Here is a 280,536-nt window from a genome sequence, read left to right on the forward strand (position 1 = left end):
ATCCATCCACACTTTGTTTCCCTACGCGGGCACAAACATCAGGGCCCTTCTGATCGTGCATCAGGTGATCCCTTATACCTGCCCGCATAGGTATCAGCAGTTACTTCGGGCTGACTTCAGGGTCTCATCGCTGTTCTCACAGATTCAGTTTATCTCAAGATGATCGGAACATAACGCTCATAGAGCACACCGTATTACTTCGTCCGAAATTACCTTTGAAATATATCCACAACGGTGAGTCGCGGGCAAGGCAGTTGGACTGAAAAATTCAATTTCCAAATTAATTTAATCGAACGCCGTTATTTGTCCGTTCCACCTGGTTGGGCACTGGTAAAACAAAGGCATAAAAATTACGCCCTGGAGGGCGTAAATACTCTTTTACGCCTTTGCAAGGGCATGAATCGTTTATGCCCTTGGGAAGGGCGTAAATGGTATAGCAATTTCAAGCAAAATTTTAATGCTCTTCCCAAAGGCATTAACGATTTATGCCCTTTAAGGGCGTAAATCGTTTACGCCCTTAAAGGGCATAATTTTAATGCCTTTGTTTTACCAGTGGGAGGAGCTGCAGACAAATATCGGTGAGCCGAAGTTGGATTAAGTTGGCGTCATCCGTACCTGGAGAGGGTCAGCTAAATTGGTAGGATCACACCGGATCACACACTAAATGTTATGTATAATTTTGTACAACACATCACAGTTTTTAGTGCAGACGAAATTTTCGTGCAATTTTCTTACGGAAAACTGCGCATTTTTCGCCATTTCTGTACAAACTTGTACAAAATTTTGTGCAAATTTGTACGAAAAGTTCGTGTGCAGAAAAAACTGTGATGTCTCGTACAAAATTTGAACAAAACCACTTAGTGTGCACTTCTGGACAAAAAAAGAGGTCTGTACCTGTAACAGAGGACAAATTACGGCTGTTGACTGCATTAATTTCTGCAAGCTGATTCTTGGCTCGAAAATCTGAATTCGAGTTGCCTATTTGCCAGGATGGCATCTCGCTTCGCCCGAGGGCTCCCGAACCGCAGGACGGTTTAGGCATTTCGTTTCGGGTGACCCGTCCACCGCACTGTGGCAAAAAGGTACGGAAAATTCTGCTAATTTTTTTGCCAGGATTCTCCGTAGCCCTCTTATCAATATTCTCCGTAGGCTCTTACAGTATTCTCCGTAGGGTCGCACAGTATTCTCCGTAGGACCGCACAGTATTCTCCGTATGACCTGGAAGACTGTATAGCCCTACAGAGATTACTGTGCGGTCCTACGGAGAATACTGTGCGGTCCTACGGAGAACACTGTAAGAGCCTACGGTGAATATTGATAAGGGGGCTACGGAGAATTACCACAAGCCATTTACAGAATTTTCCGTACCTTTTTGCCGCAGTGCCCGATGTGGACAGTGCAGAGACGTCGAATGGCTATTGCACTTGCCATCGGGTGCCTTGGAGAGCCTGGCGCACTTGGGCCAGCCGTGTCTGGCAACCCTGTCCTGCAGCAATAGGCCATTCCGCTGCTTGGAAAAGAGGAAGAAAAGAAGTACACAACATCCGCCCCCTCGCCTGCGGGGGGGGGGGGGGAATTCCCCCCCCCGGGGGGGGGGAAAATTTTTTTTTTTTTTTTTTTTCCAACCAGCGGAATGGCCTATTTTCTCTTATCAGGTAGGTAAGCAGCCGCCCCCAAAAACCTTTGGGGGGGATACCCCTTAAAACCCCTTTTTTTTTTTTCCCTTTTTTTTTTTTTCTTTTTTTTCCCCCCTTTCCCTTTTTTTTTTTTCCTTTTTTTTTTTCCCCCCCCCCTGCAACCACCCCCCCAAAAAAAGGGGCGGGCCCCCAGCCCCGCACCCCCGGTTTCCCATGGTAAGCACCCGCCAACCCGGTTTAAAAGTGAATTTTCCGGAAACTTTGTGTGTCAGAAATGGCTGAAACTGTCAAAAAGGACCCTGGCGAAATCGAAAAAATTTAAATTATGGGAGTTTTGAATTGGAAAAGGCTCCCATAATGAAATTTGGCTTTTTGAATTTCGAATTTGACAAATTTTGGTCATATCCGAATTCCCCAAGGTGGGAACCAGGAATTGGGGGGGCAAACAATGTAAACCCCCTTCCCATAGGGATGTACAGTCAGAAATTCCGAAAAAAATTGGTCTGGGGTTTTTTGAAATTTTTCTGGAGCCTCCTAAACAAAATTTTGGGCCCCCCAAAAATTTTAATTTTTTTCAAAAAATGCTTCAACACGAAAACCGAAAAAATTTCCCGAAAAAAGAGGGAAAGGAAACCCCTACTTTTTTATGTTTTTTAAAAAAGGGGGGCTATCCAAAAAAAAAAAAAACGCCTTTTTTCAAGAAAAACCACTTTTTTTTCGCAAGGCGAAAAAGCCCGAAAACAAAACAGATTTTTTTTGGGGGTTTTGGGGGAAAATCATAGGGGAAAAGCCCAGTTTCCACAACTTTGATCGCGTTTTTCTCGGAACATGAAATTGCAAACGGTTGCAGGCCTCTAGGGCGCAGTTTTTGAGCTACAGCGGGGAGATTTAGCATGGAAGCTCCTACAACATGCCGCTATGGTGGGTAGCAAAATAATTTGCATTGGTCATTTTTTATTATTTTTTAAATGTTTAAAATTAAACAATTTTGACCCAAAAAATTGAACAATTTTTTTTTGGCATGTAACAAATACCACTTAAAATGATTTTTTAAATGTGATTGAGGTACCCACCATAGCCAGACATCTCAGGAAGGCTGTCACCAAATTTCGTTGTTCTAGGTCAAACCGTTTGGCGTCCAGCGCTGCAACCGTGCGAAATGGTCTAACCTAACACTCAAAAATGCGTTTTCAACGAAAGCGCTGTACTGCCCTGGCTGATTGACTTAGTGTGGTTTTATACTTTATCGGTTGAAATATGAACAATTTTTCTCTTTCCGTTTGGTTTTTATGACGATTTTACAAAAGCACTGTTTTCGGAGTGATGTCCCCCCTTAAGGGAATGCTACAGGGTACAAGTCAAATGAGCTCGAAAAAGATTGTCCCTTCTTTGACCATTTCAGACTAAAGAATGCTTCAGCGAAGCCCTCTTTAACCATTCTGAGAAAAGACATGCATTTTACCTCCCATCAGGACCCAAGTAATGCTCCGAAGAACACTGTTTAATCCCTGAGAAAATCTCTCCGAAAAAAAGATGGAAAATGAATGGAGTCTCCATGTACGTGATTATAGGGTTTTTCTCCATAAAATTTCGGAGCTAATTTCTAACAGTGTATCGAAATCTCGCCTGACCGACACGGCGGCGGCGGACCCAAACGCTCGGCTCCCGACGCCACAGAGCGCCCGAGCGCCCCCGGGGGCATCCGAAGGCACCGAATACGGTCTGTTGCGGAGAAAAGATTCCGAAGTGCGCCACCCGATCGGCAGGCCGCGCGTGCGCCTGGCTGGGAGCTGCCGCGCCCGACGGACGCCCGGCCGGCCGAGGCCATTTTCAATGTGCCCGGCAAGACCCGAAAGCGTCCGGCGGCGGGTCCCGAAGCTGCCGGTGTGGCAAGCCTGGCTCCTACCTCCCCTGTACTCTGTGGGGAAGTGGGCTGGGCGAGGGGGCAGGGGGCCGTACACACCGACGCTCCCCTGTTTGATTCCGCGAGATTTATTGACCCGTCGGCTCCACCCAGTCTGGAGCTGAGCGCGCCGCCGTACAGACGCGAAGCCTTGGACCAGCCCCACACGGTTTGGGGAGCGCAGAAACAGAAAATCAATTACTGTATAGACGGTGACTCTCGTATGTAGCACACGAGCTCAGCAATCAATTTCAGCAGGTGAGTCAGTGGGGCCGCGAGCTAGCTTTAAAGGGTTTGCCGGTTTGCCTCTTGCACTAATCGTTCACGTCCGTCCAGGCTTCACCCACCCCCTCTCATTTAGATGTTGGCTGAAAAACGCCTATTTCGGCATTTTGCCAGGCGTTTGCCTGTAACTACGCGAAAAGGGTGGCTGAATGGAGTTAAAACTCGCCGCACCAACACTCACTTGTTTACAATAAAAGTCAGTGCTGGACTCCTGGAATAACTCGCACGGCTGTTCTCGTCCCAGCACTCAGGCAGCCCTTGGTGGCTGACTTGGCGGCTGCCCCGCCCGGACCGTCCGCTCGCTCGCTGCTCTTTTCCAAGGCAGACGATGCCGTCCCACAACACGCAACACCGCAGCAGAGGTGAAGGATCGACTATTTGTAACTTATGATTTCTCCTAGACAATGTATAGTGCTCCGCAGAATTTGGCACAGCGGACAGAAATCAGACGTCTGTCTCAAGATATCTGAAAGTGCCATAGGGTGGCCAGGGCACCCCTGTGTCACTTGGTGCCCCTGCCACTAGGTGCCCCACCCTCCCTTAGAACAAAATTCCCATTCCAGTTTGGATCCACTGCAAATGCAACGGTGATACTTTAGCACATTTTTTGGCGATACAATTGAGTATCGCCAATTAACAGCCTTACGGAAAAGTATTGCCTTTAGAACGGTGATACAAAACAGTATCGCCAAAATTTGGCAATACTTTTTGATATTGCCGAAACCACGGCATTAAACCAAGGTCTTCTCCCCTTGATTTGTTCGACGTTTATTGCCAAATCGTGGCAGTACTCCAAAGTATCGCCAAATTTTGGCGATACTTTTGTGTATCGCCGTTTTGAAGGCAATACTTTTCCGTAAGGCCGTTCATTGGCGATACTCAATTGTATCGCCAAAAAAGGTACCAAAAGTATTGCCATTGGATTTACAGTGTCGATTCAGTGGGCGAGCGCCTTACGACTCCAGGATACTGTCCCGCCGAGCTCCTCTGCGTGGCGGGACTGCCTACCCAAGCTGCGTAAGGGGCCATGGTCAGGACATGACTCTGATGGAGTACATCCCAGAGGAGACCATGGTTTCACGCACTCCATTTTTTTGAAAGAATTACTTGTGTTATTGGAACTTTTCTTTTACTCGATGGGTGCTAAGAACAAGATCCGTTCTCATTTGGACGCGGGGAAATCGTCCGATCTCGTTTGTCCGTGTGGAAAAAGTCCGATCTGCCCAAATACGGGAGAGCAACTACTATTTTTAAGGGGGTACACCAGTGAAAATCGTCAAAATTTTGCCTTCTTTTTTATTTTATCTTATTTTTCTGCTATTCATCCCGAGTCGAATGCCGCAAACCCCACCCCAAAATTCCAATTACTTTGGCTTGTGCACATTTTTGAAGTTGTTAACAAGCTAGGGCCCGCCCTTCCGTCGAACCGAGTTGCCAGCTCCGCTTCGCTGCGCCGGCAACTCGGTTCGACAGGGGGCCGGCCCAGCTTGGCCTGCCGGCGGCCTTTTCTCGGGCCTTCGGCCCTCGCATCAGACCCAACTTGGCCAGTCGAAGGCCCGGGCCTTCGGCCCGCTCGCATCACACACCCCGTGAGCGGGTAAAGCAAAGTTATCGATGTACCATCGTGACTTAGGCCCGCCCTTCTATTCACAATATGCAATAGTCCTTACACTTTTTACTCCAACTGTCCTTAGAATATGCCCATTTCATTTGTCTTTTCGCCCTCATTCCGAAAATACCCATATTTGCCATGCTACTGCAACTCCTTGCAATAGAGGCACAGCAGGAGCGCAAAACGAGTCCGTCGCACTTTTTCCCATAACTCATGAAGGCGGGCTCCTGGACCCCCTTCCGACCCCTCGTTTAAGAGGTCTTGCCAAGACCTATCGAAAACTTCAGTAAAAATTTTCAGTCGGTCGACCCCCTTTTTTGAAGATCCTGATGTGACTAATAGACGAAGTCGGGCTCCTGGACCCCCTGTCCGACCCCTCGTTGAAAAGGTCTTGCTGAGACCAATCGAAATCTGCAATAAATTTTTTTAGTCGGTCGACCCCCTTTTTTGAAGATCCTGATGTGACTAATAGACGAAGTCGGGCTCCTGGACCCCCTTTCCGACCCCTCGTCGAAAAGGTCTTGCTAAGACCAATCGAAATCTGCAATAATTTTTTTTAGTCGGTCGACTCCCTTTTTTGAAGATCCTGATCTGGCTAACTTGTAAAAGCGGCCGATGGGGTCGGGACCAGGTCCATTCATCTTGTCTCATCGCCCCGATTCCAAAAATACCCCTATGTGCCCTGCTAGCACCAATAATGGCGGAAATCCCCCTCCCGCTCATGTAAACCATGATGCACCTGCAGCAGCCCTTGTGCGACCCGGACGGGATTTGCACCACCGGATTATTTGTTTGGACGGTACTCCTGAAGTACCCTCCAAATCTGGTTACTCTAGCTCAACTCCTTCCTTGTACACAGACGCCAACAACAACAACAACAACAACAACAACAACAACAACACACAGACACAAAGGCAAATGCATAGGCCCTCCCCCTATTTTTTGAATAGAAGGGCGGGCCAAAAAGGTTATTATTCCTGGATATTTTGGACCAATTGTGAACGTTCAGCTTTTTCACTTGAAGTTTAATTACAAAACCCTTGAACCACCCAAACGCAGTTAAAAAGAGGGTCATTTTGGCGCAAAACGAACTTAAATACGTCAAATAGCGCATTTATAATCCGAAAAAACCCGTCAAATCTATGTTTCTACTAACAGGGCTTTTTCTCAAAACACCTTTTTTGTACCTTTGTGCCACTCTCACGGGCGCAAAAATTGAGATAAATTAATGCGGTTTGCGGCAAAATGTTCGTTAAACTTGCGTCTATGGTCTGAACCTCGGAAATGGCCATCCCATAAATAGGACGTGAGCTGCAGCCATGAAAGCGCGAAAAAATTGGTTAAAAAATTTCTTTTTATTTTTGCCTTTTGAAAAAACAAATTTAAAATCATTCTTTTTGCATGCTCGTGGTTCAGACCATAGCCACATGTGTCCTGTTGAGAAATTTTCAAATCCCGTGCTCGAGGCTCAATCCAGAGAGGCGGAATCGTGGCAGGAGTGAGACGAGGTCGCAGAAAAATGAAGTGCACTGGCGCTCCGTCTTGCCATCGCCACCCCGACCTCCCATACTGATTTTTCTTTTCTTTGATATAATTTTGAGCCACGAATAAAATATCAATCGAATACATAGGTTACTTTTCTCAGAGTGATCGTTTTCAAAACCTCTACATTTTCACTGGTGTGCCCCCTTAATACGCCGTATGAACAAATGAAGTTCCTTTTAGTTGAATAATGCTATTTAGACATATGAGGTAGACGCCAATGATTGCGGTGATATTATATTTTGGAACTAATTATGTGACATCACGCCTTGTAAAAGATTTAACATGCGGGCAACATAACCTCAAACTCGAGAGTCCGCGTGAGATCGGACTTTTTCCAAGGGACAAATGAAATCGGACGTTTTCCCCGCGTCCAAATGAGATCGAATCTTTTCTCCACGGACGAATGAGAACGGAATATTTTCTTAGGACCCATCGAACTTAGAATATGCCAAAATAGAGGTACTCCCTTCATTTGCCTAATCAATACCAATGCAAACTGCTATAAGGCCGCAAGCTACAGCACTATGTGGCCAATGGGCTCTTGCGTGGGAAAAACTCCATGAAGAATCGCTTCCGTAATATGAAGAAAATGGAGGCATTGTAAAATCTACGTAGATATGCTTCGTATTATGAAGCGAAATCCTTCGTTATACAAAGCATTTCATTGTTATGAAGAAATGCTTCGAAGGCTTTAAAGAGTGTGCAATCACACTTGTCCTTGGTATTGCCGGTGTGAAATGGACGCGAGTTCACTGAAACACAAACGTGAATTCCATTTTTGTTGCAGGAAGTTTTCCTGCATGTGCGTGTTTCTACGAGAAGCCGTTGATCCGTGCGTGGAAAATGAGACCTGCTGAGGTGGGTGGCGGTGTGCCCGTTGCAGGCGGGAAAGCCAACCAACAACCAGCTAAGAAACAACAACCAGCTGAGGAACAACAACCAGCTCAGCAACGACAACCAGCACAGCAACAACAACCAGCTCAGCAACGACAACCAGCACAGCAACAACAACCAGCTCAGGCACAACCAAGGCCACAACAACCAGCTCAGCCACAACGACGAGCTCAGCAACAACAACGAGCTCAGCAACAACAACGAGCTCAGCAACAACAACGAGCTCAGCCACAACAACGAGCTCAGCAACAACAACGAGCTCAGCAACAACAACCAGCTCAGCCACAACAACGAGCTCAGCAACAACAACCAGCTCAGCAACAACAACCAGCTCAGCCACAGCAACCTGCTCAGGAGCAACCAGCTGAGGAACAACCAGATGGGTAAAAACAGTTCGAGGAATCCTATTTAAATCATCTTATCTGGGCGTCTGAAATTGAAAGATCAAAGAAACCAATAATGCATGAAGAAATAAATTCCGTTTACACTGAAAAGTTGCATATTATTCGTAATGATTCTCCACACCTTAAACTGAGCATTATCCGTCCGTAGCCCTTTAGCAATTTGCTCCGCAAGACTAACAGTCGTCTCCCCATTCCGTTTTTTGAACGTGACATCACGTTGAAACGAATGTGACTAAATACCACGTTCCTTTAGTTTGAGCATGATGTCACATTCGTTAGAATGTGAATGAGCAAGTTTATGGCTGATTCACATTCAAACAAATGCGACACAGCACCCAAATGAGCGTGGCTTTATGTCACATGTCGTGTTCTTGGAATAAGTGTTCACTGAGAATCCAAACGCTATGAGTATAGCGTCAATTGGTGCAATACAAAAGCATTGCACATGAAATGCAATGCCTCCCCATTCCCATGCATTAGCATAGGGCATTTTCGGGATGCATTGCACGTAAGGTGCAATATGGCTGAGGCATTGCACGTATGGTGCGATATCTCAGCTGTATTGCACCATACGTGCTATACGCATAGCGTTTGGAATCTCAGTGTTGTTTCAGACCAATGAGTTGCACATAGAAGACTGTGACAAGAGAGCTGTACAGAATATGTTGGTTTTTGAGATTGGGCCATTAACACAAGTTGTTTACAGATTTCTCCGTAACTTTATGCCCACAGTGTGGTGGATGACATGCATGACACTTGACATGCATGCTATGATAACAGTATCGCACGCGAACGCACTTATGAGCCTGTGTTAATGTATATCCAGGATGGCAGCAAAATAGTGCACAAACACTTTCATTCCAGGAGCGTGACAGCTCATTTTACAGTGTGGGCCCAAACAAATATTTTTCTCAATCTCACATAGAAGGAGGATTGTTGATTTGGACGGCTAACCACCAGCGGTGGCCAACACGGACGCACTGAAAACATAAATGTGTGCTGAGTACTCATTAATGTTTACAGTGAGCACTTTGCAATTAATGATGGTTTTCTTGTTGTTTTCAGCCCGGATCTGAGAGTGAACGACATGCTAGACGATCTTCTTCTTCAACTCTTCCGGATAAAGCATGCACACACTCTCAGAAAATTCGTTGCCGCCATTTGCGAGAAGTGGCAGATTGTATCGCATAGAGGCGATGCCTGGAGAGCCATTACAAGTATCGTGCAGTTCCTCTCACTCTTGCCGCCCGAAGACGCTCCAGTCGTTGATTACCTGTATATCAGTCTTTTCCTCTGGCCCACTGAACGACGAGTCATCCCCAATCAGCAAATTGTCCGTGACTATTTTAAACTACTCAAGCATAAAACTCTCCCCATGGTTGAAGACAATAAGCCACGATCCCTACGCGAAAGGTACCTAGAATCGATTTGGCGCAGGCGACACCACCTAAAACGGGTGGCCATGGTATTGGACAATACGACAAAAACTGACATGGGTATGAGCTCTTTGTATGTGCTATCTCACATGTTCTACCTTGAGGAGATAATTATCTACGTGGATAGTGACTTTGTTTACAGAAGGGACCAACTGCCGCTAGCTTTTTCTCATCTAAGAAGGGTCGAGGTTGTCGAGGTAGAAGTAAGTTGCAGGCAGCATGATTTAATAAAAGATCTGCTGGTAGAGCGCCTTGAGAGTGCTAAATTCCGTCCAGGTTTCCCGCTTCGACTCGACCTGCTCACGGCACTAGTGGGGTGCCAGAAACTGACTGACCTGGACGTTCACTGGGACTACACCCCGGTCTATCGCACTCTGCCTGCCCTGAAGAGCGTTTACGTTCATGTTCCCCTGGACACTCCAAGTATGTTAGATGAAATTGAGCGGGCCTTTGTCTCAGCGTACACGCCAACCTTAGATTACTTGCATGTAATAATTACGTGTAAGTTCTGGTCGAAATACTATGACACCATAATGAAAAACTGCCGGAGTGGGGTGAGGGCCGTGGAAGATCTGGGATTCAAAGGAAGGCTTTCATGGGTTCTTCGGCAGGAGTTTTGAATTGATCCGTCTGCAGAGACTATTTAAAGGAGATGATTTTATTCAGCTGGGCTCTTGGTTATTGGCAAAGTTTCGATTGTAAATTTACGAAAATTTTTCATTACAATCGAAGAATTCTGGTGACTTCGTTATACCTGTATACCTTACAACCTCTTGTTTCGATTTTTTGAATAGCATTTGACTGATTTACTGTCAGAGGTTTAAGGAATTTTTATCATAAATCCGTATTGACATGCGTGAATTTGTGTTGACGGACATTGGGCTGAATAGATTTAATTCTTATGAGGCGTTATGTCTTATTATAGATTATGTGTATCACTAATATACAATATACAGACTATGTCCTTAGCTCGGATGACGCATCTGGGCATTATTGCCAGACGTTGCTAAACATAACTGCTTGTGTTCAATCCATAAATGGCATAAAAAATAAGCACTCAAGGGCATAAACAGACTTTGACAGCCTTTCAACCCTCGCTTGGGGAATCAATATGTGTGTAGTGCACTTATTCATGCCTATGGAATTCTGGACGTTCTTTGTTGTTAATTCTTTCTTTTTCATTCTGGGTTTGCATAGAGGAAAACAAAAATAGCGTAACTTATTTCTTGCGTGACTTCTGTGTTTAGCTCTGTGCCAGCACTGTTGCAGCGGCAGCGAATCAATTTAATCATAACAGTTAAAAAACCAAAGTAAGAGGACTTGTTTGGGAGAATGCCTTGGTACCGTAGGCCGGGGTAATGAGACAATTTCGGGGTAATATGAGACGCATGATTGTTATCGTTAAAACTATAATGCTTGTGGCTTGATGACTTTTCCCTGTCAGACTTCACGGTGAAAAATGTTACCAACACAGAGTAATTAATTTTTTAGAGCAGTGGCTCTCTTTGTGGCCGAATAGCGAGCTCAGAGTAAATCTTACGCAAACCAAACTCCGTCTCATACTACCCCAAAATTGTCTCATATTACCCCGGCTTACGGTAGCATTAAAGACCACAATGTGTCCTGTTTTTTTATTTATTTTATTCTTGTATGTGTGTTTTAAGTGATGTTTATTGTTTATTCACATGTGTATATTTTTTTATTATTCTGACATGTCAATGAAACAAAGTGTCTCTGTAATCACATCTACATAGAATAAACAACCCCCCCAAAAAACTATTGTACCATCTCTGTGACACTTGTTGCATTTGAATTCCAATGGTCCCAGACATGGTGCCATAGTTTTGAGGGTTCCTTCGTAGAAGATGAGCACAGACGACTCGCCGACCGTTTCATCCTCTGCACCAATCCGCGTGAGCTGCTAGATGTCCTCAGGGTGAGAATGCTTTTGTACTTGTGATGTTGGTATTGGTGCAAGGTAAGTCATCAATTTTCACAGACCAATTTTGGGCCATTTTTTAATTTTTCGACGGGGCTTCTACTTGCCCCTGAGTAATGAAAAGTGGTTATAATTTTGGCATGGTTCTTTCCCAGCGAGGGAATCTTCTCGTAAAGACAGTGTCTTGCCATAGGAGGTTTCGCGATGTTACACCGGTACTCGTGTGAATTTTGTCAGAATGTCAGGAACATCCCTGAAATCCTGATCAAAATTGGGGCACCTCTGAATGCTAAAATTCTGAAAGCTGATTCTAAAATTGATGGGCTCAGTTCTACAGAACGTCAGAATACGTTTTCAGACTTCGGAGGTGCGCGAACTCGGATTGACCCGAGGGGGTAAACACTTCAAGAAATCGTGTACAGACTACTCGGTACGCTGTATTACGGAGGTATTACACGTGTATTACGGCCTAACAATGCAAAAATTTGGCACATTTGACCCGAAAAAGGTATTACGACCACGTGTATTACGCGTAATACACGGTTTTTGTGTACAGGGTATTACGCGAGTGGTTACCCCCTCCGATTGACCTGATCAGGTTTTCAGGCATGATTCTGACGTTCTGACGAGATTTACACGAGTGAAGGTGAAGATAGGGGCCACGATGTCGTCCGGGTTGCCGTGACGGCTGCAGCAGCAAAGCAATCAATGCACTGTGAAACCAAGTGTGGAGAACTCCACACTTGAAATGAGGGTGTGTGTAAAATGCACTTGGAAGTGCACAGCTCGAGGGGTCCTATTCAAAAGATCTTATCTGGGCGTTCCCCCCAAGACAATCTTATCTTAAACGCAGGTGAATTTCACATAGTTTGATCGCTTGGTACAGCTACCAATCAACATAATTTGTGAATTTGTTCAAGTAAATCTTAAGATGGAAGATCATAGAAACCAAAAGTGCATGTAGAAATTTGTTTCGCTTACCGTCGTATTTATTCTGATTGATCAAAATGAGTGAAATTCGCCGGCGTTTCAGATAAGATTGTCTTGGGGGGAACGTCCAGATAAGATCTTTTGAATAGGACCCGTCGAGTTAGCAGCCTTTACCTACTTCAAGTGAGGGGGTCTCTACGTCTCACAGTGGGTCAGATTCGGAAAAAGCTGTGCAAAAAGGCATTTTGTAAACGTTCGAATTTGGAAAAACTGATTGCTGTATGTGATAAAGGGATGTCTAGTGCGCCAGAAGCTGATTTTATTTTGTCCCTGCACCGCCCGTTATCGGCAGGCTGAGCGCTTCCGTCTCCGCTATTTCAAACGCTGAGCGCGAAGCGATGCGTGTCGGAGAAATCTAGTTTCTTCTTGCGCTGTTCTACGGAACGGAGGGAGGTCCAGAAATTATTTAACCTCACGACTCTGTAGTTTAAAACCTCCTCTTTCCATTGGTACAAGCGGAATTCCGTTATCGTTGATAGTTTCGGCGACAGAGCGAAATACACAAAGGAATGCAAACCACCATTTTCATGACAAACCACTCTTACAAAATAGGCTGGCAAACCTGAAAAGCACCGAAAAGCACCGCGATTTTTGTACCAACTTGAAGCTTGAAGTGTCCTCTATCGAACGCACTACGCAGATTTGTCGGCAAGTTCCGGCATAACCCGTGAGAAGCAAAACTAGGGACAGAGGGCGCGCGCGCGGAATTCGGGCCAGACCGGGCAGCGCCGTAGCCAAACGGTTTCGCCGATCGGACTCAAATTTTGTGTGCGGGGGTTTTGAAGGCCGGCGAGTCCATTTCCAACGTTATTCTGAGTCAGTGGCGTACCCTTTTCCCAGTAGCGTAGGTAAAATTACAAAAAAAAAACCTATATTGCTATGAGATCTGTATTCTGTAAGTTTACTAGGTTCCTCAATTCAGTTTTTGCACTATTTTGATTCAGTGGCGTATTCTTCACCCAGTGGCGTAGGTGACAAAAAACAAAAACAACTGAATCGTTATGAAATTTTCGTTCTGAACGTTTAGGAGGTCCCTGAATACAATTTGATCAATATTTTTAATCAGTGGCCAACCCGATACTAAGTGGCGCAGGCTAAACACAAACAAATAAGACGTAAGCGTTATGAATCTGCGGTTTGAAATGTTTAAAGGGTCCAAAAGACACCCACCAGTTTTTAAAACGAATGGAACCAATTCATAACAATAAAGGAGTTTTTTGGATGTGTTATTTTTTTTTTGTCTACGCCACTGGACTAGAGACATGCCACGGAAGCAAAATTATTTTAAAATTGATTTCAGTGACCCCCAAAACATAGAGAACCAAAAATTGATTGGGTAAAGGGTACGCCACTGATTCAAAATAACGTCAGAAATGAACTCGCTGACCCTCGAAACCCCTGCACACAAAATTTGAGTCCGATAGGAGTAACCGTTTAGCCGTGAGACATTTTGCACAGCTTTTTTCGATTCTGACCCACTGTGCGTCTGCAGCGTGCTAAGAGGTAGGGGTTCTGTGCGCTACTTCTTTCTAGAAGTGTGAAGGCTGCAAACTCCACACAACCAAGTGTGGAGAATCGCGCCGCACCAGGAAGTGCGGAGTTCTCCACTCCACACTTGGTTTGGCAGTGCAGCGGCAAGCGCCTGGGAGGTAGGCCGTGCCGCCGCGCTCCGTTGCGTTGTAGGCACGAGGGTTGCCTACCCCAGACTTCACAGGCGCTCGACGTCGCCGTATCCTCTGCGCTCCCACGGCAGCAGCACTTTGTCGAGATTGGACGTAATGACGCGAGACTCGCTGTCCCGAGGGGGCCACTGAGCTCACTGTTAACTAATGTGACGTCGTCATGTTCGTTAGAATAAGAATTTGTTCACGCTCCTTTGATTACGATGTCACACTTGTTTCGACGCTGCACGATACGATTTCTTGCGTTTAAAGGTGGTCCAAGCTTGTCCACGAATGGAACTTTGGCAGAAACATCAAGGCCTTCCTGATGCGGCTAAATCTGCCCGCTTGTTCCCGTCTCTGTCCGCGTGAGCTCTCTCGTGCCCGAACAGGTCTCGGCAGTTTGATTGCGGTTTGATTCCTAGGTCACAGCTTAATCTCCCTGACTATCCCACACACTAACCAAACTTGCAAGTAACGCATCTTCAATTTTAAAACTGCCTAAGCCGGCCCAACTGCAACTGCTGTGCTGTCCTTTGCCTAAAACTTTCCTGTTCGGGTGCCGATTTTGTCGAAACTACATGCTCAAAAACAAAGCCGTAACCTGCGTTCTATTCTATAGGCTATTGGCTTTGAACTGTAAAGGTACAAATACTGTGCGGTGTCGCCCAGTGCCCCCCCCCCCCCCCAAAAAAAAAAAAAAAAAAAAAAAAAAAGTGCCTTGTGCGGCGAGCGCGAACGAGGACGCCCGAAGGCTCCCGGGCCGGCGCTGCTGCCTCCACGAACATGCTTTATTGCGTTTCATATTTTTCGCGTGATTCATGTGTTTAAATGAACTGCGCATAGGCACTGTCGCAGCGAGACTTTAATCATTTAATTGAGCCACTATGAAGACTGACGTAATAAGACTTCGATCACTCGTGTAAATCTTGTCAGAACGTCAGACACATATCTGAGATCCTGATCAAAATTGGCGCACCTCTGAAATCTGAAATTCTGAAAAATTACTCTGATATTGATGGGCTGAGTTCTACAGAATGTCAGGAGAAGTTTTCAGCTTTCAGAGGTGCGCGAACTTGGATCAGGTTTTCAGACAGGTTTCTGACATTCTGAAAAGATTTACACGAGCGATGGTGTGAACATAAGGAGCTTGTAAACCATGATGTGTCGTAGCAGCGTCAACCCGGTGGCCACAGCGAGGAAGGAATCTATTTGAATGTTCCCGCTTGATTCGTCGCTTGCCGACATACGGTCCTGCCTTATCCTCGTCACACCAGCCAGCCTCGCCAGATACGGCCGACCCAAGTCGCGCCCGCTCCCCTGGCGCCGCTCGAGCACGTCCGAAGGCACCCGAATGCAGCCGAACCGGCATCACAGGCTCCATCGATCTGTTGTGGCGGCGGCGAGACCCGGCCCGAAGTACTGCCGAGACCTGTGGAGATGGTCAGGTCCTCCCGAAGTCACCCGAACGGCCGCGCATGCGCCTGGCTGGGAGCTGTTGCGCTCGTCGGGCGCCCGAAGCCATTTTTCTACTGTACCCGCCAACGCCCGAAAGCAACCGGCGGGACCCGCTGCTGCCGGCGTGGCAAGCCCGGCTCCAGCCTCCCCTGTGCTCCATGAGGGAGTGGGCTGGGCGAGGGGCGGGAGGGACGCCTCTCCCCCGTTTGATTCCGCATGGGTCACTGACCCGCCGGCCAGCTCCACCCAGTCTGCTGCTCAGCGCCCGCAGCCCGGAGGTGGCGCCCTGGACCACCCAAACACGTTCTGCGCAGCGCAGAGCCGACGGCTGATAAGGCAAAGTCTCTTTTGCACAGCGCGCCAGATAGCTACACTGGTGTAAATTCATTCAGGATTTCCTGAGTGATTTTCTGAATTCAGCTACATCCACACACAAGCCGGCTCAGCATCGAGGCTGAAGGCATTCCCCTGGCAAGTTATTGGGTCCAGATCACTCGTGAAACTGTTGTCAGGACGTCAGAAACGTGTCTGCAAACCTGATCAAAATTCGCGCACCTCTGAAAGCTGAAAACTTATTCTGACAGAACTCTAGAGTAAGGTTTCCGAATTCCGTCTTTCAGAAGTACTGTACGTGAATTTCTATCAGGATTTCAGACTTTTGTTTTTGACATTCTGACAAAATTGACACGAGTGATCGGCATTACGCGCGGCAGCGAAACGCGTTCCGGGCGCCAGTTCGGCCATTACGGTTCGTGTTACTGCAGAACGCTTCAAATTTCCGCCCCTTGGGCAGCAAAATGACGCGTTTACATGGACAGACCACTTTCTTATTCCCAAGGCAGCTGTAGGCAGGACACAAGCTTGGCAATTAGCTAGCACACAGCACAACAAACTGCACAGGTGAGTCAGTGCGGCTGTACACTGGTAAAACTGGAGCGTAGTTGTATGCTTTATTCAAGCATACAACTACGCTTGAAGACTTTACTCTTGACGTCAAGCGTAGAGAAGAAATCTTCCCATGCATTTAGATAGCCGGGAGAGGGGTGGAATGGAGAACTACGCTTCGATGGGCCCTATGAACAAAGACCGATGTCCTTTGGGTCGCTCGAACAAAGTCCGATCTCCTTTGAGTCGCTCGAACAAAGACCGATCTCCATTTCCTAACCTCTCAACGCGTTCATTTTGAAGTCCCAGAACAATCTCTACGTTTTGATTCCACACAAATGAGTATAAGATGATCATTCTCTAATATGTTAGGAACAAAACCTTCAAACTATTGTTTAAGTTGGATGTCTGTTGCGAGAACTACAATATAAAGAAGCGGCGAATGCAGAAACGGCCGAAATGGAGATCGGTCTTTGTTCGAGCGACCCGAAGGAGATCGGTCTTTGTTTGAGCGACCCAAAAGACATCGGTCTTTGTTCATAGGACCCATCGGCTTGAAGCCGAGCGTAGTCCTACTACTGAAGAAAGGCGTAAAAGTACATTTGAGTTCTACCACTGTAAGCTAACCCCGACAAAGAGCCGACCATCGTCGCGAATCCTTTTTACTCCAGCCATGGAGGGTCAATGACCTACTCTACAAACCAAAGAGTGTACATGGTACGCTCTAACTGGAGCATGCCTGCAAGCACGCTCTAGCTAGCGCATGCCTGCCAAGCATGCACTAACTAGTGCATACATGCCATGTACACGCTTCCTGATTCAGAAAACTCCCTATCCCTTATGCAGTAAATGTATGCTTCAGTTAGCGTGTACATGGCATGTATGCACTAGTTAGTGCATGCTTGGCAGGTATGCGCTAGCTAGAGCGTGCTTGCAGGCATGCTCCAGTTAGAGCATACTATGTACACTCTTTGATTTGTAGAGTATCCGGAATCAATCTGGGGGCGGCGTCCCACCTGCCCCTCGCCCAGCCCACTTCCTCGCGGAGCACAGGGGAGGCTCAAGCCACGCTTGCCGGACACGGCCGACCCGAGCGCGCCCGGCCCCCGACAGGACGACAGCGCCCGAGCGCGGCAGCGCGTCCGGGAACGCCCGAAGCACGGTGTCGCGGCTAAACTGAGCCCTGTCCAGCGGTGGGAAGGGCGAGGGGGTAAACACTCGCGTAATACCCTGTACACAAAAACTGTGTATTAGGCGTTAAACACGTAATTGTAACACCATTTTTGGGCCAATTGTGTCAAAATTTGGGCATTTTAATGTCGCAATACTCGTCTAATATCCCCGTAATACCAGGGATGATACCCAAACCGAAACGATACCAGGGCTGTTACGACAACAGTTTGCACTTATGACTATAATTCAAAAAGTGTAGCACCTGGAACCAAGGGAACAGTTTTTCCTTGTTGATCAAGGCGTACCGGAGTTTTGTTTCTTTATGGACCAAGTCCAAATTCCGCTCCCCTGAGTTTTGTTCTTTTTGGGGCCTAAATCAACAAAACTCAGGGAAGCGGAATTTCGACTTGGCCCATATGGGAACAAAACTCCGGTACGCCTTGATCAACAAGGAAAACCTCTTACCTTGGTTCCAGGTGCAACACTTTTCGAGTTTTAGTCATAGTGCAAACTGTTGTCGTAACGGCCGTGGTATTGTTTCGGTTTGGGTATCATCCCTGCGTAATACAGCGTAATACCGAGTACTCTGTACACGATTTCTTGGTGTGTTTAGCCCCTCGGGAAGGGTGCGCGGCCCGGACCGCAGGAAGACCGGACGGGTGTTCGAGCCAGCCGTCTAGCGTCGCGCGCGCCATCTCGTGAGCGGTAGAAAAACCCTACCTCGCCCCCAAAACATGCCTCACGCCGCTCACGCCGGGCAGCGCCGTGCCGCCACCCTACCTCCCTCCACCGCGGCCCGAAGGCTGCCGGCGCCGCGCCGGCTCCGGCTCCACGAAGTGCGCCCGAAGTACCGCCGGGACCTGTAGGGATGGTCACGTCCTCCCGAGGAAACCCGAGCGGCCGCGCATGCGCTGGGAGCTGTTGCGTTCGGAGGCCCGGCGCCCGAGGCCATTTCGGCCCGGCAACACCCGAAAGCAGCCGGTGGGCCCCGAAGCGGCCGGTGTGGCAAGCCTGGCTCCAGCCTGGCTCCAGCCTCCCCTGTGCTCCGTGGGGAAGTGGGCTGGGCGAGGGGCGGGAGGGACGCCCCCGCCACCGTTTGATTCCGCATCGGTCACTGACCCGCCGGCTCCACCCAGTCTGCTGCTCAGCGCCCCGGAGTCCAGACGTGCCGCCCTGGACCACCACAACACGGTCCGCGGAGTGCAGAGCCGAGTGCTGAGAAGGCAGAGTCTCTTGTCCACAGCACACGAGGCCAGCAACTAGCCACAGCACAACAAGCTGCAAGCAGGTGAGTTAGGGCGGCCAAGCTTACCCAGACGAAGCTGCTCTCGTCACAAGTGGGCACACCTTGTCCACGCAGCCCCTGGCAACTCCCCCGCGCGTAGTCAGTCTAGGACTCAGCTTGGCCACACGACGCACTTTTCCCTCAGTTTTTATTGACTATTGACTTCCCCTGGATTTCCGGGTACCCTATTCTACGGGACATTTTGCAAGCCACGCTCCCCCACGTCTTCAGAAGTTACGGTGTTTTCTTCTTCAATAATTGAGAGGACTGAAAGTCTTGCCAGGGGCAATGAGTCTCAGTTACCCGAAATCTAACGTTCTTTCCCACTCGTGTCAATCTTGTCAAAATGTCAGAAACCTGTCTGAAAACCTGATCAAAATTCGCGCACTTCTGAAAGCTCGAAACACTTCCTGACAGTCAGTAGAACTCAAACCATCAATATCAGAGTAAGTTTTCAGAATTTCAGACTCAGTGCGTCGAATCAAATGTGACATCGCTATCAAACGAACGCGACAAGATTCTCGATCAAGCGAATGTGACGTCAAATTCATCGAATGACAGTGAGCTCGCAGAGGTCGTCTCGCGTGGTCTACACGAAGTCGTTGATGGGGCCCTTTGGGTGGGTAGGGCAACTGGCGAGCACTGTGGTGTGCGGGTGGCGCGGCTGGTGATGTCGGCTGGTGCTATATTCAGTTAAGGATTTTCTGTTTTCACTCCCGGGGTGAGTGTGGATTTTACGCCTGCAGAGGCGTGGATCCACGCCTCTGGGGGCGTAGGATTCACTCACACCCCGGGAGTGTAAACAGAAAATCCTCAACTGAATGTAGCATGGATGAACTTTTCGGCGCTGGCAACCTGCTCTGCCTCCTGATCGACCTGCTGTGCAGCCTGCTGCTTTGCCTGCTGGTGCTGCGCTCGCTTTGCGCGGGGGGCCAGCGGTAAGGTGGTCGCAGCGGACCACAGCCCAGCGAGGAGAAGGGCGGTGCAGGCGGTCGCTTTCCTGATTGCAAGAACATTCAGAGCACTCGTGAGTATATACCTAAGAGTTTTGAGTGTTCACTCGTGTAAATTTTGTCAAAATGTCAGAAACATGTCTGAATTCCTGATCAAGATTCGCGCACCTCTGAAAGCTGAAATTCTGAAAACTTACTCTGATATTGATGGATTGAGTTCTACAGACTGTCTAGAGATGTTTTCAGATTTCAGAGGTGCGCGAATTTTGATCAGGTTTTCAGACAGGTTTCTGACATTCTGACAAGATGAACACGAGTGTTACCCTCAGGGCTAGTCCCTTTTAGTGTTCTAAAGGGTAGGAATATTCCCGGGAATTTAGGGAATCCCCGGGAACGTTCCCGGGCACAATCAGTCCCAAAAAAATGGGAAATTCCCGGGAATTTTTAAAACATGGCTAAAAATAGCTAGTTTTTGCACAAATTAATGTAGAAAGTGCAAGGTATCAAGTAATAATTATGAATTACTTGAGTGTATTTGCATTTTTCTTTCAGAAGAGAACAAAACAAAAAGTTTCGCAATAAAAAAGTTCCTATTTTAAAGTTCAATTTTTATCAAATGTGATGGGTTTCATATGAAGCAATGTTCCCGGCCAAGTGGGAATATTCCCTGAATGATTGTTCCCGGGAATTTTCGAACACTAGTCCCTTTGCTGCATAGAGACCCAGGACGAGGGCCCCTATGCCCTTTCTGACAAGGCCAGAGGATACGGCAACGGCTAGCGCCTGCGAAGTCCCGGGTAGGCAACCCTCGAGGCTACAACGCAACGGAGTGCGGCGGCACGGCCTACCTCCCAGGCGCTTCCCGCTGCCAAACAGTGGAGAACTCCGCACTTAATGGTGCGGCGTAATTCGAGGGGTCCTATTCAAAGAATCTTATCTGGGCGTTCCCCTAGAGAATCTTATCTTGAACGCGGGTGAATTTCACTCATTTTGACCGACGGATACGAGAGAAAGTGGAATAGCTTTCTACGTGCCTTATTGGCTTCTTTGATCTTTTATCTTTAGGTTTAAGCCACTTTTATCACTAATTATGTTGGTTAGTAGCTTTGATCAAACTGAGTGGAAATTGGCCTGCGTTTAAGATAAGATACTCTCTGGGGGGAACAACGCCCAGATAAGATCTTTCGAACAGGACCCATCGAATCCTTCCGAAGTTTACACGAGTGATTAGGTCACTCATTTTCTCACCATTCTCAGTTCTAAATTCTCTGTTCTAAATTTCCCGGGAACGATCATTTTGGGGAACGTTCCCAGTAAATTCCCAGGAATATTTCCGAAGATTCCCAAAAGCTGGGAATATTCAGCTTTTTTATGATAATAACTTAATTTACCTACTGGAGAGTACAAACAGGTAAATTTTGGCTATTCTCGCAACGTCCTATCGTTAACAGTCTATATCCATTACTATTTCAGACTATAAAGACTTGCGTCTTAAGTCGATAAGAACCTAACTTCTTTGAAAACTTTTAGGTCGATTCTCAACATATTAGTCGGTCCCCCTGAAGCCAGTCGGTTAAGCAGATATTTAACTACCATACTATAAGCGATCAGTTCTGAGTGGCATCGGTTGGCGAGGATGAGCCAAGAGCCTAACACTGCCCATAGTACCGAAAATTCACGTCAAATAGTAGAACAAGCGTTTCTAGCGCTGTTACGTTTGCGATTTCTTACAACCTCTATTTTTATCCCACCTTATTAATCAAAAACAATAACATTATTCAACTTTCGTGTGCAGAAACCATAGTTCATGTAAATTTGCAGTAAATTCTTGCATTTATCGATATTTATACTTAATTTTTACTTTAAATCGGGAACGTTCCCGTTTTGGAGCCTTGAACGTTCCCGGTAACGTTCCCCAAGATTCCCAACTTTCCCGGGAATATTCCCACCCTTTAGAACACTAATTCTCACTGTGGAATGAATGTGAGTCCACTGACTAACGTGAACTCTGTTTCTGTCACAGGTGCTGCACGAGCGTGTCGCGACGACCAGGAGGTGATCCGTGCATTGGAAAACAGTTCCTCTGCAGCGGGAGGCGATGAGTGCGAAGCAGGCCGAGACTTCGGCGTCTGGATCAGCCCCACTGCAGGGCCAGCTCACGGGCGGGGACGGACAGCCCTCTAAGTCTGGGTCAGAACCTCTGCATGGCGAGGTCAAGGATGTCCAGGACACGAGGTAAGCTCAGTTGATCCCGTTAGGGGAAGAAAGGTGTACGTCCACTCCAATCCGAGATTTCACTGGCAGCCTCTTACACGCTAAATGTCTTATGTACTTTATTGTCCATAGCTATGGCCGTTTTTGTACATACAGAACTTATATGTACAAATTTGTACATAAATTAGGAACAATATTTCCATCGACTCGACTGCGTTCAGATATAAGTCGTGGGACATCACTGAATAAATTAGCCGAAAAAAAACCGACTTTTCCACATTTTTTTCTTGCGGTTCTATGGCCTTCAAAAGTGCCCCGAATTTTGGCAACTGCTCATATCTATGGACAGTCCATGGACGGCCCATGGAGGGGAGGGTCCACACTCACTCGTGTAAATTTTCTCAAAATGTCAGAAACATGTCTGAAATCCTGATCAAAATTCGCGTACCTCTGAAAGCTGAAATTCTGAAAACTTACTCTGATATTGCCGGTATCAGTTCTACAGACTGTCAGAAGATATTTTCAGCTTTCAGAGGTGCGCGAATTTTGATCAGGTTTTCAGACAGGTTTCTGGCATTCTGACAAGATTTACACGAGTGATGGCTGCATATTGCTCTGGCAAAGTCCTCCCAGTATTCAGCAGCCTTTCCAAGTCAGAATTACATGGTGGGCTCTACATGAACTTTTCGCGCTTCACTCAATTCTAAATTCAGATTTTGTTTCGGACAAACGGATCAAAAGTTAAAAGGATTTTGTGAAAAGTACTTGGAGACTTAGATGCACGAGGAAGCCATTGTCAATTGGCCGTCCATGGACCGTCTGAGGATGACCATTGGTTGTCCATTTGTAATGGATGACCTTTGGGCCAACCATGGATTGTCCGTGGCCTGTCCACGGATCGACCATGGTCGCCCCATCACGACCATAAGCACCAATGTCTAGGTTGCAGGTGTCTAGGTTGCACCAGGTGTCTAAGGTTGCAGTGTGGACGGACCATTGGTCGCCCATTGGCGCCTCACCCAGGGAAGAGAGTAAAAAAAATACGAGGATGAGAGTGTACCCAAAGAGCACGAAAGTATGGAGGGCAAAAATTTATCGGGTTGTGGCTCAAGGAATTTCTGGAAACTTACTCTGATATTGATGGTCTGAGGTCTAAAGAATGTCAGAAAAAGTTTTTAGCTTTCAGAGGTGCGTGAATTTTGATCAGGTTTTCAGACAGGTTTCTGACATCCTGACAGGATTAACACGAGTACAGACGTACTGGTATCTTAAATGTGTTTTGAGTACACCTCGGAGTACACACTGCAAAGCACTTCAGTGTTTTCTAAGTGTGAACTGAGAACACACAGTGGGTTTAGGAGTGTGCTAAGTACTTATGAAGACTTGAGTGCGCACAAACCAATAATGAATTTCTTGTTCACAGCGTTCCGGGCATTGAAAACCTGCCAGACGGGGTACTGGTCCAAATCTTCCACCAGGTCAGCGACGGAGTCACCTTCCAAGAAGTTCTCCCAGCCGTTTCACAACGGTGGGAGGAAGTGGCGCGTGAAGCCCGTAGGTGGCGAGACCTCACAGACATCGTGAAGGGCCTCATGTCCTTGCCGCCCGAAGGTGCTCCATTCGTCGCTGACTTATACGTCGAGTTTTTCCTCTGGCCCACTGAACGACGAGTGATCCCCGATCGCTGTGTTGTCCGTGATTTAAGCCGACTACTTGTGTCCGGAAATCTCTCCATGGTTGAAGACGATGTGCCACGATCCCTACGCCAGGGGTACCTTGAGGCAGTGTGGCGCAGCCGACATCAACTCAAACGACTGGTCTTGGTATTGGACAATACGACAAAAACTGACTTGGGTCATAGCTCTTTGTTTGTGCTCTCTCACATGCCCTGTCTTGAGGAGTTAACAGTGAATGTGGAAGCTGACTTCGTCTACGAGAGTGGTCAACTGAAGCAAGTTCTTCCCAATCTTAAAAGCTTTGAGGTGGTCGAGAGCGAGACCAGCCCCGTGCACCATGATTTGATCAGAGACCTCTTGGTAGATGGCCTTGTCAGTGCCAAATTCCGTCCGGGCTCCCCAGCCAGACCCGCCCTGCTCATGGCACTGGCAAAGTGCAAGAAACTGACTGATTTGAACGTTCATTTTGACTACGCCCCTGTTTTTCGGAGTCTGCCTGCCCTCAAGAGCGTTACCGTTCATTTGACCTTGGACAGTCCAATTCCGATAAATATCCTTGAGCAGACCTTTGTCTCGGCGTACACGCCAAGGTTAGATTACTTGCATGTGATAGTCTACTGTAAACTATGTCCGGTATGCCATTCGGCCCTCCACCACGAGTGCCAGAGGATATTGAAGGCAGTGGAAAAACTGGGATGCAAAGGAGGGGCAACATACTTAGTTTTGTCACAATTTTGACCAAATCTTTCTGCAGAGCACAGCAGATAAAATTGAATTATCAGCAAGACCGACAGAAATAAGTTGGCAACAGTTGGAGGAGCCTCAAAAAATAATGCCAAGGTCTCCATTGTATCCAGTGAATGTCTTACGATGAAAGGCTGCACCAACATATTATGGTGGAGATTTTCTCCATAATTCCAACGAAATTCGTCAAAATATCTATTAGGTACAGTGAATTCTCAATGGTATGTTACGAAGTCAGCTGCACCACCATAATATGGAACATTTTCACCATAATATGGAACATTTTCACCATAATATGGAACATTTTCACCATAATATGGAACATTTTCACCATAATATGGAACATTTTCACCATAATATGGAACATTTTCACCATAATATGGAACATTTTCATCATAATATGGAACATTTTCACCATAATATGGAACATTTTCACCATAATATGGAACATTTTCACCATAATATGGAGAATCTTCACTGTAGAACATTTAGAGTGTAAACTCACAACGACAGTTTGTTACAAAATAAGAATTTTCGTGCATTTTCGAAGAGCCTTCCTGATTAAACGATAAATGTTCGTAGGTTTAGCGAGAATCTCTGTAAGTTCCCGGGAATCTTCTTAAAATAATAACTGAATTAATTCATCGTGGCAAATTTTCGGAAGCCTCTTCGAGACCATTTTTGCCAGGTCGCATGATGATTTCAGATATCTACTTTTACAGTGCAGTGTCGACTGGCTACGGGACTGACCTTAAGGGGGCAGTAGCGTCATTTGCACGTGTTTTGACGATTTTCGAATCTCCTGTTTAGACGTTAATATAGAGATAAGTATAAATGTCAGAGACAAACGGCAGGCACCATTTAAAAGATAAAAGTTTTTACAACATTTAAAAAAAAAAATATTTTGTTTTAGCATTGAATTAGGATGTTTTGTGTTCTATGCAAAAATTGTCTGCAAAATTACATGGTGTCACTGCGCGCACGATTGCAGCCAAAGTTTTTAACTTTTTACCAATCGGTAAAATGCATCTGAAAAAGCATGAAATTGCCCATAAAATGACCCTTGGGTTTCAATATTGGGCAACAAAAACTATTGAAACGCTCATCTTCAACTTTAGATGGAAACGAACCACATTTTTTCTGGCCCAATATTAAAACCCAAGGGTCATTTTATGGGCGATTTCATGCTTTTTCGGATGCATTTTACCGATTGGTAAAAAGTTAAAAACTTTGGCTGCAATCGTGCGCGCAGTGACACCATGTAATTTTGCAGACAATTTTTGCATAGAACACAAAACATCCTAATTCAATGCTAAAACAAAATATTTTTTTTTTAAATGTTGTAAAAACTTTTATCTTTTAAATGGTGCCTGCCGTTTGTCTCTGACATTTATACTTATCTCTATATTAACGTCTAAACAGGACATTCGAAAATCGTCAAAACACGTGCAAATGACGCTACTGCCCCCTTAATGACACGGCGGATGACGTTAAAAACCAAGAGACATTTTACTGAAAGGGAACTGTGAAAACCTGTATAACTTAAACGTAACTTGTATAACCTTGTTTAAAATATGTAAACAACATATGACTGATTTACTGTTTAAGTGAAATAAAAGGTCTGTGTTGGCATTCATGAAATTTATGTTTGGTGGCGTACGGCTGAAATGATTGAATTAACTGATAAACAGTTACTTAACTTAAGTCTTAACTTAAGACTTAACTAAGTCGGATGATGCATCCAGGGTTATTGCTGGAAGTTGCTCAACGTTATGTAACCTTTTGTGTCTAGTTTATACATTTTAATCGTAAACGTTATGTAAACGGTTTGTGGCAGCAGTAAACCAATTTAATCATAACAGTCAGAAAACCAAAGTCATGGGACTTTGTTATGGAGAATGCATTAGTAGCGTTGAGAACCATAATATGTCCAGTTTTATTTTTTTATGCCTGTATGTGTGTTTTATGTGATGTTTATTCATGTTTAATCTGTTTATTATTTGGACATGTAAATTATACTAAGTGTGTCTGTAATCATATCTTCATGAAATAAACAAACTTAAAAAAACTAATCTACTACCTGTGTGGCCGTTGCATTTGACTTCCAATGGTCCAATAGTGCCATAGTGTTGAGGGTTCCTCTGTGGAAGAGGAGCACATTCACCTCCGGCCACCGTTTCGCCCTCTGCACCTCTGCACCGAGCCGCGTGAGCTGCTTTCTCCTTAGAGTGAGAAAGAATGCTCCTGGGTTTGTAGTGGCGTTCTCTTTAAAACGCATCAATAACAAGACGGAGACCAGTTTTAAGGCCATGTTTAGGCGCTTTCAAAAATCCTTGTCGTTTGGACTGGCACTTCTCCCTCGTCCCGGAACTTCTCTCTCGAAATCAAACCCACCTTCAACAATAAAAATTCCAATGCTTACGCATTGCACGGTGTTCCGGTTGTGGAAATCATTTTGAAATCTGTCATTTAAACGTTAATTACGTTAATTTTACCGTTATTTACGTAACTTTGAATCCTACCGATATTTTTACATTCCCAAAAGTGATTCAGTTAACACAATGACCATCTCAGTCCATCTCGCGATCTCGCGATTTACAGTGCTCGCTCATGTTCGTCAACCGAAAGTCATCCGCGTTCCGAAAGCACCCCTCCCGAGTTTAAAAAGTTTGTCAAACCAACCGTCGTGCTGGTTATAGAATTGAGGAAAACATGAGACGAGAACCGCAGCCTTTAAAAGCAAGCCAAACAATCCAACCTCAGCAACAATGGAGGGGCAGTTTCAATGCGCGACTACTCGTTTTTTCAGCCTCGCGATTTTCGAAAGGGCGCAGACGCCGAGAAAATTGTTGCCAACTGCGGAAAATCTATTTATTCTGTCTTTTCTGCTGTGAAGTTTTTACTAATGACAGATTTGAATTATGTGTAAATGTTTTATCAGTGTACAATGAGTGAACATTGGCATTTGTGAATTTTACGGCGTTTTAATTTCTTTTTATCATGGACTTTAAATTTTGACAGTTGGTATAATGGCAGTGGGACGTTTTCATCGAGAATTTTTCTTCATGTTTTTATTATTTTCTTAGAACAGTGATTAGTTTTTGTCACTTTGATGAGGCAGGAAGTTTAGTTTTGAGGAGTGGCACATTTTTTCTTCGAAACGTTTCTGGAAAATGTGAACGGATAAGGGTGCTTGATTGTTGCAAATTTATGTTTTAGTCGTTTACGGAAAATTTCCACGATAAATTTTTAAGATTTTCTGGACTTTTTATTGTATTATGAAAAGGATTAATATGGCGGGAGCGAAATGTCCATCCTGGGGGGTCCGTAGAAGAAGAATTCTGAGCGGCCCCGGGCAATAGGGGTCCTCCTTCGTCGGAACCCCTAAAAATTACAATGTTATTTCTTTTGAATCGTCCATTTATCAAGGCGTAAAGCACTGCTCAGGGCTTCCATACAATGAGTCTAAAAATTTGCAAGTATTTTTCGAGGCACACACAAGGCTAGTGGATTTCAAAATTGAATCCACTCTTGTAAATCGTGTCTGAAAGAATCCTGTCCGAAAACCTCATCAAAATTTGCGCGCATCTGAAAGCAGAAAGCATCTGCCGACATTCTGTAGAACTCAAACCATCAATATCAGGTTCCAGTTTTCAGAATTTCAGCTTTCAGAGGTGCGTGAATTTCGATCAGGATTTCAGACATGTTCCTGACATGCTGACAACATTTACACGATTGCAATCCTTTATTCTAACACATTTATTTATTGCAACCTGAGTTTTTGGCTTGAAATTCGAAACCCCGGGTGCCTGCCTAGTTGCCACGAAAGCACCGCGCGCTTCGCCAGAACATAGTGTACACTGTGGCACAAAGCTACGGAAAATTCGGTAAGCAGCTTGTGGTAATTCTCCGTAGCCCCCTTATCAATATTCTCCGTAGGACCATACAATCTTCCCCGTAGGACCTTACAATGTTCTCCGTAGGACTAGGGATGTGCGGATCAAGGATTTTCATTTCGAATCGCAAAAAAAAAGTTTCGAATCGAACTTGAATCGAATCTGGAAAAAGTTGTTGAATCAAATCGAATCGAACTTTTAAAGATTCAGAATCGAATCGAATTCGAACTGAAACTTTAAAAAATTAGTGCGTTTTTAAACACACTTTCTGTAATAAAGGAAGGGCATAGTGCAGGAATACAAAAAGAAGGAAAATCAAATATCTGATCTTGCTTTGGCATAAAAACAACGCTATGCACGTTACATTCAACCTTTCCCGTGCAACCGATTCGAAGACGAACCACTGTCGATTCAAAAATTCCGAATATTTGGGGTCGAAGCAAAGAGATCCGTCCCCGAATCGAATCAGGGGTGATTCGATTCGATTCTATACCGAACTATTCGCACATCCAGGTCCTACGGAGAATACTGTGCACTGTTAAAAAAAATTTCGGAATTTTCAGACTAATTTGAGTGAAGTACTTTTACATAAACTCGTTATTAATTTTCAGACTCGTCTTGGTCTGAAAATGAAGTCTTAAAATTCAGACATGGCCAAGTCTTAAAACTCCCACTGCTTTGTAGCTGAAAATTCATACTTTTTGTCCAAAACTTTAGAACATACTGTGTGAATTCATCCTGCAGCAATCGTGCGGAAAGGGCAGCCTATTGTGGTGGTCTAGACGCTTGTTAGGGCGGACCTACTGGACGGATAACGATTTTTCTCCTGTGAGAGAAAGAGCAAACTTCAAAGCGCGCCGGGATTCCGCGCACAATGGACACCATCGCTACTCAAAAAATATCAGACGAGATGGTCCGCAGTAAGACTGAGTCACTCGTCGTTCGAGGGTGGGTGAGATCACATATAGAATCTCCCATGTGTGCCTCAACATCACGGAGGATCATGCGGGCACCCAACCTAATGACCGAACGCAGACGCCAGCGAGAGCTAACATTGAAATGCGGTTTTATCGACTTCATAGTAATATTTTGTTTCAAACTTATTGCTAAAGGCTAGAGCTGATAATTAATAAAGCAACAGATGATGCTGTTCGCAAAAATTATTTACTTTAATGACATTAATCGGAAATACAAAATGGCGATCTGCCGCAGCGCTCCATGCGCCACCTAGCGGCAGGTCCCTGAAACGTAACTCCAGGCGGCTGCAAGCAAGTGGACCAAACCATTTGAGAAGTGATTGGTCCACAGTTTGCATTCAACATGCTCCCTCAACATAACAACTGCCAATATCATAATGCTTTGATGCGCGACGTTTGATTTTGTATATCTGGTTTTGTATTAGTCAGCCTAATCTTAATTTTATGACTTCCCTCATTATGAAATTTCAGACTGGGTACAAATATTCAGACCAAGCACGGTCTCAGACTGCCCTGTCTGACATCTCAGACAAAAGTTATGAAATTTCATAAAAAGGTCTTAATTGATGTTTCATAACGTCAAGTCTGAAAAAAGTTGTCTGAATTTTCAGAATTTTTTTAACAGTGTGCGGTCCTACGGAGAATACTGTAAGAGCCTACGGAGAATGTTGATAAGAGGGCTACGGAAAATCCTGTCAAAAAAATTAACAGAATTTTCCGTACTTTTTTGGCACAGTGTAGAAAGCGTTTCTGCATCGTGGCTCGAACTTCCCGAACCGTGGGACGGTTTTGGCAGTTTGCTTCGGGCGACCCGAAGCGAAGACTGCACAAGCCTCGTATGTCCTTCGGGCGCCTTCGGAGGCATTGTGAGGGGGCGGGTGCGCTTATGGGCCAGCCATGTCTGGCAACTGCTCTCATCGAGTGCTCTAAGCAGCCCGCCATTGTCGCGAATCAATATCACTCCATCACGGCCAACACGAGCGCGCCCGAAGGCATCCGGGCCGGCCCGAACAGATCTGTTGTCGCGAAGAGATTCCGAGGTGCGCCCGAAGTAATGTCAAGATGGTCACGTCCTCCCGAAGGCGCCCGATCGGCTGGCCGCGCGTGCGCCTGGGGAGGGGCTGTTGCTCCCGTCGGACGCGCGAGGCCACTTCTTATTGTGCCGTGCCCGGTGTCACCGTCACACGAAAGCGCCCGGCGGGCCCCGAAGCTGCCGGTGTGGCAAGCCTGGCGGCCTGACGCCAGACTCCCCTGTGCTGCCGTGAGGAAGTGGGCTGGGCGAGGGGCGAGAGGGGCGCCTCCTGTTTGATTCGGGATGGGTTATTGACCCACTGTTGCCACCCAGTCTGGAGCTGAGCGCCCCGCGCCACGGACGTGGTTCTGGACCACCACAACACAGTGTGCGGAGCGTGGTGCCATTTACTGTCAGAACGGAGTCTCCTGTACGCAGGACACGGGCTCAGCAATTAGCTACAGCACGAAGCTACAGCACAACAAGCTACAGCAGGTGATTCAGTGTGGCCGTAAGCTAACCCCGACAACGCTGTTCCCGTCCCAAGCGGACTCTCTTTGTCCACACTGCCCCTGGCAAATCCTCCACTCGGTCCGTCCAAAGCTCGCCGTTCTTTTCCGAGGCACGGACGACGACGCCGCCGTTCAAAGTAAAATGATCACCCAGTGTCAACGTATGATTGCTTCTAGTGTCCCGTTAAAAGTAATAGACCGGATGAAATGCAGACGGGAAGTCTAGTCGTTACATTTAAACTTGTACTAGCAATCCTTTAGCAATCACTCATATCCCCGCCGTGGCATTCACCCTCATTCGAGGAATGTGACATCACGTTAAAGCGAGTGCGACAAAATGTCACGTTCCTTTGAGCATTGTGTCACATTCGTTTGAATGTGAATAAGCTAATTTATGGCTTATTCACATTCAAACGAATTTGACATAATGCTGAAAGGGACGCGACATTTTGGCACATTCGTTTCAACCTGATGTCACATTACTGGATTCAGAGTGTGGAATGAAACCGAGCCTGCGGGAACACTGACGCGAACTTTATTTCTGTTTCAGGAAGTAGTGCTAAGGGCGTGTGTCGACGACTAGGAGTTGATCCGTCCGTTAAAGATGGAACCTTTTGAGGAGGGAGGCGATGATATCCCCGTCGCAGGCGGGGATCCTACCGTCGGAGTAAATGCAGCGCAACCTCAGGAGCAACCAAAAAAGAGGTAGGGACGAGCAGCTTATCCAGCAACTGGAAAGATGGCATGTCTCCAATTTGAGGTTATTCAAAGAACACAAATGTATCAGAGACATCAAAGTGACCTTTGGAAGGCTACACGCTAAAAACGGAACCTGGTTTTCCCAGGAAGCCAATGGTGAAGGTATAGGCGATTTCCAGGGAGTTCCTGGGAAAACCAGGAACCGTTTTTACCGTGTTGTGAATCGTAAAAGTTGACTATCATCCTCACCTCAATTCAACGCCTCCTAATAGAATAATCCCAACTGTCAGTGCTGATCCAAGACGATACTGTCAGCGCAGATTGTACGACGCAAAAAGCTATTTCTTGTAAAATTCTGTGACGCCAACGTGCTGCTTCAATTTTCTTGGCCATGAACCGTGGAAATGTATTTACCTTGCATATATACGTGGAGGCTGTATTTCAGTGATGTCATGATTCGCTGCTTTGGACTGAAGAGAGCTTATGAGCAGTTTTAGCCTCCTCTGAAACCTCTGAGCAGTTAGGATTGTCCTGGATCAGCACTGATAGTTAGGGTTATTCTATTAGGAGACGTCGAATAATTGTTGTCACCATAACTTCATTTTGATGTCACATTACAGTGCAATTCCAAGAGTACGTGTGAACTGCTATGTCCTACGCTTGCAAGAGTGTGAGCCACGTTTATCCCACGCTTGAAAGTGTGGGACATGGCTCGTCTCACACTTGCTGCCTATTGTTCCCTTGGTTCAATGCCATAGGACTCAATCACGCTTGCAAGTGTGAGGCATCGCCGCGTCCCACACTTGGCAGCGTGGGACAAACTTGGCTGCAAGCCGAGACGTATACTCTAATTATGGAGTGCTCAGAAACACTGTGCCTTTGTCGCCTGCCCCACTTTTCAGGGTGCCAAATGTCCCCCAGTCCCCAGTCTCGGGGTGCACGAATCACACTACATACCTAACTGTCTACTAAGTACACTCTTACAAATGCATGCTTGGCAAGTACACACTTAAAAATGCCTATGCTTAGCATGGAGTTATACGGCGCCAAGCATGCGTTTGTAAGTGTGTACTTGCCAAGCATGCATTTGTAAGTGTGTACTTGGCCAAGCATGCGTTTGTGAGTGTGTACTTGCGAGCATGCATTTGTAAGTGTGTACTTGCCAAGCATGCATTTCTAAGTGTGTACTTTGGCCAAACTTTCATTTGTAAGTGTGTACTTGCAAGTATGCATTTGCAAGTGTGTACTTTGTAGACTGTTAGGTTTGTAGCATGCAGCAACTGGCCCTCTCCCATGGTAGCGCCGCTGAGTCATTGATGAAAGCAGGTTCCGTGACGGTTTGTCCATCCCCAGACTAGGTGATAAAGGCACCCAGAAACTGGGCGACGTTCGGCACCCCAAAAAGTGGGGCGGGTGACAAAGGTGCCCAGTTTCTGGGGGACTCCAACTTAAGAGGGTTCACACTAAACTGTGTGAGACTGTTCCACACAAGGATTTGCGCTGTGTATCAAAGTTCCAGCAAAAAACATTTTGCAGCCAGGGATGATACCCAAACCGAAACAATACCAGGGCCCTTACGACAACAGTTTGCATGACTGAAACTCAAAAACTAAAGCAGCTGGAACCGAGCGAGTTTCATTTCCTTGGTGATCAAAGCGTACCGGAGTATTGTTCCCATTTGGACCAAGTGCGAATTCCGCTTCTCTGAGTTTTGTTATTTTTGGGGAATTAACAAAACTCAGGGAAGCGGAATTTTGGCCGGGTCTATAAGGAAACAAAACTGCGGCCCTTGGTTCCAGTTGCGACAGTTTTTGAGTTTTAGACAAAAGTGCAAACTCTTGTCGGAACGGCCCTGGTTAGGTTTGGATATCATCTCTGATTGCAACATATTTATTTTTATTTTCTCGTTATGTTTTGACGTCACCCTGTTTTGAAAAACGCGTGTAACCAAATTTCGGGTGGTGAATTTTTCGTCACCCCGAAATTGGGCAACAAGGTACCATCACCCGTTTAAAGGGTGATGGTGTATTGAGCACACGCAGGTCTCCGGTGCACGCGTGGCAATAATGTTGACTTTCTTTTTGTTCTCAGTGCTTTGGGAATTGAGGACCTGCCAGAGGATGCTCTGCTCCACATCTTCTCCCGGATCAACGATTCATTCACTCTCCAAGTAGTCCTTCCCCGTGTGAGCCCGCGGTGGAAGGCAGTGGCGGAGAAGGCGCGCGGCTGGCACGGCATAGTAAGGGCGGTGAAGACGACGAAGTTGCTCATGGAGTTATCCCATCATCGCGCACGACCTCTAGTCGATGGCTGCTCATACTTTAATGATTTCCTCTGGCCTACTGAACGACGAGTCATCCCAAACCACCGCGTTGTCCGTGACTATGGTCGTTTTCTGGTGCATCAAAATCTCTTCATGATGGAAGACGGTAAGCGACGTTCCCTACGCCAAGGGTACCTGGAATCGGTTTGGCGCAGCAGGCACCACCTCAAACGATTGGCCTTGGTGTTAGACGATACGACAAAAACTGACAAGGGTATGAGCTCTTTGTATGTGGTATCTCAAATGTTCCGTCTTGAGGAATTATATCTCTTCGTAGAAAATGGCTTCGAGTACAAAATAGGGACATTGCAGCGAGCTTTTCCCAATCTGAAAAGTATCGAGGTGAATCAGAAAGAGAGGAGTTCTAGGCAGAATGATTTGATCAAAGACCTGTTGGTGGTTAGCCTTGTCCAGGCTCACTTTCGTCCTGGCTTCCCCTACAGAGCAGACCTGCTCACGGCACTGGCTAAGTGCCAGAATTTGACTGACCTGACTATAAGTTCGGAATACGCCCCTGCCTTTCGGGCTCTGTTTGCCCTAAAATGCGCTAACGTTCATGTGATCTTGGACACATCGACTCCTGCCGATGAAATTGTGCCGATCTTTGTGTCGTTGTACTCGCAAACATTACGGTACTTGCACGTAACAGTTTGGTGCCAAATGTGCCCTGGATGCATTAAAGCCATTAGAGACAAATGCGACAAGGGGGTGGAGTCCATGCGAGAACTGGGATTCAGGGGAAAGGCAACATACATACTGCAGCAGAAGTCGCGGTTGGAGGTTGACTTGACAGGCGCTGGAACCTTCACTAGAAGGGTGTCGTTTATTTAATTCCTTCGTAGTCATTTTTTCTTTTTCAAAATTCGTACATTATGTGATAATGAACAACTGTGTAACTTAAATGACACTTTTATAGCCTTATTTCAGAAACTTGATTAACATTTGACCGTTTTGCTTTTCAAGTTGTAATACATTTTCATCCTAATCTGCATTGACATTCACGAATTAATATTGATTGGCCTGAATAGATTAAATTCTGATGAGGCATGTGTAGCGACTTACAATACAGCAACAAGTGTCAGTTCTGATTTCTATTCTTCTTCCTTCTCTGGTATGCTTATCAAAACCACAACAAAAGTACACTAATTTCTGGCAAATTTTCTATCAGGAATTTATTGTACTTTTTAAGTACAATAATTGTTGTACAAAGTACAGTGGAACCGGCATAACGAGTGCTGTGCAGTCCAGGCCTCGTTGTGGTTTGTACAGTTCTCGTTGTACTTTCTACAATCCCTGTGGTGCTTTTATTGTACAGGTTTTGTTGTACTTTTGTTGTACTGTCCTCACTTTTTCTCGCAGTGTGGGTTCCCCTCCTTGTCCAAGGCTCGCGCCACTATTGCCTCCCTTTCTGCATGCACTATCCTAGCAAAGTGTTCTTTGTTGCCCAAACTGTCTGTTGGATCGCACCTCAGAGCCGGTCACAGCAGTCTGCAGAGCCTGTTCTCGAGCTATGTGGTTCTCCAAGTAAAGCAAGCCAACCTCTCCTCACTGTTGCCCTTAAAGTGTCACTGTCACTTATAGTGCCCTACACTACTCATGTTTGAAAATGGTTCTGTACGTTTATCGGTTATTTACTTAAGTAATCTTCCGAGCTCGGATTATTTATCCAGGGTTATTGTTAGACGTTGCTAAACGTAACCACTTATGCCCAATTAATTAATTTTAACCACAAATTCTGTGTTAGTGATTTGATTGAATTTTGAAGAAGCAAAGCATGTTTGAATATGTATTACTCTGTAAATCCAAGAGTGAGACAGTCTTTATCTGTTTACTGTGAACGTGAACCAGTTTTTATCACGATATCAAAAGTGCGCTGCGTTTGTCCCACGCTTGCAAGTGTGAGTCCAACCGTTAGTCATACTTGCAAGCGTTGGGACAAAATAGGCTCACACTTCTAAGCGTGAGATGTAGTGGTTTGCTTTACGTCGTGTTAGAATGTCTTACACTTTTAAGTTTGCCGTGCATATGTGCACTAATATACAGTTACTAAAGTCATATTCTTGGCTCAGATGAGGCGTCTAGAGTTGTCGCTGGACGTTGGTGAACGTCACCTTTTCTGTACGAATCATAGATGTTTATCATGAACGTTGTGTTGTGGTAGTGGATCAAATGATTGTTTTCACACGCCTCTGCAATCTATAGACTTTGCCATTCAGTGTCAATAATACGTATATTGTGATGCCCCAAGAATGAGGCAGGAAATGATAAAAAGAAGGAAAATTTTGGAGTGACGTTAATTGCGTTGACCTGCATTTGGGATAACTTCACTATTGTCTTGAAAGTACCATTCCATACAAATGGTACTTCTGATTGTAAGTCTGTTTTAATTGATGTTTATTCATGTTTAATCTGCTTATTATAAGACAACCATGTAATATTAAATGTCTCTGTACACATCTTCATAAAATAAACAAACGCAAAAAAAAAACTATTCTGCCATCTGTGAGGCGCAACTGTTGCATTTTTGTTAAGTGTGTATATTATCTATGAGTTTGTTGTGCCACAACTTGCGTTGACTTGCATTTGGGGCGACTTCGTCATGGTCTTGAAAGCACCATTCAAGACAAATGGTACTTGTGAATCTATGTCTGTTCTAATTGATGTTTATGCTAAATCTGTTTACTATACTGTCATCTAAATAATATTAAGTGTCTCTGTAATCTCATCTACATAAAATAAACGAACAATGAAACTGTTCTATTATGTCTGTGGCAGTTGCTGCATTTGACTTCCAATGTTTGGATAAAGCCATTAGAAGGTTCCGTCGTGGAAGAGGAGCATCACTCGTGTAAATCTTATCAGAATGTCAGAAACCTGTCTGAAAACCTGATCACAAAATTCGCGCACCTCTGAAAGCTGAAAACATCTCGCTCTAGACAGTCTGTAGAACAACTCAAACCATCAATATCGGAGTAAGTTTTCAGAATTTCAGCTTTCAGAGGTGCGCGAATTTTGAACAGGAATTCAGACATGTTTCTGACATTTTGACAAAATTTACACGAGTGCATTACGCCTGCAACCACCATTTCGCTCTCTGCACTCAGATGCCAGGGGCATCTAACGCGCCCGCTGAACGCTCCCTAGGCGGTTCGGGACACTTCGGGTCTTCCCGATCCGCCGAGTGCTGCCTGCGCAGCCAGGTCGGCGGACCTCTCTGCAGCCGCGCGGGCAGCGCTGGACGCGTCGGGAAGACCCGAAGTGTCCCGAACGCCCTCGAGAGCCTCGGGCGGGCTCGTTGGATGCCCCCAGCATGCATCGTCTCGGTTGCGCCGACCTATCCCCGCGCTGCCGGAAGCGGCGCTCAATTGTTTGATGGCGGCGCGATTTATTGACCGGCCGGCACCACCCAGTCTGGAGCTGAGCACGCCGCCGCACAGCGCCCCGCCCCGCCCCGCCGGGCGTTGACCTGGACCAATCCAACCCCCGACGCGGTTTGCCGCGGTTTGCCGAGCGCGGAACTAGTGTTCGAAAATTCCCGGGAACAATCATTCAGGGGAATATTCCCGAGACTTCCCGGGAATTCCCGGGAATATTCCCATTTGGCCGGGAACATTGCTTCAAATGAAACCCATCTCATGTGATAAAAATTAAACTTTTTCTTACGAATTTTTTTTTATTAGTATTACGAAACATTTTTTCTTGCTCTCTTCTGAAAGAAAAATGCAAATACACTAGAGTGATTCATAATTATTAATTGGTTCCCTTGCACTATCAACATTTTTCGTGCAAAAACTAGCTATTTTTAGCCATGTTTTAAAAATTCCCGGGAATTTCCCATTTTTTGGGTCTGATTGTGCCCGGGAACGTTCCCGGGAATTCCCTAAATTCCCGGGAATATTCCTACCCTTTAGAACACTACGCGGAACCAACTGCTGTGAAGACGAAAATGTTTGTACGCAGCTCACGAGCTCAGCTCCACAAGCTGCGGCACGACTGTAGCTGCATCTCAACTAGACACAGCGCGCGCGACCAGCCACCGCACAACAGCTAAGGAAGCTGAGGCAGGATGGCCGTGACCTGAGGGTCACGGACCAGTTATGGACCGTTTTTTTTCGATGGGTCGTTGGGCGAGTCGTATCGCTGTCGGCTTGCACACAAAATCTTTGTGTGTACTCAGTACACACTTCTAGGTGCGTGCGTAGGCAAGTACACACCTAGAAGTGCATGCTTGTAAGCACGCACCAAATGTGTACTGAGTACACACATAGTGGATTTTGTGTGTGGGTCTTCCCTGAACCTTTCTTTATCACCACAAAAAGCTCGGATGTCTGAGCGACGGCCACAGCAGCGCCACCTATCGGGCAGCACAGAGAGACGTTGCCGAACTCAAGGAAACATTGCGCCTATCCAGTCGTAGGGACAAGTCGTAGGGGGAAGATCCATGTTTTTCAAATTGCTGCCCTGAAGCAATTGTGGAATGAAGAGAATCAAACTTGCTGCAGAGTTTAAGTGAATTGGTGAAAGAACAGAGGTAAGGTCAAATAAATGCAAGGCTTTGGTGCGCATGCGCTGCCAGCATCACGAAGTGAAAGTCCCGAATGGCCCGAATAATTCCGAAAGGCCCGTTTCCCGGGGATCTCCCAGCATGCATCTCTGCATCTCGGCTCCGCACCTTTTTCTCTAAAGTGTCCTTTGATTTATGCAAAGAAACCGTAACATTTAGAGGCCCACAAGCACTTGTAATCGAACGACCATAAGTTTTCTTAGTAATCTCACTGTCGAATGAATGGAAATGCAATGAAATACTGACTCTGTTTCCAGGAAGTGGTGCTGCAAGTGCGTATCAGTGACTTAAAGTCCTAATCTGTGGGCAAAATCTTGTTCCTTAAACAGTTATACAAAACGAAAAAGGGAAGTCCCATATCAGCCACCTGGTGAGTAAATTGATTGCACAGGGCAAATCACCCAAATTCGTGTTCAGGGCCGCAGCTGCCGGGGGCGCCCAACTTTTGGCCTGGGAGGGGCAGAGGTGGGGAAGGAATTTAAGGGATAGCCATGTGCAAACAATCGACATAGAAAAAGCACGACTATGTCTACAAAGGGCGTTACCCTAAGAACCGCAAAATTTCTCTCCTCGCTCCGCTCTTAAACAATTTACTGATACAACCCTTTACCAGTTGAAAAGATTCAACCATGTGGTTACGATTTAAAAAAAAAAAACACCTGCTGAACCCTCTAGTAGGCAACCACCATTGCAGACAAAATGTCACCCCAAATGTCATCTTTTGACAGCCCTCGTCAGGAATCCTCATACAATCATCAATTTTATAAGTATAGCGAGGTAAGCCTCGCTGCTCCAGAGTCACCAACCCCCGTGCTCCTGGGAGGAGGTCGTCTGGACAAGGGGGAGGGGAGGGGGTAGGAACTTGTGTGATTGGGTCATGATTTATTGACCCGCTTGTACCACGCAGTCTCGAGCTGAGCGCCCCGCGGAACGGACATCGCGCTGGACCAGCCCAACACGGTTATTTTAAAAGCACAAAACTGTCGTGAGGACGGAAGTCTCCCGTTGTGTGCAGCACACGAACTCGCTGCGGCTCAACAAGCTCCACTTGAGCTGTCAGTTCAACAAGCTAGATCAACACGGAGCAGCGTGGCTGGAAACAGGTGAGGTAGGGTGGGCGCAAGCGAAGACAAAGCTGAAGGGTGAATAATGACCAGTTTTGGACCAGTCTTTCGACGGGCCGCCACAAGCCAATGATTGGGTGAATCTTTTTCAATGCTCGCGTGGGCCTTCCCTTGACGTCTCTTTGTCACCTGGAAGAGCGCGGATGTCTGAGCGACGACCACAACGCCACCCATCGGGCTAAAGAGAAAGACCTTGCAAAACTCAAGGAAAAGTTGCGCCTATCCGAGGGGATTAAAGGAGGGGATGAATGCCATTCCAGTAGCTTCCCTGCAGCAAGAGCAAAGCCTCTGCTCATTGTCCTCCCTACCCCCTTTCCCCTTCCCCCTTCTTGCTCCGGATGGGGCTGAGAGGCCGGCCCCGAGGGGGTTCGTTGCTCGGGTGCAACCGAGATGCGTGCTCGGAGTCCGGACGACAGGAGGGGAACGAATCGGAGATTCCCGAATGGCCCCGAGCTGTCCCGAAAGGCCGGCCCTGAGCGGGCCCGTTGCCCGGGGATCTCCCAGCATGCACCTCGATTGGCAAGATAGCTCGGCACAGCCGAGGTGCAAGCTCGGAGATCCCCGGGTGACGGGCCCGCTCGGCCCGAACGGCCCCTCGGGACAGCTCGGGACCATTCGGGAATCTCCGATTCGTCCCCTGCCTGTCGCCCGGACCCCAAGCACGCATCTCGGCTGCAGCGACATACGACCCCCCCCCCCCCCCCCCCGATCGCCTCGCCCTCTCTCACACTGTCCCGCTCCCCGTCCTCTCTCTCCCTCCCCCTACTCTTTCTCTCTCACTCCCCCTCCCCGATCAAGACACCCCGCTAGTTGCCCGGGCAACGCTGACTTGACCTTTCCCCTCGCCCGGACACTCCACGTGCTCTTCGCCATTTTCCGCCATTTTCCGAGCGCGGGATCGCAGATGCACTGGGAGAAAAACGTACGGAAAAAGTACGGAACGTGTCTGGTCAATAATTTGCCTGGACCGTCCGTACTTATGCCAGCTACGGAACGTTCCGTACTTTTTTCCGTACCCATTTACATGGGTTCATATGGAGCAAGTACGGAACGTTCCGTACTTTTCTCCTTACCTCCGTACTATATTTTTCTGTACCATTTCCGTACGTAAGTACGGAATTTTTTACAGTGTGACGCTGACGCGGTGCCGCAACATTTATGACCGTAGAAAAGGAAGAGGATCAGCTATCGTCATTTAGTGCTCCCTTTCCTCCAAGCTGGTATTTTAAATTTTCACGGTGTACCCCTTGACCCTCGACCAGCTCACCGTCTGACAGGGGGTTGAGAAATGCAGCAATAAATTCGAAGGATCACCAGCGCGTCGGATCTGGGATGGACAGAAAGGTGCACCACTATGGCCAGGGATGATACCCAAACCGAAACGATACCAGGGCCGTTACGACAACAGTTTGTACTTATGTCTAAAACTCAAAAAGTGTAGCACCTGGAACCAAGGGAACAGCTTTTCCTTGTTAATCAAGGCGTACCGGAGTTTTGTTCCTATATGGACTAGGTCCAAATTCCACTTCCATGAGTTTTGTTCTTTTTGGGGCCTAAATCAACAAAACTTAGGGAAGCGGAATTTGGACTTGGCCCATATGGGAACAAAACTCCGGTACGCCTTGATCAACAAGGAAAACCTCTTCCCTTGGTTCCAGGTGCTACACTTTTTGAGTTAAGTCGTTCAAGCTGGTGTCGTAACGGCCCTGGTATCGTTTCGGTTTGGGTATCATCCCTGACTATGGCAAGCAGATAGCACGGTGAGCCGAAGTCGTGGTCGGCAACGGGCCTCGACGGGATCGCTCCTGTTGCCTCGCCGTCCCTTGCAACATGCGTTCAACAGTTTCTATCGTTCCCTACAAGCTGAACCTGTCGTCCCCCCGAACTTTCAGCTTGGAGAGAGGCACTTCAATGGGCTCTAGTGCCATTGTACCTTGACAAGCAGCCCGTCATTGAGCCAAACCGTCGCATAGTGGGCCAGACGACCGGCGGAGGCGGCCGAAATCCCGGAGGGTTTTTGAGCTCCAGAGTCACCAAATGGGGCTCGAACCAAACGTGTGACCCCACTAATGCATGGCTCTCCTAACGAGGAATCCATTGGTGGGGTCACACGTTCGGTTCGAGTCCCATTTAGCGACTTTGGAGTTTAAAACGCGTCCGGGATTCAGGCCGCTTCCACCGGTCTTCTTGCCCCAGCCTCACCACCCCCTGAACTCTCCCGGGAAAGTGGGCTGGGCAAAGGGAAGCGGGGTGGGGAGGCTGCGGCTCCGGACGTGATTTATTGACCCGCTGGCTCCGCCCAGTCTGCAGCTGAGCTCCTCGCCGCGCGGACGTGGCCTGGACCAGCCCAACGTTTGTGCGCGGAAACAATTGCAGTGAGGACCGAGCCTCTTATTGTGCTCACCACAACCAGCTGCAGCACAGCGAGCTACGGCTGGTGAGTCTGAGTGGCCGTAAGCCAACCCAGACAAGGCCGTTTTCGTCGGAAACGGACGCGCTTCATCCGCGCAGTCACCGCCCCCAAGCGAAGGTGGGCGGGGTCGTCCGGAAGCCGAGGCCGGCTCGGAGACCGGCTTGGACCACGGTGCAACGCGTAGACTCGCTCTTGTTCGTGTTCTTTTTTTTGGACTTGGCGAATGGGATGTAGGATTCATGGATTGTAAGTATGCTCTACAAACTGTGTGTTCATGGCATACTTCAGGTAACCTCAATCAGGTTGAGACGCTTGCAAGTACACTCCATCTGGAGCAAACCTGACATGTACAGTCCACGCTGGAGCACGCTTGCCTAGTGCACGCCTGCACCCCTGCAAGTGCACTGTTGCTGCATGTGAAGCATCGCAACAGACGCTGGTATTCGCAGCCTGTCGTGTACTTGGCGAGCCTGCTACAGCGTGGAGTGTACTTTGCCGTGTATGCTTCAGGTGAAGTGCACGTGCAGGCATGCTTTGCTATGTTCACACTGAAACTTCTAAAATTCTTAGTTGACGGAGAGTTAGGTGTTTTTGCGTGACGGTTAACTAGCTTCAGTACCCCAGCAGCCTCGCAACCACCCCCTGAACTCTCGCGAGGAGGTGGCCTGAGCCGGAAGGGGTGGGGGAAGCGACAGCAGCGACGCTCACTGGTTTGATTCGGCGTTATGTATTGATCCACAGGTGCCACCCCGTCTGGAGCGGAGCGCCGCACGGACGTGGCGCTGGACCAGCTCAGTTCCTGGAGCGCAGAAACAACTGAAGGAGGAGTCTGCAGTTGTGCACAGCACAACGAGCACAACTAGCCTCATTGCGACTCGCTACAGCCGGTGAGTCAGTGTGGGTGTGGGCATATGAAAACTCACACAAGGCCGTTCTCAGTCCGAGCCTGCAGTCTTCGTCCACGCGGCTCCTGCACAGCCCCAGCCACTTGATCGGATGATCGTACTTTTTTTCTTGACACCGTCACTTTGGAACAACTCTCATTCCAGGAACTTGACATCACGTTTAAACGACTGTGACCAAATGTCACGTTCCTTTGAGCAATGTGTCACAGTCGCTTGGATGTGAATCAGCTTTATTAGTTTACTGACGTTGAAACGAATGTGACACAACGCTCAAAGGGACGTGACATCTTGTCACGTTCGTTTCAACGTGGTGTCACGTTCCAGGAATGACAAGGACGCGAGGAATTTTCTTTTGTACACAGGATTGTTGAAAGGTAGGGGTTTCTCCGAGATTTTGCAGGATTTCGCGTCAAAATTATGCTGGATTTCGTGAGCTTTTGATGGGACTTGACGGGATTTTTCCAGATTCTTATGAGATTTCGCGAGATTCTACCACATTTTAAAGGAATTCCACGAGATTTTTACTGATTTCACGCAAGGTTTTGGCCCATCAAGTGTACACAGGATTTGACGAGTGGTTGCCCCCTCGCAGTGACGATTGTGCGTCCACTGAAATACTGACGTGAAATCTGTTTTTGTTGCAGGATGTAGTGCGTGTCGACCACTACAAGTTGTTTCGTGCATTCAAGATGACATCTGCCAAGGACAATGGTGTTGTGTGCGAGGCAGGCAAGGACGCCAACGTCAAGAGCACTAATAATGAAGAGGAACCTGAGAAAAAAACAGTGAAGTGGTAGGAACGGATTTGCTCGGATGACCCCGGAATGCGCCAGGAGGGAATGTTGTTAGGGAACCCGCTGTCAAACGAACACGTAATAAAAGAATTTGCTGTACCAATGAAAATGTATGTTGTGTGTTGGCATTGTCAAAAGAAAGTTGCTGGGCGTACTATCAATGTGTTGTCAGAACGAACAATATCGTCAGGGGGACTGAAAATCATGAAAATGAAAAAAGTCAAATGTTTGTACTCCTTACGAATTATTTGCATCGAGAGCAAAGTGTTTGTTATGACAACAAATTAGTTGTACGCCTTTATGTTATTCCAAAATCAACCTAGATTTTGATGCAAATTATTGTTTGCATACGTTCTATATTCAGATGTACACTCTCAGTCTCGTATTGACTCTTTATCTCTTGCCATAAAGCTTTTCGTACAAACGTTTCAAGTTTCAAGTTTGGGGTTCCAACTATCAGCCTTGGGGTGCCTATGTACTATGTTCTCTTTAGCTATGCACTATTTCCTCCATTGCATGATTAATCCTGTCCATGAAACCTCTTTTTGACATTTGCAACGTATTTTCATCTTCTACATGGCCTATCGTCAATTGTATCTTTATAACGATCAACATTGTGCATAGTTAAAGAAAAAATAGTACATTTTACGCTGGCTCAAAAAACGTCATAAGCAAGAGAGAAAGAAATCCATATAGGTCTGAGAGTGAAAGTACGTTTTTTTTTTTTATTTTTCCAGAGTGACAATGATATTTATTTTCGTTCTCAGCGTTGCGGAAATGGGTGACCTGCCGGACGAGCTGCTGCTGTTCATCTTCAGCCGCGTGACGGACGGCCCGACTCTGCTCACCGCCGTCCCCCTCGTCTGCAAGCGCTGGCGGCAAGTGTCTTCGGACCCCGCCGCCTGGCGCGGGGTGACGGTCTGCGTGCAAGCCAACAGGGTGGCCTCATCCATTGAGAGGACCGTTCTCACAGTAGCTCCAGTCGTTGGCAGCCTGCATGTCAGTCTCAGTGAATCGCCCCCAGTGTCAGGAGGCCGCCCCAACAACCGTTTCCTGCGTGCCATAGAGAAGGTGGTTGTGTGCACTGAGCTCTCATTGCAATGCGATCCGCCACGCTGGCTACGCAAGGGGTACCTGGAGTTAGTGTGGCGTAGCCGAAACCAACTGAAGCGGCTGTCCATAGTATTGGACAATAAGACGAAAACTGAGTTGGGTCATAGCCCTGTGGATGTTCTCTCTCAGATGCCCTGTCTTGAAGAGTTGACAGTGTACGTGCACAAAAAGTTCGTGTACAAAAGTGGTGAGCTGAAGGATTGCTTTCCCAATCTGAAAGGAATCAAGGTGGTGGAGAAACCGACTGGTACAAGGCAGCATGATTTGATCAAAGACCTCTTGGTGGATAGCCTTGTCCGTGCGCACTTTCGCCCGTGCTTCCCGCCACGACCGGACCTGCTCACGGCACTGGAAAAGTGCCAGAAAATTGAGAGCTTGTACTTGAACTGGGAATTCACCCCCGTCTTCAAAAGTCTGCCTGCCCTCAAGGACGTTACCATTGATCTGACCGTTGAGGTGCCACTTCAGCCGGAGAAAGTAGTGCAGGCATTTTGCTCATTGTACACGCCAACAGTAGAGAAAGTGCACGTCCTGGTTGAGTGGTGTGTCTTCCGGTGCTCGTGGCTCGTCCTTGTCAAGTCCTGCCAGTCGGGAGTGCGGGCCTTGAAGAAACGTGGATTCAATGGCACCATCACATACGCCATGGTTGCGTGAAAGGACATCGAGAGGGCAACCGTTTTCGACGCTTGGGGACACCAGATTTCATAAGAGACGAGATTTCGTTGGATTTCGCAAGATTTGGACCGATTTGGCGCCGATATTTTCCTTGCTATCTGCCCTTTGTGGGGGAAAATTTCAGATATCCAGAAATTTCATGCTCTCTAGTCTCAAGGGCTCTTTAGACCCATGGTTTCCCGAGTGGTTGCCCCCTCGAAACACACCCACAATGCAAAAAAAACTGCGTCGTTTGGTGCGGAAAATGGGCACGGAAAAAGTAGAAATGTTGTGTACGTTTTATTCCTAGTATAAGTATCTCATATAAACTGGTATGGAAAACATGCATGGAACCTGTGCCACACTTTCCCAGTTTTTTATCTACGAATGCATACCAGTGGGAGTTGGGACAGAGTCCTTTTCAAGATCCCAATTTGTTCTCTCTAAATCCAGAGTGGCGGGGCAGTTAATCTCATCCGAAGGTTGGACGTAAAGCTCCACTGGACCTCAGCAAAACTCTCTATCAATGCGTGTGTTTCATGCCCTTGTTAATCAATTTTACAATGAACTATCATATCCCCTGTACATATCTAGTTTACTGTCGTATTTTGGATGTATCACCAAGTTGTTCATGATACTGTACTTCTGTTTTTCGCGTCTTTAAAGGCACTATTTTTTTTCTTTATTTTTGTGTCACCCTTTGTTGGGGGTACAACATTTTATCACCTCAAAAGTGACTAAGAGTCGCATTTGAATCGTGGGCCGGCTTGAATTCTCACCGTCGCATATGTCTTCATTGACAATGCATGGGTTAATGTATAAAGAATTTAGGTTGTACAGATTGAATTCTTGTGAAATATGTTGAACTACGGATTATATGTGTATATAATGTAACGTTTCTAGTGAAAATTTTCAAAAAGATGATTAGGTTAAACAAAGTTAAAATGTAAATAACACTTGACTAGTTAACTGTCTATGGTGTAGTGAATTTTCATCTCAAATCTGCTTAGAAATTCGTGAATTTATGTTAACAGACGTTGGTCTGAATATATTGAATTCGTGATACTTTGGGTTTTTGCCTCTTTGGAGGCAAGATTTTTTCTTTATTTTTGTGTCACCTTTCGTTGGGGAGACCACATTTTATCGCCTCAAAAGTGACTAAGAGTCGCCTTTGAATCGTTATTGATGACGTTAATCCCAAAGCTTCGACCGGCTTGGACTCACACCATCGCAAGTGTCTTCATTGACAATGCATGGGTTTATGTACAAAGAAGTTAGGTTGTATAGATTGAATTCTTATGAAACATGTTGAACGATGGATTATATATGAGTATAATATAACGTTTTTAATATAAAGTTTTTAAAAAAAGGTAAATGTTGAAGTTAAAGAAAGTTAAAATGTGAATAATATTTGACTGGTTTACTGTCTAAGGTGAAGTGAATTTTCATCTCAAATATATGTGTATTTATGTTAACAAACGTTGGTCTGAATAGCGTGAACTCTTATAAAGTATGTATACCACTAATGTACAATTACTGAAGTTATCTCTCCTTGGCTCGGATGATGCAGCCGGGCTGATTGCCGTCGCTGCTTAACCAAAGCTCTTCTGTCCAAATCTTAAATTTAAAAAAAAAATAATTTCAAAAGTTGTGCTAGTGGATCGTGTGATCGAAGTCAAATACTTCTACCGTATTTCGTTATTGCAATTCAGCAAAGAGAATAGTATGTTTATTTTTATACTATCGTTTGGCACTTTGAACGACTAAGGATTGTGTTGCTTTAAGAATTTCGACCCGTTTTGACATAGGTGCGTGGGTACTGCGTACGCCCAACACTTAAAAAAACTTCCACGATACGAAGAAAATGAAGCCAGTGGATCTACTTTACATTATGAAGAAATGCTTCTCGTTGGATGTCTCGCTTCTTTGGGTATCCAGTCACTTTGGTTAAATGTAAGCTCATTTGTGGCTGATTCATATCCAAACGAGAGTGGCTCTATTCTGAAAGGAGAGTGACATTTTGTCACAGGAGGTTTAACATCAGTTCGGTCTACCTACAGTGCACCTACAAATCCCTGCGAAATTCATGATTTTCTTGTTCTTTCTCGTTCTTTTCCTTCTTTTTAAGTGGGCGTGAAGAATCAGCATTCGCTTTCCCGGGTAACTTTAGAGTTCGGATGGTCTGTGTCTTTGGCACGCTGCTCATGCACACCGCTGTGATAGTGGTGAATTAAGTTCACAGCGAGAGAGGAAAATAATTTTAGCATGTCACTCAGAAAATCGGCTCAATGCAACTCTGTTCTACAACACGCTTTTGGATCATAGAAAACCATGGTGTGTCCTGTTTCAATTTTCATTCCTGCATCTCTGTTTTGCTTTTGTTGTTTATTCGTCCTTGATCTGTTGATCATACTAACACGTTAATAAAACGAAATGGCTCTGTTATCTTTTCTACATAAAAACAAACACAAAAAACAATTTTATCTTTGTGGCAGTAGTTGTTGCATTTGATGAAAAAGAACTTTCTTGGGCCGCATGCATTTGGAGCATTGTGTACTGTTTTCAATTTTATTCCTGCACGTCTGTTCTGTGTTGTATATTCGTGTTTGATCTGTTTATTATACTAACACGTTAGTGAAATGAAATGTCTATGCTATCTTTTTTACAAAGAAATAAGCCAACCAAAAAAAGGGGGAAACTATTCTATGTGCATTCTTTTCTACGTAAAATAAGCTAACCAAAAACAAAAAAACAATTGGATCTGCAATCTTTTCTAAAAAAGAATTAAAAAACACTTTTCTATCTCTGAGGAAGTTGGTGTATTGTTGTTGGTGTAATAGGACTTGTAGGGAGAATACATTCGGAGCATTGCGCACTTTGCTGTGTCCAGTTCAAATTTTTATTCCTGCGTGTTCTGATTGATATTTTTTCGGGTTTGATCTCATGTTGTAAACAAAATGTATTGTCTGTTATTACATGAAAATAAAAGAGACACAAACAGATAAACACTACTCTACCGCTATGATGTAGGGATCAATGCATTTGAAGCGTTGTGAAACATGCTGTCCTGTACTTATTTATGTTTCTGCACGTCTGTTCTGATTAATATATTGTTGTGTTTTATCTGCTTATTATCTTGATGTTAAGAAAATTACATGTCTCTGTAATCACATCTCCATTAATCTTCTACCTTTAAGGCAGTTGGTGAATTGTAATAAGACTTGTAGGGGAGACTGCATTTGGAGTATTGTGAACCATGCTGTGTCCAGTTCTAATTTAAGTTTCTGCATGTTCGTTCTGATTGATGTATTGTGGTGTTTTATCTGTTTAAATTATTGATGTTTACGAAATTTAATATCTCTGTAATCACATCTACATGAAACTACATGAAATAAACAAACCCAAAAAAAAAAAAAAAACCTATTCTACTATCTTTGTGGCAGTTGTTGTATTTGACTTTCAATGGTCACATGGATAGTGCCATAGTTTATAGGGTTTCTTCGTGGAAGAGGAGCCCGCACTATTCACCTTTTGCACCGATCCGCGAGGACCAGTTTACTTATCTAGGTAAGAATCATTCTGGTGGCGTGTTGTTGATTTTGTTGTTGTTTGTGGCGGTGGTAGATACCTTTGTTTGCCAACCCAGCCCTTCGACTTGCGCACGAAACTGTTGTGGATGTTCTATGTTTAACACGGTAGGTGTACGTTTGACAGTGTCTTGTCTGTCGTAACAGCCATCGCGATGCTGCGCTTATTACTATTACGACAATCCACGCCAGGCTTTAATGTCATTCCTAGCTAACGGCGCTCTCTGCTTGCCTTCGGCAAGCCGTTACAGAGGTTGATGTTGAAGCAATGGGTAGATCACTCCGTGATAAAGGGTTAAAGAAGGGTTCCTGGTCAAAAATACCTATATTCATCACTGGAACGCAACAGACTTTCCAGAATACCAGAGAAGTCTGAATTTTTCACCATAATTACTGATTAAATGTGTTTATGGATGACATCAAACGGACGTTATCGTGACTAAGTGTACTTCACGATCTTAACTTCAGAGGTTATCGCCAGTTTAGCTCTTTTCCAAATGGCGTAAGACTTTTTGAAAGAAATAGTGCAATTCCAGATAGTTTGTTCGTAGTTGTAATGAGTCAAATTGACATCATCCTGATGTCACCTTTCAAGAGGGTGACTAAATTTTGTCATTTTTCAGTCGCTCGATGTCAATTTGACTATTTTCTGTTCTTTGGGTTTGTAATACCATTTTTGGGCCAAAGGAGCCAAATTTCGGCATTTTAATGCCGTACACTGCAGGAAATAACCACAACAAAAGTACACAAATTTCTGGCAAATTTTGTATCAGGAATTTAATGTACTTTTCAAGTACAACAATTGTTGTACAAAGTAGAATGCAACCGGCATGACGAGTGCTGTGCAGTCCAGGCCTCGTTGTGGTTTGTTCAATTCTCGTTGTACTGTTGTACTTTTATTGTACAGTTTTTGTTGTACTTGTTTGTACTTTGTTTGTTGTACTATCTACACTTTTTCTTGCAGTGTAATACGAGTGTAATATTCTCGTGATACGGCGTCATACCACGTTATACCAAGCACTCTGTACACAATTTCTTGGAATGTTTACCCTCTCGCGGGACGGACCAAAGCTGCCGATTCGTATCGACACTTGTCCAGTCCTTCCTTTGAGGACAGGCGTCGTGGCGGCGAGGGCCAAGCGCGTGTCGCCTCGGGCCCTGCACCAGGCATGGCGTTGAAAGGCAGGACGGGGCTACAGTCAGAATAGTACACGTCCAAGCCGTTCGATGCTTTTGACATGTGCGGCGAGAAACATTTTGACAAAACACGCCCACCACGACGGCCACCTGGGGACGACGTCAGCACAAGACGGCCTTCAGTGCGGCGCCATGTCTCTCCGCGGCGCCACGCTGTGCCTCTGGGCCGCGGGCTGCAGGCTGGGGGCCTTCCTGGGCATCTTCCCGGTGTGGTGGCGGCGCGGCCGCGCCCACCCCATGCTCCTGGTGGCGGTGCTGACCGCGGTGGCGTGCTGCCGGCTCGCCATCGTTGCCACCTCGCTGGTGCTGCACGGCACAAGGATGTCCATGGAGGTCAAGCTTCGGTTGTGCATGATGTTCGTAAACCACCTGACCTACACCGCGCGGCGCCGCGACCTGGCCATGCTCCTCAACAGCCTCAAGGTCTACCTGGACGCGTACCCACTGCGCGCCGAGCGTTGGCGCTCGCTGTTCCTGTTCTCCGCCATAAGCGTGGCGCTGTTCGTGGCGCTGTGCGCTTACCGGACGAGTCGGATCCAAGACGCCAGCGTGGTCGGCCCCGCCGTGATCGTCGCACCCGTGGCGCTCTTCTTGGTGACGACGTGCTTGACCGGCTGCTCGTCCATGCGTATCATGTGCCCACCGGCGGTGCTGGCCGCCGCGGCAGCCGATCTGCGCTTAGACTGCAAGCGGAGGGTGCTGGCGGCTCTGAAAAAAAGCGGTGCTCTCCACGACCACGACGCCATCCTCCACGACCACGACGTCGTCCTCCACGACAAAGACGCCGTCCTCCACGACAAAGACGCCATCCTCCACGACCGCGACGCCGTCCTCCACGACAAAGACGCCGTCCTCCACGACAAAGACGCCGTCCTCCACGACAAAGACGCCGTCCTCCACGACCGCGACGCCGTCCTCCACGACAACGACGCCATCCTCCACGACCGCGACGCCGTCCTCCACGACCACGACGCCGTCCTCCACGACCACGACGCCGTCCTCCACGACAACGACGCTATCCTCCACGACCACGACGCCATCCTCCACGACCGCGACGCCGTCCTCCACGACCGCGACGACGCCCTCGCGTGGAGAGCGCTTCGCCAACGCCAGCTCCTGCTCCACGACATGGTGCGCAAGTCCAGCGACGTGAACGGGCTCTGCATCCTGATAGGGCTGCTCACGGTCGCCATCCTCACCAAAAGTGTAGTGGACCTCTTCGACGACGCAGGCCTTGTCCCGAAGCTGTTCGAATACGCAGTTTTCATGGTCAACGTCCTCGCCGCCGCCGCGATGTGTCAGTGGCCGGCGATGCAGGTATATAGAGCCTGGCAAGCCATGCCAGACAGCAATCCACTCCATCTCGCACGGCTGTATGCCATTCTCTGTCTCTGTCGCAGTTCCGAACTCTGGCCACGGAGGTCAGGATTCTGTTCACGGAGTACCCGCGAGCCTTCGACCCGAGCGCCGCAAGGGAGGTGGGCACACACGGCAAAAACGGTTCCAGGTTTTCCCAGGAGCTTCCTAGAAATCGCCTTTGCCATTTTGATTAGCTACGTGGATAATACCAGGAACCGTTTTTGGCGTGCACTGTCCACGTCTGACGGTTTAGTGCGTTGCGAGGCCGTCTCGCCCGAGGGGTGCTCTGCAAACTCAAGCAAGGACCGCGGAAGTAGTTCATGACGACGGGGAGGGGGGTAAGACTTTTCTATTAACGGGGGGGGGGGGGAGAAAAGGGGGGCCGAATAAGATGCGAGAAATGAGGAATTTACAAAAGTAAGGGGGCCGCTTTTTACCCTCAAAGTCAGTGAGACGCGAGCGAAGCGAGCAAAACGCCATCGAAATATGAAAAGTACAAGCTATAATGGAGCGCATACAGTTAAAAGTCATCAAATAGTGGAAAGTATCAAGAAAGGCGAGCGAAGCGAGCTGAAAGCCAGTGAATTTACGAAAATATTAGCGTGTTTTGGTTAAAATTTGGACACTATATAGGAATTTGCGACGCCACAATACTAAACACAGCCCCCCCCCCACATTTCATTTTAGGGGGGGCCAACCGCCCTCCCCTGCACCCCACTTCCACGGTCGCTGAACTCAAGTGTGTGCCAGGCATGCACTTCTTTGTGCATGCCTGCAGGCACAAACTTGTTTTCTGCATGCCTGGCAGGCACACACTTCTTTGCTGCATGCCTCAGTCACACTCTTGCCGTCGCTAATGCATGCATTCAAGCAAGTGTGTGCCTGAGGCATGCAGAAAGAGCAAAATCAACTAAGACGGACCACTTCTTCCGGCGACCCTCTCCGATTTGCCTGATTTTTTGTAGGCTTAATAACTAACTAAAGGAGAGTCTAAAGCCAAAATATTTGGTCCGGCAAATATTTATTGCCCGAGATATGGCCAACTTTAGTTTAACTTTTGGAGAAAAAACACGAATTTGGGTATTTTGGACTAATTTTACACTTTTCATAGTAGAGGGCTAAAATTTGGTCACTTCCAGTAAAATTGGCCAAGGAACAAGAATATGACCTCAGATTTGACCTCCGACGAATACCTGAAGAGTAAACCCCCCAAAACACCCTAAAAATACATTTAAAAAAACAGTTTTTTCTTGGGGTTTCTGGGAAAAATATGTGGATTAAAATTTCTGATGATCTTATCTTGTAGGAAATGACGCGATAAATCGAATGAGAGCACGCGCAGATTTTTATGTCAAACCGTTTAGGAGAAATAGCGGTTCAAAGAATGAAAATTTTGCCATTTATTTTTTAAAAAATGTAGGTTTTGAGCATTGTTTGACGTTTTTTGCCTACTTGGTGCGTGTGGGTGTTCTAATCTTGTGGAAAAAGACGCGCTGAATCGAATGAGACCACGCACAGACCTGTATCTCAAACCGTTTAGGAGATATAGCGGTTCAAAGTATGGGCGCTGTAGTCCACCCGCCCAACAGGCGCGTTCGGCGGCTCTGCCTTGTTGGGTGTTTGCAGGAGCTCTCCCGTGCCCATACTTTAAACCACTATATCTCCTAAACGGTTCGAGATACAACTCTGTGCGTGGTCTCATTCGATTCAGCGCGCCTCTTTCCACAAGATGAGAACACCTGCACGCACCAAGGAGGCAAAAGACGTCAAACAATGCTCAAAACCTGCATTTTTTTTTTTTTTAAAAAAAAGGCAAAATTTTCATACTTTGAACTGCTATATCTCCTAAACGGTTTGACATAAAAATCTGCGCGTGGTCTCATTCGATTTATCGCGTCATTTTCTACAAGGTAAGATCATCAGAAAGTTTTGTCCACATATTTTTCTCAGAAACCCCAAGAAATAACTGTTTTTTTTATGTGTTTTAAGCGTGTTTTGAGGGGTTTACTCTTCAGGTATTCGTCGGAGGTCAAATCTGAGGTCATATTCTTGTTCCTTGGCCAATTTTACTGGAAGTGACCAAATTTTAGCCCTCTACTATGAAAAGTGTAAAATTAGTCCAAAATACCCAAATTTGTGTTTTTTCTCCAAAAGTTAAATTAAAGTTGGCCATATCTCGGGCAATAAATTTTTGCTGGACCTAATATTCTGGCCTTAGACTCTCCTTTAGTTAGTTATTAGGCCTACAAAAAATCAGGCAAATCGGAGAGTGTCACCGGAAAAAGTGGTCCGTCTTAGTTGATTTTGCTCAAAAGAAGTGTGTGCCTGCCAGGCATGCAGAAAAGAAGTGTGTGCCTGCAGGCATGCACCAAGAAGTGCATGCCTGGCACACACTTGAGTTAGCAGAGTGAATCACTCAGCATTTTGGTGTACACATGAGTACATGAGTGAGTACAGGTAAGTATTGTAAAGTTAGCACTGGGGGTAGGTAACTGAAGCGAAGACGTAGATGTAGACTGATTTTAATGAAGCTAACACGATACACGATACAATGGCTACCAGACGATCGCTCAGCGCGGCGGGCCACCGCTTGCTAACAAAGCTACTGCTTCTGTTGAGGCCAGTATGAGAAGCGCGCGCTGCACGCTGCTATGACAATGCCAGCTGCACGCTGGGCTATAATACTACAATTACTCCTCCCTTTTCTTTTGAGAGGTTAGGACCACCCCAACAAGGAAACGCTAACCTCAACAGACATTTAGCCCCAAAGATGAGTTCCCGATTTCGGCAATAGTAGGGGCCAGGAAAACCTTCTTTAAGGGGAAAAACCTGTGCACCGAACTCATCTCACAATCAGGGCCGCTTGAGATGGCTCGACTGGAGGCAGCACTGGGAGGCGGAATCCTCTCCACTCAGGGCCGGATCTCCTTCTTGAAGTGCTACCACCAGGACGATAGCACGGGGAGGCGGTTACCTCTCCACTCAGGACCGGGATCTCCTTCTTGACGTGCTACCCGTCACCGACGTTGGTGGGGCTGGCCAAACCCATGGTAGCGCGCAACGACTCGTAGGGAAGGACAGGGTCAGGGCAAGGGACGGGGCAGGACGAACGGTCACTGTAACATTTACAGATCGGAAAGCGCTTTGTTTCTACAAGGAGGGGAACCTGTAAGAAAGGTTAGGTTGCTGGGACTTAGCCTGTTGGTCGTTTCTGGAAGGCACTGCGTGCTTCTAGTGGTCTTATTTCTGGATTGAACTGCAACAGGACTATCTGCACATTACTCGGAACGGCATGTTGCTAAAAGAAACGCTACTTTCCTTGCAATCTTAGTTGACATCCGCATTCAGGAACCGCTGGCTGCCTGGAGGCTGCATCATGTTGCTGCATTCAGGAACGTGTGTGCTGCATTGCTGCCTCTCGGATGTGTACAGTTGGCTTGAGAGCTTGCAAATTTCTGAATTGTGCGTCAGGTGTGGCACGGCTGACTGGCACATGGTCTGGTCAAGCTCTCCCACTTCTCTCTCTCTCATTGCGACTCAGATGATTGAGGGGTGGGAAAAGGAATGACACATGACAACTATCTAAATTCATAACAAGGCTTCTGAATATAATTCAATTAATTTACATGGCAGGACGCCCAAAGCCGAATGGATAAGGCGGGTACTGGTAACCCGAGAAGCCCGGGTAGCCAGGAAGCTGGGGTTGCATCGCTTGCATCTGATGAACTTGAGCATTACGCAAATGCTGCACCAATTGTTGTTGTTGCAACTGGGTTTGCTGCAATTGTGCTTGCATGAGCTGCTGTTGTTGCGCATAATGTTGCAACGCTTGATGTTGTTGTTCTAGCTGTTGCGCCATCATGCTTTGTTGTTCACGAGCAGCAGCTGCTTCATCACGATACTTCTGCCAATGCTGCTGCTTCGGCTGTTGTTTTGGCTGCTGCTTGGGCTGTTGCTTCTGCTGCTGCTTGGGTTGGTGTTTAGGCTTCTGTTTCTGCTGCTTTTGCTTCTGCTTCTGCTGCTGCTGCTTCGCTTCTTGCTCTGCTTGCTTACGACGGCGATGAGGATTCAGCCTTTTCTTCTTGGGCTTGTCTTCATCTCGTTTGCCCAAACGGTCCTTGATTGAAGGTCGCTCCGAGTCCGAGTACCATTCTGCGTCCGCACCATTGTCGGATGCTGGACTACAGCTTCGCGACATGTCGCCACGACTTCGGGACCGGGGACCAACTACCTTGGACTTGACGGTCATGCTCAGGAGGGTGGGCAGGTCTGGGAAAAGACACACGAAGCAATTAGGACTCAGAAAATTTTAGCCACTGGCCATTTTGGTCCACCATGTGAGAACCAATTGCAGCTAACCGGTCCACATGAACAATCATTCGTTTTGGCGGTCTCGGTCGTTTGGAATCGACACGGCTTGGACGCACTTCCTCAATCCTGGCAATGCAATCATTAAGCATGTCAGTGATAACGAAAGGTCCATGCCAATGCGCGTACAACTTTGTCGATTTCTTACGCCTACGCCGACGATTGTACAACAAGACAACGTCACCTGGCTTGAAATAGACAAGAGTCGACAATTTGTCATAATGCTCTTTCATACGAGAAGCTGCGCCACGAATGCTGTTCCTGACCAAACTATGAATTTTGTCTAATCGTTCCCTCAGCGCTGCAGTGTATTCTTGTGGCCTTTTCAGTCTAGATGTTTCTCCAGTTGGAGGCACACCATAAACCAAATCAAGAGGGACTCGCATGTGCCGACCAAACAAAATTTCATAAGGCGAGAAACCAGCAACGGCTCCAGCGGACGCTCGATACGAGTGCAAAATGTGCGGTATCAGGTCCGGCCAGTTACTGGGGGCCTCATCCGCCAGAAGAGCAATCTGTCGGGTCAAACTACGAATGTAGTTTTCTACCTTTCCATTACTAGACGGTTTACCCGGAGACACACGACACTTGCGGGTCTTATAGATTGCCATAACTTCTTTGAAAAGCTTGCTCTCAAAGGTGCTGCCGTGGTCAGTTACAATCGAATAAGGCGCACCTAGACGACTGAAAACGTGTTTGACCAACGCGTCAGCTACCTCGGGCGCTTTGAGAGTCTTGATAGGAATCGCCTCAGGCCATGAGCTAAACGCTTCAACTAGAACCAAGACGTACCGGTACCCTTCAGGTGACGCCTCAAATGGTCCTACAAAATCCGCATGCCACCTCCCAAAGAGTACTCCCTCACGGAACACTTTCATAGGGGCACGGGTCTTGTGCCTGGGTCCTTTGACCTCAGCGCAACGAAGACAGCAAGACACACAGTCTGTAACAGTCTGGAACATTCCAGGCCAATAAAACCTTTCCCTCAACAAGGCATAGGTTTTGGACACTCCAAAGTGGGAACCAGTGCTTGGTCCTTGATGAAAGTCCACCACGAGGTCCTTAGTCCTATTTCCAGGAACCACTATTTGTGCCTCAGCAAGTTTAGGGTCACCTGTAGGATGCTCCAGCCGCCTTTTTAGAATCCCTTTTTCAATGAACAGAGATTTGAACTGCACCCAAAGGCTTCTAGTTGCCGGACCAAATCCAACTATCTCCTGGAAGTGAGGTCTCTTTCCCAGCTGAACTGCTACGTAGATGGGTCCAATATCCGGGTCAACTTGTTGACTGGCGGACACCTCTTCACTCTCCCAATCCCCAACTGGGCAAATGGTGAGAAGTTTCACTTGGAACTCGCAGTTTTGCTCAGCCGCTAGTTCTCTTTCTTCCAAGCGCAGACAGGTCCTGCAGTCTGGTGCGCAAGGCCGATTAGGACGTCTCGACAAAGCATCTGCATTTGTGAGGTCCTTTCCTTTCATGTGCCGAATCTCGAAACGAAACTCTTCCAGACGCATCAGCCACCTCGCTAGCTTTCCCTCCACATTCTTAAAAGAACGGAGCCAAAGCAGGGCAGCATGGTCTGTGTAGAAAATGAAAGGACGACCAAGCAGGTACAGACGAAAAGCCTTTGATGCCTCAACCAGCGCGTAAAGTTCTGCATGCGTAGCACACAGGGACTTTTTAAGACGCGGCAACTGCTTTGAGTGATAGTGCAAGACGACTTCCCGACCATCTTGTTCCTGCGACAAGATGCATGCCACAGCTCTCTGTGAAGCATCACAGTGCACAATGAAAACACCTTTGTTAGGGTCTGCAACGCCAAGCACTGGGTCGGTGGACAAGGCCCGTTTAAGTTGTTCAAATGCACGCTGACACGCATCTGTCCAAATAAAGGGTACTTTGTCCTGATACAAGTCGTAAAGTGGGCTAGCTATTTCGGCCATACGTTCGATAAATCGTCCGTAAAATCCCACAAGACCCATCCAGGACCGCAATTCCGTCACATTTGCAGGAATGGGCCAATGTGTGATTTTATCGACCTTAGCACTGTCAGTACTGATCCCTCGGATACTAAGTACAAAGCCCAAAAAGTTTAACTTGCACTTAAACAGGAAACACTTCTTTGCCTTAAGCAAGAACCCAGACGCTCGGATACGATTAAACAAGGCCTTAATTCTCTGCAACATTTGAGGAAACTCGTCACCGGCGACACAAAGGTCGTCCAGATAGACTCCACTTGCAGGGCCAATGTCGTCGTCCAAGGTCGGGCGAAGTGAAGGTCGCATCAGTCTATCAGTGACACTCTGGAAAATTCCAGGGGCCGCCGACAAACCAAATGGAAGACGCGTGTACTCAAAGAATCTAGATGGTAAGCCCAACGAGTCAGGCAAAGCCACGGCAGTCTTTTGAATGTCTTCCTCAGCCACTTGAAGGTTATGATAACCTGAGGCTAGATCTGCATGCACGTACCATCTGTGACCGCCTAGCTTTTCCAACAATTCTTGAGTACGTGGAATAGGAATGGCAGGGACACGAGTTACCGCATTCAACTTCCGATAATCGATAACGGCCCGCATTTCCGGGTTTCCATCTGCGTCTAAAGTCTTCTTGGCAATCAACATTAGTGGGGAAGCCCAAGGAGACTGGCTAGGCCTTACAGTACCCTGTTCCAAATACCGGCGGTAGAGAGCAGCAAGCTCTGCACGCTGATGAATTGGAATGGGACGGGCCCGCTGTTTGATAGGAGGGTGGTCGCCAGTATCTATGCGAAATTTGACCCAAGGACAGCATCCGAAATCGTCATTATGTTTGACGAAAATGTCATGATACTGCCGGACAACATTAGCAACTGTTTGCTTCTGGTCCTCAGTCAAAGCTTCACACCGGTTAACCATACCCTGCAAATCATCCGGAAGCGGCTGGTCAGGAGGAATCGGCGGTAACCTAGGCGTTAACTCAACCTCAGCTTGTTCGCCGCAGAGAGACGCAGACCGCACCATGACGTGCTCAGCACAGTCATCACATGGCACGCCCAAGTCCTCCAAATTAGTGGGATGCACGTAGCCAACCACCGTTCCACGCCTAATGATCACATGATCAGCCGATTGATTGGTTACCGAGATCTCCAACCTGCCAGGCGCGAGAGGGACCATACCCATAGGAAAACTGCACTGTTTATTCCAAACGTTCATTGAAGGCACCAATAAGCCAAATCCCAAACCCTTAAGAGCTTGATCAGCAGCACTAGCGTCATCAACCGACTGCGGGTTACTCTGACTTTCAGAGAAAGAATTTGGGGTGGTGTCAGAGCCACCTACAGACGCGTCAGATGGCCCAGGCGCCGTCAACTCACTCGGACTCTGTCGGGGAGGTGATGGCCGATCCCGCTCCACGGTGCCACGACTGTAATCCAACTCACAACTACCTACAGTAACTACAGGCCCCTGGCCTTGGACCGGCGGCATGGAGCGTCCTCCATCCACGTCCACCTCTGTGAGCGTGTCCTCGCACTCCTGGATACAGCGCGCACGAAGCAACCGCGCCACCCTTAACTTAACCTCACCGCCCAGATCCGGAGGGCCGGAGAGCTTGGCAGTCAGTAAAGCTGACCCAAATGGCTGCAGCTCGCACCGTACTGACGCTCGAATAACAGCAAAAATGCAATTAGCACCAAATTTACCCACATCATTCGAGAAACTCAAAGTAAATGGGTTAGAAACAGTGACAGTTGTGTCCAAAGGATGGTCCAGAGAGAACGAAAGCCGTTTGGTGTCGACGATACCGCCACGAGGACGCATGAAGTCCATACCAACTATACAACGGTCCTCAATATCGCCTTCAAACGCCACAAATCTGTAAGTCACACCGCCAATCAAGAGGGTGAACACGGAGGGTCCATACAGAACGGACACACTGCCATGCACATCCCTAAGTCGCAGCTTAGACGGCAGTGCCACTTTGCCAGAACGTGTTCCTCTCTTTACTACAGAAATCTGGGCCCCAGTGTCCAAGACGCACTTCACGGGGACACCATCCAGCAAAAAGTCAGCCGTAGGCGAACCTTCTGGATGCACTTCGACAACTTCCTCAGCCTCCTCTGACTGGGCACTCAGCTGGGTCAGGGAGGCTACTTGGAGTTTCCCTGGTTCTGAGAACCTGACCCTGCCTGAGCCTGACCCAGAGTGCCAGCCGTTGGAGGGGGCGGGGGTGGTGTGTGCACCCAACTCGGTATTGGCCACGCCAAACCTGAATAGAACTGCGAAGGCCAGGGCACAGGGGCAGCCTGAGCCCTTTGCTGATGCTGCTGCTGTCTTGGTTTCTGGCCTTGCTGGTTGTCCGGACGGTTGTAGGGGCCTTGCCTGTACCGAGGGTTGCCTGACTTTGGCTCGGGGCAGTTGGCGGCAAAATGCCCAGGCTGACGACAGTTAAAACAATTGCCATCACCTCGATCAGCACGGTCATTTTTATCGCCACTTTGCTGCTTGCCATCGCGCCCACGCCACTTACTACGGTTTGGTTGGGCCGTTTGGACGTTAGCCTGTCGGACCATGGCATTAACCTGCTTAGATAACTTGTCCAAGCGGTCAGCCACCGAATCTGACTCCTTAGGGGCAGCGACAGTAGCCTTCGGGGTCGCGGCAGAGGAAGTTTCAGCAGTTTCCACTGTCACTTCACCAACTGTGAGGGTCTTTTTGGACGCCGGAATGCGGGAACGCACAAGGCGACACGCATCCAGCGCCTCAGACACCGTCTGAAACGCGACGCCAGCAACGCCATTGCGGATCTCGGAAGTACAGAGACCGCTAATGAAGTACTGCACTGCGTACCCCTCCACACGTGGCGCCGGAGTGTCAGGGTAGGCTCGGCGAGCCGCACGACTGACGCGCGAGCTCCACTCCTCGAGTGACTCCTCCGGTTTCTGCCGTATGGATACGAGATTTCGCATCTCAGTCCAGGCGTGCACGGGGCGACTGTACGCTACACGTAACGCCGCGTCAAGGGCTGCATAGGTCCGCTCCGAACCTAAGTCCTCAAGCACTTGCTGGGGCTCGCCATGAAGCGAGGCGGCAAGTAGCTGGCACTGCTGCGCAGCGGTAAGGCCGGGGTACGTGGCAATGAGGTCGTCAAACGTTGGCTTAAAGACATCGTAATTGACTTTACCGTCAAACCGCGGAACGGCCTTACGAAGCGCAAGCATGGTGGAAGGGGTCACAACAGGAACCTCAACTAACTCATCCAAAACCATGCCGTCGGGGCGTGGTCCGGCCTGGGCAGCGACAGCCGCGCGCAGTGTCGCAAGCTCGGCCAGCAGAAGCTGCAGGTCGGGCTGCGCACCGGCAGGGCCGGGACCGTACGGGCCGGGTCCAGCCAGGGGACCAGCGCCGCCAGGAGGTGCGCCGGCGAAGCCATTGTCGCCTGGCAGGCCGCCGCGGCCGGCCTCGTCGCGCACCTCCCAGTCCGCAACAATGCGCTGTCGGCGCGGTGGTTGGGGAGCGCGGGGCGGCCGCGCGGGCCTAGCGGGCCGGCGTGGGGGACGCGGACCGCGTGGACGGGCGTCGCGACGCGGCATTCTAACCTCTGACCACAAAGGGTCAGGGGCAGAGGTCACGCACGGACACGCACGGACACGCACTGACAGACACGCAAAACACGGGGAAAACGGAAGCACAGGGGAGGGTCAACACTCGGGACTCACTCAGAAGGCAAAGGTGCACTGGAAGCTGGACGGGGTCTCGGGGCACACGGGGTCACACGGCACAAGGGTCACACTGAGCAGGTCGCGAGGGCACCGCCGAGGGGACCGCAGGAACCAGGACAGGGCACTCCGGACGGGCTGGGGTCGCGCTGGGGGCTGGGGCTCCGCAGGGACGCCGCAGGGAAGGCCGGTCACAGCGTCTCAGTTGAAGGCTTCCAGAAAGTGCACGAGAAGAAAATAATCAGCACAAATACGCTCCACTTCAGCTACCGACTGCGCCAATTGTAAAGTTAGCACTGGGGGTAGGTAACTGAAGCGAAGACGTAGATGTAGACTGATTTTAATGAAGCTAACACGATACACGATACAATGGCTACCAGACGATCCAAGCGCGGCGGGCCACCGCTTGCTAACAAAGCTACTGCTTCTGTTGAGGCCAGTATGAGAAGCGCGCGCTGCACGCTGCTATGACAATGCCAGCTGCACGCTGGGCTATAATACTACAGTATGCCTGATAAAATTATTCACAAATTCGGCTTATTTTTAACGATTTTACGTCTTTTAAGCGTTTTAAACTCAAAACAATACCGAATCCTGTGTAAATTTTGCTAGTTTCGATCTGAAGAAATTGTGAGTACACTCAGTGCGGGCTAGTGTACACATAAGCACACTTACCTCTCGCTCCCGCTGCCCCCAGGTTCGGTCTCTGCTCACGTGCATCGAACTTGAGGACAACCATTACGACCTGCTGGGCGTGTGCCACTGCGACGAGAGCCTTGTCATAACAGTGCGTTTCGGTTGAGAGTTTTTATTGGGTCATTCTGCTGGAGTTGCTGTTGCGAACACATTCCGGCATTCAGAACTCGATTCTCACGTTCTTGGAATTAGAGTCTTAGATCTGCCTCTGTTCTGCAGATGCTGTCTGCAGTTTCCATGTACCTCTTCACTTGCTTCGCGACGCTGGGCTTCGAGAGCGTCGAAAGAAGCGATTGAAACAGTAGCGGACGGAATAGCGCGTGCCAGCTTGTTCCGTCAAAAAGGTAAAACAAGGTAGGTGTACGCCAGACCGTGTCTTGTCGTAACAGGCTTCGCGATGCTGCGCCAGTTCCGACAATCCACGCCTGGCGTACACACCTACCTTGGCCTCCGGCGCTACACTGTTAAAAATCCACTGTATTATTACAACACAATCACCTACAGTTATGCTGTTTAATAACAACAGTCTTGGTTTGTGTCTAAACGGGAAACCCATCCAGAAACAACACTTTCGTTTCAAAACAACTTCCTTGTCAAGTAACAATAATGTTATCGTGATTCAAAACAGTTGTGTCGTCGTTGAACAGGTTTCATGTTTAGAAACAGCCTTTTGCAATCTTAAAACATATGTGGTTGTCAGGTTACAGGGGTCTTGTTTAATAACAACACGATGAGATCAACACAAATGTAGCGAAGACTTCATCGAAGACTCCAAAGAAGCATTGTTTTATAACAATCGAACTGTCAGAAAACAGCACCGAGGGCTACAACATGCTTGTAATAAAACAAGTCGTGCAGCTATCAAACTTAACAGCATAAGTGCTGTTAATTTACAGCACTTTTTTAACAGTGTAGCCTGCCTTCGGCAGGCTGCTTTCCCACTCAAACCGTAGAAATGAGCGTGATCCCCCCTAAAATTAGAATTTGGTGTTCAAAATCTTCACTAATGGGGCTTAACTTAAGGTCGGGGGTCAGAATGGGTTCTATTTTCGTCATCAGCACGCTCCAAAACATAGGAAACGATATAAAACTTGTCAAAAAGTTAAAAGTACCAAAAAAGTTGTCTTTTTTCTGCCGTCTTTTAAGTGTTTTTTGGCTAAAAAGACCTAATGGATTGAGGTAGGAGGCTGAATTTTGGTGTGTGGCGAGCCTAGGACATACCAGGGTTCACACCGGTCAGGGAAATCAGAGAAGTCATGGAAAAGTCAGGGAAAATAAAATGGGCACTGGAAGTCAGGGAAAGTCAGGGAAATTAGATTTTGGTCAGGGAAAATTTGAAAAGTTCGTCAAAGAATGGGTTTTGAACGCCGCACTTGTGGAAGCTGCATGCAAGTGACTCTAGAACTGCACATAAATTTTAAAAATAAAGTCAGGGATAATAGGTAATTTTTACGCTGGATATCAGGGAAAACGAAAAAAGGAATCTGGTGTGAACCCTGCATACCTAATGACCCTGCAAAATCTCAGCCTGATCGGCCGAGCCGTTCAGGAGGAGTAGTGCGCACACGCACACACAGACAGACAGACAGACAAAACTTTTTAACCCCACTGGAGTAACGGGCTTCGCTAATGCTTAGCCAATAAACAGGGTAGGTGTTCGCCAGACCGTGTCTTGTCGTAACAGGCTTCGCGATGCTGCGCCAGTTTCGACCATCCACGCCTGGCGTATACACCTACCTTGGCCTGCGGCGCTAAGCTGCCTTCGGCAGGCTGCTTTCCTGGGCACAACGTAGAAATGGGCGTGATCCCCTCAAAAATAGCATTTGGTCATCAAAATCTACACCAATGGGACTTAACTTTCGGTCGGGGGTCCGAACCGATTCCATTTTCGTCATCAGCAGCCTCTAAAACATATGAAACGATATGAAACTTGACAAAAAGTTCACAGTACTTAAAAAAGTTGTGTTTTTTCTGCCTTTTTGTATGTGTTTTTTGGCTCATATGACCGAATGGATTGAGATGGAAAGCTGAATTTTGGGGTGTAGCGAGCCAAGGACATACCTTATGACCCAGCAAAATCTCAGCCAGATCGGTGGTTGAGCCGTTCAGGAGGAGTAGTGCACACACACACACACGCAGACGGACAGATAGAAAAAACTTTTCAACCCCACTGGAGTAACGGGCTTCGCTATCGCTCAGCCAAAAAAAGAAATAACAAAATAAACAAATGAAAATGTTTTGAAAATCCTTTAAATGTTGCCTGCAAGTCTGTTTACCTCCTCAGCCAAACTCTTAACCACTTTGTTCTATGTTAAAAGTGATAAATTAATTTTTTGGGTCTCTTTTGAAGCCGCAGCCTGGCTTCCACTTATAAGCCCGCCAAATCAATAAAATTTAAATTACCTGAAAAGACATTTATGATTCAGTTGCAAATTTTTGGAATGGAGACAATATTTTCAATAAACAGTCAAACAATATATTTTCCCTGGATTGTCAGATTTTGAGCCTCCTTGAAGCCTTCCAACATGATTTGAGCGGTTAAATGAGACCTAGAAGACTCGCTATTCATGGCTGTCGACCTGGTAGTTCGGCTCTTTTGAGCTACAGCCAACAGATCCAGAAGCTTTTTCTCAGAATCAACTTGCACAACCTTCAGAGATAGGAATAACAAGGTAGGTTTACGCCAGACCGCGTCTTGTCGTAACAGGCTTCGCGATGTCTCGCTGCCTGTTCCTCCAATCCGCGCATGGCGTACCTACCTTGTCCTGCGGCGCTAGCCTGCCCTCGGCAGGCGGCATACAGGACATGAGCCCCGTCCTGTGCCCCGATGGTCTGAGCCCCGATGGTCTGAGCCCCAACCTGAGCCCCAACCTGAGCCCGGGTTGAGCCCCGACTTGAGCCCCGACCCAAGCCAAAATTTCCAGAGCCCGACTTGAGCCCCGACCTGAGCCCCGTTTGAGCCCCATTTGAGCCCCACTTGAGCCCCATTTGAGCCCCGCGACCTGAACTCACACATTTTTGCATGATTTATTGCCACGGGGCTCAAGTGGGGCTCAAGTGGGGCTCAAATGAGGGTCAAACGGGGCTCAGGTCGGGGCACAATCCGGGATCTGGATATTGGGGCTTGGGTCGGAGCTCAAGTCGGGGCTCAACCCGGGCTCAGGTTGGGGCTCAGACCATCGGGGCTCAAACGGGACGCTCTATAAATTAAAGAGTGTACATAGCATGCTCTAACTGGAGCACGCCTGCAAGCACGCTCTAGCTAGCGCATGCCTGCCAAGCATGCACTAACTAGTGCATACATGCCATGTACACGCTTCCTGATGCAGAAAAGTCCCTATCCCTTATGCGGTAAATATATGCTTCAGTTAGCGTGTACATGGCATGTATGCACAAGTTAGAGCATGCTTGGCAGGCATGCGCTAGCTAGAGCGTGCTTGCAGGCATGCTCCAGTTAGAGCGTACCATGTACACTCTTTGATTTGTAGAGCGGGGCTCATGTCCTGTATGCCCGGCAGGCAATGCTTGTCCACCGTCGGTTACTTCTAATTTGTTGCATCCTGGGGATAGAGTTGCTTCATCTACAAATTACTCGATCTTGACCCTTGTAACTTTAAAACCTAAGGAGGCTGGAGGCATCTGCCCCCCCGGCCCCCCCTTCCATCATGGCAGGGGAGATCTGCCTGCAAAAACTCGAGTTTTCGCCGTTTTTAGGTGTTTTTCGGCTATAAAAACTGAACCAGTTGGGCTAGTATAATGAAATTGTTTTTCGCAAATACAATTCGCCTTGGCTTTTTGTACCCCGGGGTACAATTCGCCTAGGCTAGTTGTATCCTCCCTTTGGATGAGGGAGGATACAATTATTCACCAAGGCTTTTTGTACCCCGGGTTCAACTCGCTTAGGCTTTTTGTACCCTGGGGTACAACTCGCCCAGGCTCAGTGTGGTGGTGTTTGGTGGTGGGGCCGGCCGCGCTCCGAGGTTACCTGGAGAGTGCCTTCGGGCCGGTCCAACGAATCGGAGATGGGAAGTGTAGGGAGAGAGGGGAATCTGTGGTGGCCAGGGGAGGCGGAGGCTGGTTGTGGTCGGGTGTCTCCGCGCCGTTAATATACTCTTTTCACAAAAGACCGATTTTTACCCCCCTCTCTTCCCACGCGTGGCTTTCGAAGAACGGCGTGCCGCCCCCCCCCCCCCCCCCCCCAAACCACATGGCCCGGAGACATCGTCAGGGGTGAAGCGAGGGTGGCGGGGTGGAGGCGGACCGGTGAGGGGACGGCTGGCCTCGCTGCCAGCTGTTCACCGGGCGGGGCTGGCTAGGAGTGGAGCCGAACTGCTCCGGAAAAACACGAGCGGAGCCGAGCCGAAGGCGCGGCGAGCCCCCGGGAGCCACCCGAACACACAGGACATAAAAACCGCCACCACCCTCCCTTCATCCCCTCTGACTGTCTCCGGGATTGCTTGCCCCCGATGCCGTAAGGAGGGAGAATAAAAAGGACACGCCAAAGCATGGCAACATGGGCTGACTTCTAGTCAAGACCCACCTTGTTTCCGTCGATTTATGAGAGAATCCCTTTCGGTTCATGCGTGTCTTAGTGCGGCTAAGCAGCCCGACATTAGCATAGATCCTCGCCGTTTCAGACACGCCTAGACGCCCCACCTCCGTGCTCCCGCGAGAAAGTGGGCCGGGCGAGAGGGGAGGGGCTGTACGCCGCGACGGCTCCCTGTTTGATTCAGGATGGGTTATTGACCCGCTGTTGCCGTCCAGTCTGAAGCTAAGCGCCCCGCGGCACGGACCACCCCAACACGGTTTGTGGAGCGCTGAGCCAAGTGCTGTGCGGGCGTTGTCTCTTGTATCTCGTGTACGTAGCACTCGAGCTCAGCAAGTAGGTGCAGCTGGTGAGTCAGTGTGGCCGTAAGCTATTCCAGACAAGGTAAGTCTCATCCCAAACGGACACTCTGACCACGCAGCCCCCAGGCAACTCCCCAACCCGGACTGTCCACGCGCTGCAGGCAAACTGCAGGTAAAATAGTGGAGCCACCAATCTCTGTTTCAGCTCGAAACGAGCTTGGAGACTGTCCAGGTGCCGCAGTGGTTTTGCCACCACCTGTGGCGGCCCGGGCTGGACCCCAGCTGGGAAGGGCCGGTCCCTTGTCTATTGAGAGGTGTTGCTATGGAGGCAGCTGTTACCTCGCCACGCTCGTTCCCATCTAAGTCAGTGTGTTTTCAACGTATGAATATATCTGGGCAGTGTTCAAATTCACGTACAAAAACAGCTGACGCATTGGCGCTGCCGTCGCTCGGTCCACCCCCTCCCCCCTTCCACGTCCAGTACCACTCCCCCTCCCCCTTCCCCTCCCGGGCTAGGTCAGAGCAGCCGAGCTGCATGCTAGGGGACCGGGAAGCTCGCCGCAGCACCGACACATTGGCGCTGCCGTCGCCCGGGCTACCTCCCACCACCTCTAGTACCACTCTTCCCTCCCCATTCCCCTCCCGGGCTATGTCGCAGCTGGTCGCAGCAACCGAGCTGCATGCTAGGGGACCGGCCAACTCCACCGCTGCACCGAAGCATTGGCGCTGCCGTCGCCTGGGCTCCCCCCCCCCCCCCCTACTCTTCCCTCCCCCTTCCCCTCCCGGGCCAGGTCAGAGCTATTGAGACGCATGCTGGGAGGGAGGGTTCCGAACGGCCGCCCCAGGCGGACCCGCTGCCCGGGGATCTCCCACCATGCATCTTGATAGCTCCGACCTAGCCCGGGAGGGAGGGGGACGGAAGAGTGGCACTGGAGGTGGAGGCAAGAGCCCGGGTGACGGCAGCGCCAATGATTCGGTGCGGTGGCGCTGAGCAGGCAGGACTCGATGGATCGGTGAGCGCCGAGATGACCCGTCGCCCGGGGATCACCCACATGCATCTCGGTAGCTCCGACCTAGCCCGGGAGGGGAAGGGGGAGGGAAGAGTGGTACTAGACGTGGAGGGGGAAAGCCCAGGCGACGGCAGCGCCACTGCTTACCCAGGTTCCCAGGCAACTCGACAGCTCCGACCTAGCCCGGGAGGGGAAGGGGGAGGGAAGAGTGGTACTACAGGTGGAGTGGAAGGGGTAGCCCGGACGACTGCACTCTCGTTTCCAGGAACGTGACATCACGTAGAAACGAACGTGACAAAGTGTCACGTTCGTTTGAGCATTGTGTCACGTTCGTTTGAATGTGAACAAGCTGATTTTGGGCTAATTCACACCCAAAAACGAATGTGATACATTGCTCAAAGGCACGTGACATTTTGTCACGTTCGTTTTAACGTGATGTCACGCTTCTGGAATCAGAGTGTGGAGCGCCAATGCTTCGATGCGGCGGCGAGTTGCTAAGTCTCCCAGCCTGCATCTCCGTTGCTCTGACCTAGCCCTGAAAAAGGGGGCGCTGGGGGTCGGGGAGGTCAAGGGGCCAGCTCGAGCGACAGCAGTTCCACTGCTTCGGTGAGCCACCGAATTTCCTACGGTCGCCAGAAAGGCTAACTTTGGCTGGCTTTACTTCTGGGTACTTTGGAGAAAATGCCAGGGGCCTGTCGGGGGTCGTAATATGGGCAGCGTAACGCTGCCGTACATGTGGAGACGGAGTGTGAAAGCCAGCGTCACGTTTCTTTCAACACATGAGAGATAAGAGCTTATTTCTTAAGAATAAGCAGAAGTAGGGTACATTCGGGAAATTCCAGTAGGCGTAGGTAAGTGAAGGCACACTCTCAGTGGGTTCCTGGAGGTGGTGGAGGTGGTGGTGGTGGGGGGGGGGGGTGTCTGGTGTGCAAATGACCGAATTTTTATCACATTCAGGCGGACTCCGCATCTCGACAGCTCCGACCTAGCCCGGGAGGGGAAGGGGGAGGGGCTAGTGGCACTGGAGTGGAGGTGGAGGGGCGTCGCCCGGGCAACGGGCTCGCCGACGACGGCAGCGCCAATGCTTCGGTGCTGCGGTGAAGCATGCATTTCGGTTGCTCCGACCTGGCCCGTCAGGGGAAGAGGAGGAGTGGTAATGAAGGTGGAGGAGGGGTTGACCGCGCAGGCACGGCTCGACGGACCGGGGAGCAGGCTTGCCAGACACGGCCGACCCGAGCGCGCCCGGCCCGCTAAAGTGCCCGAGTGCGCCCGAATGCGCTCGAAGGCGCCCGAAGGCGCCCGGCCTGCCCCTGCGCCCGAAGTGCACCGAGTTCACCCGAAGTGCACCGAGTGCACCTGGAAGTGCACCGAGCGCACCCGAAGTGCACCCGAAGTGCACCCGAAGTGCTATCAAGACCTGCCGATACGGTCTCGTCCACCCGAAGGTGTCCAAAACCCGGGCGCGCGCCCGGCTCGGAGCATTGCGCCCGTCGGGCGCCCAGGCGCCCGAGGCCATCTCTACGGCGCACAGTGGTCTGGAAGACCGATTTAGGCGGACATAATTCAATACTCCGGTAATACCCAAACAAAAATGATGACACTGCTGAAGGTAAGGTTTAGCGGGTCGCTGAATCTGATTCTGTAAAAATTTCGAACCAGGGGCGGCTCAGTTTTCCAGAAAAGGGAGGTATTTTTTCGATTTTCAAGATATCGCCTTCAAAAGTACAGTCCCCGGGTTTTGAGGGCCGCTGAGTCTGATTATGTAAAAAATTTGGACCAGGGGCGGCTCAGTTTTGCGGAAAAGGGTGTTTTTTTTTTGTTTTTCAAGATATGGCCTTCAAAAATTCAGCTCCTGGGTTTTGAGGGCCGCTGAGTCTGATTCTGTAAGAATTTTGGACCAGAGGCGGCTAAGTTTTCCAGGAAAGGGAAGAGGGGACAAAACTCAAAAAATACCCCCTTTTTTGGAAAACTGAGCCGCGTCTGATCCAAAATTTTTACAGAATCAGACTCAGCGGCATTCAAAACCCATGAACTGTACTTTTTAAGACCATATCTTGAAAAACGCAAAAAAAAACTCCCTTTTTTGAAAAACTGAGCCGCCCCTGGTCCAAAATTTTTACAGAATCAGACTCAGCGGTCCTCAAAACGCTTCAACCCTTTTGAAGGCCATTTCTTGAAATCCAAAAAATACCACCCTTTTCTGGAAAACTGAGCCGCCCCTGGTTCAAAATTTTAACAGAATCCGATTAAGCGACCCGTAAAACCTAATCAACAGCAGTTTCATTATTTTTGGTAGAGTATTACCGGAGTAGTGAATTATGTCCACCTACATTGGTCTGTGCGCCGCGCCGCACAGTGGGCTGAGAAGCGAAAAAAGCGATAATAAAGGGCAGTTTGAAAATTGAACAGGAAGGTCAAACAAACTGTGCCATATCCATAAGAAAAGCATGCCCTATCCGTGACACGAGTCCGTTTGAAAATACATCACACGCGTGACGCTGTGCAGGGCGCCAAACATGGCAAATATCGACCTATTTCTTAACACATCCTACAATTGTGAACAATTTTCCTTCTGGGGGTCGGCCTATTCCACATAACGGTATCATGTTATATGTTTTTGGAAAGCTGAAGGCCCCACAAATCTGGACAATATCAAAGGTTTATGATTGGTTTAACTGGGTGGAAGAAACACGCCGTCAAAGATGTTGCAAAATCGACGAATTTGTGATTTTTGCGAGGCGATAAGTTGAGTTGCGAAAGTTTGCGAACCGATCTGTCACATGGAGGTGACAGAGCAGCATCTCTTCTTTAGGGCCCTTTTCGCCGTTTGTTCCGCTCTGTTCCGCGTTTTGAGAAAATCGCAGTCAAAGATGACAAGTTTCGTCTCCCGCCCGGGCCGGCCGGGTGGCTGGCTGCTGTCGCCGGTCGTTTGCTGGTTTCGATTTTGTCAGATATGATTTTCGGGGACCCAAAATCCTCAGGGACGCATTTTCTAAATGACTCCCCCACCCCCCTCCCGTAAATGCTGGATCCGCCCCCTGCCGGTCGTTTTCGGGTTTTGATTTCGTCAGATTTGAGTTTCTCGGACCCAAAAACCCCCGAGTAGCAATTTTGACGTCGATTAGAATTTTTATCGCTTTTTTTGCTTCTCAGCCCACTGTGCGCCGGGTGCGCGCGTGCCGGCCGGTGTCGTATATTGTGCGTTCCGTGGTTACGTTGGACCGCGCAGAAATTAGAGTAGCAGATATTAGCAGATGATTCTTTTTGCATCGTTTTCCTTAATATATTGCTGACATTTTAGACCAAAAATGAAAAGGAATGAAGCCGAATAAAACTTTCTCGATCTAAGAAAAGTTTGAATTTAACCGTTTGCTCAACACTTTCTTCGCGAGTCGATAGCGAAACGAAAACTTGGTCGAATCCCAAAAGTGAGTAATCAAATTTATTCGCCAAAGAACGCCCTTTCACGCTATATCTTCAGAAATTGGCTGCGACCAAAACTCAATTTGACAGAACTTAATTTGTGGACAACTTTTTCAAGTGAAAATTAGCGTTGGCGCATTCATTAAGATTGAGACCCCGTGTGTGAAAAACAAGGTGAACCCTTGCTCCGAAAGTGTTGTTTTTAACTCTCCACAACAGTATGCTAACGGTTTGTGCCGATATATTTGATATTTGACAGATTATAGAAATGCCTATTTTGTCCGCCTATATCGGCCTTCCAGACCACTGTGCGGCGCCCGGAGGGACCCGAAAGCGCCCGGTCTGGCAAGCCTGCCGGGGAGTGCCAGCCGAACTGTCTCGAACGGCCGACCCCGAGCGTGCCCGTTGCTCGGGTTCCCAGCATGCACCTCGATAGCTCCGACCTAGCCCGGGAGTCGGGAGGGGTAGAGGGAGGGAGGGGTAAACTGGTGGTGCAGGGGGTTTGCCCGAGCAATGGCAGCGCCCATGCCTGAATGGTCGGCCGGCCCCCACACTCTCGCAACGTAACGCTGAGTTTCCCATCAGGTAATTTGAACAACATGCAGCCCGAAAGTCAGTAACGCAGCTGGCCAAACAGAAGAGCGTCGCGAAGCCGTGTTGTGGGGTTCTGGCCGCCGTGGATGGACAGTGTGGGTGGGGGTACAAAGTATTTTGAGCATAAACTAATTTACTTTCTTATACGAAGAAATAGTTCGTAAATTGCGAAGTTTTTTTCTTTGTGAGCTTATGTATGCTCCAAATACCCTGTTATAACAAGCTGCTTTTCTTTGTAATATGCCTAAAAATAGTTTGTGAGGTTTTCTCAGCGCTTATCTTTTTCTTCTTGGGAGTGTGAAACACTAACTTGGCCTCTGTTTCCGACACAGGTAGTTGCTGCAAGTACGTGACGACGACGACGAGGTGAGACGTGCGCCGGAGAACACTTCCTCTGCAGAGCGCAGCGATGTGCGCAATGCAGGCGGAGACCTCCGCGTCTACATCAGGACCACAGGAAGAAGAGCCCGTCGACGAGTCCGAGAGGTAGGAAGGGAGTTGATCCTAAAATCGACAAACAAAGCTCCACCCTTGAGTAATTCTGCACACTTGCTGGTGCAGAGTTTCTGGTCTCCACACTTCAAGAGTGGAGTAGGCCTAGCTCGCTGACAGACCCTTAATTTTAAATAACATTTGACTGACACTGCTTTAATGACGTAACATACGACAATGGTCGTTTGAGGTACAATTGTTGACCGTTCCAAGAACTTTCAAACACAAATTCGAGAAGCTTCAAAAAATAACTTATCCTTTTTCAAAGAAGGCGTAAGAAACGAGTTACAACTTCAAAGCTTACGATAAGGTTCTGGTGCCCGTTCATGGTTAGGTAAAAATCCCTGCTCACTGAGCCCCTATCTCTGGCACGGTGCAAACGTGGACAACTCCACACTTGGAGTGTGGAGACTGGAAACTGTACACGTCCAATCCAAGTGTGCAGACTGAAAATTCCACACCTCCGCATTTCAAATTTGGAGTTGTCCACACTTGGTCTTACAGTGAGTAGAAGGCATGTACAATGTACACACTAATGAGTCTAAGCTATTTTATGGGCCCAGATGCCGACAAATTAGAGCAAACTTGCTACCGTAGAACGGGGTAATATGAGACATGAAGGAAAATCGAGACAAAGCGCACTTTTTTCGGTTTTTGTCGTGTTTCTGTCTAGCGGTTGTTCAGAAGTCCACCGTGATTTTTTTTTCGTGATCTAGGAGGCCTTGGCAATTCACGGGAAACGCACGAAGGCTATCAGAGACTCGCCAGGGTTATTTAGAACCAGAGGAAAAACCTCTAAATGCTAACAAGTTTTATAAAGTTAGTAAAAACCTCTCCAGAAACCACGGTTAGAACTCGGGTTCTCGTCCGAACGAGGTTTTTATCTGTAGGCAATTATGTCAACATAATCGGGACAAAATTTGGTTCCGTTATGTCTACTCCCGGGCTGCCTGTTCCAGATGGAATACAATTTTGTTACCTTGCAGGGAAAATAGAGACACCTCTTTTCGCTTGAAACATGAGGCCAAACATACTCCACTGTTAATAATTTCGAGTAACAATGATTTTAACACGAATTTGTTTTACTATCTGACTGGCATCTATGCTCTTCGTTTAGTATTTTCATGTGACAGGCACAACTCATGCCATTTTATACATTTTTCAGCTCTCTTTAGTGACACCCATTTTTCTCCCCTCCAGATTTTATATCGTCTCCATTATAGTTTCCAACCATCTTTAAAATGAGTGGAATGAACTTTGAAAGCTCCAAACCCGCCTAAATGAGTTATTTCTCCATACTTCTTTAACATTTCTTTCTTTTGTCTCATATTACCCCACATTGCAGGGAAATATGGGACGGCATTCCGAGGGTTATTGAAAGGTCCCTACTGCACCTAAAAATCTGAAATTTGGTGGGAGTTTAGCCAAAGGGTCAATGAACAAGTGGTAAACACCTCAGTACGTCGAATTGAAATTAAAAGGGGAAAAATCACAAAAAACCTCGAAATTTGTCTCATATTACCCCGTTCTACGGTATTTCCCTATTATTTAAATCATGCCAAACAAGTTGAAGATATTAAGCGTCCAACCTTCAATTTGGCTCTGACGCAAAGTTTACCCTGCTCATTACTCATCTCGTAGTGTAGACATGATTATTTCAAAATTGTTTAACTTATCTTGCGTAGAATAAAAAGTTTTTTTTTTGCAGGACCTGCCCAAACGGCTACACGGCAAAACCGGTTTCTGGTGTTCCCAGGAGCTGCATGGAATTCACCCATGTCCTTACAGGCTACCTGAAAAACCAGGAACCGTTTTGCCAAGCACCTACTGGCGGCGGATCTCCACTGACGCACGCAACAATGACGAATTTCTTGTTCCCAGCGTTCCGGGCATTCACAAGCTGCCCAACGAGATCCTTCATAAGATCTTCAGCTACGTAACCGACGGACGCACCCTCCTCAAAGTCATCCCGGCCGTTTGTCGTCGCTGGAAGAAGGCGGTGTCTGATCGCGCCGCCTGGCACGGCGTGTCGGTTGCGGTGCAAGCCAACCGATGGAATCCGTCCATTGAGAGGGCGATCCTCAAAAGAGCGCCAGCCGTTCGAAGTCTGCACGTCAGCCTCACCGACCCACCTCCACTACCAGGCACCCGACGCAACGACCGTTTTCTGTGTGCTTTAAGGGGACTCATTGTGTTTGAAGAACTGTCCATTGAACGTGTGCCTCCGGTATGGCTGCGAAAGGCGTACTTGCAGTTAGTATGGCGAAGCAGACACCACCTGAAACGGCTGGACATGGCTTTGGACAGTACGACGAAAACTAACAGGGGTCATAGCTCTTTGCATGTGCTTTCTCAAGTGCCCAACCTCGAGGATTTGACTTTATATGTGGAAGATGACTTCGTGTACGAAGTGGGGAAACTGCAGCAATGTTTTCCGAATCTGAAATCAATCCACGTGAAGGAGGACGTGATAACTCCCAAGCAGCATGATCTGGTCAAAGACCTGTTGGTAGGCAGCCTTGTCTGTGCCAAATTTTATCCAAGCCCCTCAGCCAGACCAGACCTTCTCACAGCTCTGGCAATGTGCCGAGGTCTGGCGCACTTGTCCGTGCAGTCGGGCTTTGCTCCTGTCTTTCGGAGTCTGCCAGCTCTAACAAGCATCTATATCTATCACACCGTTGAGTCTCCAGCTGAGATAAATCTCCTTTGGCGGGTAATTGAATCCTTGTACACGCCAACAGTACACAAAGTGCACGTAGTGGTTTGGTGCAATTTCTTTGGTGAGTCGGCATTCACCCTTGGCGGTGAGTGCAGGAAGGGAGTAGAGGCCATGAGAGAAAAAGGTTTCTGTGGCAAGATATCGTACCAGATATCCTTGGTGAAAACGCACACCGGTGCACGCTTACTAACTTACGCTACACTATAAGTGTGTAAGGGTGTGAGCAATTTCGTTTGTTACACGAAGAAATAGTTCGTAAATTGCGAAGTGTTTTCTCTGTAAGCATATGTTTCCTGCCAAATACTTCTTTGTATAAGCTTACTTTTCTCGGAAGGCTTAATAGTTTCCGAGGTTTGGAGTGTGTGGGAGCTAGGAGAGGACACCTCCAGAGACCCCAATTTCTGGCTGGTTCCGTGTTTGTGAAAGAAATGTTATTTTGCACAAAGTAAGATGCGTGATGTCGGTATAGAGTACGCTTGTCTGTCCGGGCGAGGACTGTCCGAGCTGCGTACCCAAGTGTAGGACGAGTACATACTTACTGGGGGAGACCACACGTCCTTCACCAGGACGTGTCGACCAGACATGTCCACGCTTGCAAGCCTTGCTAGTTTCCATCCCTCCACCTCGTACGCTTCAATGCGTAGGACACAGCTTGTCCGCCGATCGGGAAATATTGGTTTATCATGGTTTCAAGGGTAAGACGCAGTGCCTTGGCAGTGCAGGACTAGGGGTCGGTCGATACAGGCAGGCGTTGGAAAGTCTAGTCGAAACCTGCAAGTGCAGGAGATTACGGTCTACGTCTACAAGAGTAAACTTTTCCTGCACTTTAGCAAGGTACTTTTGGAATCGGGGGGACAAGACGAAGTCAGTAGTAGGGCCGGTTTCAAGTGAATCAGAGAACTTTGGAACCAGGTTTAAATCCCAAAGTGCACATGGCGACCAACATTTTTACTTTGAGTTCCAAATATACATTAAGATTTAATCATGACCAAATTATATTCCATGTCAAAACTAATATAGACTTGTCAGTGAGTGACCAAGGCACTCATTTTTCATTTCATTTGGTACAGTGTAAAATTCAATTTTAATTCTTGAAATCAACGCCTCCTCTTCAAGTCCGAAGGTCAGACCTCCTGCCACTCCAGAGGAAAGGCAAAATATTAACAAGTTTTGGCAATTCCTTGCCAAAACTTGGTCCGACGGAAATGTCTCACCTCAAAGTGGGGAGACTTTTGTCACGCCACAATGACGTCAAAAGTTTCAACCTGCGCTGTGGTCAGAAAAAAGGTGTGTTCAAAATAAGGTCTCACCTGCCAAACAATTTATGATAACTACAAAAGTAACTTTAAGTATCGTGTTTGTATGAAGTGAGGTGTTTTACAATGTTTTCCTTAGACCCACCATCCTACAAATCTGCAGTGACAGTCTTATTTTCATGTTTAGTTAGTATATCGACTGAAATCGTATATACGTACGAGATATTGATTATTTAATCTTTATATATTGATATTTAATATTGATTATTTATGTACGTCTTTAATGTTAAGTTCAAGTAACCTCAAAAGCTCAGGTCATGCAGCCAGGGTTATTGCAGGTCTAAAGTTAAATCCATAAATTTTAATCATAAAAGTTGTGTTAGTTTATCATAAGATCCAACTCTTACTTTTACTCCTCTGCAGCATTTCGATGTAGCAATCCAGTGTCAAGTACATGTATGTTTGTTTACTGTGGTGAGGCCATTAATTTGTGAGTTATTTGTGTTGCTTTAAAAATGATAGGGTGTGATGTATGTTTTTTGTCAGCTGATGTATGCTGAAAATACTTTATCAAAACAAGCTGCTTTTCTTTTCTTTAAAAAGGCTGCAAGGTTTTCATAGTGCAAGATATGTATGTCGGCGGCAGCGGCCGGCTGGGAAATTGTGCAGCACCTCTCGTTCCAGGAGCTTGACATATCGGTGTGACTGGAGCACGTGACAAAATGTGACGCTCCTTTGAGCGTTGTGTCACACTCGTTGGAACGCGAGTGAGCTATTTTATGGCTGATTCACGTCCGAACAAATGTGAATGGGCCATTAAATGGCTCATTCGCATTGCAACGGGCGTAACGCAAAGAAGCTCCTTTCAACGTGCTGGCGCTGGCACGCTTCTGGAATGCGAGCGGCCAAGTGCCTGGAGTAGGAAATTTCTCTTTCCTTTTTTTCCTTTCCCTCTTCTTTCCTTCTGTAATATTTCATCTCTACGGTTAGGGCGTAGAGAAAAGCAGAGTCATTTCTTCCCGCGCCTTATAAACTATGGCGTGTCTTGCTTTTTTTGTGCTTGATCAAATTCACTGTTCAAATTTGTATCATTGCCAGGGGTCAAAAGTTCACGAATATCAAAAGTGACAAATAGTGTACTAATATCTTTGCTCAATGGTTTGTCAATATTAGTGTTCAATTTTGTATCAATATAAGTGTTCAGTGGTTTATCAGTACGAGTACTGAATAGCTGTGTTTAATGGTCTATCAGCATGAGTGTTCTATGGTGTCTCAATGTCTTTCTTGACTTGTTTATCAAAATGAGTGTTCAATGTTGTTTGGATATTTGTAGTAAATGAAGTATCAATATCTGTACTCGATGGTTCCTCAATATCAGTCTTGAATGTTGTATCAATAAGTGTTTGAATGTTGTATCAATATAAGTGTTCAATGGTTTATCAGTGCAAGTAATTAATTGTGTATAAGTTGCTGTGTTTAAGAGTCTTTCAGCATGAGTGTTGAATGTTGTTTGAATATTTGTAGTCATTGGTGTATCAATATCTAGCTCAATGGTTCATCAATATCAGTGTTAAATGTTGTATCAATGTGAGTGTACAATGGTTTATCAGTGCAAGTACTGAATTGTGTATGAAAAGATGTGTTAACTGGTCTATCAGTATGAGTGTTCAATGGTGTATCAATGCTCAATGGTTTATCAATATCAGTGTTGAATGTTGTATCAATATAAGTGATCAGAGGTTTATCAGTATCAGTGTTGAATGTTGTATCAATATTAGTGTTCAGTGGTATATCAATATCAGTGTTAAATGTTCTAACAGTATCTGTGTTGAATTGTTATCATTACAAGTGCTTAATTGTAATATCGGTATCCAATGGCCCATCAGTATCAGTGTTTAATAGAGTATCAATTTCTGTGTTTTATGATTTATCAATATCAGTGTTCAATTGTGTATCAATATCAAGGTTCAGTGAGTTTTCAATACCGGTGTTCTATTTTCAATCAATATCATTTTTCAATGGTTTATTATTATTTTTGTTTTATGGTTTATCAGTATATGTGTACAAGAGTGCACGAATGTCAAAGTATGGTGGTGTATCAGTATCAGTGTTTATTGGTGTATCAGTGTATCAATATCAATGTTCAACATTTTTACAATATCGGTGTTCAATATTATACTGACATGTTATTGAAATTAAATGTGTCTGTTAACAGAACTTCCAAATATTGTTTCGTGGTGACTTTTGACAAAATATCAAGCACAAGGGGGGGGGGGGGTCGTGGTGAAGTTGTCTTTTGCTAAATAGCTCCGTCTAAATGCATGGGAGAATTTTTTTTTTCTCTACTCTTGGGTTTAGGCGTGAAGACATCTAGCGAGGGTGAATGCTTGAAATACGTTGCATTTGATGGAATTTGGATCAACATTTGATCGGTTGTGAGACATACATATACTGGACAAAGTTCATTAATATGACAGTGCACCTAGCGGCATCCTAACACTGGCGTGCTCCTCGGCGGCACTCTTGTAAATTTTATCAGAATGTCAGAAACATGTCTGAAATCTTGATCAAAATTCTCTCACCTCCGGAAAACTTAAATTCTGATAAACTTGCCCTGATAAGTGATGTTCTGAGTTCTACAGAATGTCAGAATACGTTTCCAGCTTTCAGAGGTGGGCGAAATTTGTTCAGGTTTTCAACTCCTCTCCGCTGGTGCACCCTGGGAGGATTCAGCTAGCTTTCGGCTGAACATTCCAAGCGCTCGCCCAGTGTTGCCAAATTGACGCGTGTTACACCGAGTCTCTCTACCCAAAGCTCTCCCGGTCTAGACGAGGTCGGGGAGGCGTGATGGGTGCGAGCGTGTGAGTAAGGAGGGGTGGGGGCGGGGTTGTAAACAGCTGGCTCTATCAACTCGTCGGCGCCACCCAGTCTGCAGCTGAGCGCCCCGTGACCCAGAGGCGGCGCCCTGGACCACCCCACGGCGTCGTGTGCACACTGAGAAAACCTTACAAACTATTTTAAGCCTTACAAAGGAAAACGGCTTGTTTGAATTTTTGACGTGTGTCAATGAGAAGATACACTTCGAGGGGCGCACCACGTGAAAATAAAGCTTGAAATTATTATTGACACTCCAAAACACCTTTCTTTCGTGCCAGTAAGAGAAGAAGACGCTACTAACACGCGGTGTGGAGATGACGCTGCATATTATTTGCACGCCGGAGAAACTTTTCCGTCACGCAAATGTTTTTCTAAATGCACGCGGCGTGCCTATAACCACACCGTCTCTGCAGGGATGGTCCGCGCACGCGCCCTGGGCAGCTTGTCCGTGCCGGACCCCTCGCCACACCCCGGCCTCACCACCCCTCTCCTGCCTATAAAAGAAGAAGACGCTATTGACACGTGGTGTGGAGATATCGCTGCATACTATTTGCACGCCGGAGATACTTTTCCGACACGCAGATGTTTATTTTGTATGCACGCGGCGTGCCTTTAGTCACTCCGTCTCTGCAGGGATGGTCCGGGCAGCCCGTCCGCGCCGCTAACCCCCGCCGTCCCAGCCTAGGGACTCTCTCTGTCAGAGATGCGCACGCTGGCCGCGAATCCAGCCTTCTGATCAGGGATGATACCCAAACCGAAACAATACCAGGGCCGTTACGACAACAGTTTGCACATATGACTAAAACTCGAAAAGTGTTGCACCTGGAACCAAGGTAAGAGGTTTTCCTTGTTGATCAAGGCGTACCGCACTGAGAAAAAAGTATGGTTAAAAGTACTAGACCAATCCTACACTGTGGCAAAAAGCTACGGAAAATTCTGTAAACAGCTTGTGGTAATTCTCCGTAGGCCCCTTATCAATATTCTCCGTAGGCTCTTACAGTATTTTCTGTAGGACCGCACAGTATTCTCCGTAGGACCTTACAGTGATCTCCGTGGGACTATACAGTCTTCGAGGTCCTACGGATGTGCGGATTTACAGAGAATACTGTGCGGCCCTACGGAGAATACTGTAAGAGCCTACGGAGAATATTGATAAGAGGGCTACGGAGAATCCTGGCAAAAAAATTAACAGGATTTTCCGTACCTTTTTGCCACAGTGTAGTTAAACGAGTACTAGTTACTCATACGAGAATCCTAGTAACTCTCACCAGATGATCAGTTGCAGTAACCAGATCGGGTGTTGTGACATTTACCAGGTGTCTGGTTAATAATCCTGGTAAATTTTACTAGACTGTTCCGTAATTGGCACCATACGTAAAACTTCGAAATATTCGTTTTAATTGAAATGTTCGGGTGTCAAAAAGTAAACTGCAACCGGTTTCGTTATTTTCGGAGTCTTAAATCCGAAAGAAACACTGGGAGTATTTCCCTGAGCCAGACACGTAGAGAGTCACCTGGTGGGGATCCCCTCGACCCACAGGCGACGTGGTGGCGCAGTGGTAACGTGCCCGTCTCACAAGTGTGAGATCCCGGTTCGAATCCGGAGGAGAGGAGGAGGGAAAAAAAACAATTCAGAGGTTGTTCGTTAACGAAATCGACGTCACATCAGGTTTCATCACTACGAAAAAATATTTTATTAAATTTTGGACTTCTTATTTCAGTTTTGTAAGCACATTAACTAACCAGGATGTTTGGTAAAAACTACCAGAAGGGGACCTGGCGGCATTGTGAGGATAACTATAAATCTGGTACGGTTTACTAGACTGAGGCCAACTAGACAGTTTAGTATTTTTTACCAGAATTCTAGTTGAGTTATATTCTATCAGACAGTCTGGTATTTGGTACCAGGATTCTGGTTATCGTTACTAGACTTTTTTTTCAGTGCGGAGTTTTGTTCCCATATGGGCCAAGTCGAAATTCCGCTTCCCTGAGTTTTGTTGATTTAGGCCCCAAAAAGAACAAAACTCAGGGGAGCGGAATTTGGACTTGGTCCATAAAGAAACAAAACTCCGGTACGCCTTTATCAACAAGGAAAAACTGTTCCCTTGGTTCCAGGTGCTACACTTTTTGAATTATAGTCTTAAGTGCAAACTGTTGTCGTAACAGCCCTGGTATCGTTTCGGTTTGGGTATCATCCCTGCTTCTGATTGGGCGAGAGTAAACTGGGGAAAAACCGCCCAGTGCGAGGCCAGAGTGGAGGTGGAGGGGGGACGCTGCCCGGCCGGGAGCCTCGGCATACAGGACATGAGCCCCGTCCCGTTTGAGCCCCGATGGTTTGAGCCCTGACCTGAGCCCCAACCTGAGCCCGGGTTGAGCCCCGACTTGAGCCCCGACCCAAGCCCCAATTTTCAGAGCCCGGATTGAGCCCCGACCTGAGCCCCGTTTGAGCACCATTTGAGCCCCACTTGAGCCTCGGGGCAATAAATCATGCAAAAATGCGTGGTTTCAGGTCGCGGGGCTCAAATGGGGCTCAAATGGGGCTCAAACGGGGCTCAGGTCGGGGCTCAGTCCGGGCTCTGAAAATTGGGGCTTGGGTCGGGGCTCAAGTCGGGGCTCAACCCGGGCTCAGGTTGGGGCTCAGGTCGGGGCTCAGACCATCGGGGCTCAAACGGGACGGGGCTCATGTCCTGTATGCCGGAGCCTCGCAGTGCTAGCCTCGCACGGGGCGAAAATCGCCCGGTTTACTCCAGCAGTCGACCGTGCGCATCTCTGACAGAGAGGGTCCCTACCCCAGCCTCCCCACCCCCGTACCTCCACGAGGAAGTGGGCTGGGCGAGGAGGGAGAGGGGCAGGTCAGCGCCGCTCACTTGTTGGAGTCCACGTGGCGCTTCACCCCACTGCTGCCAACTAGTGCGGAGCTGGGTGCCTTGCTGCTGCACCAGCGCCGCCAACACGGAACGCAGAACCAACTGCTGTGGAGACGGAGTCGAGCACAGCCCGAGGGACCACAGCTGGTGCCACAGCACAACGCGCGACAGTGGGTGAGTCAGTGTGGCCGTAAGGTTTGACCGAGACAGGGCTTTTCTCGTCCCAAGCGGGCGCTCTTTGCCCAAGTCCTGCATGCATCTGCCCTCTTCGCTGCAGCCAGGCTTGCCAGACACGTCCGACCCGAGCGCGCCCGTCCCCCTGAAGCGCCGAGCGCGTCCGACGGCGCCCGAAAGGCGGCCCGGGCCCGAGGGCCCGACAAGATTTGGAAGCGCACCCGAAGTCACGAGCACCCGATCGGTCCAGCGCGCGCCCGGATCGGCGAGCCCCTGCAGCCCTGCCGATTGATTCCGGGTGTCGTTTCCATCGCCCTGACCCTCTCACACCTAAGCGGACGCTCCATAAAAGGGTGAGAGAGACAGAGCGACTAAAACGACTCTCGTTACCAGTGTGCTGTTTGCGCCCGTCGGGCGACCGAGGCTGCTTCTTGGCAGCCCGGAGGCTCCCGAAGCCACCGGAAGGGGAATCCAGCCCCGCCTCGCCACCCCCCGCGCTCCGTGAGGAATTGGGCCGGGCGAGAGGGGGAGTTGCTGTCCATAGCGACGCGACGTGTTTGATTCAGCGTGATGTATGTTGCCCCTCAGTCTGGAGCTTAGCGCCCCGCGGCACGGACCACCACAACAAAGTTTGCGGAGTGCAGAGCCAAGTGTTGTGAAGACGGAGTCACTTTGTAAGCACCACGCGAGCTCAGCAGCTGGTTTCTGCAGGCGAGTCGGTGTGACCGTGAGCTAACCCAGACAGGTCTGTTCTCGTCCCGCGCCGACACTCTTTGTCCGCGCGGCCCCTGGCACACAGTGGGCTGAAACGCCTAAAACGCGATGATAATTCTGGAGGGGTCCAATCAAGGCCGGGATCGGTGTCTAGGGGTTTTCAAGTGCGAGGAACCCATTTCTGCCCGAAAAATGAACGACAAGGGCGGATCCAGTAATAGTTAGGGGGTAAACCGCAACGCCTATGGCCACCAAAATTGATATCTGGAGGTTTTCAGAAGCGAGGAAACCATTTTTGACAAAATAAAGCTCATAAAAGTTAATGACGGGGGTGGATCCCGCAATTGAATGCCATTCTATTATCCATTTACCCACTTTTGGAGCCACTTTTCTCGAAAACGGGGGCAAACGGGGGCAAACGGCGACATGCACTGGAAAGTGGGCGGCCCACTCTACCACGGACGTATCTCGGACCCTTTCGCAAATGTTCGCAACTCTGCTTATCTCAAAGTGAAAAACGTCCAAGACACGATTTTACACTTCTTTCTCCAGCTTGTTTCTTCTGAACAAGTAACCAAAATGCAAATGTGGGGAATGCTCTGGATTGGTCACATCGTCAGCTTTCCAAAAATACATAACATGTTGGGTTTATCCTTAACGAGACGGCCAGTAGAGGGCAAACAGTAGACCAATGACAATCATTGCGCGAAAACCTGAAAATGTGCCAATTTTGGCGTTCCCCCAGGGCTCGCACGTATGAGATATTGGCAAACAAATAATTGTCCCCTATAGCCCAGACCTTCCTTGAAACTGTCTGATAGTTTGTTAGGTTAGGTTAGGGTGGTCCAATCATGGATCACCCCACCAGCGTTTGGACACAAAGCAAGGTATGCATACAGTAGTCCCAAAATATCAAAGTAGTCCATCTAAAGTGCACGATGAAAAATTTTGAAGTGACTGCGGTGATTGCTTGGCCCAGAATCAGGGGTGCAAAAATCACCTTTTTGAACGTCATTTTTCCATCGATTTTCGGGGGCCTGTTTTAGGTGTCTTTCTAAATGCCACCCTGCAGAGTACAGAGACGCAGTTGCAAACTTGTCAGATTCACATCGAACAGTCAAAAGGTCAGTCCAAGCAAGGAAAGACAGAAATTAAGAATCTGGCAACCCGGTCTTCAGATATAGACCCCCAAACAGAAATGATCCATGTTTGGTACCCCGATCCATATTCGGCACTTAACCCTATTTTACGAATTATTATTTGTAAAATTACAACACAAACTGTTGGGGGGGGGATTACTGTTGTAAAATAACGACTTCTCTGAACAGTGCCCCCTTTTTTGTTCTGGCATTGTCACACTGTAATGATTGCGAGTCCTCTGGAACACGAACGTGAACTCTGTTTCTTTCACAGGATTTAGTGCAGCAAGTACGTGTAGACGACTACGGGACGATCAGGGAGAACACTCCCTGCTGTTGGTGGCGATGTGCTCGAAGGCAGGGCCTTCGACGTCTAGAGGACCACTGGAGGACGAGCCCATTGGCGATGTTGACGTTGGCGACGAGGTCGTGGAGGACACAAGGTACGGACGGTTAAGCAAAAACAAAAAAAAACAAGTAGCCAATTATACAACAGTGGTAGTATAAAAATGTGTCTCGTTCTTTACCACATAACTGTGTGGAGAGATGTTCTGATCAGTTTTCACAAAACTGAAACCTTGAGTATATGTTTTGAGAATAATTTAATTGTGAAAGACTGATTATGCAAGAAAAAAAGAATGAGTGGCATAACATTATCGGTATTTGAACTTGGGTTTATAGATTCAGGAGCAGAGAGTTTATCCAGTCACATATTCACATCACGCACTGACCCAGGCGAGAGGCTACCCTACATATGCGGGCGCATGCGCATGCGCACTGGCACTGATCTTAGGTTAGGGAGGGACTGGGAATTAAAAAATACGCGAGCTGAATGCTATTAAGTAAATAACCATTTCTCATTTTCTTATCCCGATGAAATCTCACGATTAGTTCTATGGAACCACGAAAATGCGATCACTCTATCAAAAATGTCCTGTAAATGCCGTTAATTTATTACCAGTTTTCACTGTAGGTCAATTCACAGCGTTTACTGTGATCTGCTCACGGGATTCACTGTGATCGTGTTCGCGGTGTTCACTGTGATCTGGTCCCCAGTAAACACTGTGAGTTTGACGCCGCTAAGCACCGAAGCACTGCAAATCAGGCTCCAATTCACGGCGTTTACTGTGGCCAGATCACAGTGAACACTGTAACCGAGATCACAGTGAACGCCGTGAACTAGTTCACAGCAAACGCCGTGAATTGCATAACTGCAAACATTGGTAAAAAATTAACGGCGTTGACAGGACATTTTTTGTAGAGTGATTGGGAACCATTTCTTTCAATGTTACGTCGCAAACACGTCTATCTAACAGCTCCAAATGCGGTCGCGGGACTTAGCTTACAGAACGCACCCGTATTTTTGGCGAGCGATAGCGAGCCCTTGCCGTGTTTGGGCGCTCCGAAAAGTGACTGGTCGTGCGTCTGTCTGTCTGTCTGTCTGTCTGTCTGTAGCGTACACGCTCACGTTTCTCAGCAACTACAACACTAATAGTTACCAAATTTTGCACCGAACATCCCCTAAAGGTCCCACAGGGGGAGTTTATTTTATATTCACGATTACTACCGTTTGAAATATTCAAAACATCTTTTTGAATTAGGTTCTTAGCGTGGTTAGGTTGGCAGCATATATAGCAATTTTTCATACTTGCGGCCGCGGCTCTCAAATACGGGACTGGCAAAACATTGGCAAATAAAACAAAATAGAGAGGAGAAGGGCTTAGAAGTGAGTTCGGTCTTAGTTTTTCGATATTCTACAATGATTGAAACCCCTCCGGAGTGTCAACACAGTGAAATACGGAAAATGAAAGTGACAATTATTACGCGTTTCGTCCGTCCGTCCGCCCCCTCCCCTCCCCCGCCACAGGGGAAATGTTTTAGTCAGTGGAGTGTGTTTGATCGTTTGATAATTGCAAGAATGATTTGGTCTGTTTAAGTTTTGAGAGTGTATTTCCATTTTTATTCTCAGACATTATACTTTTTAGTTGTTTGCTTTGCTCAATAACAGTTAGAAAATAGATCAATGCAATCTAAAAGTACAAACCAGACACTAATCTTGCCAAAATAAATAGTCTTTGCTGACTCTTGGCACTGACTCTGGGGAAAGGCTTCATTGCAATGCTGTAAGTTTACTATAGTACTAACCTTAAAGATAACTATATGGTGAGTGAGAGTAGCGCATACATGGTTTGACATTGACATCTGATTCAATGAGACGATTCAGTGACTTGGTCATATGATTTCATGAGACGATTCTTTTAACTTCATCATACATTGTCTGCGACAACTGGTAATTTGTGTCAGTCATGGTTTGAGTTGGCTGTCTTTTTAATTTATTCAGAATGTTAGGTAAATACTTATGCTATACTGTTTTAAAGATTAAATATCACATCATGACTATCATTATGAATAAGATTAACTTGCGTTTAGCAATAAGTGGGCTCGACATTGAATTCAATGGAACGATTCATTGGATCTGACAGAAGGTCTTCTCCGTAAAGTAGTTGCAATCAGCCTGCCTGTAAATGTGTCTCTTTTTAATGAATTGAGATAAATCAATGAAGTTTCATCCACTAGTTTAAAATAAAAGGGAGATAAAAGGCTTTTTAGGTATTACTTATAACATTGTGTATTCATAAGTTCAATAACAAGGACATATCGAATGGTAATTGAAGCATTTGTGAATCGTATTAAGTAATTCAATGCTGGCTGTTGAATGTTACTCGACTGAGTAACAGTGTTAGGGTTCATGTTACGACACAATGAACTTTACTTTTCCAAATATTTACCAATTTCGGACCAAAATTTTTGAGTCGAGTTATACATAGTTTCCTGCAGTTTTTGGTGTGCTGATCACGAAAATGACTTCCAATTTCATCTCAGACCTTTTCTTTTCCAAATATTTGCCAATTTTGGACCAAAATTTTTGAGTCGAGTTATACATAGTTTCCTGCAGTTTTTGCTGTGCTGATCACGAAAATGACTTCCAATTTCATCTCAGACCTTTACTTTTCCAAATATTTACCAATTTTGGACCAAAATTTTTGAGTCGAGTTTTACATAGTTTCCTGCAGTTTTTGGTGTGCTGATCACGAAAATGACTTCCAATTTCTTCTCAGACCTTTTCTTTTCCAAATATTTACCAATTTTGGCCAAAAAATTTTGAGTCGAGTTTTACAGAGTTTCCTGCAGTTTGGTGTGCTGATCACGAAAATGACTTCCAATTTCATCCCAGACCTTTCCTTTTCCTAAAATTTACCAATTTGTGACCAAAATTACAAAGTTGAGTTTCCCATTGTTTCCTGCAGCCCGATAGACACTCGACTATCTTTGCGAGCCCGATTTAGACTCGACTATCTTAAATCAGGTCGCCTCAAAAAGCTAGCAAAGGAAACTTTAGATTCTTCGGAACAATTAGATAATCATGAGTGGTAATGTCCGAGGTATTCATCGCAAAGTCCAGTCTTTTCCGAACACGACGGCATATGATTTATACACGTAAGTACACAACAACACACAAAAATATTGAGCTAAAAGTTAGAACACGCAGAATTGAGAACGAGCTCGATTAAAACCGAGGGGGCCACCACTCTCATTTCAGGCGTACACAAGATTACGGGATTACGGGAAATTTACTAGGGATTACGCGTGAAATTTTCGAAAATTGGTTCGGAAACGTTGAAAAATAGCTCAAAAACGTTGAAAAATGACTAAAAACGTTGAAAAATGACAGAATTTTTTCAAGGATTACGTGATTACGCCATGGATTACCAGAGATTACCAGCCAATTTGTACACAGGATTACGGGGGTGGATGGCCCCCTCGATTAAAACAAAATACAAGGAGATTGTAGTCACGGAGTTGTCTCAAAAGTTTGAAAATATATAGGAGATGAAATTCCTTAGTTGTTTGTTCGCAATAAACTATAGTTTGGTTGTAATTGCCGTAAAAACAAACGACCTAACCTCACTTTATTTTTCAGATTGCGCTTTTTGAGATGATTCTCACTCGAGTAATTAAGGGGGCACACCAGTGAAAATCGACAAATTTTTGCCTTCTCTTTTATTTTATCTTATTTTTCTGCTATTCATCCCGAGTCGAAGGCCGCAAACCCCACCCCGAAATTCCGATTACTTTGGCTTGTGCACATTTTTGAAGTTGCTAAAAAGGTAATTATTTTTGCATATTTTTGACCAATTGTTAACGTTCAGGGTTTTCACTTGAACTTCAATTACAAATCCCTTGAACCACCCAAACGCAGTTGAAAAGAGGGACATTTTGGTGCAAACTGAACTAAAATACGTCAAAAGACGCATTTATAATCCGAAAAAACACGTCAAATCTATGTTTCCACTTAAAGGGCTTTTTCTCTAAACACCTTTTTTGTACCTTTGTGCCACTCTCACGGGCGCAAATATTAAGATAATTTAATGCGGTTTGCGGCAAAATGTTCGTTACACTTGCCTCTATGGTCTGAACCTCGGAAATGGCCATCCCACAAAAAGGACGTGAGCTGCAGCCATGAAAGTGCGAAAAAATTGGTTAAAAAATTTGTTTCTATTTTTGCCCTCTGAAAAAACAAATTTGAAATCACTCTTTTGGCATGCCCGTGGTTCAGACCATAGCCACATGTGTCCTGTTGAGAAATTTTCAAATCCCGTGCGCGAAGCTCAATCCAGAGAGGCGGTATCGTGGCAGGAGTGAAGCAAGGTCGTTGAAAAATGAAGTGCACTGGCGCTTCATCTTGCCATTGCCACCTCGCTCTCCCATACTCATTTTCCTTTTCTTTGACATAATTTTGAGCCAAGAATAAAATATCAATCGAATACATCGGTTACTTTTCTCAGAATGATCGCTTTTCGAAACCTCTGCATTTTCACTGGTGTGCCCCCTTAATTTGAGCGCAGTATAATCATCTCTTAGTATGTATCTGATAAGTGCCATCAAAAGGAAAACTACTTGTAGAATTCATATTGATTTATGAGACAATATGTGTAAAAACTGAGATAGTCGAGTCTCCATCGGGCTCGCGAAGATAGTCGAGTGTCTATCGGGCTCGTGGAGATAGTCGAGTGTCTATCAGGCGCGCGAAGATAGTCGAGTGTCTATCGGGCTCGCGAAGATAGTCGAGTGTCTATCGGGCTCGTGGAGATAGTCGAGTGTCTATCGGGCTCGTGGAGATAGTCGAGTGTCTATCAGGCGCGCGTAGATAGTCGAGTCTCCCTGGGAGGTGTCGCAATGGTATGTTACGAAGTCAGCTGCAACACCATAATATGGAACATTTTCACCATAATATGGAAAATCTTCACCGTAGAACATTTAGAGTGTGCACGTGCACATACGCTTGCATTAGAATGAGAATGTGGCAAGTCGCAATAGCTCAGCCACTACACGCCCTAACTAAACGAAGCGTACGGGTAGTATAAAATGAAAAGGTTGTTTTTGAGAGCCTTACCAAACGGCCACACGGCAAGAACGGTTCCTGGTTTTCCCAGGAACTCCCTGGAATTTACCCATGTCATCACAGGCTATCTGGAAAAGCAGGAACCGTTTTGCCGTGCTGGCGGAGGACCTCCACTGACGCGCGCTGCAATGATGAATTTCTTGTTGTTCTCAGTGTCCCGGGAATTCAGGACCTGCCAACTGAAGTTCTGCTGAAGATCTTCAGCAACCTGACCGATGGATTCACTCTTCTCAAAACCATCCCCTCCGTTTGCCGGCGGTGGAAGGAGGTGGCGTCTGACCCCGCCGCGTGGCACGGCGTGTCCATTTCCGTAGAAGCCAACAGGTGGCAACCGTGCATTCAGACAGTCGTCCTCGAACGCGCTCCAGCTGTTGAAAATTTGAATATCAGTCTTTTCCTCCGACCTCTTGTCCTACGAGACCCCCCCGACTACCGTTTCATCCAAGCGTTAGGGCGACTTCTTGTGCACCGGGGACTCTTGATAGACGTCGAACCACCAAGATGCATACGCAAGGCGTACCTCGAGTTGGTGTGGCGTAGCCGACACCACCTCAAACGACTGACCCTAGCCTTAGACAGTACGACAAAGACGGACTTGGGTCATAGCTGTGTGCATGTGCTCTCGCTACTTCCCTGTCTGCAGGAGTTGATACTCTACGTCGAATCTGACTTCGTGTACGAAGGGGGTCAACTGCAAAACGCTCTTCCCAATCTGAAATCAATCAAGGTGATCGAGAAAAGGACAGGTTCCAGGCAGCATGATCTGATCAAAGACCTTTTGGTGGTTGGCCTTGTCCGTGCCAAATTTCGCCCCTGCTTCCCGCCGAGACCAGATCTGCTCCCAGCACTAGAAAACTGCAAGAACCTGACGCACTTGGTTGCACACTGGGACTTTGCCCCTGTCTTTAGGAGTCTGCCAGCCCTCAAGTGCGTTCACGTTCAGTTCCTGTGTGACAGTCCACGCCGGATCAAAGAAATTAAGCGGGTATTCGTCTCTGCGTACACGCCAACGTTAGATAACTTGTACGTAACAATTGTGTGTAAAAACTGTGAGGGATGGCAGAGCGCCGTATCAAAGGCGTGCCACAAGGGAATTGAGGCCGTGGAAAAATTCAGATTCCAGGGCACGGCACGGTATTGTACCTACACTGGTAAAACAAAGGCATTAAAATTACGCCCTTTAGGGCATGAATACACTTTGCGCCCTTCCCAAGGGCATGATTCATGCCCTTGGGAAGGGCGTAAATGGTATAGGAATTTTATGCAAAATTTTAATGCCCTTTCCAAAGGCGTTAGTGATTTAATAATAATTTTAATGCCTTTCTTTCACCAGTGTAATTTGGTAATGACTACTCACACTGGTGGGAGACAGGATGGGATCTCTCTACAGAGCCCTTTATTTCAGGCATGAAGTGGCGCCTTATGATCTTGTTTCAAGATGGGATTGTGATTAGTGTGTCCCGCCCCGCTGTGCGCATGCCTTTTGTTTTGTTTCAGAAATGCAAACCTTGAATGTTTGTTACTCTTTGAATTGGATTAAAATAGGCTATGAAAGTGCGTGCCAATGCACATGAATCTGTGAAGTATCTTCCCTTAATGTATTTCAATGGTGACTTTAAGCTTCTTTTCGAAAAAAAAAAAAGCAGATATGGATCTGCTTCTTTAGCGAGGTTTGATGGCCCCTCTGAATCTAAGACCAAACGATCTGGAAACGGCCTGTGTTTACTGTCCTACACTGCAAACTCAATTGTGCATGATTTACTGCGAACCGTCTCACGCTTACAATAGTGAGTCACGTTTGTCCCACGCTTGTAATTGTGAGACAACGAGCAACAAACAACACTGTGGAAAAAAACAAGGTAGGTTTACGCCAGACCGCGTCTTGTCGTAACAGGCTTCGCGATGTCTCGCTGCCTGTTCCTCCAATCCGCGCCTGGCGTACCTACCTTGGCCTGGTGCGCTAGCCTGCCTGCGGCAGGCAATGGCTTGTCCATTGTCGGTTATTTTTTAACTTGTTGAATGCTGGGGGGCTTCGCCCCCCAGACACCCCTACATTCTAAATAGAGTTGTTTTATCTACAGGTAACACGATCTTGACCCTTGTCACTTTTTAACTTGTCGGGGCGCCCCCCAGACCCCCCTTTCTCCAAGCCAGAAGTGATCTATCTGCAGAAAGCTCTATTTTTCACCGTTTTTTAGGTGTTTTTCGGCTATAAAAACTGAACCAGTTGAGCTAGGATGGTGAAATTTCGCGTGTGCCGAGCCAAGAACATACCCAAGAAGTGTGCAAAATCTCACCGAGATCGGCCGAGCCGTTCAGGAGGAGTAGTGCGGACAGACAGACAGACAGACAAAACTTTTCAACCCCACTGAAAGCCTAACAGGCTTCGCTATCGCTCAGCCAATAACAGTAAATCCTGTGGTGGTTAGTACAGCTGTCACTGTAGTTCAGAGTACAGGATCTACTGTACTTTTTAAACAGGACCTACTGTACTTTGTACGGGATTTACTGTACCACAGGAGTGAAGTACGGAATATCCTGTACCAGACAGTAGATACTGTAGCCAGGCACGGTAAATCCTGTGTTCTGAACTACAGTGAATCCCGGCAAAAAAATTAACGGAATTCACTGTGTTTTTTTCGCACAGTGAAGTATGAGACAGGGTTTGTAAGCGAGGGTTCTGTAGCATTTAACCACGGGGAACCACATGCAGCAGATGTGGGACTAACCGTGTCTCACACCTCTTAGTGTGAGACAAGCGTTGTCTTAGACTTGCAAGCTTGGGACGTTGAAAAAATTGTGACAAAATGTTACGTTGCTTTGAGCATTGCGTCTCATTCGTTTGAATGAAAATCAGCTATATACTGTACTGTATTTTCTTATTCACATTCAAATGAGTGCTCAAAGGAACGTTTCATTTTGTCAAATTCATTTCGACGTGATGTCACGTTACTGGAATGAGAGTGATGGAGCTTTGTAAGTGAGAAATCTTTGGGAACATTGTGAAGCACAATGTGGCCTATTTATTTTTTCGTTCCTGCATGTCTGTCACCCTATTTGATGTTTATTCATGTTTGATATGTTGTGTCCTGTTTAAATTTAATCTCTGCATGTCTGTCCCTATTGATGTTTATTCTTATTCAATGTTTTGGGTCCTGTTTAATTTTTTATTCCTGAATGTCTGTATTAATTGATGGTTATTCATATTTAATATGTAGTGTCCTATTTAATGTTTTATTCCAGCATGTCTGTCCTAATTGATGTTTATTCATATCCTGTTTTGTCCTATTTTATTTTCTTCGTCTGTCCTGATTGATGTTAATTCATATTTAATCTGTTTATTACGCTGTCATGTTAATGAAATTAAATGTCTCTGTAATCAAATGTACCTAGAAACAATTAAAAAAAACTATTCTTAAATCTTTTTTTGAAAGTTATGCATTTATTTTTTTACGTGGTCACACTTGGTATGGCATGAGTTCAAAGCCAAATCTTGATCAAGAATCAGCTGTCACAGCGCCCGGGAGAGCCAAAAACGGGGCCGACAGCCGACCTGTTGCAAAGATCGTCAACGGGTGGATCGTGTTGGATCGTGCTCGCCAACGTCGGTCCGGGTCGGTCCCGAGTCAAGCCCTGGGGGGCGTGGCACAGTGATGCAAAACGGTAAAAAGTCGCGCAAAAAGCACTTTTCGTTGATTTAGTCCATCCCTAAAGGGACTGACGTTTTTGAGCGCAGAAAAGATCGAACTACATGGTGGCGGAACTCTTTTCTGCCACAAAATGGGTAGGCCTATCTTTTTATGGCGCTGAAATAGAGCAATTTGATGCAAAAACCAAATAGAGCGACATGCGGTGCGAAAACTGTTCGTTGTGGCGGCATTTGCAGAACAAAGTGTAACATGTTGTATGTTTTTGGAAAGCTGAGGGTTCAAGAAATCCGCTACAATTGCTACAATTAACGGCAAAGCTCTTAGTCACTAAATATTCGCCGTAAAATAATAGCCAAATTTGCCATTTTTGTTGATTTCGAAGTGGAATAAGTCGAGTTGCGAACACTTGCGAACCGGTCAGCCACAGCCACATGGTAGTACCTGGGGCCAACTTTAAGGTCTGTATGGTGTCAGGTTGCGAAAAGTTGCGCTTTTCGAAAGAATCGACTCCAAAGTCGCGGCTTTGTCACAAATGACTGGTCAACTTCCATTTCCCGAACTTAACCATAATCGTTTCTCCTTAAGTTCCAGCTTTAGTTCCTACCCTGTGGTGGTTGTACACGTTCAATCTCTTCAGAAAAGAAGTCAGCGACCCTAAACACTTCTTTTCGCAAAATTTGGCAGCGTAACAGTGTTACCCCCTAAACTACTAAAGCTCCGCCCCTGCTGTGGTAGTCGCACATGTCCATCCTTTCAGAAATAATGTCGGCGACCCTTAAAACATCTTTGCACAAAATTTGGCAGTGATCAAGCGCAGCGTTACAGTGTAACCCCCTTCAACATTCCTAGATCCGCCCCTGTAGTGGTCGCATACGTTGAATTTCTTCAGGAATGAGGTCAGCGACCCTCAAAACCCCACAGCCTGAAAATTGGCAGTGATCAGGGCACTCTATAATTTTGAGCGACTTTTTTCGGTTTTGCATCACTGTGCGTGGGCCCGGCCGGCGACTGACCCAGCTTCGAATCCCGGCAGAAGCCTGCATTTTTGTCGGTCTCTGGTACCTTTCAGGTTCTTGAAAATGAATCTCCACGGTATTTATATGTGCCGTGAAATGTTAGTTGCGGTTGCAGCTCTGAAATCGCGAAAAAAAATTATAGCGCCGCCGGGACTCGAAGCTGCCCTTACCAAAACGAAAGTACGAAAGGAGTGTGGATCCTGGAGGATATTAGTGTGCATTGGTGTGCCACGGTGCTAATTCAGTAGGCCCCAGTGCGTCCTTCGAACTTTCCTTCCGACAGTAGGTGTGCCGAAAGTACGACCAAGGTGGAACTGTGCGAAATTGGTGTGTCCAGTGCTAATCCGGTCCACCTCAGATCGCACTTCGTACTATTCGCACTTTCTTCACACCACTTCGCATTGGTTGAGTTGGAAGCACGCCTCTAACCTATACCAGTTCAAAATAAGCGAAATTGAACAGTCAAGTTTTTTCCCATTATTTTCTAGTTGTTTCAGATTTGCGAAGTAGTTGAAACTTTGAAATGATTGCCTCCAATTTCTTCTTTGATGAAAGTATCATATTCAAGATAAAATTACCCGATCTAACGTTTGTAGTCTGAATTTCGGAGCTAATAACCTTGTTACATATTAAACAAGTGAACTTAAAATAAAATGAACATGAGCCCTCTAGTCAAGGCAGCAAGAGTCGAGATGTCAAGGCAATGATAGAAAGCGGCAAGTTAGAGCCACTTGATAGCTGCATCCCTTGCCGTTGTGTGTCAGCGCAGAGGCAGCCTGAGTCACCGGCTCGCTGGCTGGAGAGACACACGGCTTCCCGCTCCACTGTTTCGCAGAGCGAAGCCGTGGTGTCATGGATAAGGGGCAGTGGCAGTGATCAAAAAGACTCGGTTCGAGGACCGTCTCGGCGTCCTTTTTTGGCGGCGGTCGCACTTAGTTCGCACCAAAGTCGCACCAGGTGGAGGGCGGAAATCGATGCGAAAAATGAAACCTTTTCCTATCAACTTCGCACTGCCGAACCAGTGCGAAAAAAGGTTGATAAGAGTGCGACCGGACTCACTAAAATCTCACTTCCATTTTTGGTAAGGGTGGTCAACGGTTTGAGCCAAAACCGTCGCTTCGGTTTGGTTCGGAACCGACCCGAACCGACGTTCGCGAGCACGATCCATCGCGACCCACCCGTTGACGATCTTTGACCTGTTGTGGCGAAGAGATACGAGAGTGCGCCCGAAGTGCACCCGAAGCACTGTCAAGGCAGTCCCCTCCGCCCGAAGGCGACCCATCGGCCGGGCGTGACCATAGGTCACAGCTGTTGCACCCGTTGGGCGCCCGAGGCAGGAGGCACCCGGGAGCGGGCGGCCAGCCCCGAAGCTGCCGGCGCGGCAAGCCTGGCTCCAGCCCAGCCTCACCACCCCCACCCTTAGGCTAGGACGCGCTGTGCGAGAGGGGGAGGGGCTGCGCACGCCCCTTGTCTGGGTCCACGTGATGTATTGACCGGCCGGCGCCACCCAGTCTGGAGCTGAGCGCCCCGCCGCGCGGGCGTCGACCCCTGAACCACCACAACACGGTCTGTGGCGCGCAGTAGGCCAGGAGGCCGGCCTCCAGTGGGGGAGAAACGTGGACTCTGTTGCCTTCATCTGACCGCGCGGTCCTCTTATACTCGTCCCTTCCGGCCCGGTGGGGAAGCGGAGGGAGAGAAGGGGAGGCAGCAGACGCTGTCCTTCGTAACCTCACTTTCCGTTGATTTTATCGTACTTTTGTGTTCTAAACCTCATTTCGCATGCTTTCGAGTGTTTTACACGTAGAGCTTTGACAAGTCGCTCGAATCAAATTGTACAAAAATGGTGCATAATCAAATCCGATTTCAAAAAATATGATAGCCTAAAGTCGCGGGGTAGAGGGGCCCTGCGGAAGAGGGGGAGGTAGGGTCGGGGCCTTTGCCCGGGGCCGGAAGCGACTAGTATGAGGGATTACTCGTAGCATTTCTCGTCCCCGCGTTTCTCTCCCGCTGGAGGCCTCTAGCGCGCAGCACCAACTGCTGTGTGGACGGAGTCTCTTGACCGCAGCACACAATCTCAGAAACAAGCTGCTACAGCAGGTGAGTCTGAGTCAGTGGGGCCGTAAGGTAGCGCAGGCAGGGCGGTACCTGTATAGTTTTTAGCGAGAAATTCTGAATCCAGGTTGCATGTGTGCTGGAACAGCTCCTCTCTTCGCCCGAATGGCCCCAAATCGATGTCAGGGGCAGTTTGTTTCGCGTGACCCGAGGTGGGACCCGACGTGAAGAGTGTCTATTTCTCGTACGTCTATTGTTCTTGCATTCGGGTGTCTTCGAGTGCCTTCGGGTGCCTTCGGGTGCCTTCGGGTGCCGGGTGCCTTCGGGTGCTTTCGGGTGCTTTCGGGTGCCTTCGGGTGTCTTCGGGTGCCTTCGGGTGCCTTCGGGTGCCTTCGGGTGCCTTCGGGTGCCTTCGGGTGCCTTCGGGCGACTTCGGTTGCGCTCAGGCGCTTGAGGGGGCCGGGCGCGCTCGGGTCGGCCGTGTACAGCAATCCAGGCTTGGTCGCATCTGCCCTCTCCCTCCTCGCAACCAGGCTTGCCAGACACGGCCGACCCGAGCGCGCGACTGGCTCCCTCCCCCTGACGAGCCCGAGCGCAACGGAAGGCACCCGAAGACACCCAGGCCGGCCGCACGAGCCCGACCGACCTGTCATGGCGACGAATCCCGAAGTACCACCCGGGGTGCACCCGATCAGCTGGTCGCCCGCAGGGCTAGGACGCCCGAAGCCAGAAGGCGCACCCGAAAGAGCCCGACGATCCCCGACGCTGCCGGTGTGACCAGCCTGGCTCCAGCCGAGCCGCCCCACCACCCGCGCTCCGAGAGAAAGTGGGCTGGGCGAGAGGGGGAGGGGCTGTGCAAACCGGTGCCTCCCTGTTTGATTCGGCATAATTTATTGACCCGCTGTTTCCTCCCAGTCTGGCGCTGTGCCTCGCCGCTGCACGGGCGTAGACCCCTGGACCACTACAACACAGTCTGTGGAGTGCCGAACTATTAGCTATAAGGACGGAGTCTTTTGAACGCGGAACGCGAGCTCAGCTTACAGCACAACCCGCTACAAACTGCAGGTGAGTCAGTGTGGGCGTAGGCTGACCCGGGTAAGGCTGTTTTCGTTAGATTTTTCCGAGGGGGAAACGACTTCGGTTATCCGATGTACAGCAAATTGGTTATCCGCTATCCGGATAACCAGAAATTTCGAAGTAATCCGGGGAAATCCTGAGGTAATCCGGGTTAATCCGGGGAAATTCTGAGGTAATCCGGGGTAATCCGGCGCAATCCCATGGTAATCCTAGAAATTTTTCGATGTAATCCGGAGGTAATCCGCGGGTTATCCGGGGTTATCCCTATCCGATGTACACAAAATTTCTCAGTCGTTTCCCCCTCGGATTTTTCGCTCGTTATTCCGCATCGCATCCGGTTGCCTACGCAGTGGCGGATCCAGAGTTGACCCAAAAGGGCGGGCAAAGTAGCACTTTTTGCCTATTTACAGGGTCAAATTGGTGCTTTTTGCCTACCGTTCAGGCAGTGCCCCCCCCCCCCCACCCCGTTGGATCCGCGCTTGTGCCTACGTGCCGGGATACCCTCTCGCTTAGCCAGAACGGCCCTAAATGGATGGTCGGTTTTGGGCGGTTTGTTTCGGGTCACCCGAGTTGGAACCCGACGACGTGGAGAGTTCCCATTTCTCGTACACTCTCAGACTCGTAATGACTTTTTTCTCTCCATTATTGACATTTTGTCCTTTGCTTACGTAGTTTTTTAAGCAGCAATAATAAGTAGTATTTCCTTTGTAACCATGTACAATATTGATCACTATAAAGACTAAATTGTCACCAATTAATGACAATTTTTTAAGTCAATTGCGTATTGACTCTTTGTCAATAGCAAATTGAGTTTAAGTCAATATAACGAACGAAATCTTACATAGATATTGACGAAATAGTACTTTTTATTGCTGTGTAAAATACTCTTTAACAAAGGACAAAAAGTCAATAACAGTCTGAGAGTGTATGTTAATTGTTGTTGTCTTCGGAAGCGTCCGGGTGCCTGCGGGTGCGCTCGGGTGTCTTCGGGTGCGTTCGGGTGTCTTCGGACGCCCTCGGGCGCTTGAGGGGGCCGGGCGCGCTCGGGTCAGCCGTGTCAAGCAATCCAGTCTGGCACGCACCCCTCCCCTCCCTCCCCGCTGCCACCAGGCTTGCCCGAGGGCTTGCCCGACACGGCTGATCCGAACACGCCGCCGGGCCCCCTGACGAGTCCGAGCGCGTCCGAAGGCGCCCGAAGCGAAGGCCAGCCCCACAGGCCCGATCGACCTGTAGTGGCGAAGAGATCCAAAGTGCATCCGAAGCGCGCCCGAAGTGCGCTTGGCTAGGAGCTGTTGCACCCGAGGCCAGAAGGCAGCAGCCCGATAGCGCCCAGCTGGCCCCTACCCGAAGCCGCTGGCTCCCCCCCCCCCCCCCCGGCCGGGCGAAAGGGGGAGGGGCTGAGCACGCACACCGACGCGTCCCTGTTTGATTCCGCGAGATTTATTGACCCGCTGTTGCCGCCCAGTCTGGAGCTGAGCGTCCCGCGGCACGGTCGTCAACCCCTGGACCAGCCCAACACGGAGTGCACTGTAAAAAATTCCGTACTTTTGTACGGAAATGGTACAGAAAAATATAGTACGGAGGTACGGAGAAAAGTACGGAACGTTCCGTACTAGCTCCATATAAACCCATGTAAATAGGTACGGAAAATAGGTACGGAACGTTCCGTAGTTTGGAAGTACGGACGGTCCAGGCAAATTATTGACCAGACATGTTCCGTACTTTTTCCGTACTTTTTTCTCACAGTGTGCGGAGCGCCGATCCAATTCCTGAGAAGGCGGAGTCTTTAGGACGCGGCGCACGAGCACAGCTAGCAGGTGTGTCAGTGAGGCCGTAAGCGATTCACTGCACTGTCATTCATTTTGCGATACTTTTACCAAAAATTTTTGCGATAAAACCGAGTTTGCGATTCCCACGATTTAACGCATCCTGGAGTGCGATAATTTTGTTATTGCACTTTGTTTGCAATAACCACCCCATAATTTTTGCGATAATAAAGCGTTTTGTAGTAACTTTTATCACATTTTGTTCTGCGATAACTTTTTATTGCATTTTCTTTGTAGTCATTATCGCAAAAATGCGATACTCCATTGCAAAATTTAGCTATAAATTTTTTATCGCAGATATTTAGTTGCCATCATTGCAAAAAAAAATGTTATAAGTTTTTTATTGCAAAATATATACAGTGGTTATCGCAGTTGGAATAACAGTGTGTCGACGAGACTTCACGTCAAAATGAATGTGACAAAATGCCACATCTCCTTGTGCATTGTGTCACGTTCGTTTGAACGTGAATAAGCTGATTTACGATCAAACGGACACACTAAATGTTTCTGTAGAATATTGTACGTCATGCATAATGTTGAACCTGCGTGACGTTTTGCATAAAATTGTGCAGAAATTAGCATATTTTTATGCATTTTCACCCATTATATTATGCAGATTCCCCGCATGCACAAAATCGTGCTAGTGGCACGAACAAAATTCAACGTAAATATTTAGTGTGGATGTGAAATCACGCTCAAAGGAACGTGACATTTTGTAACCTTTATTTCAACGTGGTGTCACGTTCCTGGAATGACAGTGGTCCCAGACATGGCTTTGCCCCGCAGTCCGTCCCTGGCATCGTCCCCGCCTGCACTGTCCAGACGCTCGTTCTTCTTCTCCGAAGCGCGGACGGTGCCGTTCAACAGCGCAGCAAAGGTGAAGACACACTGCAAGAAAAAGTGTGGATAGTACCAGGTGGGTCACGGACCCCGTGTGAAATGGTTACTATGCAACCCGCTCGGAGCCCTGCATCCGGGCTTGCCTATGCGGCAGTCGGCGGGCGGACGGAAGGACTAGGGGTGCCACCCGTCTTGCCCAGCCCCAGTTGTCGTTCCGCGAACAACTCGCGGCCTCCGCGAGGGCAGTCCGCGGATTCCGCGAGTCCTGCCGCGGGCTTCGCGAGTCCTCACGGGCGTTCCGTGTCCTCGCGGCCTGCCCTCGCGAAACCCGTGAAAGGACTCGCGAAGTCCGCGAGAGGACTCGCGAGACCCGCGGCGGACTGCCCTCGCGGAGGCCGCGAGGTGTCCGCGGAACGACAACTGGGGCTGGGCAAGACGGGTGGCACCTCTAGTCCTCCCGTTCGCCCACCGACTGCCGCATAGGCAAGCCCGGTTGCAGGGCTCCGAGCGGGTTGCATAGTAACCATTTCACACGGGGTCCGTGACCCACCTGGTACAATCAAAGAACAAGAAAAACTGTACAATTAAAGTACAACAGGGGTTGTATAAAGTACAACGAGATTGTACAAACGACGACGAGGCCTGGACTGCCCAGCACTCGTCATGCCGGTTTCATTGTACTTTCTACTGTTGTACTTAAAAAGTACAATAAATTCCTGACAAAAACTTTGCCAGATATTTGTGTACTTGTTGTGGTTATTTTTTGCAGTGCACTTACGAATATTAGTGTGCCATGGAATTAGGTTTATCAAAGGAAATGCAGACGGGGAGTCTAGTGGCAGCCGAAAGAACAGAAGAGCGTCGCGTGGCCGAGCTGGGTCGTGGAGGCAGGCAAGCTGCGCAGGTATCACAAAAAAAAAACGATTTCAAGAAATCCTAGGAGTCACGAAGTCAATTTGATTATTGTGTAAGAATGTGGAGAGAGAAAAGAAGAGGTGTTGTGAAGTTGTGGCTCAGGGGACTACCAATGGCAGTGGTACCAATGTGGTCGATGTGCCACCCGTCGAAATTTAAACTTGACAAAATAGAAATCAAAATGCTGGTAAATTCAAAAAATTCCAATGCTAATGTATTCCGCAGTGTTCTGACAATAGAACATCTTTAAAGTCCATCATTATTAAAATGTTCTTGGCAGAAAGAAGGCAGTAAATTAATTTTCACGGGTTGGCAACTAGTTTCTCGGTGTCTGCGCCCTTGCGAAAATCGCGAAGCTGAAAGCACCAGCAGTCGCGCATTAAAACTGTCCATCTATTGTTGCTGACGTTGAATTGTTTGGCTTGTTTCAAATGGCTATGGTTCTCTAGTCATGTTTTCTTCAATTCTGTGTAATAGTTCTCCCTTACAACGTATCAACACCACGACGGTTGGTTTGACAAACTTCATAAACTCGGGAGGGATGGTTTCGAAACGCAGGTGAGTCTTGTTCGAGGAACATGAGCACTTCAAGTCGCGAGGTGGAGCGAAGTGCTCCTAGTGCTAACTGAGTCACAACAACAACAAAATTGTTTTATTGACAGAAAAAAAGGAATATTTGAGAAACTGTATGTCAGAAAAAAAGAACTTTTGTTTTGCTAATTTTCTGTGAATATTTTTTTAAAAAGTCATCACACAAAAATTGAAAATTTGTTTTATATGAATTTTTACGAGCAGGAAACAAAGAAAAAACAAGAAAGAGAGCAAAATTAACACAGATTTCAAATGCTACAGTTGGTTAAACTGTTAACAGATTGCAAACCTACTGCGCATGTCCAAAAACACTCCAATCAAGAAGTATTATTGGATAGTTCTACCCGAAAAACTGCGTTCGAACCGACACCAATTCTGTTGTTGCATCTTGTCTACCTGCAGTCAAAGAAATTTTTCATTTCGAACGTGCTGATTTCAGCTTTTGGAGTAAGCTGTACAGACCCAAAAAGAAGCTCGGCTATTGGTCCGCCCCGGCTCGGCTCCCCCCACTCCCTTTTTTTTTCCTTCGACGAGTCGAGTTTTGCCATGGAAACGGCGATTTTGACAGCAAATTTCTCAAAATTGGCCACCAACTTTTTAACCAGATTTCAGCATGAGAATCAGCGTTCAAAGTTCTACAAGTCTGCAAAGTCTCATTAAAATCGTTGGCTGAGCGATAGCGAAGCCCTTGCCGTGTTTGGGCGCTCCAAAAAGTGACTGGTCGTGCGTCTGTCTGTCTGTCCCTCTGTATGTAATCACTCACGTTTCTCAGCAACTACTGAACGAATAGTACCCAAATTTCACACCTGATGTCTCCTAATTATCCTACAGGGGGAGTTTATCTCAGATTAACAATTATCATCGTTTGAAATATTCAAAACATCGTTTTGAACTAGGTACCGTAGAACGGGGTAATATGAGACAAATTTCGAGGTTTTTTGTAAATTTCCCCCTTTTAATTTCAACTTGAGGTGCTGAGGTGTTCATCACTTGTTCATTGACCCTTTGGCTACACTCTCTCCAAATTTCAGATTTTTAGGTGCAGTAGGGACCTTTCAATAACCCTCGGAATGCCGTCCCATATTTCCCTGCAATGTGGGGGAATATGAGACAAAAGAGAAAAATGGTAAAGAAGTATGGAGAATTAACTCATTTAGGCGGGTTTGGAGCTTTTTAAGTTCTTTTCATTCATGTTTAAGATGATTGGGGACCATAATGAAGAAGAGATAAAATCTGGAGGGAAGAAAAATGGGTGTCACTCAAGGGAGCTGAAAAATGTCTAAGAAGTCATGAGTTGCGCCTGTCACATGAAAATACTAATCAAAGAGCATAGATGCCGGTCAGGTAGTAAAACCAATTCGTGTTAAAATCATTATTACTTGAAATAAATAACAGTTTGGCCTCATGTTTCAAACGAAAAGAGGTGTCTCTATTTTCCATGCAAGGTAACAAAATTGTATTCCATCTGGAACAGGCGGCCCGGGGGTAGACATAACAGAACCCAATTTTGTCCTGATTATGTTAACATGATTGTCTACAGATTTAAACCTCGTTCGGACGAGAACCCGAGTGCCAACCGAGGTTTCTGGGGAGGTTTTTGCGAACTTTCTGAAACTTGTCAGAATTTAGAGGATTTTCGTTTGGTTCTTAATAACCCTGGTGAGGCTCCGATTGCCTTCGTGCGTTTCCTGTGAGCTGCCAAGGCCTCCTAGATAACGAAAAAAAATTCACGATGGTCTTCGGAACAACCGCTTGAGAGCAACACGACAAAAACCAAAAAAAGGGCGCTGTGTCTCGATTTTCCTTCATGTCTCATATTACCCCGTTCTACGGTAATTAGCGTGGTTAGGTTGGTAGCAGTGTGTGGCTGACCAATTTCTCATACCGGCTGCCGCGCTTGCAAGCCGTCTGCAAGACGGGACGGCACTTATGCAAATAAACAAACTAAAGAGCAAAGGGGTTCTCAAATAGGTACTGAGACAGTTTTTTAACATTCTAGAATGATTGAAACCCTTCCGAAGTGTCAACAGAGGAAAATACGGAAACTAAATGTGAGAATGGTTTACGTGTTTCGTTCCCCTCTCCCCCCTCCCCCGTCACAGGGGAATCTTCCTTCAGGTCAGTGCACTGTGTGTAGTTGCGGATTGTAAATAGAATGTTTTCTTTGCCTTTGTGTGCATTTACTGATTTTATTCTCTCTGATACTATCCTTATTTTTAAATTTCATAGCAAATCAAACCAGGTAAATGCATGAATAACTTCTGTTGAAATTAGAAGAATTGTTAATTGTCTTGGTTTGTCTCGGGGAAATGACATGCTATTGCAATGCTGCAAGCTAACATAAATATTCTAGTACTAACATCTATTGATTAAAAGAATCCATAAATAGATGTATTTAGTTCAGTAAATAATCCATATATTTAGTGCTAACAGATTGAACTGATACTCGGTTCAATGAGACGATTCAGGTTTCGAGCGGTGGGAGACTTGGTAATTGGATTTAATGACACGATTCCTTTCACTTCACCAAAGTTTGTGTCCGACAACTGGAACTAAGTATTGGTAATGGTTTAAAAGCTGGCTCTCTGAATGTAAGCCCAATGTTAATACTATACTGTATTCTTTTACTCTAACGACAAAATATCACGAGGCATGAATAAGGTAAATTATGTTGGCGTATTGAGCAACAAGTGGCCTCTGCATTTGACTTTATGAGACGATTCACTGAATTTGACAAAACTTGTTCTCGGTCGAATGCTTCAGATCAGCCTGCCCTAAACTGAGTCACTTAATATAAACTATGATTACATATTCCAGTCTATATTGTTTCATTCACTGGTTTAAAATGAAAGAATGACAAAAGGCTTCTCAAATATAACTAATAAATTTGTGAATACATTAGTTGAAGAAAAAGATGTATCGAATAGTGAGTCAAGCAGACGAGTACCTAATTAAGCGATTCAATGCTGGCAATGGAATGTTACTCGACTGAAGGAATCGCATTGGTGTGGCATCAGGGTATTGGTGACGACAAAGGGTGATCCATGAAGACCAACCCAGACCCATTCTTTACCCATTATTGACCAATTTGATATCGATATTTTTCAATCGAATCTCATATTGATTCTTGGAGTTTTTGGAGCGCTGATTATGAAAACCACTTCCATTTCTACTTCAGACTTATATTTTCATCTCAAACTAGGTCATTTGGGACCAAAATTTTCAGGTCGAGTTTTATATTGTTTCCTGCAGTGTTTGATGAGCTGAACTCAAAAATAACTTCCAAATTTTTTCAAGCGGTCTTGCTACCGCTTCTAGCTCTGCATCCGATCCCACTCATCCCATCCCATCCCATCCATCCATCTATTCAGCGCGCTCGGAGGGGACTGCATGGTCGTGTTGGTTCCGTCGTCCGTCGTCGTCCTGCGCCGCCGCGCCGCCGCGCCAGTCCCCACTCCTCACAGCCACCCCGTCCCTCCTTGCCCCCTCTCTGCCCGGCCTCGCCTGCCGGGCCACGGCAAGACCGCTTTGCTAAGCTTGCCTTGGCGGAACTTTTTTTTAGACTCACGCTTTACCAAATTCGGACCAAAATTTTTGAATCGAGTTTGATGTTGATCCCAACAGTTTTTCGTGTGCTGATAGTGAAAATCACCTCCATTTCGACTCTAGACATATATTTCCATCCCAAATTAGGTCATTTTGGACCAAAATTTTCAAATCGAGTTTTATATTGTTTCCTGCAGTTTTTGGTGCGCTGAACTCAAAAATGACTTCCAAAGTTTTCCCAGACTCACGCATTACCGAATTATGACCAATTTTAGACCAAAATTTTGGAATTGATTTTGACGTTGATCCCAACAGTATTTTGTGTGCTGATAACGAAAATCACTTCCATGCATACCCAAGACCTACATTTCACTCAAGATGGGCCCACAAGCTGCACATTTCGTCTACCTAAGCAAAGTCCGAAGTGCACAAACTAATTCGCGTCGCTCAGCCACACTACGCGCCCACACTAAACGGCGCGTACCCCTAGTATAGAAAATTTCCGAAATGCATAAAGGGCCACACAAATTGAATCTCGGGCCGGCTGAATCCTGGGTATACTATAAGGCTACTTCGTGCCTAAAAATATCTCGTTTTCCCGCGATAACTACCTGGAAACCACCTGTCTTATTGGCTACCTGAAAAAAAAAACATAAACCGTTTTTGCCGTGTGGGGGTGGCGTGCGGGCGCAAGCTTTACCCCCAACCCTACCCACTCTGCTCCACTTTGCCCGGGCCCGGGCCGCGAACCAGCTCGGCAGCTCGACGCTCGTCTCTTTCGTTTGTTACCCATTAACACTGGTAAAACTAAAGCGTAGTTGTACGCTTCATTCAAGCGTACAACTACGCTTCAAGACTGTACGCCCTTCTTGAAGCGTACAACTACGCTTCAAGGCAATTCCCCCATGCATTAAGATAGGAAGAAAGGAGCGTATGAACTCGTACGCTTGAAGAAGGGCGTACTGGCTGTACGCTTCACGAAGGGCGTAATAGTACGCCTTAGTTTTACCAGTGAAGTTGAGTCTCTAGTGCCATAAGTGTTGCGGCTCGGATTTCTTTCAAACCCACTACAAACCTAACTGTCTACTAAGTACACACTTACAAAGGCTCAGGCTCGGACTGGCCCCCCCAAGGCCCCGGCAGAAAAGACCGCAAAAGGCCCCCGATCATCATATGGATGTTTCTAACCCCCCCCCCCCCCCGACATTTTTGCTGCGTTAAAATGGGTATTGGCAGAGAGACACACTTGGTTTAAAATATTGAAAATATTTTTATGCATACATCTTAAAAAGTATCCTGGTCAATTCAGCAGAAGTTGCATCAAACTTCTTATTAATTACATCTTTGTCAAGCATAATTTCTTCATGATTTTCAACGTTTAATTAGCTTAACTTTAGATTCGATAACTTTGTTCTTATTATGGTATTGTACTGAGGTTTATGTAGAACATTTTATATCGATAGTTAGGTTTCTTGGCCCGCACCCAGTCTGTGGGGCCCCGACCGGCCGAGGGCCCCGGCAGATTTTTCTGCCTATCTGCCCTGGCCAGTCCGAGCCTTTAAGACATGCTTGGCCAAGTACACACTTACAAATGCATGCTTGCAGGTACACACTTACAAACGCATGCTTGACGCATGGAGTTATACGGCGTAAAGCATGCGTGGGTATAACTCAGCAATGGGTAACTCCATGCGTCAAGCATGCGTTTGTAAGTGTGTACTTGCAAGCATGCATTTGTAAGAGTGTACTTAGTAGATAGGTTTGTAGTGCCATTGTGGTTCAAAGTATACGAATTTTGCCCCATTTGGCCCGTTCCGCGTAGTTATTGTAAAATAGATACGGGGGGGGGTAGTACGGTGCATGCTATTCGTCCGTCCGTCCGTTCGTCCCCTGTCTCACGCATCATCACAGAAAAGTTTTGTAGTTTTCACTAAAAGACATCAAAATTTGCCAGAAATTGTCCAAATTTTGGTTATCTGAATTTTTTTTTGGAAGTTGAAAAGATCTAACTTTTTGCTTTGGAACTCTGACAGTCAAATGAATGCGAATCCATGGAAACACCGACTTGACCTCTGTTGTTTTGTTTCTGTCTTAGGAAGTAGCGCTGCCAGTGTGAGTCCACGAATAGGAGTGGACCCGTGCGTTGAAGATGACAACCTCTGAGGCGGGAAGTGATGTACACGTCGCATGCCGGGACTCCAACGTCGCGATCAGTACGTCAGCTACGGAAAACGAGGAACAAACAGTAACGAGGTAGGAACGCTTTAGCATGACTGATCCAGGTGGCGGAAGATTTGAGGGTACACATAGAGGAAAGGAAAGTATCACAGGCATCAGAAAGGCCTGAGATACAAGGTAGGTGTACGCCAGGTTGTGGCTTGTCGAAACAGGCTTCGCGATGGTGCACCAGTTCGAACAATTTAGGCACTGTCGCCGTTCTGAAGGCAATACTTTTTCGTAAGGCCGTTTGTTGGCGATACTCAATTGTATCGCCAAAAAATGTACTTAAGTATCGCCTTCTCGTATGCAGAGCGCCTGGCCACTGTAAAAAATTCCGTACTTTTGTACGGAAATGGTACAGAAAAATATAGTACGGAGGTACGGAGAAAAGTACGGAACGTTCCGTACTAGCTCCATATAAACCCATGTAAATAGGTACGGAAAATAGGTACGGAACGTTCCGTAGTTTGGAAGTTCGGACGGTCCAGGCAAATTATTGACCAGACATGTTCCGTACTTTTTCCGTACTTTTTTCTCACAGTGGCGTTTTCACCTACCTTGGCCTGCGGCGCTGGCCTGCGCTCGGCAGACTCTTTTGCAACACATCGGCACTCAAAGCAGCATTCGGATTTGGGCGACTCCATGCCAACCAACGAACTCTTAGAAGTTCATGTCTCCGATTTTGATGAAACTGTTTTTAGGGGTAGAGGTCATTATGAAATGGTTCACTATCAAAGCCTTTTGCAATATCTTTTGTTTCTTGATAAGTAAAGATGCATCATTCTGGCCGTTTTACTTAAATTCTGGAACCAATTTTCTGAGTTTGTGTCCAAGCTTATGACATGAGCACTTAAATATTATGGTCTTGTCAAGACAAATCCGTTGATTTTGGACAATTTTGAAAATTTACTCTAGCTTGTCTCATTCTTTAATAGGATGTAAATTTTCAAAATTGTCCAAAATGACTCTTCCATATATCAATGGATTCGTCTCGACAAGACATGCTCCAAAATTGCAGCACTTATGTGAGTGAGTACTGTGTGTGTAAGCACTAGGGATGTGCGATTCAAGGATTTTCATTTCGAATCGAATCTCAAAAAAAAGTTTCGAACTCGAATCGAATCTGAAAAAAGTTGTCGAATCGAATCGAACTTTTGAAGATTCCGAATCTAATCGAATTCGAACTGAAACTAAAAAAAAAATAGTGCGTGTCAAAACACATTTCATAATAAAGGAAGGGCATATACAAAAAGAAGAAAAATTAATTATCCGATCTTGCTTTGGCATAAAAACAACGCTTTGCACGCCAAATTCAACCGCTTCCGTGCAACCGATTCGAAGACGCGCCACTGTCGATTCGAAAATTTCGAATATTCGGGGTCGCAGCAAAGAGGTCCGTCCCTGAATCGAATCGAATCAGGGGTGATTTGATTCGATTCGATACCGAACTATTCGCACCTCCCTAGTAAACACGTACATTTTTAGTGCCCATGAGATCATGATGATTTTCTCCACCCTTTGTTCTCAGCCGTCCGGGCATTGACAACCTGCCGAACGAAGTTCTACGTCACATCTTCTACCAAATCGCCGATGGATTAACTATCCAAAAAGTGCTACCCGCCGTGTGCACGCGGTGGTCAGAAATGGCTCCGAAAGCCTATACCTGGTTCACCATTACTTGTATCGTAGAGGGTCTCAAGAACATACCGCCCGAACTTCATCCAGTCGTTGATCACTATTATGTCACCTGTTTCCTCTGGCCCACTGAACGACTAGTCATCCCCGACCAGCGCGTTGTCCGTGACTTAGGTCAACTGCTTGCGTCCCAAAATCTCTTAATAATCAAAGACGATGTACCAAGATCCCTCCGCCGGGGGTACCTAGAATCGGTGTGGCGTAGCCGACACCACCTGAAACGACTTACCTTAGTGCTAGACAATACAACAAAAACTGACTTGGGTCATAGCTCTGTGTATGTGCTCTCCCAATTGCACTGTCTCGAGCAGTTATCGGTTTACGTGGAACATGACTTCGTGTACGAAAAGGGTCAACTGCAGCAACTTTTCCCCAATCTGGTTGAGCTGGAGGTTGTCGAGAAGGGGACCTGTTCGAAGCAGTATGACCTGTTCAAAGACCTATTGGTTGATGGCCTTGTCAGCGCTAAATTTCGTCCGGGCTTGATAGCCAGACCAGACCTGATCACGGCACTGGAAAGGTGCCAGAAACTGACTCACCTAGACATGCACTGGGACTACGCCCCTGTCTTTCCGAGTCTGCCTGCCCTCGAGAGCGTTTACGCTCGTTTGACCTTGGACAATCCAGTTCTAGATGAAATTGAGCAGTCCGTTGCCTCAGCGTGCACGCCGACGTTACGGTACTTGCATTTAATAGTTATGTGTAAAATCTGCCCGGTGTGCCATAGGACCGTGAGTCACGATTGCGGAAGAGGAGTGAAAGCAGTGTCAACACTGAGACGCACAGGATGGGTAACATTCTTTGTTTGTCGGCAGTTTGGACAAAATCCCTCCGAAGTCACAGTTTGTTAGCAGCTAGACTGTAAGAAATAAATTGAGAAACAGCAAAGGTGCCACTAAAAACAGTCTTGGCAAAATTTTGGTGAGTTTTCGAAGAGCCTTCCTGAATCTACGTTGAATGTTTGTAGGTTAAGGATAGAATCTCTGTAAGTGACCTAACATCCTCGTAAATCTTGGTAAATTTACGAAGGTGTCGTCGGCAACATTTTCACCAGAGGTAACTTCTTTATACCGAAGGTTTACTTTGACAGTGTAGACTGTCAGCAGCACACTGTTAAAGAAATGTTGTCAATTTCCTCACTGAGTGATCTGATTGATGTTTTTCGCGTTTGATCTGAAGTCAAAGAAATTTAATGTCTAAGAACCAAAACACCATTCTATCCCAATGGCAGTTGGTGTATTCGATGTAATTGGACTTGTCGGGGACAATGCATTTGGAACAATGTGATCTGGTCTAATTTATATTTCTGCTTGTCTGTTCTGATTGATGTCTATTGGTCTTTTGTATGTGTATTATCGTGGTGTTTTAACCAAATTAAAATAAGACTTGTTGGGGAGACTGCATTTGGAGCACTTTGAACCACGCTGTGTCCGGGTCAAATTTATATTTCTACATGTCTGTTCTGATTAATGTCTATCAGTGTTTTATCTGTTTATTTTATCGATGTTAAGGAAATTAAATGTCTCTGTAATCACATCTACATGAAACTATATGAAATAAACCCAAAAAACTATTCTACCATCTTTGTGACAGTTGTTGCATTTGACTTTCAATGGTTACATTGATAGTGGCATAGTTTAAAGGGTTCCTTCGTGGAAGAGGAGCACGCACAACTTTTCGCCTTCTGCACCAATCGGCACGGGGCAGCTACCTCATCTATTCGAGATCATTCTGCTGGCAAAAGTGTGTTTGATTCTGTTGTTGAATGCAAGGCGCGAAATAGCTGCAGCCAAATTTGTACTCCGAAATTCAACAAACTTGTAAAATTCATCGAAATTCGATTGAAATTTATTGAAATTTGACTGAAATTCATCAAATTTCGACTGAAATGCATCGAAATTTGACTGAAATTCATTGGATTTGTACACCGAAATTCACATAGATTTCTCCTTGGTTGTATGTGGCCGTGGTGGATGCCTTTGTTTGCCACCCCAGTCCTTTCACAACTAACTGTTGTGGACGTTCTGTGTATGATTATGCATGCACAGATACCTACGTAAGCTATGTATAATATCATGCATCACTGTGCACATTTTATGCAAGAAGATACACAATGATGCATAGCTCTTAGCTGCTTACGTAAACTTTGTCGTGTTTTATAAGGGCCGGTCACCTCAGCTAAGGGTCTTGTCTTGGCCTCTGATCCTGAGAGAACCACCTCTGGTTAAGGTAGGATCAGTTGGCGTAATAATGGGACAGTTTGAACAATAAGGTTTCCACAACTCTACAACGGCGAGTTGGAGTGTTTCTAATGCTTTTAAGGGGGCACACCAGTGAAAATCGTCAAATTTTTGCCTTCTCTTTTATTTTATCTTATTTTTCTGCTATTCATCCCGAGTCAAATGCCGCAAACCCCAACCAGAAATTATGAATACTTTGGCTTGTGCACATTTTAGAAGTTGCTAAAAAGGTAATTATTTTTGCATATTTTTGACCAATTGTAAACGTTCAGGTTTTTCGCTTGAACTTCAATTACAAAACCCTTGAACCACCCAAACGCAGTTGAAAAGAGGAACATTTTGGCGCAAACTGAACTAAAATACGTCAAAAGACGCATTTATAATCCGAAAAAAACACGTCAAATCTATGTTTCCACTTAAAAGGCTTTTTCTCAAAACACCTTTTTTGTACCTTTGTGCCACTCTCACGGGCGCAAAAATCAAGATAATTTAACGCGGTTTGCGGCAAAATGTTTGTTACACTTGCGTCTATGGTCTGAACCTCGGAAATGGCCATCCCATAAATATGACGTGAGCTGCAGCCATGAAAGCGCGAAAAAATTGGTTAAAAAATTTGTTTCTATTTTTGCCTTTTGAAAAAACAAATTCACAATCATTCTTTTTGCATGCCCGTGGTTCAGACCATAGCCACATGTGTCCTGTTGAGAAATTTTCAAATCCCGTGCGCGAAGCTCAATCCAGAGAGGCGGAATCGTGGCAGGAGTGAAGCAAGGTCGATGAAAAATGAAGTGCACTGGCGCTTCATCTTGCCATCGCCACCTCGCTCTCCCATACTGATTTTCCTTTTCTTTGACATAATTTTGAGCCAAGAATAAAATATCAATCGAATACATCGGTCACTTTTCTCAGAATGATCGTTTTTCGAAACCTCTGCATTTTCACTGGTGTGCCCCCTTAAAGGATAGGGTACTCTGTTCCACACCATTTGGCTTTAAACTAAGATCAAAAAGTCATTTAATTTTGCAGTTGTGTAAAATAAACTGTGAAAATTCGGACTTGTAAGTTTGGGGTAAGAATGGGACACGCTGGGGTAAAAATGGGACAAGGGCTTAGGTAAAACAGGCCTCAAAGTTTTCCAAATAGAAACCACTTTATAAAATTCGATCCGTCTCAACACGAGGAACAATAAATGTCATCACATGCCACCGGTTCGGATGAAAAGTGAAGAGGCATTGCGCTTCCAAAGAACTTGACCTTTTGCGACTATTTGTTAATTTCAAAGCCCATTAACTTTTTAAATATCCGTCCAAACCCATAGCATGTGTTGACATTTTTTGTTTGTATTGTCGAGGCCTATCTATTTCCGTTCAGAGATGTCAATTCGAACAACTTTGAAAACTTTCTCCCCAAAGGCCACAATTTACCATTAACCAAGTGTCCCATTTCAAGGGGTCCTATTCAAAAGATCTTATCTGGGCGTTCCCCCCAAGACAATCTTATCTTAAACGCACGCGAATTTCACATAGTTTGATCATTTGGTACAGCTACATATCAATATAATTTGTGAGTTTGTTCAAGTTAATCTAAAGATGGAAGATCAAAGAAACCAAAAGTGCATGTAGAAATATGTTTCGCTTACCGTCGTATTTATTCTGATTGTTCAAAATGAGTGAAATTTGCCGGCGTTTAAGATAAGATTGTCTTGGGGGGAACGCACAGTGGGCTAAAACGCCCAAAACCAGGGATGATACCCAAACCGAAACAATACCAGGGCCGTTACGACACCAGTTTGCACATATGACTAAAACTCGAAAAGTGTTGCACCTGGAACCAAGGTAAGAGGTTTTCCTTGTTGATCAAGGCGTACCGGAGTTTTGTTCCCATATGGCCCAAGTCGAAATTCCGCTTCCCTGAGTTTTGTTGATTTAGGCCCCAAAAAGAACAAAACTCAGGGGAGCGGAATTTGGACTTGGTCCATAAAGAAACAAAACTCCGGTACGCCTTGATCAACAAGGAAAAACTGTTCCCTTGGTTCCGGTGCTACACTTTTTGAATTATAGTCATAAGTGCAAACTGTTGTCGTAACAGCCCTGGTATCGTTTCGGTTTGGGTATCATCCCTGCCCAAAACGCGATGAGAAGTGGATATTTTGAAATCGAGCGGTGGAGTCCTACAAACTATCAGATAGTTTCAAGGAAGGTCTGGGCTATAGGGGACAATTATTTGTTTGACAATATCTCATACGTGCGAGCCCTGGGGGAACGCAAAAATTGGCACATTTTCAGGTTTTCGCGCAATGATTGTCATTGGTCTACTGTTTGCCCTCTACTGGCCGTCTCGTTAAGGATAAACTGGAAACAAAGGCCTTGACGCCGAGGCCCACGGATTTGCGACCTAAGGGTCCCCGAGGCTGTCCTCGAGGTCCCCAGGACACGGGGAGTCCAACGCCGAGGTCGCCGACGCTCTAGGACAAGCGGTTCCAGAGATACGAGGACGTACCACAAGGAGTCCGTCAAAGCAACTATTTAGTTGGAGGCCAAAATCATCATCGGCCTCTGGCTGCGTTCCACTTGGGTGTCCGGGACTTTTGACTTCAGCATCGTGTTAAGGTAGTGGTAGACTACCAGGAACCCGTCAGCGGTCGTCGTCGGACCTCCGGTGCGCCCAGGATGCCGACGAACGTGGGTGCTGTGCCGCCACACGGTTCAACACCGTTGTCGCCACCACCCAGGTGGTCCCCGATGGTGTCCTCTAGGTCCCCAGGACACGGGGAGTCCAACGCCGAGGTCGCCGACGCTCTTCCGGAGATACGAGGACGTGCCACAAGGAGTCCGTCAAAGCAACTTTTTAGTTGGAGGCCAAAATCATCATTGGCCTCTGGCTGCGTTCCAGTTGGGTGTCCGGGACTTTTGACTTCAGCATCGTGTTAAGGTAGTGCTAGACTACCAGGAACCCGTCAAGGGTTGCCGTCGGACCACCGGTGCGCCCAGGATGCCGACGAACGTGAGGCACGCCGGAGCGCAGTGGCGTGCCGGGTGCCTGAACGATCGTCGCCGCCGCCGCGGCCGCTGCCGCCGGGTCCTCTGTCGCAACCGCGAGCTTGGACGACGCAGGCCGACGCCGTTGGCACCGACGCCGCCGACGTGTCCGTCGCCGCCGCCACGTGCTCAGTCGGCCGTTAGTGTGCTCAAACGGCCGCTTCGGCCTCTGGCTGCGTTCCACTTGGGTGTCCGGGACTTTTGACTTGAGCTCTGCGTTGGGGTGCTCCCGGGCTACCCGGGCCGCGGCGGCGGCGACGATCGTTCAGGCACCCGGCACGCCACGGCGCTCCGGCGTGCCTCACGTTCGTCGGCATCCTGGGCGCACCGGTGGTCCGACGGCGACCCCTGAAGACTTTATTCTTGACTCAAGCATAGAGTTACGCTTTAGTTTTACCAGTGCAGATAAGTCTCACCTATGGCGAGACTTTTGTGTCTGACCGCCACCTAAAGGCCGTAATGCGCCGGACGGTTACGGCCTTAAGGCCGTGGTCAGAAACAAAAGTCTCGCCATTTTGTGGCGAGACTTTTGTGTCTGACCGTTTTGTGGCAAGCCTTTTTTGTCTGACAAAATTTTGGCGAGACTTTAAGATCTGACCAAAAATTGGCGAGACTATCATGTCGCGCCTCTGGAGTGGCGAGAATTCTCAGTATATGGGGTGAGGCTTGCCAATAAGTGCACTGAACGGTATTGAAATGGAACAAATAGCAGTGGTTTTAGCATGTCCTTGTAAATCAGTTAACGCCTACACTTGTTTGGGTTCAAAAACTCAATTCAACCCGAATCTTTGATTGACTGGTGATCCTCTATTTGAGAAGGGATCTTCAAAGCATTGTCTATGTATGATTGTCCATGGTCTTTGACAAAACAAACCTCAGAGAGGTTAATAGCGTGCCTGCCAGCACACACCGGAGAGGAGTGTGCGTATATAGAGCTCATGTCAGAGCAAAGAGCTATCAAGTTGTATTCTATTCAGTGGTAAGTGGCATAAAACAAAACAAAACGCGTAGAAAAAATTATTTATTGTCCACAATAAAACTACTGTGCAGTTCGGATCCAATGTTTTCTTTTACCCTCACACACTATCTTTACAATATGTACATTATGTTCAACAGACTCAGATGTAAAAAAAGAAGACATATAAAACTCAAAAACAAATAAAAACATTCTGCGAACAGGAGAAAAGCATGTTTGGATACCGAGACGCACAAAAGACAGTGTGAACATTCTATCAAATTTGAACAAGATCACTTTCTTTTTCCAGACTCTTTATTGACTGACTTTTATCTCAAGTTATCACTGATCTCATCACAAGATTTGGCCAAACACTTCACCGCTACCAGCACGACTCAAACGTCATTTGGCAGCAACAGGACGGTGGTAACTGCATTGAATTCATGGTTTCGAACAGCTGCACGTGCGGCCATAGCCGCAAAACTAAGCGGTCACTACAAAAAACCACACTGTTTCTGCACGAACGTCACGTCAAGCTCGTTCGGATGTGGATTTTGTCCCGTTCATTTAAATACGATGTAACATTCGTTTGAACGAGGTTCAGCATTCCAACGAACGTGATACAATTCACATGCTATTTCGAAAAGGCCGTCACATTCGTCGAATTACAGTGTGTCGTTCCGGAGTGTCATTTGTTTGCTGGCATGTCCGTCAGGTGGGTAAGGCGTCGTTTGGCGGTCGGTCGACTCGCGCGCAGACCGGGCCTCTACTATGCGCTCTTGGCTGGACCGCGCTCTGAGCGGCCAGCGCGCTATCACGGGTTGCCTGGGGACCGTAGTTGCCTGGCAACCGGATCACTCGGTTGCCAAGCAACCTAGCAGTTGCAGTCGCAGGCGCAGCGGCGGACGCGCTTCTCGCGGTGGAGCAGGGCGTCCACGCTGCGGGGGCTGCGCACGGACCGGGGCTGCACGTCTGCGAAACAAAGTGGGAGTTAGAGGACGGAGAACACACTGTGAAACCAAACGTGGACAACTCCACACTTGGAAGTGAGGAGTTTGCAATCTCCACACTTCAAGCGTGGACTAGCTCACGGAGCCCCTATCTCTTTGGCATGGTGCAAAAGTGGACAACTCGAAATTTCAAGTGTGGAGACGCTGCAAACTCTGCACTTCCAAGTGTGGAGACTGAAAATTCCACTCCTCCGCACTTCGAATGTGGAGTTCTTCTCGTTTGGTTTCACAGTGCAGAGCAACACTGTCGAGTAGAGTTGGACGCCAAGCGCCTGCGGGGTAGGCCACTACCAGTCCTCCAACACACCGGTGTGTTGCAGGACCCGTGCGGGTAGCCAACGAATGTGACGTCATATTCGTTCGAATGTGAATTTTGTCACGTTCGTTTGATGATGGCACATTCGTTTGAAAGTTGATCACGTTCGAACGAATGTGACACCCTACTTTAACGGCCGAGTCACGTTCAAACGAATGTGACATCATATTCGAACGAACGTGACAATATTTACACTCCAACGAATATGACGTCACATTCGTTAGCTGCCAGTGTCCGCAGGCGCTTCAGCACTGTTGAGTGGGGGAGTGGGGAATACCACACTTGGACGTGTAGAGTTTACAGTCGCCACACTTCACGCTAGAGATCCTATCTCCTGGTAGGGTGCAAAGTGGTTTTGAAGTGAACTCTTCACTTGCAAGTGCGGAGGCGGAGACTGAAAAGTCCACTACTCCGCATTGAAAGTGTAGACTTCTCCCTACTTGAAATGGGACCACAAGAATGCTGCAAACGAGCCTAAGCCTCGTTGACTACCGGTGGAATAGGACACAAAGCGCCTGCGAGGTAGGCCACCAAGAGGCCTGCGAAACAGCGGCGTGCTGCAGGACGGACCTGTGGCCTACCTCACAATCACCATTACCATTAAGGGCTAGACCACACATGATGGTATGCCATTTCGGGCCCGACACATGCTCGCCTGCACAGGCGCTACAGGTGGACTGGACCCCTCTTTCTCTCATGGGTACAGGACCCGCAAGCAGCGATCCATCGTCCAAGCTTATTTCAAGCCAACCTGCATCAACTTACAGTGAGGGCGCGGTTCCTCCTCCTGCGGCGGCACGGCGTGGATTGGCGCCATGGGGGCGCGCTGGTAGGGCGGGCGCAGCGAGTCGGCGGGCATGGGGGCGCCGGGGCCCTGCTGGGGCTGCATGTCCTGGGGCTGCATCTCACGGGGCTGCATGTCCTGGGAATAGGGCTGCGCGTTATTTTCATTTCGAAAGTATCAATATCTGAAATTTCAAATTTATCCAATGCACAAACGGTATTTGGTGTTGAGGGAGGATATAATGTTCGATACAATGAGGCACCAACGCCAATTTTGAAATGTTGTTTCCTGATTTGTTTGAAAACAATACTAGTTTTAGTGGGAATCAGCATACACTGTCAGAAAACTCCGTAAAAATACGGAAATTGAACGGAGACTGTCCATTTTTTTTTAACGGAGATCTCCGTTTTTTTGGAATTATGGATTTTCTCCGTAAAAATATGGAAGTTAGGTATATAAATGAAATAGAAGCCTTGCTTATCAAAAAGAACACACTAATTCACGTTATCGATGGGTTGGGTGACCAACTGATAAGGTGTTCCAAGAGTACGCCTTCTCTAAAGCGACCTCGCCTTTGGGTTTCCGTCCATTTATCCAATCCTAATGGCATGTGGTCAAGTGGATCTTCAAACAGTTTTGGAGAATATCACTTTCGCCTAAGAGGACACTGTTTGCATTAACATCGAAGATGGAAGGAGGAACCGTTAAAATGCGTTTATTTCTGCAAAAATGCGGTTCATCTCCGTAAAAATACGGAAAATCTCCGTAAAAATATGGAAAATCTCCGTAAAAATATGGAAAATTTACGGAGCCTCCGTTCCCAAAATTAGAGTAACTTTCTCCGTAAATTTACGGACTTTTATTCTGACAGTGTAGGGCTTAAAAGCTTCATTCGCAGCACATAAGCTACTCTGCACAGATGAGACTGGACCAAGTACTGGTCACCATATCTCCCTTTTCGTAATACTGTGGTAATTTGTTAAGCTGTCGTAAGTTGAATTACAACAAAAATAATTTTCTGAGCGATTTGTTCCTGAAATGTTAGGAGTTACGTTCCACCTTCGGTTACAGAGTTGCAGCCAGGATAATTTTGTCGTAAGTCCAAAAAGTGGAACTATTTTGGGACAAAAGTGCTGCAAGTCAACTTACGACATTTGAGAAATTTAATGTCGCAAGTCCACTTACGACATTTTGTCACCACCAACAGGAAAAACAAGGTCGTCAAAAATTGTATACCGATCATTTCAAAGGAAAAACCATTTTTCCCAAAGTTAATTTCGCGTAAAATTTTAAAAACCGTTAATTAAACGTTAAATTAAAACCGTTATTCCATCAAAAAATGTACACCAAAAAGTCCAAAATTTTTTTGGGTTTGGCCCCTTTTTCGGTTTGCCCACCGAAGAAAACCCCAAGTTTTCCCCGTGGGTAAGTGTATAGTTAGGAATTTTTAAAATTTGGTTCCTGAAAATATTTTTTGATAGGGGAGGGAAAAAACCAAACCAAAAATTTTCCGTTTTCCAAATTAAGGGCACTAAGGTAAAGGAATTTCGCGGCAAATTTTCAAATCCCTCAAAGGTTTGGGTAATTGAAGGGTTTTTTCCTTTTTCTCCCCAAAATCCCTTCAAATTCAAAAATTCCCGAAAAAAGGTTTTTTTCCAGTTCCCTTCTTGTCCAAAAAGGGGTAATTTCCAAAAAATTGTCTCAAACCCCGAAATTGTTCAAACCCAGTTACTTCAAAAAAATTGGTAAATTAAAAAAACCCCTGTAAGCTTTTTGGTAACAAAGCGGCAATAATTATTTGAGCAGTGCGGAAATTTCAAATTTTAAAAATTTGGAAAATTTTCCTTTTCCACACACTAAAACTTTTGTGTGTTCCTGAGTAAAATTTTCCCAACCCGTGGTGATACAATTTGTGTGGGGCGGGACGGTTTTCCGGGAAAGTTTTGCCGGGGGACAAAGTGAAAGGGGGGGTGCTTAATTCCCAATTTCGGAAAAAAAAAGTCCCATGACATTTAGTGTGTACCTTTCGGGCGGCTATGGGGTCGGGGTGGGAGGAATTATCCCTCACCCCCCCCCTCCAAAAAAAGAAAGAAAGGAAGAAAGAGAGAAAAACGCGCTTTGAGTCCTACCTGGGGGTGCTGGAAGGCGCGCGCCTCGATGACCTCGATGGGCAGCACGCCGTCCTGGGGCTGCAGCTGCTGCAGCTGGTGGAGCTGCTCGAGCTGGTGCAGCTGCTGCGGCGTCAGCGAGCGTCCCTCCACCTCGACGGGGCCGTCGCGGCCCTCCACCTCCACCGTGAGGGCGGCCTGCATCGGCACGCCGCGGAACTCCAGGGGAATGCCCTGCAACCAGACGGCATAGGGTCAAAGCACTGCACACCAAGAGGGAAATAACTCCACTGTGAGATTTCAAACGCTATGAGTATAGCACGTATGGTGCAGTGCAGCTGAGATATCGCACCATACGTGCAATGCGATAGCCACTCGGATAGCCATATCGCACCTTACGTGCGATGCGTCCCGAAAATGCTCTATGCTAAAGCATGGGGATGGGGAGGCATTGCACTTCATGTGCAATGCTTTTGCATCGCACCAATTGAAGCTACACTCATAGCGTTTGGATTCTCAGTGTCCCGCCAAATTTGTACAACAAAATTCATCAAACGTGAGTTTTACTAAATCTCACTGACATACATCAAAATTTCTTAAAATTCATTGAAATTCTTCTCAAAATTCAGTAGTTTTGCCTTAAATTCATCGAAACTCAACTGAAATTCATTGGATTTGTACACTGAAATTCACGGTGATTTCCCCTAACTGCAGACCACATCTCACACACTTAATGTTACGCACAATTTTGTATAAGACATCACAGTTTTTTGTGCACAGGAAATTTTGGTACAATGTCCGTACGAAAAAACTGCACATTTTTTACCATTTTTGTACAAAATTGTACATAATTTTGTACAAATTTGTACGAAAAGTTCGTGTGTACAAAAAACTGGGATGTCTCGTACAAAATTTGTACAAAAACATTTAGTGTGCAGATACACTACAAACCCAACTGTCCAAGCACTAAAAACCATAACAAATGAATAGTCTTGGCCAAGCATGCTCTTGCAAATGCATACCTGCCGAAGACGCAATGACAAATGCCCGATTGGTCCCGAAACCCCATGCTACGCATATTCACGTATAATTGAACTTGTCAAGCATGCGCATGCGCTGGTGAGGGAGTACCGTTTTTGGCCAAGATGCACTGATAAGTACTTGGCCGGTGGGGTGAATCACTAGGGTATAGTCATGTGGACACATTAGCCCTGACCTAGTGTACTCACAAATTTTGATAGGGCGAAAATAAGCAAAGTTGTACAGGATTCGGTATTGTGTTTCATTTTGTACGCTAAAAAGGCGTTACAACGTTAACAATACGCCCAAATAATGAGTATCATCAGGCGTGCTCGCCTGAACTCTTGTTATCATGTGTACGTCAAGACAGTGGGTAATTCGCCCATCGATTTGGCCAAGTATTCCTAAATCACCGGGGTGCTAAAAAAATGGTCCTTTCTTTCGTGGGTATTGGCTGGTACTGCGCTGCGAGCTGTTTTACAGTGCACGAACGCTTGCGCACGCTGTATTCATTGTCATCCGCTCGATTCCGTGGCGTCAGCGGTCACCGCCTCGCCGACAAAACACTCAATGGGATTCCCTTGTTTCTCTCTGTCACGTTCAATCGGTCACCTTGCGCCGCCGTTGCGTTTGCGCCGAGGCGAGGACTTTGTCCAATTAACCGCCGCCAAACTCCCCACACAGCCACAGCGCCACAACGATGCTGCTCCTAGCCGCCGGCCTGATGCTCTCCGCCGTCGCGGGGCAGTCCTTCAACAGCTTTGCGGTCAGTGGTGTTTTTCTACGCGCGTGACGGTACTCAATACGACAATGGTAGCCGAACCCGCTAAACTACTGCGTAAACGGCACAGGCATACGTACAATTTTGCACGTGGCGACACACTGTCAAATCAGGTGCGGAGAACTCCGCTGCTCTTCCTGGCGCGCACTCCAAGCACCTTACTGACTTTTTGATCATTTTGTCAGTATTTATGCAAGTAATTTTTGCAACCATAATACGTACTTATCCTTTTCTAAATGACTAACGAAATATTAAATAATCACTGAAAATTGAATGGCAAGACTGATGGCCAAAATTTGGTGAGACAAAAAAGTCTCGCCATTTTTTGGCGAGAAACAAAAGTCTCGCCATTTTTTTGGCGAGAAACCAAAGTCTCGCCATTTTTTGGCGAGAAACAAATGTCTCGCCAAAATATGGCAATAATTGCAACCCCACTCTATTTGACACTGGGAAATATATCCCAATCAAGATCACTCTGGTAAACACATCACTAACTACAGTCTTTCAATTACTCAAGTTGAAAATAATACAGGAAGCTATCACTTTCAGATATGAAAATATTAATGTTAGGTTATATGATGTGAATTTGGTTTGCTTCAGCAAAGCGTTGCCCAACTATTTACTTTTTTTGTCGTCGTTTAAAAAGACATAGGTCCAGTGGGAGGTCTCTTTCAGTGTCCATGTAGTTAGAGATAATGTCTTTAATAAGAGGCCTAAACAAAGCGACATCCATGATGACACAAGTTCTTACTCTCTCCTTTGACTTATCCCAATCCCCAGCTTAACCTTGCTGCACTTGGGCATTGTTGGAGGTTCCATGGACAGAACTCGGTTAATAAACTCGAGTTAAGAAAGTTCTGTGCACTATCTAGCACTCTCCGTTTCGCCGTCTCCACTGGACAAAATGCCAAAGTACAGCAGCAGCACTTTAAATCGCCAACACAGATATAATAAAGAAAACATTTTAGTGCACAGACAAGCAACACAGCAACAGGACTGCCATGTTGAAATTCATTTGTTGTCCTCGTTGTGTCGTCTGCTACAGTAGCATTTGTTTTGCGGTTGCCAACCTGCACTGCCTTCCAAAAGTAATTTTACAAGTAACGAAAAAAATGTATAGGTTGGCACTACCGCAAAACAAATGCTACTGTAGCAGACGACACAACATGGCAGTCCTGTTGCTGTGTTGCTTGTCTGTGCACTATAATGTTTTCTTTATTATATCTGCTGCTGTACTTTGGCATTTTGTCCAGTGGAGACGGCGAAACGGAGAGTGCTAGATAGTGCACAGAACTTTCTTAACTCGAGTTTATTAACCGAGTTCCGTCCATGGAACCTCCAACAATGCCTAAGTGCAGCAAGGTTAAGCTGGGGATTGGAATAAGTCAAAGGAGTGAGTAAGAACTTGTGTCATCATGGATGTCGCTTTGTTTAGGCCTCTTATTAAAGACATTATCTTTAACTACATGGACACTGAAAGAGACCTTTTAGGATCTGACTCACTGGACCAATGTCTTTTTAAACGATGACAAAAAAAAGTAAATAGTTGGGCAACGCTTTGCTCACGCAAACCAAATTCACATAATATAACCTTACATTAATATTTTCATAACTGAAAGTGATAGCTTCCTGTATTATTTTCAACTTGAGTAATTGAAAGACTGTAGTTAGTGATGTGTTTACCGGAGTGATCTTGACTGGGATATATTTCCCAGTATCAAATAGAGTGGTTGCCATATTTTGGCGAGACATTTGTTTCTCGCCAAAAATTGGCGAGACTTTTTTTTCTTTCCCCTAGGTTGGAATGAATTCTGACCTTTGACTTTTCAGTGATGTACTGACAATTTAGCTTAGTACAAAATTTTTCAAAGGAAATTAGTCAAACTTACTAAGAAAATGCGAATACGAAATACGACTACGTAATTAATGAGAAAAATGTTAGTTACGTGCTGAGAGTGCGGAGTAATAATTCTAAGCACTTGGAAGTGTGGAGTTTGTATTCTGCACACTTCAAGTGCGGATGAACTAACATAGCCCCGCCCCTATCTCTTGGCATGTTTCAAACGGGGAGAACTGCACACTTCAAGTGAGAGAAGACTGTAAACTCTGAACTTAATCCAAGTGAGGGGACTGAATGTTCCATACCTCTGAGTTTCCACATCTGTTTTTCGGTGTTGCTTCAACGTTATGGCCGCACAAGAATGCTACACTAACCTGGCGCTCCGCTTGGTGGAGGCCTCTAGCGCCTGCGAGGTAGGCCACATGTCCCTCGTGCAACACACCGGTGTGTTGCAGGGCTGTGGTGGCCTACCTCACAGGCGCTTGCCGGCCAAGTCCACTACTGGTAACCAAGAAGGCATTTGGTTTATCACAAAAGTTTTGCACAAATTTCACATAAGAAGTTTTTTGTGTGTTCCCCAGGGACCTTTCGAAGTGGAGTTGCAGCGAGTGGAGACCTGCCCTAGCGAGCTGAGCGGCCTCAACCTCGTCAACTTCACTCAGCGCCTGACTCGCGACCGGAAGTACCCCAAACGCTTCTACTACACTGGCGTAATAAATCAGCCTTTCAACGTTCTGTCTACGCTCGCGGTACGGCGACACCACAATGTTAATCGACGAATGTGACGCCATATTGGTGACACTGGTGGCCAACGAATGGAGTGTGAATTTTGTCACGTTCGTTTGAATATGATGTCACATTCGTTTGAACGTGACTCGGCCGTTTAAGTAGGGTGTCACATTCGTTTGAATGTGTGAATGTGGTTGATGACAATGTCATCAACGTTTTTGTCATAAAGTGACAACAAATTTTCACAGTGAACGTGCGCCGAGATAGTGTCGGTTAGACAGTGCTCCGCTCGCTCCGCTTCGCAGGGAACCGTCAAGCTGAGCAGTTGGAGCGCTCGCGGCGGCTGGAAGGACAACGCGTACCGGCACACCTTCCCGCGCTTGTGCGAGCTGGCCAGGGCCCGCCTCGCCCACAACCTCGCGTACAGGCGCCTCCTCAGCGACGCCCTGGGCGGCGAACACCGACTGAAGTGTCCCTTTCCCGCGGTGAGTGCGGAGACCACGCTCAACAATAAGTTTGGACGGCCACATTAAGCCAAATAATTAATAAAATAGCCTGAGAAATAGAAGAAATTCAACAAACTAGGTCACAAAATAATGTACCCCTTATAGACATGAAACAAACCGAAAAAAAGCAAAATAATCAGAAACGTCGCAAACTTGTACAAAATATCGTACCCAAATGGTTACCGTCAACGGGGGTAACTTGGGACACCGGGGGTAACTTGGGACAGTCTGCTCTGTACAGCTTGTTGGTGCTGCCATTCAGCGACGGGGGTTCCTTGCGTCAAACCCGCAGCAGGGTTTTGTTTCAGAGGCCTCAGGGCACGCGCGGAAAGGTAGAAAAGGTGCACAACATCACAATTAGTATTTGAGAAACGGGAAACTACATAATAGGGTTTTCGACAAAATATGTCAAACATTGACAAGTTGACCCTAGTGCAAGGAGTGAAATGCAAATTTGGCTGGTTAGTCTCTCTGGGCTGTTAGATCATACACAGACAATAACGTTCGCAAAAGGCCGTTGATTATAGTTCTCCCATCTTCGGTCCAGACTGCATTTTATCAATAATCGAGATTTTACGGGGTAACTTGGGACAGTCTTTTCCTCATATTTCCAGCAGTCCTAGCCTCCAAGGAGTTGACTGACCCGGTTCCTGACATAACATAAACTTCGGATTTTACGCTGGTAATGGAAAGAGATGCCTTGCTCTGCAGATTTGTCTTCTGGTAATGCATAATTCGAAATTTTCAGAAAATGCCTAGAAAATACCAGTAGAAAAGAGAGTTCCACGTAGAGCCATAGATATAGTCAAATATCGGTCCTAAAAGAGTTCCTAGGCCTGAATTCTAGGTCTACATGTTGTGGTTTAAATTTATTACATCCATTAACATCAATAGATGCATGGGAACGTAGCTAATTACCTACTGTCCCAAGTTACCCCCGATCATGGGGTAACTTGGGACACTCTTTCGACACCGCTTGGAAACGATGTAATCGAGGCAAATGAACCGGACAAGCATGAAATCATGGGGAAAGGGTCAAACTTTAACATAGTTAGGATCCAATGGTCTGGGTTTAGAATCTTGCCTCTGGCGTTCAAAAAACGTGAAAAAGTGTCCCAAGTTACCCCCGTTGACGGTACGGCTAAGGTTAGCTAACGTCTTGAAAGTCTTGCACGAAACGTGTACCAAATACAAGGTCAAATTCAATCCATCACGGGTAGCTAGCTATGTATCTCCACTACGATACATCTCGACAATGATCTGAATAATTGGTTTACAGTCACGTTGGGAGTTCACTGACTTCCCAGTGGACACTTCGGCAGGCGAGTTCAAGGAGTTCCTCTACGGAAAGTGGCGCATCGACATCCAGGTATTTTTAACGTTTCCAATTTTTTTTTCGTTCTTTTTTTTTTCAATGATTGTACTTTCCCCCATGCATTGGAATAGGGCGTTTTGGGGCGCATCGCACGTCAGGCGCCCTATGGCTCGGCATGCATCGTGCATCCTAAGTGCTAAAATGTTCATAAAGTTCGGAACCACGGCGAATCTCCAGTGAACCAGTGTTTCCCTGAGTGGTGTGTGTGGCTCGGCTCCCACAGTTGATGGACGGCAACACCGCCCTGTCCTGTTACCGCCAGTTCGTGGACACCGTGCCCCGGGTCGCGGGTCGGCAGCCGATCCACTTGGAGACCAACTACACCGGCACCATCCGCATCACCAGGATCAAGTCCCTGTACCCCTAGGGGCCGTGCGTCCTTTTTCTGTACCCTATTTTCTGTACATTTTCCCTCGTGAAGAATTTTTTCAGTGCCTCCCATGTGCCTCAAAGTAACGCAGCCCCCCCCCCCCCCCGGTTTTTTTTAAAGAAGCACTCCGTGTGGAGGCCAGTCGATTCATACAAAAAAATATTATAACTTGCATGCAAACACAAAAACTTTTATCGGTTTCTACATCACATTTCTTGATCTAAACTTTCCACATTTCCACATTTCGCTGCAGCATTTATGAGATTGTACCCAACTAGTGCACAAATTTGTGCATTCACTCACACCCGCACAAATATGTTAGTAAATATGTACAAAAATTCCACCAGCTTTCAGTGTAAAGGATGTTTTTTTTTTTCAACCAACCACGAAAATAAAGACCTTCCTTCCGGGTGCATGCACGCCACATGCGACTTACTTGTCCCTGGAAGCCACGGCCGCGGGGCTGGGGGGCTGAAGCGGGTGCGGGGCTGAAGAGCCTGCCCTGCCGGGGCTGCTGGCCGGCCTGCACGGCCTGCACGGGCACAAGCTGAAGCGGCTGAAGCGGAGACTGGGGCTGCGGCCCAGCCTGGGGGGCGTGCAAGGCTACGAGTGGGGTCTGCGACAAGCGGAAAGCGAGTTTCAAGGCAGGCAGGGGTCACTACAGCCAGCGCTTTGCGCAGCCACTAAACGGGAAGGGGTAGGTTGAGTAAGAAAAATAAAGGGTGAATGCCTTTGTTACACTAGTGTAGGAATAAATTCAACTAATAGTGGTTGAATTTAGACCACGAAATGAACTTCCTCTGACAAATATTTCTAGAACATGCTAGTTCCACTACAGTATCCTTAGAAAGGATTTTACACTAAAATATTAATTTCAAGTGAAATAACTGGTCGAGTGATGCTACGAGTCACGATATCAGCTCCATAAGGGATATCAGCTCCATAAGGGTTGCGCTTTTCTTACCCTGTACTTTTCTTCCCCAACTTAGCCCTGAGTTGGGAACACTTTTGCTTCGAATACAACACCCTTTTTCAACAAAATTTGATCTTTGTTGCGGTGAATTCGGCGCAAGCAGAATACGACGCAATATTTCTTCCTGAAACGAATATGTTTCGTCTGACGAAGGACCCTTTCTATCGTCACCGATTGAAGAACAAGAGCAATGAAAAATCTGGAACTAGCATCGCGCCACCTAGCGGCCGCTGCTTTGTACTTCATTGAGGAGACTTGCTAGGGAATCAGAGTTCAGCTTTGGATGGTTCACAGTACCAGAAGCTAGGTGGCGCGCTAATGGTTTCTGGCTTTTATGTTTTCACTTGGCGACGGCGACGACTGAAAAGGTCTTCAGAAAAATACAAAGAAATACCTTCGTAACATGAAGAAAATCTACGTGCGTACTATGCTTGCACCGTTTCTTTCGTAAAACGGAAAAAGTTTCTTCGCAGTACATTTAGAGTGTATCCTTGTTCCCGGCATGAACGCGTTGCCAATCAGCCATAGGGTGAGCGCGATGCACCAGTGAAGCTACGCCTACGCTACGCTAGGCTACGCAAGGCTACGCAAGCAGACCATGCCCATGCAAAGGCCAGCAGCTCACTTTCGCCTCCGCGGCCACGCTACGGCAAGTGTGAAGTGGCTACGCCCGGCTTGGGCCAGGGGGGCGTCCAGGAATTACGTAACGCACGAAGGTGTTCGGAAAAAATCTTACATCCCTATGTTAAAGAGTCCCATGTAGAAAATTTTATTGTACTGGAAAAGTGAACTTGATGCCCGTTTCCGGCTTAAAAATTTTATATCAAACGCAAGCAAATTTCCCTACGATTGGGCACTATGGAAGGAAGAAAGCGAATTGTAATTCTGCATATGAGGTACTCCTGCCCAAGTTGGTGTGAATAACATCAAGACCCCTTGTCATTGTAAGATGTCCGAAATGATGAATCTTAGAGTTGTGTGCATTTTAGGTAGGATTCTCTAACATTCTGTATCTGAAATCGACCATATAACGAGGGGTCCTATTCAAAAGATCTTATCTTAGCCTGCGTTTAACATAAGATTCTTGGGGGAACGCCCAAACAAGATCTTTTGAACAGGACCTCTCAATAAAGGCTCTTATTCGTAGGCCATAGAATTTTTTTGAGGACGACCCCTCACTTAAGGTTGGGTAAGATTCCCTCCATTGGGGATGGATGGACGTTACGTAATAAATGAACGGCCTCTGGCGCGGAGAATGGACTCACGTTCTGCTGGAAGCCTCGGGCCTCGGCGTGGCTCATGGGCAGGACCTGGATGGGCATCTGCTGCTGGAAGTGCTGAGGCGGCTGCTGCTGTTGCATCTGCTGCTCGTGCTGGCGCTGCATCTGATGCTGGTGCAGCTGCTGCAGGTGCATCTGGATCTGCTGCTGCAGTTGCTGCTGCATCTGCTGCTGGTGCTGCTGCTGCATCTGCTGCTCGTGCTGGCGCTGCATCTGCTGCTGCAGCTGCTGCTGCGAGAACGGCATGGGTCCCTGCTGCTGCTGCACGATGGGGCCGGCCATCTGCTCCATGGGGACGTGTCTGCGAAGATGAAGAGTCGGTCAGCAAGCGCACTCTCTTCGACGAGTGTGACGTCATGATCGTCAGAAGATGAACTGTGGCATGCTCGTTTGAGTGTGACGGCACACGCTTAAAACCTAACGACGTGTTTGAAGCGTAAGATACAAACTACGAAGTTTGTAATGCGAAGAAATATGGTTCGTACCTAAATCCCGACGTGTTTTCTTTGAAAGCTTATGTCTGCTCAAAATACTAAAACCGCAAGTTTTGTAAGTTTTTCACAGTGCACATTCGTTCGGTACTAATAATGACTCTTTCACTTGAGTCCAATGCCACATTCGTTTCAACATTGATCCACCACTGACCCAACGAATGTGACATCGTGTTCAGCAAACGTGTGACACAGCTGTCATTCTTACGAACGCGACGTTTCTTTCGTCGAAAAACAGTTTAACGGTGCTGGGTACAAGCAATCGCCAACCTTTCTTTTACACTCAAAGCAAGAAAAATAAAATTTCGTGGTACTGACTTAGTAGTTAGCATTACATCAACCTGAACACGACTAAATAAGGTAGATACAAACACGTTGAGGGTTAACCAGACTGCATTTGTTGCGATGTCAACATAGTTTCTTGTACTTTGTTAACAATTTTCACTCTCATTCCAGGAACGTGACATCATATCATGCCACGCTCGTTTGAGCATTGTGTCACATTCGTTTCAATGTGAAGAAGCTAATTTTTGGTCGATTCACATCCAAACGAATGTGACACAATGCTCAAACGAGCGTGACATTTTGTCACGTTCGTTTCAACGTGATGGACGTGATGTCACGTTCCTGGCATGGGAGTGTTGACTTTGATCACGATCCAGCGATTTGATGTGACCATCAATCTCTGCTTGTGTTTTGAGAGGTGTTTTTCCTCCCGCGGTCTCTCTGTCCTCCTCACCGTTGGTCGTTTCCGCTCTCGCAGAAGATGGCCATGCGCTCGCCGGAGACGTGCTCGTAGCGCGGGTCCGTGGTGAGGTTGAGGCCGAAGGGCAGGCGGACGGTGCGGGGCTGGTGGTCCACCACCTCCTCGGCGCGACGCTTCTCCACCACGCAGTTCATGCGCGAACGCTGGTTGCGCTCCATCAGGGCCTGCACCACCGAAGACAAAATGAAATATCAGGTGCCAGAAGCCCGAAGAACATTTAGACAGACCCTTCCAGCCGTCGCCGAGTGAAGAACACAAGCGGCCAAAAAGCCAGGAACCACTAGTAACGTACGTACTATAGTTCCTAGCTTTTAGAAAACTTGTATTCTTTACTCGTTGCGACAAACTGAGATGGTCTAATAAAACATTCACAACTTGGTCCCCAGAGCATTTGCGGAACACTAGTTCTATGTAAGTTCTACTTCAGATACTAAAGAAATTAGTCGTCGTTGTTACGGAGTTATTTCTTGACCGAATGATACAAAATTTTGCCGTTACATTGTTACGCAATAATTGTACTCTAAATTTTACAGAAATTTATCGGAACATTGATACGAAGTAATTTTTACTCAAAATATTACAGAATTTTGCAGTTGCAATAAAACGCAGTGAGTTTTACTCCACATGTTGCAAAATTTAACCGTAACATTGATACGGTACGCAGAAATTTCCACGGCAAATGCCATAGAATTTTAGCATAACGTTGATACGGAGTAATTTTCACTAAAAAAAATATTACAGAATGTTGCTGTTCCAATGAAACGCAATGAAATTCACTCCAAATGTTGCAAAATTTAACCGTAACAGTGTTACTGTACGCAGATATTTCCACGTCAAGTGCAATAGAATTCAGCCGTAACACTGATACGGATTAATTTTAACTCTATATGTTACAGAATTTTGCTGTTACAATGAAACGCAGTGAGTCTTAGTCCAAATTTTGCAAAATTTAACCTTAACATTGTTACGTTGCGCAGAAATTCCACGTAAAGTGCCATAGAAATTTTCCGTAACATTGCTACGCAGAGATTTCCAGTCCTGCGGTGTCAGAATCTTCAAATCTTCAGAATGCTCTATGCACTTACGCCCCTTTGTCAAGAAACCACATGGACTTACGTCTCCTTGTCAAAAAACCAAATGGACTTACGCCCGTTTGCCAGAAAACGGGTCGACTTACGCCCCTTTGTCAAAAATGGTATGGACTTACACCCTTTGGAAAACTTCTGTATCTTCTAAACTGATTGAGATATTTTAATTTTTCAAAATCCAGTATGCTTGTTATTGCATTACAAATACTTCTATGGAAAAAAGTGTATTTTGCCAATTTTTGCGGACTAACGCCCCTTTGTCAAAAAACCAGTGATTGGTTTCCCAGCATCCCGTCAAAATTGGATGGTCTTCTTGCGCCCTGACGAATGAGGGTGGTTTCCTTCGAGAGGTCTAAGTGTCTAAAGAGTACTCCAAAGAAGCTCTGGCCCGGAAGAAGACGAACAAAAACGGAAGTAAGAAATTGTAGTTTCTATGAGAAATATGCGCTGCGGACCCTCATGCGCAGCGTATTTTTCTCATAGATACTTCAATTTCTTACTTCTGTTTTTGTTCTTCTTCTTATAGGCCAGAGATTCTTTGGAGTGCTCTATAGACCACACAGATGAGCACTTGAGTGCTGAGTGTTTGTACTCACGCCGGCCAGCTCGTCGAAGTCCAGCTGCAGGGGCAGCTTGAGGTGGATGGGCGGGTCGACGGAGTTCTCCTGGTCATCGTCGTCCTTGTCGCTGTCCTTGGCGCTCTCCTTGTCCTGGCGGGGCTCCTCGCGCTTGGCGTGCTGCGACGCGGACAGCGGCTGCTGGTCCGCGTCCTGGTCGTCGCCCTGGAGATCGCCCACCAGCGCCTGGGACTGCGGGCCCAGCGCGGCGCGCTCCTCCAGCAACTGGTTCTGCAACAAAGAGGGGTTGGAGTTAGCGGGGTGACGACACTGTAAGCGCTGAAAATCTATCGGCGTGGCCTCTTGCCGCTGCAGGGGCGTGAATTAAGTGTCACGCCATTAAACGCCATAACAGAAAAGTCACGCCAAAAATCGGCGTGACTCAAAAATTCACGCCAATTTTTGGTGTGAATTTCTTGTCATGCCGCATTTTGGCGTGACTTGTCTCATAAAACGCGTTGTCGTTCCGGCCAAATAAGGGCGTGACTCACGTGTCATGCTGTTTTTTGGCGTGAATTTCGTGCCACGCCAATTTTTGGCGTGACTTTTTGTCACGCCATAATTTGGCCATGTGTCGATCCATTATGTTTTCAGTGACGGCGCGGTGGTGTCGGGAACCGCGGGTGGAGAGCTCCACACTTGAAATGCTAACTAAAAACCCTGCAAAGAATGTTATGTGTATGAATTCGTTCTTGTGGGCGGAACACCTTACAAACTATCTAAAGCCGTACGAAGAAAAGTACAAAGAAATAACTTCGTAAGTAACGAACTGTTTCTTTGTAGATCAAACTTAAAAGTTTGCACCTTACATTTGCCCAAAGTACTTCGAAAGGTTTGCAGCGAGCGGGCACACGGATGCTGCAAACGAACCAAATGCCTCCCTGGCGGCGGGGTGCCAAGCGCCTGCGAGGTAGGCCACCACGGGTCCTGCAATACACCGGTGTGTTGCACGAGGGATCTGTAGCGTACCTCGCAGGCGCTACAGCAGGCCCCGACATAGCGGAGCCCGAGATGGGGGCCTGCCCTATCAGTGGACAGTACGGCATTCTTGTGCGGCCAAAAAGTTATGACCACACCGAGGAACCCAGTGTGGGGACTGCGAACCCCACAAATCGAATCCGTACTCCGTTTATTTCAAGTGTGAAGTGTAGAGTTCTCCACACTTTGACAAAGTGTGCCGTGCCTCCAGGAAAACACGAACAGAGCAAAGTGGTGGTTGGCGGGACGACCCTCTCCTACTTTTCACACCTACACACACACACACACCCGCGTACACACACACACACACACACACACACGCACACACACACACAGCGTGCCAGTGCGACTCATTTCACCGCCCAGCTCACGTCCCGCGCGGCACGAGTCGCTCCGGCTATGGCGGGCCGGCAGAGCGATTCCGCGCACAGTTTCGCCACCGTGTCCCTCTCGCACTCAAGGAAACGCCCCGAGAGAGAGAGAAAGAGAGAGGGAGAGAGAGAGAGGGAGAGAGAGAGAGGGAGAGAGAGAGAGAGATATGCACTAGGCTTTGTCACTTTTTCACTAGTTGGGGTTAAAATTGTCTCGTAAACCACTTGAAAAGGCACTTTGTAGCGGACTGGTCTGTAACGCGTCTTTCTCCTCACGAGAGAGAGAGAGAGAGAGAGACGACAGAGAGCGACGCGAAAGCACTGTTCGGCATTGCTCGCGTGCGTCGCATGCGTGGGTCGCGCACGGCGCGCGTTCGTGGGCCGGGCGGCATGGGAGGCCGCCGTGACACCGATACCCCGCCCCTCTGTCCCTCTCGCACCCCTGCGGCACAGTGCGGCACGCTCCACGGGTGCGAGAGAGACAGCGCGCCGAGGGCACTGTTCGGAAGCAGCCCGCCGACTGCGGGCGGCGCGGCGACGCTTCCTGGAGGTGTCTCCACAGTGCATCGGCACGCCGAACGGAGTGCGGCGCCGCGCTGCAGACTCATAGTGGTGTTGTCACTGTCGCACTCACTGAGACTGTCACGATGGGTGCGAGAGAGACAGACCGACGAAACTTGGTGCGGATAATCCTTCTGTTTCAGCCAGGGCATACATGTGTATCGAACATCACTGAAAATGGAATAGTCGCATGATCAATACCCAATTTCGGGCGATGTATACTTTATCACCCAAATTTGGGCAAGGATTGTGTTTTCGCCAAAAATTTGTGCGAGGAAAGCTTCCTTGACCAAAATTGAACGAGGAGGGGTGTGTCAGCTGCCTATATGGCTCCATAGTATTATGACCCAAATTTGGGTGAGAAAACCAGCCTCACACTGGTAAAACTAAAGCGTAACTCTATGCTTGAGTCAAGCAGAAAGTTACGCTTGAAGACGTTACGCTTGAAGTGAAGCATACTCTGGAAATTCCCCCATGCATTCAGATAGGGGGAATCTTGGCGGTGGGGCCTGTTACGCTTGATTTCAAGCGTAACCTGATTACGCTTGAAAACAGAGGGTAATACTACGCTTTAGTTCTACCAGTGCACCCAAATATGGGCGAGGAAACCTTCGTCGCCAAAATATGGGTGATAAAGAATTCCTCGCTCAAAAATTTTAGTGATGATCATGACTCTTTTATTCTCAGTGATTATTTTCACTTTATCGGCGTTCGCTTTTGCACGGTAAAAGTTCATCTGCTAAAAACAAAGCCTGGACCGGCCTGTAAAAATAATATTATTTTTGTTTCCATGCCCTGGCGCCTAATGAGGCTCTGGGCCACCACGCCCGGCTCACCGTGCTCTTCCCCACCACGGCCGTGCATCCAGGAAGCGCTTTTAGCTCTTTTCGGGTTTTCTGTCTCTGTCTCACTACCCCAATTGTCGGCTCAACTCGGAACAACTCGACCTCGGCTCACACTAAATCATACGTACAATTTGGTCGAGACGTTTCAGCACGGCAGATCCGGTGGCAAAGTCACTTGCCGCAAAATTGGCAAGCCGAATGCTAAATATTGGTAAGCCTGAAAGATTTTTCGCATTCAAAATGGCTTGCCATTTCGTGGCAATCACATTATTTGTACGATGTATTCACTTGAAAGACTGGTCATGTTTGTGCAAAATCTTTTACAAATTTGTACGGGCAGTTCATCCGCACAAAGACAGCGACGTCACGTGCAACATTTCGTCCAGAACAACATTTAGTGTGCGCGACTCGTCTCGGCTTGGCTTGGCTCGTCTGAACTCAACTCGTCTCGGCTCCGCTTGGCTCGGCTTGGCATCGCTAGGCTAGCCGGTCGCGGCCGCTCCGTTTCATAACGCTTTCATTTTCGCCGCCGATTACAGAGTACGGTACAAGACGACAGATTAGCGGCTCTCCGACGTCGCCGTAGTCTCTGCAGTGGATCGGCCGATTTGGCGGAAAGGCCGGCGAGCAAACCGCACCAATTTGACGACGGAAGTCCGTCGCCGAGAGGTTCCAGATGGGGACCTTGCAAAGATCACCGCTGCACAAAAAATAAATTGGGACTCGACAAAGATGCCTCGGAACGAACATGTTGTCAAGGGATCCTTTCGAAAATTCACAAAGATTATTCATTAAAAAAACCAACAAAGAATTTTTATCAATCTACGACGCACTGTAAAAAAATTCCGTACTTTTGTACGGAAATGGTACAGAAAAATGTAGTACGGAGGTACGGAGAAAAGTACGGAACGTTCCGTAGTTGGCAAGTACGGACGGTCCAGGCTATTGACCAGAGATGTTCTGTACTTTTTTTCTCACAGTGCAAAGAGTCTTTTCAAACTACAAAGAACCTTCGTGCGAATTAACGAAGGTGTCCCTTTGGCAGCCAGAGGTACCTACGTAAGTTACGCAGAATTATTTTTACCGCTGGACGGAGTTCTTACATGTACGGCTTCACTGTTCCTCTACCAATGTGACGTCATATTCCTTAAAACGTTAATTTTGTCACATTTGTTTAAAAACGATGTCACATTCTTTTGGACATAACTCGGCCGTTTCATTAGGATATCACATTCTAATGTGGCAACGTATACAAAAGAACGTCACGATATTGTCATTCTGTCAAATGTGACCGCATATTCCCGGCGGGGGGAGACAGAATTCAATTTCAGGACACGACGTCGAAAAAAACAATGTTTTTTTGGGGGGGGGACCACATAATTAACCTTCAGGACACGACGTCAAAATAGACAGTGTTTTGGGGGGACACAGAAATCACCTTCAGGACACGACGTCTGAATAGACAATGTGGCTCAGATGAAGCTCATTTTGTTGTCATTGAGACGTGTCGTTTGGACTTTCTGCCTTCTCTGGGTGGTGTGCCAGTCCGGCGCATAACACTGCAGTGTACTTGCGCCACCGTTTGAGCGTGGGAAACAGCCAGTGCAACACGCGCCAGTGCAACGCGAGCAGCGCGGGGCGGGGTGGGGCAGATGTCACCTCCGACCTGGACTTACGGTGCCACGCACGGTGCTGGGAACGATAAGCAACATTTTGGCCCGCACACTTAATTAACGCTAATGCGGCAAACCATTTTTTTGCTGCTGGAGCCCAACGATTATTGCGCTCCATTTACCTCTACTTCGGGCGCTTGGAGGTTGCACATTGATTTTATACGATAAAATAAGTGCTTCCTCGTTTTTCCCGGAAATCAGCCGTTTTCTTACCATAGGCTTTCTGCGGGAAACAGGAATCGTTTTTTCTAGTGTCAAATCAAGCTTGCAGGAAAAGTCAGCCCAATAATTACACATTTCTCGCGTAAACGTGGAATTCCTATTCTGGACTTGTCATCAGCAGATTGTTTGGCGCTTGCCCGACGTCAAGGAGGTCGATAGCCGCCCCAGCCCCGAGCAACTTTTTCCTCGCAGAACAGCCAGACAGCCGGGGACAAACGTGACGCAGTACCAGCCGAAGAGTTTGCCAGTTGACTTGCCCGCCGTCGGTTGTGGCAGTCAGTCCTCATGAGACTTCAGGTCTTGTTCAGAATGGCAATGCTGGCGCAGCTTCGTGTTCCAGGTTTCGATGCAATTTCCGTGGGCAGTAAACCAAGGTTAAAACACTCTGAAAACCTCTCAGAAAATCCAAAACTCAGTTTCTGGACGCTTTTTTTACCCGAAATGTAAGGAGAAACAAAACTGTTTTCAAGCGCCACGGCATTTGAAACGCGCGTTCCTGCCTCTGAGAGCACCACGACAGCTTTCTAGCATCCATTCCATCAGAAACTGGTGTGTCCGCCCCGAATTCCACGGCGAAAGAGCGCGTTTCGATGCCAATAATGCAAGTCTTCTATTACAAAAGACACCAGAGGCTTTTACCCCCGGTTTTTGCGTTGTTTTTTTTTTCTCGGTTTTCTTGCCCCAGAAACTGGGTATCGGGATTCTCTGAGTTATTTCAAATTTAAAAACGTTCTTTTCGAACAAATTGTTTGTAAAACTATGCGTTTGCTTTGTTGAAGAAGCATCGGAAGAAGTTAATTTACAAGAGTATGTTGTTAGTCTATGAAGACTTCTCGCAATCCTTATCTTACAAATTATTCGTGAACTGACAACACCTTCATAGGCTATCCACTTCTCAACTGATATATCGTTATTAGGGGTTCCGACGAAGGAGGACCCCTATTGCCCGGGGCCGCTCAGAATTCTTCTTCTACGGACCCCCCAGGATGGACATTTCGCTCCCGCCATATTAATCCTTTTCATAATACAATAAAAAGTCCAGAAAATCTTAAAAATCTATCGTGGAAATTTTCCGTAAACGACTAAAACATAAATTTGCAACAATCAAGCACCCTTATCCGTTCACATTTTCCAGAAACGTTTCGAAGAAAAAATGTGCCACTCCTCAAAACTAAACTTCCTGCCTCATCAAAGTGACAAAAACTAATCACTGTTCTAAGAAAATAATAAGAACATGAAGAAAAATTCTCGATGAAAACGTCCCACTGCCATTATACCAACTGTCAAAATTTAAAGTCCATGATAAAAAGAAATTAAAACGCCGTAAAATTCACAAATGCCAATGTTCACTCATTGTACACTGATAAAACATTTACACATAATTCAAATCTGTCATTAGTAAAAACTTCACAGCAGAAAAGACAGAATAAATAGATTTTCCGCAGTTGGCAACAATTTTCTCGGCGTCTGCGCCCTTTCGAAAATCGCGAGGCTGAAAAAACGAGTAGTCGCGCATTGAAACTGCCCCTCCATTGTTGCTGAGGTTGGATTGTTTGGCTTGCTTTTAAAGGCTGCGGTTCTCGTCTCATGTTTTCCTCAATTCTATAACCAGCACGACGGTTGGTTTGACAAACTTTTTAAACTCGGGAGGGGTGCTTTCGGAACGCGGATGACTTTCGGTTGACGAACATGAGCGAGCACTGTAAATCGCGAGATCGCGAGATGGACTGACATGGTCATTGTGTTAACTGAATCACTTTTGGGAATGTAAAAATATCGGTAGGATTCAAAGTTACGTAAATAACGGTAAAATTAACGTAATTAACGTTTAAATGACAGATTTCAAAATGATTTCCACAACCGGAACACCGTGCAATGCGTAAGCATTGGAATTTTTTTTGTCTTGAAACTTATTTGTCAAAATTTATGGCTATGTCACGCTATCCTATTGTATCGATACATGTTTTGAGCCCCTAACATGTTTCTTTTAAATTAAAAAACTGTACTGCAGTGAGGTTGAATACGTACAAATATTTGCGGACAATTTGTAAATGTACGAAAAGTTTCAGAACAAATACTTTGCGAAGAATTCGCGCAGCAAAAGTATCCTCAGATTTTTCATAACTTTACGAATAAAAAATACTCTAAATCAAAGAGTGTACATGGTATGCTCTAACTGGAGCATGCCTGCAAGCACGCTCTAGCTAGCGCATGCCTGCCAAGCATGCACTAACTAGTGCATACATGCCATGTACACGCTTCCTGATGCAGAAAACTCCCTATCCCATATGCAGTAAATGTACGGTTCAGTTATCGTGTACATGGCATGTATGCACTAGTTAGTGCATGCTTGGCAGGCATGCGCTAGTTAGAGCGTGCTTGCAGGCATGCTTAGGGTGGTCCAAAAAAAAGGGAAAATGCTCAGATCGTCCAACGCCGCCCGGATTTGGATTCTTCATCGAAAAATATGAAATACGTGTTTTTTCCTTTTTCGAAAAAATGATTTTTAGGACCTCTGCAGAGCCCTCAAAGTTTTTAACAGTGCTATTAATAGGAAAAAATCGTAACTTGGTCATTTTTTGACCGATTTTCAAAAACGAAACGGGGATTTGTTCGTTTTTGAATGCTTATTACTAAAAAAAATATGCTTAACCCTCTTTTTGGTTTGCCTAACTTTCAGGGGCAAAAAATGACTAAATTTCGGCCCAAATTGGCAATAGTTTCAGTTTGTAGGCCGCTTCAGCCACTCCAAGTCCACCCTGTCAGCATGGCGGGGTGCCCCCACCACAAGGCAAGCCCCATGAACAGAATTGAGATGCCGGGTGCAATTTGCCTACCTCCCAGGGGCATCAAATTGTGGATTTTTTCGAAAATCTATCAATAGTGATGTCTCTTGGGGCCCCTGGAGACTCAGATGGGCACCCTTTCACACAGTTCGGTACCCGCACTACGTAAAAAGAACAAACAATAAGAATGGACTGTTGAGCACCTCATGCCTACCTCTCAGGACCAGAAAAACGTAAAAATTTAGAAAATTCCTTCATTTTGATGGCTTTTTTTGTGGCCTTGCGTGGTTTGCGGTCCCTCGCGTCAGCAACTTTCATAACGTACATATCACGTAGTGTGGGTATCAAACCGTGTGAAGGTGTGCCCATCTGAGTGCCCAGAGGCCCCAAGAGACATCACTATTGATAGATTTTTGAAAAAATCCACAATTTGATGCCCCTGGGAGGTAGGCAAATTGCACTCGGCATCCCAATTCTGTTCATGGGGCTTGCCTTGTGGTGGGGGCATTCCGCCATGCTGACAGGGTGGACTTGGAGTGGCTGTAGCGGCCTACAAACTGAAACTATTGCCAATTTGGGCCGAAATTTAGTCATTTTTTGCCCCTGAAAGTTAGACAAACCAAAAAGAGGGTTTGGCATATTTTTTTTAGTAATACGCATTCAAAAACGAACAAATCCCCGTTTCGTTTTTGAAAATCGGTCAAAAAATGACCAAGTTACGATTTTTTCCTATTTATAGCACTGCCAAAAACTTTAAGGGCTCTGCGGAGGTCCTTAAAATCATTTTTTCGAAAAAGGAAAAAACACGTGTTTCATTTTTTCGATGTAGAATCCAAATCCGGGTGGCGTTGGACGATCCGAGCAACTTCACTTTTTTTTTGGACCACCCTAGGCATGCTCCAGTTAGAGCGTACCATGTACACTCTTTGATTTGTAGAATACGATTTCAAGAAATCCTAGGAGTCACGAAGTCAATTTGATTATTGTGTAAGAGTGTGGAGAAAGAAAAGAAGTGGTGTTGTGAAGTTGTGGCTCAGGGGACTACCAATGGCAGTGGTACCAATGTGGTCGATGTGCCACCCGTCGAAATTTAAACTTGACAAAATAGAAATCAAAATGCTGGTAAATTCAAAAATTTCCAATGCTAATGTATTCCGCAGTGTTCTGACAATGGAACATCTTTAAAGTCCATCATTATTAAAATGTTCTTGGCAGAAAGAAGGCAGCAAATTAATTTTCACGGGTTGGCAACTAGTTTCTCGGCGTCTGCGCCCTTACGAAAATCGCGAAGCTGAAAGCACCAGCAGTCGCGCATTAAAACTGCCCATCCATTGTTGCTGACGTTGAATTGTTTGGCTTGTTTCAAAAGGCTATGGTTCTCTAGTCATGTTTTCTTCAATTCTGAGTAATAGTTCTCCCTTACAACGTATCAACACCACGACGGTTGGTTTGACAAACTTCATAAACTCGGGAGGGATGGTTTCGAAACGCAGGTGAGTCTTTTTCGAGGAACATGAGCACTGCAAGTCGCGAGGTGGAGCGAAGTGGTCCTAGTGCTAACTGAATCACAACAACAAAATTGTTTTATTGACATAAAAAAAAAGGAATATTTGAGAAACTGTATGTCAGAAAAAAAGAACTTTTGTTTTGCTAATTTTCTGTGAATATTTTTTTAGAAAGTCATCACACAAAAATTGAAAATTTGTTTTATATGAATTTTCATGAGCAGGAAACAAAGAAAAAACAAGAAAGAGAGCAAAATTAATACAGATTTCAAATGCTACAGTTGGTTAAACTGTTAACAGGTTGTAAACCTACTGCGCATGTCCAAAAACACTCCAATCAAGAAGTATTATTGGATAGTTCTACCCGAAAAACTGCGTTCGAACCGACACCAATTCTATTGTTGCATCTTGTCTACCTGCAGTCAAAGAAATTTTTCATTTCGAACGTGCTGATTTCAGCTTTTGGAGTAAGCTGTACAGACCCAAAAAGAAGCTCGGCTATTGGTCCGCCCCGGCTCGGCTCCCCCCACTCCCTTTGACGAGTCGAGTTTTGCCATGGAAACGGCGATTTTGACAGCAAATTTCTCAAAATTGGCCACCAACCTTTTAAGCAGATTTCAGCATGAGAATCAGCGTTCAAAGTTCTACAAGTCTGCAAAGTCTCATTAAAATCGTATAGAAAATTTCCGAAATGCATAAAGGGCCGCACAAATTGAATCTCGGGCCGGCTGAATCCTGGGTATACTGTAAGGCTACTTCGTGCCTAAAAACAATCTTACAGTAAAAGACAACTATGGAAATCTATGAAGGCTCCTCCTAAATAAATGCAGCCAAATGCTGCCGAAAAAATCTTTGTATATTCAGCAAGGTTCTTGGTAATTTTCAAAGATGATTCTTCGTATCTACGAACTTTTTGCACGCAGAAGGACATGGGACTTCTATTTGTCCCATGAATGGTACAATTCTAAGCACATCAGTTGGTTACTTAATTTGGTGTCCTCCAGGTAATGCAAGACGATGCCTTTTAAAATTTGTTATTTCACTGAACTATTCACATCACCTGGTGGACACATAATTGTATCATGCGTGGGACAAAGTTGTCCGAAAACAAACGAGAATCTTCCCCAACGTTACTGGCGACTGGCTGCTGATTGTAGGCGGCTTTGCGACGCTCACTGTTTAAAAAGCCGTGCATTTCAAGGAAAAAGGTACGGCTAGACCGTACCCCACGGTGTACAGAACATCCGTACCCAAAAACCGTGCTTCCCATAAGAGCTCATGTTATGAAAAACCGTACTCCGTACCCCAAAAGCCGTACTGGCTGAGGAACGGTAGTACCAGGCAAATTGTCTACCAGACTGTGCCTGTACCTTTCCTCGTGGATTTTTTCTACAGTGCTGCCTGCACGTCACTCCCCAATCTGCACCCCGCAAAAGAGTGTGCTGCAGCAGATCGATTCCGAACATCAAATCAGGGAGGTCGATGGCGGCCCCTTCCTCCCCGCAAAGCACTTGCCCGTTGTCATGCACACTGCACACGACTTCTGTTCCCAATCAAAGCGCAGTGCCGGCCCGAGGGTGGAGTTTGTCGGTCCACTGCAAATGCAAAGGCGATACTAAAGTACATTTTTTGGCGATACAATTGAGTAGCACCAATAAACGGCCTTACGGAAAAGTATTGCCTTCAGAACGGCGATACTCAGAAGTACCGCCAAAATTTGGCGATACTTTTGGGTATTGCCAAAACCACGCGGCATTAAACAAAGGTCTTGTCCCCTCGATTTGTTCGACTTTTATTGCCAAATCGTGGCAATACTCCAAAGTATCGCCAAATTTTGGCAATACTTTTGTGTATCGGCATTTTGAAGGCAATACTTTTCCGTAAGGCCGTTTATGGGCGATACTCAGTTGTATCGCCAAAAAAGGAACTAAAAGTATTGCCTTTGGATTTACAGTGTCGGCTTGCCCGCAGTTTGATGAGGCTTCAGGTCCTGTTTAGAATGGCGGTGCTGGCGCAGCTTGCCGTCCCAGGTTTCGACGCACTTGTCGTGGGCGTGAAAACAAGGTGAACTATTCAGATATCTTGGAAATATTCTAAGGTTCCCCTCAAAAAATCTTGCTGAAGAAACCTTTGCAAATTCACGAAGATTCTTGGTAATTTACATTCGTCAATTCACGAAGATCAACGACGTTCATAAATTCAAAAAGATTCTTCGTAATTTACGTTCGTCAATAGAGCATTCTAGTCGTCGCCGATCTAAGAACAAAAAGAAGAACAAAACCGGAAGCCGGGTAGAAACGGAGAAGGTATCAAGCCCGGTTCCAACGTGACATGTCGAGAAATATTTATATTTCCAGTGTCAGAAAGTGTCTGAAACAAACGAAAGTGCTTTTGAAGTAGATACGCCACAGAAAACTCAGAAACTAGTCCACTTATAGAGGTCTGGGAGGTTATGTTGCCGGCGCCAGTTCCAGCTTTGTTCTTATTCAATCGGCGACGACTAGAATACCCTTTAACCAAGATACTTGGTAATGTACGTTTGTAAATTAACGGATATTCTTCGTAAGTTTTTCGGCTATACACTGCTTCTGGATTTTTTCTTAAACTTCCAATTAATTCATCTTCTTGTAGTTTTTGATCGATTTTAAATCAGATCAAACCGAGACCGGCCGAGAAACTCATCATAAAGCTCAGCGATGTCATTCTGAGGTGGTCCTGGTTACAGGCCGGCCGATGTCCACTTCGTCGACTTCCTCGGCGCGCTCTCAACGCGCTACCTCACCTCGTCTCGCAGGAGCGGCCTCGTGCTATGCCTCGTCGACGTGGGGATGGACCTGCCTTGGATACGACAGCGTTTGTCCCACGTCCCGATAATGCTACAGTGCCCCACGTCCGGACGGCCCCTGCCTCCCGGCAACAAAGCGGGCTTCATGTACGCGGCAACCTCGCAGCGATTGCTGCAGCTCATTCCAAAGCTGTCTGCCAGGAGGTCGGAGTTCTCGCACTGGCACACCAACTCGATCATGGTGGTGCGCGCGGACGGGGGTGGTGAGTTACGTTCCCTGGAACCGCTCGTGCGAGATCTGATGGCCTCGGCGTGGTCGCGGTCTTGGGTCAAGGTCGCGGTGGCTGTGGCGGACTCCGAGTCCGCCGTCCTGTACAAGATGGCCCCCTTCGCCAACGCCTCCGGTGTGTGCGGCCGGCAGCCACCGGCCGCCGTGCGTGTGGCCACGGTGCGCCTGGGGCGCGTACCGCCTGGCGCGCTGCCAGACCAGCTCTTCGAAGATGACGTCATCCCGAGAGACCTCGGAGGGTGTGTCTTGCGAGCAACCCTCATCAGTACAGATATGGACCAGTGTGAAGCAGTAGTCGAAAAGAGACTGGCCCTTGGTTCGAGCATCGTCCGGGACATCATGGAACCCATGGCGCGCTACAGAAACGTCACGATGGAATGGCAGTACACCTACAATGAAAGATCAACAGTGGAGTTCGACAACGGAACGTTCTCCAGACCGTTCAGCGATCTCGCGAACAGCACTGACTTCGTCCTGGGATCTTTCCCGTTGACATTAAACAGGGTTCGGTACTTGCGACCCACGGCCGCGTTTCTCCATCTGCCTGTGGGCATCACGGTGCACTGTCCCAACTCGAGCGGGGCGGCCCCCACCGTCTGGGTCGAGTTTGTCAGGAACATGTGGCGATCAGAAACAGCCAAGTGCATGGGAATCGACATCATTGTCGGCATCTGCATCACTGTCGTGTTGCGCTTTGTCGTAACACGGGTGTCCGTGGAGCGCAGGCCCGGGCTGACGTGGTGGTCGGACCTCCACAAGTTCGTCCTGGGCCAGTGGGCCATGGTGTTCGAAGTCCCGTTGCCGGCGTCGCTGGTCTGGCCAGACGTGATGTCGACCCGTGTGCTCATCGGCACGTGGCTGTTCTGTTTCGTCAACATCAACGTGGCCTTCAAGAGCGTCCTCCTCTTAGAGAGCGCCTTCCAGCAGTCGGTGCCGTATCCGAAAACCATCGAGGAACTGCTCAACACCGCGCCCAACTTCACCTTTGCCGTCCAGGCCGACGGCTTGCGTCGGATATTGAACGCGTCGGGCGTGCCGTTGGAGCAGGTCGTGCTCTGCGAGGATCCGCGCAAAATCAGGGATTGTGAGGAACGCCTCGCGAGCGGCTCCATCTCCGCCGTGGTGACCACCCAGCACACTACATGCTTCCACTGCCTGCGGGGCTGCACTTACGTGCTGCCCGAGCCTTTGGTGCGGATCAGTCTCGTCAGTTACGGCAGGAGGATGCACCCTCTGGTGACGGCTCTCGACGAAGCCATTGGTCGGCTCCACAACGGGGGCATCATCCAGAGGATGCTGTGGTTCGCCACCTTGAAGAGGCAGTACAGGGCTTCCAGGCGGAGGGTAGAGCATCGGAACAGGCACGCCAGCAGAGGGTTCGTCGGAATAGACCTCCTTCATCTGCTACTGATGGGATGGTTTGTGGCCACGGTAGTCTTTTTCGCTGAACTTGCGACATATTGTATCAGAAATAAATGTTTTTGTTTTTTTAAATAGAAGAGGGGAAAATATTGACGGTGCAGACTCTGTACTTCCAGGTGCAGACTGAAAATTTCACACCTCCACTCGTGTGAATCTTGTCAGAATGTCAGAAACCTGTCTGAAAACCTCATCAAAATTCGCGCACCTCTGAAAGCTGAAAACTCTGTTTGACATGCTGACGAGTCAAGGCCTTCAATATCAGAATCAGCTTTCAGAGGTGCCCGAAATTTGATCAAGATTTCAGGTATGTTTTTGACATTAAAAAAAAATTACCCGAGTGTCCCCGCAGTTCAAGTGATCCAGGAAGCGGAAGAAGGGGGGTATAAGTCGAGTTGAAACCGTGCACATTTGCAAAGCCTTTAACCTTGCAGGTGGGTCAACAGGTGGGGAATGTCATCTAAAACTAGATGCAAGAGGATGGGACTTGTCTCACCACACTTATTTTTGGACCAAATTTTCGCACATGTTTACTTGATAGACTGATAAGAGGTCGCTGAATCAACTCGACTGAACCCCTTCTTCCGCTTCCTGGATCAGTGGAGTTTCTCCGCGTTTCACAGTGTACTGCCGATAGATTTGAAGCGGAGGCTGCTCGCCGGGCCAGAGACGACGACGCCGCCTCCAGGGTGCCGCGTCGGCGCAGAGAGAGCGTCTGGCGGGGCGGTGGCGGGGTGCGGCGACACGGGGGCCTTGTTGGGGCGGCGGATACAGGCTCTCTTTTCACCGTGCTGCCGAGCCGGCGGTGGTACATTGTTATTGACCTGGGGTCTTCGACCGACCGGCAAGGGGGGAAACGGGAGAGGGAGGGGGAGGGGAGGCGCGGGCGGCGCCTGCCTTTGTGTGGCGTCACTAACGCGACAGCGCCTCGCCTAGCCAACTGATGGGCCTTCCCCTCCGCTCCCTCCTCTTCCCTCGCCTTCCCCTCCGCTCCCTCCTCTTCCCTCGCCTTCCCCCCTCCTCTCCCTTCCCCGTCCGTCGGCCCGGCCGGTAGCAACAATGGGTGGGGCCACGGGGGTTGCGTCACGGAGTGCATCTGCAGCGGGCTGCTTCCGAACACCCTCTTCGTCGCCCTGTCTCTGTCTCTCTCTCTCTCTGTCTGTCTGTCTGTCTGTCTCTCTCTCTCTCTCTCTCTCTCTCTCTCTCTCTCTCTCTCTCTCTCTCGCACTCGAGGGGTCTCCGGAGCGGCCAGCAGGGATGCGAGGGAGAGGGCAGCGCGACGAAAGCATTGTTCGGCCTGCAGCGGCCATGGGGGTAACAAGGTTCCCAGCAGACTGATTCCGAGAGCCGTTTTCGTCGCTCTGTCTCTCTCGTACTCATGGGGCGTCGCCTACAGGTGCGAGAGAGACAGAGTGACGAAAACGGCTCTCGGAATCAGTGTGCAGGGCGCGCGTCCCCCGTGGCGCCCGAGGCCCTCGTCCTCTCGGCTTGACTTGCCGCGGCGCAACCAGCACGCGGAAGCGCAGGACGAATTGGAGGCAGCACACTGTGAAGCGAAGCGTGGAGAACCCCACACTTAAAATGCGGAGGTGTGGACTTTGCAACATCCCGCGCTTGGAAGTGCAGAGTCTACGGGCTGGGTAGCTGGGGACTTGGACGCCAAGCGCCTGCGAGGTAGGCCACCACGGGTCCTGCAACACACCGGTGTGTTGCACAGGGGATCTGTGGCCTACCTCGCAGGCGCTACAGGCCCCGACCAAGCAGTGCGGAAGACGGTGTCCGAAGACGGTGGGCAGAGCGGCTGGCCATAACGTTGTGGTACGTTCTTGATGAGAGCAGTTCATATCAGACGCAGGTGCCGCCATCACTACAAATCCAAAGGTCAGACTTCTCGCCACTCCAGAGGCGAGACATAAAAGTCTCGCCAAGTTTTGGTCAGATCTAAAAGTCTCGCCAAAATTTGGTTGGACGAAAAAGTCTCGCCACAAAACGGTCGGACACAAAAGTCTCACCACAAAATGGCGAGACTTTTGTGTCTAACTGCCACATAGAAGGCTGTAATGCTCCGGACGGTTACGGCCTTAAGGGGGCAATACACTGAAAATGGCCAAAAACTGACTTGTGCGATAGCTTCCATACACGTTGTTGAGCGTTGTTTAAACTTTTCATGTGTCAAGACCTCACAAAAAGAAGCATTTTAAGCCCAGAATGGCATCGATCGGACGTCAGGGAGCGGAGCAGCGCCCAATTAAATTTTCGTCAAAAGTCGAACTGGCGGGCGTCCCTCAGTCCGCAAAAATGAAGATATCTCGACCCCGTTTGCGCCAAAATGTAGGTAATTGAAGCGGCTATAGCGCAAACTAGGATTATGAACATCGAGCAACCGAAAGTACAAAATTTCATCCTAAAACACTTTTTGAGGATTTTGCAAAAATGATCAAAACAGGTTTTTTCGTAAAATTTTGTACTTCTGACTGTTCGATGTTCATAATCCTAGTTTGCGCTATAGCCGCTTTAATTACCTACATTTTGGCCCAAACGGGGTCGAGATATCTTCATTTTTGCGGACTGAGGGACGCCCGCCAGTTCGACTTTTGACGAAAATTTAATTGGGCGCTGCTCCGCTCCCTGACGTCCGATCGATGCCATTCTGGGCTTAAAATGCTTCTTTTTGTGAGGTCTTGACACATGAAAAGTTTGAACAACGCTCAACAACGCGTATGGAAGCTATCGCACAAGTCAGTTTTTGGCCATTTTCAGTGTATTGCCCCCTTAACACTAGAACCGCTGACTTTTTCGTATACCTAGAACCGCGGAAGGGGTCATTTTGACCCCCCATTTTTTCTGCCCGTATTTTTTTTTATTTGGCTCATGTTATGGGCCCTTAACAATGTAAAATGATGTATCTGAGATCAACAATGATATTTTGAATTTTATAGGGCCTTAAAAGGCCAAAGGTAGGCAACCCGCATGGCACGAATAACCTGTTTTGCTCCTTTTCTACCATTTTTGGCCCGTCCCTTGTATTTTTTTGTTAAAAAAAATGACGTAGGGACGGAGATATGATCCATGCTGCGCGTCCGTTCGTTCGTCCGTCTGAGGACTTCCCGTGGTCCGATCTTGACCAAATTTGATATGCAGCCTACTTGGGTGACCCTTAAGAACCGCCCGCTGGCAGCAAATCCGATCCGAGCCCCGGGGGCGCTGCTGCAGGTGCATCATGGTCTACCTTAGGTCGAGGAGGATTTCGGCAACGGATACAGCTAGAAGAGCATGAAGGGAAATTTTTGGAATCGGGGCGACGAGACAAAACCAACGGTGCCAGTTTCAAGCGAATCGGAGAGGTTTGAACCCGGGTTCAAATCCCAGTGGGGTACATTTAGAACATTCTTTTTATTTGAAGTTTTTGCATTGTTGTTGATGTGTATGAAGGTGCTGATCTAATTTTTGCTGATCTAAAAACATCTATTTTGACCCCAGACTCAGGTTCAAGTCCCGTCCGGATTAAAAATAGGCGAAATTAGTACATTCTTCAATGTACGGGACGGGCCAAAGTTGCCGATGTATATCGCAACTTTTCCTGTTATTCAGTGTGGGGATGGGTACTAAGTGACGTAGATTTTTTACCAGATGATACCTTTACACTCGAAACGTATCTAAAAGTATTAGACACATAAAGGTGTCACCGTGCTTTTACTGCTGAGTCCAGAAACCAAGCGGTATCCTAACAATAATACAATAATATTAGGGTGGTGGCTGCCGGCCGGGATCGTGAGTGTCGCATGGCAGGCAGTCTACTCGAAACATCGATAATACCTAGCGAGTACAGCGCGAGCGGCACAACAATCCCCTGTCCCCGGGTACAGCGCGCACAGAACAGCAACAATGTCTCACGGCTCGGCCGGTGCAAGCCACAGCTCGGCTCGCACCGACATTGGCCAGCTCGCTTAGGTCCATGTATATTATTGGGCTATCTATTTATTTCATACACAGTTATAAAAAAGCCCGAACTACTACCTCGAAGAAAACCAAACGAGTATCATCTGCTCTCATTAACGTTCGTTGAATGAGATTTTTTTATTCTACAGATACCTTAGGCGGAACACACGCATCTTGCTTACATTTAGGCCTTTGCTTGGCGGGTCGCCTATGCCGTTGGCTAAGTTAGGTCTCCCAGGGCAGTCCATAGCACTCCCAAATGATTCACCACTAAAATTGACGCTTGTGGCGCTTTTTTATTGCCAAAATTCGAACTTCCTGAGTGCAAACAATACAGGGGTCAAAATGACCCCTGCCGCGGTTCTTAGGTATATTGTTGTCCTACGCCCACAAAAATGGTCCGACAGCGCCGAAATTTCACTCAAATGTTCTTTTCTGGTATTTATAAAAAGTCAAAAAGCCCCAAATCCGACAAGAAAAAAAAAGGTCAGAAAAATTTATGACAAAAATTAAAAGGGGTCAAATTGACCCCCTCCGCGGTTCTAGTGTTGGCCGTGGTCAGACACATAAGTCTCACCATTTTGTGGTGAGACTTTTGTGTCTGACCGTTTTGTGACGAGACTTTTGTGTCTGACCGAATTTTGGCGAGACTTTCAGGTCTGACCAAAACTTGGCGAGACTTTAATGTCTCGCCATATTTTGGCGCGAAGTCTTTCCATCCAATTTGCAGTGATGGCTGCCCCCACGAATCAGTTACAAAAGCGCTTAGTGTTTGGCACACATGTGGGCGAAAATTCATCTCACTGCACACAGCAGTGTGGGAAGGATTGTACACCATAAACTTAATTCCAGGCAATGTATGTGTCGGCTACACGGTAAAAACGGTACCTGGTTTTCCCAGGAAGTCTATGGTGAAGACATGGACGATTTCCAGAGGGTTCCTGGGAAAACCAGGAAGAGTTTTTACCGTGTACGCTGTAATCGAGAGGTCTCCTTTGCCAGGTAGGCTGAGGTTGGCAACCCTTTCGACACCGGTGCGCGTTGGGAGTGGTCGCCCATCATTATCATTATCATTAAAGGCTAGATTACCCATGTGAGCGAGAACACTGCTCTTCTTAGTGGTAGATTCAGAGCCAGTTGAGCCAGCCTGCAGCCATGGGCGTCTCCCACTGCACTGCAAACTGAATCCGAGAGTTCTCTTTCGTCGCTTTGTCTCTCTCGCACCCATAGGACTAGTCCCATGCGTGCGAAAGAGACAGAGTGACGAGTACGGCTCTCGGAACGAGGCTGCCGCGCGGCATAAGCTGGCGGAAGCTGGCCGCACTTCGCGCACTGCAGCCATCAAGGCCATCCACGCCACCGCGAGCCTTTCACCGCGCCGCGCCGACGGCGTGCCGAGCGCGTCTGGACGGAACGGGGTGCCTGCAGCGCAGCGCCTCAAGCGCCTCGCTCACACAAGCGCGGATCTGCGGATCCAGGCGGAGGTGCAGCCCCCCCCCCTTTCCGGTGGAGTGGAGGTGGCCAAAAGTTTAGACGCGTTTTGAGCTCCAGAGTCACTAAGTAGGACTCGAAACAATCGAGTGACGACCCCATCAATGGATTCTGCTTTCGAACTTTCGAAGAGCTATCCATTGATGGGGTCACACGTTAGATTCGAGGCCCATTTAGTGATTCTGCTGGAGGTCAAAACCCGCTTAGAAAATTTTTACCGCCTCCACCGCACAGTGGTTTAAAATGCTATTTTCGGGGGAATAAGTCTTAGCAAGCGTCCCGTGCGACCAAATGCTACCAGAATTGAACTGAATCATCGGTAGGCAATAGGCAAAGACTGGTTCAAAGGAAAAGGCGGTCCGATAAATATTGGATTTATAATGCTGAAATAATGAGAAAAATAGCAAAATTAGAAGAAAAATGACAGAATTGACAAAAAAAGCAAAACTAAAAAATGCTCAAAATACTTAGTTTTAACTTCTGAGCCGCATTAAATCATTTTGTTACTAAGAAAAACAAAATATTTGAAAAGAAAAACAATCCCACTTATGTGTTCTTCATTTTGAATGGTGTACACCAGAAGCCAATAGCCCCAAAACTAGTCAATTTGGCACGTTTTTGTAGTGTTGATCCCCTTGCGTTTCTTGTTGCGGACGAGTGCGGAAAAGTTATCATCGGGGCATCTTAATATACATGTAAGGGAAGCGCCTCGCACCAATAACTTCGCCCCATCGGGCCCCATCGATGTCCGAAACTCCAAAAGTGTGTTTTTTAATGTTTTGAACGCATTTGTAGCAAAAACCCGCCACCGTGAGCTAAACCGCGAACGAAATGTTGCGCTGTGTGCTGCTATCCTTTGATTAATGATGATACGAAAAGAAAAACACGCCAGCATACCAGTAGCATCGCTCTAATTGGAAAAATAAGGGTAGGAAACATCTAAGAAAATTAGATGAATTTGACCAAAATACAAAAGACTAAAATCAAACCCTTCCCAGTGGCTCCCAGCGTCATATAAAAATTTATAAACGTCATTTTATATTGTATTAGAGTATTAAAGTTCGTTTTCACCCCCCAGAATGCCCCCTGCGACACTTTTAGTGATTCTAATGCCGGAAAATTTCCCGGGAAAAATACGGAAAATTTCGGAAAATTTCCGTATTTTTCCCAAGCTCCCGGAAAAGTAGGAAAAATATGATAACTAACTCTTTATTACGTTCCAATAAAGTTCCAGAGTCAAATCTTACTGTTCCCACTATTTTGGATGCTCTTTACTCAAATCTCATTTAAAGTATGTTGAAACCTGAAACAGTGACTGATACTAGGGGTAGCCGATATTTGGGGTCTGGCCATGCAAGGAAGCAGTAAGAGGAACCGACACAGGACGGGTCGGTTGACCTTACTTACAAAATTGGCTTTGGCATGACTATCACTTTCATGCGCGGACAGCGAGCTTTAGACCTTCTTTACTGGATAGAGAACTGCCATTCCGAATGTCGTTGCCCTAACTTCAGACACTTGTTTATTTTTAAATTTTTGGGTCCCGGTTTTGCACTTTGATGCAACATAATTTCGTCGCGATATTCATTTCACAAAATTCTTATATCTTCTTGTCCCCGATAATTCAAGCAAACTGCCGGTATTGTTCTGATTTATCCAAGATAAAGTTTAAACCCTCACATCGACGCCTCCCGGCAATAAGGCTCTATCTTTTCCGTACGTCTCTAAAAGGCTCTTTCTTTTTCGTACGTCTCTAAAAGGCTCTATCTTTTCCGCACGTCTCTAAAAGGCTCTATCTTTTTCGTACGCCTAAAAGGTTCTATCTTATTCAGGATTTGATAAGTTATTATAACTCTGTTTTGGGATATTACTACCTTTTGATGGTTGAGAGTGAAAGCACATACCGTCATGAACCGAAATAAACCATCATGTTGATAACTAATCAAATCTTTAACTCTCAATATCTCAAAAGACTGCCTGAAAAGATAGAACCTTTTGGGCGTACGAAAAAGATAGAGCCTTTTAGAGACGTGCGAAAAAGATAGAGCCTTTTAGAGACGTACGGAAAAGATAGAGCCTTATTGCCAGGAGGCGTCGACATGGTTGCAAAACGGTAAGCGAAGCTACCGCGAATACGAAAGTGGCTAGATACAAAGAACCGCCATGAAGTAGAGACGTAGCGTTAGCCCATTTTGGGGGCTCCTTTAAATTCCGTGGGCGTCCAGAACTAGATGTGCCTGCATTACCTGGGTATCACGTTAACTCTCACTCTGTTCTGTAAGTAGTTCAACACCAGTCTTGAACCTATTCGGCTGTTTTATAATGTGTTTGGTATGTTTTTCCTGATCAACCTCAATTTTTCCAATTTTTCTGGAAATTTTCGTATTTTTCCTATTTTTTCGGAAATTTTCGGAAAAGTTGAACTTTTCCGGAAAATTAGAAACACTAGACACTTTTGAAAAATCGATTTATTCCCCCTAAAACAGGATTTTAAACCACTGTGCACCGGTTTTCTGGCCCAGTCACCCCCCCCCCCCCCTTTTTTTTTCAAACCTACGAGAACGGTGAAACCGCCTGAAAGGCATGCCATGAATCACAGTTTACCCCCTGCAGATAGGCAACTCTTGTAGCATCCCTACATCCTCACTGTCAAACCACGTGTGGAGACTGCAAACTCTGCAATTCCAAGTGCGGAGGGGGGGGGGAGCCTTGGTCACACAGTGCAGGCAACTTATGCGACCCCCGCCCCCCTCCATTTTTCTCCCTTCCCCAGTGCACGGAAAAAAATACTTAGTCAGTCCAACCAAATTTTAGTTAGCCCTACCAATGCTTCGGTTGGTTTTGGCCCAACTAAGATATTCCGTACCGGTGACGAAAATTTCGTCGGAAGAGCAGAAAAGTTTGTTGCCACAACGAATCTATCGTTGCAGCAGCAAATTGATTCGTTGCAGTAGCTGACTCTTAATTCGGTCGTGCCAACCAATGAATTCACTGCTGCAACGAACTTTCCGCTGTTCTAACAAATTTTTCGTTCTTCGAACGCAATTTTCGTTACTGGAACAAAAAAACTTAGTTGGGCCAAAACCAACCGAAACATTGGTTGGACCAACTAATTATTTTTTTCCGTGTGGGCTCTGGATGTGACTCACCATGCGGCCCTCCAGCTCGTTGTAGGCGTCCTGGCACACCGAGTTGGACTGCACGTAGGCCGCGGCGAACATGAAGGAGCCCAGGATGAGGGAGACGAGCACCACGGTGACGGCCGCGATTTGCGCCACCTGGACGATGGCGGACTTGGGCCGCTGGTACGCCTGCAACAGGGAGGAGGGCGATGTCTGTCAAGACCAGGAAGGAGCGGGAAGCTGGCTGGCTGGCTGGCTGACTAACTGGCTAGCTGGCTAGCTGGCTGACTGACTAGCTGGCTGACTGGCTAGCTGGCTGACTGGCTAGCTGGCTGACGGGCTAGCTGGCTGACTGGCTAGCTGGCTGACTGGCTAGCTGGCTGACTGACTAGCTGGCTAGCTGGCTGACTGGCTGGCTAGCTGACTGACTGGCTGGCTAGCTGGCTGACTGGCTGGCTAGCTGGCTGACTGGCTGGCTAGCTGGCTGACTGGCTGGCTAGCTGGCTGACTGGCTGGCTAGCTGGCTAGCTGGCTGACTGGCTGACTGCTGGCTAGCTGGCTGACTGGCTGACTGGCTAACTAGCTGGGTATAGCTGGCTTGGTAGCTGGCTAGCTGCTTGACTGGCTGGCCGGTTGGCTGCCTGGTTCACAGCCTAGCTCGAGGTGAGAGGTGCATTTTTGGAACGCATTATTCGTGTGAAAATTCAGTTTCGTCACCATACTCCTGTTGTCGATGTCAGATAAAGCTACGCTGGCTGCTGGCTATGGATGTTGTGCGATTCCTAGGAAGTCGACTCAACTTGAATCTGGTCTGTTAACGATCGATTCCAAGATCGATTCGGAAAACGACTAGAAATGTTTGACGGTACGAGAAATGGCTTGCCATTTGATTTGATTCAAGACTGGAAAATGCCGCATTTCAGTCTGAACACCACTACCAAGTCACGAAGAAAAAAATTGTATCCATCGTGATACAAGTTTCTGTAGCATATGCTATCGAAAAAGCTGCATAACCACACTGAGAAAACCTCACAAACTATTTTAGGCCTTACAAAGAAAAACAATTCGTTATAACAAAGTATTTTGAGCATACATAAGCTTACAAAGAAAATACTTCGCAATTTACCAACTATTTCTTCGTATAACAAAGTAAATTGGTTTGCATCATGTGTGCTCAAAATACTTTGTAAGGTTAACCGTATTTAACCTTGACCTTATTTAGCCAAATTTTATGCGTGCGTGTTACAGAATTCTGTACTGATTTTTTTCTGAGCTGGCCAATGGGAAATAACTCTATCCAAATTTGCACACCCAAATTCATCAAACATGCGAAATTCAGTAAAATTTATTAAAATGCATCGAAATTTATCGAAAGAAGACTGAAATTCTTCGAAATTCGACTGAAATTCATCAAAATTTGACCGAATTAGTCGAAATTCGACCGAAATTCATAGGATTTGTACACTGAAATTCACAGTGATTTCACAGTGATTTCCTCTTGTGGAGTTGGCTGGCGGGCTTACTGTCCGGCTGACTGGCTGGCAGGCTGGCTGGATGCTTGCTGCCTGGCTGGCCTCGTCGCGCAGCCATAGGCCGCTAAGCGCGCGGCGGGCCTTTTAAGCACGCCTAGCCGCGCTGCGCAAACGGCACCGCAGCAACCGCAGTGCGCTACAGCGCCGGCCAGTGAACCGGGCTTTCGCCATGGACCAGCGGGCGGGCTGCAGGCACACTGGTAGCCTACGAATGTGACGTCATATTCGTTGGAGTGTGAATTTTGTCACGTTCGTTTGAATATGATGTCACAGTTTAATGTTGATCCACGTTCAAATGAATGTGACACCCCACTTGAACGGCCGAGTCACGTTCAAACGAATGTGACATCATATTCAAACGAACGTGACAAAATTCACACTCCAACGAATATGACGTCACATTCATTGGCTACCAGTGCAGCAGGCTCTATGGCCAACCCCTGTGGGCAACCTCAGCTGGCGGCCGCACCAGCAGGCATCCGCCGGGCTTCCCACAGAGGCACCGTCGCTCTGTCTCTCTCGCACCCGCCCGGGATGTCCCATGAGTGCAGGAGAGTGACGAAGACTCTCGAAATCAGTCTGCTCGTTAGGGAGGTTATGCAACCTGTCATTGCTGAACCGAAACTTGAGGGATTTTCAATTTTTCGGAGGCTGATGGTAGCGTCGCTGTCTCCCTCGCACCAGCCCAGACCGCCCCATGAGCGCAACAGAGACAGAGTGACAAAACGATCCTTCGGGATCGAACAGTGTCCGCAAACGCGGAATCCACGCGCTCACGGGGCGTCCCGAAAGGTCCGAGAGAACGGACACGCGAGTCAACCCCGCCCGCGATGTACGCTGCAGGGCGCGAACGTGAGTCGTCCGCACGGAGAGCGGAAGGCATCGCTCTTGCTCTCTCTAACTCGTGGGACCGTTCCAGTGCGAGAGTAAAGCGGCTTCTGCTGCGCTCACCGATTCCGCGTCTGGAAGCGTGAATCCACGGGGCGGACAGTGCGAGAGGGAGGGGGGGGAGGAGGGCAATATGACAACCCTTAGCCTGCAAAAAGCAGGGCCGAAAGGTGTCAAACGTTTTTGGTCCTGAGAGGCAAAAAGAGTACTAGCCGCAAACTCGTCGGCTCCGACCCCTGCCAGCAGGACGGGGGGGGGGGCTCACCCCGCCGTCCCGGTGCCCAGGGTTAAGACCCAGCGACGCGCGTCCACCTCGTCGTCCGCGTCGTACGCTGCAGTGGCGAACGTGAGTCGTCCGCACGGAGAAGCAGGAAGGCATCGCTCTGTCTCTCTCGCACTCGTGGGGCGCCGCGTCCAGTGCGAGAGGGACAGGGCGGCCGCTGCTGCTCACCGCCGTGTTCCGCGTCTGGAAGCGTGGATCCAGGTGCGGATCCAGTGCGAGAGGAAAGGGGGGGGGGCGGAGGGCAATATGACAACCCCTTAGCCTGCAGAGAGCAGCCTGAAAGGTGTGCATAAAACCATCTTTTGTCTTTGGGAGTAGGCAAACAGTGCTTCCTTGCCGCTTCCTCGTCGGCTCCGCCACTGCCAGCGAGGATCGGGCGTGGGAGGCTACCCGCGCCGCTTCCGGTGCCGGGACTTAATGCCGAGAGTCGCTCTGGTCGCTCTGTCTCTCTCGCACCCATGGGGCGTTCCGTATAGGTGCGAGAGAGACAGAGCGACGAAAGCAACTCTCGGAGTCAGCCGGCCACTGACGCTGTGACGCGAAAGCGTCGCTGTGCGAGTCTGTTAGCTCAACAAAGATGCCATCATCTAATCGGAGGAAAGCGGTTGCGTTCGGCCGATGCGCGACGCGCGCGATCTGGTGTTGCGACAGCGAAGAAAGCCGGCCAGAAGACCATCACGACGATCAAAGGACTGGCTCCGAGAGTCGGCTTCGTCGCTCGTTTCTCTCTCTCTCTCTCTCTCTCTCTCTCTCTCTCTGTCTGTCTCTCTCCTCGCACTTACGGGGTGTTCCGTGTGGGTGCGAGAGAGGCAGAGTGCGCGGACTCTCGAAATCAGTCTGTTGAAGCCACTGAGAGGCCTTGTCGGCTCCGCCACGGCTCCGCGCGTCCACGACGACGCCGTGCCCCCAAGGCCGCGCTGCGCTCCCTAGCCACGCCAACCAGTGCACCAGACTGAGAGTCGCTTTCGTCGCTCCGTCTCTCTCGCACTCACGGGGCGTTTCCCTGCGAGAGAGACAGAGCGACGAAGGCGACGCAGTCGGCCTGCGCCTGCAGGGCCGTCGTCGTGGCCGAGCCTTTTATTTTGGAGCGACCTTGCCGCGCCGCCGCGATGCGACCGCTTTGTGACGCCGGCCACTTCACGCGCCAGTGCGGCACCGCGGCACCGCGGCACGCACGCGGGGGCGTCGCTAAGCCGGCAGTGCAGCCACACTGAAACACCAAACGTGGTCTAGACCACACCGCTGGTGTGGTCACATGGGTGCCATTTTGACCGCATCAGTTGGTGTGGTCTAGCTAGACCATGTTTGGTGCTGAAGACCACACCAAACGTGATCTAGACCACACCAACTGATGCGGTCAAAATGGCACCCATTTGACCACACCAGTTGGTGTGGTCTAAACCACGTTTGGTTTTTCAGTGAGCGCACAGTGGATGGATATGCCAGAAGACCGAACGCGGTGGCGAAAACTCTAGCGTTTTGAGCTCCAGAGTCGCTAAACAGGACTCGATAACCAAACGTGTGACCCCACCAACGGATTGCTCTCCGAACGAGGAATCCATTGGTGGGGTCACACGTTCGATTTGAGTTTCATTTGGCGATTGCGGAGCTTAAAACCCGTCCTGAATTTCGACCGCCACTCCCGGTCTTCTGGCCCACAGTGCGGCTCGAAAAACCCCATGCACCATATTCTCTCTCCGTCACTCTCATTTTCAGGAACGTGACGTGACGTTGAAATGACAAAAGTTCACGTTCTTTTGAGCATTGTGTAGCATTCGTTTGAATGTGAAGAAGTCGAGGGGGGCACAGCTTCATACATTCATTGTACAAAATTTGACTACATTCCACATTCAGGTGGCAAAAACGCCTGTAAGTAGGCAACATTTGAGGCCAAAACGCCAGAAATCTTGCACATTCTTGCACATTCACATAATCATTGTACACACAATTTTACAGTGGGTCACCCCTCGTAAGAAGTTAATTTTTGGCCAATTCACTCCCACTCCCGGTCTATCTGTATGGCTCTCTCTCTCTCTCTCTCTCTCTCTCTCTCTCCCTTCCCCTGCTTTTATCTGCTGTGCAGGCTCCATGTCGCGGACGGTCACGCCGCACGCCGCCAATTTCCCCTGCTGATGAATGCTTTTAGTGCACACGTACTTGAGCGGAGTGAATGTGTGGCGTGTGCGCGCGCGCGTGTGTGTGTGCGTGTGTGTGTGTGTGGGGGGGCTTTGTATGTGTATGTGTCGGTGTTGTGTTTGTGTCCGTTTGTGACAGTGTTGTGTTTGGGTCGTTGTGTGTTCGCGCTTTTGAAACATCATCACGAAGTGTTTCGTGCAGATAAGGTACAAACTATTCAGTTTGTAATGCGACAAAATTTACGAAAAATTTATTTGTGAGCTTATGTATGTTCAAAATACTTTGTCACAACACTGAGGAAATCTTACAAACTATTTTCGGCCTCACAAAGAAAAGCAGTTTGTTATAACAAAGTATTTTTAGCATACATAAGCTTACAAAGAAAATACTTCGTAAATTACGAACTATTTCTTCGTATAAAAAAGTATTTTAGTTTGTATAATGTATGCTCAAAATACTTCGTAAGGTTTAAAGCGTGAAAAATCGTAAGACCTCAAATATTGTGTTAGAACTTGTGTAAGTATCGGTAGGTTTTTTTTGTTTTTTTTTTGTGGGGGGCAGGAGGTCGGTCGGTGTGTGTTTTGTGTCGGTGTGCGCTGTGTCTGAGTTCCCTCTGTGTAATTGTGTGCGCCAGTAAGGGGCGTGCGGCGGGTCAGGCGGCCAACCTGAGAGCCCTCTCTGTGTCGGCGGCGCGGGTCACGGCAGTATAATGGTCGGGATGCGTATCTTTTGTTTCAACAGTTGGCTGCATTAGCATGCCGTGCGTGTGGCGGTGGCGGCCAGCCTCTCTCTCTCTCTCTCTCTCTCTCCCCCGCTCTCCCCTCTGGGACGCTGCAAGAGAGCGAGAGAGACAGAGCGCTGTTCGGGATCAGCCGGCTGGTGTTTTCCCTGTCGGTGCGCGCCGCCACGCCACGCACCGAGTACACAGTGCACCGAGTCTTACGGTGTGAAGCGGCGGCATGCCGGACCGTCGTCGTCCTCGACCCACAAACACAGCGAGCCGCGTGGCGGGGCGCCTTAGCCACCTGGCAGGCAACGCGCTGCCAATGTAGTGCTTGCCTCGATAGGCAACCTGCCTGGATAGGCAACCTGCCTGGGTAGGCAACCTGCCTGAATAGGCAACCTGCCTGAATAGGCAACCTGCCTGAATAGGCAATCTACCAGGCCAAGCAACTTTCAAGGATGGTCAACGTTCCTGCTGGATACCTTGAAATTCCGGGGTGCTCACACGTGTAAATCTTGTCAGAATGTCACAAATCTGTCTGAAAACCGGATCAAAATTCGCGCACCTCTGAAAGCTGCAAACTTATTCTGACATTCTGTAGAACTCAGACCATCAATATCAGAATAAGTTTTCAGAATTTCAGCTTTCAAAGGTGCACGAATTTTGTTCAGGATTTCAGACATGTTTCTGACATTCTGACAAAACTTACACGAGTGCTCTGAAAGTTAACACCTACGAAGTGATTATTAACAAGCAGCGTTTATGTAGCCACTTTCATACACGCGGCGTGCAAATAACGCGATTTTCATTATATACACGCCGGAAAAGCTTTTCCAGCGTGTATATAATGAAAACGGCTGTTTTTTTCACGCAGCGTGTCTGCAAGCGCCCTGAAATTATTTACACGCTGGAAAAGCTTTTCCAGCGTGCCCATAGTAAAGGAGGGTGTTATTTTTATGCAGCGTGTTCGCAACTCACTATTTTACTAGCCAGGGGAAGGCTTTCGGCCTCGCTGCTGAGCTGGATTCTGCTGGAGATGGAAATGCATTTTCATCAGTAGTAAAATTAGGTAATGTTTATTTTGAAAATGGGCCGCTTTTCTTTTAGCGGTAATCTACAAACTCACGTGTGTACATAGAACACTCCACCTGGAGCCAACAAGCATGTACACTCCAACCTGGAGCATAGCTGGCATGTGCACTCCAGGTTGGCGTGTACTTGGCATGTACACTCCAGGTTGGCGTGTACTTGGCAATTACACGCCAGGTAGCGCATACCTGCAGGTACACTATGTACAAGCGCCAAAAGGCGCTAAATTTCAGAGCACCCCTGAATGACAGTGTAGGCGACCCGCCTGCGTTCCCATTTCCCTACTGAGAAATGCCATGCAGTCATGTCATGAAGTTCTATGAACGAGACATTTTAAAGTTTATTTTCTTCAATATCGACCATTTTACATGTAGGTGTCGAAACCAGGGGAGAGTAGATTTTATCCCAGACCGGGTTTCGCTCTGGTGCGGTCGAGACGAAACATGATCGTGCTCTTCAAAATGGTGTGAGCTCCGGAATTCATGTTGAAGGCAATCTTCCAGCGATCTGGACCAGGCCAGACCGGCGGGGTCATTTCATCAAAATTTGAGGTCCAGTCCATATTGTAGCAGCCCTGCGGGAGGAGTGCGTTATCAAACAAATTCATGGAATGCTTCAGTTGCGTATATTTTCCCCATTTCGTTCACTCGTTTATTCGTTCATTGATTCATCGCACTGATTTGGAAATCAGTGCAAACTATGTCCTTTTTTTTGTGGATAGCTTTGTACAAAATTGAGCATGGGTTTTAGAATGCACGAGTTTGTGCATAAATAAGAACGGAAGTGTGCGTTGTTGCGCATGAATTCGTGCATTTCACGCGCATGTTAAATTTCGTGCAAACGCTAGGCACATAGTAAAGCACATAGTAAATTTCTGTGATTGATTCAATGCAGCGGGGGAGGGGGAGGGGGAGGTGTAAATGGATTCTGAGTTGGAGCGAAGTCAATGCCCCTAAGATTTTGAATGGAAGGGCTGGTCAAAAAGGCTGTTCTTGTGGTACGCGGTAGTTTCAGGTGGTGCAGTAAGGTTCGTCCTGTGAATTTATTGTGGTGTGCTTTTATACTTGATTGGATGTTCACTCACTTGAACCGGACAAGAGGGAGGGAAATGGTAGTACGTCTTGAGTCCGCTGTATATAGGCCTCTTCTCGTGACGCAAGTAGTCACAAAACAGGATTTGGTACTTGACAAAGCTCTGGATGTACCTTTTCCCAAGAAGCTCAAAGAGACTGACATCAAGCTGGAAAATTAGTGAACACTGAGGCAAAAAGTTACCGTGAAATCCGGAAGCAAGTTGAGAAAACTCTCCGTACCCGGACTGGAACTTAACATTTTCCGTAGTCTTCTTGCCAATCTTCTTCGTGGGACTTTACTCTTCTCCGTGCATCTCATTGGCATGCAACGGACACGCGGAGAACGCACTGCAAACCTAACTGTCTACTAAGTACACACTTACAAATGCATGCTTGCAAGTACACACTTACAAAGGCATGCTTGGCCAAGTACACACTTAAAAATGCATGCTTGTAAGTACACACTTACAAACGCATGCTTGACGCCGTTGAACTTCATGCGTCAAGCATGCGTTTGTAAGTGTGTACTTGCAAGCATGCATTTGTAAGTGTGTACTTACACTGCAAGAAAAAGTGTAGATAGTACAACAAAAGTACAACAGAAACTGTACAATAAAAGTACAACAGGGATTGTAGAATGTACAACGAGAATTGTACAAACCACAACGAGCCCTGGACTGCACAGCACTCCTCATGCCGGTTCCATTGTACTTTGTACAACAATTGTTGTACTTGTAAAGTACACTAAATTCCTGATAAAAAATTTGCCAGAAATTTGTGTACTTTTGTTGTGGTTATTTCCTGCAGTGTAGTAGACAGTTGAGTTTGTAGTGCGGTGTAAGTCCTATGAAGAAGATTCATAAGAGGCTACGGAAAATGGTAGTAGGGAAAATCATGTCAGAAAAATTAACTGGCTTTTCCGTAATTATTTTGCTACAGTTGTTTAACTGAGTCCGATATGTTCAGCAGGACACTAAATGCCTATGGACGCTTTGTTCATAAGTATTGACATTTTTGTGCAGGTGTGTTCATATGTGTACAAATGTGTACATAAGAGAGAGTAACAATTTTATGAATACTGAAGCAAAATATGAAAAATACTGTCCCAAATTTATGAATTCAATTGTTCATTCTGTAAACTGGGCTAACTTGTGACAGAAGGGGCACTATGGGACACATGGTCTTTATCCAATTCTTGTTTCGTTTGATGATTTTCTTTGTCCCAAGCAAAGGAATTGATATTTTGATAGCCTTAGCCTCTAAGAGAACCCACTCGTGGTTTGAGAAGTGTCTCAAGCTACCCCAAAAATGTCTCAGGTTTCCCAAGTTGACGGCAGCTCACATAGGCACAAATATGTCAATAGATATGGAGCATGAAAGTGCATATACGTTTTAGTGTGTAAACTGGAATAGAAGCCGTTCTCACGAGAGTGTCGTTGGGCAGCGGTTTGATGATATCCATGACAGCAGAGAGCTCCGAACGCTGCTGCCCATCGGTGGTGTTCAACGTGCGCAAGAACATGCCTGACTGCTCACTAAAATGGCTCGGGTTCAACGTCGACTCGACGTTTTCGACGTCCACGTCATAGTTCTACAGGATAGTGCAGATGATATGAGAGGGGTCGTGGTGGTCCGTCGATCGTGAGTAATCAGGGAGAAGACTTTGTCAACACAAGTGAGGAGAACTCTGAACTTCCTGGAGCGGAGCGGAGCAATTCTCTACAGTTGGACGTGCGGAGTTTGCAGTCTGCACACTGTGGAGAAGCCCACAGAGGCCCCATCTCTATAAGCCCTTTTTTAAAGAAATAAGACATCTCAATTTTAAGCTCACCAAATTCCTAAATGTCAGAGTCCAGCGGTCTTAATACCAATAGCAACAGTGCAGGTTTCTGACGTTCTGACAAGATTAGCACGAGTGCTGCAAACTCCACACCTCTTCATTTTCACTCTAAAACTCCTGCGAAGCATTTGCTTTAGTTTCCAAGAAAATAATGGCGTTGTGGAATTGCTTCGTATTATAAGGACAGTCTTCTTGTTACGAAGGATTTGGCTTCATAATACACTCGTAAAACTAAAGCGTAGTATTACCCTCTGTTTTCAAGCGTAATCAGGTTACGCTTGAAATCAAGCGTAACAGGCCCAACCGCCAAGATTCCACCTATCTAAATGCATGGGGGAATTTCCAGAGTATGCTTCATTTCAAGCGTAACGTCTTCAAGCGTAACTTTATGCTTGACTCAAGCGTAGAGTTACGCTTTAGTTTTACCAGTGTACGAAGCATTTCTTCGTAGATTTTACAATGCCTTCATTTTCTTTACGAAGTGATTCTTCGCAGAGCTTATATTGTGTCAGGTATGGAGTTCTCTGGTTTCACAGTGTCGTCCCACGGGGTGGCGGTCTGATGGTTACCCTGGCTGTCGCCTGGATCTGAACCAGCAGCTCGGCCAGTGCAAACACGGCCGGGGCAAAGCAGTGCGTCCGCATGGTCTGCCGGTGCAGTGAGTACTGCCTCTAATGAGATGCTCTCACGCGCGGCACTGGTGGTCCAATCCGATTGGAGGACCACTCCTCCACTGTTAAAAATTCCTCACTTCGAAAAATGTATAGAAAAAGGAAAAAACGGAAAAAAACGTACAAATTACGTAGTTGGACAGATGTACTACGGAAGGTCCTCGCAAATTATTGACCAGACCATCCTACACTGTCAGAAAATTCCGAAAAAAAAAAATGGAAAAATCATGGAGTTTTTCCGAAACTTCTGCATGGAGCTCTCCATGAATGCAAATCTTGGGCTTTCTCCGAAAAGTTTCGGAATTTTGAACAAAAATGCATGCTTCAATATCACGAAAACACGAAAAAAAGTTTGCAATCTTAAAAAATGAGGGAAAGGTACCCCCTACTTGTTTACCTCAGGTTTTCATAATATTAAGGGAAAGCTACAGGATAGTAGTCCAATGAGCTCGAAGGAGATCATCCCTTCTTTGACCATTTCAGACTAAAGAATGCTTCAGCGAAGCCCTCTTTAACATATCTGAGAAAAGATATGCATTTTACCTCCCACCAGGACCCAAGTAATGGTCCGAAGAACAACTGTTAAGCCCTGAGAAAATCTCTCCGAAAAAAGGTGGAAAATGAATGGAGTCTCCATGTACGTGATTATAGGGTTTTTCTCCATAAAATTTTGGAGCTAATTTCTAACAGAGTAGCTGACCAGGGCGCGAGAAGATCATTAATACCAATAAGAGGGTTAATTTCATTGAAGCTTTTACTATGATGAAAATGTAGAAGCAGTACTTTTTCTGAGAAGCTTTCACGAAAATATACACGGTAAAAACGGTTCCTGGTTTTCCCAGGAACTCCCTGGAAATAACCTATACCTTCACCATAGGCTTCCTGGGAAAACCAGGTTCCGTTTTTACCGTGTATGTCTAGGAAGTATTTAACCCGCTGAGAAAAGCGATATAATTATCATCACAATATCTAGTTTGCACGTGCATCATAAGTACTAACTTGACGGGAACAAGAAGTTAAGTCTTTCTGCTTTCATTTAGGTTCTTTGAACAAGACTTTCTGAAGTTTATGTCTGAAATATCGACCATTTTATTGTGGACACACCGATATCACGGGAGAGAGGGCTTCATCCACGACCGGCTTTGGCCCTGGTGCGGTCGAGGCGAAACTTGACAATGTACTTCATCAGGCTCCGACTCTCGGAAACGCATTCGAAGGTTACCTTCCAGTGATCTGGACCAGGCCAGACTGGCGGGGTGATTTCGTCAAACCTTGAGTTCCAGTCCATCCTGTAGAAACCCTGCAGGAGGAGCACACTTTCAAACAAGTGCAAGGAACGCTTTAGTTTGTCTTGCCCTTGCCCTTTCCTTCCTTCCTTCCTTCCTTCCTTCCTTCCTTCCTTCCTTTCTTCCTTCCTTCCTTCCTTCCTTCCTTCCTTCCTTCCTTCCTTCCTTCCTTCCTTTCTTCCTTCCTTCATTCGTCCGTCCATTCCCTTTGTTGATTCACTAATTTGTTCATTCCTGAATTCGTTCATTCACTTCAGCGTGCAGAGTACGGGTACTCCAAGGTAATCAATGTCGCAGCATGAACAACAAAGGATAACCCAACATCATGTTTACACCGGTTTAAACCTATCGCAAAAAGTACTCCAACAAAGAGCTGTGCCTGTGGTGCATTGTACGTAGTTTATTCATGTAATGCAAGTAATGTTCGTCTATAGAAATTGTGGTACCGTTTTAGCCAGGATGGGATTTCTACTCACTTGAATCGGACAAGAGGCAGGGAATTGGAAGTATGTCTTGAATACGTTGAAGACGGGCCTCCTTCCGAAGCGCAAGTAATCACAAACCGGGGTTTCGTATCGAATGAAGCTTTGGATGTACTTCTTCTCGTACAGCTCAAAAAGGCGGCCCACGACCTGTCCAACAATTGACTGTAGATATGACTCCGGAATTTACAAAGGTACCTCTTCTGCGGCAAAAATGTTGCAAAGTCGCGAAAATTCTTCGTAACTTATTGAAAATTCTCGATAATTTTCAAACATTCTTTGTAAATCGTAAATCGTCCCTTGATAAATTCACGAACATTCTTCGTGTTTTACTTCTTCCTGACTTTTCGAAGGACCCTTTGGCAACATTTTTTCCAGAGGTGCTATCTCCAATTCTTATGTTGCAGTCAAGCCGTTCTTACGAGGGTGTCGTTGGGCAGCGGTTGGATGATATCGATGACGGACGAGATCTCCGAACGCGGTGACGTCTTGTCAGTACGGTTCAGCGGACGCATGAAAACCCCCGACCGCGGACTAAAATAGTTCTTGTCGTAAATCGACTCGACGCTTTCGAAGTCCAGGTCATAGTTCTACAGAATGCAGCTGGCATGAGAAGGGTCACATTCGGGGGGTGAATCACTTAGCTTTCTGTTGTACACATGAGTACACCTTCTACACTGGCGAAACAAAGGCATTAAAATTATGCCCATTGAAGGGCGTAAACGATTTACGCCCTTAAAGGGCATAAATCGTTAATGCCTTTGGGAAGGGCATTGAAGTTTTGCTTGAAATTCCTATACCATTTACGCCCTTTCCAAGGGCATAAAACGAATTATGGGATCCACGACATTTCACCCAAAGTCTTTCTCCCACCGCAGAAATGCCCACTTCAATTTAATCCACCAATTTTTGACCCACTACCTTTATTCCGAAAAAAAGAGACCCAAGCACCATTTGGCCCACCTTTGTACCTCAAAACCCACTAAAGAAAGACGTTATTCCCGCAGGCGCTGCCTAAGGTAAGGCACTGTCTGCTTGTTGCGAACCGAATTATTCCATGTTTATTATTCCATGAATACACTGCTAATGGAAGTGTGGACCAAGTCCACGCTTCAACGCGTGGACCAGCCAAGTCCAGGCTTGGCTGGTCCCCACTTCCATTAGCAGTGTATTAGTAGTCTGTAACTTTCCCAGTTCCAGTTCATCCATTAATCTGTCCTGCTCCTTCTGTACCTGCTTGATGCGTATTACGATGATATGTCATCGTGAGGTACTGTCAATTGCACTTACGTACAAAGCACAGTTGCCAATGTAATGTATCGAGGTCTGCACAATGAAAATTTTGGTTGTCAGTTGATGACCATTTCATGACTTATTTTTCCTTCCAAGGGTCATCAACACATTTGATCACATAGTTGTCACGCCCATGCAATAAGCATAGTCCATCCTAGTACGCATGATTCATCTAAAGGTACGGTGAATTTTATCGTAAGCACGCAAGGATCGTAAGGATCTGAGGGTGCAACAGTGGGGAAAGGGGAAGTACAGTGGGACAAACGCTGGCGGGCCATACTGGTGGTGGGCTAAATGAGGTGGATGTAAAAGTAGTGGACAAAACACGTTTGGGCATTGCTGTTTCGGGTGAAAGGAATTGGGTGAACCGTCTTGATACCCGAATTATGCCCTTGTAAGGGCGTAAAAGAGTATTTATGCCCTAAAGGGCGTAATTTTTATGCCTTTGTTTTACAAGTGTACTTGTAGTAAATGTCACATTCTCAAACGTTTGTCGGCTTTTTTTAGCGGTGTAGACGACACGCGACGCCAAATCGTGAAAAAAAATGAGCAAAGTTTGCTCTTTTTAATCGTGGGAGTACACTGAGTACGGGCATATTTGTACACATGAGTACACTACGTAGTGATTCACCCCTCGGTCACTGGTCTACCGAACGTCAGAAAGAGGGAGAGCAAGTTTTTCGAATTCGATCTGATGACGCAGTTTTGGCCCTAAATTCGATTTGAAGTCGACCCATCAAACCAGGCCAAAATTTAACGTCAGTTCTACGTCGTTCAAAAGTTCAAAACACGCTGTTTTAGAGGCGTAAATCGTTTACGTTCTGTAATGGCGTAACTCTGAGAATCCAAACGCTATGAGTATAGCGTCAATTGGTGCAATGCCAAAGCATTGCACATGAAGTGCAATGCCTCCCCATTCCCATGCATTAGCATAGGGCATTTTCGGGACGCATTGCACGTAAGGTGCAATATGGCTATCACATTGCACGTAAGGTGCAATATGGCTATCGTATTGCACGTATGGTGCGATATCTCAGCTGCATTGCACCACGTGCTATACTCATAGCGTTTGGAATCTCAGTGAATTTTGATGTCTTTGCCTCTGGTGCAAATCAACTTCCATACAAATTCGCTGGCGCAACTTATTCCTTTTCCCCTTTACTGTCAAACCAGATGTGAAGAACACCATACTTCGTGATGCCGCAGAGTAATTGTCAACACTAGCACTACAAACCTAACTGTCTACTTAGTTCACTCTTACGAATGCATGCTTGGCCTCGTCGCCTCGTGTGCCTCGTCGCTCGGGGTGGAAGTTACCTTGGGTGTCGCTTGGAGCTGGAGCGACAGTCCCGCCAGTGCGAACACCAGCGGGGCAAAGCAGTGCGTCCGCATGGTCTGCCGTTGCTGCGAGAACTAACGATATCCTCGCATGTGCGGCAAAAATGGTTCCTGCCGATTGGGAGGCTTCCCGTCCTCGTTGTTGCACTGGTGAAACAGGTAATGCCTTTGGAACGAGCAACTGCACTACAAGCTATGCTGTTTACTTAGTACACTCTTACATGCTTGCACACTACAAATCCAAAGGTCAGACTTTTCGCCACCCCATAGGCGAGACAAGTCTCGCCAAGTTTTGATCAGATCTAAAAGTATCGCCAAAATTTGGTCAGTCAAAAAAGTTTTGGCACAAAATGGTGAGACACAAAAGTCTCGCCACAAAATGGCGCCACTTTTGTGTCTGACCGCCACCCAAAGGCCGTAATGCGCCGGATGGTTACGGCCTAAAGGCCGTGCTCAGACACAAAAGTCTCGCCATATTTAGGCGCGAAGTCTTTCCATCCAATTTGCAGTGCATGTACACACGTACAAACGCATGCTTGCAAGTACACACGTACAAACGCATGCTTGCAAGTACACACGTACAAACGCAAGTTTGGCGCCATATAACTGTATGCAAAGCATAGACATATGCAAATGTGTACACTCTAAATGTCTTACAATGAAATTGGAGTACCTTGTACCCCGTTTTCGCCTGTAGGGTTCGTAATTGGCGGGCTGCAGATCTCACTGCCAACGATACAATACAGATTTGACCGCCTTCGCAACACCACGTGTACCGCCAATTGTAGTGTTAGAGCCAGTAGCCACCACGGTTGCTATCGCGGGCGCTTCGGTGCCAGTTGTACCAGCAGAGTCGCACCGTCCTTTCCGCCTCGCCAGGACGCGTCCACGGCACATTCGGTCCGGTGGTTAGCCCGTCGACACCGAGAGACTCTTCCTCGCAGTGTTGCCGGGAACAATCTAAGCTCCTTGCGGACGCCACACGGAAAATCGCATGGTGCACTCGTGTGAATCATGTCCGAATGTGAGAAATATGTCCGAAAACCTGATCGAAATTCGCGCACCTCTTAAAGCTGAAAACTCTCTGTGACATACTGACGAACTGAGGCCTTCAATATCAGAATAAATGTTCAGAATTTCAGCTTTCAGAGGTGCGCGAAATTTGATCAGGATTTCAGGCATGTTTCTGAAATTCTGAAAAAAATCTACACGAGTGTGGGGCATTTTCCCCTTCAGGCGGCGAGAAAAAATGCGTGGCAAAAAAAAGGTGGTACGTAAATGTATGTCTGTACGTGGGTACCTCGATGCATGACCAAAGAAGGGTGTTTTTCTTTTTTGTATCGCCGTCATGGATAAAATCGTTGCGATGCACACACAAAACTGTTCGTAGTGTCCGCCAGCAGTTTAGTGAAAGGGTGTAGTGTTCTAAAGGGTAGGAATATTCCCGGGAATTTAGGGAATTCCCGGGAACGTTCCCGGGCACAATCAGACCCAAAAAATGGGAAATTCCCGGGAATTTTGAAAAAATGGCTTAAAACAGCTAGTTTTTGCGCGAAAAATGTAGAAAGTGCAAGGTACCAAGAAATAAATATGAATCACTTGAGTGTATTTCCATTTTTCTTTCAGAAGAGAACAAAACAAAACGTTTCGTATTAAAACATTCGTGTTTTATAAAAAAAAATCATATCAAAAAGTATAACTTTTATCAAATGTGATGGGTTTCATATGAAGCAATGTTCCCGGTCAAGTGGGAATATTCCCGGGAATTCCCGGGAAGTCTCGGGAACATTCCCCTGAATGATTGTTCCCGGGAATTTTCGAACACACAGGCCTCTAGAATCTCGTGCTGACGAGAAAGCCTCCTGAAATCGGCCGGAAGAACATGTCGCTGTCGAATCAAAGAGTTGATTACCTTCCAGCACTATTAAAAGCCTACGAAGCATTTACTTCATAACTACAAAGAAAATGAAGGCATTGTAGAATTGCTTTGTATTATGAAGAAATGCTTCGTATTACAAAGGATTTTGCTTCATACGAAGCACTTCTTCGTAGATTTTACAATGCCTTCATTTTCTTCGTATTGCGAAGCGTTTCTTCGTAGGGTTTTTACTGTGAGATCGATAAAAGTCGATGCGATCCCAAACCGTAAATACATTTCCGGCCGGGCAGCCAGTGTCGCGTGTTGTCTCCAATCTCGGCGACCAGGCACGCGACGAGCAGAGCTGTAATTGGCTGCCGCGCCGTGCCGTGCCGTGCCGTGCCGTGCCTAGCTCATCCCGACTCCACCAAATAACACTTCTGCGAGGCCGCCCGCGAGATGGCGCGCAGATCGCAGGGCACTCGAAAATGTCGGCGAAGCATCCGCTTGGCAACTACGAAGAAAATGGCGGCCTTGTAGAGATGCTTCGTATAAAGAGGGATTTGGCTTCAACAAACGAAACATTATTCCTGGTGGATTTTGCACTGCCTTCGATTTCTTCGTCCATATTTTTTTACTGTGGTCCAGTACCGGCTGGAAGGCGACAACTTGAAACACTGTTTGAGCTCTGACGTCACCAACGAGTTTCCGAACCGAACGCAACGTTGACGTAAATGATTCCGCCCTTGTTCGGTTGAATTAGAAGCATCGGGCATTCTACTAGGCCTAATGCACCCCAAATTTTGTGCTCTTTTCAGCTCTGCAAAGCGGTTTGCAATCAACGGGCTAGATCCTACAATCCAAGCGAAATAGGTAACCCCTGCACCTTGCTCGCGCATGGCTTCACGCGCTTCCTAGGCCGTTGCCGCCCCCTGGTTCCCCACACTTGGTTTGGCAGAGTCTCAAGTTACGAAACGTGGGGCAAGAGAGGCTGGAACTGTTGTTCTTCCCGTCGCCTAGAGAGCCTTTACGAGACAAAAGAGAAATTGAGCGGTACACAAGAAGTGGGCCCAGGCCGGGCCGCGCGGCCGGGGGGTCCGGTCCAGTCACTGGGCGCCGCGGCGCCGCGACGCGCCGGGCCCCACCGCAGAGCGATTCCGCGCAAAGTTCCGTCGCTCCCTCCTTAGGGGAGGCGCTATGAGTGCGAGAGAGACAGAGCGAAGAAACCGGCGGCGGATAGTGCGCGCCGTCGCCTTAATTCCCTCAATTCCCAGCAGACCGCCGGGGAAACGATCCAGCTAATCACGCGGCAGACTGTTTCCGAGAGCCGCTCTGTCTCTCTCGCACTCAGGGGGCGCCCCGTGTGGGTGCGAGAGAGACGGAGCGACGAAAACGACTCTCGGTCCGCTGCGGCGTCCGCGGTGACCTCTGCCGCGGCAAGCGCCGGCGAAAGGCTTGGGCCGCTCAGCTGACTCCGAAAATGGGTTTCGTCGCTCTGTCTCTCTCGCACTCACGGGGCGTGCCGCAGGGGTGCGAGAGAGACAGAGCGACGCGGAGCACGCCGCACAGTGGGCCAGAAGGCCGGTGGAGGCGGCCAAAATTCGAGACGCGTTTTAAACTCCAGAGTCGCTAAATGGAACTCGAACCGAACGTGTGACCCCACCAGTGGGTTCCTCGTTCAAGGAGCAATCCATTGGTGGGGGTCACACGTTCGGTTCGAGCCCCATTTAGCGACTCTGGAGCTCAAAACGCGTCTCGAATTTTGGCCGCCTCCACCGGTCTTCTGGCCCACTGTGCGCCGCGGCCTTACTCGGCCACGGCCCGCTTGGTTCGTCATAAAAGGCCTGACTGTACGCGGGAATACGACGCAGTGTGTGGGAAGACACTGGGAAATTCCAGACGTCGAGGTTTGAGGAGCCTAATCAGCTGGGATGATCGCGCACCTTCCTTCGCGCACCAAGGCCTCCGCGGTGCCAGGCGGCACCAGCCGTCCAGACGCAGTGGGCCACACACAGTGGGGCAGAAGACCGGCGGAGGCGGCGAAAATTCCAGATGCGTTTTGAGCTTCAGAGTCTCCCTGCAGGACCCCATGCCGGAACCGAATACGTGTGACCGAGCGTGTGACTCTACCCACACTAAATGTTATGTACAATTTTGTACGAGACATCACAGTTTTTTGTGCACACGAAATTTTCGTACCACTTTTGTACGAAAAACTGCACATTTTTCGCCATTTTTGTACAAAATTGTACAAAATTTTGTACAAATCTGTACGAAAATTCGTGAGCACCAAAAACTGTGATGTCTCGTAAAAAAAATTGTTCAAAAACATTTAGTGTGCCGAGATTCCTCCGTGTTCGGAGAGCCATCCTGTGGTTGGGTCACTCTCGCTCGGTTCGAGTCCAATTTAGTGACTCTGGAGCCCAAAGCGCGTGAAGAGTTTTGGCCACCCCACCTTTCTTCTGAACCACAATGCGACTCCATGCAAACCCCACGAAACCAATAGTGGAGAACTTCACGCTTGACATGTGGAGGATTGGAGTTTGCAAACTCCAAATGCACGCAGTCTCCACACTTGAAGGGCGGAATTTGCAGACTCCCGTGTAAAAATGAAAACTACCAGAATCTGGCCGAAATCGTTCCGAAATCCTTCCGAACGCTCGGAGTACTGCCAGAATCCTTCCGAAAAGAGGGGTGTGGGCGTCGGGGTACTACCGAAATCGTTCCGACGGCGCGCTATTTCGGAGTTGAAGACCCCGAAATCCTTCCGATTTTCTCGGGGCACCCCGAAATCCTTCCGAGACCCCGAAAGCCGTCTGTTCGGAAGGATATCGGGCAACCCCGATGGTTCGCGAAGGGTACACGTCAACAAATCCACCCTTTGAGATTAAGTTTTTCATGGTTTTAAATTTCATTTTTGGAATTTTTCGCTCAAATTTGGTGTGGGGAATCAACGCAAAAATTCACAAGTGCCATTTTTTTTGTTTTTCAATCGGACATTATTTTTCTGCTATCTTGGAAACTACCATAGCTATCGAAAAATGGTTTGCAGATTTGGATCGGACTCGATTTTGACTCCCCCAAAGCACTTGTCTAATGTTTCATTTCTTCAATTGAACAAAGATAATTTCAATTAAAGATTGTTCTAAGTATTGGTAAGGAGAGGCATGCCTCCACTCCCCCACTCCTACACACTCCTCGTCCCCACCCCGCACCGTGAACCATTTGTTTCGGAACGATTTCGGCCGGGCCCGACACATGAAATCCGAGATCTTTTCCGAAACTAGGCTTCGGAGTACTACCAGAATCTGTCTTATTTTGGTCGTTTTCGGCCAAAAATCGGAAGACCCCGACGGGTAAAATCGGAAGGATTTCGGAGTTGCCCGATCGGGGAACTACCGAAATCCTTCCGACGTCGGAACGATTTCGGGTGTTTTCTTTTTCATACGGGCTCTCCGCACTTCAAGTGCAAAGTTCTCCAGGTTTGCACCATGCCTAGAGATATGGGCTCTAGGCATTTGAAGTAGACTGCAAACTCCACTGGTCAAAGTGTGAAGAACTCCGCAGCAGCTGGCAGTCGAGGGGGGAACAGCTTCCCACATTCGTTGTACAAAATTTGACCACATTCCACATTCAGGTGGGGAAAACGCCTGTAAGTAGGCAACATGTGTGGCAAAAACGGTAGAAATCTTGCACATTCTTGCACATTCACACAATCATTGTACGCAAAATTTTACAGTGGGTCACCCCTCGCTGGCAGTGCAGAGTTGTCCACACTTGGTTTGACAGTGTGGTGGCTTGGCACCCCGCGCGCTGGCCTGGATCCGCTATGAATCACGTGGATTCGATCTGGATCCGACCTAGTTCCAGCCTGGATCAGACTTGATGCTGATCGCCCTGCCATGCGTCTCCCATGCCTGAGAATCTGCAAACCAAAACCAGCCTGGCATCTTCCCTCAAATCTTCCCGTGCTCATTTTTTCTTTCTTTTTCAAGATTCAAAGCTGTTTAGCACGGTGTCCCCGCTCTTTGGTCGTTTTGTGTTTCTGGCCGTGGCACACTGTGAGGAAAAAGTACGGGAACATGTCTGGTCAATAATTTGCCTCGACCGTCCGTACTTGCCAACTACGGAACGTTCCATACTTTCTTTCCGTACCCATTTACATGGGTTCATATGAAGCAACACTGCAGAAAATAACCACAACAAAAGTACACAAATTTCTGGCAAATTTTTTATCAGGAATTTAGTGTACTCTTCAAGTACAACAATCGTTGTACAAAGTACAACGGAACCGTCATGACGAGTGCTGGGCAGTCCAGGGCTCGTTGTGGTTTGTACAATTCTCGTTGTACATTCTACAATCCCTGTTGTACTTTCATTGTACAGTTTTTGTTGTACTTTTGTTGTACTATCCACACTTTTTCTTGCAGTAAGTACGGACCGTACTTCTCTCCGTACCTCCGTACTATATTTTACTGTACCATTTCCGTACAAAAGTACAGAATGTTTTACAGTGCAGTGCGGTGGCCCATCCACAAGTCGCCAAAAAGCCGAAATTTTCCTCTGGGCCGGCCGGACCGGTCGGGAAGTGGTCGCGCGTAGTTGTGCGGGGAGCCACGCCGCCGCGGCCAGCGCGCCGCATTCGCAACACTTTCTTATAAACATTGCCGCCACCCCGCCGGAAACGCCGCCGCCCACATCCTTGGCGTGCCACTCCGTCGCGCTCGGCCCGCACAGTGGATTTTGCCAGAAGGCCGGCGGTGGAGGCGGCCGAAACTCAATACGCGTTTTGATCTCCAGAGTCGCTAAACAGGACTCAAACCGAACGTGCGACCCCACCAATGGATTCCGCGTGCGGAGAGCAATCCATTGGTGGGGTCACACGTTCGGTTCGACTCATATTTAGCGACTCTGGAGCTCAAAACGCGTCCGGGGTTTTGACTCGTTTTGACCGGCTGTCTCTCGGCCCTCTCGGCTCGCCCCGCGTGCAAGTCTCCGCGCCTAGAACGGTTTTCATGCACTGAAAATCTATCGGCGTGACTTCTTGCCGCTGCAGGGGCGTGAATTAAGTGGAAGTAAGAGTCACGCCAAAAAAACGACATGACAGGAAAGTCATGCCTAAAATCGACGTGATTCAGAAATTTCACGCCAAGTTTTGACGTGAATTTCCTTTCTTGGTGGATTTGGCATGACTTTTCTCATAGAACTCACTACAGTACGCTCCAATCCACGTGGTGCATTCACGTCAGATGACGGCGTGACGCACACTTCATGCCGTTTTTAGGCGTGATTTTTCTGTCACGCCAACTTTTGGCGTCACTTTTTGTCAAGCCATAATTTGGCTATGTGTCTGACCATTCAGTTTTCGGTGCAGTTAACGGTTCTCGTGGCCATTGGTTCTGAAAAAGACGAGGTTTCTGCGTGACTGTTTCGCCGGGTTCAGCAGTCCGGCGCACCCTTTAGCGCCTGCGAGGTAGGCCACTGCCTCGCCCGCAACACACCGGTGTGTTGCAGGACGAACTAGTGCCTACCTCGCAGGCGCTACAGGTCCAGGCAAAGCTGCACTACAAGAAAGAACAGCTGTCACTCTACAAATCAAAGAGTGTACATGGTACGCTCTAACTGGAGCATGCCTGCAAGCACGCTCTAGCTAGCGCATGCCTGCCAAGCATGCACTAACTAGTGCATACATGCCATGTACACGCTAACTGAAGCATACATTTACTGCATAAGGGATAGGGAGTTTTCTGCATCGGGAAGCGTGTACATAGCATGTATGCACTAGTAAGTGCATGCTTGGCAGGCATGCGCTAGCTAGAGCGTGCTTGCAGGCATGTTCCAGTTAGAGAATACTATGTACACTCTTTGATTTGTAGAGCAATCCTCGCTAAGAAGCAGCGATGCGAAGCCACAGCACAGTCGCCAAACCCAGCAGAGCACTACACTCTCCTTGGCGTAGGAGCTGGCGCAGGAAAGCGTACTCAGATGAGCGCCCTTCGGATATCAATCGTGTAAATCTAGTCAGAATGTCAGAAACCCATCTGAAAACCTGATCAAAATTCGCGCACCTCTGAAAGCTGAAAACATCTCCTGACATTCTGTACAACTCAAACCATGAATATCAGAGTAAGTTTTCAGAATTTCAGCTTTCAGAGGTGCGTGAATTTTGATCAGGATTTCTGACATGTTTCCAACATTCTGACAAAATTTCCACGAGTGATGACAGGCAAATCACGAAGCTCTTACGAGCACCCGTTCTGGAAGTGTACCACCCAAAACAGTGCGTCCCTCTCGCCTTCCACAGTGTGCCGCACTGGGTGATACACTTTTATGAGTTCGCTAAGCTGTTGTGGCCTCAAACAGACACGTTTCTCCTCGCTCGCGCCGCTCGCCCGGGGCGCCCCTGATGGAGACTGATTCCGAGAGTCGTCCTCGTCGCTCTGTCTCTCTCGCACCCCTACGGGACGCCCCATGAGTGCGAGTGAGACGGAGTGACGGAAACGACTTTCGGAATCGGCCGGCCGTGGCCGTCCGCGAGGCCGAGCGTGCGAGAGCGCGTTTTTGCCTTGTTTCTGCAGTGTGGGGCGGAACGGCGACGACGGGGGATGGGCGTTTCATCCAAGCTTTTTTGTTCTAATCCTTTTTTTGCCCCTGTCCACTTCTTCTAACGTTTTTCATCTAAAGCAATTCTTTTGTTCTAATGTCCTTTTGATCTAAGTTCCTTTTCATCTAAGTTCCTTTTCATCTAAGTTCCTTTTTTTTCTAAAATCTTTTCATCCAAAGGTCTGTTGAATGCGAGTAAAATGATGGCTTTCCGTCTCGGATTCAAGGATTATTCTAGAAGATGGTGTGTTTACTGAATGCGGCAAAGAGCAGTCGCTTTTCAAGCAGATTAGATTGAGGACTATCATGATTCTCCAAGTCTTTTTCGACCGTCGCGAAGGCAGTGTACCAAACGAATGTCTAGGTTGAATCGAAGGTGGTTGAATTAGAGAACACAAATTGCACCGACAAACAGCTTCTGTTTAATTAGTCTCTTTTTTCATCGCATATCAAAACACAATTTTACATACTTATGACAACATATATAAAAGATAAACAACCCACGTTTATTTAATTCAATTTCACATTATTAACAAGAAGTAAGATGACACGAAACGCGACGAGGGAAACATCAAATTTGAGTGACAAACAATCAAATAAAAATATTTAAAAAAAAAAAACCACGAATTACAAACAAGCAGGAATTAACACTGCAGGGCACACATTTCCAGCATTTGCAAAGGGGGTCTGGCGTATCATTCTTCATGAAAAAGGAGGGAAGGGAAGATAGAAGGAAAGGATAAAAGGAAAGGAAGCGAAGGAATAGGAACTGTTCGCGTAGGACGACTCCGTGTTCTTTGCGACTTTTCCTGACACAGAGAACTATTTCCATGACAATGTTTCTTTCCCCGCACCGCGCAGCACACGAAGGGCGCCATGAAGGACCACGTGCATCCCGCAGCGCACGAAGGTCGAGGCCAGGCACCACAGCGGCGCTGGGCGACACCTCGGCCACGCGGATGGCGACCTGGACGGGCACGCCTCAGCGCCCAGTGGCCCGTCAGGGCACACACACAGCCCTGAAAGGGCTCGAAGGCGGCGGTGGGGACGGCCGCCCGGCTCCATCTCGCCAAAGGCGAGCGCACCCGGGCCAGTGCAGCGCACAGCACTCCCTGCCGAGGCATACACTGTAGAGACAGGCAACACCCAGGCCCCGGGGACGCCGTCGTTGGCGGCGCCCAACTCCGTGCAGCGCGCAGCGCAGAGGCTGGCAACAACGAGGCCGCAGTACTTTTAGCCTGAAGGGCGAGAGGGGCCCGCGGCCACGACGGGGCGGACGAACACGCCGTCAGCCGCGCCTTGCAGCAGCAGAATGCACTTGGCCGCGCAGCACTCGAGCTCTCTCACCCCGAAGGGCAAGAAGGGCCCGGCCACGCTTCGGGCTAAGGCCGCCCGCAACGCGCAGCACGCGAAGGTCGAGGCCAGGCACCACAGCGGCGCCGGCCGACACCTCGGCCACGCTGCGGGCCACCTTGACGAGCACTCCCTCAAGTCCCTCAGGGCGGGGTCACCGCCAAAGGCCGCCCGCACCGCGCAGCACGCGAAGGTCCAGGCCAGGCACCACAGCGGCGCCGACCGACACCCCGGCCACGCGGATGGCGACCTGGACGGGCACGCCTCATCGCCGTCCCTGTCAAGCGAGTGGGCCTGGGGAGCCGCGGTTCTCGGCCGCCGCCTACAAGAGCAGCGAGCCTGCCACGCCGCATGGCAGCGCGCGCAGACCAGGGCTAGAGTCCGCCGAACGCCAAGCCCATCTCGACGAAGGCAGAGGCTCGCCTCGCGGGCAGGCGGGACTCTGCGTACATACACGGCACACTCACTTCCTACTGCCTTCAAAGGCCCCTGCCAAGAGCATGCAACCAAATGCGCGCGCGAGGCAAAACCATGCCTACCTACCGGCTGCCTAGTGTTCAACAGTCCCGTTCGCACGTTTCAAACCGAGATTCCGTACGCCACGCATCGCTATTTCCAAAGTGAACAGCCTCAGACTGTCCAAGCACTAATTTACCGGAACAAAGACGAGCAAGCCGCCAGCCACGCCTTGCTGCGGCAGGCCGCCACGGGCACTCTCAGCCTGAACGGCGAGGAAGGCCCGCGGCCACGACGGGGCGGACGAGCACGCCGTCAGCCGCGCTGTGCAGCAGCAGGATGCACTTGGCCGCGAAGCACTCGAGCTCTCTCACCCCGAAGGGCAAGAAGGGCCCGGCCACGCTTCGGGCTAAGGCCGCCCGCACCGCGCAGCACGCGAAGGCCGCCACCAACCACCAAGGTGGCCTGGGGGCGCCGCCTCGGCCACGCTGAGGGCCCTCATGGCGCAGTCACCGCCAAAGGCTGCCCGCACCGCGCAGCACGCGAAGGTCGAGGCCAGGCACCACAGCGGCGCCGGCCGACACCTCGGCCACGCTGCGGGCCACCTTGACGAGCACTCCCTCAAGTCCCTCAGGACGGGGTCACCGCCAGAGGCTGCCCGCACCGCGCAGCACGCGAAGGTCGAGGCCAGGCACCACAGCGGCGTCGACCGACACCTCGGCCACGCTGCGGGCCACCTTGACGAGCACTCCCTCAAGTCCGTCAGGGCGCCGTCACCGCCAAAGGCCGCCCGCATCCCGCAGCACACGAAGGTCGCCTCCAACCACCACGGCGGCCTGGGGGCGCCGCCTCGGCCACGCGGACGGCGACCTGGACGAGCACTCACACCAGTCCCTCAGGGCGCGGTCACCTCCAAAAGGCTGGCACCGAGCACGCACTCACGACACCCAAGACCTGAACGTTGTTACCACTCCCGGATGCCCACCCCGCGCTGAACACCAAGAACACCTTCATGCACAGCATAAGGGAAGGCCTCTGCCTTGGCCACGCAACTGTCGGGACTTATGGGGCTGAGCTAGCTAGCCGGATAACACCAATTCTTGCACCCTACTAAGTACTAACTATTCCAGAGGCAATGCGCGGTTTGCTGCCAACAGCTCGGTTCTCTAGGGTATTCCGTGGATACCCCACGCACTTGGCGGCAAAGACCAGACCTTGCTCACAACGTTGATACTCCGCATGTCAGTAGTCCGCCGCGTCGCCAACGCAGCTCGCAGCGCCCAGATCGCGTTCGTATCGGAGCCTCGGAGCCAAGCCTGCCGTTGGACTTGTCCCGAAGAGAGACCAGAAGCCTCCTGCCTGGCGCGGCTGCCCTGTCCGCTGGTCAGTGGCCGTGGCTAGTCGCCACGCCAGTTCTAGGCCTACGATCGTCCGCTGCCTGAGCCCCACCTCGCGCAATCGAAGCCGGACATTTCCGCCCATCTTGTTTTAAAATAATTAATGAAGGAACAATCTCCCGCGCTAGGTCTCGATCGCGGCCTTGACAAAAACCGTCGGGTACATCGGCGAGCACTCCTTGCAGTCGGGGCAACATCACGCCGCACGTGCAGCAGAAGTAGCTCGACGAAGGCAAGCAGGCAGTTCGGGGTTGCGCAGCTAGCTCCAGTTGGGGTTTGCGGCAGACGCCGATCACGGCATGTGCGGAGCCCCAGGTAAGAGCTTTCGGTGCGGTCTTGCACCAGCAAGCCATAGCCCGTCCAGGTTCACCGTCATCTTAATGCGCTGAGGATAAGAACCAAGCCGTCAGATGTGTGCCCATCTCAAACGAGTTAGCCCGAGGCAGCGTAGCTCGCGGGCGCGGCCGACAAAGCCAGCAGCCCGGCCACGCGCACCTGACGGGCAGGACAGCGTAGCTCGCGGGCGCGGCCAACAAGGCCAGCAGCCCGGCCACGCGCACCTGCCGGGCAGGACTGCGTAGCTCGCGGGTGCGGCCAACAAGGCCAGCAGCCCGGCCACACGCACCTGAGGGGCGAGGCGGAGGGGCTGGCCACACTGAGGCCCCGGGCACGCCGTCGTTGGCGGCGCCCAGCTCTGTGCAGCGCGCAGCGCTCTCCGCCGAGGCGGAGGGGCTGGCCACAAGAAGAGCGGCGCCCAGGGAGCGAAGGCAGAAGGCCTGGCTACACGGTGTTCCGTCCACCAGGCCGCTCGCACTACACACACACACCCACATAGTGACAGACCGACACAGCCCCACAGGCCCCTGTCAGTAAAGCCCTACAGTTATAGGGCTTTACCTGTCAGGAGCCAAGTAGCCAACACGTCGTACTCAGATGATGCACGGCTGCCTACCCGACAGGCGCTCACTACGCGTGATTACAAAGCCCAGTCGTACAAAGTACACGCCGTCAGATGTGTGTCCATCTGAAAAGAGTAAGCCCGAGGCAGCGTGGCTCGCGGGCGCGGCCAACAAGACCAGCAGCCCGGCCACGCGCACCTGACGGGCAGGACAGCGTAGCTCGCGGGCGCGGCCAACAAGGCCAGCAGCCCGGCCACACGCACCTGAAGGGCGAACCGACGGTCACGCCGCTCAGCAGCAAGCACAACTCAGGCCCCGAGCCAGCTCACTCGAACGCGAAGCACACCCTCAGGTGGGCAGAGGTTCGGTTCGCGGCCACGACGACCGGGCGGCCTGGGGCAAGACAGACTCGCAGCACACGAACCACGCCGCCGGGGTGGCGGGGGTCGGTGCACCGCAGATGTACAGGTACGGCAAAGCTTCCCCGGTGAACAAACGACGCCGGCCGCAGGGCCTGCACGACTAGGGCAGCGAAGCAGAGGCCTTAGCCCCTGCCAAGACCGAGGTAGGCAACCAAACGTTCACCCGCGCCGCTAAATCCAGCCTATCAGGCGCAAAGTCACGTTTCAACGCGAAAGTTAGTTTGCACCGCAGTCGGCACGTCAAGGCACCCAAAGGCCAGAGGCTCGCCCCGCGGGCAGGCGGGACTCTGCGTACATACACGGCACACTCACTTCCTACTGCCTTCAAAGGCCCCTGCCAAGAGCATGCAACCAAATGCGCGCGCGAGGCAAAACCATGCCTACCTACCGGCTGCCTAGTGTTCAACAGTCCTGTTCGCACGTTTCAAACCGAGATTCCGTACGCCACGCATCGCTATTTCCAAAGTGAACAGCCTCAGACTGTCCAAGCACTAATTTACCGGAACAAAGACGAGCAAGCCGCCAGCCACGCCGTGCTGCGGCAGGCCGCCACGGGCACTCTCAGCCTGAAGGGCGAGCAAGGCCCGCGGCCACGACGGGGCGCACGAGCACGCCGTCAGCCGCGCTGTGCAGCAGCAGGATGCACTTGGCCGCGCAGCACTCGAGCTCTCTCACCCCGAAGGGCAAGAAGGGCCCGGCCACGCTTCGGGCTAAGGCCGCCCGCAACGCGCAGCACGCGAAGGTCGAGGCCAGGCACCACAGCGGCGCCGGCCGACACCTCGGCCACGCTGCGGGCCACCTTGACGAGCACTCCCTCAAGTCCCTCAGGGCGGGGTCACCGCCAAAGGCCGCCCGCACCGCGCAGCACGCGAAGGTCCAGGCCAGGCACCACAGCGGCGCCGACCGACACCCCGGCCACGCGGATGGCGACCTGGACGGGCACGCCTCATCGCCGTCCCTGTCAAGCGAGTGGGCCTGGGGAGCCGCGGTTCTCGGCCGCCGCCTACAAGAGCAGCGAGCCTGCCACGCCGCATGGCAGCGCGCGCAGACCAGGGCTAGAGTCCGCCGAACGCCAAGCCCATCTCGACGAAGGCAGAGGCTCGCCTCGCGGGCAGGCGGGACTCTGCGTACATACACGGCACACTCACTTCCTACTGCCTTCAAAGGCCCCTGCCAAGAGCATGCAACCAAATGCGCGCGCGAGGCAAAACCATGCCTACCTACCGGCTGCCTAGTGTTCAACAGTCCCGTTCGCACGTTTCAAACCGAGATTCCGTACGCCACGCATCGCTATTTCCAAAGTGAACAGCCTCAGACTGTCCAAGCACTAATTTACCGGAACAAAGACGAGCAAGCCGCCAGCCACGCCGTGCTGCGGCAGGCCGCCACGGGCACTCTCAGCCTGAACGGCGAGCAAGGCCCGCGGCCACGACGGGGCGCACGAGCACGCCGTCAGCCGCGCTGTGCAGCAGCAGGATGCACTTGGCCGCGCAGCACTCGAGCTCTCTCACCCCGAAGGGCAAGAAGGGCCCGGCCACGCTTCGGGCTAAGGCCGCCCGCACCGCGCAGCACGCGAAGGCCGCCACCAACCACCAAGGTGGCCTGGGGGCGCCGCCTCGGCCACGCTGAGGGCCCTCATGGCGCAGTCACCGCCAAAGGCTGCCCGCACCGCGCAGCACGCGAAGGTCGAGGCCAGGCACCACAGCGGCGCCGGCCGACACCTCGGCCACGCTGCGGGCCACCTTGACGAGCACTCCCTCAAGTCCCTCAGGACGGGGTCACCGCCAGAGGCTGCCCGCACCGCGCAGCACGCGAAGGTCGAGGCCAGGCACCACAGCGGCGCCGGCCGACACCTCGGCCACGCTGCGGGCCACATTGACGAGCACTCCCTCAAGTCCCTCAGGACGGGGTCACCGCCAAAGGTCGCCCGCATCCCGCAGCACACGAAGGTCCAGGCCAGGCACCACGGCCACGCGGACCGCGACCTGGACGGGCACGCCTCAGCGCCGCGAGTGGGCCTGGGGCGTTGCAGTTCTCGGCCATCGCCTACAAGAGAAGCGAGGCGGCCAAGCCGCTAGGCAGCGCACACCGCACACCGGCCAGGTCCAGAGTCCGCCGAACACCAAGCCAGCCTCCACGAAGAAGGCAGAGGCTTGCTTTCGCGGGAAAGCGGGACTCTGCATACACAACACTCGCACTTCCCACTGCCTTCAAAGGCCCCAGCCAGGAACAGGCAACCGAACGCGCGCGCGAGGTGGAAACCTCCCTCAAAATCCACATCAACAACAATACCTCAGAGGTAATGTCCATGCCCGAGCTGTCACTAAGAGGCGGTGCAAACCCGCATCACTGTGGGTACGGACGCCGCAGCCCCCAGTGGCCCGTCGGCGCACACACACGCGTCCAAGAGGAGCCCTGAGGGGGCTCTCATCTCGAAGGCGGGGGCGGGCGCGGCCGGCCGGCTCCATCTCGCCAAAGGCGAGGGCCGGCGGCACGCGCCTGACGAGGTGCCCGTCAGAGGCGCCCCGGGGACGGTGCAGCGCACAGCACTCCCTGCCGAGGCATGGACACCGGCCACACCGAGGCCCCGGCGACGCCGTCGTTGGCGGCGCCCAGCTCCGTGCAGCCCACAGCTCTCTCCGCAGAGGCGGAGCGGCTGGCCACAGCGAGGCCGCAGCACTCTCAGCCTGAAGGGCGAGAAAGGCGACGGGGCAGACGAGCACGCCGTCAGCCGCGCCGTGCAGCACCAGGATGCACTTGGCCGCGCAGCACTCGAGCTCTCTCACCACAAGGGCAAGGAGGGCCCGGCCACGTTGCGTGCTACCTGGACGAGCAGTCCCACAGGTCCCTCAGGGCGGGGTCGCCGCCGAGGCCGCGCATCACGCGAGGGTCGAGGCCAGGCACTACAGCGGCGCAGGGCGACACCTCGGCCACGCGGACGCCTTTCTTGTAGAGCATTCTAAGACGATTGAGAGTAGGGGCATGGTAGCGGCAGCTCGGCGAAGAGGCTTACATGCTTACATGCTAAGAGCAAACCTAACCACATTATTGCATCAATATACCGATTTTTAGCTTAAGTTGGGAGGGAAGATGGGAGGGAGGGAGGGACATTCAATATGGTCCAGAAGCCATTCAGTACAGCGACCTGTGCACCTTTCACCAATGTAGTTGCCTTACTATGCTGCTGTTAAGGGTCAGGCGTATGAATAGGTGATTACCGCCAATATATATATAGGTACAAAAAAAGTATCAAACTTCTAATGGTGACATGGTTACGCAATGCTCATGCTCAACCAAAATTGGATGAGACAAAATGATAGCAGGCCCAGAAACAGAAAAGTTGATGCACTGCTACAACAATGGCGGGAGAATCACAAGAGCACTGAGACGCAGGAGGTTACATACATCATAACATGGTTCCGATGGGTCTGTGTGAGGTGAATGTTGAGCTGCTGGTCTCATTGATGCCTGTTGTCCTTTTCATCTTCACGGTGAGTCGATGAGTGAGAGGCTGCTGGTCTTCGTCCCCGACTGAAGCTTCATGTTCTTTCAGTCCCCAGTTTCAGTTGTCGCACCAAATTGGCCTCCAGTCCGTAAGTCCTGGAAAAAGGTAACAATAAAATTGAGTACTCTGCGAGCAGCACAAGGATGCATTTACCTAATTGAAGACAATGTTCTATACCTGCTGGACACCTGAGTTGATTGTCACATTCTTCCGTCTCAAGTGATTGGTGCATCACTTGGCCAGTTTCAATTACTGAAATGAAAACAAAGCGACTTAAACCCTGTAACATGCCGTGTTGTGATTGAATAAGGCTGCATGATGGTGAAATACAAATTTACTTTGTAAAATTAGGAGCAGCTTAAGGTTATTGCTAAGTAAAAACCAGTGAATTTTGATAAACTGAAACTCAAAGTAGGGGCCTCCAATTTCTCCCAAAGTCTCCTCATGAACACCAAAAAAGGTTTCCAGTCTACAGCTCCTGATACATTGATCCTTAATGACACAGGAAAAAGAAAGCATAGGCTTTTTACAATATCTCTGTCACTCTTTCAAGTAACTTGAACGAAAAGTTGCTGAAAACGTTGCATAAACAATCTCTTCTGTTCAAAAAAGTAATTGACGTATTGATAAAAGCTTATGCTAACTTATTTATGTGTCCTTTACGATTGATTTGGCAGGAGCTGAAAGGTGGAAACTTTTTGGGTGAGGAGACTTCGGGAGAAACAACTACACTTGTTACATAAACATCAACAACTCTGAAACTATTGGGAGCTTGGGGTCCTAACTTTGGATTCAAGTTCACTTTACAGTGAGCAACTTTAGACCAAAATAACAAGACTGCCGTCTAAAATATTCTAGGCAGTAAGATTTTCAGTTTACAGTACCCTTAAAATCGTCAGACTGACCAATTTAAGAGTTGTTGTTATAAAATAGAAGAGAGGTTGACCAATTACCTGCATGGCTGTTAGCATGTGGAGCAGGGAGTGAGTAGTGGATTGAGAGTAAAGGTGCAGGAAGAACAATGCAGGCATCAGCTGCTCCGAAGTGTGCAGGAGAGACGAACCAAAACCAGTTGAGATTCTTGTTCCAGAGGCGGTGAGTGCTTTCAACTCTTGCTCTTGGCAGGTACCGCTGCTGATCGCTGACACTGTTTCTCTGGCTCTTCAAACTGCATATTTTAATCTTGACATTTTCAACGTCACCATCCTGCACTCCTGAAAGCATAACGATAAACATAAGTATCTCACTGGCACTGCTATAAATTGAACCGAGTCATGGAAGAATTAATGTACCTGAACTCTAACCGAAGGACCAAATATAGTTGGCATTCTTTGTCCGCATTTTAAACCCACAGGCAGAGGGTGCTGTCAACTGTATGTACCCGCTGCTGCCATTCGGTGACTCTGTTTCTCTTGCTCTTCAACAACATGTTTCAATGATGACGTTACCAGTCTCAACAAACCTGCAAGCGTCAACGCAAATATAAGTATCTCACTGACAAGGTTATAAATGGAACTGAATCATTAGAGAAATACAATACCTCAACAAAAGCTGCTTTAACCATCATACCTGACAGATCTTTGTATCGTATCAGTCGGCCAACATGCAAGATATCCTACAACAAGGAAGTTGATGGTAAAATGCCCCACACAATAACAGGTGCATCACAAGTAGCCACGTACGTACCTCACCTTTAAGTAGCCACTCTGGGCGTGACTCAATGGAGTGTAGATTTCAAGGGCAAGATAAAGCACCGTTCAAACAGTTTCAATAGGCCGAGCCCAAAGTCCTCACAATCTTCCCTCATTTGAAATGATTAAGTGTCAAACAGGGCATCTGGAAATGAAAAGAATGATTACCAAATTGAGCTCCACAACAACAATCAAAAGACGACAACGAAAGTGCTTTAAAATCGTCGGCTCGCTGAAAATGTTTCGAACATGAGCGATGTGATGCATGCAAGGCCTACGCGAAGAGGTTATGTGTTCAGAAGGCCAGCCTAAAAGTTTCGTAACTCCGACATGGCACGTCAATTCAAACGTAGAAACGATTTCCGTTAAACTCACCTGTAGGAAAACGATGGGTGAACGTGCAGAGTAAGAAATTCGGAAGTAGTCAAACCAGGGAGAGCCGACGCGACCAGTCCCAACCAGTCCTCCCTCTCTCCTTGTCTCTTTCCTCCGTCGGGCTTCATCGGTGGACTCAAAAGCGCTATGATGGCGATTTTAAACGGGGAATAAAGTCCAAAACAATACATTATGAACTTGAAACACCAAGAATCGCATCAATATACTGACAGAACTCGAGTCAGGCCCGCGTCCGTTACGACTTTTCAAAGGAAGACGGAAGTTTCTGGGCTTGTCCGGTAGGGGGCGCTACTGGTGTGAATGCGCTGCGCCGCTGTTTACGGATCCTGCGTCTCCATTCGTAGATATTTTAATTCGTCTGCTTATCGTATCGCAAGAACTTCTGATGCCTCTTCAAAAATCACAGATGCATTAAAATTACAGAAAGCGAATACTTTGATAAAATTGTCAGTGCCTGCCTGCCCTGCCTCAGTTGGAGGCCGGAGCAGACGACATACGTTAGAGGGGGGGGGTCACTGGAGCAAAATCGCACCAATGGCAGGTGGGGTCGTGCAGCAGACGGTGTTTTGATAATTCAAGGGGGGGTGTCACTGGGGCAAAATCGCACCAATGGCAGGTGGGGTCGTGCAGCAGACGGTGTTTTGATTATTCAAGCGCATCTTTTTCAAGTGATGTGACCCCGAAAACGTATGGTTTCATAAGAAAAGGACTTTATAACCCCAACCTTGTTTCATCTTTTTAAAATTTAAGTTTAATTTATTGCATGAAAGAAGTAACAAAGGCGGCCAAATGTTTCAGTGACGATATGTCTCATTTGGAACTGAGGGCTCTGGACAAGTGGATTCAAACAGAACTTCATATTAATTGCACCATTTTAATGTTTCAAGAACATAAACAAATCACACAAGTATCATGGAATGCAAATGCATTACGCCAACAATATAAGAGAAACATGTTACTTAAAAATAAACCGTCAATGGAATGCAAATGCTGATTTCAGTACAAATGAATGCAGTGGTGCTCACTTTCATTACTAAATTATTAAGAAGGACAGTACGTCAACAATATAAGAGAAACATGTTATTTAAAAATAAACCGGCTGACAAACAAAATGCACTGTCACACACTTTGGAATTGCACACAATGCTCTGTTATGTACAAATGCAGTGAAAGCCGCTTCAAGTGTTGGAGGAAATTGGGATCACATCTACCTATAGTCATTGCACTGAAGATTCTCCTTTGCCAGAATCATAATGTGATGCCAGTATATGCCTGTTTACATCGCATTATGAGCCGGACAGAGAATCTTCAGCACAATGACAAGGCTCACACGATCACAATTGCCACCAACGCTTTAAACGACTTTCACTGTACTTATAATTGTTTTAAAAAATAAAATAAAGCTTCAGCAAAATGTGACAATTCAACCTACTTTAAACAGGTAAAAAATGACAAGAACACTCTGTATGGCACACAAAAATAATCTAAATCTCCAAACAGTCATCAACTGCACTCAATCTCTTCATAAATACTAGTCAGCTGAAAAGTTATACTTTCAGAACTCTGTTATCTAGTTTGGAAATGCCCTTAGGCAACTATCAACAACGCAAAGGTAAAGTTTGTTTGTCACCTTTCCATGAATTGAACTAGGAGACAACAGAGGGAGCCGAAGCCGTGGGTTTGAACAACAGCTGTATTGATTCTTATTCCTTTATTGTTTTAAATTTACTTTCTGTTTTTTTTTTCTACTAATTGTTAATGTCTGTGGAAAACTTGTGAAATTTTGATGAATGTTACCACACACTGTATGAAATCTTGACTTCGTCTGAGTTTTAAGTAGATGCGGATGAAATGTTTCTCTTTTATTGGCCTCGCTTATTTATCAAATACCACTGACTTAGCCTAACGGGGTTTGTTATCCTTGCCCTTTATAAATGTACAGAAGGTGAAGCTGCTTATGTGACATTGTACATAGAATACAGTTACCAACTATTAATTTGTGAGTAAATTTGAGGCTCATTGAACTGCATTTGATTTGATGATTTAAAATGAACGCAGTTCTAGAGCTCATACTGCTTTTATGCAACTGGTTTGGTGGGAATGTGCTTCTTAACTTTAGCTGCTTAACTGGGGACAAGAGAAGGGGAGTCTAGAGGTTCCCTCTCTGGAGATCCCTCCACTGTATTCTATTGCCTCAATCTAGTCTTTTCTTTTAGTCTTGGAAAGGCTGACTACATTTGGCTCTACCTTTCATGTTTGGCACAGAGTTCTGAGAAATAATGTGTTCCCCAACTTTTATGTTAAGATTGATTCCCTCAAAGTGGACTGATTTGTAGTCTATAAAATAAATGCAAGTTGGCAGGCAAAGTTTGAGCAAGTAATACATGAATTTTAATTGTCAAGAGGAATTTGGCAGAAAGCCATAAAGCAAAAGTAAACATTGCTGTTTACAAGTCCATACAGAAAAGAAGGAAGTGCAATTCTATACAATAGACATTCAAAATATATATGAATACAAGGATACTTTAAAGTTGACAACACAAAACAGCAGAGAAGTCTGGTAGAAATTTATCTAGTACAACAAATGCAGCACGTCTCCCCCTCCCCCCAGCACAAAATATATTGAGCAGTTCTTACATACTGAGTACCATAATTATGCACAACCATAAACAAGAATTGGTTAAGTAAATAAGAGAGACAGAGAAAGTAAGGCTGGTGATTGCAAGCAAACAAATTAAACTAATTCAAGAATAAACAGAACTTTGTTATAGCTGACTGGACCTCAATAGTATGATCGTCATTCATTTCATTCGGAACAGAATACACTCCAAATGGTGGTTGTACTTTATTCTTCCAATTAAGAGTCCTCCAGACAGACACGGGGACTGGCCGAAGGTGATCTACACTGAGTTCGTTTATCATTTTGTCCATTGCTGCCCCTCGTAAGACTAAAGTTCCAGCACCTTTAAGTAGAGTACATCTTCTTCTGAATTCTGTTAGAAGAGCTTCAGGGTTATCATACTCATCTTTGTCACTGCAAATCAAGTTAAGACAAAATATGCATGTAAAAATAAAAATGGAAATAACTAAGGGACACACTGGTGGCATTTCTTGAGCAATTTTACTTACTTGGTTCCGATGACATTACAAGCAGGGACAATAGACCACTTCAGGTCCTTTGTCAGAGTTTGAATCAGACAGTTCAGTTTATCTGCCTCTGCCAAAACAGCAGTAGCATCAACTTCTTCCTGCATGTAGGGTCCTAAACCATTCCATTTGGATCCTAAGAAGTCTGCATGGCTATTCACAAAATGAGGCTTTCTCTGTATTCTGCACTCTTTGTTTTTGATAGAATATTGCTTCCCACATAGGACACAACATTCTACAAACATCAGATCACTTAAGTTTTTTCTCTTATCCTGGCGTTTCACATGTCTGTCTGCCTCTTTGAAAACATTGCAGCAACCCTGAATATAAAATGGAAAGAATTTTCATGAGATAATGCATTTTGCAAAGAGTTATTATGGGTGTCACAGCACCAACACAAGTCGTGACAAGTATTTTTATGTTGCTTACTTTTAAAAACCAGTCTGCTTCAGTAGCCATTATTTTTGTGTTCCCATAGTTCGATAACAGCTCCTGGCCCTTTGATAAGTTCCTGCATTGCAACCTCAACAGGTACCGAGCAATCTTTCGCAGAGGCCGAGAGAAGGATACTGTGGCTTGCTTATCCAGAACCCAATTACAAAGACTAGCAGGTCCACCCAAGTACCCACAGGGCTGCAGTGGGCTTCTCTTGTATAAGTGAGTGCATAGGCTGTCCTCAGGCGCGACTGCACACCATCCAAAATAAAACATATCATCCTCTTTTAACGTAACTTTGATGGGCAAGGAATCTTTAACTTTCAAACGATAACCTAAATCTGGGCGCTGTGCATCATAGAACACTTCAAATAATGTTCCTGCTCTTACCCACATTTCCTTTATGGTTTGTTTCAAATTTTTAAGCTCAGCACAAGGAATACCAGAGTTGTGACCTGCAACAAGCAAACAATCTCCACTGCAAAGTAGTTCACTCCCATTTAATTGGGTAGCGAGGGAATCATATACCAACCCTCAACTGCAGTGTCATCTTCCATGCTCGAGCAGATCCTTAATGGAGCACCCATAAATTGACTCCCACACTCATTGTCGTAATTCCAAAGGTCTCTCAACTGGGTACGAGAGAGGGGAAGGCACTCAAGACCCAAACTGGAAATAAATCAGCTCATCAAAATCACTGAACCGCCACTTTACAGTGATCTCCACAAAGGTTCCAGTGTTACAATTTTTTTTTAATTGCCTTTTAAGAGACTACTTACGTTGAGGTAACATTGCCTGCAGAATTTCTTTTCGACATGTTTCTTTTTTCTTTCTGAAAGTAACCTCAACTTCTGTTGCAACTTTGGAACAGTACGAGGAGGATACTAGGTGGACTGCCCCTAACCTCAGGCATGCAGCAGCAATCACAGCTGACTCGAAAAAAAAAAATGGAAAGTCAGACGCCCGCTTCGAAAGGTTTGTAAGCACGAGCAAAACAAAGACGCAAGTACTGTAAAAGCCCATTCAATCTGTAAAAGAATTCGTTAAACCCACATTGAATTTGAAGATTACACCTGCACACGACGAGCAGACGAGCACACAACTGAAAATGCAGCGCCTTCCAGTGGTTACTTGCTCTGTCGCGCCCTCTAGCCCAAATCCACCCATAACCCCTCTGCGTCAACAACAACAACTCGTCCGGAACCACTGCTCGTCGTTGTTTGATTGTAATTTTCTCAGTCCAAATGACGGCAAAAGCATCTATGTAGTGAGCTACACAAATTGCGGTAGATAAGTAATTAATTTTCGCTTTTGGTTTTCTTTGTTGTGCCTCAGGTTTTGGTCAGGTTAACTTCGTCGTTAGGACGGAGACACTGTGCCTCTGAGGTTTGTCGTCTGGTCTACAATGGCAAGCACTTTTAGTCTTTCTGAGGAGGATCTGTTTGAGTTTGAGTCGTTTTGTGACCAGAAGTACTCAGATGAAAATTGTAAGAAATACGGCTTCTTTAAGGTTAGTAGTGATTCTTGTTTTCTACATGGTGCAGGTACAATCTTCCCTCCCACCCTCACTACTAATCATCTCCTTTCATTCAGGTCAAGCTTGATTCAAAATGTGCTGAGCAATCTTCTACAATGGAAGAGTTTTTCAAACAGTTCGGACTGGTTGCTCAAAAGAAAATATGTAAGGGTGTTCTTCTTAGCAATGTAAATGACAACAGATTATTTGGACTTCAAAATGTTGCACCCTCAGCGTCAGAGAAAGATGCCTTCATGTCTACAAGTTTTGACCCTGGGTCATTTCAAGACCCTATTTCACCAACAAATTGTTGGTGAGTTCAAAACAAAAAACAAATGCACAAAATTCATTAAATGATGTATGTTTTTTACATTCTTAATGTTTTTTCAGCATGAGTGTACTACAGATGGAGGGACAAGAGGCATTTCTGCAACATTTTTTTGATGCGGTGACATCAAACCCAAAGGTGAAGCGAAGTAACTTTCATGATGACATCAGGGTTATTCGAAAGAGAGCTGTTACCCAAAAAGCAGAGTTTGTAAAGAGACAGGCGTACCGAAGCTGTCCAACCACACAAAGCAAGAAGAGGTGTCTGGAGATGGCCATGAGCAACGAGAAGATATATGAATCTTCTTCTTCGGAAGATTTATGTCTGTGTGATGCTTGTGATGTAGAGTATTGTCACCACAAGCAAAAAGACTCGCAGGATTTTGGTGAGCTTAAAAGTTGTGACCTCTTGTACAGCTCTTGCATAGAGGAATGCCAAAACAATTATGTTCACTTAACGGAGAATTTTGCTATGGCACACCTGTGCTTCAAGAACATGCTTACTGACCTTAGTGGTGTGTATGCTGGAGTTTCATACCCCTTCCTGTACCTGGGTGGAGTTCATTCTGTATTTCCTCTCCATGTTGAAGACCTGAGTACCTGGAGTTTCAATTTTCTTCTCCATGGGTTGCCCAAATTTTGGTAAAAATCTATAATTAATAATGAGACTGTACTGTGTTTTACTTTTGAAAAAAAAAAAGTAATCAAACAATTCAATTTTATTTTTATTTACAGGATCATAATTCCACCCACATCTGTCGGTCAACTGACAGATGCTCTAAACAGGAGAGGGTTCTTCTACAACCATAGGTGGTGTCGCAACAACCTGAGCCACAAGTTTTTCCTTCCTACTCCTCAATTTTTCAAAGAAGAAGGGATACCCTTTGAAGTGGTGACTATGACATTTCAAGCATAATATTGTCACAGAATTCATATTATCCTTTTTTTAATTATTTTGGCTGGCTGCAGGTCATCCAGGAAAAAGGAGAGGGTATTGTACTTCTCCCTAATGCAGCGCACTGTGGTGGCAATTTTGGCCCTAATCTGGCAGAGGCCTGTAACTTTGGAACAAATGCTTGGATTCCTTATGGATGTGTGTCTTTACGCTGTCCTTGCATGTAAGTATGTACATTGATATGTTCGATTTCAATCTTTCAAGGTTTGAAACTGATGTGCTAATTATTGTCTCAGGAAGGACAGCGTACACACAAACCTCAGCGATTTAGTGGCTGTCCATGCTCCTGATCTATTAGAAGCCTACATCAATAACAACATCTTTGAAGTTGTAAAAGACCAGTATTTTCAGGAGTCACTTGTAGTCAGTAAGAGAGAATGTGAAGCTTATCTACCTGTCTTCAAGCATTCGTCATCAAAGAGGAAGATCATACCACCATCCAGTGTCAATGCATCCAGGGTTAAGTGTCCTGTATGTGATGTATCATGGGCTTCTGTTCAAAAGACTAATATAATGGCACACTTAAACAAATACCATGCACATCGAATGAAAGATGATGATGTCATCAAATTTCTTGAAATGTTTTCAGTTTCTAAAAAGAAGAAGCTTTAGCTGACACAGTGTTCTATTTCAATCAGTGTCTGGTGTTGTTTTGTCATTTTAATTCACATATGCATTACACCCAAAACTGATTTGTGATTTTTCTGGTCTGGGTTAGGTTGTAATTAAATCTATTTGTTTGATTTTGTGTTTTATTTTTAGATCCAGTCCAACATCTTGGTCTAATTTCGCTACTCTTACTTGAAATGTAACTGCAAGAAAGGGAACCATGCCGTTTATTATAGGAACTTCCGCACTTGGAATTTCTTTTCTGCCTTGTAAAGATAATGGTACAAGAGGCTCAACTTGCCATGAACAAAAGCAATACACGAATCATGTTACAGAACTTTTATTTTCAAATGAATAATCGAGCATTTCACATTTTTAAAATGGTTCATTAAATAGAAACATCAGAAGCTCGTTAAATTAAACATTGACATCAAAATCCAGACTTGTCACATTTCATGTCGTCCACAATTCCTAGATCCTCGCATTTAAAATCTCATGGAAGTAATATTGACTCGGTCCCTCACATCCACTGGAAGTCTAAATAAGACAAGGGGAAAAAAATTTAAAAATTGACGAGAAATAAAAATAAATTAGAGCTTTGTAAAACACCAAGGTTATTTTCAAGGTCAGGAAGTAAACAATTCACATATTGAAGCAGGGCTGAGGTGGGGGAGTCTTCACACTTCACCATTGACCACCTCACCCCTCACCACAATTTGAAATTAATGGCATTTAATGCACCAATGATACACAATAAAAAACTTAGTGAATAAATATCCAAGCAGTCTACACTGCTTCTATTACACACAATTCATTAACACTACTAAAAATTAATAAGGCAGCAACATAACTATTGTCCAAAGCATTTGGAATTTGTGTGGGGAAAAAAAGCAAGGAAAAACAAATAACTGTCTATTTTATACTTGTCAGTTACCCAAGTTAACAACCAAACATAATAAATAATAAATTACATATAAAAAAGCACCAACACAACAAAAAGAAAAAAAACGACCATTGCAAGTTTAAAACTGTGGTACACAAGTCGGGTGCAAGAATTTCATGGCTGCCACCCCTAAATGTTTTGAAGTAATAGCTACAAAACACAATTATACACAAATCTTCCAAAATAAAAAAATTATCAATCTAAAATCAAACATAAACCAATCTCATAAATCTACTTTTAAGGGCAACTAAGCCAAAATGTCGTCATGTGCAAATGTGACTTGACAGCGGTTTCATGCTATCGATGAACTACTGGTCATTTTGAATCAAAGAATACAAAGGTTTATGATGGACAGAATTAGTAAACATGTAAACCATGAACACTGCACAAAACTCATCAATAAACCATGACTTGACAACTCATCCTTTTCAAATGGCATTCCACAGTATTGATTTGATCACAAACAGGAATTGAGCAGGATTATGTTCAGTTTATTTTACATTCTGTGCACTCAAAGCTTTTGTTTCTTTTCACAGTGGTATAGTTAACATCACCAAACCACACATCAAACTCCAGAGCCTTCCTCATGTGCGCAATAAGCTTCTTGTATGTTTTCATGGCATCCAGAATAAGTTTTAAAGCATCCGATGGATGTACTGTCTCGTAATGTTTGCAGAGGTTCAGCATACGGTCAGCCTTTCCCACAAAATAATCTCCGCATAATGGACACATCAGAACTGATGGGTAACTTGCAGGTTGACAGCACAGCAACGACTTACTTGAGTGAGCCATTGTCCTAAAGTCCTCTAGGAGAGAGTACAGATCTGCGACAATTGCCAAGTCATGAGATGATTGTCGCATCAATATCGCCTTTGGACCCTGGGTCATAAATCAAGAACAAAGTTAACTGTTAGTCGTAAAAAACAATATATTTTGAAGGTACAAACGTTACCATTCCAACCCGAAAATCAAGATTGCCTTTAGGGCATGTGAAGTTAATTACTTCCTCTGTGTTATCGACATCTTCTTGTTCTTCTGTCTTCAGTTCCTCTTTTATTAAATTCGTATCTATTTCCTAAACAGTTAAAATAGTCAAGGTGCAGAATAGGTATGCAATTTAAACACTGTCAACAGCTACATCACTATCCTTACAGCAATTTTGGAGGGATGCTCTTCATCTGTAGCTGAATCAGTATTTTGGTCATGATTGAAGGGGATGCAACTAACATTACTCAATTTTACAGCATCCATCCCTTCCCAGAGAAAAAAAATGCGTTAAGTTTTCGAATGTCAAATATCTATTTCTTTACAGAATAATGCTTTTAAACAGAACTACAATTTTCTAAAATCCGAAAGAGAATAATTACTCCAAAAAATGGCTTTACTAATCGTGGGCATTTCAAGGGTATCGTAGGATAGGTGTTATGAACAGGCTCTGTTCAAAACTGTTGTCAATATGAGGGAAACATTTAGGTTAAAAAGTCTGGATACGACACGGGCTCGAATTAGCAGCGTACTTCAAAATAAAATAATGCATACTACAACAGCCATTACAGTCCACATTTAACCATAGATTGAATATTAGTACACAATTTTGCCCATGATAGTTAATTTTGCGAGTTTACATTAACGTCTATCAATTTAAGGTCCCGTTGTAGTTACGTCGACGTGGGTCAGCAGAGCAGACTTAGCGCAACGAAAACAGTGTCTTTTTTTTTTACATATACACTGGAGCCAAGTCATAACATGCGTCAAATAATAAAAGCAGAGGAAATTGAAATCGGCGAATAATTTTGCATTAAAAATTATTCACTAAGAGGACTTGAATTTAATGTTGTGTTCCGGAAAATGTCGTATTTGTGTTGTGGCGAACCCGACAGAGCATGAGAAATTGCGCATGTAGCAGATATGAGGTGCAAAATCGGAGCGGCTTGGCGGACTTTTTTCGAATAGTCCATTTTTAATATTTTCAAAGATGATTCCAGCAAGGGATTTAACATCAATCCAAACCATAAGTTGCATATTCAATGATTGTAGTCCGATCAAAAGGCATACTTGCGTTAGATTTGTTTTAAAACATACTTCCCTTAAAAAAATTACGAGGCTTTGCATGCTTAATTGAACACTGACATCAAAATGTAAGACTTTTAACATTTCATATGTCGTCCAGAATTCCTAGATCCTCGCATTGAAAATCTCATCAAAGTAATATTGACTCGGTGTGATTTGTTTATGTTCTTGATACATTAAAATGGTGCAATTAATATGAAGTTCTGTTTGAATCCACTTGTCCAGAGCCCTCAGTTCCAAATGAGACCTATCGTCACTAAAAACATTTGGCGGCCTTCATTACTTCTTTCATGCATCAAATGAAACTTAATTTTTAAAAAGATGAAACAAGGTGGGGTTATAAAGTCCTTTTCTGATGAAACCATACGTTGTCGGGGCGACATCAGTTCAAAAAGATGCACTGGAATTATCGAAACTCCGTCTGCTGCACGACCTCACCTGCCATTGGTGCGATTTTGCTCCAGTGACGGACACCCCCGTCTGCTGCACGACCTCACCTACCATTGGTGCGATTTTGCCCCAGTGACACCCCCACCCCCTAACGTCTGTCGTCGTCTGCTCCGACATCCAACTGAGGCACGGCAGACAGGCAAGACAGCTACTGCTACAGACACGCAAATGGGTTTTCTTCAAAGTGACTAAATTGAGTGAAAATAGCCCACTCTAATATACGGTTATAAGGTTAAGGTTTCTTCTTCTCATCTGTTGATAAAAAATTTTGAATCAATTCGAAATGATTCGGAGTTTTCATGGAAAGTTTGGACTTAGTCTAGTCAGCCCTTCCATCAGGAGAACCAAGGAGAACTATGTCGTTTCAAAACACGCGGTTCCGCCACTGTAACGCCATCAACAATGACCAACCCTCGGTTGCTCTCAGTACATTTGCTTTTTTGCAATGCGATGTAAATATGTACTAAATAAAAAGGCAAATGACATCTAGGGCGTAAATAAATTCATTATCAATGAACCTCGATGCAACGTTCCAACAGATTTCCATTGTCATCAATACAAAGTTTTCGAAGTTTTCGGAAGTTGGCTACGCTTTAGCATAAAAAAACCCGGAAGTTTTATGTTTACTTATAACCATAACCCTTGTTTGCAACGATGGCCGCCCTTCATCAAAACGTAGTCAAAGAACCCGGCACAAGACCTGGGAGATTCTTCTTTCACGTGCATGACGGCTTCTACTATCATCTTCATGCCTCTACGAAAACGCGGGACTTCTACAAGTGTGTGCGATCCCAACGAGGCTGCAGGGCTCGAGCTACGTCCGGTGCCGATGGATTTCGTCACTCGATTACGGATCACAATCACGCGGCCGACCCATGGTTTTCTCAAGAAATTGCCTTGAAGAACAGTATTCTCAAGGCGTGTGAGGAAGTGAGAGGACGTCCCTTCAAGGAAGTAATTGCTGAATTGTGTGAACCGTAAGTTGAACCTTGTCTCACTACTTGGGGTCGTTCTTTGTTTTCGCCATGGCATTTTGCCATTCCAGCAGTTCTAAACAGCCTTAGCCTGATCTCGGTCACGATATTCTTTTGTATGGTAACGTTCCAATGTTTTTCTTTTCAGATTTCCTGAGGAGGTGAGAAATCGGGTGAACATTCACGTTTTTAAGGAAGCCATGCAGAGGGCCGCAGCCAGCAGTGTTCAACTGGAGTAGGCACGATACTAAGTTATGCTCGGAGTTGCAGAAATAAATGTATTTTGCTGTGTCTGTCGCTCTCTTCAGTAACTTAGTTTCCGCCTTTCTCCTACCAACTTTAAGTTGCCACTCAAATTTAAATTACAATCTCTGAACTGAAAACTTGATTTTTGGAGTTGATTTTGCCCTCTTAAATTTATAGGCCCTGATTACATAATTTAAAGTTTTCCTATTAGATGCTTTCCAAAGTATCCTGCATCCACTTATGGAATGTGCCTCAAAATAAATCACTTCCCAAAATAATAAATGCCATTTTATGTTTTCAACTTCTAAATCTGGCCAACATTTTTTCCGATACTCATTGAGATTAAAGTTACATTCAGCATTTCCTGGTAGTAGAGTTGAGGCATTGTTGGACATAATTCATTTTGTTTCATACTTAAATGTGATGGAGCGAATGTAAACGATTGAATAATTTGTTCATTGTTTCATTGTTCCTTGTTGAAAATGAAACAAAACTTAAGAGTTGTCAGAATTCTTTAATATCAAAATAACAAGTTGTGCTGCACAAAATGTGACGTGATGGGAATCACTACTTTTGCATGTCCCGAATGAGCTTCAGCATTTCTTGATGCAATGATCTCGCCTCTGCTGATGCTGATCTGGCGGAAGCTGCTACATCGTTTGCAGTCTGCTCCACCTCGGTTTTGGCATGAGAACAATTGGGTCGTATAAATGGAGTAGGTGACAGTGGCACAAGGGGCATCTGCGTGGTATAAAATTACTCTACTTCTACATAATTATTTTACATCTGTCTGCCAGTCCTTAACAGCAAGCACTCAGGAATCACTTTGTCTAATTGTTACATTCTTGAGGGAATGTTTTGTTTTCTATAATATGTTCGTTAATTTTTGGTACATGGCAATTGAAATTCAAAGAACCAAAGAATTATTTAAAGTCAATATGAACATTCTGTACAAGCATTTTTGGGGCATCTTCCCAAATAAGAGACTGACAAAATGAGAGAGAACCTTGGTGACTGCAACAAGGACTTTTAAAAACCAAAACTGTTTTTAGTGAGGAAAGATGGTCAACTCTTAAAACATAGCAATAAGCGCTATTTACTTACAATTCTGTTCCGAACTGCTACAGTCCTTAGGCCATCTGCAATGCGTTTGGCCTCCTCGACTAGTCGGCGCTTTTCTCTAGCCGCATTAAGTATAGGAGGAAGCGGAACGCTGGAAGACGCCCTTGCTGGACCAGCGGCGTCATCAAGCTTTCGATGCGAACCCACGGCTTGTGAGCGCGGCAGGCTGCTCAAGTACACCTGGCGGCGATTCATTTCAACAGATGAACGAGTCAATAGTTTAGACTGCTCTTGGTAACCATGCGTTCAAAAAGAAGTGTAACAATTACACCTAGCCGGGTGCAGAGATACTGCGGGCGCAGGCTCTCCAGACCCGGGGTATCGCTGCGAGAGACTGCTGGCTGCCAGCAGGGAGTATCGCCAGTGTCGCCTCGCCTCTCCCCCTCTCTCCTTCGGGTTGGCCAAGTTCTACCTGGGATTAATCCTTTGATTTCAGTAATGCAGGCATAGAGAAGTTTTGACTATGGGCATTGCCAGTCTCAACTTTTTTTTTTGAGGGATTAAAAGAATTAGGTGACATATATTGTTGAGTCACAGCCTGCTCCCAGGCCGGAACTGCTAAGCCTTTTTCGCTGGCTGGTGCGATCGTGCACCACGGGTGTGTGTGTGCCGCCTTACGTCGGCTAGGACCGTTCTCTAGGGGCGTGAATCGTTTACGCGGCGTTATTATTATGCCGTCACTAATACAGCGAATCTGTCTTTGTGTTAAATTAGGTTGTTACTTTGTTCATAGAATGTTTTCAATTTTAAGTGTAGTTGTCTGTCTGTCATTTATCTTTATTTGTTGTTTATGTTTTTTCTTTTTATATAATTACCTTTATCATTCATATCTACTTAATCATGTGTCCTTTTGTTGTGTAACTTGCTCTTGTCTACGACTGTATGCATTTGTGTGAGTCTACCTTTTATTGTGTTAATAAATTGTACGTTAAGTCGACTGTATGCATTTGTGTGAGTCTGCCATTTTTTGTGTTAATAAATTGTATTTTAATTCTTAAATTCTGTCCTTTTTTATTTTCGGGATCCTTTTGACGATCAATAACTTGTCTCCTGCGTGCATTTACGCCGCTCCACTATGTTGTGGATTTCACACACAATGACTTCAGCGAACAGGGAGATTCCTTTGCCCTCTTGCCGCCAAGTAACACATAACATTTTAGCGCCCCTTCGCCAAGTAACACTTCACATTTTAGCGCCAGTTACCCACACATGCATAACCTAAGTCACTTAGCACGTTAACTGAGACTGCTGACCCTCTATCTCCATTCCCTCCCCACCACGCGACAGCTTCGCACGTTCGCACGGCCCTCTTTAGAGGTAAATCCTTAGAGGTAGTGGTAATTTTCATAACATAAAGCAACATTGTCCTTAGAGGTAAAATAGGAAATTAGAGGGAAAATGTTAGAGGAAGCGAGAAGGGTAATGTACAATACAGGATTCTCTCTCTGTAACTTTGTAATATAGTGGTTTAATTTTAAGAAGCCCCTAAAAAAATTTCAGACTTCATCAAAATTTTTTGCGCCTCAAATAGGTGTCAAAGCAACAGACTCAAACAATCACAATATGCCACGAGAAAATTAAAGGTCATCAAACCTTTTTCAAAATGGAACCATCACTGCGCGGGACGGCGACGGCGAGCTGCCACCTCCCGCTGCACGTGGTCGTTCATGGCACCTTCGATGAGGCGTGATCCTTGTTGAAGGAAATTCCAAATGGTTTCCTCCCTATTGTGGAATATGTCTTCCTCGAGATCGTTGCTTAGTGCTTCAAGTCTTCTATCAGTGTAAACTGATTTCCAGCGCCGTGCAGGACGCGCATCTCCTCCCTCGTTCCTCATGTAGTTGTAATCCAGGTCTGCATTATGTTCCAGTCGAGAGAGGGCTTCGATAAATGCATAGACATTAGGTCTGTAGGCCCCCACAGCCTTCCTTAGCATTCTATTGTGTGACTCGCAAGAATTATTTGTCCTATGGACGCATCTCCAAAAATTCATATAACTTCTGCGATGTGGCATTCCCAGCCATTTTGTCTCAACATAAGTGAAGAAGTGTCGTACCAAGTATGCAGAAACAAGGTTAACATTACGAGCTCTCCTTTTAAGAACATCCATTGCTTCTTCATACAAGTTGTCTGGTAGGAGTGAAATTGCGCAGGCTTTTCTGATGAATTCTAAAACATCTGGAAATGCATGACGGTATCTGAGTAAGCCCAATGCTCTAGCTTTCTTGATGAAAGCCCTACCCAGGTGCCACAAACATCCTTGGATGGTTGCATCTGAAAAAGAGAGGCAAAGTACTATGTTAGCAAATATGTTTAACTTCTATTTCCCACACACAACTCTGAATTGTTTTGTGAAAATAGCTTGTCAGGAAATAATCTTTACAGTTATTTTCAGTCCACCAGAAACAGCCTATGAAAAGCTAAAATGTGTTCTTGTATAATGTCAAAGTCCTCCACAAAATTTAAGCGCAAGCGACATGTGACCTACTTTTATTATTGACTACTGTTTCCCTGAACCTTCACAATTAAATATTTTCATGTGTCTTAACGATTTAATCTTTGTGATCAATCAGAATTTTAATGTTTTGCCCTGACAATAGATGGAATAAAACAGTTGGAGATGCAAACTCAAAAATATGAGGTACAAAACTGGTAAGAGTGCACCTCTTTTATAAAGACCTAAAAATACATTTTCCACCCAATCAGCTGTTTGTGGGTTTTAAGAACCATTTTGCTGCACCATAGAATATGGCAAATATGTTCAAACACTCACTTGGAAAAGAATTTCGCCATGCCCTCTGCTGACCTGCCTCCCAATCAGTGATCACAACTTCAGGATTAAGGTTTGGACATAGGTGCTTCAATAGTCTGAAAACTGCCATGTATCCTTCATACGATTTTCTTTCCATCAGAACCCACGCGATAGGGATGATCTGAAAATGAGAGATTTCAATATATTATCACTATATACATAAGACTAAATTATTTTAAAAGTGGTGAATATTGAGCGTGTTAAACTTACAGCATCTCTATACGTGGTCACCAAAGTGAAACATTGCGCTGAAGGTGGAGTGGAAGGTCTTGCTCGGAATGTTCCATCACCTTGCAGTATAGTGACCTGCTGCAAAACCTCCCTCATTCTCGGTGACACGAATAGAACATGATGTGAACCATCATTAGCATCAATGGATCCAGCGTAAATGTTTTGTTCACCATCCACCGTTTTGGAGATTCTTGGGTTTTGCAACAGAACCTGAGTTAGTTCCCTCAAAGTCTGAGGAAGTGGAGGAAAGGATGCCATTCGAGCTCTGTACATTGGTGTTCTGAGCTTTCTCATGTTCATGCGGGAACGGACTCTTCTAGAATACCTAGACAGACCAAAATAACATATGAGATGCAATGTTTAAGATTCAAAATGATACATGAAATGAAATGTGCACCATGTGAAATTACCGTAGGTTCCGCCGAGCTTCATCAAGTATGTCCTGGAATGACACGTAACGGGCGTCCCTCACTTGATTCAGTACATTTGCCCTGAAGTGCCTCTCTCCAACCAAGTCAGGGCTTGGACGGTGATTGTGGGGCTGTGTGGTACGGAAGTTACCACCCAACCGCAGAACGGCCCTTCCACCACATTTTAACTTGTAGGCCTGCACACATTTAAAATAAATTGAGCTCTGGGTCTCCAGCTGATAATGGTAGGCATGTGAACCTTCTCCAGTGTGGTAAAAGTAAGTGTTGCCCCTGAATCCTTGCTCTCTAATAAGACGCACAGCATCACAAAAAAAATTCAATAGGTTCAGTGCTCTGTAATAAAACAACATAAATAAAAAGGGATTGATTAAGTAATGAATGATTAACGAGCGAAGAAGGCAGCAAGGAGGTTAAATTAAGTCTTTCTTACAGAAGCAAGGTAAATGATGCTGATATGGACCACCTCATTTTGAAACTAGAAAAGAAGCGCGTCAAGCACACCACTTCAGGAATTTCAAGCCATCAATTCCGCACGAAACCGATCAGAAAAAACTAAAACCACGACCAACCACGACACGAACTGGAAGCGGAAGCCAACGCCGCCTCGCCTACGTATAGCCATGAGAAATGCAGCATGCGGAAGAAAGCTTTGAAAACCTTTAAAATTCTCATACTGTCAAGGAAGCTGCTCTGAGGTGCATCCATTTCCGTTTTGCCCGCGTGCGGCTCGTCATTGATTCCTTCACATTAGAATTTGGCTTAAAATTGACTTCAGGTAAGTGGTTTACACTAAACTATAGTCCCTTCAAACATTCTAATCTGAGTGTAAATCGATTTCTATTCGAAATCGTTACAACTTAGAGTTGGTCTCATAACCTTGGTGCATGCGTGCTCGAAGCGCTGGATCTTGGTCGCACATTGATTTGATAGACGTGGTGTTCATTAATATTGTAACGTACATCGGAGTTTTTTCCTGTGACTTTCATGCCTAAAAGTTTTGTGACACCATTCTCAAACTGTGCGTGACGTTTCATTGCACATGAACAACCGCATCACTTGGTGGTTACCAGCTACACGAAAGTAACTAGATCAAGATAAATCTGTGCTGAAACTAATGTAAAATATCACCCCGACACTTCTGTCAAAGGAATACTACTTTTACGTCGAGTTATCTAGATATATCTAGTCACTTAACATCGTAATTTTTTGGCATGTGTTCCCATGGGAGGCTGTCGGGGTGTGGGGATGGGTAACAAGTAGAATTCCGTCAAAAAAATTTCCAAGTGCTGGTTATATAATGCTAAATCCGTGGGTTCTGGAGAAAGAATGTGAACATGATGAACTAAGACTGGGGGGCAGTGGCGTTGCTGCATTTAAACTGCCAAGTCAAGTTCTCAATTCAATATGCCATTATGGTCTTGAATTAAAATTTCAAAAGCAGTTATGGCCACTTTTTTTTTATATCCTATACTCATCTTTTTGTAATATGTTGCAGCGATGCCTCATAAACGCGGACAGAAGAGGAAATTACATCCGTACATGGACTCTACGCATCCCCAAATGCAGGCCATTCATCCCATGAGCTTTATGAACCCGAACTTTATGGGGATGATGCATGGAAACATGGCCATGATGCAACCTATGTTGCCTCCAAACATGCCTGTCATGAATGCTCAAATGCCTATGATGCAACATAATATGCCTGCAATGCAGCACATGTTGCACCAGAACATGATGGGAATGATGCATGGAAACATGCCCATGATGCATTCCATGATGAATGGAAACATGCCAATGCAAATGATGCAGCCGGGCATGATGATGCCCCAGGTGGGTTCCATTGGCCCTTTTGGTGGACCGGCATCGACTGCAAGTGCTCCACTACCAGGGAACAGTGCCTCCATGGTGGTTGCCTCATCAAGTGCCAGTGCTCCAATAGTCACAACTGCTTCAAGTTCTGCCACTGTCTCAATCGCACCGAGTGCTGCCAGTGTCCCCAGTACACACAGTGCTTCCACCAGTTCACCCAATGATGACATTCTCGAGTGTGCTACAATCGCCTCCAATGCTTCAGAGGACTGTTTTTTGGAGGAGGAAGAAGAGGCTGAAAAAACAGAAATTGTGCAGGGGAATCCTAAGCATTGTGGAATGTACCTGCCAGGCTCGTCTGAGGTATGTATTCTCAATAATGTAATGAATAAGGTATGGTTTGTATTGAAAGCTTGCTTCCACCAAACTTCTTACACAAATACTCAATAAATTTGCCAGTCTTCAGCTTCTTTCAAATTAATCCTGAATAACCTATTATCTCTGTTACATTTTAATCAAAAGTTGCTCAAAAAATTGGGTAAAGAACACATGATTTGAGTCTTTCTCATTGTATTTGCACAATAAATATTTAGTGGTTAAAACCCAATAGAGATGATGTGAAAAATTTTGTGTTATCTTATTTTTAGGTCCTGTAAGAATCATATACCAGAGCCTTAAGACTGGAAACATTTTGGGTAATTGAGAGGGGATTTTGGAGCGTTCAAATAGGATCCATAAACCACAACAACTCAGACACCAATGAGAGCTCTGGCCTCTAACTGTAGGCTTAAGTTCACCTTCTAGAAAGCAAATTTGCTTTGGCAAAAATATTCTTGACCAAAGAATTTTTACTTTTCAGTAGCTTTATTTGCAATTTTTTTTCTCTCTTTATTCCTTAGTCATATTGGTCATGTTACGACGACTCACAACTTTGGAATCATTAAAATGTTCAAGGAAGCTAGCCTCAATTTGTCGTGTTTTTTTTAAATGCCTCTTTACGTTTCCAGGCTGATGATGTAGTCCCCATTCAAATATCGAAGGCATCAACCTCTAAGGCAGCTGCCAAGCCAACAGATGGTAAGTCACTGTTTTCTTCAAATAAATTTTGGCACTTCAAAGGTGTTTAGATAATTAAAGTTTTGAAACATGGTGTTACAGCTAAAGCAGGAAGAAAGAATGGGTCACTTAACAAAGCCACTGTTTCTAAACTGAAAAGAGACGCTGAGGAATGGGCCAATAAGGAGCAGTCTTCTGAAGAACCAGCTACCAGGAGAACTAGCCGAAGGCAAGGTGGAAGCACTCGAGACAAGGTTGGGGCCCTGCGCCAGCAGAACCAGCAGAAGGAGTCCCAGCCCAAGGCTACTAGGAACTCAAAATCCAAACAGCCTGGTAAATATTGCCTGAAAAATTATCTCCATGAAATATCTGATTGGTTGTTAACAGTTATTCATTAATTCTTCTTTATTTTTTCAGACTTTGGAAATGAATTTTCGGAGGATGAGGATGATAACTTAGAATACTACTGATTTTATTTCTGTAATCTTTTTAAACTTTTAGTCATGTAGGTCTTTATTATGTACCTACCTAATCATTGAAGATTGCTATGTCAAGATGTTCATTCCACTGAATGTTAATCTGATTTTATTTTTTTAAAAACTTTTTGTCATGTATGTCTTGATTACCTCCTATATAAGGTAAGCACCTAAGACTGCTTTAATTAATGTTAATTCCACTGAATGTTAAACTTTTTTTGTAATCTTTTCAACCTTTTTGTCATGTACGTTTTGACTGCCTAAGAGGGCTTTACTATTGTGTTAATTCTAGTAATTGTTTAACTATTCGTAATGTTGAAATACTCTTTCTCTCTATATTTATATATTTATATATATATAACATATATAAATGTAACTTTTTTTTTAAATAAATTCTTTATGTGAAAGGTGTCTCTTTTTAATACTCAAGTCCAACCCTTTCAAGTCAGTGTCAGACTGCAGTGTTGACAGCAGTTGTACAGATTAAGAGACTGTAAAGCACTAAGTTTTATCAAAACAGCAACACTGGACTTCTTAGCTTCATGTTAGAGCACCTTTAAGGTGAGGGTGACCATGTAGTATTTCCAAACGATTTGAAAAAGGGGTTCTTACTTGCCAGTTAACATAGGGACAAGTAGAACCACATTAACCCTCAGTACCACCCTGATCCATTAGGCAGTTCTTGCACTGCAGTAAATTTTTTGCAAAGGTAGACATTTTTGGCAAAGGGATTCTTGGGATTTTAAAAAAATCAATTGAAGACTGTCATTTTTTAAAAACTCTATCAAAGCTGCAAAGCATTTCCATTTTTAAAAAGGATTGGCAAAAAAAAAACATGGTTTAAAGTTACAAAAGAAATTCTACAAGAATGGTGGCTTACGTAAGGCTTGGAAGGGGCGGAGGGTACTGCGCTTGTTTCGAGGGTGGCTGTCTGTGCGTGCTGTTTGCCTCATATTTTGTTTTTAACATTATGTATGCTGCCACAGCCCAAGTTACTTTAGAGTTTGTTCAAAGGTAACAAAAGAGACTTATTTCATTGATATTAATTGAAGTTTCTTCTTTGTATGATAAATAAATCTTTTCTTATAGATGCATTGCTGACATTAACCCAGCCAAGGGCCACAAGAAACCGACAAAGGATGTAGGGCGGCACGCATGCTCAAGAATAATACATTCAAAACTAAGGGCTCTCAATAATAAATTTGATGATTTCTTTGCTGAAAAAGATGATGAACAAGAGGACTCTAATGTAGATGATGACTTGTAAAAATTAAGTATAAAATATAAATAATTTGGTACTAGGGACTAAGGATTAATTAATTTTAACTACACCCTGAAGCCACCTTCTCTCAGTACATCAGCAAGGGGTTGAAGAAGTGATTTTATAACAGGAATACACCAAGAGCGACCCAAAAGTCGTCGTCTGTCAGTAATAGATAAATTAACATCTGTATAATGTTCTTCAAACCCAAAGATTGACTCTTCTTCTGTGATGTACAAGTAGCCATCTTGGTCATCCTCAGTTATAGGCAATTTCCGGCCTTTCCCTTCAAAGAAACAACCTAAGTATTATTATAAATTTTTAAAAGATCTCGCTACTTCACAGACCATAAAACAGATGTAACTTACGTTGGGAATATGAAGAGCTTGTTAGTGTAGGTAAGATTGAGACATTTGCTTTCCGATAGGGCTTTAAATAGTCTTGCAGAACTTGATGATTGACTGGTGTGTCTTCTGGAGAATATAATCCTGGAACTGTGCCCCAGAAACATCTCTTTCTTTTCATTGGTCTATGGGATGTAGCGCATTTGATAGCGGGTTTGCAACCAAGGCAACTAAAGGAAAATCAGGGACATTAAATTTACAGACATGCAAATTCTTAAAATAACAAATTTAAACTACACAATCTTGTTTCATACAATTAGCAAAAATTTGTTTGACAGGACTACAAAAATTACCTTGATATCTCATCTTTTGTGTTTTTTTCCATCGAGAATGTATTTTCAAAGAGCCAATAAAAATCATGGCCATGAACTCTGGCAGCTTCAGTGAGATAATCTAATATGCGTTTGAATTCAAAAAATAGCTGACCAGTTGAACCCTCACCTATAATAAGTTTTAATCTTAGAATCAATTTGTTAAATGTATTAATTTTTGTCAGCATATGCGCACCATGCAAATTTCTTCTAGCCGGGTTGCAAAGGCTGAAATCAGAGCATGGGCTTCCAGCGAGGAGAAGGTGTATCGATCCAAACTCAGACAGTTTATCTTCTGTTAGCGACTTTACGCATCCTACCATCTTCATTTTGTCATGATAATGATACTTTAGGACTTTAATGGCCTTTTCATCTATTTCACTTGAAATATATTCAGATATTTGGATTCCCACGGCATCAAGCGCTACTTTAGCTGCTCCTATGCCATCGAATAAAGACAAAACTTTGATGGACTTTAAACAGAAAAAATAAAAAATCAATTTTTAAGTTATTTGTCAAAAATTTATCTAAAGAAAAAGCGATAATGCTTAAAAAACTACCTGTTGTGGTGGAGTCACATCAAAGCCGAGAAATCCTTCATTAAGAACATCATCACCATAAACAGCATGATCAACATCGACAATAGCTTCGATTTCCTGTCTTGGAATATCCTGATTTTGTCGGACCTTCCTCCCACTACCCTTGCGTGGAGCGCATAAGAATCTTCTGTACCCTTTCTTTCTTTCTTTTGGTTTCCATCCCTTTGCAGGCATTGTTCATTAAGAAAATAATTAATAGACTGTAAAAGAAAAGAACCCCAATTAGGTCTATGGCGTTTTTTACCTAAGCAACATCAAAACTGTTAAAAATAAAAGCACCACTCAAAAGATAAAGTAGGTTGGCATTGTATAGAGTGAATTTAAAACCAGAATTGACAATAATCTTCAATCTATGGATAAAACAAAGTAGAGCCTCCAGCAGAGGTGTAACTTTAATGCAGAAACTTTCTTGTTCATGAGGTATATTAACTAAAAAATTGCTCACCTTGCAGTGTCTACACTAATGATCTTTCAAACAATCCTGCTCTCCAATTCTCTTATCTAAATTTTGAGGTAAGAAACGCTTTGATGCAAGCAGAGGCAGATGATCAGCCTTGACTCGATAGTCTAAAGGGCACAGGGATGCCACCACCACTGTTGCCATTGTTGTCATTGTTGACGGGGGCTGAACTCCGAGGATTGAAACATCTATGATCCTTGAATATTTCTCACTTTTCTCACCCTTAGCCAGCAATAACATTAATATTGCCCCCTTCCCCTTTTTCCCTTTCTCCACCCCAATTCACAAAAGTTGCCTACGAACAAGGGCAAAGAGCCCAGCTGCGATGGGGAAGGCCAAAGGGAGTCCCGGACAAAGCGGCCTGCCCGACGGCGCTGCGTCTGCCGACGCCGAGGCAAGCCAAGCCCTGACCGACGCGGAGATGACCGGTGCCGCTCCCTCAGCCGCCCCCCGCGGCGGCAGGTGGGAGCGAGAACCGAGTGCTGGACGCGCACGTGGAGGGCCTTCGGTGCCGGAGCCTGCTTGGCGGGGACTTTGTGGCCGTGCGTGGAGAGGTTCGACCGCGGCCTGGAGACGGCGGTGGTTCACGCAGTGTGGCGCTGGAGCGAGTGACGCGGTGTCGCTGCTGCACTCCGGGCGTGCTCTTTGGGCCCCGTGATCATCCCCGTGCGCACCGAGGACCGTGGCAGTGCGGGCAAGCTGCGACAAGTGGCACTCTTCTCCCGAGGCGACCGCACCACAGTCTTGTTCAACTTCATGCCATCCCCTTGTGGTCTGGCCAATCACTTGGGGCAGGGGGGACGTTCGCACGGGACGCCCGGGTTCTCGCCCACCATGCTGATGTTGGGGTGCCAGGTCGCGAGGACTTCCCCAGCAAACCTCTGCAGGACGCTCCATTAGTGCGAGAGAGACATTGCGACGAAAACGACTCTCGAATTGAGCCTGCTGGGTGTGACGCGCGGCTGGCCCCTGCCCTGGACCCCACACTGCAGTGTACTAGTAGCGTGGAGCGGGCCGTGGACAGGGCCGTGAAAGATACTGTTGCGCGCTGCTACACGACGTGACGGCCCGCGTCCAGTTCGTAGACGGACGATCGGACGATTGTATCATGGCTTACGTGGTTCCTAACCGAGTCGTCCAGAGCGCCTAGCGCGCAAGCCGTCGGCAACCCGCTGCACGCAGGCGTCGCACGGTCCGGTGGAGGAAGATGCTTTCGTCTTCTGCTTGCTCTGCTTCTGCGTGCCCAGGGAGTCGCGAGACCACAGGTACCAGCCGATTTCTTCTTTTTTCTTTTTTCGCCGGCGCCAAAGACCGAGATGCGCCCAATAAGCACGGAGCGACGCCCTGGGCGAGGCGAGTTCCGAACTCTTTCCGGAGATACCGTGACATAAGGGTGGCGTTAATGACGGGTTGGCCTCCTTAGCATGCCTGTCGCTCTGCCTCTCTCGCACCCCTGCGGACCGCCTCGCGAGTGCGAGAGAGAAAGAGCGACACCGTTTGGGCAACACGCGAGTGGTCTCCGTGCCGAAGGGTGGCGCTTGCATCAGAAACCGGTGTCGTTTGACAGCGAACGGCTCGGCCCCACAATCCACTGTGTTTCGCTTTAGGGCCTCTCGCTGAGACACGGGCCGGCCAGTCGGAGCGCCTGCGAAGTGCGGGGTAGGCAAACCTTGCACGGGAGTCGTGCAGTGTTGCCTACCCTGCCGTCCGCAGGCGCGCGGAGCCCCTGCGGAGCGCGGGGTAGGCAACTCTCGCGCAGGGGAGTTGAGTGGCGCTGCCTGTCAGGCGCTCCGTGGAGTCTTCGCTGAGGTTGGCAACCCTTTCGACGCTGGAGCGTAAGCTTTGCAGTCGGTCTTGCCGAGGCCCTTCCGGCAGGCCGGGGCGTTGCCGACGCGCTTCCTGTTTCCACACTGCCAATCCAAGTGTGAGACAGTCTCACACTATTTAGTGCGAGACACTGTGTCTCACGCTTACAAGCGTGAGCCACGTTTGTCTCACGCTTCAAAGTGTGAGACACCGTTTGTGTCACGCTTCCAAGTGTGAGACACCGTTTGTCTGCAAGAGTGGGTCCTGTGGCATTGAACCAAAGAAAACCACAGGCAGCAAGTGTGGGACAAACCGTGTCTCACACTTGTAAGTGTGAGACAAATGGTGTCTCACACTTGGAACCGTGAGACAAACGTGGCTCACGCTTGTAAGCGTGAGGCACAGTGTCTCGCACTAAATAGTGTGAGACTGTCACACACTTTTATTGGCAGTGCAGCGCGGTCCCCGCACAGTGGGCCAGAAGACCGGTGGAGGCGGCCAAAACTCCAGACGCGGTTTGAGCTCCAGAGTCGCTAAGTGGGACTCAAATCGAACGTGTGAACCCACCAATGGATTGCTCTCCGAACGAGGTATCCCTTGGTGGGGTCACACGTTCAGTTCAAGTCTCATTTCGCGACTCTGCAGCTCAAAACGCGTCTTGAGTTTTGACCGCCTTCACCGGTCTTCTGGCCCACTGTGCCCCGACGTCCCGACCACTCCGTGGCCCCCGTGGCCCGGCCAGGCCCGACTAAGCCCGGCTGGTCAAGCAGGGTGCGAGTCCTCTAGTGCCGCTAGGCCGGCAGACGGATTCCGAGAGTCGTGTTCGTCGCGCTGCCTCTATCGCACTCACGCGGCGTCCCGTGAGTAGTGTTCCGCATTGGGCGGGTCGGTCGGGTTCTGTGAAAATTCGATCGCAGCGCTGCACCGCGACGTGTCATCGAAACTCAAAAACCGAAGTGGCTCCGAAGTGCCGCCGAAGACACGGCTTGGACATCGGCTGGCTCGGAAGCAGCCCCTCCTCGACCCTCGCCCTGCATGTGACACAAACCGTCCCGACAGGTGCTGCCCTCTAGTCGGCAAAAGTAGCCAAGACGATCGGGTTGACGGCCGCCCGATGCCCCGAGCCGCTTGCTCATCGGGCGGGCCGGATCGGGCCGAAGGCTGCCAGCGCCATCGGGCGGTGCAAATCCGTACGACCCGCCCGATGCGGAACACTACCCGTGAGTGCGAGGGAGAGACGCTCGCCGCTGGCGCCAGCCAGCTCCAAACACGTGCCGGGGTCACAGCGTCCGAGCGGGTCGACGCGCACCTCAGTCTGTCCGGCCTGCCCCTGCAAGCGGCCCGCCGTGGCCCTCGCGGCCCGCAAAGCGAAAGGCGATTAATTTTTAATGGCGTTCCTGAATTGTTTTCCCTGATTGGTCCGGCGGGCCGCACAGTGTGCTACGACGCCTCACGCTCCTTTTTCGTTGGCCCGGCCGCCCGGCCAGCAGGCTTATTTGCCCTGTCCCTGTTGCAATCAGGCGTGCGCGTACCGCAGGCGTGCGCGATAGACAAGAGGTGCAGGCAGGCCCTGCGCCCTCCGCCACGCCTCTCCGTTTTCGCCACCTCCCTTCTGGTGCATCATTAAGCGCCTGTGAGATAGGCCACCGTCTCCTCACAGGTGTGTTGCGGGACGGCCGGTGGCCTATCTCACAGGCGCTTCAAGGGCTGCAGGTCCTGAGCAAGCGGCGTTCTCTTAGGACATGAGGGGAGCTATTCTAAGCCCACTCGGCAGCCGGAACGTGTTGTGTCGTTCGCGGCAAGGCGGTGAACGCTGCGCCCCTAGCGGGCAGAAGCGGTAGCGACTCTACTTGAAGATCAAGTGCATTTATTTGGTGATTTCAATAAACTAGGAGTACGCGCCGTTTAGTTTGGGCGCGTAGTAGGCGAGCGATGCGTCTGAACACATTCTTATAGGAGATGGCGAAGAATATGCGCACAATAAGGCCAATACAGTGTCTTCCGTCACTAAAGGGCCGGAATTCATGTCATTTTCGTGATTATCTTACTGAAAACTGCAGGAAACAATGGGAAACTCAACTTTGAAATTTTGGTCACAAATTGGTAAATTTTGGGAAAAGTAAAGGTCTGGGATGAAATTGGCAGTCATTTTCGTGATCAGCACACCAAAAACTGCAGGAAACTATGTAAAACTCGACTCAAAAATTTTGGTCCAAAATTGGTAAATATTTGGAAAAGTAAAGGTCTGAGATGAAATTGGAAGTCATTTTCGTGATCAGCACACCAAAAACTGCAGGAAACTATGTAAAACTCGACTCAAAAATTTTGGTCCAAAATTGGTAAATATTTGGAAAAGTAAAGGCCTGAGATGAAATGGGAAGTCATTTTCGTGATCAGCACACCAAAAACTGCAGGAAACTATGTAAAACTCGACTCAAAAATTTTGGTCCAAAATTGGTAAATATTTGGAAAAGTGCAGGTCTGAGATGAAATTGGAAGTCATTTTCGTGATCAGCACACCAAAAACTGCAGGAAACTATGTATAACTCGACTCAAAAATTTTGGTCCGAAATTGGTAAATATTTGGAAAAGTAAAGGTCTGGGATGAAATTGGAAGTCATTTTCGTGATCAGCACACCCAAAACTGCAGGAAACTATGCAGAACACGACTTCAAAATTTTGGTCAGAAATTGGTAAATTTTGGGAAAAGTAATGGTCTGGGATAAAATTGGAAGTCATTTTCGCGATTTCTAAGTGTGTTTCCTGTTCATTGTGTCGTAACATGAACCCTGACACTGTTACTCAGTCGAGTAACATTCAACAGCCAGCATTGAATTACTTAATACGATTCACAAATGCTTCAATTACCATTCGATATCTCCTTGTTATTAAACTTATGAATACACAATGTTATAAGTAATACCTAAAACGCCTTTTATCCCCCTTTTATTTTAAACTAGTGGATAAAACTACATTGATTTATCTCAATTAATTAAAAAGAGACACATTTACAGGCAGGCTGATTGCAACTACTTTACGGAGAAGACCTTCTGTCAGATCCAACGAATCGTTCCATTTGATTCAATGTCGAGCCCACTTATTGCTAAACGCAAGTTAATCTTATTCAAAAAGATAGTCATGATGTGATATTTAATTTTTAAAAACAGTATAGCATAAGTATTTACCTAACATTCTTAGTAAATTAAAAAGAGAGTCAACTCAAACTATGACCAACAAAAATTACCAGTTGTCGCAGACAATATATGATGAAGTTAAAAGAATCGTCTCATGAAATCATATGACCAAGTCACTGAATCGTCTCATTGAATCAGATGTCAAAGTCAAACCATGTATGCGCTACTCTCACTCACCATATAGTTATCTTTAAGGTTAGTACTATAGTAAACTTACAGCATTGCTATGAAGCCTGTCCCCAGAGTCAGTGCCAAGAGTCAGCAAAAACTATTTATTTTGGCAAGATTAGTGTCTGGTTTGTACTTTTAGATTGCATTGATCTATTTTCTAACTGTTATTGAGCAAAGCAAACAACTAAAAAGTATAATGTCTGAGAATAAAAATGGAAATACACTCTCAAAACTTAAAAAGACCAAATCATTCTTGCAATTATCAAACGATCAAACACACTCCACTGACAAAAACATTTCCCCTGTGGCGGGGAGGGGAGGGGGCGGACGGACGGACGAAACGCGTAATCATTGTCACTTTCATTTTCCGTATTTCACTGTGTTGACACTCCGGAGAGGTTTCAATCATTCTAGAATATCGAAAAACTAAGACCGAACTCACTTCTAAGCCCTTCTCCTCTCTATTTTGTTTTATTTGCCAATGTTTTGCCAGTCCCGTATTTGAGAGCCGCGGCCGCAAGTATGAAAAATTGCTGTATATGCTGCCAACCTAACCACGCTAAGAACCTAATTCAAAAAGATGTTTTGAATATTTCAAACGGTAGTAATCGTGAATACAAGATAAACTCCCCCTGTAGGACCTTTAGGGGATGTTCGGTGCAAAATTTGGTAACTATTAGTGTTGTAGTTGCTGAGAAACGTGAGCGTGTACGCTACAGACAGACAGACAGACAGACGCACGACCAGTCACTTTTTGGAGCGCCCAAACACGGCAAGGGCTCGCTATCGCTCGCCAATAATTAAAAATTCTACACCACGTCAGTTGAAGCGGCTGCGTGGCGAATTGACTTTCGTGCTGAAAAGTGCGAACGTAATCCTTTCGTACTAGGCGCCTGGCAGGCTTGCTCTCCATGCTTGCTTCAACCACAGGTGCGCGTTTGGTTGCCTACCTTGGCCTTGGCAGGGGCCACGTCAATTTTCCCGTGGCTTCTGTCATGGCCCAAGCGCCGGCGCCAGGAGAGCATTGCCAATCCACCACGGGGTGCACCACCTAGCCGCGAGCAGCAAGGCGCAGACGGCGGGATCCCTCCACACGGCGACCAGCGCCACTGGCCCGAGCCCCGGAAGGGAAGGGAAGGACAACGGTCACGGTCAACCAGCAGGGCCATTCCGAATTCTGGGCAGTGCTTCCGTGAGGCCGTCTCAATGGCACTCGTAGAGCGTCCATCGCAATCGTAAGTTCGGGGTAGGCAACCCGCCGCGCAGTCAAGTCTAGAAATGCCGCGATTGCCTACGCTGAAGGCTATTGAAGGCCGGACCACAGGTGCTCGTGTCTGGCCAGATTGGCATGATGGATGGGTAAGGGTCGCCTCATGGCGGTCGGCGCGGGCGAGTGCCGCTGGATGCCGCGGGTCATAGGGAGCAATTAGTCCGGGCAACTAAACCGTCTGGATGCAGTATTGCTGGGAGTGCGACCGACGACCGACTCTGCGACGCCTCGAGGGCATCAGGAGCCGGTCGGCTGATACGAACCGCCTCCTTGAGGGGCCGTGTGTCGAGGGCTATGTCCGCACCCACAGCCCTCACGTTCGATTATTCTTTTCGACTTTCTTCTGCAGGGCGATTCGCCGCTTGCCACGCCCTACACAGATACCGTAGAGCTAATGCAACATTCAGTTAAAAAGGCGAAAAGATAACAAAACCACGGGGCGACGAGGCTGACGGCTCGGCCGCCGGCCTCGCGTGGCCGGGCAGCTGCCGTCTCCTAAGCGTTGGCGTGTCCAAGGGCCTCGCCCTGGAGGCTGACGGTGCCCGTTGCTTGCTGCATCGTGGCGTAGCTGACGCTGTACCCACCCGACGGCCTTGCGTGGCCGGGCCCTCGCCCCGGAGGCTGACGGTGCCTGTGAGCTGCGGGGCCTAGCGACAGCTTGGTGCAGCGTGGCGGGGGTGACGGCCTGCTCGCGGACCTACGTGCTGCACACTGTGGTGGCGGCACCATCTTGTTACACCGCGTCGGGCGTACTCAGTCGACTTAGCCATTGGTATCGGCTCCGGGTGGTGCCCGAACGGTGGCTGGTGCGACGACGCACCAGGGGTGCTTGTTCGACTGGGCTTTGTTTACTCGCGTAGGGAGGGCAGCTGTGCATCGTCTGGGTACGACGTGTAGCCTACGTGGGTTCTGGCAGGGGCCTGTGTTGTTGTGTCGGTCTGTCGTGTGTGGTGCGCGCGGCCGGGTGTACAGAACGTCGTGTGGCCAGGCCTTCTGCCTTCGCTCCCTGGGCGCCGCTAGCCGCGGCGGCCTCGGCCTCGTTGTGGCCAGCCTCTGCGCTGCGCGCTGCACGGAGCTGGGCGCCGCCAACGACGGCGTCTCCGGGGCCTCGCTGTGGCCGGTCTCTATGCCTCGGCAGGGAGTGCCGTGCGCTGCACTGGCCCGGGGCCGCCTCTGGCGGGCACCTCGTCAGGCGCGTGCCGCCGGCCCTCGCCTTTGGCGAGATACAGCCGGGCGGCCGCGCCCGCCCCCGCCTTCGAGATGAGAGCCCCTTTACGGCTCCTCTCGGACGCGTGTGTGTGCGATGACGGGCCACTGGGCGCTGCGGCGTCCGTTCCCACAGGTAAAAGCTCGGACGCTCCTCTGAGGTATTGTTAATAGCCGCTCCGCTTCAGCTTTCACCACGTGCGGGTACGCATCGTCCAGGATACGGCTTATCTCATGGTCCTCCAGACGTCGCGGTCCCACGCTACGTCCGGCCACTCCTAGCCATGGACCTGGACGGTCTTGACGTCGCGCTGCACGTGGTTTTTGTAGCGCCTCCGGACGCCGGCGATCGGGCGGGATCTTGGGGGGTGTGGCGGCGCGACGAACACGGCGCAGGTGGCCGGGGGGCGAGGCCGCGGGCGAGGTGCCCGGCGTACAGTGCGCGGAGCTGGAGGATCACGTTGATGATGGAGGGCACCTTCGTGATGGCCCGGACTTCCTCGACGCTGCGCCAGGAGATTAACCTTGTGGAACACGGCGCCTGCGGCCGGCCGCGCCTTGTTCTCCATGATGGCCAGGCACGACTCCAGGGTTTCCGTCAGGGTGAGCGTCTCGGCGGCGTATGTCGCTGCCGGCCGTTCCACTGTCCTCCAAATGCACACCTTGGCCACCGAGACCGAGCGGCGCCGGAACACCCTGGCCAATGCTTACCTTGACTATCTACACATGCGGGTAGGGGGTGATGCCAAGACAGCTCGTCGCTGGAAATCTGTGTATGCAGACAGAACCCTTCATGCCTTGTGCGATTACCTAGAAAGGGACATCTTCCATGACCGAGAAGGGACAATATGGAATTTCATTGACCGAGTCTCTCAACTTATCCAGGGGGCTGTTGATGACCTTGTGAGAGATAGAGAGCCAGTGCCAAGAGCACAGCAAACTGGTGCAGGGGGACAGAGAAGGAGGAGGTAGGGGGCTTTCTTTCTGGATTGAAGTTTTTGACTAAGGTTGGTCTACTCTTCTGCTCAGCATTAATGTCTTAGTACTTTTAATTGTTTGTACATAATTTTTTTTTACTGTATGTGTATGTAGAAATTCCAATTTTGGTAACATTGTATTTTTTACCTTGAAGTTCATGAGCTTTGTTTGCTTAGGCAAAACTTGGTCTTCTCTTCTGCTACTAATGTCGTAGTATTTTTTAATTGTTTGTACCAAATTTTTTTTCCCTGTATGTGTATGTAGAATTACAATTTTAGTAACATTGCATTTTTCCCCTAAAATTCAAGCTTTGTCTTCCTAGACAAGTCATAATTAAGATGTTGTTTTTGCATTTGGACTTCAATGGTAATTGTTCTGGTGCAATAAAGTTGTGCAGTATTGATACAAAAGGTATCTTTTTGACCCCTGTCCGATTCATTCCATATGTTGTGGAGAGATAGGGTAAGAACAAAATCTTCTAGACAGTAATATGTTTTAGATGTATTTAACACTGATGCCTTTGTTTTGAATAACAAGGATTTGGTGCTGGTCACAATCTAACAAGGAAAACAATGTAAACTTTAAGCTAAAATGTTTGCATGACTTGCAAAATGATTTATATTACTAATGAAAGATGTACAAGTGACCTGCAAGTGCCACCTCACATTACACTGATGCCTTTGTTTTGAATAACAAGGATTTGGTGCTGGTCACAATCCAACAAGGAAAACAATGTAAACTTTAAACTAAAATGTTTGCATGACTTGCAAAATGATTTATATTACTAATGAAAGATGTACAAGTGACCTGCAAGTGCCACCTCACATTGGTGCAAGTTTGCACCAAGTCTCACCAATTTTCTATTAGATCTTCTATTCTTGGACTGCTACAAGCTTACTTGTCTTTTCATAGTAAGCCACAGCATCTGGCTTGGAGACTTTAAAAATAATTTGAGCTCCAAAAATGACAGCCTGAAACAGTGAGATATCAGAAGTAAGTGTTTGGACCTGACCACCTCTAATCTCACAATTTGTCTGGTTTTACCTCTGGTATCATAACACTCCACTGATATACTGGATCGTTCCTGCATTGTTTATCTATTATTTCTAGGAGTTGAGTTTTCTGCAAAGAAATATATAAGAATGGTATGGGGTTGTTGGACTTACGATTTCAACGCATTAACAAAGTAATGACCCATTTATTTAGGTTGTTTGCAACGTATAAGTTCAACCGCTTAGTCTCAATAACTCAGCCTGGTTCCATTTGGTTTGTAAATTTTTGAGACCAACTGGATGACTTAAGACTAAGGGGTTCAGCTTACACGTTGCGAAACAACCAAAATAAATGGATCATTACTTTGTTAATGCGTTGAAATCTTAAGTCCAACAACCCCATACCAAATGAGGGTTTTAACACTGATTATCAAGGAGGAACATTCTCAGGGTTAGAAGAGCACCAATCCTACTAGAGAAAGCTAACTAATGAACCACAAATCCACTTTTGGCTGAAGCATCACATTTTCCTCAGATTTAAATTCCTCACACCCCTCATAAACTTTCCTTGTAGGGTTGATAGGTCGTAGTGGTACCTATTGAACCCACAAAAATTGAACCGAATCCGTGACCCAATTCCAGATCTTGGTCCACAGTTGCTCAACTATACTTTGCAAACAAAATTCACACTACCTATTGATTTGATTTTTGAACACGTACATTGGTGAAAGGAAAATGTTACGCTCTGAAAGATCTGTAATGTAGCATGTACCAAAACACATGCACGAACATCCTCGTGCACAAGGATGTTCCTCATCCACTTACCATGTCCTCAAATAGAGTGAATGGTCCAAGACCGCTATACAGCATGCCACTTTCCTGGTAATTGTTGTGTCGTTCACTTTCAGTGACTCCTCGAGCAATGCTCCGGAGATGTCTACGGCAAGCTGGGGTAGATACAACCTTCAAAATTTCTGCAGCATCCTGCTTCAATTTGTCAGCATCCTGTAAAAAGAGTTCCCATTAAAAATGTTAAAATATACTGCATCTCCTTAAAAGATTGTATATTATTTCAACCAACTTGCCTCTTTTGTTGCCTTCATAGCGGCTGGGACCTCCTCCAGCTCAGAGAGAATCTCTTGCTCCCTTAGATCTACATGTGGCTCTTGTTCCAAAGTCACTGCAGCACGAAGAAGATAAAGAATACTAAGGACAGGTGTACATTGAACAAACCATCTTATTAATCAGTTAATCCATACTTAATGGACCTTCAATTTCCTCTTGACTGTTGGGTTCCAGTAGCCCGACATGATATGGTTGTGATTTAACTGCAGTTATTTTTTCACGACATATAGGACATTTAAGCTCCCGACACAGCAGTGTCTGCGCACACAAATAGCACCATCTGTAGTGGTGACAGCCATGCAGGATTCCCACGTATGAATTTAGTTTGTAGTCTTCGCAGCACAGGGTGCAGTAGTCTACATGGAAAGGAGACACATGGTACAGTTTCACTGTGCAGCTATTTACAACATAATGTCAGTGGGGTCTACATTACCTTCTGGAAGACTGCCATCTTCGATGAAGAATTTACATGGATTCCCACAACACTGTTGAAGAATAGATAAAAAAATTTTTAGACCAATACTGTACAAATTTGGATATAATTAGCACTGAAATCAAATTCTCTGAGCAGGGCTGAAGATCATTGTGAGGCAAGTTTTGTTAAAAGCTATTTTCATAATTATTGGTTCGTGAACTTTTCCCCACAGATGCAACCCTCAACTCTGGATACTTTCTGACTTGTGATGGTTTATGTAAAGATTTTAATTCCAATGCTAACATTTCCACATTTCAATTTCTTCCTGTTGTTCCAACAAACAACAGTCGAAATGTGTTTAGGAAAATTGATAACCCTCTGTGCCCAACCAAAAACCTTCATCATGCCTGTGCCCACGTCTCCATAATTGAGTTGATCATACCTCATCCTCGTCGTCTGAAATCAAAATGACGTCATTGACTGAGGCAGAAGGGGAAGGAGTCCGCAGTCTGGGACGGGGCGGCTCAGTGGCACTGCCGCAGGAGGGTCTGGCAGAGCTTCTACTGCTGCAGTGGAGACGTCCATGAATGAGGTGGAAGATGAAGGAGTCTGCAGTCTGGAACGATGAGTGGGCAGTGGCACTGCTGGTGGAGGGCTGGACAGGGAGGAGGTCTCTTGTGCCGCTCGCGCCTCGCTAGCAGTTCCTGTGCTCATGGCTGGCAATGGTAGCGCCGGACACTCCACTGTGGCGCGGGGAGGGCTGGTAGGAATTGCTGGTGGAGGTCCGGGAAGGGTGAAGGCCTCTTGTGCCGCTCGCGCTGCGACGCTCCAGTTATGGAGCATTGTTCCCTGCAGCAACGGCATTGTTCCCTGTAGGAACGGCATTGTTCCAGGCATGAACGGCATTGTTCCAGGCATGAACGGCACTGTTCCATAGGGTGCATGTGCGTAACTTGTGTAAGGTGCGTACGCAGCTTGGTGGAACAGATAAGATGCCTGCTGGGCAGGCACCACTGAGTGCACAAACGCATACGGACTTTGCTGCTGAGTGCAGGCACGCCCACGCTTAGAGCGATGGCGTGGCATCTAGACGAGAAAAAAATTAGGTTATTAGATATTTTAAAATGACCTACTACATACTTTATTGGTGGAAACTGGCTTCATTTTGTGCTATTGTTTCCCAAATCTGCACTTAAGACGGAGTGAGGTTATGTATCTACGGGGCTAGGGCGAAGTCAAGGAAAAATGATGTTCTTGGCAACGTGGTTTAACTACAAATTAGTCTTGAGATTCTCCTGTAACTAGTGATCTTTTATGTTTAAATCAGTTTTAAGTGACTTGCCTTCTGAAAAGCTGTAGTTCTGCAGGAAGGACTAGTCTCAAATCACAATGCGGAGGCGCCAAGTCGTCAAGTGGTCGCCGGTGCGGTGGCGCTTTGGGCGGGATTAGCAGTACTGCAAATAATTAATTTCCTCTTGGACGCAGTACGGAATGTCCGTCACAGTTACTTCCGGCGGACCCAGGGACAGGAGGTGGGGAACCCTCCTTGGGGATCAATTTCATACCAACTTCGATTTCCAATATCAAAAACTGGTTCTTTAAAAAATTATTGAAGTATAGTCCCATGAAGAGGCAGAATTATCAAACCAATATATGATATTATTGGTTCCAATCGATGCCTCCTTTGGTAGTTAAATAATTTTAAAAAAATGTAGTTGGTACGAGTGGGTTCCCCGTTGCGTTTTACCGCCATATTTTCTTAGCCCCGAGAGTTACAGGGACCTGTGGACCGTCAATCCTCAAAAGTACAAAGCCACCATGCCTGTCATTATAATCAAGGGAAACCGAGGCAGATCTGTGTATCACTGTGGCTTTTACTATAGCGTCCGACATGTCAACAATGAAAGTGGCGCAAAATATCTTATCTGCAGACATCGCACCTGCCCCGGCTCCGTCAAGATTGATGTTACATCTGGCGGTTCAGTGTTGTGGCTGAACATACTGCAACACCAATGTAATCCAGACTTTGCCTATGCAGGAGTTTGCACACTGAAAAATCTTCTCGTTCAAGAGGCAACTAACAGGATTGACGAAACTTTAGCGGCACTGTTCCAGAGAGTTACTGGAATGTACGTTTTCTTTGTTCAATGAACTTGATCAAAGCATCTTTGTATTTTTTTAAAATTAACTAACTTTTCGTTTCTTTTAGGTTTTCTTCCGAAATTGCATCTCAAGTTACCCTGAGTGAGATGCTGCCTCTAATGCAACGAGTTGTACGCGTGTGCAAGCATGCTGATTCTTAGTTGTGGCGTGGTTCTGGACTTTCGTTTGAAAAAGCTGCTTTATCTTCTGCAGTGTTAATACTGATTGTTAGGTTCAATTTTTTGCATTTGACTGCATTTTAATTCTGTGACCTATGCGTATTTTTCCTTTGTGATAATTAAAGGTTGAATGTCATGTTGTTTGTCATTTTCCAGTACAACCTAATAACGTTTCCACTGTTGTTCGAGTCTGTTGCTTTTACGACTTTTTGAGGGGTGCCTATAATCAGCTAAGGATATTGATGGATTTGATAAAGCAATGTTGCATTATAAATTTTGTTCGAATTCATGCAGGCAACGCACAGTGGTCCAGTATATGAAATGTTGTTTGCATTTAATTCGATTTCAGTTTTTTTCACTGTATCTGTTTTCCTAGTGATGTGTCATTGGGGTTAATTTGTAAACTAAATACAGTCATTTCATTTCCAAACCATTCTGTGCAGCATGATTTTTTAATTTCCAGAAAATAGAGCAGGACACAAACTTTGATTTGCAGTTAGTTGTATACCAAGCCATGAATGGAGATTTAGTTGTTTAAATTCCATGAAGTGAATGAGTACGGTAAAATCAAATCATTTCAATTGAATTAATTAGCATCAGTTCAAAACGCATTGAAAAAGAAGTGAGACAAAGTAGGTGGCAGAAATTTCATACCTTCAAATTGGTTAGATCTTCAACGTGATGTAGTTCCAATACTTCCAGGAGATCCATTGGTACACAACAGTTACAGATTTGGGGATTCAATCAAATAAAAGAAAAGTAGAAGTTGAACTAGGAGTGCACTTCCAAGGACATTAATTTTTGGTGCCGGCTTATCATTCCAATCACATATCTTTTATCAAATATTGCAGAATACTGAGCAATCAGTTAATCACTTATGCAAACAAGCCAAACCAGAGTCATCACAGTATACAAAGGTACACTTGGCCATTACTGCCTTACTCAAGCCACAAGGAAACTATATTCCTCAATTCCAAAAAAAAAAGCTCTGAGGAGAGTAATACTGTGGTGTAAATGTGTACAATGAATGGCAAATTCGATCTCTCTCTTTTCTCACTATGGAAGCTTTGAAATTTGGAGGGATGACAAGACAAAAGAAATAAGAACTAGCATTAATAAAGGAAGTTGTCCCAGGGAGCAGTTTTCTTTTGTGGATGAACAGCGACAGAAATTTCAGGGCAGCAGCTCCTAAAGCAAGCACTGGAGATGCACCTGTGAACACCAAATTCATACATGGTCAGCTTTGACTCTCAAACAGCTACAGACTGACCTGAAATGTCACTAAAGTTGTGATATTATGTACATTTCAATAACAATTTTTCATTTTGTCAGTCAACAACTTATCGATGAACTTGTAATGGGCCTTTCAAGTAGGAAAATGTTGGAACATTTTCTAAGCAGTAAAAAGTGGCAAGTCCAACACTTTAAATTGAAAAAGGAGGAAGTGCATAGGAATTTCAAAACATACAGCCGTAAATAGGGAAAGAAGCCTCTTTAACTGAGTTTGGACAATGTTGTGTGACTCCCTACTTTTGAGTGAGTAAATTTTTACGATATACTTCAAATGTCTTGCAAAATTTTGACATTGGAACCAATTTAGAAGAAATAAAGATTTTCACCTGAACCTTCCCTTAACACTCCTCATTAGAAATTGCAACAAGTTCAGAGCAACTTCACTACATTGAAAACTCACTTGTGATACCTGCAATGAAAGATGATCCATTTCCATGGAGTAAGGAACTTCCAAAACAGGCAGGTTGGCTTCATGAAGGAACTCGAACAAAGACCTAATACACAGAAAATTGAATTAAGATAAAAAAAGTACTCACAATGTTCTCTTGACAATGATTGATCATTTGAAAAGTACAGTGAGCCTGTTCTCACAGGAGCCCTATAAAGCTCATGACTGAACAGAAACCAAATTGAGGTGCCACTCATGTTCACCTGACTTCAGTAACCAGTCACAATTCTGCACCTATCTCTAGATCAATATCTCACAAATTACGCAACAGGAAGGTTTACCTATGATATTAACTATTTGGGGATTCAGCTGGTTTCCTAATTATCAAAATTTACGATGAGTCTTTGGTGATGCAACTTTCTTAAATTGAAGACTGAAACCTTGCAAACTAAGACATAACCGGTGGGAATCATTACCAGATATACATGTCCGTAAGAATGACCTCCCAGTGACTTCAGAAGAACGGCAAAGTGCCAATGTACTTATTGAATCACAGAACAGTGTATTAAAACTACAAAGCCATGATCAATATTAAGTAGCTAATTAATAAGGAATACCAAATTGATATCAACAGTAAATTAATAATAGCTGCACCGAGCTTCACCACTGGGGTCAGTAAAGTGGATAATCACCTCAAGACAAGTCGAGTGAACGGAGTCCAGGAGCATGGGCAACAGGGGAACGGTGGGCGGACTGCATCATCAACAGGTTCGGAAACACCTAGGGTAGGGCGTTATCCTGAAAAGAAACAAATTAAAAATTGGTTAACAAAGGTGATTAATGAGGTGCACATCCAGCTGCTAGAAAAAAATTAAATTAGTTTGCCCTCAAAAGTGGTACTTCTCTGAGAGATTCTGACGAGGTGCTTTGTGGCAACATGAACTTTAGAAGCAAAAGAAAAAGTGCACTTACTTATTCTTGAATGGAAAAAGACAACACACATACCCTAACTATAATCTTAGGACTTTAAAAACAGCCCAGTACCTGGAATTCTGCAGTGTCGTGGTGGGCTCCAGTTTCAAAATAAGAAGGTGTTGTTCCTCTCCAGTGCTCTCGCACGAGGTTCCCGGGCTGCTGACCGTTTAATGCTGACATGACTTCTGCATAACAAAACGAAACGGGAGAAATTAGAAAACGAGCAATTCTTTCCCAAGGCAACCAGGCCCAAAACCTTCATGTCTCAGATCCTGCTCCCGATAGTTTTTTAAGATGCCCTAGTAGTAGAGAGTCTCCAAAAAATTTTTCAGATTTTTATGTCTGATAGAAGCCGAGATTTTGGGGTTTTTATGTTTCAAACCTGGGAAAAATTCCACATTGTAAATTTTTCATCGAAACTTTCCCGTCTAAATTTTTTTGAAAAGAGCATGAAAAGTTGAGTCCTTTCCATGCCAGAATGGAATTTTCAAACAATTTTCCCAAGTTTTGACAAAGTTTTAAAATGTAAAAAAAGTGGATTTATTTGAGAAAATCTAATACGTATATTTTTTTTTTCACTTCTCTGAGCTTTAAACGGTGTATTTTTATAGTCCCTAACTCTGGGAAAAATAAAAACTTTACGGATGAAACTCATTCTAAATACCGCAGCCCAAAACCTATTTTCAGTCTTCGCTTTTCGACTAAAGTGTACCCCCAGGCACTGCAGGATGGTTCAATGAGTCAAACCAAATCATCTTTGTATGTTTTTACTCACTTAACATCAAAGCTGAAGTATTTTAAGCATCATGAACCATAGCGAAACAAATGTCATTGAGTCTAGAAAGCGACATTTTGTCGTTGAAGAACAAAATTCTTGTTATCACTCTTTACGATACAATTTGTGTGGAAACAACATCTTTTGCAATTATCTGCTCAATTAAAGCATATTATGAATAATCATCTATTATGTTCTTCTAAGTCATAGGAAAATTACTCTTGTTAAAAAAAACCATGCAAAATAAATTTAGCGACAAAAGTACTCTATGAATATTGCCGCAGACATTACAACATTTCTTTGGGACTTTCAATACTTGTCGTTGATGCATTATTGTTGGTGCGTTATTACAAGTTAGTCGTTGTGAAATTATCCCTTGGTTCCAATACGACTACGGTTTAACAAGCTATTCTTTCCACAACAAATCTTGTCGCTAAAAAAGTTAGCGATAAATGTGTCGCTAAGTTACGACAAAATTTTTATCAGTGTAGTGCAAATAAGCAATCTACAGATATATCTGTTGAACAGAGTACTTAAAATACTTCAGCTTTGATATTTAGTGAGTAAAAACATACAAAGATGATTTGGTTTGACTCATTGAACCATCCTGCAGTGCCTGGGGGTACACTTTAGTCGAAAAGCGAAGACTGAAATTGGGTTTTGGGCTGCGGTATTTAGAATGAGTTTCATCCGTAAAGTTTTTATTTTTCCCAGAGTTAGGGACTATAAAAATACACCGTTTAAAGCTCAGAGAAGTGAAAAAAAAAATATACGTATTAGATTTTCTCAAATAAATCCACTTTTTTTACATTTTAAAACTTTGTCAAAACTTGGGAAAATTGTTTGAAAATTCCGTTCTGGCATGGAAAGGACTCAACTTTTCATGCTCTTTTCAAAAAAATTTAGACGGGAAAGTTTCGATGAAAAATTTACAATGTGGAATTTTTCCTAGGTTTGAAACATAAAAACCCCAAAATCTCGGCTTCTATCAGACATAAGAATCTGAAATTTTTTTTGGAGACTCTTTACTACTAGGGCATCTTAAAAAACCATCGGGAGCAGGATCTGAGACATGAAGGTTTTGGGCCTGGTTGCCTTGGGAAAGAATTGCTCAAACACAAGCTTGTAGTTGGCCGATAACACTGCTTAAGAAGGGTTATGCCCGAAACGCCAACCAAAGTCGAGAAAAGCGTTTGAAAACAAAAGACACATGGCACAAAATTGATACGGCGCGGATGCGACGGAACAGATAAATGAAGCAGAAACTATTTGCGCGGATATTACATGGATCTGCATGGCTAGGAATGGAAAGAAAGTTTGTCAACAAACACCGAACCGAAAGTCACTCTCGTTTTCTAGCGGTGCGTTCCAAAATTACAACGTGATCCACACAGGCCATCCTCTCCCCCCTCCCGATTATTCGCAGTCGCAGTGCAGGCCGGTCGACACGGTCAGAGTGAAAAGTTACGCAAAAACGGTAAAAAATTCTTCACTTGACTTCTCTTACTTGATTAAAATGTATTTAAATATCATTTAGAACTTAAGGAACGGGCTTGTGTTGTTAACTTTCTTAGGGGCAGCTGCGCAGAACGACGGCGCATCGATGCGTCCCACCCGCCCTCTCTCGGCCGCAGGAGGAACTACTTTCAAACTCGTTAACGGTCAACGGATAACTGTCGCGCCCCGCCCTGAATGCTTTGTGAATTTCGTTAGTACATGTTAATCAGTGCAAGGATTGTATCACGTGGACACTTTACCTTCTTCAAAACCGCTGGTGAAATGAGCAGCATGATGAGTTACGCGGAATGAACCGTTTTTCCGCCTTCAAATATGGTGCTCCGGTCCCAACGGCTGTCCCTCGCAGGTGAGTCTCATGGCAATTCTCTCCACCTTTTCATATGTTTGTAAATGAATTTATCCTTGAATTGCCTTGAAAATGCCCTCTTCCTGTACTTGATGCAAAACTTCAATTAGTTGGGGTATGTCCGGGTCAATCCTTGATCCACATAACCTCTCTGTTTAGTTGTCCTTACTTCTATTTACCTTGCATCATGTTCCTTTAAGGGAGCATGCACACTTTATGAGTTGTTGGACGTTTGCAGCCGTTTCTTCTCAACCTTTGAGAAACTCCACACTGTGGCAAAAAGGTACGGAAAATTCCGTTAATTTTTTTGCCAGGATTCTCCGTAGCCCTCTTATCAATATTCTCCGTAGGCTCTTACAGTATTCTCCGTAGGGCCGTACAGTATTCCCTGTAAGTCCGCACAGTCTTCTCCGTAGGACCTGGAAGACTGTATAGTCCTACGGAGATCACTGTAAGGTCCTACGGAGAATACTGTGCTGTCCTACGGAAAATACTGTAAGAGTCTACGGAGAATATTGATAAGGGGGCTACGGAGAATTACCACAAGCTGTTTACAGAATTTTCCGTAGCCTTTTGCCGCAGTGCATCACTCATATTGCAGTACCTATAAAAAGAATTATTTGTTTTGCAGTGCGCCCTGGTGTATGGACTTGGTTCTTGAACAAGGAAGGCTGCCATTTACACCTGTACAATGGAGATCCAAATGTTATGGCCAATTGGTGAGTCTCTGATAGCACTTGTGTGCACACGGATAGTTAAAGTGATTCAGTGCTTTATTAGCCTTGTTTTGTTTTCAGGAAAAGTTACGAGTTTCTGATTATGCTGATTGGTCAAGGATGAATAGAGGAATTGGACAAGTCTTCGTGGATGATTGTTCGCCAACATACCTCTGCTCACCTACAGGTATTACATTCCCAATAAAGTTTTTGAAGTTGATGCACCGGCAGGGGTGATACTGATTTTTGTGGTTATGGTTCCAGGAGTAAAAGTGTGGAATCGAATGGTGGTCGGCTAGAATGGAAGATGCTGCCTGAACAGGAGGAACGACTTCATCGGAACAAGAAGCATCAGTCGGGGACAGGGACCAGCAGCCTCTCACTCATCAACCCAATGTGAAGATAGAAAGGACAACGCACATCAGTCGCAGAACAAGACCAGCAGCTCAACATTCACATCACATGGCCCCATCGGAAACATGTTACGATGTATGTAACCTCCTGCGTCTCAGTGCTCTTGTAATTCTCCCGCCTTTGTTGTAGCACTGCATCAACTTTTCTGTTTCTGGGGCTGCTATAATTTTGTCTCATCTAATTTTGGTTGAGCATGAGCATTGCGGAACCATGTCACCATTAGAAGTTTGCTACTTTTTTGTAGCTATTAGAATTGGCTGTAGTCTGCTATTCGTACTCCTGACCATTAGGAGACGCATAGTAAGGCAACTACATTGGTGAAAGGTGCACAGGACGCTGTACTGTATGGCTTCCGAAGCATATGAATGCCCCTCCCTCCCTCTCTCTCATCTTCCCTCCCAACTTAAGATCAAAGTTATAAATGGGGTTGGGTTTGCTCTTAACATGTAAGCATTACGCCTCGAAAGGCTGATGGCCTCTCCGCCGAGCTGCCGCCGCCCTGCCGACTCTCAACAAACTATGAATGCTCTACAAGAAAGGCATCCGCGTAGCCGAAGTGTCGCCCAGCGCCACTGTGGTGCCTGGACTCGACCTTCGCGTGCTGCGCGGTGCGGGCAGCCTCTGGCGGTGACTGCGCCTTTAGGGACTTGTGGGAGTGCCCGTCCAGGCGTGGCCGGGCCCTCCTTGCCCTTCGTGGGGAGAGAGCTCGAGTGCTGCGCGGCCAAGTGCATTCTGCTGCTGCAAGGCGCGGCTGACGGCGTGTTCGTCCGCCCCGTCGTGGCCGCGGGCCCTTCTCGCCCTTCAGGCTAAAAGTACTGCGGCCTCGTTGTTGCCAGCCTCTGCGCTGCGCGCTGCACGGAGTTGGGCGCCGCCAACGACGGCGTCCCCGGGGCCTGGGTGTTGCCTGTCTCTACAGTGTATGCCTCGGCAGGGAGTGCTGTGCGCTGCACTGGCCCGGGTGCGCTCGCCTTTGGCGAGATGGAGCCGGGCGGCCGTCCCCACCGCCACCGCCGCCTTCGAGCCCTTTCAGGGCTCCTCTTGGACGCGTGTGTGTGCCCTGACGGGCCACTGGGCGCTGAGGCGTGCCCGTCCAGGTCGCCATCCGCGTGGCCGAGGTGTCGCCCAGCGCCGCTGTGGTGCCTGGCCTCGACCTTCGTGCGCTGCGGGATGCGCGTGGTCCTTCATGGCGCCCTTCGTGTGCTGCGCGGTGCGGGGAAAGAAACATTGTCATGGAAATAGTTCTCTGTGTCAGGAAAAGTCGCAAAGAACACGGAGTCGTCCTACGCGAACAGTTCCTATTCCTTCGCTTCCTTTCCTTTTATCCTTTCCTTCTATCTTCCCTTCCCTCCTTTTTCATGAAGAATGATACGCCAGACCCCCTTTGCAAATGCTGGAAATGTGTGCCCTGCAGTGTTAATTCCTGCTTGTTTGTAATTCGTGGTTTTTTTAAAAAAAAATATTTTTATTTGATTGTTTGTCACTCAAATTTGATGTTTCCCTCGTCGCGTTTCGTGTCATCTTACTTCTTGTTAATAATGTGAAATTGAATTAAATAAACGTGGGTTGTTTATCTTTAATATATGTTGTCATAAGTATGTAAAATTCACTGGTAGCCAACGAATGTGACATCACATTCGTTTGAACGTGAAAACGGCGATGTCAGTTTGAACGTGACAAACAGAGAAAATTCATACTCAAACGAATGTGACACACCGCACCGCTCTGTCACATTACTTCGGGTGTGACACGAAATCAGCAGGCAAACTGTCACATTAATATGAATGTGACACATGGTACCCATTGACATACATCGTGTCACATCCAAACGAATGTGACACCCACATGCTGTCACGTCCGTTTGAATGTGACATGCCCTAATTGTCACAATTAAACGAACGTGACACGCCCCGGACACGCCATAAGTGTCAGGTTATGGCGTGTCACGTTCAATTTAATGTGACAATGTGGGCATGTCACATTCAAACGAACGTGACAGCATATTGGTGTCACATTCGTTTGGATGTGACACGATGTATGTCAATGGGTACCATGTGTCACATTCATATTAATGTGACAGTTTGCCTGCTGATTTCGTGTCACACCCGATGTAATGTGACAAAGCGGTGCGGCGTGTCACATTCGTTTGAGTATGAATTTTCTCTGTTTGTCACGTTCAAACTGACATCGCCGTTTTCACGTTCAAACGAATGTGATGTCACATTCGTTGGCTACCAGTGTTGTGTTTTGATATGCGATGAAAAAAGAGACTAATTAAACAGAAGCTGTTTGTCGGTGCAATTTGTGTTCTCTAATTCAACCACCTTCGATTCAACCTAGTCATTCGTTTGGTACACTGCCTTCGCGACGGTCGAAAAAGACTTGGAGAATCATGATGGTCCTCAATCTAATCTGCTTGAAAAGCGACTGCTCTTTGCCGCATTCAGTAAACACACCATCTTCTAGAATAATCCTTGAATCCGAGACGGAAACCCATCATTTTACTCGCATTCAACAGACCTTTGGATGAAAAGATTTTAGATAAAAAAGGAACTTAGATGAAAAGGAACTTAGATGAAAAAGGAACTTACACTCCCGACAAAAATTAGCGGAACGCTTTTTGTCATCGTAATATTTTCTAAGTCTTTCGAGCTAGGAAGCTGAAATTTTGTACACGGGTGCCCCTACTACTTCCCTCGAGGCCTGCGAAGTGCGTAGCCCGTGCGCCTCCCCTAACGGACGGCACCCACCCCTAAGTGCGCGAGGGTGAAAAAAACGATGAAAACGTGCCGTAAAAACCAACTTTACCTTATCGCAGAGGCCAAAGTTTTCGTGTACGAGGTCAAATGAGTCTCCTCTTTCCAACGATGCAAGCGGAATTCAATTTGAACCAACCCACCCCCCGCTGCACTCACCCCCACCCCCTCGAGGGGGTGGATTTCGAGCATGTTTGAATTTCGCGCAAAACAGCGTCGGGGCGTCCCCCGTACCAAGCAACCATGTTTCTTCGACGTTCCAACCACCCCCGGGTGAATCATCCCCCGGGAAGCCCCACCCCCTTTCGAACACCGGCCGTCCGGGGCCTTTCGGTTTGAGCAAAATGCAACAAAACTCCAGGGGGCATTCCTCCAGTGTCCAAGAAGACGTCTCAGCGAAGAAACGCGCTGCCGGACGACTGCAACCCCTGCGGTCGGGGTGTTCACCCCCTTGCACCCCTGCACGCCCCTGGAGGGGTTGGAAGCCCTCCGACGAGCGGGCTGGTCGAACAAGACATGGGGGAAGCGATCCTGAAGTTTTCAAGACGATCCCACCAACCGTTCGTCTTCCAGAGCGAAAAAAGCGTCATTTCCTGTAAAAACCACCCCTCACTTCACTCCCTTCCAGCGACCCACTGAGTGGGGGTAGCATTCCCAACCAACGTCACAACACTCGGCCCAGACCTCATTTCAAAGGCCTCCAAGTTTCAGACTGATGCGACAAAGCATGGGACCGTGGGAGCGACGCAACGATGTGCCTGCACTCGGCAGAACGGACGTGCCGGCCCGTCGGGTCCATGCGCCGTGCAGGTAGGCAAGCCAACTCACCTGGTGCCAGGTTGATTAAAGCCATTTGGAAGCCTGATTATGGCTCGCGCGTCACCACGCTTCAGCACTGTGGGCAGGCATGTCTCCCAACATGCCACAGTGGCTAACCAGCCAAAATCAGGCTTCCAAATGGCTTTTAATCAACCTGGCACCAGGTGAGTTGGCTTGCCTACCTGCACGGCGCATGGACCCGACGGGCCGGCACGTCCGTTACTGCCGAGTGCAGGCACATCGTTGCGTCGCTCCCACGGTCCCATGCTTTGTCGCATCAGTCTGAAACTTGGAGGCCTTTGAAATGAGGTCTGGGCCGAGTGTTGTGACGTTGGTTGGGAATGCTACCCCCACTCAGTGGGTCGCTGGAAGGGAGTGAAGTGAGGGGTGGTTTTTACAGGAAATGACGCTTTTTTCGCTCTGGAAGACGAACGGTTGGTGGGATCGTCTTGAAAACTTCAGGATCGCTTCCCCATGTCTTGTTCGACCAGCCCGCTCGTCGGAGGGCTTCCAACCCCTCCAGGGGCGTGCAGGGGTGCAAGGGGGTGAACACCCCGACCGCAGGGGTTGCAGTCGTCCGGCAGCGCGTTTCTTCGCTGAGACGTCTTCTTGGACACTGGAGGAATGCCCCTGGAGTTTTGTTGCATTTTGCTCAAACCGAAAGGCCCCGGACGGCCGGTGTTCGAAAGGGGGTGGGCTTCCGGGGGATGATTCACCCGGGGGTGGTTGGAACGTCGAAAAAACATGGTTGCTTGGTACGGGGGACGCCCCGACGCTGTTTTGCGCGAAATTCAAACATGCTCGAAATCCACCCCCTCGAGGGGGTGGGGGTGAGTGCAGCGGGGGGTGGGTTGGTTCAAATTGAATTCCGCTTGCATCGTTGGAAAGAGGAGACTCATCTGACCTCGTACACGAAAACTTTGGCCTCTGCGATAAGGTAAAGTTGGTTTTTACGGCACGTTTTCATCGTTTTTTTCACCCTCGCGCACTTAGGGGTGGGTGCCGTCCGTTAGGGGAGGCGCACGGGCTACGCACTTCGCAGGCCTCGAGGGAAGTAGTAGGGGCACCCGTGTACAAAATTTCAGCTTCCTAGCTCGAAAGACTTAGAAAATATTACGATGACAAAAAGCGTTCCGCTAATTTTTGTCGGGAGTGTAGATCAAAAGGACATTAGAACAAAAGAATTGCTTTAGATGAAAAACGTTAGAAGAAGTGGACAGGGGCAAAAAAGAGATTAGAACAAAAAAAGCTTGGATGAAACGCCCATCCCCCTGAGGTAAATACTCCATTAGTTTATTTCATGGCCAGCTGCAAAAATTCTGAATCAAGAGAGGATAGGCCTGAGATGTTGCCTTATGAGAGATCTGAAAGTAATCGATTGCTTCTTCAATTGTGGGACCCAAGCGTTAAGGTCAAACAAGAGACGGAACCCTCAGAGTGTCAATTTAGCCCGAAACAGTGAAAAAAGTTCCGCCAAGGCAAGCTTAGCAAAGCGGTCTTGCCGTGGACCGGCCGGGGAGGCCGGGCAGAGAGGGGGCAAGAAGGGTGGGGGTGGCTGTGAGGAGTGGGGACTGGCGCGGCGAGGCGGCGCGGCGTGGCGGCGCAGGACGACGACAGACGACGACGACGACGACGACGACCAACACGACCATGCAGTCCCCTCCGAGCCCGAGCGCGCTGAATGGATGGATGGGTGGATGGGATGGGATGAGTGGGATCGGATGCAGAGCTAGAAGCGGTAGCAAGACCGCTTAAAAAACCCAAATTTCAACGTTCCTGATTTTTTTTCACCATTCCTGTACATGGGGCCCTCAATGGGGGATTGCAGGCTCTTAGTACGCTAATAGGGGAAGCTACAAAAAAAATTTTCAGCCAAATCCATGATGACGTCTTTTTTGATATCTGCATTTTTTTTATTTTTTGTCGTAAAAATTTGGTTAAAATGGTTGACCAAAACTACAAAAACATTTCAAAAAATCTAAAAATTTGTTTTTAGTGTCTACTAGTAAGGAAGAGTCACCAAAAAAAATTTGGGCCGATTCTGACAACCTTTGTCTCAAGGCCTGTTATTCTGTCATGGAATGCACCCGTCGTCGTGGTGGTGGACCTCATTTCGACTCCAGGCTTATATTTTCATCCCAAATTAGGTCATTTTGGACCAAAATTTTCAAGTCGAGTTTTATATTGTTTCCTGCAGTTTTTGGTGTGCTGAACTCAAAAATGACCTTCAAACTTTTCCCAGACTCACATTTAACCGAATTTTAACCAATTTTGGACCAAAATTTTTAAATCGAGTTTGACATTGATCCCAGCAGTTTTTGATGTTCTGATAACGAAAATCACTTCCATTTGTACCCCTGGTCTAAAGTTCACTCAATATGAGTCCTTAAGATGCACATTTCGTCTTCTCAAGCAAAGTCCAAAGGGCACAAACCATGTCAATTCGCATCGCTCAGCCACACTACGCGCCCAGACTAAACGGCGCGTACCCCTAGTATAATGTATACCAAAATAAGGGGCACATCTAAACCACCTCTCAGAGCGCTGCTTTGGCATGAAAAGATGGGGAAAACCAGCCCGGGGGGGGGGGCTTGTGGGTAGGGGCCGTCCGATGAATTTCCCGCTCGGGCCGTTTGGGTCCCAGTCCGCCCCTGGTGGACGTGCCCACGGCCGCGGTGCGCGAGCGCGGCGCGACGGGTTGGGGTGGGGCGCCGCGACGACGGCGTCCGTCAACGTCAACCGCCATCAACCCGGCAAACGTCTTCTGTGCCGCGCTCGGGCACCGCGCCCGGCCAAGACCAAGAACACCACCACGACGACGGCGTGAACGGTGTTCACGTCGTGCCGCACTCGCGCACCGATGCCACGTCCGCGGCCACGGCCGGCCACCACCACCACGACAAGGTCGGTGTGCGGAAGATGGTCGCCTGAGGAACACGACGCCGTCGCTTCAGCAGCCGCGGTGTCTCAGGTTGTCTCGCGGTCGTACACGAGGACGATGACTAGCGGGGCGCGGAGCGGGTGCGGCTGTGTGCGCGTGTGTATGTATGCCACTGGCCACGGCCACGGCCACCCTACTGCAACTGTAAGGGCCAAGGACACGACACTTTGGTCGTGGTCGACGTAGATGGACGGACGCACGCAATGCACATGCACGCTGCGCTGCGTCTTGTTGGGTACGGTTATGGACTTCCCTAGCTGACTCGGGCATCGAAGTCAAGATTGTCAATGTGGGTAGCGGGGCACGTTGCGTGTCGTCTCGTCACGCATCGCGCGGTGCGTTGCGTCTCCTCTTTTCGTCTTTAGCAAATGAAACTAAACAGCAGACTGATTCCGAGAGTCGTTTATGTCACTCCGTCTCTCTCGAACTCATGGAGCGCCAGACCGTCCCGCATAGGCGAGAGAGAGAGAGAGCAATGCAAATGACTTTCGGAATCACACTGATAGAAAAGATGCTGTTAATTAACAGCATATATCCTGTTAAGTTTTTTAGCAACACTTTTGTAGAAGAACGGCATGTTGTTGGATACTGAGTCGTTATCCAACAGCAGTGTTGTAACAAGCTAGGGCCCGCCCTTCCGTCGAACCGAGTTGCCAGCTCCGCTTCGCTGCGCCGGCAACTCGGTTCGACAGGGGGCCGGCCCAGCTTGGCCTGCCGGCGGCCTTTTCTCGGGCCTTCGGCCCTCGCATCAGACCCAACTTGGCCAGTCGAAGGTCGCATCACACACACCGTGAGCGGGTTCAGCAAAGTTATCGATGTACCATCGTGACTTAGGCCCGCCCTTCTATTCACAATATGCAATAGTCCTTACACTTTTTACTCCAACTGTCCTTAGAATATGCCCATTTCATTTGTCTCTTCGCCCTCATTCCGAAAATACCCATATTTGCCATGCTACTGCAACTCCTTGCAATAGAGGCACAGCAGGAGCTCAAAACAAGTCCGTCGCACTTTTTCCCATAACTCATGAAGGCGGGCTCCTGGACCCCCCTTCTGACCCCTCGTTGAAGAGGTCTTGCCAAGACCTATCGAAAACTTAAGTAAAAATTTGCAGTCGGTCGACCCCCTTTTTTCAAGATCCTGATGTGACTAATAGACGAAGTCGGGCTCCTGGACCCCCTTTCCGACCCCTCGTTGAAAAGGTCTTGCTGAGACCAATCGAAATATGCAATAAATTTTTTTAGTCGGTCGACCCCCTTTTTTGAAGATCCTGATCTGGCCAACTGGTAAAAGCGGCCGATGGGGTCGGGACCAGGTCCATTCATCTTGTCTCGTCGCCCCGATTCCAAAAATACCCCTATGTGCCATGCTAGCACCAATAATGGCGGAAATCCCCCTCCCGCTCATGTAAACCATGATGCACCTGCAGCAGCCCTTGTGCGACCCGGACGGGATTTGCACCACCGGATTATTTGTTTGGACGGTACTCCTGAAGTACCCTCCAAATCTGGTTACTCTAGCTCAACTCCTTCCTTGTACACAGACGCCAACAACAACAACAACAACAACAACAACACACAGACTCAAAGGCAAATGCATAGGCCCTCCCCCTATTTTTTGAATAGAAGGGCGGGCCAAAAAGCAAACACTGTCTAAAAAACATCACGACAATATGAAGAGTCTTGCTAGGAAACAATAAGTGCTGTTATTTAACAGTTTTTGCTGCTTGAAAACAGAAAAGCTGTCTGTCGACGACTATGCAGTTTAAAAATATGAAAAGCTGTTAGAAAACTGCAAAAATTGTTTTAAAACATCACAAGCTGTTTGAAAACAGCAAAAATTGTTTGAAAACAGTGAAAGCTGTTTGAAAACAGTAAAGGCTGTTTGAAAACAGTGAAGGCTGTTTGAAAACAGTGAAGGCTGTTTGAAAACAGTGAAAGCTGTTTGAAAACAGTGAAAGCTGTTTGAAAACAGTGAAAGCTATTTGAAAACAGTGAAAGCTGTTTGAAAACAGTGCAAGCTGTTTGAAAACAGTGAAAGCTGTTTGACAACAGTAAAAGCTGTTTGAAAACAGTAAAAGCTATCTGAAAACAGTAGAAGCTGAAACAGTTAACGCTGTTTCAAAACAACAAAGCTGTTTGAAAACAGTACAGCTGTTGCGAACGACTTAACTTTTCGAAAACAGTGAAGCTGTTGTATACGACTGTTTGTAAATAGGCAAACTATTTATCTTCGAATCTGAAAGTTGTAACTTCTGGCACCTCAGCATGGATGGATTAAAGACATTTGTTTTGTAACAGTGCGTGCAGTTCTTGGACAGTTCGCCGCTGTTTAAAAATTGGAAGTGTTGCTAAAAAACTTAACAACACAAATGTTGTTCAGAAACAACAGAATTTATTTTGACATAGTTGGAGTTTGATTTGAGCCGTGAGCTGCAAAATGCTCCAGCAAATCTTCAATTGAATGGTTTTGTTTTTAAATGACTGGATTCCGTTCCAAAACAGCATACATCATTAATTTTACAAACAAGATGTTCTGTTTTCCAGCATTGGAAATCGTTCGATAACAGTATATTTGTTGTTTTCTCCAATGATGAAACTTGCTGTTTCCTAACAGCATTTGTGCTGTTTTAAGTTCCGATGACACGTGCTGCTTAAAAGCAAATCACTCGTTGGTGTGCTGTTTTCCTACAGTTTCTTTTAACAGTGCAGTCTGGCAGACCTAAACAAAAGCACCACCATACCTGTCCACGGCTCATATTCGTCGCACTTGCGACAGTGTACCCACGGCACTACAGAATTGTCAGCTTTGTTTTTAGTGATTTCAAACAAAGTCCAGCATTTGCTGTGGCATTTTGCAGCTTGTGCACAGTTATACCATTCTCCTGATTCCACCTCGGCACGTGCTGCTTGTTTTTCCTCTTCTCTTTGCTTCTTTGATTTGCCTTTTGAGGGTGTCGGCGCCGTTGCCTCTGTCGCAACCTGTGCCTCTGCTTCTCCGTCTCCCTCCATGTCGGACATGTCCGACATATTCCTCCTCAATTTCTGAAAATCTCTGAACTCTGAACCTGACTTGTCGCGCTCGCCTACCGTAAACAATAACACTGGACTAACAACAGAACAACGCCCACCGACGAAAGTGAGAGTGTGTGTGTGTGAGTCCGAGGGAATTGAGAGGGGAAGGCGAAGCTTTGGCCAATGACAGGTGACGAAGACAGCTGACCGATGACACAAGTGGACACGAGTCAACCCGAGCGGCGCGAGCCGAGCCGAGGCCGAGCCGAAGGCCGAGCCGAGACCGAGCCGAGCCGGCCGGCCGCCCTATCCCGCCCGGGTGGGCGAGACCCATCACCCAAACGGGTCCCGTTTGCACAGATGAGTTCGGCTCGGCTCGGCTACGCTCGGCACACCTACATCGGTGGTTCGGCTTTCTCGGTTCTCTCTCTCGCACAGTGCCTCTGTTGGCGAGCCAGCCAGAGCCGAGCCGCAGCGAGTCCCACGATGGGACCCGATGCCTGTCTCTGGTGCAGGGATCACTACTAGGAGGTGGTGCTTGCACCACTACTCGCTCTGCATTGAAGCGATTGAATCTTGGTTCATCAACCTCAGGTGCTAGTTCTACTTCAATTGGTCCTCTCTCCTGCACTTCCAACCGATTACTAGGACCAAGCCGCTCCCACACTGTCTGCAACAGAAACGCCAATCAACACATAAATTTGCTGCTCGTCATTAAACGCATTCTAATGTCACCAAGGAAAATATAAAAACTCACAAGACTCCTCCTTTGATCTTCATCGCGATGATTACGCTCTCTAAGAACTCCGACGTTGTTCTGAAACGGAAAAAAAAAAAAATATGTATAGAACTCATTCCAAAAAAACTAAGGAAAACCTAACCTCTCTATTACAGAATCAAGCACGCGACTAGAGCGTTTTTCTCGCAACGACACATTTTCCCTTTCATTCCCACGGACAGACGGATGATTTCGGCACAACACTTGTTCGTTTCACTCAGCAATGATAAATCTTTGAAGAAAACAACGAAAACCGCTGAGGCAACGTAAACAAGCCTTCGGCGACCATGACACCTCGCGAAAGACTCAGGCCTGGTCGTGACGTCACCACACCTCCCCCACCTCCTCTTTTGCTGGCGCGTCGATTTGAAGTTAACCGCCGCACTTACTAGATTCAATTATCAAACCTTTAACGTTCCGTCTCAATTGCGAGCCGCCACGCGTTCGCCCGGAGAGTGCAAACAAAGACAACACAATGAAATGACTGAAATTTCTCGACCCACACTGTTAGAAAAGATTGTTGAATTACGACAAAAGTTTCAACAACTTAGTCGTACCCAAACAACAAACTCATTCAAAATTAAAACGACTAAAACATCGTTCCAAAACAATTTCTACCGTTTAAGACTAGGGGTACGCGCCGTTTTGTTTGGGCGCGTAGTAGGCGAGCGATGCGTCTGTATTCTTGTAGAAGATGTTGAAGAATATATGCAAAGTAAGGCCAATACAGGGTCAATGTGAAACTCAATTTTAAAAGTTTGGTCACAAATTGGTAAATTTTGGGGAAAGTAAAGGTCTGGGATGAAATTGGAAGTCATTTTCGTGATCAGCGCACCAAAAACTGCAGGAAACTATGTAAAACTCGATGTAAAAATTTTGGTCCGAAATTGGTAAATATTTGGAAAAGTAAAGGTCTGAGATGAAATTAGAAGTCATTTTCGTGATCAGCGCACCAAAAACTGCAGGAAACTATGTAAAACTCGATGTAAAAATTTTGGTCCGAAATTGGTAAATATTTGGAAAAGTAAAGGTCTGAGATGAAATTGGAAGTCATTTTCGTGATCAGCACACAAAAAACTGCAGGAAACTATGTAAAACTCGATGTAAAAATTTTGGTCCAAAATTGGTAAATATTTGGAAAAGTAAAAGAAGGTCTGGGATGACATTGGAAGTCATTTTTGTGATCAGCACACCAAATACTGCAGAAAGCAATGAAACACCGAGGAAATTTTGGTCGCAAATCATGTAATTCTAGTTGAAAGTATGGGTCTTCAGTTGTTAGGTTTCTTAAGAGCGTTCCCTGTTCATAGTGTCATGCCACGAACCCTGACCCTGTTACTCAGTCGAGTAACATTTAACAGCCAGCATTGAATTGCTTAATACGATTCACAAATACTTCAATTACCTTTCGATATCTCCTTGTTACTGAACTTATGAATACGCAATGTTATTAGTAATACCTAAATAGCCTTTCTCCCTTTTAGTTTAAACAAGTGGATTTAACAATATTTATTTATCTGCATGAATTAAAAAGAGACATATTTACAGGCAGGCTGATTTCAACTAGTTTACGGAGAAGACCTTCTGTCAGATCCAATGAATCGTGTCATAGAATCCAATGTCGAGGCCACTTATTGCTAAATGCAAGTTTATCTTATTGATAATGATAGTCATGGTGTGTTATTTAATCTTTGAAACAGTTTAGCAAAAGTATTTACCTAACATTCTGAGTAAATTAAAAAAAAAAGCAAACTCAAACCATGACCAACACAAATTACCAGCTGTCGCAGACAATGTATGATTAAGTTAAAAGAATCGTCTCATGAAATCATATGACCAAGTCAGTGAATCGTCTCATTGAATCTGATGTCAATGTCAAACCTTGAATGCGCTACACTCACTCATCATATAGTTTTCTTTAAGGTTAGTACTATAGTAAACTCACAGCATTGCAATGAAGCCTTTTCCCAGAATCAGTGCCAAGAGTCAGCAAAGACTATTTATTTTGGCAAGATTAGCATCTGGTTTGTACTCATAGAATGTATTAACTCGCGCTGCTCGCTGGGGGCTCCGCCCCCAGACCCCCGCATGTGTGGAGCGCGTGCCGAAGTATTTAGTAAGTCCGTGGTGATCAAAGGCAAATTTTCTAAGGAAGTAAATGTCCTGTTTCTTTGAAAGCTCTATTTAACCACTTTTGACCATATAATAAGGCTACTTTTACTGCCCAAATAGATAGCTTGTATTGCATTAGCTACTGTGGCAGTCAATGGGTGCATACAAGGTCCGGAAAATATTGAAGACTGCTTTGACAAGGATAGAGGTGAAAGGAAAAAACCTTAGGTCTCTACGACCACTCCTTGACCCCAAACATTTCTTTGAGTGAGTAAGTGAGTGAGTGAGTCAGCCGGTCAGTCGGATTGGGGCTATAAAGATTCTTGATGATGGTTGCCCAATTGCCGGTGGCGGGGTCCCGATTACGGCACAGTTTCGGAAATTCTCGACCAGACCTACCGATGGGGCGAATAAAAATTTTTAGTCATTCGGTCCCCTTTTTGGAAGATTGAGTAGGTTTGCTCGGGAACAGTGAGAAATTTTCAACTTTTGAGATTTTTCTCAATTTTCCCAATAAATTTGGAATCGAATGGAAAAACCCGCAGGTCTCTACGACCACTCCTTGACCCCAAACATTTCTATGAGTGAGTGAGTCAGTCAGTCAGTCGGATTGGGGCTATATAGGTTCTTGATATATTTTCTAACTGTTATTGAGCAAAGCAAACAACTGAAAAATATAGTGTCTGAGAATATAAATGGAAATACGCTCACAAAGGTTAAAAAGACCAAATCATTCTTGCAATTATCAAACACACTCCACTGACTAAAACATTTCCTCTGTAGTGGGGGAGGGGAGAGGGTGGACGGACGGACGAAACGCGTAATAATTGTCACTTTCATTTTCCGTATTTCACTGAGTTGACTCTCCGGAGGGGTTTCAATCATTCTAAAATATCGAAAAAGTATGACCGTACTCACTTCTAAGCCCTTCTGCTCTTTAGTTTGTTTTATTTGCCAATGTTTTGCCAGGTCCCGTATTTAAGAGTCGCGGCCGCAAGTATGAAAAATTGCTACGAGCTGCCAAGCACTGCCAACCTAACCACGCTAAGAACCTAATTCAAAAAGATGTTTTGAATATTTCAAACAATAGTAATCGTGAATATAAGATAAACTCCCCCTGGGGGAGATTTAGGAGCCTTCCGGTGCGAAATTTTGAAACTATTTGTGCGGTAGTTGCTGAGAAACGTGAGTGAGTTACGGACAGACAGACAGACAGACAGACAGACGCACGACCAGTCACTTTTTGGTACCCCCAAACACGGCATGGGCTCGCTATCGCTCGCCAAAAATAACAGCTATATAGTCGTTCAAAAACGAGATCCCTGTTTTAAAGTGACAAACTCATTCACTAACGACAAAACTGAGCAGATCAAAAATTACATGAAAAAAATTTTTAGTTCACTCCAAAAAAATAATATTTTCTTTAGAAAAGAATCCGATATCTGCTGAAACATGTTCCAGGTGCTCCACTGTCCATGCCCAGTTGCTTTGGTCCGACTTGAATTGTTTGCCTACCGCTGACTGCGCACTGCTTGAAGCCAACTGACCTGCAATGTCGCTGATGAAGAGCTTGTTGCTGCACTCTGGAACAGTGCATCCTGCCTTAGCTGAGCATGTTCTGTTTTGCTTTCTGCATGATGTCCCCACAAGATGCCTTCACTCTGCACTGCTTTGATTGTAAGAGCTCTGCTTAATAAAAATAGAACTTAAAAGGACTCAGTGGCTTGGTTAAGTGTGAGAACTAAATCTTTAACCTATTCTTGTACGTTTGTCTCTTGTCACGTCCAGGAGACAACGAAATACACTGCACTTCGAAGTTTGTGTTGATGGCCATGGGGAACAGTAGGCCACTGGGAAACTTCACAACTTTCCATCAAGTTCTTTGTGGCAACACCAAAACAAACGTCCCGCGGGCGTGGAAACGCATGATAGGGCCAAAGGTAATCCATGGGGAGTGAAACAGTCCAATATCCCCTCAGAATTTAGCAAAACTTGGGGTGAAAACATTAAATTTGAGACAACAACGGTCACCAAAACAAACACACGCACACCGACCACCGTGTATGAAAAATTCAACATGAGAATGATATGAGAAATACAACAAGTTGACAAATGAAAGTGAAAGCAGAAGAGGGGAGCACCCTTATTTCTCATATTCATTCTCATGTTGAATTTTTCATATACGGTGGTCGGTGTGCGTGTGTTTGTTTTGGTGACCGTTGTTGTCTCAAGTTTAATGTTTTCACCCCAAGTTTTGCTAAATTGTGAGGGGATATTGGACTGTTTCACTCCCCATGGATTACCTTTGGCCCTATCGGGTATGGTAAAGTACTACCGAATCTTTAATTTTCGTCCTAGAAACTCGCGGAACCTTTACATATTGCTCATTTTGAGTGCCGAACCCGATTAGGCCCGGAAAACGCCGCGATTCCAACTTCCGAATTTCGTCCAAAATGTTGCGTTTTAGTGGGGACTTAGACGTGGGAAGGTTAGGGGGCGTCATGTTGACAAACAACCGAGCGTCGGCACCGCGCGCCCAGCGCCATCTAGCCGCCATTGCCAGTACCACGACCACACCACACTGTCTACACCTGTCAAAAGGTCAAATACAGCACTGCGGCCTTCCCTCACTTAAATTACAATGCTTGCTGAAGTTAGGTCCCTTAAGGATGTATATGCCTTATTTAGTAAACTCAGTCCAAAGGAAGTAATAGAAATGCTGGAGGCGGAGGGCCTTCTCCTTAAACTAAATAGGTGTTCGAAGTGCAGGACCCAAAGAACTCTAAACAAAAACAAGGACTACAAAGGTATTTAGACATGACAATTACGATAGTGACAATATTGACCAATGCTTTAATCAAGGCTTTTTTTGTTAGGTGGCTATGCCTTTTATTGTAAAAAATGCAAAAAATTTAAGAATGTGACGGATGGGACGTTCTTTGATACAACAAAAATTGAATTCGAAGACTTCTTTGTTGGCTGAGCGATAGCGAAGCCCGTTACTCAGGTGGGGTTGAAAAGTTTTTCCTGTCTGCGTGTGTGCGTGCGTGCGTGCGTGTCCGCACTACTCCTCCTGAACGGCTCGGCCGATCTCGGTGAGATTTTGCACACTTTTTGGGTATGTCCTTGGCTCGGCACACGCGAAATTTCACCATCCTAGCTCAACTGGTTCAGTTTTTATAGCCGAAAAACACCTAAAAAACGGCGAAAAATCGAGTTTTCTGCAGGCAGATCGATACTGTCTTGAAAACAGGGGGGTCTGGGGGGGCTGGCTGGACGGCTTGGCCGAGTAAATTTACAATTTTCTTTGTAAAAAAAAAACGCAGTTCGTGGTGCAGATTTAACAGGCAAATATTCAGTAAAGTAAGCTTCATTTGTAAGAAAACAAGTTTACCCGCATAATAAAACGAGAATAGTCGCAAGATAACTATTTTGCCAGTAAAACTATGATCTTTCGTCAGTAACATTAAGATTTCATCGTACACTGCAGGAAATAACCACAACAAATGTACACAAATTTCTGGCAAATTTTTTATCAGGAATTTAGTGTACTTGTCAAGTACAACAATTGTTGTACATAGTACAATGGAACCGGCATGACGTGTGCTGTGCAGTCCAAGGCTCGTTGTGGTTTGTACGATTCACGTTGTACTTTCTACAGTCCCTGTTGTACTTTTATTGTACAGTTTTTGTTGTACTTTTGTTGTGCTATCCACACTTTTTTGGCCCGTCCCGTTTATTTTTTGTAAAAAAATGACGGAGGGACGGGCATATAGTATGATCCCTGCTGTGCGTCCGTCCGTCCGATCGTCCGAGAACTTCCCGTGGTCCGATCTTGACCAAATTTGGTATGCAGCCTCCTTGGGTGACCCTTAGAGCCGCCCGGTGGCAGCAAATCCGATTCGAGCCCCGGGGGCGCTGCTGCAGGTGCATCATGGTCTACATGGGGTCAAGGAGGGTTTCGGCAACGGATACAGCTAGCAGGGCATGTAGGGGTATTTTTGGAATCGGGGCGACGAGACAAAATCGACGGTGCCAGTTTCAAGCGAATCGGAGAAGTTTGGACCCGGGTTCAAATCCCAGTGGGGTATATTTTGAACATTCGTTTTATTCGAGTTTTTGCGTTGTTTTTTATGTTTTTGAGGGCACTGATGACGAAAATAACTTTTTTTTTGACCACAGACTCAGGTTCAAACCCGTCAGGGTTAAACAAAGGCGAAATTCACACATTTGTTAATGTACGGGACGGGACAAAGTTGCCGATGTATATCGCTACTTTTCCTGTCATCTTGCAGTGTAAGATTACTAAATCATTCCTAAATTTATGAGTGAACTTTGTCGAAAGAATGACAATTGTTCATTACATGAATCTTGTAGTTATTTCACGAATTATTATTTGTCAAATTACAACACTAATTGTTGGGATTACTGTTAGAAAATGACGACTTCTCTCAACAGTGTAGCGAACCCTCTCACTTAAAAAAAAAAAGGCACAGGGCAAGGTAGGCTGCCACGGTATGCAGAGTACGGTGCTAACGCCCGGCGCGGATTAACGTAACCCGCGCAGCATTGTGAACCCAATTAAGACAAAAGACCCTGACACTGTTCAACAAAGCGATTTCAGCGTAATAAACACAAGTTTGTGTTCGGTTTAAGATTTTTATTTACTAATGAATATCTTAACAACCAAAGTTAAAACATTCTTTGTTTGTGAATGAAGCAGAAGACTAAAATATCAGAGTATCAAACCAAAATGTCTTAAAGGAGATTCTTAATTATTTGTACTCCTACAGAAGTCACGTGCACGCCGTCCCTGCCAATAGAACGTTGGGTTGCCGCCAGTGCTGAATTCACGTCAACGATGCGGAAGAAAGGCCCCATGAACTCCTGCAGCATATCATTGAACCGTGTAGGATTCATGGTGGCGTTGGCTTTGAGAAGAGGCAGGGGCGGAATGGTCAGAAACCTTACTGGTCCGTGGAGATGACGGGCTACTTTACGCAGTCTTATCAGCTGGAGCCGCGCATGCTGCTTCGCAACATTCCCCGACAGGCCCTGTTTGGAGGCATCAAGGACATCATTGGTGCCAATCATAATGTCAACGCGGCCTGCTGCACTGTGGCAAAAAGGTACGGAAAATTCTGTTAATTTTTTTGCCAGAATTCTCCGCAGCCCTCTTATCAATATTCTCCGTAGGCTCTTACAGTATTCTCCGTAGGGCCGCACAGTATTCTCTGTAAGTCCGCACAGTCTTCTCCGTAGGACATGGAAGACTGTATAGTCCTACGGAGATCACTGTAAGGTCCTACGGAGAATACTGTGCGGTCCTACAGAAAATACTGTAAGAGCCTACGGAGAATATTGATAAGGGGGCTACGGAGAATTACCACAAGCTGTTTACAGAATATTCCGTAGCTTTTTGCCACAGTGTGGGGAATGATCGCGGAGCTTTTTAATCACCCAAGCCATCCTGGCTCCACTGCGGACGCACCCAATTTCACCGCGCACTCCCAGCACTCGTAGGAAATTGCTATCCCCTGCGAGCACTGTGGAGCCCCAAAGTGAACGGGGTTGCGACCACAACGTCACTGAGATGTCCGAGTGACTAAATACGCGCTGCATCTCCCTCTGAACAAATTGCAGAGCAAGCCCGTCAAGTCCAGTTCCCAAAAGAGGTCCTGACAACTCCGTCACACCGAGGCGCGCACATGCCATGGGAACTGCGTCCAGGGCTCGGGAAAAGTCGGCCTCCGAAGACCGTTCACAGCTTCTCCTCTTCGTGACCAGGGTGAGGATGGTGCGGTCACGCCGGTCGCTCTTCTCGAGGATGCCGACGTCCCCAACGCCGAGCTGCTGCTCACGGAGCTCCTGACGTCCTCCAAAGCGTCGATTGAGGACGCTAGCGAACCCGCGCAACATCAGAAGGTCCTGGCCAACGCAATGCAGCAAGGCGTGGCTAGGGGGGGCGCACAGGGCGTCTCCGTATAGATAGCGTACAACCATGCTTGACGTATAGTCGTGTAGGACGTTGGGTGATGTTTGCGCACACTGATGACCTTCTTTCTTAGTGTCTCAAGTGTTCTTTGGATATGAGCAGCACGCACAAGGGTCACCAAGGGAGAGTGATGGCTTGCGTTACAGGATTGCCAAGTTCTGCAGCAAAGTAGCTGAGGGTCCAGTCAAGTTGCGGGGCTTTTACTTCTGATAAAGCACGCAGGTTCACGTCAGCAATGCCGTGGAAAGTGCACCTGTTGGGAAAGCATTGTATCACAATTTATATAAAATAAAGAAAAACCGTGAGTATCTTGAGGAGTCCCGTTTAGGGGCCATCCATAAAGTACGTCCGCACTTTTTTCAGTCATATTGACCCCCCCTCCCCCCTGTCCGCTAACGTCCGCTTTCGGCGACCCCCCCTCCCCCTTTCGGACGTCCACTTTGACCAAAGTATTCCAAATTTCAACAATAAAGCGCTTTTTTTGGGGTAAACTGATATAAAACGCGTGTTTAGTCACAAAAAGAAGCCCTCTGCGTTATTACATACAATAAGGTCAGAAAATAAAAATAAAAATGACTAGATTCCGTTTCCGTTGCCGGTGACATCGGCGCCGCGCGTACAGACGGCGCAAATTGTCTAATTTTTCTTAATTTTCTTCTTATAATAGTAGGACGTCCGACCATCTAGGACCCCCCTCCCCTCCCTCCCACGTCCACCAACGTCCGCCTTTGGCCACCTCCCCCTCCCCCTTCGAGTGCGGACGTACTTTATGGATGACCCCTTAGGACGGAATGAGAGATCGACAGAAGTCCTAAAACCACTCCAACATACACGCAGCGTGCGGCAACGGCCTGTGGACCTCATAAAGCCACGCTCCCCGCGTCGTTACAAGGGTAGCGGACTACTTTGAGATTACTGCAACTCGACCGGTATTTGAAAAACGCTTCGCACAGATCGAAAGAGCATGAAATGAAGCGTCCCTTTAAGTGGTTGTCTCTAATGCAACTTAAACTTTAGCCCAATGGAAGTGAGAACACCAAAAACTTTACACAAATCAGACAGTGAAAGAGAAAACTTCGTTGCACTTATGGAAAAAAAAAATTTCTCCCCTGTTTGGAGATAAATTACAAGAAAAGAGAAGGCCAATAAGTTTCAGGGAATGGAAATTCCATGCTCTTTCGATCTAAGCAAAGCGTTTCACCAACGCCACAGCTTCCATGATCTCGCAGAAGGTCGAAACTTTGAGTGAATAAATCAAAACAATGAGTAAATAGATCTTTTTTCCAGGTCCATGTGACGCGGGTTTGTTTACGTATTTTGCCGACAGGCCAGCGCATTTACTGAACATAGGAGGGTCAGACTTTTGACCCCTATAACGGTCTTACTGAAATGTACGACCGAAAAAGGGTCATACTGAAATGTAACACCGAAAAAACGCCATATTTCGATGTATGACCAAAAAACGGTCATACTTTATAGTGTATCACAGGTAAAGGCTGATATATCCCCAAGCTAAACAATAGCCAGTCTCGCTGATGTGTGACCTTTTTTTTGGTCTTACATTTAAGTATGACCCTTTTTCGGTCATACATTTGTGTATGACCGTTTTTCGGTCATACTTTTGGTATCACCGAAAATCGGTCGGAAGTCTCACCCTTCGAATTTCAGTGATATTTGTTTGAGAAATATTTAACGTTTTGGCCAAGATGATCCTTTTCTAACAAATTCTTCACGGAACACCGTATCCATAATGCAAAAATTGCCCACACATATGCGCTGGCTCGTCGGCAAAATACGTAAACAAGGTCCGGAAAAAAGGTTTATTTTATTTTAGAAACGGTGAACCGATCACCCAAATTCGGGTAATGATATCTGGCGAAGAGGTGACGCAGATTCGCCCTGTCACCCGAATTTCAGGAAAAGAAAAAAAAAACCTTAATCACCCAAATGAGAGCGATAAAATAATGCTCTTTAAATTAAGGTAATACACCTTGACCAAACTAAAGAATTGATCGACTCTTGCATTCTCAGAGTAGCCTTTAAAGCTATAGTGGATAGAGAAAGGACCAGTCTGCTTCAGCGCACATGCTGTTTCACCAATCGGGTCCGAGACGCAGTACCGGAAGTAACGGAGATCAAACCCAAAGGTAAATTAAGCCATCAAAATCGAGTCGCTCAGAGGTCTGCAGAGGGAAATGTTTCTTGCTATCAGGAGGCGTGGAGTACCGCGAGAGATACGCGTGGCATTTGAAAAACTTTCGTACCTTAATCACTTGTCTCAAGAAACAAGTTCCGATTCGCTCGTCACCGAAGACTCCACTCAAAAGGCCATCCCGCTGGATCCTTCAGCCGCTCTGATCGCGTCGTCCTAGCGTAACCAGAGGCCTCTCACGGTACGACCGGAATGGTCTTCAAATGGACACTCTGCAAACTGAAGTGTGTCTCGATTAGTCCTATCTTTAAGCATAGGCCAGTTAAAGGGTACTTGCAGGTATACTTTAATTTAACGTGTACAAGCCAGGCAGACTCTATTTTGGCGAGTGCCTTGCAAGTATGCTGTAATTAAGAGTGTGCTTGTGATCATGCTCTCATAAGAGTGTTCTATGTACACAGTAGGGTGCCGCGAAAAACACTTTTTTCTGAAATTGATATCGGCTCGGGTGGGAAAGTGTTCTCTCAGGGGCCAATATGAACGGTTTTAAATATCACCCCGATCGGATAATATCTTCAGCCCCCACAACGGCCTTGAAAATCGGAAAAATGGTTAAAAACGCCTTGTGGGTAGGCAATTTGTTTGCACGCTTCCGGCCACTTCCAGGCAATTCCTTAGGCGCTAAAAGTCGAAAGGGGACCCCCTTAGTCTAAAATAAATTTGTGGACAACCTCACTCTATGATAAATACCAGTTTCTGCAAAGTTAACTCATGATATTTAACAATTCTGTCATGATTTGCCTGTAAATTCCCACGTATGTCAGTTTCGCCCATTTCGACCGTCTTTTTCTCCGATCTGACTTGCTTCCTAAGGTCAGAAGGCTCGATTTAGGGGGGGTTCATTTAGGGTCAAAAATCGCTAGGACGCTCCGTTTGGCGGGAAAATTGGGTCAAAATAAGCGAAATTGCAGAAAAATTGATTAATTTGACCCAATTTTCCCGCCAAACGGAGCGTCCTAGCGATTTTTGACCCTAAATGAACCCCCCCTAAATCGAGCCTTCTGACCTTAGGAAGCAAGTCAGATCGGAGAAAAAGACGGTCGAAATGGGCGAAACTGACATACGTGGGAATTTACAGGCAAATCATGACAGAATTGTTAAATATCATGAGTTAACTTTGCAGAAACTGGTATTTATCATAGAGTGAGGTTGTCCACAAATTTATTTTAGACTAAGGGGGTCCCCTTTCGACTTTTAGCGCCTAAGGACTTGCCTGGAAGTGGCCGGAAGCGTGCAAACAAATTGCCTACCCACAAGGCGTTTTTAACCATTTTTCCGATTTTCAAGGCCGTTGTGGGGGCTGAAGATATTATCCGATCGGGGTGATATTTAAAACCGTTCATATTGGCCCCTGAGAGAACACTTTCCCACCCGAGCCGATATCAATTTCAGAAAAAAGTGTTTTTCGCGGCACCCTAGTACACAGTTAAGTTTGCACAGCAGGACTGCTATATTCTCACTTAAGTCTGAATGCATTCGTACATTCTACTCGTCGTCGAGTGAAGAGCAACAAATACAAAACCAGAATTGACATGGGCATCTGAGACCCGCAAACACGGTCACCAACATTAATTTTGAAACGCGTTAGCCTATTTTAAGTGATTAGGAGTGTTGGATACACTTTCAAAGCCTTGCAATCACTGAAAATCTATCGACGTGACTTCGTACCACTGCTGGGGAGTGAATTAAGTGCCGCGTCAAGAAACGGCATGGCAGAACAGCCATTCCAAAAGTCAGTGTGACTGAGAAGTTCAGGCCAAATTTTTGCGTGAACTTTCTGTCATGCCAGTTTATGGCCCGACTTTTTTTATCACTCTCATTGAACGCACCAGTTCACATGTTTCATTCCAGATGAAGGTGTGACGCACACGTGATGCCCTTTTCCTGAAGCAAAGTTGCTTGATGTAACAAAGTGTTATGAGCATACTATGATTTATTAGTTCGTGCATTAAGAACTGGTACTTCGTTTAAGAAACCAAATAGGCTTGTTCTAGGCATGCTGAGAAATCTACATAAGGCTAAAAACCATGTACCCTTTCGATCTAAGAAAGGAACGTAGAAATCCGTAAAACCAGACCCGCTGCTTATTGGCTGAGCGATAGCGAAGCCTGTTACTCCATTGGGGTTGAAAAGTTTTTCCTGTCTGTCTGTACGTCTGTCTGTCTGTCTGTCTGTCTGTGTGTCCGCACTACTCCTCCTGAACGGCTCGGCCGATCTCGGTGAGATTTTGCACACTTTTTGGGCATGTTCTTGGCTCGGCACACGCGAAATTTCACTATCCTAGCTCAACTGGTTCAGTTTTTATAGCCGAAAAACACCTAAAAAACGGCGAAAAATCGAGTTTTCTGCAGACAGATCACTTCTGCCTTGAAGAAGGGAGGTCTGGGGGGCTCAGCCCCGACAAGTTGAAAAGTTACAAGGGATCTAGAATGAGGGGGGGTCTGGGGGGGCCCCCCAGCATGCATGAAGTTACAAGTAACCGTCGATGGACAAGCCATTGCCTGCCGAAGGCAGGCTAGCGCCGCAGGCCAAGGTAGGTACGCCAGGCGCGGTTTGGAGGAACAGGCAGCGAGACATCGCGAAGCCTGTTACGACAAGACGCGGTCTGGCGTAAACCTACCTTGTACTTCTCTGGCTGTGGGCCTCACACACCAGTGTTAAGGTTGCAAGAAACCTAACTAATTTTAGCAAAGTGACAATAATTCAATACTTTCGCTACTTCCGGGACATCTGCTCCTGGAAGCTGCTGACACTGGAAACACAAACATTAGGTGGTGAAGGCCATACTGTCCAAATAGATGAGAGCGTTGTGGCGAAAAGAAAGTACAACAGAGGCAAAAGAGTAAAGACAACTTGGGTGCTCGGTATGATAGATGAGCAAACTCGTCAAAGTGTCATCCTATACGTTGAAAAGCGTGACAGTGCTACTATGATTCCTGAGATCCAACGTCATGTGAAGCCAGGGACCACCATTTGGACTGACTGCTGGAAGGCTTACAATGGCCTGTCAAGAGTTGGCTACAAGCATGAAACTGTTAATCACAGCAAAAATTTCAAGAGCAACACTGGCGTGTGCACGAACTTAATTGAAGGCCATTGGAACAAACTCAAGAAGCACTGCAGGACCAAAAATGTCATGAACAGCAAGTTTTTCTTTGAATACGTGGACGAGTTCATGTGGATTGAGAAGTATGGCCCTGATGCGTACTCCAAGTGGTATAATATGATCGAACAAATCAAGGAGAAGTATCCTTGCTAAGGATCTATGTGTACTGATTACATTAATTTTTTTCTTGTTCTCTTATGCTAAATAGAAGGGTGACTCTTTGGGGGTAAGGGGTACTCACCAACAAATAAATTGCCCTTCTATTGAATGATGTACTGTTCTTGTCCTGGTCTCGGCTGTCCATTTGGTAAGGGGTACTCACCAACAAATAAATTGCCCTTCTATTGAATGATGCACTGTTCTTGTCCTGGTCTCGGCTGTCCATTTAAGTCCGCAAAGCATCCCAGATACATATCATAGGCCCAGTACTTCTTTCTTCGTTCGTATCCTTGCTCTGGGTCATTCCAGTAGGAATACAGTTCAATCATTTTGTTGATGTGAGTGTCTGGCTGCCCCCTTTGGCGAAAAAAGGACAGTGCAGCGGACAGGTTACTGCCATTCTGGTAGCAGAATGAAGCAACCAGTACCCGGTCGCGGTAGTGCAAGTCACTCCAAAATGCACGTCTGTAGTCCACTTTCATCGGTCCCCAATGACAAACATCCCCCAGATCATTCAAAACATCTTTCCACAGTAGGAACACTGGACATTTCGGCATTTTGACAGGTGTACACTGTGGTCTCCGGACGTGGTACTGGCAATGGCGGCTAGATGGCGCTGGGCGCGCGGTGCCGACGCTCGGTTGTTTGTCAACATGACGCCTCCTAACCTTCCCACGTCTAAGTCCCCACTAAAACGCAACATTTTGGACGAAATTCGGAAGTTGGAATCGCGGCGTTTTCCGGGCCTAATCGGGTTCGGCACTCAAAATGAGCAATATGTAAAGGTTCCGCGAGTTTCTAGGACGAAAATTAAAGATTCGGTAGTACTTTACTATACCCGCCCTATCATGCGTTTCCACGCCCGCGGGACGTTTGTTTTGGTGTTGCCACAAAGAACTTGATGGAAAGTTGTGAAGTTTCCCAGTGGCCTACTGTTCCCCATGGCCATCAACACAAACTTCGAAGTGCAGTGTATTTCGTTGTCTCCTGGACGTGACAAGAGACAAACGTACAAGAATAGGTTAAAGATTTAGTTCTCACACTTGACCAAGCCACTGAGTGCTTTTAAGTTCTATTTTTATTAAGCAGTCTTACAATCAAAGCAGTGCAGAGTGAAGGCATCTTGTGGAGACATCATGCAGAAAGCAAAACAGAACATGCTCAGCTAAGGCAGGATGCACTCTTCCAGAGTGCAGCAACAAGCTCTTCATCAGCGACATTGCAGGTCAGTTGGCTTCAAGCAGTGCGCAGTCAGCGGTAGGCAAACAATTCAAGTTGGGCCAAAGCAACTGGGCATGGACAGTGGAGTACCTGGAACATGTTTCAGCAGATATCGGATTCTTTTCTAAAGAAAATATTATTTTTTTGGAGTGAACTAAAAATTTTTTTCATGTAATTTTTGATCTGCTCAGTTCTGTCGTTAGTTAACGAGTTTGTCATTTTAAAACAGGGATCTCGTTTTTAAACGAGCTTTTTTATTGATGATGAAGATGTTAATCATTTATTGTTCCCAAACAAATTTGTCGTTCACAAACAACTTTTTGTTTACGACTACACTCTAAATGTAGGGTGCCCAGTAACTGGGCGCCTTTGTCGCCTGCCCCACTTTTTAGGGCGCCAAATGTCGCCCAGTTTCTGGGCACCTTTGTCGCCTAGTCTTGGGTTGGACAAACCATAAGGAACCTGCCTTCACCCATGGCTCAGCAGCGACTAAGGTGCCAAAGGTGCCCAGAATCTGGGCACCTTAGTCGCCCAGGAACTAGACACCTGTGCATGCTCTGCCATGGGAGAGGGCCGGTTACTGCATGATTAGTCCACCCCGAGACTGGGCGACAAAGGTGCCCAGAAACTGGGCGACATTTGGCACCCTAAAAAGTGGGGCGGGCGACAAAGGCGCCCAGTTACTGGGCACCCTACATTTAGAGTGTAGGTACAGTTACAGTTACATGGACAAAATAGTACCTAGGTACAGTTACAGGTACTTTGGCAAAGTACCTAGGTACTTTTCAGGTACTTCTCAGTAAACAAAGGTGTAACCTTTCCCCCTCCCCTTTCGGTATTTCCTACCTGTAAATGATGATTCTTTGGGTAATTTCAAAAAATAGACAACAAATGATTACAAACATTTAAGTAGTATGGCTACCCCATAGTCCCAGCCTGGTCCCGTGGTCCCCCATAGTCCCGGGTCTAACCTAACCTGAAAATTTTGGGGGTAGTCAATTTTTTTCGATTTTTTTTGGTGATTTGGCCAAGATTCGGGCTGTAACCCAACCTAACCTAAGTCGGTCGTCATCTTTTTCGGTTCTAACCCACCCCAACCTAAGGTGAGTCGGCACCTTTTTGGCGCTAACCCACCCCAACGGGTGGGTGGTCCCCATCGTCCCGGGTAGCGGGCGACCGCCCCGGAGCGCTGTGCACCCCCGTGTCGGGAGGGGCCGTGGTCCCCCAAAGTCGCGGGTCTAACCTAGCCTTAGGGGTAATTCCACGGAAGCGAATAACACTTTTTCGGCGCGACCTCACCGATTTCGCTCAAACTCGGTGAATCGATTCTTACTAGTGCCCTTTGGATCCCTGCAAAATATTAGCACTTTATCTCAAGCCGTTTCCGAGATATAAGCATTTGAAAATTTTACAACTTTTTTGAAAAAAGTTACACTTTTTTCAAAAAGCTGAAATATCTCGGCCAATTTTAAAGCTACATAAAAACCGAGCACACCGTTGGAAAGAGCACAAAAAAATGAATTAAATCAAGTCATAAAACGTCCCTTAAGGTCCATGAACATTTTATCATTTTCTCTCAAACTGAAAAAATCGGTTTTTGCTATACCCAAAATACCTCATCTTCGATTTGCTTCAAACTTGGTGGGAAGGCTCCTCAGACCATCTACTTTAATGCCCTAAAATATTGGGAATCTTTTTTGCCTCGTTCGCCGTCCACAGGGCCCAACGTGTGTCGGTGCACCCAGAAAACAGCAAAAAACAGCCGAAAAATTGACCTTTGGCCACCGTTGCCTCTCCTGGTTGTTTGAATTGCGCGCCAACAGTTGCGTGGTTGCCAATTTTTCATACTCCAACCCGTTCCGCCACCTTGTTTTGATTCGCTTTCGTGAAGAGGTTAGAGGGGTTCGTTACACAGCAACGGATTCAAGAGTTTCATTACTTTTAATTCATGACAACATGCAGTGCAACCTGCAAAACAGCCGGACCACTGATTGTGGTCCGGAGCTGGTGCCGGCCGAAGAACTAACTGATTTTATCATGGAACTGATTCGAAGAAGAAGTGGTCTCTGTCAGAGTAAAGACAAAGTTTGTGTCAAACACTTTAAAGAAATTATAGTATTTTTCCCCCTTCGCAAAAGAAAATGTGTTGATCCATTTCATAGACACAGGAAATGTGTGTCTAAGAATCTTTCAGAGGTTAAAGTGTTCCATAAAGTGTCTCACACACACTTTTTCTATATTCTGACAGAGACCTTCTCCTTCGAATTATTTCCGTCAAAGAATTACTAAGGGGCGATTCCATGCCAAACCAACGAACGCTTGGAATTTCATCTCTCCGATTTTGAGGAAACTTTTTTTGGGGGTAGGGGTCATCATAAAAAGACCCCCTGCCAAAGGGTTTTGCGATATCTCACCCCGTTTGGCTGTGGCAGGATATCAAAGTTTAAGCTTTAGTCAAAATCATGATATTTTCTTAAATTTCCTCTGTTCTGGCAGTTTTTTTTCGGATTTTTTTCCATAGTGTTTTTTTACGTAAAAAGAGCTGGGGAACACGATGAAAACGGTTTCGAGACGATTGGGTGAAGTTTTGATGCCAAAATTTTCATTTTTCGTCATATTTTTTCGAATAATTACCATTCCCAAAATAGCTCATCTTTGATTTCGACCTAACTTTTACCAAATGATCTCCTAACATAGTGGAACAAAACCCTAAAAGGGTTTGGTCGGCCCGCCTATAGGATCTGAGAAATCGCAAAAACAAATTTTGAAAAATCACCAAAATCGTGTATTTAAGGTGGTGGTGGTGGTGTGGGTTCTTGCCTGCGCTGCGCAGCCGTCTGTTCTGGTCAACATCGACTTCCCCGCTCGGCGTGCGAAGGAAAACCACCCGCCAGGAGCGCATGTGAAGCTCGGATAGGCAACACTGCGATTCCAAACGCTATGAGTATAGCACGTATGGTGCAATGCAGCTGACATATCGCACCACACGTGCAATGCGATAGCCATATTGCACCTCACGTGCAATGCATCCCGAAAATGCCGTATGCTAATGGATGGCGATGGGGAGGCATTGCACTTCATGTGCAATGCTTTTGCATTGCACCAATTGACGCTATACTCATAGCGTTTGGATTCTTAGTGAACCCGCAGGCCAGAGTGCGCATGTGCGTGCGTTGGGTTGCCTACCCTCTATTACCATTACCACTAAGGGCTAGACCACACATGAGTTAACTGAACTTCACTTGAAAGGCTAGACTACAATCAATCGTGTGTACAAGTCTATGTTTTTTCTGTTAAAATTGTGAACAACTCATGTTGTAGAGGCAGAAGAAAAGGGGAAAAGGGGAGGAACTCTAAAAAATTGAAAAAAGGAGGGTTTTTTTTCATTTGCGTACAAAATTAAAATTGAGTTAATACACTCTCATTCCAGGAACGTGACATCACGTTGAAATGAACGTGACAAAATGTCACGTTCGTTTGAGCATTGTGTCACATTCGTTTGGGTGTGAATTGGCCAAAAATCAGCTTGTTCACATTCAAACGAACGTGACACAATGCTCAAACGAACGTGACATTTTGTCACGTTCGTTTCAACGTGATGTCACGTTCCTGCAATGAGAGTGTAATGGGTATTTACCGTTATCTAGTTTAACTGTCCCCCCTTTCTTCCGCCTCTACAACATGAACTGTTCACCATTTTAACAGAAGAAACATAGACTTGTACACACGATTGATTGTGGTCCAGCCTTTCAAGTGAAGTTCAGTTAACTCATGTGTGGTCTAGCCCTTAGTGGTAATGGTAATGGAAGGTAGGCAACCCAACGCATGCACATGCGCACTCTGGCCTGCGGGTTGCCTATCCGAGCTTCACAGGCGCTCCTGGCGGGTGGTTTTCCTTCGCACGCCGAGCGGGGAAGTCGATGTTGACCAGAACAGACGGCTGCGCAGCGCAGGCAAGAACCCATACCACCACCACCACCTTAGATACACGTTTTTGGTGATTTTTCAAAATTTGTTTTTGCGATTTCTCAGCTCCTATAGGCGGGCCGACCAAACCCTTTTAGGGTTTTGTTCCACTATGTTAGGAGATCATTTGGTAAAAGTTAGGTCGAAATCAAAGATAAGCTATTTTGGGAATGGTAATTTTTCGAAAAAATATGACGAAAAATGAAAATTTTGGCATCAAAACTTCACCCAATCGTCTCGAAACCGTTTTCATCGTGTTCCCCAGCTCTTTTTACGTAAAAAAACACTATGGAAAAAAATCCAAAAAAAATCTGCCAGAACAGAGGAAATTTAAGAAAATATCATGATTTTGACTAAAGCTAAAACTTTGATATCCTGCCACAGCCAAACGGGGTGAGATATCGCAAAACCCTTTGGCAGGGGGTCTTTTTATGGTGACCCCTACCCCCAAAAAAAGTTTCATCAAAATCGGAGAGATGAAATTCCAAGCGTTCGTTGGTTTGGCATGGAATCGCCCATCGGCAAAACGTTCACGTTCTCGTTGCGAAATACCCCTACCGTTCCGCCCCGTTTTCGCGCCACTAGCACCTACTTGCCCCCTTGCGTTTGAGTCACTGTTACCTCTTTTCAATCGTTTTCCTGCCACGAATGGATCTGGAATATTATCCTAGACGTGTTGACATCACATTCTTGGTGTTAAATCAGATAAGATTGTCCTCAAATTCAAATTATGCCGGTCAAAAAAGTGACCGACTGACCGCTCATCCGGTTCCGTTTTCGAACCCACCCCCCTAACCGTTCGAACCGTGTTGCGCCATTGCGTGTCGAGAAGTTGTGAGAAGTCGTCGTTAGTGAGAGATTTGATGAGTGAAAAAATGGAAACCCTCTTAGAGGATATGTACATTTCCGACTCTTCTTCTCCGCCGCTCTCTCTGGGAGAGAATCTATCCCAGGAGATATTTTTTGTGGAGGTGAGTTTTTTGAAATGTGTGAGCGTGCTTTCGCCGGCGTTTTACTTCTCGCCCCTCAGGCCCTTGCTGCTCGCCTTTTTGGCTCTTTTTGAGCTTTCGTTTTCGCTAATCCTGTGTTTTCCCTGTCGCGTCGTGCTCGCGGTGATCTCAATTTCTTGAGGAAAGTGTTATTTCTGTGTGCGCTAAGAGTGTAGCGGGGCGTTGGCGCGGCGGCCCGTTCGGGGTCACACGTGTTTTGGAGGTTGGAGTCTTTCTGGCTAGTTGGTTATTAGTTCTGGAGCTTCGGCGTGCGTTTCCGAAGCGAGGCGCGTTGAAATTCTCCCGAAATTCCGAAAACTTTGGCGAAAATCGGTCTGCGCATTGTGTCCTTCCCCCTGTGGAAAACAAAGTCTCTTTGTTTTCCTTGTAGCTCGTAATGTTTTCGTGTCGGCTGCTTGTTCTGGCGCAGCGGCGAGCGATTCCGAAGCGAGGCGCGGTGAAATTTTCTCAAAAATCCAATAACTTGACTGAAAATTGGCCGAAATGGTGTGCATTTTGGCATTCCCCCCGAATGTAAACACGTGCGTTTCTTTTGCCGTCCTGATATTTTGCTCTGTGAATCGTTGGCCAGGGTCTTGCCCTCGCTGTGCCGGAGCGAGGCGCGTGAAAATTTGGTCAGAAAATCCTGTATTTTTCCCTGTTTTCCTCCCGTCTTTGAATCAGCTGTTGGCGCGCAGTGGCGCGGCTGGGGGAGGGGAAGGGGGGTGCGGCGCGGTGCGGTAGACCAGCTCTTATTTAGCGAAAGTGAGAATTCCGCTGGGTTCCCCGACTCAAAATGACCGAAATGGTGAGAAAACTCTTAATTTGAAAGCCCAAGGTCGTCAGACTTACCAAAGCCGTGCCCCAAGACCCTATACAAGGTAGGTGTACGCCAGACCGTGTCTTGTCGTAACAGGCTTCGCGATGCTGCGCCAGTTTCGACAATCCACGCCTGGCGTTACACCTACCTTGGCCTGCGGCGCTTGCCTGCCTTCGGCAGGCTAGGTTTCATTTCCAGGCACCCGCATACCGATTTGCGTGATTGGAGGTCAAAACAGCATTTGATTTCGTGCCTAGGGCTGCATTGGCCTGACTTTTTAACTTGTCGAGGCTGGGGGGCTCCGCCCCCCAGACCCCCCTTTCTTCAAGACAGAAGTGATCTGCCTGCAGAAAACTCGATTTTTCGCCGTTTTTTAGGTGTTTTTCGGCTATAAAAACCGAACCAGTTCAGCTAGGATAGTGAAATTTCGCGTGTGACGAGCCAAGGACATACCCAAAAAGTGTGCAAAATCTCACCGAGATCGGCCGAGCCGTTCAGGAGGAGTAGCGCGGACACACACACACACACGCACGCACGCAGACAGGAAAAATTTTTCAACCCCACCTGAGTAACAGGCTTCGCTATCGCTCAGCCAATAAAGGCAAAAAGCCAAATTTTGTTTTCGGACTTTTACCAAACTAAGTTTGACTCAAGGGTAAACAGGCCATAATACGACCCTTCGGGCGAAAATTTCGTCCGTTTTGCGATATCTCGACTCCTTTATGCCCAAACGGCCTCCCCAACCGCGAGCATATAAAAGACGCCGCGCGGGCGGTTGGGGAGGCCGCTTGGGCATAGAGGAGTCGAGATATCGCAAAACAGACGAAATTTTCGCCCAAAGGATCGTATTATGGCCTGTTTACCTCAGAGTCAAACTTAATTTGGTGAAAATCCGAAAAAAAAATTTGGCTTTTTGCCTTTATATAGGGTCTTGGGGCACGGCTTTGGTAAGTCTGACGACCTTGGGCTTTCAAATTAAGAGTTTTCTCACCATTTCGGTCATTTTGAGTCGGGGAACCCAGCGGAATTCTCACTTTCGCAAAATAAGAGCTGGTCTAGCGGTGCGGCGCGACAGTGTAGTGACTGGTCAGCTGAGCTTGGCGCGCGGGGTATCGTCGGCGCGGAGGGCTGTGTTTAATTCCATGTTGTGATGTTTCAGCCAGCTGCCGTGGTCCCTGAGGCCCCCGCGCCATCTGCCGAGGCCACCAACGCGCCCACCAAGGTCGCCCCCGAGCCCCCCAAGGTAGCCCCGGCCACCAACGCGCCCACCAAGCAGAGTGATTCCGCTGATCGCTTAGAGGGACTCGAGGCTGGCGCGAGGCCTAGCGTGGGCCACTCGGTAGTCGGCACCGGTCGGCACCGCCCCGTCGGGCCTTGTAGTGGTCGGCGGTTCTGGTGGCGATGGGATATTGGCTGTGGGAGAGTACTCTGCGGCCAAGACTAACGCGCGATGTTCATTTTGTTGCCTTGCTGGTGGGCATGCGGCATTTCGTCGAACGCTCTTGCTCTGACTGTGACTCCGGCATTCGTCCCTCGAAATTTCCTGCGTTGCTGCTCTGTCTTTGGGAAATCCCAATCTTTCGAAATGGGTAAGATATTTTCACAGCTTGATGACTCTTCTTTGAACATTTTCGGTATTCTTTCCAGAAACCTAGTCTTTCTTTTGAGAATCGCCTTAAAATAACTCCACCTAACCTCGGCTTGTTGCAGGCACCGAACTTTATTAATCTGTTAGTGCTTCTTACCTATTTCGTTTATACCGAATAGAATGTTTTGAAATCTGCGACTTTTGAGGTTGTCATTCTTTTGGTCCGGAGTCAGTTCGGTCCCGGATGCGTTCGTTACATCCCGATGCATCTGCACATGTGCTCTGGTTTTTGTCCTTCCCTCCCGTATTTTACATTGTGCGATGGATTTCCGACCCAGTTCACATCTGTTTGTGACGATTTTCATGCATTTGTCAAGGTGCAATACTTAGTTCTTGAAAAAAAAAGGACAAGAAACAACTCTGACAGTCACAGCATTTAGATTGTCCTTGCCTTCTGAACTCAAATGTAACCTTCCGTAGTCATCTTCACTATGTTCTGGTTTCTCAGATGTTCTTTGCGTATTTGTAATGAAAATTCATAACATTTTTAACAGTGTGAAGTATGTTTTGGTGCCCTTCGCTCATTTATTTTAACGTGTTGTGTTGGTTTAAACTGACATTAATTTAATAAATATTTGTTTTGTGTGTTTTTAGACTCCAGTCAGGGATATGGCAACGCCCCCTATCTGCAGACGCAGGCTGAGCAGTCGTGTGGATCCTGAGACTGACTCTCTCAAGCAACTCATTGAAACAAATTTTGCAGTAATGCAAGAGTTGATTACACTTATTCGAGGCTTTTCCCTGAAGTAATTTCCTTCTATTTCCATTATTGTTTTTGTCGAGTTTAGTAGAATCAAAGTATCTGCCTTTCAATAATTTCATGTTTGTTCTATTTTGAAGTACAATTTACCTTTGGGCTTGTTTGCTCTGACATATTGTTCTTGCACCTTTTTATATGGGCTTCTGTTTTCAGTCATTGTGCAGCCCACCAGTGCAGTGCACTCTTGTTATCTTTAATTCTTTCAATCAAGAGAGTTGGTTCATTTTATTTATTTTATGTATGTTGATTTCCAAAGTACATGGTAGCTCTTGACACTGTTGTTCTGATGTCATCTTCTTGTAAGTAGGTACTTGTGTTCAGTCAACTACGATTGTCTACTTTGAATTTAGTTTTGGTATGACCACAGTCCCTGAGTGTCTATAGGACAACATATGATTCATGTTCAAATTGTCATATTGTGTTCAATTTGTAATAAGTGTTTATTTTGTACAATTGTAAGGGCTGTATAAATACCGTTTTGTAATAAATATTTTTGTAGCTCAGTTGAATGTTTTTCCAAATTATGCCTTAACCAGAACATGGGAACTTTCTACAAGTACAGTACACTTTCAACAAGTACAGCTCACTTTCTACAAGTACAGCCCATCTCTTTTCCTTTCAATCAAGGCAGGCTACTTGTACTCTTGGCAAAACTTTTTATTCAAAATTCTGCCGCTTGAACGTTGCGTACACTGACTCGCTACCTATTCGCACTCTTACTGCTAATAGACACGGCACACGGCAAGAAGGTCTTCTAGAGCAAAACGAAAACAAGTTCAAATTCAACTAGTTATTCTTTACGTTTTCCTTGTTTCGTGTATCTGAAGTACTCAATATTTTTTGATCCGCAAAATATGTCACACCTTTCATTGCGCTGTGGTTGTTGTGTCTGTCCCTGGAATGATAAACAATAGTTTATTTCTGGAATAACCTATAAACCTACAGATTCTGTATCACCTAAGTTTCACCTGTCTGTCACTTAAGGCAAACACTACAATGGGTTGGTAAATGTGTGTTTTGTACTTTATTTTTTATTTACGTTGATGAATGTACCAACCTATTTTTTTTTGTTCCAGACTTCAACTATTTTGGTGATCGTGACCACAACATTGTAGCAGAACACCGACGGCGGGTCAATCACCAAGTTCATGAACGATTCAGGATTAGGGATAATAATGACCCTCTCAATATGAGTGTTCCTATGTTTGAGCAATTATATCGCATGCCTCAACATGCTGTGGTCGACTTATGCAACATCCTAAGGCCTTTTGTGCCTCAGCGCTCAAGTCCTCAACAGATTCCACTGTTTCGAAAGGTTTGTTGATACTATTCCAGACCTTTTCAGATGGTTCTTTTTTTCCCTCATAATTGCTTTTTCCTACAGGTTTTGATTACACTTTCTTTCTTGGCGACTGGCTCTTACCAAAGAATGCTGGGTCGATCTATCGATAGCGCAGTGAGTCAGACGACAGGAGTCAGTAGATGTCTAAGAGAGATAGTGACTGCTTTAAACCACGAACAAATACTCAATAGGTTCATCAGGTTCCCTCTCACTAGAGAAGAAAGAGCTCCTATAATTCAGAGGTGTGTATTGTTTTGAGGATTTGTACTTGTTTCCATAAGATTCGAATTTAAAATTTTCTCTGCTTTCAGAAATGAGCAACTTGGTTTGCCACGAGTTCTTGGGCTTATTGATGGCTTTCTTCTCAGATTATCGTATCTGCCACATAATCTAGAGAGGCGATCATTTTACTCTAGGAAAGGGTTTCTCGCTCTCAATGCCCAATTAGTAAGTCCTTTTCTTGCTATCATTCACAAACTTTTGAAATGGTTTGAGTAACAAATTGAAGTGAAAATATTGTACTGCAATAATTTTTGTATGTGGTGGTGGTGGTGCAGGTGGTGCAAACATATTCCACTTTCTGTCTCCCCATTTGTTTGGAATGAATGTCTATTCATTCGAAGGCGGACCATGGCGCCTCAACCCCGGAGGAGGATAAGGCTTGCACGTGAGACGGGGACGATTTGTGTGTCGCTACATTTTACCAAGACGACTGAAGACAGACTGAAAACGAAACATAGGAAATGGTGAGAAAGAAGGACAGAGTGATAGATAATACAATATGATACTTGATGCGAACACACAGTGATACTTACACCACTTGGCTGCGCCTTTTGTGGGGAATACCAAGGAGGCAGCGACAAGTCGGGCATGGACAGTGCCCCTGGTGGGGTGGGCAGCAACCCCTTCCTTGGATAAGAAATATACCCCGATGGAGGAGAAGAAACAGCCTACTCAGAGGGCGCAGGCACAAACACCTGCGAACATAAAAAATTACAATTTGGTCATTGGGAGCAACTTGAGGGCAATAAGGTCACTGACAATATAAAATTAATACTTACATCAATTACTGAGGGCTGCAACAACAAGCTCTTTGGTGGAGTAGGCAACAGCCCCTTCCTGGGATAAGAAATGCCCTCCATAAGACCTAATGGGTCATTTGAGGGGGGCGGAACCTCAAAACGTGGAGATGATGATACATCCGCATCAGAGGGCGCAGGCACAAACACCTGATAACATAAAAAATAACAATTTGGTCACTGACAGCAACTTGAGGGCATAAAGGACACTGACAATAAAAAAAAAATTAATACTTACATCGACAAACGGCTGAGGAGATGAAGGGGGAGTTGGGGTACATTCCCCCTCCTCAAGGGCAGTAATCTCTCGAGCTTCCACCTGCGGGATCGAGGTGCATTCCCTTTCCTCGAGGGCAGCAATCTCTTGAGCTTCCACCTGACACGAAAAGAACCCACAGATAAGACAATGGAAAACTGATTTTTAAAAATTACGTATCGTAAAAGGACATAAAAGTACTTACATCTTCAACATCCTGGCAGCTGGAGTTGTTGTTGTTGGAGGAGGTGCTGTTGGCGGAGCTGCTGTTTGGAGAGCTGTTGTTGCTGGAGCTGCCACTGGAGTCGTCAGAATCTTCGAGCTGAGACCATTAAGGGTACAAAAGGATAAGTTTCATGACATAGAAAATGACAAAACACGAACCGAAAATGGAAGCTTAGGAGCCAAACTGCCAGTTTAGGTTGGTGAACGAAAGCACAGAGCAAAAAGGCGAGACACTCTAAAAAAACCCTTGAAAGTGAAAGCATTTAAAAGTGCAGATGCAATTAGAGAAACACACACATGCCGACAGTTGAGCTGTTGACACAGCTTGACTTACTCATTCATGGTGAAGAAGATGGCGATGAACCCAACCCGCCCACACACACACACACTTTGGCCAAACTCAATGAACAACAACATAACCAGACTTTCAGTGATTCGGGACGGCGTGGCACGCCAAAACCGCCCGACATGAGAGAAAATACTAAGGAATTTACTGCAATCTAAAAACACAATGAACACGGCGCAGCACGCCGTCAAACACTAGAAGAGAAAAAATAAAATGGGCAGGCTTAGCCCAAGCAAGGCGAGCACTGCACTGACAGCAAAAGAGTCGCCAGAAATGAGGCGAGAACACAGTGACAGCAAAAGAGTCGCCAGAAACGAGGCGAGAACACAGTGACAGAAACAGAGTTTCCATCGTCGCCGATAACAAGGCGAAAACACAGCGGCGGCGGAGCCTCCGCAACAGACAAGGAAATAGAACACTGGCCCACACAGTACACTCGCGACATATTTCGAGAACGCGGTTTTAGAGTAACGGAACACTGACACTCGCGAAAATTCGGCACTGATTCTGGATTCACACAGCTGGAAAAGGGAAAATAAACGGAGCATTAGTCGGTACGAAATCGGGCATAGCTTCGCCCTTCGATAATAATTCATGACACAAACGGACAGCGTTTCACCCTACTTACACCAAAGAGGTCTTGCGGCGTAACCTCACATGTGATTTCTTCGTCAGAGTCCGAGAAAGAACCGTAGGCGTCCCTGAGAGTGTCCATGTTGGAAGACGGATAAACAACAAGTGGCTGCTTCGTTCCCGTGCGGAAGCAGGCAGGGCGAGGGGAGAGGAGGAGTGGAGACCGGCAGCCAATCAGAGCGCAGGACAGAAAACCGGCACGGGCGAAATTCATTGTATTTCGCGTTCGCGCACGTATTGAATCGTTCCGAAGAGATCAGAATGTACCGAACACATGTAGAAATCGTCGCAATGCAATTTTTTTACTTCCTTCATTCAAATCTTATGAAATAACAATGAACTTGTTGCGCCGCCAGAGGCTTTTGGGTTGAAGACTACACGGCGCTGCCGCTCGTCGCGTATTTCAGATTTAAAACAGATACATGGCATGAAATAAAATGTGCGAGGTGAAACACAAAATAGGAATGATAGAATATGAGTGCGTCAGTCATGAGACAACTGAAAAATAAAACTAGAGAAAGAAACAAAGAGTCGGGTGAGTGCCGCTAGCAGACAGCACCGCTGCGCACTGCGCGCATGCGCAGAGGCGGAGTTTCCGACCGGGCCGGTAGAGCGCGCTGGCAGCGCTAGCGGCGCGGCGGCATTCAAAACGAGGCGGCGGACCGCACTCGCGTGCGTGCCTCCGTGTCATGCACCAGGTGAGACCGCGGCGTCGGACAGGTACAGACCTGCTTGGGTTAGGTTACCCTCCGAAAAGAAGCTGCGGCGGACAGGTACAGACCTGCTTCATAATTCAATGTCCCACCAAGGGGCAACCGCAACATTGTCCCGCCAGGGGCGGATCCAGGTTAAGTCCCCCTAGGGGTGACTTAGGTTCGAACCCGCGACTATGGGGCACCAAGGGGCGGATCCAGGTTGAGTCTTAGGTTAGGTTAGGTTACCCTCGCAAAAGTAGGCGACCATAAGAAATTTTCACCAAAAAAATTTTCAATCAAAAAATTATTTTCACCCAAAAAATTTCTGAGAAAAAAAATTCAAAATGGCGGACCCGTTAAAATGGGGGACCAAGATGGCGGCCCGTTAAAATGGGGTACCTTTACTACTTATAATGTTTCGTACTGTAATTTTTAAAAAAACACCGATATTTGTAAAATTTTTAAGTCATTCTTTTCTTTGGAAATTGGTTTTGAAGCACTTGTAGCATTTCTGCATTTGTTTGTGCCTGTCTGTACCGTTTCGTCTTTGTATCTGCTCTAGATTTAACTGGCAAAGTTAGTATTTTTCCTTATGAATCATAGTGCTTTTGTTCAAAATACACTCGTGGACAAAATTAAAGGAACGTTTTTTGGAGCTGGCCGTAAATACCTTAGTTTTTGTCCGATCTTAACGAAACTTCGTGACGGGCAGCTTTGAAGGGTCCTCTTGGCGCATGGAAAATTGCATTTGCGAGGGTTGATGTTTAGGGGTGGTTTCACCCCCGTTAAGGGGGTGGTGTGCCGAAAAACGCAACTTTTGAAGGGTCCACAGGGGTCGCGGTGAGTTTGAAAAATTTAAAAACCACTCAGGGCGCTTTGTCTTGACGCCCTCTACAAAACGCAACCCCCGCCAGCCCTCTCCGACGAACCCACCCCCTACAACCCCCACCCTCCTCTCAAATCCAGAGTTTTTGACCTACAGCTCTGAAATTGCGCACACGTCCTTCTCTGTACTCCTCTGATGCAGGGAAAGTCCACCCCAGTTCAAAAAGTCTCATAGCCACCCCTTGGAGGGGCGCAACAGATTGTTTGTTTTCAACCCCTTCTGACATGAAGCACCACCGATCATCGGACGGTGATGAAATTCACCATAATCCGTCCTTGGGTAGACAGGATCAATGCCGAAAAGACCCCGTTTCGAAAGCTACCCCCTGGCGTGAACAGGGGTGGTTCAAAGTTAGGGGTGCGCAACCCCCGAGCTTAAGGGTTGAAATGTGCCCGCCGCGCTTTCCCTGCGTACAGCACGGCCAGAGGCATCGGCCGCAACCCGCTTGGCTGCAATTTTCGCGTGAAGACACAGTTTATCGATCAAAATGTTCAAATTTCACAAAAACCCACCCCTAAGTTTGGGTCCCTCTGGAGGGTGAACGAGTTGAGCCACGACGGTGGGGGCCGCGGAATCTGAAGCGCGGACGCTTCATTACCAGACCCTCAAAAACTCGGAATTTTCCAATCGCGCGTTCACTGCCAAATCGGTGCGGAATTTCATATCGAACGAACGAAACCGCATGGATACGCACGCTGCGGCTCCCGGAGGTAGGCAGCCCATCGTACACCGTGTGTCCCCCTCCTCGCTTTCCCCTTCGATTTCAGCAATTCCCGAGAATTGGCGCCGCTTCTAATCGATCTCGCAGCAATTATTCTCGCAAAACGCCGCAATGCGATGAAATCGAAGGGGAAAGCGAGGAGGGGGACACACGGTGTACGATGGGCTGCCTACCTCCGGGAGCCGCAGCGTGCGTGTCCATGCGGTTTCGTTCGTTCGATATGAAATTCCGCACCGATTTGGCAGTGAACGCGCGATTGGAAAATTCCGAGTTTTTGAGGGTCTGGTAATGAAGCGTCCGCGCTTCAGATTCCGCGGCCCCCACCGTCGTGGCTCAACTCGTTCACCCTCCAGAGGGACCCAAACTTAGGGGTGGGTTTTTGTGAAATTTGAACATTTTGATCGATAAACTGTGTCTTCACGCGAAAATTGCAGCCAAGCGGGTTGCGGCCGATGCCTCTGGCCGTGCTGTACGCAGGGAAAGCGCGGCGGGCACATTTCAACCCTTAAGCTCGGGGGTTGCGCACCCCTAACTTTGAACCACCCCTGTTCACGCCAGGGGGTAGCTTTCGAAACGGGGTCTTTTCGGCATTGATCCTGTCTACCCAAGGACGGATTATGGTGAATTTCATCACCGTCCGATGATCGGTGGTGCTTCATGTCAGAAGGGGTTGGAAACAAACAATCTGTTGCGCCCCTCCAAGGGGTGGCTATGAGACTTTTTGAACTGGGGTGGACTTTCCCTGCATCAGAGGAGTACAGAGAAGGACGTGTGCGCAATTTCAGAGCTGTAGGTCAAAAACTCTGGATTTGAGAGGAGGGTGGGGGTTGTAGGGGGTGGGTTCGTCGGAGAGGGCTGGCGGGGGTTGCGTTTTGTAGAGGGCGTCAAGACAAAGCGCCCTGAGTGGTTTTTAAATTTTTCAAACTCACCGCGACCCCTGTGGACCCTTCAAAAGTTGCGTTTTTCGGCACACCACCCCCTTAACGGGGGTGAAACCACCCCTAAACATCAACCCTCGCAAATGCAATTTTCCACGCGCCAAGAGGACCCTTCAAAGCTGCTCGTCACGACGTTTCGTTAAGATCGGACAAAAACTAAGGTATTTACGGCCAGCTCCAAAAAACGTTCCTTTAATTTTGTCCACGAGTGTATCATGGTCTGATGACCTTATTGGTTTTGTGTATAATTTGTATACTCGCGCTGCTCGCTGGGGGCTCCGCCCCCAGACCCCCGCATGTGTGGAGCGCGTGCCGAAGTATTTTCATTAAGTCCGTGGTGACCAAAGGCAAATTTTGTAAGGAATCAAATCTCCTGCTTCTTTGAAAGCTCTATTTAACCGCTTTTGACCATATAATAAGGCTACTTTTACTGCCCAAATAGATAGCTTGTATTGCATTGGCTACTGTGGCAGTCAATGGGTGCATACAAGGTCCGGAAAATATTGAAGACTGCTTTGACAAGGATAGAGGTGAAAGGAAAAAAACCTTAGGTCTCTACGACCACTCCTTGACCCCAAACATTTCTTTGAGTGAGTAAGTGAGTGAGTGAGTCAGTCAGTCAGTCGGATTGGGGCTATATAGATTCTTGATGATGATTGCCCAATTGCCGGTGGCGGGGTCCCGATTACGGCACAGTTTCGGAAATTCTCGACCAGACCTACCGATGGGGCGAATAAATTTTTCTAGTCATTCGGTCCCCTTTTTAGAAGATTGAGTAGGTTTGCTCGGAAACAGTGAGAAATTTTCAACTTTTGAGATTTTTCTCAATTTTCCCATTAAATTTGGAATCGAATGGAAAAACCCGCAGGTCTCTACGACCACTCCTACCCCAAACATTTCTATGAGTGAGTGAGTGAGTCAGTCAGTGAGTCAGTCAGTCGGATTGGGGCTATATAGGTTCTTGATTGATGAGTGAGGGAGTCAGTCAGTCGGATTTTGGGGCTTTATAGGTTCTTGATGACAATTGATGATTGATTTTGAGTATGTTGCCGGTGACGGGGACCCGATTGCGGCACAGTTTCGGAAATGTCTCGACCAGACCTACCGATGGGGCGAATAAAAATTTTTAATCGGTCGGTCCCCTTTTTTGAAGATTGAGTCGATTTTGTTGAATTTAGGCCTATTAAATCGTTTTTGAGGATGTTGCCGGTGACAGGGACCCGATTGCGGCCCAGTTTCGGAAATGTCTCGACCAGACCTACCGATGAGGCGAATAAAAATTTTTAGTCGGTCGGTCCCCTTTTTTGAAGATAGAGTGGATTTTGTTAAATTTAGGCCTATTTTATCGTTTTTGAGGATGTTGCCGGTGACAAGAACCCGATTGCGGCACAGTTTCGGAAATGTCTCGACCAGACCTACCGATGGGGTGAATAAAAATTTTTAGTCGGTCGGTCCCCTTTTTTGAAGATAGAGTAGATTTTGTTGAATTTAGGCCTATTTAATCGTTTTTGAGGATGTTGCCGGTGACCCGATTGCGGCACAGTTTCGGAAATGTCTCGACCAGACCTACCGATGGGGCGAATAAAAATTTTTAGTCGGTCGGTCCCCTTTTTTGAAGATTGAGTCGATTTTGTTGAATTTAGGCCTATTTAATCGTTTTTTGAGGATGTTGCCAGTGACGGAGACCGGATTGCGGCACAGTTTCGGAAATGTCTCGACCAGACCTACCGATGGGGCGAATAAAAATTTTTAGTCGGTCGGTCCCCTTTTTTGAAGATTGAGTGGATTTTGTTGAATTTAGGCCTATTTAATCGTTTTTGGCCCGCCCTTCTATTCAAAAAATAGGGGGAGGGCCTATGCATTTGCCTTTGTGTCTGTGTGTTGTTGTTGTTGTTGGCGTCTGTGCACAAGGAAGGAGTTGAGCTAGAGTAACCAGATTTGGAGGGTACTTCAGGAGTACCATCATCATCAGCGCTGTTAGGCCTATGCAGACCTTTAGCGGTTCGGGTCAGCAAGGCACTCCGACCTCGCGCGGCCTCTCCGCAACCTCAGATGCGGCAGGATTTCTGCATAGTCGTAGTGCCCGCTGCCCTACTGGGGAGCATGGGGTCAGTCTGCGCTAGGCACGTGTACATAACACAGACATCACGCATCTCAAGAGTTTGTTGCCGAGGTGATGCGCTCCCATGGGAGCGAGCTAGAAAGAAATGAAAAGGCTGAAAAAGGAGACGACAGTATACGACTGCCAACCGGGGGAAGGGGGGAGAGGGAAGGCGACTGTAGCTGGCGGAGGCAGGGTGGAAACGATGTCCCTCTTGCCGGCGCGCGTTGTCCAGCATCCGCGCCTTTGCCGCGACGCGCCGCTGCTCGTGGAGGACGGCTCAGGGCGGCAGGGCGGTGGTGACGGCGGTCCAGGCGTCGGTCCGTTGCTGTGGCTCCAAGTTGGCGATGGGGAGGGTCGCAATGGTGTCCTCGGCCGCGTCCACACGCCGCTCCTTGGGCGTCCTCGCGGCTTCCCGGCGGGCCTCGCGGTGGCCATGGCACCAGCTGACTAATATCCCACGGCGAGGCGTGTCAATCTGCCGATTTTATGACTCCCCGCTGTCGAGGCAGCGCCTCTGGACCAGAACCAGGGCGGGGTCAGGTTTCACGCGCATGTTGTCAGCCCCCCGAGGGGCGTGGTCGGGGGCGGGACCCAACACAACGCAGAGCTACGCAGCGACCGGGGGGGAAGGGGGGGGGGCGATCCCCATGTGGCCCCGTGCAGCAGGAGGGCCTCTTCCGCGAAGCAGCCGACACCCCACGTATCGCGCCCGATACACACGGACACTTGCCGATGCCGGAGTGGCAAGTGTGTAGATTTGGCTGAGGGACGCAGGCGCCTGGTGCGGTCGCGAGGGCCACGCCGAAGAGAAGGGGGACGCAAGGGTGCGTACCCGACGGTGCGTTGGGCCCCGCGCGGCTGGGCTGTGGGCGGCGCGCCGGCTGGAGGCATGGACCACGGCAAACCGGCTAGGCAAAGGTGTCCTCGGCGGCGTCGACACAAAGCAGCGGAAGGGGTTGCCATCAGAAAGCTGTAAAATCACCGACCGGAGCGGCTGCCTTCGCTGCGAACGTGAGGGACGGGCTGAAGGGAGCGAGCACGACGGCCGCGCTCGGGGGCGGGCGGAGTAGCAGGTAGGGGGAGGGCCCGGGCGGTGGTCTCGTTCCGCGAAACGATGCGATGTAGGCGGGCTGGCGACGGCGCTGTAGTGCGACAAGTGCGGGGACTCAGCGGAGACTAGGCCTGGGCGATTATTGGTTGTAATCGTAATCGGCCGATGAATAAAATAATCGCGATTGGTGTCGATTAGCAGTTCGGTAATCGGGAATCGGAAACGTACACGATTAATCGAAAATCAACGATTAATCGGGAGAAACCGATTATTTGGAAATTGACAAACAAAGGTTAATACTCGTACTATTGTGAAAATAGCATGTGATAAGAGGATAGGAAAACCATTGGCGCAACCTCGAGTGTCTGTGACAGCTTTTGTGCCTTAACTGAAAACTTTTCAAGACGTTTCCGCTCAGAATTTGAGCAGGAGATGGATAGAATATATCCGATAAAGAGACGATTAATCGACAATCGATCATCGTTAAATAATCGGTCAATACTTCGATTACCGAACCACTAATCGGGGGTTTGAAATAATCGGCCGATTAACAAAATAATCGCGATTTTTTTTCGATTAATCGATTAATCGCCCAGGCCTAGCGGAGACTCAGCAGATGTTGGGGTTGGTGGGCGCTGACAGCAGGCTGGGGCACACGTGCAGGCGCCCTTCAGCGGACCGCCCTGATGGGCCGGCCCGGCCCGGCGCGCTCCGCCGCGCAGGAAGGAGGGTGACGGTGGCCGGTCGACCGGCGGCGGCGGCCGCCGGCCCGCCTTGACCTCACCAACCGCGGCAGTATCGACTCAGAGACGAGCAGCGCTGCGTCGCTTGCGAGCTGAAAAGACGCCGACCAAAACGACAACCTTTGGGGGGGGGGGGCGGCTGCGATATGGGAAACGGCTGCGGCAGGAGTACCGTCCAAACAAATAATCCGGTGGTGCAAATCCCGTCCGGGTCGCACAAGGGCTGCTGCAGGTGCATCATGGTTTACATGAGCGGGAGGGGGATTTCCGCCATTATTGGTGCTAGCAGGGCACATAGGGGTATTTTTGGAATCGGGGCGACGAGACAAGATGAATGGACCTGGTCCCGACCCCATCGGGCGCTTTTACAAGTTGGCCAGATCAGGATCTTCAAAAAAGGGGGTCGACCGACTAAAAAAAATTATTGCAGATTTCGATTGGTCTCAGCAAGACCTTTTCAACGAGGGGTCGGAAAGGAGGTTCAGGAGCCCGACTTCGTCTATGAGTCACATCAGGATCTTGAAAAAAGGGGGTCGACCGACTGAAAATTTTTACTTAAGTTTTGGATAGGTCTTGGCAAGACCTCTTCAACGAGGGGTCGGAAGGGGGGTCCAGGAGCCTGCCTTCATGAGTTATGGGAAAAAGTGCGACGGACTCGTTTTGCGCTCCTGCTGTGCCTCTATTGCAAGGAGTTGCAGTAGCATGGCAAATATGGGTATTTTCGGAATGAGGGCGAAGAGACAAACGAAATGGGCATATTCTAAGGACAGTTGGAGTAAAAAGTGTAAGGACTATGCATATTGTGAATAGAAGGGCGGGCCTAAGTCACGATGGTACATCGATAACTTTGCTTTACCCGCTCACGGGGCGTGTGATGCGAGCGGGCCGAAGGCCCGGGCCTTCGACTGGCCACGTTGGGTCTGATGCGAGGGCCGAAGGCCCGAGAAAAGGCCGCCGGCAGGCCAAGCTGGGCCGGCCCCCTGTCGAACCGAGTTGCCGGCGCAGCGAAGCGGAGCTGGCAACTCGGTTCGACGGAAGGGCGGGCCCTAGCTTGTTTGAGGATGTTGCCAGTGACGGAGACCGGATTGCGGCACAGATTCGGAAATGTCTCGACCAGACCTACCGATGGGGCGAATAAAAATTTCTAGTCGGTCAGTCCCCTTTTTTGAAGATTGAGTAGGTTTGCTCGGAAACGGTGAGAAATTTGTTCCCCTTTTTTGTAGATAAAGTAGGTTTTCTCGGAAACGGTAAGGAATTTTCGACTTTTGGTATTTTTCCCAATTTTCCCATAAAATTTGGAATCGAATGGAAAAAACCGCAAGTCTCTACGACCACTCCTTCACCCCAAACATTTCGATGAGTCAGTGAGTCAGTCGGATTGGGGCTTTATAGGTTCTTGATAATTTCTCATTCCATAAGACTGATTTATGTAGTTAAGAAACTTGAAATTAAGGCAGAATAGGTGTTGACAGTTAAGTTCTTTTGCCTTCTAGCGGCATCTTCAAATCTTGCTTATAATGTGTTTTCTTGTGTAGTGTAGATTCGTGCAAAATATATCTGTCCTCCCTTTGAGGCTTATCTGTACCCAATATGAGTCGTATCGGGTCAGAATGGTACGTACCAGGTGGGTCACGGACCCCGTGTGAAATGGTTACTATGCAACCCGCTTGGAGCCCTGCATCCGGGCTTGCCTATGCGGCAGTCGGCGGGCGCACGGCAGAGCTAGGGTGGCCACCCGTCAAGTCCCGTTACGTTCAACCTGAGCGAGCCCCCCGCGGTCACAGCGACGACCACGGCGGACTCCCGCGGACTCTCGCGGCCGTCGCGAGGGCCCCCCGCGGACTCTCGCGGCCGTCGCGAGGGCCCCACGCGGACTCTCGCGGCCGTCGCGAGGGCGCCCCGCGGACTCTCGCGGCCGTCGCGAGAGCCCCACGCGGACTCCCGCGGACTCTCGCGGCCGTCGCGAGGGCCCCACGCGGACTCCCGCGGACTCTCGCGGCCGTCGCGAGGGCCCCACGCGGACTCTCGCGGCCGTCGCGAGGGCGCCCCGCGGACTCTCGCGGCCGTCGCGAGGGCACTCCGCGGACACAGCGACGACCACGGTGGGCCCCACGCGGACTCCCGCGGACTCTCGCGGCCGTCGCGAGGGCCCCACGCGGACTCCCGCGGACTCTCGCGGCCGTCGCGAGGGCCCCCGCGGACTCTCGCGGCCGTCGCGAGGGCCCCACGCGGACTCTCGCGGCCGTCGCGAGGGCGCCCCGCGGACTCTCGCGGCCGTCGCGAGGGCACTCCGCGGACACAGCGACGACCACGGTGGGCCCCACGCGGACTCCCGCGGACTCTCGCGGCCGTCGGGAGGGCCCCACGCGGACTCCCGCGGACTCTCGCGGCCGTCGCGAGGGCCCCCGCGGACTCTCGCGGCCGTCGCGAGGGCCCCACGCGGACTCTCGCGGCCGTCGCGAGGGCGCCCCGCGGACTCTCGCGGCCGTCGCGAGGGCACTCCGCGGACACAGCGACGACCACGGCGGGCCCCACGCGGACTCCCGCGGACTCTCGCGGCCGTCGCGAGGGCCCCACGCGGACTCCCGCGGACTCTCGCGGCCGTCGCGAGGGCCCCACGCGGACACAGCGACGACCACGGCGGGCCCCACGCGGACTCCCGCGGACTCTCGCGGCCGTCGCGAGGGCCCCACGCGGACTCCCGCGGACTCTCGCGGCCGTCGCGAGGGCCCCCGCGGACTCTCGCGGCCGTCGCGAGGGCCCCACGCGGACTCTCGCGGACTCTCGCGGCCGTCGCGAGGGCCCCACGCGGACTCTCGCGGACTCTCGCGGCCGTCGCGAGGGCCCCCGCGGACTCTCGCGGCCGTCGCGAGGGCCCCACGCGGACTCTCGCGGACTCTCGCGACCGACGCGAGGGCCCCACGCGGACTCTCGCGACCGACGCGAGGGCCCCACGCGGACTCCCGCGGACTCTCGCGGCCGTCGCGAGGGCCCCACGCGGACTCTCGCGGCCGCCGTGAGGCCTCCGCGGACCCCGCCGCTACCACTGAGTGACTGTTGTGCCTGTTCACCCCACCCTCACTGGTTTCCAGCCTTTTTTTGAGATCCCTGCTTAGAGAGGATAAAAAGAAAAAGAAACTGATGGTAACAGAATTTTATTCTGACTCAAAATGTCACACTAATTTAATAACAAAACAGAATTTTCCAGTAAATCAAACTAGAATCAAAAACATTTCATAGCAATATCATTTTCCCGAAAATGAAGCAAGAAATTGAATTCTCATTCATAGAAGATGTGTTCAAAAGTTTGTCCACCTCTTTCGATGCACTGGGCGTACCGACGCATGCCGCATTGGTGCACCCTACCTAGCATGTCTTCGTCGACAGTGGCGAAGACTGCTTCGATGCGGGCCTTCAGCTCGTCCCGATTCTCTGGTCTTGTGTCGTAGACGCGTGCCTTGACGTAACCCCACAAGAAGAAGTCAAGAGGGGTTAGGTCAGGGGACCTAGCTGGCCACGCCACTGGCCCACCACGTCCAATCCAGCGATCAGGGTAGACCTGTGATAAAATTGGTAAGTGACAATGGTCTATGAACTGCGTGTGTGACAATAGGAAAAATGAGGGCGGGATCTTACTTCGTTGAGGTGCGCTCGAACTGCACGAGCCCAGTGGGGAGGAGCCCCGTCCTGCATAAGCCAGTGGTTAGCCACTGCGTTGAGGGGCACCTCAGCCTCGTGAAGAAGACCAACGAGACTTTGTTGCAGAAACTGCAAATAACGGGGCCCATTCAGGGGTGGCCCGTCAAAAAAATAGGGGCCTATCAGCCGCCTACCCAGGATGCCGGCCCAGCAGTTGATACTCCACCTGCAAAAGCGGAGTGGTATTATTTTGAAAACAAATGGTTACTCAGGAGACATTTTGGAAGACAGAATTTTCAGAATTCTTACCCTCCTTGAACGTGGTCCGGCCTCACCCAATGAGGATTCTCAACAGCATAAAAGTGGCAGTTGTGCCTGTTCACCTCACCCTCACTGGTGAAACAGGATTCGTCAGTCCAGAGGATTTCTTCTTGAAAATCAGGTCTCACAGCTAGGCGACCCTGCATCCAGTGGCAGAACTCTATTCTGTTGGCAAAGTCATTTCCATGGAGCTCTTGGTTGAGGTGCACTTTGAAGGGATGCAGATGAAGGGTCTTCAAAATGCGCCCAGCTGTTCGATGACTGATACCCACAGCTCGGCCAATACCCCTCTGACCTATAAAAGAAAAAAAAAACAATAAAAACAAGAAAAAATACGGCCCGCCCTGTGTCGCGCCGCCACGCCCCGTGACGCGCCGCGAGACGCGCCGCGAGACGCGCCGCGAGACGCGCCGCGAGACGCGCCGCGAGGCCGCGAGACGCGCCGCGAGACGCGCCGCGAGACGCGCCGCGAGACGCGCCGCGAGACGCGCCGCGAGAGGCGCGGGGGCCCCGGAGACGCGCCGCGAGAGCGCGCCGCGAGAGACGCGCCGCGAGAGACGCGCCGCGAGAGACGCGCCGCGAGAGACGCGCCGCGAGAGACGCGCCGCGAGAGACGCGCCGCGAGAGACGCGCCGCGAGAGACGCGCCGCAGAGACGCGCCGCGAGAGACGCGCCGCGAGAGACGCGCCGCGAGAGACGCGCCGCGAGAGACGCGCCGCGAGAGACGCGCCGCGAGAGACGCGCCGCGAGAGACGCGCCGCGAGAGACGCGCGCGGAGAGACGCGCCGCGAGAGACGCGCCGCGAGAGACGCGCCGCGAGAGACGCGCCGCGAGAGACGCGCCGCGAGAGACGCGCCGCGAGAGACGCGCCGCGAGAGACGCGCCGCGAGAGACGCGCCGCGAGAGACGCGCCGCGAGAGACGCGCCGCGAGAGACGCGCCGCGAGAGACGCGCCGCGAGAGACGCGCCGCGAGAGACGCGCCGCGAGAGACGCGCCGCGAGAGACGCGCCGCGAGAGACGCGCCGCGAGAGACGCGCCGCGAGAGACGCGCCGCGAGAGACGCGCCGCGAGAGACGCGCCGCGAGAGACGCGCCGCGAGAGACGCGCCGCGAGAGACGCGCCGCGAGAGACGCGCCGCGAGAGACGCGCCGCGAGAGACGCGCCGCGAGAGACGCGCCGCGAGAGACGCGCCGCGAGAGACGCGCCGCGAGAGACGCGCCGCGAGAGACGCGCCGCGAGAGACGCGCCGCGAGAGACGCGCCGCGAGAGACGCGCCGCGAGAGACGCGCCGCGAGAGACGCGCCGCGAGAGACGCGCCGCGAGAGACGCGCCGCGAGAGACGCGCCGCGAGAGACGCGCCGCGAGAGACGCGCCGCGAGAGACGCGCCGCGAGAGACGCGCCGCGAGAGACGCGCCGCGAGAGACGCGCCGCGAGAGACGCGCCGCGAGAGACGCGCCGCGAGAGACGCGCCGCGAGAGACGCGCCGCGAGAGACGCGCCGCGAGAGACGCGCCGCGAGAGACGCGCCGCGAGAGACGCGCCGCGAGAGACGCGCCGCGAGAGACGCGCCGCGAGAGACGCGCCGCGAGAGACGCGCCGCGAGAGACGCGCCGCGAGAGACGCGCCGCGAGAGACGCGCCGCGAGAGACGCGCCGCGAGAGACGCGCCGCGAGAGACGCGCCGCGAGAGACGCGCCGCGAGAGACGCGCCGCGAGAGACGCGCCGCGAGAGACGCGCGCGAGAGACGCGCCGCGAGAGACGCGCCGCGAGAGACGCGCCGCGGGGACGCGCCGCGAGACGCGCCGCGAGACGCGCCGCGAGACGCGCCGCGGGGACGCGCCGCGAGACGCGCCGCGAGACGCGCCGCGAGACGCGCCGCGAGACGCGCCGCGAGACGCGCCGCGAGACGCGCCGCGAGACGCGCCGCGAGACGCGCCGCGAGACGCGCCGCGAGACGCGCCGCGAGACGCGCCGCGAGACGCGCCGCGAGACGCGCCGCGAGACGCGCCGCGAGACGCGCCCCGAGACGCGCCGCGAGACGCGCCGCGAGACGCGCCGCGAGACGCGCCGCGAGACGCGCCGCGAGACGCGCCGCGAGACGCCGCGAGACGCGCCGCGAGACGCGCCGCGAGACGCGCCGCGAGACGCGCCGCGAGACGCGCCGCGAGACGCGCCGCGAGACGCGCCGCGAGACGCGCCGCGAGACGCGCCGCGAGACGCGCCGCGAGACGCGCCGCGGGGACGCGCCGCGAGACGCGCCGCGAGACGCGCCGCGAGACGCGCCGCGAGACGCGCCGCCACGCCGCGAGACACGACACACCGCTAACCGCGACACGCCGCGGCGCACCGCAACGGTGTGCTCACCGCGACGCGGCACGCATCACGCCGCTATGCCCAGCGAGCGGGACGAGAAGAACACGCCACGCAGCAGCCGGTCAGCTAGCCCGACCACCGGCCGGCCCGACTGTGCCGCCTGCCACCACGAGGCCGCACCAATCAAAACAAAACAATGAATCGGTTCTCTTACCTGCATGAGGGTTCTGATCAATATGCTGCCTGACGATAGCGTGGAGTGCTGGGTCGCCCCCTACGGGCCGATGGACTGCCCTCGGGGCCACGAACTGCCCATGAACTTGGAGGT

The 280,536-nt window shown here is 47.5% G+C and overlaps 20 protein-coding genes and 2 long non-coding RNA genes across 46 annotated transcripts in view; 12 read left to right on the plus strand and 10 right to left on the minus strand.

Annotated features, from left to right (window-relative positions):
• Positions 1 to 3,660: 3,660 nt before the first annotated feature.
• On the plus strand, positions 3,661 to 11,496 carry LOC117652953. 3 transcript variants are annotated; one of them, XM_034398200.1, is made up of 4 exons: positions 3,661 to 3,798; positions 3,877 to 4,187; positions 7,770 to 8,259; positions 9,346 to 11,496. In XM_034398200.1, the coding sequence occupies exons 2-4, from the start codon at positions 4,154 to 4,156 to the stop codon at positions 10,334 to 10,336; spliced, it is 1,515 nt and encodes a 504-aa protein (XP_034254091.1). In that variant the 5' UTR covers positions 3,661 to 3,798; positions 3,877 to 4,153; the 3' UTR covers positions 10,337 to 11,496. The 3 variants fall into 3 exon arrangements, with proteins under 3 accessions (XP_034254091.1, XP_034254093.1, XP_034254092.1); XM_034398201.1 differs by having other exon boundaries at positions 3,662 to 3,798; positions 4,070 to 4,187; XM_034398202.1 differs by lacking the exon at positions 3,877 to 4,187.
• Positions 11,497 to 18,842: 7,346 nt separating this feature from the next.
• On the plus strand, positions 18,843 to 24,863 carry LOC117652958. Of its 2 annotated transcripts, XM_034398216.1 has the most exons (4): positions 18,843 to 19,110; positions 19,995 to 20,134; positions 22,084 to 22,295; positions 23,698 to 24,863. In XM_034398216.1, exons 3-4 carry the CDS (start codon positions 22,159 to 22,161, stop codon positions 24,686 to 24,688), a joined length of 1,128 nt encoding a protein of 375 aa, XP_034254107.1. In that variant the 5' UTR covers positions 18,843 to 19,110; positions 19,995 to 20,134; positions 22,084 to 22,158; the 3' UTR covers positions 24,689 to 24,863. The 2 variants fall into 2 exon arrangements, with proteins under 2 accessions (XP_034254107.1, XP_034254108.1); XM_034398217.1 differs by lacking the exon at positions 19,995 to 20,134.
• A 6,064-nt stretch (positions 24,864 to 30,927) lies between these two features.
• LOC117652956 lies at positions 30,928 to 35,355 on the plus strand. 2 transcript variants are annotated; one of them, XM_034398205.1, is made up of 3 exons: positions 30,928 to 31,074; positions 31,642 to 31,796; positions 33,882 to 35,355. In XM_034398205.1, exons 2-3 carry the CDS (start codon positions 31,696 to 31,698, stop codon positions 34,942 to 34,944), a joined length of 1,164 nt encoding a protein of 387 aa, XP_034254096.1. In that variant the 5' UTR covers positions 30,928 to 31,074; positions 31,642 to 31,695; the 3' UTR covers positions 34,945 to 35,355. The 2 variants fall into 2 exon arrangements, with proteins under 2 accessions (XP_034254096.1, XP_034254097.1); XM_034398206.1 differs by lacking the exon at positions 30,928 to 31,074 and adding an exon at positions 31,243 to 31,281.
• A 3,583-nt stretch (positions 35,356 to 38,938) lies between these two features.
• On the plus strand, positions 38,939 to 49,079 carry LOC117652962. Of its 5 annotated transcripts, none has more exons than XM_034398230.1 (4): positions 38,939 to 39,047; positions 42,956 to 43,101; positions 43,764 to 43,912; positions 44,681 to 49,079. In XM_034398230.1, the coding sequence occupies exons 3-4, from the start codon at positions 43,809 to 43,811 to the stop codon at positions 45,678 to 45,680; spliced, it is 1,104 nt and encodes a 367-aa protein (XP_034254121.1). In that variant the 5' UTR covers positions 38,939 to 39,047; positions 42,956 to 43,101; positions 43,764 to 43,808; the 3' UTR covers positions 45,681 to 49,079. The 5 variants fall into 5 exon arrangements, with proteins under 5 accessions (XP_034254121.1, XP_034254120.1, XP_034254119.1 ...); XM_034398229.1 differs by lacking the exon at positions 38,939 to 39,047 and adding an exon at positions 39,442 to 39,780; XM_034398228.1 differs by lacking the exon at positions 38,939 to 39,047 and adding an exon at positions 42,017 to 42,460.
• Positions 49,080 to 55,445: 6,366 nt separating this feature from the next.
• LOC117653142 (serum response factor homolog A-like) lies at positions 55,446 to 56,072 on the minus strand. Its single transcript, XM_034398562.1, has one exon. The coding sequence runs from the start codon at positions 56,070 to 56,072 to the stop codon at positions 55,446 to 55,448; it is 627 nt and encodes a 208-aa protein (XP_034254453.1).
• An 11,287-nt stretch (positions 56,073 to 67,359) lies between these two features.
• LOC117652961 lies at positions 67,360 to 79,031 on the plus strand. Of its 3 annotated transcripts, none has more exons than XM_034398225.1 (3): positions 67,360 to 67,477; positions 72,790 to 72,943; positions 74,831 to 79,031. In XM_034398225.1, the coding sequence occupies exons 2-3, from the start codon at positions 72,867 to 72,869 to the stop codon at positions 75,873 to 75,875; spliced, it is 1,122 nt and encodes a 373-aa protein (XP_034254116.1). In that variant the 5' UTR covers positions 67,360 to 67,477; positions 72,790 to 72,866; the 3' UTR covers positions 75,876 to 79,031. The 3 variants fall into 3 exon arrangements, with proteins under 3 accessions (XP_034254116.1, XP_034254114.1, XP_034254117.1); XM_034398223.1 differs by having other exon boundaries at positions 67,372 to 67,512; XM_034398226.1 differs by having other exon boundaries at positions 67,399 to 67,440.
• A 3,479-nt stretch (positions 79,032 to 82,510) lies between these two features.
• Positions 82,511 to 91,505, plus strand: LOC117653146. The gene is made up of 4 exons (XM_034398569.1): positions 82,511 to 82,842; positions 84,970 to 85,138; positions 90,313 to 91,374; positions 91,493 to 91,505. The coding sequence occupies exons 2-4, from the start codon at positions 85,041 to 85,043 to the stop codon at positions 91,503 to 91,505; spliced, it is 1,173 nt and encodes a 390-aa protein (XP_034254460.1). The 5' UTR covers positions 82,511 to 82,842; positions 84,970 to 85,040.
• Positions 91,506 to 96,359: 4,854 nt separating this feature from the next.
• On the plus strand, positions 96,360 to 111,114 carry LOC117652959. 5 transcript variants are annotated; one of them, XM_034398219.1, is made up of 5 exons: positions 96,360 to 96,922; positions 97,793 to 97,942; positions 100,539 to 100,696; positions 107,768 to 107,925; positions 109,421 to 111,114. In XM_034398219.1, exons 4-5 carry the CDS (start codon positions 107,822 to 107,824, stop codon positions 110,436 to 110,438), a joined length of 1,122 nt encoding a protein of 373 aa, XP_034254110.1. In that variant the 5' UTR covers positions 96,360 to 96,922; positions 97,793 to 97,942; positions 100,539 to 100,696; positions 107,768 to 107,821; the 3' UTR covers positions 110,439 to 111,114. The 5 variants fall into 5 exon arrangements, with proteins under 5 accessions (XP_034254110.1, XP_034254109.1, XP_034254111.1 ...); XM_034398218.1 differs by lacking the exon at positions 100,539 to 100,696; XM_034398220.1 differs by lacking the exons at positions 97,793 to 97,942; positions 100,539 to 100,696.
• A 4,759-nt stretch (positions 111,115 to 115,873) lies between these two features.
• Positions 115,874 to 168,570, minus strand: LOC117652950 (putative cyclin-dependent serine/threonine-protein kinase DDB_G0272797/DDB_G0274007). 6 transcript variants are annotated; one of them, XM_034398183.1, is made up of 13 exons: positions 168,475 to 168,570; positions 166,287 to 166,454; positions 165,859 to 166,014; positions 163,012 to 163,176; positions 161,597 to 161,752; positions 153,888 to 154,049; positions 131,854 to 132,105; positions 130,143 to 130,333; positions 128,898 to 129,213; positions 127,096 to 127,275; positions 120,060 to 120,272; positions 117,912 to 118,068; positions 115,874 to 116,792 (listed from the first exon to the last, which is right to left on the minus strand). In XM_034398183.1, the coding sequence occupies exons 1-13, from the start codon at positions 168,547 to 168,549 to the stop codon at positions 116,695 to 116,697; spliced, it is 2,289 nt and encodes a 762-aa protein (XP_034254074.1). In that variant the 5' UTR covers positions 168,550 to 168,570; the 3' UTR covers positions 115,874 to 116,694. The 6 variants fall into 6 exon arrangements, with proteins under 6 accessions (XP_034254074.1, XP_034254075.1, XP_034254076.1 ...); XM_034398184.1 differs by lacking the exon at positions 161,597 to 161,752; XM_034398185.1 differs by lacking the exon at positions 127,096 to 127,275.
• Positions 121,673 to 127,070, plus strand: LOC117652965. 3 transcript variants are annotated; one of them, XM_034398236.1, is made up of 5 exons: positions 121,673 to 121,824; positions 124,261 to 124,428; positions 124,714 to 124,893; positions 126,194 to 126,283; positions 126,513 to 127,060. In XM_034398236.1, exons 1-5 carry the CDS (start codon positions 121,759 to 121,761, stop codon positions 126,654 to 126,656), a joined length of 648 nt encoding a protein of 215 aa, XP_034254127.1. In that variant the 5' UTR covers positions 121,673 to 121,758; the 3' UTR covers positions 126,657 to 127,060. The 3 variants fall into 3 exon arrangements, with proteins under 3 accessions (XP_034254127.1, XP_034254128.1, XP_034254126.1); XM_034398237.1 differs by lacking the exon at positions 126,513 to 127,060 and adding an exon at positions 126,361 to 126,470 and having other exon boundaries at positions 121,821 to 121,952; XM_034398235.1 differs by lacking the exon at positions 121,673 to 121,824 and adding an exon at positions 121,854 to 121,952 and having other exon boundaries at positions 126,513 to 127,070.
• A 15,994-nt stretch (positions 168,571 to 184,564) lies between the features above and the next one.
• LOC117652968 lies at positions 184,565 to 187,320 on the minus strand. The gene is made up of 7 exons (XR_004588197.1): positions 187,055 to 187,320; positions 186,680 to 186,824; positions 186,529 to 186,603; positions 186,281 to 186,450; positions 185,942 to 186,202; positions 185,166 to 185,240; positions 184,565 to 185,083 (listed from the first exon to the last, which is right to left on the minus strand). It is a non-coding gene; the product is annotated as an uncharacterized LOC117652968 (long non-coding RNA).
• Positions 187,321 to 188,692: 1,372 nt separating this feature from the next.
• Positions 188,693 to 191,744, minus strand: LOC117652955. The gene is made up of 6 exons (XM_034398203.1): positions 191,711 to 191,744; positions 191,437 to 191,586; positions 191,190 to 191,326; positions 190,652 to 191,112; positions 190,205 to 190,542; positions 188,693 to 190,109 (listed from the first exon to the last, which is right to left on the minus strand). Exons 2-6 carry the CDS (start codon positions 191,472 to 191,474, stop codon positions 189,815 to 189,817), a joined length of 1,269 nt encoding a protein of 422 aa, XP_034254094.1. The 5' UTR covers positions 191,475 to 191,586; positions 191,711 to 191,744; the 3' UTR covers positions 188,693 to 189,814.
• Positions 191,730 to 194,205, plus strand: LOC117652952. The gene is made up of 7 exons (XM_034398199.1): positions 191,730 to 191,883; positions 191,993 to 192,167; positions 192,251 to 192,486; positions 192,564 to 193,142; positions 193,236 to 193,392; positions 193,470 to 193,618; positions 193,692 to 194,205. The coding sequence occupies exons 2-7, from the start codon at positions 192,063 to 192,065 to the stop codon at positions 194,065 to 194,067; spliced, it is 1,602 nt and encodes a 533-aa protein (XP_034254090.1). The 5' UTR covers positions 191,730 to 191,883; positions 191,993 to 192,062; the 3' UTR covers positions 194,068 to 194,205.
• A 10-nt stretch (positions 194,206 to 194,215) lies between these two features.
• On the minus strand, positions 194,216 to 196,670 carry LOC117652966. Of its 2 annotated transcripts, none has more exons than XM_034398239.1 (3): positions 196,160 to 196,670; positions 196,011 to 196,082; positions 194,216 to 195,886 (listed from the first exon to the last, which is right to left on the minus strand). In XM_034398239.1, exons 1-3 carry the CDS (start codon positions 196,256 to 196,258, stop codon positions 195,494 to 195,496), a joined length of 564 nt encoding a protein of 187 aa, XP_034254130.1. In that variant the 5' UTR covers positions 196,259 to 196,670; the 3' UTR covers positions 194,216 to 195,493. The 2 variants fall into 2 exon arrangements, with proteins under 2 accessions (XP_034254130.1, XP_034254129.1); XM_034398238.1 differs by having other exon boundaries at positions 195,960 to 196,082.
• A 1,511-nt stretch (positions 196,671 to 198,181) lies between these two features.
• LOC117653152 lies at positions 198,182 to 198,740 on the plus strand. The gene is made up of 2 exons (XM_034398594.1): positions 198,182 to 198,504; positions 198,650 to 198,740. Exons 1-2 carry the CDS (start codon positions 198,182 to 198,184, stop codon positions 198,738 to 198,740), a joined length of 414 nt encoding a protein of 137 aa, XP_034254485.1.
• Positions 198,741 to 201,481: 2,741 nt separating this feature from the next.
• On the minus strand, positions 201,482 to 203,911 carry LOC117653153. Its single transcript, XM_034398595.1, has 5 exons — positions 203,774 to 203,911; positions 203,323 to 203,676; positions 202,892 to 203,237; positions 202,643 to 202,802; positions 201,482 to 202,143 (listed from the first exon to the last, which is right to left on the minus strand). The coding sequence occupies exons 1-5, from the start codon at positions 203,809 to 203,811 to the stop codon at positions 201,482 to 201,484; spliced, it is 1,560 nt and encodes a 519-aa protein (XP_034254486.1). The 5' UTR covers positions 203,812 to 203,911.
• Positions 203,912 to 204,840: 929 nt separating this feature from the next.
• Positions 204,841 to 206,678, plus strand: LOC117653162. Its single transcript, XM_034398616.1, has 4 exons — positions 204,841 to 205,515; positions 206,160 to 206,229; positions 206,311 to 206,541; positions 206,626 to 206,678. The coding sequence occupies exons 1-4, from the start codon at positions 204,841 to 204,843 to the stop codon at positions 206,676 to 206,678; spliced, it is 1,029 nt and encodes a 342-aa protein (XP_034254507.1).
• A 1,332-nt stretch (positions 206,679 to 208,010) lies between these two features.
• On the minus strand, positions 208,011 to 209,433 carry LOC117653163 (DNA (cytosine-5)-methyltransferase 3C-like). The gene is made up of 5 exons (XM_034398617.1): positions 209,221 to 209,433; positions 208,857 to 209,133; positions 208,643 to 208,790; positions 208,314 to 208,519; positions 208,011 to 208,231 (listed from the first exon to the last, which is right to left on the minus strand). Exons 1-5 carry the CDS (start codon positions 209,431 to 209,433, stop codon positions 208,011 to 208,013), a joined length of 1,065 nt encoding a protein of 354 aa, XP_034254508.1.
• Positions 209,434 to 219,216: 9,783 nt separating this feature from the next.
• On the minus strand, positions 219,217 to 221,323 carry LOC117653164. Its single transcript, XM_034398618.1, has 7 exons — positions 221,273 to 221,323; positions 220,895 to 220,946; positions 220,596 to 220,817; positions 220,422 to 220,516; positions 220,162 to 220,341; positions 219,389 to 219,466; positions 219,217 to 219,315 (listed from the first exon to the last, which is right to left on the minus strand). The coding sequence occupies exons 1-7, from the start codon at positions 221,321 to 221,323 to the stop codon at positions 219,217 to 219,219; spliced, it is 777 nt and encodes a 258-aa protein (XP_034254509.1).
• A 2,315-nt stretch (positions 221,324 to 223,638) lies between these two features.
• LOC117652967 lies at positions 223,639 to 228,527 on the minus strand. 3 transcript variants are annotated; one of them, XR_004588196.1, is made up of 5 exons: positions 228,386 to 228,527; positions 225,923 to 226,038; positions 225,571 to 225,676; positions 224,891 to 224,984; positions 223,639 to 224,409 (listed from the first exon to the last, which is right to left on the minus strand). It is a non-coding gene; the product is annotated as an uncharacterized LOC117652967 (long non-coding RNA). The 3 variants fall into 3 exon arrangements; XR_004588195.1 differs by lacking the exon at positions 228,386 to 228,527 and adding an exon at positions 227,965 to 227,985; XR_004588194.1 differs by lacking the exon at positions 228,386 to 228,527 and adding an exon at positions 227,913 to 227,980.
• A 33,430-nt stretch (positions 228,528 to 261,957) lies between these two features.
• On the plus strand, positions 261,958 to 264,755 carry LOC117653165. The gene is made up of 5 exons (XM_034398619.1): positions 261,958 to 261,971; positions 263,220 to 263,248; positions 263,992 to 264,230; positions 264,300 to 264,499; positions 264,569 to 264,755. Exons 1-5 carry the CDS (start codon positions 261,958 to 261,960, stop codon positions 264,753 to 264,755), a joined length of 669 nt encoding a protein of 222 aa, XP_034254510.1.
• Positions 264,756 to 277,114: 12,359 nt separating this feature from the next.
• Positions 277,115 to 280,536, minus strand: part of LOC117652963 — a 3,775-nt gene continuing 353 nt past the window's right edge. Inside the window, exons 1-4 of the mRNA XM_034398232.1 lie at positions 280,423 to 280,536; positions 277,883 to 278,189; positions 277,571 to 277,799; positions 277,115 to 277,493 (exon numbers count right to left, since the gene is read on the minus strand). The exon at positions 280,423 to 280,536 is cut by the window's right edge and continues 353 nt beyond it. Of these exons, the coding sequence (XP_034254123.1) occupies positions 277,215 to 277,493; positions 277,571 to 277,799; positions 277,883 to 278,189; positions 280,423 to 280,536 (929 nt within the window). The 3' untranslated portion in view covers positions 277,115 to 277,214. The remainder of the gene's footprint in view (positions 277,494 to 277,570; positions 277,800 to 277,882; positions 278,190 to 280,422) is intronic.

Source organism: Thrips palmi, unplaced genomic scaffold (assembly GCF_012932325.1).
Source record: "Thrips palmi isolate BJ-2018 unplaced genomic scaffold, TpBJ-2018v1 HiC_scaffold_8, whole genome shotgun sequence".
Classification (NCBI taxonomy): Eukaryota; Metazoa; Arthropoda; class Insecta; order Thysanoptera; family Thripidae; genus Thrips; species Thrips palmi.

Coding starts and splice junctions, on each gene's coding strand:
- LOC117652950 (XM_034398183.1), bottom strand. CDS start 168,549: ATGCGGACGCACTGCTTTGCCCCGCTGGTGTTCGCACTGGCGGGACTG. Junction 129,214..130,142: donor GAGAGCGGAAACGACCAACG/GTGAGGAGGACA, acceptor TCATCTTCGCAG/ACACGTCCCCATGGAGCAGA. Junction 120,273..127,095: donor GCCGTGGCTTCCAGGGACAA/GTAAGTCGCATG, acceptor GTCTGGTTGCAG/GGCATTCCCCTGGAGTTCCG.
- LOC117652961 (XM_034398225.1), top strand. CDS start 72,867: ATGTGCGCAATGCAGGCGGAGACCTCCGCGTCTACATCAGGACCACAG. Junction 72,944..74,830: donor CCCGTCGACGAGTCCGAGAG/GTAGGAAGGGAG, acceptor TCTTGTTCCCAG/CGTTCCGGGCATTCACAAGC.
- LOC117653152 (XM_034398594.1), top strand. CDS start 198,182: ATGGCCGCCCTTCATCAAAACGTAGTCAAAGAACCCGGCACAAGACCT. Junction 198,505..198,649: donor ATTGCTGAATTGTGTGAACC/GTAAGTTGAACC, acceptor TTTTCTTTTCAG/ATTTCCTGAGGAGGTGAGAA.
- LOC117652965 (XM_034398235.1), top strand. CDS start 121,869: ATGGTAGCCGAACCCGCTAAACTACTGCGTAAACGGCACAGGCATACG. Junction 121,953..124,260: donor GCGACACACTGTCAAATCAG/GTGCGGAGAACT, acceptor TGTGTTCCCCAG/GGACCTTTCGAAGTGGAGTT. Junction 124,429..124,713: donor ACGTTCTGTCTACGCTCGCG/GTACGGCGACAC, acceptor TCCGCTTCGCAG/GGAACCGTCAAGCTGAGCAG.
- LOC117652956 (XM_034398205.1), top strand. CDS start 31,696: ATGGAACCTTTTGAGGAGGGAGGCGATGATATCCCCGTCGCAGGCGGG. Junction 31,797..33,881: donor CAGGAGCAACCAAAAAAGAG/GTAGGGACGAGC, acceptor TTTTGTTCTCAG/TGCTTTGGGAATTGAGGACC.
- LOC117652962 (XM_034398230.1), top strand. CDS start 43,809: ATGACATCTGCCAAGGACAATGGTGTTGTGTGCGAGGCAGGCAAGGAC. Junction 43,913..44,680: donor GAGAAAAAAACAGTGAAGTG/GTAGGAACGGAT, acceptor TTTCGTTCTCAG/CGTTGCGGAAATGGGTGACC.
- LOC117652966 (XM_034398238.1), bottom strand. CDS start 196,258: ATGGATGCTGTAAAATTGAGTAATGTTAGTTGCATCCCCTTCAATCAT. Junction 196,083..196,159: donor AGCATCCCTCCAAAATTGCT/GTAAGGATAGTG, acceptor TTAACTGTTTAG/GAAATAGATACGAATTTAAT. Junction 195,887..195,959: donor TTGATTTTCGGGTTGGAATG/GTAACGTTTGTA, acceptor TTTATGACCCAG/GGTCCAAAGGCGATATTGAT.
- LOC117653146 (XM_034398569.1), top strand. CDS start 85,041: ATGTGCTCGAAGGCAGGGCCTTCGACGTCTAGAGGACCACTGGAGGAC. Junction 85,139..90,312: donor GAGGTCGTGGAGGACACAAG/GTACGGACGGTT, acceptor TGTTGTTCTCAG/TGTCCCGGGAATTCAGGACC.
- LOC117653153 (XM_034398595.1), bottom strand. CDS start 203,811: ATGAGGTGGTCCATATCAGCATCATTTACCTTGCTTCT. Junction 203,238..203,322: donor GAAGCTCGGCGGAACCTACG/GTAATTTCACAT, acceptor TGGTCTGTCTAG/GTATTCTAGAAGAGTCCGTT. Junction 202,144..202,642: donor ATGGCGAAATTCTTTTCCAA/GTGAGTGTTTGA, acceptor TCTCTTTTTCAG/ATGCAACCATCCAAGGATGT.
- LOC117652958 (XM_034398216.1), top strand. CDS start 22,159: ATGAGTGCGAAGCAGGCCGAGACTTCGGCGTCTGGATCAGCCCCACTG. Junction 22,296..23,697: donor AAGGATGTCCAGGACACGAG/GTAAGCTCAGTT, acceptor TCTTGTTCACAG/CGTTCCGGGCATTGAAAACC.
- LOC117652953 (XM_034398200.1), top strand. CDS start 4,154: ATGCCGTCCCACAACACGCAACACCGCAGCAGAG. Junction 4,188..7,769: donor CACGCAACACCGCAGCAGAG/GTGAAGGATCGA, acceptor TTTTTGTTGCAG/GAAGTTTTCCTGCATGTGCG. Junction 8,260..9,345: donor GCTGAGGAACAACCAGATGG/GTAAAAACAGTT, acceptor TGTTGTTTTCAG/CCCGGATCTGAGAGTGAACG.
- LOC117653163 (XM_034398617.1), bottom strand. CDS start 209,433: ATGCCTGCAAAGGGATGGAAACCAAAAGAAAGAAAGAAAGGGTACAGA. Junction 208,791..208,856: donor GGCTAGAAGAAATTTGCATG/GTGCGCATATGC, acceptor AACTTATTATAG/GTGAGGGTTCAACTGGTCAG. Junction 208,232..208,313: donor AAGCTCTTCATATTCCCAAC/GTAAGTTACATC, acceptor GTTTCTTTGAAG/GGAAAGGCCGGAAATTGCCT.
- LOC117652952 (XM_034398199.1), top strand. CDS start 192,063: ATGGCAAGCACTTTTAGTCTTTCTGAGGAGGATCTGTTTGAGTTTGAG. Junction 192,168..192,250: donor AGAAATACGGCTTCTTTAAG/GTTAGTAGTGAT, acceptor CCTTTCATTCAG/GTCAAGCTTGATTCAAAATG. Junction 193,619..193,691: donor TCTTTACGCTGTCCTTGCAT/GTAAGTATGTAC, acceptor TTATTGTCTCAG/GAAGGACAGCGTACACACAA.
- LOC117652955 (XM_034398203.1), bottom strand. CDS start 191,474: ATGTCGAAAAGAAATTCTGCAGGCAATGTTACCTCAAC. Junction 191,113..191,189: donor AGATGACACTGCAGTTGAGG/GTTGGTATATGA, acceptor TGCTTGTTGCAG/GTCACAACTCTGGTATTCCT. Junction 190,543..190,651: donor AAGCAGACTGGTTTTTAAAA/GTAAGCAACATA, acceptor TTTTATATTCAG/GGTTGCTGCAATGTTTTCAA.
- LOC117652959 (XM_034398219.1), top strand. CDS start 107,822: ATGACAACCTCTGAGGCGGGAAGTGATGTACACGTCGCATGCCGGGAC. Junction 107,926..109,420: donor GAGGAACAAACAGTAACGAG/GTAGGAACGCTT, acceptor CTTTGTTCTCAG/CCGTCCGGGCATTGACAACC.
- LOC117653142 (XM_034398562.1), bottom strand. CDS start 56,072: ATGACCGTCAAGTCCAAGGTAGTTGGTCCCCGGTCCCGAAGTCGTGGC.
- LOC117653162 (XM_034398616.1), top strand. CDS start 204,841: ATGCCTCATAAACGCGGACAGAAGAGGAAATTACATCCGTACATGGAC. Junction 206,230..206,310: donor AGCTGCCAAGCCAACAGATG/GTAAGTCACTGT, acceptor ATGGTGTTACAG/CTAAAGCAGGAAGAAAGAAT. Junction 206,542..206,625: donor CTCAAAATCCAAACAGCCTG/GTAAATATTGCC, acceptor TTATTTTTTCAG/ACTTTGGAAATGAATTTTCG.
- LOC117653164 (XM_034398618.1), bottom strand. CDS start 221,323: ATGAGGTATGATCAACTCAATTATGGAGACGTGGGCACAGGCATGATG. Junction 220,947..221,272: donor TGGGCACAGGCATGATGAAG/GTTTTTGGTTGG, acceptor ATTCTTCAACAG/TGTTGTGGGAATCCATGTAA. Junction 219,316..219,388: donor GGAGTGTTATGATACCAGAG/GTAAAACCAGAC, acceptor TCACTGTTTCAG/GCTGTCATTTTTGGAGCTCA.
- LOC117653165 (XM_034398619.1), top strand. Junction 264,231..264,299: donor AGATTCCACTGTTTCGAAAG/GTTTGTTGATAC, acceptor TTTTTCCTACAG/GTTTTGATTACACTTTCTTT. Junction 264,500..264,568: donor AGAGCTCCTATAATTCAGAG/GTGTGTATTGTT, acceptor CTCTGCTTTCAG/AAATGAGCAACTTGGTTTGC.